Source organism: Sus scrofa, chromosome 6 (assembly GCF_054392235.1).
Source record: "Sus scrofa isolate SSC_HxYL_T2T_F1_AM1 chromosome 6, Sscrofa_HxYL_maternal_Yorkshire_Landrace_v2.0, whole genome shotgun sequence".
NCBI lineage: Eukaryota > Metazoa > Chordata > Mammalia > Artiodactyla > Suidae > Sus > Sus scrofa.
Window position 1 is genome coordinate 159,983,720 of NC_139388.1, and position 288,358 is coordinate 160,272,077.

The 288,358-nt window shown below is 40.8% G+C and overlaps 3 protein-coding genes, 3 long non-coding RNA genes and 1 pseudogene across 23 annotated transcripts in view; 4 read left to right on the forward strand and 3 right to left on the reverse strand.

The window, feature by feature from the left end:
• Positions 1-16,258: 16,258 nt before the first annotated feature.
• On the forward strand, positions 16,259-131,442 carry FYB2 (FYN binding protein 2). 9 transcript variants are annotated; one of them, XM_021096578.2, is made up of 20 exons: positions 16,259-17,200; positions 53,848-54,589; positions 58,521-58,682; positions 60,670-60,700; positions 86,952-87,052; positions 93,127-93,161; positions 95,767-95,798; positions 96,563-96,665; positions 99,612-99,771; positions 102,439-102,550; positions 102,647-102,687; positions 107,208-107,271; positions 108,930-109,028; positions 112,101-112,129; positions 113,533-113,593; positions 122,151-122,237; positions 124,253-124,346; positions 127,598-127,754; positions 128,075-128,108; positions 128,451-131,442. In XM_021096578.2, exons 1-20 carry the CDS (start codon positions 16,964-16,966, stop codon positions 128,470-128,472), a joined length of 2,403 nt encoding a protein of 800 aa, XP_020952237.2. In that variant the 5' UTR covers positions 16,259-16,963; the 3' UTR covers positions 128,473-131,442. The 9 variants fall into 9 exon arrangements, 3 of the variants coding, with proteins under 3 accessions (XP_020952237.2, XP_020952236.2, XP_020952238.2); XM_021096577.2 differs by having other exon boundaries at positions 16,712-17,200; positions 60,667-60,700; XR_014808206.1 differs by having other exon boundaries at positions 16,788-17,200; positions 60,667-60,700; positions 108,935-109,028; positions 128,451-129,168.
• Positions 74,028-85,511, forward strand: LOC146402944 (uncharacterized). Its single transcript, XR_014808211.1, has 2 exons — positions 74,028-77,317; positions 77,621-85,511. It is a non-coding gene; the product is annotated as an uncharacterized LOC146402944 (long non-coding RNA).
• A 1,946-nt stretch (positions 131,443-133,388) lies between the features above and the next one.
• Positions 133,389-204,241, reverse strand: PRKAA2 (protein kinase AMP-activated catalytic subunit alpha 2). Of its 3 annotated transcripts, none has more exons than XR_002344420.2 (9): positions 204,098-204,241; positions 173,942-174,083; positions 165,349-165,442; positions 164,133-164,277; positions 162,038-162,125; positions 159,577-159,801; positions 144,175-144,679; positions 142,615-142,829; positions 133,389-140,967 (listed from the first exon to the last, which is right to left on the reverse strand). XR_002344420.2 is itself a non-coding variant. In NM_214266.2 (9 exon segments), coding segments are annotated over 9 exon segments (1,659 nt in total). In that variant the 5' UTR covers positions 204,192-204,241; the 3' UTR covers positions 140,294-140,728.
• LOC146402945 (uncharacterized) lies at positions 184,155-189,338 on the reverse strand. The gene is made up of 2 exons (XR_014808210.1): positions 186,946-189,338; positions 184,155-186,655 (listed from the first exon to the last, which is right to left on the reverse strand). It is a non-coding gene; the product is annotated as an uncharacterized LOC146402945 (long non-coding RNA).
• Positions 194,779-196,860, forward strand: LOC102158444 (lactoylglutathione lyase pseudogene; annotated as a pseudogene).
• Positions 204,242-251,913: 47,672 nt separating the features above from the next.
• PLPP3 (phospholipid phosphatase 3) overlaps positions 251,914-288,358 on the forward strand; it is a 94,170-nt gene continuing 57,725 nt past the window's right edge. For 7 of the 8 annotated variants that reach the window (XR_014808229.1, XR_014808230.1, XR_014808231.1 and 4 more), the window contains exon 1: positions 251,914-252,534. Coding sequence is in view for 2 of the 8 variants with exons in the window: in XM_003127971.7 (XP_003128019.3) it covers positions 252,396-252,534 (139 nt within the window). In the remaining 6 variants the exon portion in view is untranslated. Of the gene's footprint in view, positions 252,535-268,224; positions 268,323-288,358 lie in introns of all 8 variants that reach the window. The other variant, XM_005665388.4, reaches the window with a different exon arrangement.
• On the reverse strand, positions 257,757-260,865 carry LOC146402946 (uncharacterized). Its single transcript, XR_014808258.1, has 2 exons — positions 260,773-260,865; positions 257,757-260,266 (listed from the first exon to the last, which is right to left on the reverse strand). It is a non-coding gene; the product is annotated as an uncharacterized LOC146402946 (long non-coding RNA).

Below are 288,358 nucleotides of genomic sequence, written 5' to 3' on the forward strand. Positions count from 1 at the left end.
TGCATCTTAGCAAGAGGGCTGCTCAGGGGATCAGCTGGATAGAGCAGGAGGGTCTGTCTTAACAGAACAGCCTGGTTTATGAAAGCAGGGTCTTCTGATCTCCTTTATTTTATATGTCCACAGAGCTGAAATTAAAAACAACAACAACAACTATACTTCCTAAAATAATTCTGTATTTGGACGAGACTATTCTACCCTACCTCCGTTGTGCTAGGGAAGAATAAGCACTCATAGTCACTGTTGTTGCAACACACATACACACCCACCCCCACCCACCCACCCCCTCCCTCTCTCCATCTTCCTGGTCCAAACCCATCAAATTCCACTGCCTTCAGGGCAAATATCTCTGTCCACCAGGCCAGAATTCACTCCTCTGATTTGAGTTTTAAAGACAAAGATTTACACGGGACTACAATCTTGTTTTTTCTTTCTTTCTTTTTTTTTTTTAGTTGTGGTTGCTTCCGATTTCCATTGTCTGAATCATAGCCATGGAAATAATTGAATCTTTTTCTAACATAGAATATATTACTCTTGAAATAGTAGGAAATGTTGATAATTGCCTTTTATTGGACTCACAAATAATTTATAAGTTGGTCCGGTTTAAAAAAAAAAAAAAATCATAGTCTTTTATTTCTTTGGCTTCTTCCTGGAGGCTAGAAGCAGCCTCTAAAAATAGCTGCCTGTGCACGGATGGGCCTAGCACTCCCCCTGGTGGCCATAAGGTGGGATTGCGGACCCAGTAAAAGGACCCAAAGCTGCAGACAGGGTATTTGAATAATTCTTTCTCCTCTAAGTACACAGAGAAATTTGATTTATTCTTCACCGTCATGTCTGCATTACAGAGCACTTCTCCTCATAAAGTCCATCTGCTTCGAGGATAAGTAAATGATCAATCCCTCATGTGCAATATTATCATGCAGTGAACACTTCTCTGAGGTAGTAACAGCTTCTGTGGTTCTACCAAATGTCAGGGAAGCTGGGAGTTTCACCTTTCCTCAAGAAGATACTGAGGAAAAGATACAAATTGACCTTTATGTAACTGCTTACTGCGGGGGCGGGGGGGGGGATTAACAGAACGTGAATGTGTATGGGAGGGGGGGAGTTAGAGGAGAAAAGGGGAGGAGCCAGAGAAATACAAGGGCATGGTTACGCAATGCTTAGCTTAGAATCCCTGCTCCACTTAGAAGCTTGACAGCCAGCATCCTGAGATGGCCCTCCACAAGGGTGACAGACAGACACGCTCCCTCTTCCTCTAGGCACATGGGAAGACTATTTCCCAACATCCCTTGCAACTGTGAGCCATTGACTGAGTTTTGGCCAATGGGATGTGGGCAGAAGTGATGCAGCACTTCCAGACCTTACCCCTAAGACATCCCTAGTGATTCTTCACACACTCTCTGTCTCTGTATCCAAACTGATGGGAGCAGAGTAATCCAGCACGTCAGGGTCACACAAGGCAAGTGAGCCAAATCCATACGTCATCACTTAAAGGACATTCACATAGGTGAACCACCTGATTGCCATCAAAACTGTGATGCAACCACACAATAAATGTATATATGCTGAGCCACTGAAATTTAAGAGGTATTTGTTACAGCAGCCATTGTCAATTATCCTACTAAAGCAAATCAGGTCACTAGTTTCATCTACAGTTTCCTCAACTAAAAATAGGGATAATGCATGAAGATTCAATAAAACAAAGTATGTGAAAACATTTGGCACAGACTTGGGCCTCAATAGATGCTGGTTAAAAGGCAAATGTGTCTCCCATAAGCAATATTTTCATTCTGCAAAGGAATTTTTTTATTATTATCACACAGAATTCTATAACAAAAAAAAAGAAAACCCAACTCCAACTGGCAAGCCAAATGGGAATTTTACTGGCTCCCAGAACTAGAAACTCCACATGTAGATTAAAGCTTAGGGATGGTTTAATCCATCCAGCCGTTCAAGGACCCACGTGCTTTCTTCTGCCTAACAAATTTAATTCCAAACCTGACTCTCCCGATGGTCAAAGATGGCTGTCAGTAGCCCCTCCTATTTCAATAGCCCTTCCTTCTTCAATAGCTCCTCTTACTACATGTGCCTAGTTTACTTTGAGAGCAATAGGAAATCTCATCCCAGTATTTTAAGAAAGAATCCCCCAGCTCCTCTGATTGGACTGGCTTAGATCCCGTGATCCCCACAGAACCAATCACTTTGTTGACGTGGAGGGCATGAGTTGATGACCTGTCCATCAAAACTCATCCCTGGAACTGGGCATGAGGTCAGCTTTTCCTTCAGTCACATAAGCTTATAAGGGAAGAATGAGAGTACAGTTTTTTGGAAAGAACATTCTTAAGCAGGAGAAAGAGGGAGCAGGTGAAAAAGAATGCTAGCTAAAGTATGCTACAATTGGTTATGTTTATTTTCCTCGAAACAAAAAACAGGTTGTAAGTATAGATAGGAAATGCTACTTTTTGATCACTCAAAATGGTCATTCAACCTTTCAGAAATCTGTACATTAGCTGGACATTATGGTTTTCAACTTCCAAACCTCTGACAATGAGTTGCCTAAAATATCCTCAGCTATTGACTTTTTGAAATATCCTCAGCTATTGACTTCCTGTCTTTCTTGACAGCGCAGTGTTTAAAAAATGCCTCTTAAGAATAATTTAGTTTCTTGGTCTTCTGTCTCCGTTTCCTCTCTTTATTTCTTTGTACTTTCCTTTGATTTGATGCAAGTGTTTTTAGAAAGCATGAGACGCTAGACAAATGGGAGGGACTGTCCTTTTCATCTGCTCTCGATGCCAAAACTAAATCGTATGATGCACTATCATAAAATAATGAGACTGATTTTTAAATAGACTCCTTAGATCTCTGAGTACTGCTTTCTGAGCACCCACCTTGAGAAGTGATCCCCACTTTCCAGTGATGTTGCCCTAACTCAGATTGTATCAATCACACATCAGTGTTAACGGGAAAAGCTCAGTGACTTGACTGACCACAGTCTGCCTCTCGCTGAATTCCCAGTCCCCTGCGAGGTTTTCAAAAAAGTGAATCTATCCTCCCAAGCAAAGATGTGTCTTTTCAAATAGCATATCTTGAGATCTGCAGACAGCTGTCAGTAGAGAATTCCAAACCTATTTTGTTTTTTTTTTTTTGTTTGTTTTTTAGGGCTGCACTCGCCACATATGGAAGTTCCCAGGCTAGGGGCCGAATCAGAGCTGTAGCTGCCAGCCTACACCACAGCCTATGCTAGATCTGAGCCGCATCTGTGACTTCACACTACAGCTCACGGCAAAACCAAATCCTTAGCCCACTGAGCGAGGGCAGAGATTGAACCTGCACCCTCATGGATATTAGTTGGGTTTGCAACCCCCCTGAGCAGTAATGGGAACTCCCCAAACCTATTCTGAATAACTGTTAAAAGTGAGCACGCAGGTGCAGGTTTGATCCTTGGCCAGGGAATTTCCACATGCCCCTAAAAAAGAAAGTGAGCACTCAGGAAGGCCCATGAGTCTCACACTGGTTTAGGAGGAGAGAGAGGAAGTCAGGAGTATTAAACTCTTGCTATCTGATCACCACCCTCTTTCAGTTGCCATAGAGCTGCGTTCCTCAGCCTTCCAGGGTAAGTCTAAACTCAGCCAACCTTTCCAGGGCTCCAGCTGCTCCTTCTTCCTGCTGTTGCCTCGTCTGAGCTGCTTTCCTGCCCACATGCCCTGCCCTCCTTAAGGCTCTCTCTGCTCCCTGGGGAAGCCAGCCCCTTTCCATGAGCTGTGCTTCTCCTCACGCCATGGCTTCTCCTGAAATGTCCTCCCCCAGTTTTCACCTCCCATGCTCACACCTCACTCCAGACCTGGCTCATCTATCACCTCCTCCAAGAACTCTCCTACCCCCTCCTCAACACAAAATAATAGGACTTCGTTATTCTTTTGTCTTTAGTCTTGCAGCTTTAGAAAAGGAGTCTATTATAGCACTGATTTTTCTCATGCAACATTTTTGTATTTGTCCCTTACGCTTGGTCTAGGGGAGGTTGTCCCCAGATCCAATCCTCACCTGGCCCTGCTCTCTCCCAGGTGGCAAGGCATCTGACTCTGCAGGCTATTATATGGTTCAGCTCCTTACGTCCGCTGGCATCTGCCTGGATTTGGCCAATGGGAGGCACTAACAGGAGACTGAGGGTTGGGGGAAGAGAGAAGCCAGACTTTTGCATCCTTTCCTTTTCAAAAATTTTTTGGCTATGCCCAGGGCGTGGGGCAGTTCCCAAGCCAGGGACTGAATATGCGCCACAGCAGTGACCTGAGCCCCAGCCATGACAATGCTGGGTCCTTAACCCAAGCCCCAGCCATGACAATGCTGGGGTTGCAAACCCAACTAGTATCCATGAGGGTGCAGGTTCAATCTCTGCCCTCGCTCAGTGGGCTAAGGATTTGGTTTTGCCGTGAGCTGTAGTGTGAAGTCACAGATGCGGCTCAGATCTAGCATAGGCTGTGGTGTAGGCTGGCAGCTACAGCTCTGATTCGGCCCCTAGCCTGGGAACTTCCATATGCTGTGAGTGCAGCCACCAGGGAACTCCCTGCATCCTTTCTATAGAAGCCTCAGGAGGTATCTGTGGCAGTGGCCGTATCTAATCTCCTCTGCAGATTGCTGCTCCTGAGCCCTAATAACACCACCTCCCCTTTGTCACTTCAGACTAGTGGCTCAGCTGTTGGGAATCTCTGGTTCTTTGCAGGCCCCATTCTGGTCCTAGCTCTTCCATCCCTGGTGGCCCCAACCCATTCTGGTCCTAGCTCTTCCATCCCTGGTGTAACCAGTTCTCTGTTAACTTCCCTCCATTCTGGTCCTAGCTCTTCCATCCCTGGTGTAACCAGTTCTCTGTTAACTTCCCTCCATTTCGAGCACCGAGAGTGATATCATTTTTCCTGCCTGAACCCTGGCTGATCCATCAGCTCACCTCCCCCTCCCTGCCATCGAGAGTGGCTGGTTAAATGAATGACATCTGCGAATGGATGAATAGACAACCGTGTTTACCTGTCATCCATGAATTGTGTATTTCTTCTTTCTCAGACGCTCTTATGACTTTCCCTATCAATCTCTTTTTCCTTCTGTTACCCCCAATATCTGTTTTCAAGCTCGCTCCCCTTCTCCTAGCTGGATCACCCACCCCCCACCCCCTCGATCAAGTGTACCCGCACTCAAGTCCAGCCTGGCACCTGCATCACTGACAGATGGTGAAGACATCAGGTGTGGAGTGAGACCATCACAGTGAAAACAGCTGCAGCATCCATCCCGCCCAGGCTGCTGGCCGGGACCCACAGGACAACGGCAGAGGAGTCTTAATCTCGAGGCGGTTCAGATCTGTCTGTGGCTTAAACCTGAGCCAGGCTAATTTACAGCGATTCCTGGAGCCCCCTGCAATTTGCAGATAAAAGGAAGATGCACGTCTGTGGCCAAAGTGGAAGATGTGAAGATTAGACTGGCTGCTAAAATGCTCCCCTGTGCGTGAGACCAGCACGCGGCCGGATGTTCTCCTCATCGCTGCCCAGAGCATCATTTTATTGCTTGTTCTGGAGGCCAAGTGAATACCAAGCAGGTGATTGGAAGGGCCCTGGGAGTGGTGGAAGGTTAATGTCTCTGCTCTATGAAGAGGAGACGCCCCGGGCATCTCTCAGGTCACTTTGACCCCTTCATGACTTGGCTGGAAATGAGGCCTACAAGCTCTGGAGAAGACACTGAGCACTTGGGGGGGAAAAGGAAAAAATGATACCATTTCAGGAAATCTCCCCCAAAACGTAACACATGTATCAAGGAAACACGTGTTGTGGGCCCAGCACTGAGTTGGATGCTAAGCATAAGAGTGAGGAAGAAACAATTCCTGCCCTCAAAGGCCCCACTGCCTACTTGGCAGAGACAGACATGGGATAAAGGGACAAAGGTAGGTTGAGGGGCTGAACTGGAGGCTGATGCTCTACGTGGGACCACACACAGCACAGCACTCAGGAACACATGCCCTGGGTGGGGAGGCTGGGTGCATCCCAGCTCCCACACTTCCCAGCCTCTGGACCTTGGCCCGTGTGACTAACTTCTCAGTCTTGGCCTTCTCACTGTGTTCACAAGATTAGTGTTGTTGTGAGAATGCGTTTGCACATGACAAGGTCTTTACACCTTATCTGATGCACAGGAAGGCTTAGGACCCTGGTGTCATTGTGATGGACACCCCAGTTCCTCTACCTGCTTCGTGGGCCCTGAACTTCGCAAGGAGGAGCCAGGGTGGGAAAGGGAGACCGTGGTGATGCCATGTGGTGACTCCAGTGGCCCATCTGCTTGGTAGGCACCTAGGAAGCCCTTTCTGAAGCTCCTCAGAAGTCCCGGAGCGGTGGGGAGTTTATAGACGACTCCGAGATCTTATCACATGCCCAGACACAGGACCCGTTTCATAGTTGCAGTTGGGTTGTGAGGTAAATGATGAGGGAACTGTGGGAGCAGAGGGTTCAGCAAATCACTCTCCTTGTAGTTGTCAGGAAAGGCTGGAGGCGCCAGTGCTGGAAGGGTAAGGGGGGGGGGGTGCTGCCTGGGGCGGGGTGGCAGGCATGTCTAGGAAGAAGATGGCAGTGGTAATATCCAGAGGAAAGAGAGAGCACTGTGAGCCTAGGAATAAAGAAACTGTGTGGCACTGTGTGGGGAGCCGAGTGACAGGAGCCAAGGCTGCAGAAGCTCCATAGGGCCAATTCGGAAGCGCCTGTGTGTCCTGGGAGAACATATGTGGCATCTGAGAGTCTGAGGAGGTTTTGATGCTGGAGAACACGGTCAGACCATGAGGGGGAGGCCCACTCAGGTAATCCGAAGAGGCTCATTACATGGCAGGTGGGAAGTTGGGGGCAGGGGCACCAGGAGCCTGAGCCTCCATCCCCCCAGATCAGGGATGGAGAGGAGCAAACGGGTTGAGAAATGTTTCCAAGTGGTCTAGTCATCTCTGAAGTGAAACTAGACTATGCAAATGCACGATGTGGGAGTTGAGCATTATGCTTTATTCAGTGACTTTCTGAGGACTCCAAGCCTGGGAGTCAGGACCCTCAGATTGTTCTGAGGGACGGACTGTTCCAAAGAGGCAACGGGGCAGGTGGGATATATACGAGCTTTTGCAACAAAGACCAGGTAGTCAGAACATCAAAAGATTACTTAAAAATATCTTTACTAAAGGATAGTTTATTTGCGATGTTCTATCAATTTCTGCTGTACAGCAAAGTCACCCAGTCCTACATTCTTTTCTCATAGTATTTTCTATCGTGTTCTATCCCAAGAGATTGGATATAGTAGGACCGCATTGCCTAGCCATTCTAAATGTCATAGTTTGCATCTACTAATCCCAAACTCCCAGGCAATCCCACTCCCGCCCCTCTCCCCCTTGGCAACCACAACTCTGTTCTCCATGTCTGTGGAGTCTGTTTCTATTCTGTACCTAGGATCATTTGTGCCATATTTTAGATTCCACATATAAGTACTATCATACGGTAATTGCCTTTCTCTTTCTAACTCGCTTCACTTAGTGTAGAATCTCTAGTTGCATCCATGTTGCTACAAATGGCATTATTTTGGTTTTTTTTTTTTAATGGCTGAGTAGTATTCTGTTGTGTATATGTAACACACAAAAGATTACTGTTAATTAAAGAAAATCAGATATCTCAAGTTAAGAAATTTAGAGTTTTTCTATGTACGAGAAGATGTAAGAATCTGGGCTCACTGAAATCATCTCTTTGATACGCACCTCAGGTATCTGGGGCCAGGATCCTGTGCTTTCTCCTGCTGAGTCTCCTCAGGGTACCCTGTCATCGGAGAGGCTGTAATGTGATGGCCCGATGGCTGCAACATCCTTTGTTTCCTGACAAGGCAGACAACATTTATCATTCACAGCTTCTTGAGGGCAGGAACTGTACCTCATTTTCTTTATGGCCACACCTGTGGCATATGGAAGTTCTCGAGCCAGGGGATCGAACCCATGTTTCTGCAGCAACTGGAGCGGTTGCAGGTAGATCCTTAACCCACTGCGCCACAGTGAGAACTCCAGGCCTGTACCTCTTTTGTGCCAGAAGACATCAACTGCCCAACACAGGAGTGGGTATTGAGTAAATATATGTGCCTATGATTGAATAAGATACAACCAATTGTCCTTGATAAGTGAAGACTGATGGGAGTCAGGAATGGTGAGGCTTCTGCTTGGGAAAATGGATGAGCTTGATGCCACTTGAGTGGATTTAGGGGACTGAGTCATTGGCTTGGTGCTGAGTGTGAGGGTCTGTGGAACGCCCAGGGTTCAGTCCAGCAGGAAGTTGATAGATGGATCACTGTGAGCCCTTGACACAGAGAACAGCGCCTGGCTCAGTGCACTGAGGAGGTGCTCCGTGGAATTCAGTTATGACCTAGAGTCCTTGACCACCTTCTACAGTGGGGCTCCTTGTTATTTTGTTCTTGGTTATTTTCCTTGACAGCTTTTATGGGTGTGGGTACTCTGGTGACAATTTTGCCTGTTGAATGAGACTCCCTTCTTTGACTGCAGATTCCGTACTGGTGAGGACAGTGTGTGCTTTGTTTTCCGCTGAAGGTCCTGACCTAACCTTGCTGAGAATCGAGATTTGGTAAATATTTGTTGCATGAATGAAGGGCTAGGAATATGGATGTGGGCACAGTCGGGACATAGTGGAAGCTAAGAGGGAGGATGGGTCTTGCGAAGCTGGTGACCAAGTCAAGCAGGGAGCTTCCAGGTTCGGAGTTACGTGTTGGTAACACTCTTCTCCAACCTTCCCAATTCCCTCCTTTCTCTCCAAAAAGAAACCATACCCTCTAAATTGAATCCTAGTCAAACCCTTTCCAGTCTCTCTCTGAGCTGCTGTTCCCTCATCTGTATAATGGGGATTTATTATGTGCCCTGGCTGTGAGCATCAAATGAGGTAATTCAATGCAACATATGTCTATATCGGCAATTCAATGCCACAGTGATAAATGCCTTTGAATAAACACCCTGACCTCTATGCTCAGTCCACCTAGCTTGAAGGAGCCTCCTCTGCTCTGGGAGACAGTGGGAAACAAGATCTCTTTGAATTATGCCACCCTTCTTCCCAGGAAGCCCTTCATTTCAATGGCAGAAGACTCTCATCTTGCAATGTGAACAGGGGCCAAACGTCCTGTCCCATCCAATGCCCTCTTTCAGACTTGACTGAGACCTGTCACAGGGGGCTGAGGGGTGGTTTGTGTGTGTGTTGGGGAGGGGAGACTGGCTGCAACCCCCCTCCCTGCAAGCTGATGCACCAGCTCTTGGCAGCATAGAGCCCGAGCTGCTGGCCATGCTGATAGCATAGCTAGTGAGCAAGAAAATAGCATTAGAGCCAAAAAGAAGGGACCATCAAAGGGCTGCTTTCAGGATGACAAAGGTCAGAAATAGCAACTCCTGAACTCAGAGACCCAGCTTTTTCAAACTTTTCTCCTGCTAAAGGGCCTACTTGGGAGACATGATTGTTGAGGACAAGGCTTTTGCACAAGATGCTCTCACCCTCTAGACCCCCCGCTCCTGGACCATGTCAGGACTAAGACCAAGCCTTCTTCCCACTGGGAAGCCTCTCCCCACCCTCTGGGCAGAGGTCCATGCCTCCTTCTCCATGGAGAGGGAAGAGGGGAGCGAGCCAGCCTTTACTGAGTGCGTATCAGGGTCAACTCATCCCATGATTCTTTATATTCCTTTTTACCGTTTCATACTCAGAACCATCTATGGAATTAAGTTTGATAGACCCATTTTACAGATCAGGAAGCTGATAGTCAGAGACACAAGTCACTCGGTCAAAAGAAAGCTAGTAAGTGGTTGAGCCAGCATTGGTCAAAAATCAAATACCCAGTGTATTTGCTGTCTCCATATTTCTAACAGAACACTCATTGTGTGGTTTCAATGGATCTGTTCCCAAGGCAGTGCCTCTGGGGCCAGAATTCCCTCTAATCCATCACCCTGCCTATCCCAGCTCTACACTGAATGAGCCTAGGGCCCTATGACCCCCCAGCCCAGATCTGCTTAGACCCTGGGCACCTCCTAACCAAGCAGGAGGATGGTGGGGGCATCCACGCCAATGGGGAAGGGCTCCTGCTAATCTCGCTACTCTGGTCTGAGGTCCATTGTTCTCTGGGATGAATTTTCTGCTCCAGTGTGCCACGGTGCCTCGGCCATCACTCAGCACTCGCTGTGTGTACCTTGTTCCATTGATTAAATATTTGCCTCTATTCTGGATTTCCACTCCTTTTCTTCTGTGAGGCCTCAAACCCTAGTCTGCTTGCCTAATGCCCTACAGCTATTCTACACACCACAGCTTCTTTCCTAAGGTACTGAAATCAATCCCCCAGATGCTGCCAATAATCTTCTAACTAGCTAAACCATTCCTCCCCTAAAATCACAATGATGCCACCCCGGTGAGCTTCAGCTTGGCTGCCACCTATAGCATTGCAATCACTAGTGCCTGATTTTACCCCAGTTCAGCAGATAAGTCTGAACTCAATTCTGCCTCTTCTAGGCTGTGGACCTAGGGGGAAAGTTCTTAATCTCTTTGTGCCTCAATTTCTTCATTCAGGAAATGGGGATAATGACCTATACCTCCTAAGATTATTGAGAAGATTGAACTGTGTGTGTATTTAATGTATATAAAGTAATTTGATATATGTAAAGCAATGACCCTGTGCTTGATACAAAGCAAGCACTCAGTGAATAAAGGATTCCTGTTGTTCTTCCCAGCAGCCCAGAATCATATCATTTAAGCATAGAAATCGGGTCTTCAATTCAATCCTCAAGAAGCTGGTTAAACCCACCAAAGAATTGGTTTCCTTATTTCCTGACCCAAATCTTATTATGTTTTTCTGCTTTTCCTAACATCTTACTGCCATTTTTAATGTAGCTCACTAATTCTTCGAAGTATAAGGTAGGTTAGGCTGCTGTAATAAATAATCCCTCAATTTCAATAGCTTTATATAGCAAAGACTTATATCATAATCTGATGACTACTGGACAAATCTCCTTACTGGATCTCTTATAAGAAGGGGCTTTGGGATCCAGGCTCCTTCTGTTTTGCAGTTCCACTGTCTTCAACACATGGCTTCCGAGATTGCTGCAAAAGAAAAGAGAAAGTGGACAATGGAGCTGGCAGGCCTCGAAGTAACATTCACTGCTTCTTCCCACATCCCACTGATGAGGACCTGGTTACACACCCAAGTCTAACTATAAAGGAGGTTGGGACATATAACCCTCTCATGTACTCAAGAAAAGTTGAAAGAATTGGGATTTGGTGAATACAAAGCAATTTCTCTGCTCATCTAGCCTTAACTGCCGTAGCCTCCAGCAGGTGAGAAGAGGTAACTGCATCTTAGGATGCTGAGTCTTTCACCCTCTCTCCTCCAGGCTCATCAGCACTGAGAGTCTCCTTAATCAGTCTGCACTCATGCAGACCTCAGGGGACACTGCTCTCCCTTTCTTTAACATCCCATCTGGGAATTCCCATCGTGGCGCAGCAGAAATGAATCTGACTAGGAACCATGAGGTTGCAGGTTCAACCCCTGGCCTTGCTCAGTGAGTTAAGGATCCGGCATTGCTGTGAGCTGCCGTATAGGTCACAGACACGGCTTGGATCTGGCATTGCTGTGGCTGTGGCGTAGGTCGGCAGCTGTAGCTCTGATTCGACCCCTAGCCTGGGAATCTCCATGTGCTGTGGGAGCGGCCCTAAAAAAAAAAAAAAAAAAAGTTATCCCTTCTGAAATATGCACCAAAGGTGCTTCCTTTTCACTCGGCCAGAACTGAGCTTAAATATCTCACCATATTATATTTTGCCAATGACTGCTGGTGCATGAGGAATAAACTGAGAGCAAGCTATAGCTGTTATTTTGCTTTTGAAAAAATGGATTCTGGGCATCTTTAATGGAGTCTTCCACAGGAGCACCTGCCTGCCACACTGCTGTCTGGCAGCCACAGGTCAGAGGCCACCTGACCCCTCCTATCCAGGAATGACACACGTGTTTTAAGTCCATAAAACATAAGCCCGGCACTTGCGGGGGAGTGATTAGAAAGAGAAAGGGGTGCACACATGGGTGGAGAAGGGAAGCTAGGCTTTCCTAACTCCTTGCAAGGAAAGCAGATCAAATTGTTATCTTTGATAAAGCTTTCTAATACATATAAAATCAGCTACCCAAACTATGATTCATGAGTCACATGCCAGTTGACCTGTAGATTTTGTGGGGAGACCTGCCACTTCCATATCTTAGTGCTCCAAGCATCCAAACTTAGCCATCATGTGTTATTACTATGCCTTGAAATCTGGATCTGAAGAAACATGACTAAAGAGAGACAGAGGGTTTCCTGCTTGAACTGTCCATCTTAGGACCGTCTTTTGTGGATGATGGGATATGGGAGTGGCTGATATGGGGGACGATTCCCTACTTCCAGGCCAGCCCCCCTCCTCCTGGCAGAGCAGTGACAGTCCTTTGATCTCTACAAGATAAACAGATCCGAAAACATCTTAATAATTCATCTGAGTGAATGCATACATAATATAACTGGCATTTGTGGAGGAAGATGCCTTCCTTACAAGAGCCTATGCCTCCAGCTCCAAGCACAACACTTACAGAAACTAGGTGCTCTGATTCTTAGTAAAAGGCTGTTCCAGGGAAAACAGCTTGCCTTGGTCATGTTTGCTTAGCATCTTTCAGAAAAGCTCTGACTAAAGTATGATATACTATGAAGATGAATTCATAGGTAAGCACAAAATTCAGATGTGAGCTTCCTGTCAGGCAAAAGAGAAAACAGTTTTCAAAACGGGTAGGAAGGAAGCTGACGCTTTCTTGAACCCACATACCTCCCAGGATAATTTGAGGCTTGTTATATCCTTTGGTGATTTATATTTAAATAATCGTATACGTCGTAACAATCATCCCATATTTCTGCTTTGTTTATCCTTCCCTTCCTGCCTTCCCAGTTGCTCTGTCCTCTACATGTTGGGGATAAATGACCGCGGCTCAAATCATCAGTGTTGCAAAGTGAGACACATGAACACGGGGGGATCTCGACACGGCTCTACTTCAGCGGAAGGGCGAGAGTGCTCAAAAAGCGCGAGCGAAGAAGAAAGACCCCCCCCTATTTATCCCTAACACCGGTGGTATATCAGTCCCCTTCCCATGGGTCAGGTCAGGGAGCACCTTCTTCTCGGTAGGCTGATTGGAGACAAATTGTTACCGGGAGAAGAAGGAAAGAGGGGGGGTCGGAGGAGGGTGTCTCAGACAAAACAGGAACAAAATGGAGTAACCAAGACTTCCTTTGATAGAAAGGACATACGTTAATTCTCACATATTGTGGCTCTTATCTTGTTTTTTAACCTTCCTCTTTTCTTTGACTTTGTATCGCCCAGTTCTTCAAGTTCTCCTGGAGGCAGCATGGAAGGGAGGAAGGAGCAGTGGGTGAAGGTAAGACAGAGTCCAGAGAGGCCGACTTTGACTCTGCCTGGCCAGGGTATTTGCCTTGGCCTTCCAGAGCCTCATAGGCTTCACTTTTCCGCCAAAAACCACATCATTTATCTCACCACATTGTCCTGAGAAATAGAAAATATATGCAAACCATGTAGCCTGTTACACAATAGGCTCAATAAATTTAAGTTCCCTTCCTCCTTCCTTCTCTCCCTTTTGAAAGCAGTCAGGATATAAATTATACATAAGTAAATCACACTTTGCACTGGAAATCCTCAGACATGATGAATGTAACCAATAATAATTTTAATATTAATAATAGGTTGCTCTAGCAGCACCATCCTGAGTCTTACACCCCGTCTCTGTGCTCCAGCTTTGTCCTCGTCTAACATAGGCTGCTCAAAGTTTGCCCTAGAAAGAGGTGAATGCACATGATTTCCCATTTTTGGCTATTTCTTCAATCCTCCCTTCTTACATCACTGTATCCTGCTACAAACCATTACTTATGGTGCAACGTGTAAGCAGTACATTTGCCAAGAAATCAAAGACTGAGACATGAATAGAAACACTGAAAAGCTATAAGCAGTATCTGAGGCTGAAAGGAAGGTTTGGAAGCAAGAAGCCTGTGCTGCAAGTACTGATTTCTACTGCTCCGTGTGTCCAAGAATGGACAGGACCTCACTCCCCATTACTAAGAGGGGCAGACTGAAGCTAGGGGCCTGAAAGACAGAACTGTCTAGAGGATATGGAGCCTAGCTTCAGCCCAGGTATCTGCTAAGCTTTCTCACTGAATGAGAGCAGGCTTTCAAAGGACCCTTTACCCTCTCGGGTTTCGCTGATTTTCCGTATTCCTCTAAGATGTAAATGGAAGCAACCAAAGTGGTTGTGAGTGTGGGCCCTGGAGGCAGACTGCCTGCACGGCAATGTCTGCTCTTCCACTTGTTCATTCTGTTATCCTGGATAGGTGACCTTACCTGGTATGTGCCTCAGTTTCCCAAACTGGAAAATGAGACTCACAATAAGAACTAAATCAGGTGATGTTTGTAAGGTCTGGGGCACCATTCCCGGAGGGCAGAAGACACTCAGTCAGTCATTTCCTAGTCTGTGATTAAGTGGAGATCATGAGCAGCTGGGCCACCAAAGCACCTTGTAGATAGAACAGGACCACACAGCTCTTTCTCCAGTGGAATTATTCCTAAAGTGTAATGAAATCTAAACTTAGGTCAACCCCCAAATTTCATAACCCAATACCCACCCCCACAACATCTGCCTGTGGTACCTGCTTCTTCTGCCTCCACTCTCCCCCAGAAGCACCTGGGAGTTCTCGTTACATCATCCCATGACCTGCCCTTGTAACTTGTTCTGAACCAAACCAAAAAGCACAGTTCTCCTAGTCCTGATCTGTCAGGTCCAAGGAGGGGAGGGCCCTTCGGACCTACTCCATCCCTCTTTGTCATTGTAGGCTGGTCTGATGCCACGAGGGGGAGCCCTTGCATTAAGAGCAAAGAGAATCTGAGCACCCAATTATGAGCTGGCTTTGGGAGGAGGGCTCTAATTTCTCCCCAGAGCTTCTGTAGATGATTCCTCATCATATCATGTACGAACGTCCACAAGACATCCTTGCCTTTGACTGGAGTGAAGGCCAGGCTGGGAGGGAAAGTTACAGAGAAACTTGGACTTGTGCCCCAGTTTGCTGGGAGGAGTGGCCCCCAACTGATTGTGGGTGGAACCCACCCAACAGTGTGGATCAAACTGTGAGTCATAAAATCACCGGAGTGGGTGTTCTGACCACTGACTTTTTAATTAAGTAGCACATCACAGCTCAGAAAAGAATAGAAAGTGTCAGTGTGATCACACACAGAAGGAGTGATTGTTTTGAGAAATTTGTGTGTGTGTGTGTGTGTGCTGACTCATGATGTAAAATAGAGATCTGTGAGTCATTTATTATTAAAACACTCAGACCTAAAAAGCTTATTACAAATCCTGGGAGCTCCCGACGCAGCTCAGAGGAAACGAATCTGACTAGCATCCCATGAGGACACAGGTTCAATCCCTGGTCTCGCTCAGTGGGTTAAGGATCCGGCATTGCCATGAGCTGTGGTGTAGTCAGAGACGTGGCTCAGATCTGGCATTGCTGTGGTGCGGCTTAGGCCGGCAGCTGTGACTCCGATTGGACCCCTACCCTGGGAACCTCCATATGCCACAGGTGCAGCCCTAAAAAGACACACACACACTCGCTAAAATAAAGTAAAATAAAAATCTAGGTTCCCAGACCCTAGACTGGAAAAACGGGCTCCTGTCTGCCTTGGACCTTGCAGCCTGTGTATTATTTTTTTTTTTCCGTCTTTGTAGGGCTGCACCAGCACATATGGAAGGTTCTCAGGCTAGGGGTTGAATCAGAGCTGTAGCTGCTGGCCTGCACCACAGCCACAGCAATGCCAGATCCAGGCTGCCTCTGCAACGTACACCACAGCTCGCCCGCAGCACTAGATCCTTAACCACTGAGCGAGGCCAGGGATGGAACCTTTGTCCTCATGGATACTAGTCAGATTCATTTCTGCTGAGTCATTACAGGGAATCCTGCAACCTGAGTTTTGAATACATGCCTGGCAGCTGTGATGATCAGCCAGGTATGGGAGGCGCCTGTTAGATGAAATGGCCCCTGCCCCCTCCCCTGGACAAAGCAGGAAAGGCTTTTCACTTCCTGAGCTTGGCAAGGTCACAGCAGACTGCTTTTCACAGCACAGGCTACCTGCTTTGCTGGCTGCCAACCCCCGAACAGCTGTGAGCTCTTAAGAACCGGAAATTGGGGATTAGGTTTCCAGCACCAACTCTGTCAGAAAAACGGCAAAAACGTGCATGCGTGCGCGCGCGCGCGCACAGGAACACAGAAAAACATAATCCCTTTAGAATCAGCCAGACCTGTGTTTAAACCCTGACCCTTCTACTTAACTACCTATATGACCCTGGGGCAGGTTACAGGATCCCTCTGAGCCTCAGTTTGCTCCCCCTTTAAATGGGATTATAGCACTTCCCAGGCCTACTGCAGGATTTGGGTAGAATCTTGTATCCAAATGTTTAGATACTGCCTAACTCAAAACAGGCGGCCCATTATAGCAGCTCAGACCTTTCTGACCTCCCTGCAGTGCCCCCGTGAGCTTGGGCACGCTCTGTCCCCTTTTGACCTTGGTTTCTCAGTCGTTTGATGAGGGTGAGTAACCATCCGAAGGGCCAGGGTGGGGCCGAGGCTGTTACTAGCTAAGATTACATTGTCCAGCCTGTGCCCAGTGTACTAACAGGAGCCCCGCCGCCCCCGTTTCCCACCCCCTACTCCGCCACTCCCCCGAGCCTTGGGCATGATGTGAACTCCCTGCAAAGTGAGTGTGGACCAGCTGAGGGAGAGAACAGCTTCCTGGGAAGGGATACTGCTAGAATCCTGCAGGTCTTTAGAGCGGTCCTTCCTTGCCCCCTTCAGGTGCGGGTCCCGGTCCCTCGAACTTGGCGGATGGAGGCGGGCGCGCGCCCCCGCGCGGGCAGGAAAGCTCCAGCCCCAGCAGAGGGCGGAGCTGCCGCCCAGGTGGGGCAGGTGGGGAGCCTGGGCTCAGGTGTGTTCTCGGGCAGGGGAAGCGATTGCTCTCTGGCCGGCGCAGGCGGAGTAAAACGGACCCTTGGCCTCAGGATCCAGCTCTGGGAAGCTGGCTTTGTCTCTCAGACGCTGCCTCGGAGGAAGGCCATGGAAGGGGTAAGACGCGTGCTTTCGGTTGTGGTTTTCTGTGGGTCGTTACTGGCTGGTCGACTCCCAGGAGAGCGAGTGGGATAAGGCTGAGCGCGCACCCCGCCCCCTGGAGAGGAAAGCACACGCAGCGTTAGTGCCGCCCAGCTCTCACTGTCCTGGCAGGTGGGATGGAAGAGGTGTGTGTACCTATCCTGTGCCACCTCGGAGGGTGAGAGGACAGAGGTTCTCAGGACAGGTGGCCTGTAGGACCCTGGCTCTAACCCAGCCTGCTGGGCTTCTAACCTATGCTCCTTCCCCCAGCCTGGGTGTAAGTGATTGTTGGCGTCTGTTTGCTTGCGTTTGTGGACTGTCCTGGTCCTCCCGAGATTAGTGGGGTGGGCTTCCTGGTGAGAGCGCAGGACTGCGGGGCCTCTTTTGTGGTTTGTGGCTTTCCTGTGGGTTCTGCTCCTTATTAGCTCTGTTGCCTGGAGCCAGTAAGTTCATCTTCCTAAGCCTCCGGGTTCCTCGCTGGTAAAATAGGATTACTGCTAGAATAACTAGTTCGTGAGATGATTGGAGGTGCTCGTAAAAAAAAAACAGAGATGACCCATGGGGACGTGCTCAGCACACAGCAGGTGGAATTCCCTTCTCCTTGGATGGCCATGTGCTGTTTGCCCAGTTGGAGAATTTCTCTGCCTGACTGACTATATTTTCCTCCTCGAATTCTCCACCTCCTCCCTCCCCCTCTTCACTAAGTCACTTTCTTTTTAAGGAGGCAGGCAGCCGTGGGTTTCGCCTCTGTCTTTATTATACATTTGGAGTCAAGTCTCTTTATCCTGTGAATCCTGTGGCTTCCTTCCCAGAGGTTGGCTTAAACTGGGACAGAGGATTCATTTTAGCGGGCACCCAGCAGGAGAAACTCCCCTTTGTCCCAGGGCAGGAGACATGTATCTGTGGCCAACTAGCTGGTATTGGAAAAGAGTGGGCAAAAGCACGCTGATGTGGTGGTATTTCTACTCTCTTCCCCGCCTGTGAATGCTCTCTTCCTCCCCTTGCCCTGTGCTTTAGCAACTTCTGAGAGGCTCCTCTTTGATGGAAAAATGTCAGGCTGAATAGATCTAGTGTGGTTGTGAGACAAAGAGACTGATTTTATAGGGTGCCCTCTCTGATGTGCCAGGATATGCGTTGGCATCCACAATTTCAGTTTATCCACATGACAGCACAGTGAGGTTGATGCCATCCGCCCTGTTCTTGTAGGGAGGAAACCGAGGGAATGACGTCAGTTGGTCAATATCACACAGCTGGGGAGTCGAAGGGCTGGAGCCAGGGCTTTGATTTGTCAATAATAGATACTGAGTGCCAACTACAAGCCAGACATGGCTAGCAAGGACGACAACAGGAAAACAGGTAGAATGTTAGGCAATTTAAGAGAAAAAATGTGCCAAAGGGCAAGTTAGCTCTGAACATTTTTATGGGATAAGATACTGTGGTTATGGGATACTGGTGTGGTTATGCAACTTTTTCTGCTCAGAGAAAGAAGAAAAAAAAAGATCAAAAGAGAAATAGGGGTTATTTCTCATTGTAAAAGGATTCTGTTTTATTTTTTTAAGTCAACAGAATAACCACTGCGTATGTGTATATTGAGCACCTGCATTGTGTTGTCAGGGCCTGTTTCAAGAGCCGCTGATACAGCAGTGAGCCAGTCATATAAGCCTGCTTTTATGAAACTTATATTCTAGGAGATCCCCCTGTGGCACAGCAGGATCCACGGTGTCTCTGGAGTGCCAGGACACAGGTTCGATCCCTAGCCTGGCAAAGTGGGTTAACAATCCAGTGTTGCTGCTACTTCAGTGTAGGTTGCAGTTGTGGCTCCGATCTGATCCCTAGCTTGGGAACTGCATATGCCTGGGGGTGGCAAAAAACAAATAAAATAACTTCTATTCTAGTAGAGAGGCCACATAAACCCACAGCCTTATTTGGTGAAATGGCAGTGAGTGCAGTGTGGAACCACATAGTAAGGAAGCATTTAAGGAGGGTGAGGCAGCAGGAAAGGATGCTGTTTTAAATGGATAGTTGCAAGAAAGGCATCAATGCCAGGTGCCATTTGAACAGAAACTTGGAGACGAGGAACTTGGCCCTGTTGCTCTCCTAGGGAAGAATGGTCTGCAGAGAGATAACAGCAAAGGCCCTGGGGCAGAAGTTTTTCTGTGTTCAAGGGCCAGTAAAATGGCTGGTGCAGAGGAATCAAAGGAGAGCGTGGTCAGAGGTAGTGGCCAGGTCATGGAGGGTGCTGGGGGCCCTTGGAGGAATTTCAGGTTTGCCTTTGAGTGAGATGGAGAGCACCTGAGTGTCATGAGGGGCCAAAGAAGATGATGCAGCTTCCTTTTCAAAAGGATCACCTGGCTGTTGTTTGGAAATGAGATGATAGGGAGAGCAGGATTAGAAGCTGGCTGACCAGTTAGGAGGCTCTCAGCCGAATCTGAGCAAGAGAGCATGAGGGCCAGCACCAGAGTCTTCGTAGCAAAGGTGGCTAGAAATGGTCAGATTCTGGATATATAGTGAAGGTTTAACTTCAGCAGGATTCAGCAGCTTTCACTAATGGATTGAGCAAAAAGAAAATGAAAGAAAGAAAATGACTCCAGGGCGTGAAGCCGGAGCACCTGGGAGAGTGGAGTTGATGTTGAGTAAGATGATTTAAGGTGGGGTGGGTTTGCAAGGAGATCAGGGGTCAGTTTTAGACAAGGGAGTTTTAGGTTGAGGGGCTGAGTAGGCTGTTGGATATATTTGGGTTTAGAGTTGAAGGGAGAGGCCCAGGCAGGAAGTATGACTAAGATAATACAGCCTCATTGCCTAGCATAATGCTGGGTGCATGATGGTGTTGAGAATATTTTACTGGGGTGGTTTTTAGACTTGGGTATAGGAGTTCCCATAGTGACTCAGCGGAAATGAATCTGACTAGCATCCATGAGGGCACAGGTTCCATCCCTGGCCTTACTCAGTGTATTAAGGATCCATCATTCCTGTGACTGCAGCGTAAGCCAGCAGCTATAGCTCTGATTTGACCCCTAGCCTGGGAACTTTCATGTGCCTTGGGTGCAGCCCTAAAAAGACGAATAAATAAATAAACTTGGCTCCACATTCTCTGATGTTCCTTCCATCAAGAGGTGGTGTCTGCATTCCTTTCCCTTGAATCTGGGCAGAATTGTGACTGCTTTGGCCAATAGACTATGACACATGTGACAGTATGTGACCTCAGAGACTATGTAATAAAAGGACATGCAACTTCTATCTTGTTTGAGAGAATGTAACTCTTTTTTTTTTTTGAGGGGGAGGAGTCTAGGTATATTTTATTTTTACTTTTTAAAAAAGATATTTATTAGAATATAGTTGATTTACAATGTTGAGCCAGTTTCTGCTGTATATCAAAGTGATTCAGTCATATATATATACATTCCTTTTCTTATCTTCCATCATGGTCTATCCTAAGAAACTGTATATAGTTCCTTGTGCGTACATTAGGATCTCATTGCTTATCCATTCTAAATGTAATAGTTTGCACTACCTCACTTCCTCCCCCTTGGCAATTACAAGTTTGGAGAACCTCATCCTTGCAGCCCTCAGCCCCCACATAAAAGCTCTACAGAGACACTTCATGTAGGGGCTCTTATTGACAGCTAAGTCTAGCCTTCCAGCATCCCTGCAAGACAAGAACCAGGGCTCTCCAGGCCTGCCCCTCCACCACTGAGCTACCACTGGGCTAATTTCATCAATACCCTGTGGAACAGAAGAACCACCCAGCTGAGCCTCACCCAAATTCCTGTCCCACAAAACTGTGAGATATGGAAAAAAATGTTTATTGTTTTTTTTTTTTTTTTTTTTTTGGTCACACAGGATAATGGTATCTACCTCTTAGCAGTCAAATGAGTTTTATAGAAAGAGCTTAGGACACCTCAGTGAGCTCAAAGGGCAGGTAATTCTACAAACTAAAATAATACTATGTTACAGTAATAATAAGTATACCATTATATGTTGAACTGTATCCTTCCTCCATACGTCTGTATGTCGAAGTCCTAAACACCACTACCTCAGATGACATTATTTGGAAATAGGGTCTTTACCAAGGTAACCAAGTCAAAGTGAGGTCCTTAGGGCAAGAACAATCCAATATGACTGGTGTCCTTATAAAAGGGAGGGATGTGGAGGTGGAGATACACACCGAGGAGGGACAATGTGAAGATAAAAGAACACCTTGTGAACATGAAGACAGCCATTTACAGGCCAAAGAGAAAGACTTGGAATAGATCCTTCCCTCAGAAGGACTCAGCCCTGCTGACTTCTCTGTCTTGGACTTGCAGCCTCCAGAACCACAAAGTAACACATTTCTGTTGTTTGACTCACACAGTCTGGGGTACCTTTTGACCACAGGCCAAGCAAACTCTTACATGAACCTTATCAGGAAGTTAACAGAGAGAACGTATATAAATACCTGATGTCGTGCCCTTCCCCCACCAACCTGGAAAGGATGTTGTACCATGTTACTATTTTGACTTCTCACATAAAAAGACAGCTGTGCTGAGCTCTTTAGAGAAGAAATCTGATAGGTACTTATTAGCACCCAGCTTGGGAAGCAGAGTGACATGGTCTGGGGACTGTGGTCTGTACTCCTCTCTGATCATTGATTTTTGGGTTTGGTTTTTCTCATCTGTAAGAACCTAAAAGAGCAAACTCTTGGGGTGAAGTTTTCAAAAGTAATACCAACATTTTGTTAGGACATGCTAAATACAAGTTACACATAATTTGTTTCAGAGATAATTAAGCAATTTTGGATCAGAATATTGGAAAAAGTTAAAGTTTTACTTCTTACTTTTCACTCTTACTATTGTTTTCATCTTCCCTATTTTATAGATAAGGTAGAATCAGGATTCAAACTCAGACATATTTCACTCAGCATTCCCTTTCTTGATTCTTAGTTTGGTTCCTTTTTAGCATGATCACAGTGAGTAGTTTACTGGACAGGGATGTTTAGAAATGTTTAAACCAGAAGACCTGAATCTGAGCCTGGGTCTGCCATCCAAACAACTTGCTCTGTGGCCTTGAACACGCCACTTAACTTCTCTGAGATTCAGCAGTCTTATCTCTGTGTGTCTAACAATACCTATTTGATATTTTGTCCATGAGAATCATCTATGGTAATGTATTTGAAAGTACTGTTGAAAGGATAAAATTCCAAAAATATTCAGAGTTGTTGATATCACAATTTCCTAATCCAAAATTTGAACAGAGAAGGCAATAGAATTCAGAGCCCTAAACTCTCCACTTTCTGTGAACCAGCCAAGAGCTCATCTCAAAGATCAGTGTATGGTCTTAGGTAAGAAAAAGGAAGTCGTCCTTGGGAGAGGCTTTTACAATTTGAAGTCGATATACAAAAACCAAGCAGTATTACCATTTAAACTTTTAAAAAAATCCATGCACCCTTTTAAAAAATCACCCCAAAGTCTCTTGTGCATTTTGTTTTTCATCCAGTGCTATTTCTGAGTACATGCTTAGGAGCTTTCCCCCAAGCTGTGGTACCCAGAGAAGGGCACTGATTGGAAGTCAGAGGATGGCAGTCTGAATTTAGTCTCAGCCACTCAGGCCTGTGTGCACTGAGGCCAGTGGTTCACCTGCAGGGGTTGGGGGAAGGGGGTCAGTCTCCTTACTAACAAGGATTAAATGAATGAGATGACATATCGAAAAAAGCAGCTAGCATCAAAAATATCCATGGACTCTTAGTCTAACCTGCTAGCCACTTTTGAGCTGGGTGGTGAGACGGTAGGAAGAATTTAAGAAGTTTCTGCCTCATTCTGATCTACATGTTGTGGGCATGGGACCCTAATGCCTGGCTCTGTAATTTTTAGAAACAGATGAATTACTAGTAGATGTGCTTAACCAGCTCTGTGCTCTGTACTCACCTGGATGCTCACCCCTGTGCCTTGCTTAGTGACTACTTTATTGACCAATGTCCCAGGAAGGGTAAAATATGATGTTGGTGAGGACCCACTCTCTGGTGGTCCCTACACCTGGGTGTACTATTTCATTCAAGTCTCACAAGTCGTCTGAGAGAAATATCATCCCCATTTTGCAGATGAGGAAATGGAAGTTCTTTGGGGTGACATGGTTTTGCTGTTGTCGTGATTAACAGCAGCAGCAGCAGCTAACACTGAGCACATATATACATCAGGCCTGACTCTAAATGCTAGATATGTATTAACTCACAGCTGCTCCAGAATAGGCAAGATCATTAGGCAGGTAGACACTCCCATGGAGAGGCCCAGAGAGGCTAAACAATTTCTGAAAGTCCCACAGCCAGTCAGAGATGACACTGGGATTCAAACCAAGAAGCAGAAAGTTTAAAGAATACATTCTGTAAGAGTTCCCCTCTCCCAGAAACTCTAAAATAGTGGTATCAGGCTGTCAAAAGTACAGAGCTAGCTGAAAAAGGAGAGATATCCCAACACAGCAACGCCTTGAAACCCAAGGACATGACTAGTGTTTATTTCTACTTGGAAAAACATATACAACCCCAGAGAAAATGGCATAGACAAAAACATTCTTTCTGTTCCTTATGTCTCTCTTTCAGAAAAGATCTCTCATCCTAGCATGCATTCACAATGAAAAACAGTAATAAATTTCCCAGCAAAAAAAAAAGAGCCTGGCAACACCCTTCGCTCAAAAAGTTGTTTCCAAATAGATCTGCAACTCTTTTGAGTTCTTTGCAATTAACTCCTTAAAATATCAGTGGGTGAAGGCCTTATTCTTTGCTTCATGGGATATAAATCTCCCACATCTTCACTGGTGCTGAAGAGAGATTTATATTGACTTTAGCATCACAGGATTGATTTAAGAGAGCATATTCAACTTTCAGACTCACTTTTGGGGACATTTCCTGTGCTCTCCCCTAACCCAGGAGTGCAGTGTGGAGCTGGAGCTATAAGGGATGAGAAGGAATGCCACACTGCCCTCTCATGCCATCAGCACTGGGGGAGAGAGGGCTGCATCTACCCAAGGAGGCAGTGTAGTACACATTAGGAGCTTGGGCAGGGCTCCAAAGGTTCCAGTTTAAGCTCTACCCCTTGCAACATTAACTCCATGAACCTCAGTTTTTTAAAATCTGAAATATTGGAATAATACTAGATAATATCTTATTTAATATCTTAAATAATATCTTATTTAAACTGTTTAAAGATTTACATGAAATGTCTTTCTCTGCTTCAGTTCTCCCACCTGAAAATTTTAGGAAAACTATCGTTTGAAGAACAGGTCTTGGCCTTGACGGGAAATCTATGTGACTTTGGGCAAGCCTTCAGAGTCTTCATCTGTAAAAGAATGATGAGGACTCTTCATCAGAGTCTTCCATTACCCCTCTGAGTGCTGATATTTGAAGGATTTATACCTAACATCAAAAGAGACTGTCTGGTCTATGGAGCGGTTAAAAAGATGAGTGATGGTTATTTTATTTTTTGGTAAACCCACTGTTATATTCCAGGTAGAATCTGATTCACAACTTAATGTCTCCATGTTTCTTTCTCAGCTCCTCTGGCTACTGAACTCAATGTAGTCAGTCCTGTGAGCCTCTAAGAGCTTCAGATCAAACATTTGGTTCAAATTCTGCCTCCATGACTTTCAAGCCATGTGTTGAGAGATTGACATCACTAGATGGTGGGTCCATCAGTGAGCATGAGGAGTAAAGCCGTCTCCAATTTATGCCTTATTACAGGTGTATGTGTGTTTGTGTGAGTGTGAGTGTGTGTGTGAGTACGCACTCCTGACGGTTAAAGCCACTGAGATTGAAGAGTCACTTTGTTAACAATAAAACCTAGATTATCCTGACTACTGTATACTCCAAAGTTTTATTTCAGAGCTTATATACTAGTTTCCTATTGCTGCTGTAACAAATTACCACAAACTTGGTGCCTTAAAGCCCCACCCATGGAGTTCCCATGGTGGCGCAGTGGTTGACGAATCCGACTAGGAACCATGAGGTTGCGGGTTCGGTCCCTGCCCTTGCTCAGTGGGTTGACGATCCGGCGTTGCCGTGAGCTGTGGTGTAGGTCGCAGATGCGGCTCGGATCCTGCATTGCTGTGGCTCTGGTGTAGGCTGGTGGCTCCAGCTCCGATTCGACTCCTAGCCTGGGAACCTCCATATGCTGCGGGAGCGGCCCAAAGAAATAGCAAAAAAAAGACAAAAAAAAAAAAATAAATAAAGCCCCACCCATTCACTCTTTCATAGTTCTGTGGTGTGGGGCCGGGGGCATAGATTTAAAATAGGTCTGTGGGGCTGTGCTCCTTTTGCAGGCTCTAGAGAAAAGTTGACTTCCTTGCCGTTTTCCTCTTAGAAGCCACCCACATGCGTTGGTCCATGGCCCCTTTCATCAGCTGAAAATTCAGCATCATAGCATCTTCTCTGACTGCTGCTTCCATCTTCGTTATTTTCTAAGACTCTGATTTTCCTCCTTTCCTCTTACAAGGGCCCCTATGATTATGTTTTACCCACCTGGATAATCCACGGCCATTTGCCCAGATGAATATAACTCAATCCCCTTCCTAAATCTTCTTTAACCATGTGAGATAACATAAGTCACAGGTTCTGAGGATTGGGGCATGGATCTCTTTGGGAAGGGATATTATTCAGCCTATCACAGCCCTAGCCTATCCTGACCATCACTCATGCCAGTTTTTTTTTTTTTTCAGAGCATATGTCATGGCTTTTTTTTTTTTTAATGTTTATTGAAGTGTGGTTGATTTACAATGTTTTATAAGTTTCAGGCATATAGTAAAGTGATTCAATTATACATATGTATAAATATATATATTCTAGGAGTTCCTGTCATGGCGCAGTGGTTAATGGATCTGACTAGGAACCATGAGGTTTCAGGTTCAATCCCTGGCCTTGCTCGGTGGGTTAAGGATCTGACATTGCCATGAGCTGTGGTATAGGTCGCAGACGTGGCTTGGATCCTGCATTGCTGTAGCTGTGGTGTAGGCCGGCGGTTCCCTAGCCTGGGAACCTCCATATGCCGTGGGAGCGGCCCTAGAAAAGGCAAAAAGACACACACACACAAAATGTATATATATATACATATATATATATATTCTTTTTCTACATTCCCTTCCATTATAGGTTATTACAAGATACTGAGTATAATTCCCTGTGCTATGCACTAGGTTGTTGTTGATTACTTTATATATAGTAGTATGTATATTTTAATCCCAATCTCCGCATTTATTCCTCTCTCCCACTCACCATAGAAAATTTGGTTTTTTATGTCTGCGAGTCTATTTCTGTTTTGTAAATAAGCTCACTTGTATCCTTTTTTAATTCCACATATAAGTGATACCATATGATTTTTTTTTTTTTTTTTGTCTTTATAGGGCTGCACCTGCAGCATGTGGAGGTTTCCAGGCTAGGGGTCTAATTGGAGCTATTGCTGCCGGCCTACGCCAGAGCCACAGCAATGCCAGATCCGAGCCACGCCTGCGACCTACACCACAGCTCATGGCAATGCTGGATCCTTAACTCACTGAGCAAGGCCAGGGATCAAACCTGCAACCTCATGGTTCCCAGTTGGATTTGTTTCCACTGTGCCATGATGGGAACTCTGATACTTGTCTTTCTCTGTCTGGCTTACTTCACCTAGTATGATAATCTCTAGGTCTATCCATATTGCTGAAAACGGCAAAATTCCATTCTTTTTAATGGCTGAGTAATATTCCATTATGTGTATGTACCACATCTTCTTAATCCATTCATCTGTCAGTGGACACTTAGTTTGCCTCCAAGTCTTGGGTATTGTTAATAGTGCTGCTATGAATATCTGGGTGCATGTATCTTTTCAAGTTAATTTTTTCTCCAGATAGAGGCCCAGGAGTGGGATGCAAGATCACATGATAGCTCTATTTTTAGTTTTTTAAGTGAAAACCATACTGTTTTTCACAGTGGTTGAACCAATTTACATTCCTACCAGCAGTGTGGGAGGGTTCCCTTTTTTCCACACCCTGTCCAGCATTTATCATTTATAGACTTTTTGATGATGGCTATTCTGACTAGAGTGAAGTGATACCTTATTGTAGTTTTAATTTGCATTTCTCTATTATCAGTGTTGAGCATCTTTTCATGTGCCTTTTGGTGACCTGTATGTTTTTGGAGAAATGTCTGTTTAGATCTGCCCATTTTTAAATTTGTTTATTTGATACTGAGCTATATGAGTGTTTGTATATTTTGGAGATTAGTTCCTTGTCAATCACATTGTTTGCAAATATTTTCTCCCATCCTATGAGCTGTCTTTTCATTTTGTTTATATTTCCTTTGCTGTGCAATAACTTTTAAGTGGGTCCCCTTTGTTTATTTTTGTTTTTATTTTCATTACTCTAGAAGGTGGATTCAAAAAGATATTGCTGCAATTTATGTCAAAGTGTTTTGCCTCTGTTTTCCTCTAAGAGTTTTATAGTATCTGGCCTTACACTTAGGTTTTTAATCCATTTTGAGTTTATTTTTGTGGATGGTATTAGAGAATATTCTAATTTCATTCTTTTACATGTAGTTGTTCAGTCTCCCCAGCACCATTTACTAAAGAGACTGTCTTTTCTCCATTGTACATTCTTGCCTCCTTTGCTGCAGATTAATTGACAGTAGGCCCCTGTGAGTAATATTCCCTTCGGAGCTTTCTATCCCATTCCATTAATCTATATTTCTGTTTTTGTGCCAGTCCTTACTGTTTTGATGACTTTAGCTTTTTAGTATGGTCTGAAGTCAGAGAGCCTGATTCCTCTAGCTCTGTTTTTCTTTCTCAGCATTGCTTTGGCTATTGAGGTCTTTTGTGTTTCTTTATATAAGAATTTCAAAATTTTTGTTCTAGTTCTGTGAAAAATGTCATTGGTAACTTGACAGGGATTGCATTGACTCTGTAGATTGCCTTGGGAGTATAATCATTTTGACACTATTGATCCTTCTAATTTAAGAACATGGTATATCTTTCTACTTATTTGCGTCATTTTCAATTTCGATTTCTTTCATCAGCATCTTGTATTGTTCAGAGAACAAATCTTTTGCACCTTTAGGTAAGTTAATATTCCTAGGTATTTTATTATTTTTGATGCAGTGGTATATAGGGTTTTTTCCTTAATTTATCTTTATGATTTGTTGTTAGTATATAGAAATGCAACAGATTTCTGTGTACTAATTTTGTATCCTGAAACTTTACCAAATTCACTGATGAACTCTAGTAGTTTTCTGAGAGCATCTTTAGGATTTTCTAGGTATAGTATCATGTCATTTGCAAACAGTGACAGTTTTACTTCTTCTTTTCCAATTTGGTATCCTTTTATTTCTTTTTCTTATCTGATTTCTGTGGCTAGGACTTCTAAAACTACATTGAATAAAAGTGGTGAGAGTAGATATCCTTGTCTTATTCCTGATCTTAGAGGAAATGCTTTCAGCTTTTCACCATTGAGTATGATGTTATCTGTGGGTTTGTCATAAAATAAAACACAATTTAGATCTTCCTCAAGTTGCTCGGAGTTTAATAGGGAAGGTGTATAAAAATAACATAATTATAAGGTAACAATTGTAATGTGAACAATGACATTATGTTCAAGTAACTGAGGGAGCAGAGAGGAAGAATCTTTCATCTCCACCTGGGTGAGGTAGAAAAGCCTTTCCCAAGGGAGGTAATTTCTGATTTGGGTTTTAAAAGATGAAAAGTGTTCACCGGAAAATGGGGGTTGGGAGAAGGAAAGGCATTCCAGGGAATAGCATATATGAAGGAAGTGAGGGTGGAAACACCATCGTGTGTTTTGGGGCAAAGGGACAGGACAGAAGGGGAACATGGGGACTTGTATGCCTTTGCTGAACACTACATCCTCCACACAGCACTGGACAACTATGAGGGTGGAGAGTGTGTATGGACCAATGAGAAGCATACAACAGATACCGAATTAACCGGTCCTTTTCCTCTTCCTCAAGCTGCTTATGGTGTCAGAGGGTATGTGGTTAGGGAGCTGCTTAGTTTCAAAATTTCAGATGGAGCTTCATATAATCATTATAATAAGTCCTTCTTTAAGCCATTCCTCTTCTTTTTACCCCAGCCCCCCATGACACTTATTCATCTGTTCATTAATTTAGTATGTATTTTTGAGTATCCACCACATGGTAGGTGCTGTGTTGGACACTGAGATCTCAAGCTAATTGCTGCTTCTCTTTGGTAAGCCAATTCCAAGAGTTAAATTTTCTTTTTATCTGGAAAATCCTTTTGTATCAGATCTATGGCATTTATACATATTGAAAGATAATGTCTTAAATCTGTGTTGCATTATTTTTTATTTTATTCAAAATGTCCTTGTAATTCATTTTATTTGATGTCTATAGGAACTTTGTGAGGCAGACGGGATAAATACAATTATTTACATTTTAAGTATAACCCAAAAAATGAGATTTTTATATCTTCCGTTGGTTAATAAGTGTTTTAGCTAACTTCCTCAAGCCAAGATAAGTTGTATGAGAAATATTTTATATATGGTTGAATGAGATTATGGTCAACAAATTCCATTTATGCATGTTCATTTAGTTAGCATAAATTTATTAACTGTTTACTGTATGATTCAGAACAAGTTAAACTTGGGAGTTTCTAATCCTTACCACAAACTTTCAAAAACAAGGTACCTCATTTTATAGATGAACAAATTGAGGCTCTGATCACAGAGTGACATAGATATTCAGCCCTGGAATGATGCCAATATTATTTCTATATTCATTTTGGCCACAATGAGTCAAAAGCTTACACATTCTTCATGAGGACTCAAGGTGATACACCTTAAAAAATAAGCTAGATCACATCCCTCCTAGTTCTTGTATTTCTTCTCTTAAAGTTAAGCAATTACCAGTGATTACTTTTTCTTTGTCAGCATCATCTGTTTATTAAAGCCTTATTATTTCCTCTTGTCTATTCACACAAAGAAAAAAAAATCTGCTAATGTTTCACTAAGCTCTGCATTCTTCTCCTTCTGCCCTTCAGTTATTCTGCCTGTTTATCTCAAGCTAGTGTCTCTAGACTGAGTGACAAAGTCTGGCCCAGTGCCCAGGAGATCAATACAAGGCCATCTCTATCTAGTTGGCTTTGTCATTTTGTTCTTGTTGGAGTCCCCTTTAGTGTTTCCTGATTTAGCTGACAGTAAACTAGAGCAGCCTTTAGGAGGGAGCACAAAATGGGCATGTGGGCTGAGCCTAAGTAAAGCCAAACAGTCTGAAAGGTGGGTCCTGTGTTGCTGTCCATTTTTCTGAAGTAGCTTTGCTGGCTGGGCTGGGGCACTCATGGGAACAGAGAGGGGATTGGAGAGAAGAGGACAACTTTGCATGGTGATTTCACAAAGTGAGTAGAAGCAAGGAGTAGACTGGAGCGAAACCTCCGAGAAAATCCATGGATACTTCAGGTCAGTGAGTGCAGAAGAGAGAGATCAAAAAGAAAGCATTGTTGGAAACTAACTTGCTGCCCATCAGAATGGGTACAGCTTTCCCATCTGAAACCACCAGGCCAGTTAGTTCTGTACATATTTCTTGAGCATGTACCCTTTGCCACAGATAATTACTTCATCATTGTCAAAATCATCACGATAACCATCATCCCCATCACTGCCCTCCTCCTCTTCCTCAGCCTCATTCTCTTTATCCACATCACAACTCTTCTCATCAGAATGTCATGACCGAAGGCCTCCTTTGTGCCAGGCACCAGGCCAGCGTCGATGGCAGTTCTTTGACGTGAATGGTTGTATCTTCAGTTTACTCCTCTGGAAACAGAGAAGAGAGAACTGAAATAGCTTTGTCAAAGTGACAGAGCCAGAATTCAGAGATTGGGTTTTAACCTCAGACTTTCAACCCCAGAGCCCACGTGCTTAACCCTATTTTTGCACTTAATTAAGGCAGCTCTAAGTCTAGGAAGGCAGGGGAAAATGTAGAAGATGATAACAGTGTAATAGACACTGTAATTGAGAGAAGGACAAGGTGTCTGGGAGCAGAGAGGAGTCAGCACTCAGCATACTTGGTGGAAGACTCCCTGAGGGAGTTGCAATGGAGCCGAGTTGAGCAATACACGTTTCAGACAAGAAAAAGGCAGAAGCGCGTTCCCGGCAGAGGATGAAATGTGTGTAAAATGTGGAGGCATTTATCCTTTAACAAATATTCACTGTCTTCTCTGCTTCAGGCACTATGTTAGGAAACCCAAGGGTGACTTAGAAGGTGAGGAGTGTATCCAGTGGGATGTATGTCCTAGAGGAGCTAAGTCTGGACACTTCAAGAACAATAACTTAGAGGGAGAAATGATAGTAATACCATGTATTACGATCTATTATGACTTTTCACAGGCCTGGAACACTACCTAGGACATAATAGGCACCTGGCTAGGTGATGAATGACTGAATGAGTGACCTCTGTTCACCTTTAACACAATCCATTTGCTTGTAAGTTCCATAAGGACAGACAACATTGGTTCACCACCATCACTGCTTGTATCTGCAGCAGAGCCCCTGAGTTGCAGGTCGCTAGGGAACACTGTCCACAGAGAGTCTATGTGAATGGTCTGTGTGATCACAATGTGACAAATGCCCCTGGGGATGTGCAACGTGGAAACTTGGATTCCCATCTCCAGAGGATTCATGCTTGTTCATTGAATGAGCTAATGAAGAAGGCAGGCAGGAAGGAATAACAGAGATTACTGTTATTCAGCCTCTTAATCATGCAAGAGGCATGTTTGTTTCACAGGTGGGCAAGAGATATAACAAGCCTGCCTCCAAACACACATCCAGTGAGCCGAAGTGCCAAAAGACGAACCCAGGCCTCTCCTAATCAATGCTTTCCCACCATATTGCACAGTTTCTCTGCAAATCCATCAGTTCACGGTTTCCTCCAAGGAACCAAGGATGCTTCTTTCCTAGGAAACAGCTGGGTTGCAGTTTTCTTGGCCCCACACAGCTGGCGCCTTCCCAAGGCAAAGGAAATTGGGAGCTTGAGCTGGGAGCCTGATCAAGGATTGGTGTCTATCTAATTGCTTCTGTAAATCTCTCTCACAGGAGGCTCTGATTCACTGTTCTCTGGGTAAAGATGATCCTGAGGTTTAGTGAGTGGATTAGCAGAATACATACTTAGGAAGCACAAAGATTGCTGAGCATCATTTGTGGATAAAGAAATTTTGTCCCAGATAAAGGGCCTTACAAACACTCTGCAGCTGCATTTCTTGACTGTTTTCAGGCATAAATTGAAGCTACGGTAGTGTGTTAGAAAGAATTGGGGACCGAGGTCCGAAGGTCTAGGTCAGCCATTTATGAGCTCCTTGATCTTAGGCAAGTAACTTGGCCTTTCCAGTTTAGTCTCTTCATTTGTGAAATGAGTTAACCACTTCTGCAGCGTTGTGAAAGAGTAAACAAATAATATATGAAAATGAAAAGAATATGAGTTTGGGAATCAGACTTGATTGATTGATTGATTTTCTTTTTAGGGCTGCTTCTGTGGCATGTGGAAGTTATAGACTCAGAGCTGCAACTGCTGGCCTACACCACAGCCATAGCAACATAGGAGCTGCTGAGCTGCTTCTATGACCTATGCTACAGCTTATGGCAACACCAGATCCTTAACCCACTGAGCAAGGCTAGGAATTGAACCACATCCTTATGGATACTAGTCAGATTCTTAACCTGCTGAGCCACAATGGGATCTCACAGACTCGATTTTTAACTACAAATTTAATAATGACACAACCTTTGATATGAGCAATAATAATAATAGCCAGCATATATAGGAAATACGCTATGTACCAGGCATTGTGCTAAACACTTAAGAAGGAATAGCTAAATAAATAGGCAGCAACAGACTAAACAATATTATTGTTGCCATTTTATTGATGAGAACGGAGCTGATGAAGTTAAAAGTGTGACACTTCCTCACTGAGAACAAAAGGGTGGGCTCCAAGCACAGATTATCTGACTCCAAAGTCCACAACATAGTTTTTTTTTGTATAGTTGATTTACACTATTACATTAGGAGTTCCCGTCATGGCTCAGCAGTTAACAAGCCCAACTAGAAACCATGAGGATGTGGGTTTGATCCCTGGCCTTGCTCGGTGGGTTGAAGATCTGGCATTGCTGTGAGCTGCGGTGTAGGTCTCAGACACAGCTCGGGTCCTGAGTTGCTGTGGTGTAGGCTGGCAGCTGTAACTCCAATTCGGCCCCTAGCCTGGGAACTTCTATATGCCGAAGGTGCAGCCCTAAAAAGCAAAAAACAAAACAAAAACAATATTACATTAGTTTCAGGTGTACAGCATAGAGATTCAAATTTTTTTTTTGCAAATTATATTCCATTATGGGTTATTACAAAATGTTGGGAATAATCCCTTGTGCTCTACATAAATCCTTGTTGCTTATCTATTTTATATAGAGCAGTTTGTATCTGTTAATCTTACACCCTAATTTATCCCTTCCCCCTCCCCTTCCCTTTGGTAACCAGAACTTTGTTTTCTATGTCTGTGAGTTTGTTTACGTTTTGTATATGGATTCATTTGTGTCATTTTTAGATTCCATATATAAGTGATATATAATACTTGTCTTTCTCTGTCTGATTTATTTCACTAAGCATAATAATCTCTAGGTCCTTCATTTTTCTAGATGTATACCTAGGAGTGGGATTGCTGGATCCTATAGTAACTCTATTTTTAGTTTTTTCAGGAAACTTCATACTGTTCTCCATAGTGACTGCACTAATTTACATCCCCACCCGCAGCATAAGAGGGTTTGCTTTTCTCCACACCTTCTCCAGCATTTATTATTTGTAGACTTTTGGATGATAGCCAGTCTGACCCGTGTGAGGTGATACCTCATCATGGTTTTGATTTGCATTTCTCTAGTGATTAGTGATAATAACATGGTTTTCAGTCTCTAAGCCAAACTGTTTTCTCTCTCCAAACCTCAGTTTTCTTATCTTTAAAATGGGGATAACAAGACCTGTACAGCCTCATTGGTAGGAGAACTCGAGGTTAGATCTGGAAAGTACATGTTGTAGGAACCCAGCATGGCATGTGGCGTGGTGGCGGAGCCGTGGTGGCGGAGCCGAGGTGGTGAGGAGATGGAGATACCTGTGATGCTTGCGGGTACTGCAGATCTTCAAGATAACTTCCATGGCTATTATTAGAGAAGATTCTGAGTAGACAGAAAACCAGATAGCAGCTGCTTTCTCTTCTTTAAGAAAAAAAACAGACACAAAACGAAAACCTCCAACACCTATAAAATCTGTCCCCCATTGCATTTAGAATGGTCTCCCTTTGATTTCTTTTACTATTTCTTCGTGCAGCTGGGACTCTAATATGAAGAGCAAACCTAAGAAATAAAAATGGCCATGTTGCTACGGGGTTTACATCATGCGAGGTAGGGTGAAAGCCATGAAGGGGCTCAAAGAAGTTATTCAGCCCTTCTCTTTTCAGTGTTCAGTAAATTGCGCTTTAAATAAAACTGTCACTAGCCCAAAGGACACTGAGTAACTGTTCTGTCTGGGACACGAGAGGGCACTACGGAGAGCAGGAAGCACTTTTTAAATAAGGATTCTCTGTGGTGGATTTTTTTCCAACTTGCTGGAGGCCAGCTTCTAGTGAACTTTCCCTGTTCTTGCTCCATGTCGCAGTGCCAAACAGGCACAGGGAATGTAACGAGGATGCCAGGCCTGGGAGAGTTTAAGGGCTGGGCTGCTGGCAGAGATCATAAATTCTGACTTCAGCCCCTTAGCCTTGGATTATTAACCAAGCTGTACTTGAACCCCTCTGCTGGGAGCTTCATTTAGAATTAGGCCTCTGAGGATGTATGGCCCAATTTTTCCTCTGAGACCCTCACTCGTCCTACAGAATGCAGTTACAAGCAACGTTTTGATATCTTAAAGCAATCTCAAGCTCACTGTGTTTCTTCTGTTTTTTTGTTTTTGTTTTTGTTTTCCTGATTTCCTAAAAAAGGCATCATAAATCTCATTTGTTTGAAATGAGTAGCTATCTCCATTTTTTTTTTCATCTTAAAGACTTGTATACTGCTATGCCTTGAGTGAGAGTATGTAGGTTGCAAAATATTGATTTCTAATGCGCCATCTCCCTGTATAGTCCATGAAGGTATTTTGAACTGTAAAAATGCAAAAGTGTGTTGCAAAGTTTGTTTTTAATGGCTCGTGGTGGGGGACTTTCAGCAGACAACCTCAACCCCACTTCTTACCCCTCCCCATCTCATATTTCAGCCAAGTTCCCTATTTTGGAAACTCACACATGCCAGGCTCTCAAACCTAGAATGTCACCCACCCTCTGACAGTCAAGCTCCTGTTTTGTTTTTGTTTTTTTTTTTTTAGGGATGCACCCAAGGCATGTGGAGGTTCCCAGGCTAGGGATCAAATCAGAGCTACAGCTGCTGACCTACACCACGGCCATAGCAACTTGGGATCCAAGCCACATCTGCAGCCTACACCACAACTCACAGCAATGCCAGATCCCTGACCCACTGAGCAAGGCCAAGGATCAAACCCACATCCTCATGGATGCTAGTCGGATTAATTTCTCCTGTGCTACAGTGGGAACTCTTCTTGTTTGCTCTTCATACCTGGCTTTCTCCAAGAAGAACTTGGCACTGATTAGGGTTTCCCTCTGCCCTGTTCTGGTGCTGCCCAGTCACAGTAGTGACCACTGGGTGCTGTCATCGTCTGTTTACTTGTCTATCTTTTCCACTGTGACTCCCGTGAGAGCAAGGCCTGGGACTGTGTTACCCATTGATATACACCATAGTAGGCAGGCAACAAATAAATGCCGAATGAGTTTGCGGAAAGATAAATAAAAGTCTGTCGTAGGGAAAAGGCATGCGATGGCACAGAGTTGATTTTCAAACATCACAGGCTTTGGTGGCATCCACCCTTGGCTCAAGTATGCATTAGCTACGTGAACTGAGCGCTCTGCAGAAAACTCTGATCCTTGGTTTTGTCCTCATGTTCGGGGGCACAGCTCAGAAGCCCACTGTAAGGATTACAGTAATTGAGGGGAAATACACATGTGTATACCCAGTGCCTGGAAGCTTAATATTAATGACATAGTAAGGATTCAAAGCACATTTCATATTCTTTTATCTGGAATTACTACTAGTTTTCCCTCCATTTTCTCCATCCTTAAATACATCCAAATGCTTTCTAACCAGTTCAGTTCAGTTTGAAAGAACACCTATTGTCCATCTAGGTTCCATGTGCCCTGGCTTAATGACAGAAACATGAGTGAAAAAAATATAGTCTGGTCCATGACTCTGAGGCCCTCACAGTGTGAATGGGATATGAGTCAAGCAGACATAAACATGCATGATTTTAATAAAATTAAACAAATGGAAAGATAGAGGTAAGCAAAAGTGCTATAAAACATGGAATAAGTCCTCTTAGCCCAACCTGAGAGCTAGAAGAAGCTTCTGGGAGAGATTGATAACTCGGCTGAATCTCAAAAGACGCACATTTAGCCAGATGATGAAGTATGGAAAAGGCCTTCTAGGCAGAAGGAACAGCATGAACAAGTGCACCAGGGCAAGTTCAGTTTCGCTAGAGGGGTGAATTAGAGGCAGGAAGTGGGAAATGAAGCTGGAAATGGAGGCAGGAAGAGTTGAGCGGGTCTTTCATGTCTGACTAAGGAAGGTATGATTTATCACCAGGGTAACTGGGAACGATTGAAGGATTTTAACAGGAATGCATAATCAGAACTGTGCTTTAGTTGCATCATTGGCATGAACTTGATGCATTAGTCTGTAAGATAGCGTTTTGAAAGCGCATCCCCTCTAGGTCATTATTTCCAGAAATCCATTTGTTTGTTTCATTCAATAAATTTAGCAAATAATTATGGAGTACTTACTAGGAGTAAAGCATCATTCTTGAAGCTGTGGGATCTACAAGAGTACCTGTGTTATTCTGCCTGCTGCTAAGGAGTTCCTAGGCTATTGAGAAGGATGAGCCTTAATTACTCAAGTCCTTGTAGTAGGACATGGAAAGTGGTAAGAGGTATGAGACCAAAAGAGGTTTGCAGATAAAATTCTGGAGACATGTTGCCCAATCTGTCCCTTGAACCAGATGCAGGTTACAAAATAACCTCAAGGTGACTCAGAATATATGGACTCTCCAGAAATTCTGTTTAAGTGGGGCAAGTTCAGGAGTCCCCAGGACATTCCAATGCTCAGCCAGATTTGAGAACCATTGCCACAGGGGGTCTGATGGGAGAGAAGTTCCATTTTAAAGCTGCCAGTAATGGAAAACCTCATGGAGTAGGAAGCTTTTGAGCTGTGCCTAGACAGGTGAGTAGAATTTGGACAGCAGATATCTGGCAAGGCCATTCCAGGTAGCAGGTGCAGCATAGACTTCAGTGGAATGCAAGAAAATGAAGCATATGTTGGGAGAACCCCAGGAGTTTTGCACAACTGCAACAGAAAGAGGTATAATGGTGGTTTGAGACCAGATCAATGAGAAGGAGTTGATGCTTTCACTGCTAGATAATTATAGTCACTTATGATGGAACATTATGGAGGATAATGTGAGAAAAAGAATATATATATATATATATATATATATATATATATATGAATGACTGTGTCACTTTGCTGTACAGTAGAAATTGACATAATGCTCTAAATCAACTATAATGGAAAAAATAAAAATCATAAAATAAAACATCACTAACTTTGCAAAAATGGAATGACGTAACGATAACTGTATTTTAGAGCCATCAGGTCCCTGAAGAAATGTTTGAATGAGGCCAGGTCACCAGTTAGAAAATGACTCCAAAAATCTAAGTAGAAGAGGACCAGATGGACAAAGAATAACTATAGCAACAGCTACCATTATTAGGCATGGAGTTAGGATGATTGTTTTGCTTTCTTCTTCTTTAAGCTTTGACAACCCTAGGAAATGTCCATGATTTCTTACCCATAATCCCCAAATCAAAAAAGCTCCTATAACTGTGAGTTTTCATCACTGTTTTGTTGTCAGAAGCCTACCTGAACCAACATCAGACATTTTATAGTCTTTTTATTTTTACTACATAGAATGAACATTAATAGGTCTTACTACATAAATAGTACCACATTTTATCACAGCATGCTGGCTCAAACTGCATGTAGAGAATTTGTAATATATAACCTTTCTAAAATTGAAAAATTCTAAATTCCAAAGTACATCTGGCCCAAGGGGTTTGTAGAGGGATTATAGACCTAAATTAGCATTGTTTGGTAAATGCTGAGACTAAATCTTAGAGAACCCAAGTAATTTTCCAAAGGAAAAGGGTTAAATAGAGCCTGAGCTCCTGTGAAGAGGAAGGCATGGATGGAAGGGCCTTTGCAGGGGTGGCACTAACATATAAGATTTCATCTTGGAGACTAGGGAGATGATTATTTAGGTTGATGCCAAAGTACAGTTGGGATTCTTGAGTGAGAGTTCCAATGCCTCTGTAATTAGTCATGGATGGGCAGAAAGGCCCTCATGAAGAGAAGGGTGTGGGCAATGTAGACAAGAAAGCAGCAAAGTGATAGGATATGACATCCATCAAAAGGCTCTCTGCACCAAAATAACTTCTCTCTCTCATTGTCCATCAAAGGCAACTAAAATTCCGTATTACTTATTTGAGTGAAAGCTTTGAAGGCCCTAAATGAGAAGGGCTTCAGGGAAGAATAATGACTTTCTCCTTCCACCTCACTGGCTCTATCTACTCACCTGAAAATACAATGGACCTGCATGCCTCCTGCCTTTGCCTATGCTGTTCCTTTAGCCTCACATGTCTTCGGAGCCCTTGCTTCTCTCTAATGAAAACCATTCATCCTTCAATCTTACTTCCTTTGGAGAGTGCCCTGAATGGGCCAGGCCAAACTGATTTTTCATTTCACTGTATTTTCATTGATCCCATACGTAGACTTTATTATTTAAGTGTTTACATAATCGCCTTCACTAAACAAGGATCAGATGTTTTGAACTGCTCTGTTTAGCTAGCCTAGCTATCAACTGAAGATGCAGTGATGGAATGACAAAGTCTTTGCACTGGAGAAAGATTGAGTTTAGTGGAGAGACCAGTAAACAGGATAGACCAGAGTGTGATGAACACTGAGACAGAAGACAGAAGAGGGAGGCCCTTGGCCTGGAAATGTGCCTTGAATGAGACTTGAATGAGTTGGGATTAGCTACTGTGTTGCTTTCCTGTTTGCAAGTTTTAGCGGCCTTCTGATACCTACCAAGTGAAATCATAATTCCTTAACTCAGACTCCGAGTTTCTGTGTGCTCCCACTCTAATAGATAATTCTAGCCTTTATACACTGCAAGTTGGGAGCTACCCAGGGTACACTCCAGGTACAGGTAAAGGGTAGGAAAAGAGTTTCACTGGGGATGGAATTCTAGGCACATTTTATGCCTTCATCTAGGCACAAGAAGTATGAAGTGAGAGGGAGCTGATACATTCCAGAGGGTGAATGTAGTGTCCATCCATGGGATCTAATTCATGGGAATGAAGACAGCAGAGGAGAGTAGGTAGGAAAGAAATATTGGGGCCTGAGGATTAATTGGATGGGGCCAAAAGAACTGCTGGAGTTGAGATACCAAAGTAAGAAATTGGGTGAAATAGGAGGTGCTGATGCAAGAGTGGGGTACTTGAAATTGAAGTGTTAGAGATGATCCAGTTCTTGACAATTCTAAGGTGTATCCATGGAAACCAGTGACTAAGGTCAGGAGGAAGATAAGGTCATCAGAAATGGAGCCAGGGGTTTGGAAGGACTATCTATATGGAATCTAAATTTGCTTGTTGTCATGGACGTAGTAGGAAAGGGGGAGGGGTAAGCCAGGTGCTAAACTCTTCAGTAAAGAAGAGTGACCAGGGATGTTGTAGATGACTTCTGTTGGGAGCAGGGGGTTTAATTGGGTGTCCTGTTAGTAGGAGTTGGTATTTCTGAGAAAGAAGAAATCATCTGGAAGCAGCAGTGAGGAGCTAAGAGAACACTTTACCTGCCTCCTGGCCCAGGAGTAGAAGAGTGCGGCAGAAAAAAAGCCCCTCTTGGGAGAGTATCTGGGGATATCCTCAGGGGGAGACAGCAGTTTGAGTTAGAAGAGGTGGAGGGGGGAGTTCCTGTTGTGGCTCAGGGTTAACGATCCAGCGTTGTCGTGATCTGTGGTGTGGATTGCAGACTCGGCTCGGATCCCGTGTTGCTGTGGCTCTGGTGTGTGCTGGCAGCTACAGCTCCGATTAGACTCCTAGCCTGGGAACCTCCATATGCCGCAGGAGCGGCCCAAGAAATAGCCAAATGACCAAAAAAAAAAAAAAAAAAAAAGAGGTGGAGGGGCGTATTCATCGACCAGATTGAGGACCCGAGGAATTTTCCTGATCACTGACTGTGATCTTCAGATTACCCACTGGACTGGGTGGAGGAGACGAGGGAAGGGTGAGAAATGGGGTACGAATGAGGATGTTATAAAGGTCTGCGGCAGGTAAGCCGCTGTGTGAATGGGCTGGCTTGCCTTTCCAGTGATAACCAAGGAAAACAGGGATGTAAGACATGCTGGCCTGTTGTTTTAGGGGGAGCTGAATCATTGGCTAACTATTGCCCCCCGTAGCTTTCAAGGTGATGCAGGGGGTATTGCGGTGAGGGAGGTGTGGTGGTCTTACTCGAACCATATGGGACTGCAGGCTGCTTTTAAAGGCAGCTGTGGGCAGTGCCATGGCTGGGGAAGAAGGGGCTTTACAGGTAGCTGGGCAACTGCAGATGTCTCCTGTTTAGCATGCAGCAGATGGGGCTACAGCAGAGGAGGTGCAGTCTTAAGAAAAGTGCCAGCCAGGGGCCAAACACTTACCAGGCTTTGCAGCCATTTGACTGAAACCTTACCATAGTCCCATGTGGCAGGCATTATTGGCCCTATTTTACAAATGCAGAGAGATTGAGTTGCTTACTCAAGATCACCCATCTAGAAGAGGTGGGCTTCTTGTCTATATTTAACCTGAAGAATGAAAAGTACTGACCTGACCTGATGGGTGATGAAGAGAGGGTGTGTGCAGTTTTTGGTTCTTGGACCTTTGTGATGGAAGTTCTTACCTTTTCTATTGTGTGTCTGTTCAGAGGGCAGGTGGGATTTCAAACAGCACTTCTATGCTCTGTGGTCCCTACCCATTCCTTGGGGGCTTTGGCAATCATCAGTACCAAGAACACAGACCATTTTCTCCATTGTGACAGCCCTTGTGGTATTGAGGTTTAAACCGAAGCCCTTTTATTCATGTAAGGGTGACTCAGATGCTATTTTTAATTGACTTTTATTTCTTCACATCTTAGGTAGGATTTGACAACTTTTTTCTTAGGCTCATAATTTCTTAGCTTCTACCCCCTCCTCTGTGCTTTGGATTTTGAGTTTCCATTTTCCTTAAAGCCCTGGCATTTGCTTACCAGGAGAGGCATGTGCCCCGTGATTAAACCACTGCTGTTGATGTTCCTGTTGCTTCTCCCTGTGGAAGGCACTATTCAGTGGCTTTGCAGAGGTTCAGAAATGAGTTCACTTTTCTTCTTAAATCATCATCAAAATAATGTCTTTTCCTTTTGGAACTTATTTTAAGTATGGCTTCATGGCAACTTTCACTTCTAGAGTCACTACAAATTCACAGAACCCCTGCAGTTCCTGTTCACTGCAGTTTGCCGAGTGCGGAGATGTAGGTCATTGCAGATGTAAGCCTGGGGAGCTGCGATGCAGGAGCAGGTTACCAAGCAGCGTGGTGAACTCTGTAGAGACAGGTGCAGCTCTCTGTACCATATTTTATAAACCAGACATTAGGACATGTTATTTGACACATAATTTATTCTCATTTGCAGGTCTGTTTTGGAAGGGTATAACACTAAATTGTATTTGGCTATGTGGTTCTGCATTTTCTTATCACCTTTTAAATTACATTATATCAGGACCGCCTTGACGATGCAAGCTACATGGTCACAGTGTAATGTAGTTAAGTGTCTAAATGGTGCCCGGCACACAATAATGTCATGCAAGGCATGTATATGTCAAACAAGCGTTTAATGCCTATTTTGGTTAATATGATTATTATTTTTCTGAGATTCCTGTAAAGTAAATATTGAGTGAGAGACATTTTCCTCCTAGTTTGGACATGGAGATATATATATATATCCATGTAGATGTAATAATACCACATTTAGAGAGCAGGGGTTCAGATTTGTAATCATCTCACACCAGTTTCCCTCTCCTTCTAGAATAGCAATCCTTTGTTTTTCTTGACTGGTTGCTACCTCCATGGTTAATTTCCATATCAAAGAGTTAAACCCCTACTGTTTAGAGGACACCACTGTCTTTTATCTTAGGTTGTTCCTACAATATCTGGAATTGTCTTGGCCTTTGCTTCCCAAATGAGGTATTTGCGTCTTGCTGCGTCCAGATCGGAAATGCTAGAGCAAACTTCCATGGCTATTTTCAGTCTTATCTTCTGACATTACAGTACTTAGATAATTTGTTTCTGTGTGCATTCTAAGCTGTCCTTGGGGAAAAAATGTAAATTCTGTACAGTTACAGTTCATGAATTATGTGAACCTGCTCATCCTTCTGTTTATTCACTGATTCATTCATTCAACAAGCCTTTGGTGCTCCTCAGGGCTAGGACTGGAGGTACCAAAATAAATGAGACCCTATCCTTGTCCCAAAAGGATGCTGAAAGACTTGCAAAACAAGGATTCTTTCATTCCCCTGCTTTTTATTGAGTAACCACTGCAGGTCACATATGCTTTGGGGCACTGGTGCTATAACATACACTAACAAAGTACAAGACAGTATGCTGGGAGTTGATAGGTGCCATGAAGACATGTAACCTAAGATGTCCTGGTCAGTGTTTTTGGCAGTAGACAACCGAATCTGCTGCCAGTTTGAGCAGAGAGGGTTTATAATAGGTTATATTAGGAATCTTCAGAAGGGTTGGGGATGAGCTTGTACGTCACAACTAAGGGAAATGTCCAACTTGGACCATTCCAAGGGGAACATCTGTCCCAGCTCGTGGAGGATCTGCTCTCCTCTAAGTGGCTACAGCCTCATGTGCTCACTTCCCATGCCCCATGGATGACTCGTTCACAGAATTCTAGCTGAGGGGTTGCCTAGGAGGTAGAGTTCTAAGCTTTCCAGGATCTGTGTTAGGAGAAGGCTCACTAGGAAGAAACATTAATTAAAAACCTTTGGTGGATACTGAATCCTCTTCTAATTACTCCCGTCTCCCTCCTTTGCCATGCCGGCTTAAAAGGAAAGTTACAGTCATTTTTTTCCTCCCTCATCTCCCATTCACTCTGAAATCCACTGGACCATTGCGTCTGCTGTGAGACCCTTTTGCAATGTCTGTCAAATGGTCTCCATCTTGACAGACTCCACCAGATGACTTTCCGTCCTTATCTTAACAGAACTTTTCTGCTGTACTTGCTGCTATGGGCACGCATTCCCCATTCATACTCTCTACCCCTTCTTTTTCTTTCCTAACTTCATACCTCTCTGCTGCTTCTTTTCCTTTAAAGGAAGAATTAGGAGTTTGTATTGGAGCTCAGTGGGTTACAAACTGGACTGGTATCCATGAGGATGTGGCTTCGATTTCTGGCCTCGCTCAGTGGGTTAAGGATCCAGCATTGCCACAAGTGGTGGTGTAGGTCACAGGTGGGGCTCAGATCCCACGTTGCGGTGGCTTTGGTGTAGGCTGGCATCTGAAGCTCTGATTCAACTGCTAGCCTGGGAACTTCCATATGCTGCAAGCGGTCCTAAAAAGAAAAAACAACAACAAAAAGAAAGGATTAATGCTATTTTTTCTTTTTAAATTACTTTTAATTAAAGTATAGTTAATTTACAATGTTGTGCCAATTTCTGCTGTATAGCAAAGTGACCCAGCCATACATGTATATATATTCTTTTTCTTATATTATCTTCCATTGTGGTCTATTCCAAGAGATTGGATGTAGTTCCCTGTGCTATACAGTAGGACTTCATTGCTTATCCATTCTAAATGTAATAGTTTGCATCTACTAACCCAAAACTCCTAGTCTATCTCATTCCCTCCCCCTCTGCCTTGACAACCACAAGTCTGTTTTCTATGTCTTTGGGTTTTTTTTTTTTTTTTTCCTGTGGATAGGTTCATTCATGCCACATTTTATCTTATCTTATCTTTTGTCTTTTTAGGGCTGCACCCGTGGCATATGGAGGTTCCCAGGCTAGGGGTCTAATCAGAACTGTGGCCGCTGGCCTACACCCCAGCCATAGCAACACGGGATCTGAGCCTCGTCCACAACCTATACCACAGCTCATGGCAACGCTGGATCCTTAACCCATTGAGCCAGGCCAGGGAATGAACCCGCAACCTCATCGTTCCTAGTCGGATTTGTTAACCACTGAGCCACAAAAGGAACTCCATTCGTGTCATATTTTAGATTCTACATATACGTGATATCATATGGTATCTCTTTCTCTGTCTGACTTCCTTCAGAGGAAGGAAGTCTCTTTAGTATGAGAATCTCTAGCTGCATTCATATTGCTGCAAATGGCATTGTTGTGTTTGTTTTTATGGCTGAGTAGTATTCCATTGTGTATATGTACCACATCTTCTTAATCCATTTATCTGTCAGTGGACATTTAGGTTGTTTCCATGTCTTGGCTATTGTGACTCTGCTTCTTCTTAGACTTTCTTCTTGGCCTCTGCTATTATCCCATGGCTCTAATCTCATTGCATGTTCCTCTCCATGATTCCATCCAGTCTCATCACCTCAACAGATGCCAAAAATCAAGGTGTTTGCCAATGACATTCCTTCTAGAGGCTCTAGGGAAGAATCAGTTTCCTCACCTTTTCAGGCTTCTGGAGACCACCTGCATTTCTTGTCTTGTGGAGCCTTCCTTCATCTTCAAGGTCAACACAAATCATCTTCAACCCCTGCCTCCTTCATGTCTGCTTCTGCTGACACATCTCCTTTTCTGACTCTTGCTTCCTTCTTACAAGGACCCATGTGATTGGGCCCAACTGGTTAATCCAGGATAATATTCCCATCTGAAGATCCTTCACTTAATCACATCTGCAAAGCCCTTTCTCCCATGTAAGGTAACATAGTCACAGGTTTCAGGGACTAGGATGTGGACATCTTTGAGGTGCCATTATCTTACTTGTGACATCTACCTTGTGAGGTGGGATGCAATTATTCTCCTAGATAAGACAACAAATACAGAGTAGGTAATTAATTTGCTCCAAGTCACAAGGCTAATAAATGACAGAGCTGGCATTTAAACTAAGTTTGATTTCAGGGTCCATACTCTTAAGCTCCATGCTAACCAATAAATGATGAATGCCAAATCTAAATTTATAACCTCTGTAGGATTCACATATAGAACTGCCTGTTAGATGGCTTCCCTAAAAATGTAACCTATCCCATTCCAAGCTGAGCTCATCGTCTTTCTCTAATACCTGTATCTCCAGTCCTCAGTCTTAATTGCTTTACCAGCATTCATCCTCTCACCCAATTTAGAAACCTGGGCATCACCATGGAGTCCTCCCTCCCTTTCCCTTCAGACCCGTTAGCCTCCAGGTTCAGCCTGTACCACTCTCTGCCTTTTCTTCTTAGCTGTCCCCTTCTTCCATTCCTACCAACACTACCCAAGTCCAGCTTCTCTTCGTCCTTACTTGATCACTGTAGTAGCCTCTTAATTGGTTTCTGGTCTCTAACTAGCATAAAATATAAGACTAACCATGTCACAGCCTGTGTAAAATGCATCAGAAGCTCTTCATCCCTGCTGAAAATTAAACCCAACTATGTTAAGGAGACGTGACCTTTACTTGCTTCTCCAGCCATATGTACCAAACAATGGGGCTCCAATAATATGGACTCCCTATTCCTCCTACATATGTCCTGTTACTTCACATGCCGTACCTCCTATGTTCTTGTTCTTCTCACGTCTGACGGCCTTTCCCACTGTTCTTTGTTTGACTACTTATTTTATCTGAGGAGTCATGTCTAGGACGCCTTCCTTGTCCCTTCCCCCACCCCGGCATCATGATCTCTGTGTTCTCAGAGTGGACTTTGTGCCATGTAGCTAATAACTTTCTGTATTATGCTAGAATGATCAGTTTGTGTCTGCCTTCCTCATTCCATAAACGCCAAAAGGTCGGGAACCATTTTTTCTTTTTCTTTTAAATTGAAGTATAATTTACAAAAATTGTATTTCAGGTATACACCATAATGATTTGATAATTGTATATATTGCAAAGTGATCCCTACAATAAGTCTGGAAACATCCATCACCATGCGTAGTTACAAAATTTATTTTCTTGTGATGAGACCGTTTAAGATGTACTCTCCAGCAACCTTCAAATATCCAGAGCAGTATTATTCACTGTAGTTACCACGCTCTATATTACATCTCCATGATTTATTTATTTTATAACTGGATGTTTGCACTTTTTGACCCTCTTCACCCATTTCTCTCACCTGCTACCCCCACCCCTGACATTCACCAATCTGTTCTCTGTATCTGTGAGCTTGGTGGGGCTTTTGTTTTGTTTTGTTTGGTTTTTTTAGAGTCTTCATACAAGTGAAGTCATACAGAATTTTTCTCTCTCTGTCTCACTTACTTCACTTAGCATAATGCCCTGAGGGTCCATCCATGTTGTCACAAATGGCAAGACTTCCTTCTTTTATGGTTGAATAATATTCTGTTTTGTAAATGTCACCTTTTCTTTATCTACTCATTCATCAAGATGCATTTAGATTGTTTCCATATATTGGGTATTGTAAATAATGCTGCAGTGAACATGGGGATGCTTATGTTTTTTTAAGGCACTCTTTTCTTTAGAAAAATACACAGAAGTGAAGTTGAGGGATCATAAGAAGTTGCTGGGTCGTATTTTTGTGGATGCACCAGTTTATGTTCCCACTAATGGTGCACAAACTTTGCCTTTTCTCCACATCCTCAACACCACCTGTTACTTCTTCTTGTTTTGGATAATAGCCTTTTGTGAGATAATACATCATCGTGGTTTTATTTACATTTCCCTGATTATTCATTTGAACACTTTTCCATGTACCTTTTGATCATCTGTATGTCTTCGCTGGAAAAATGTCTGTTCAGGTCTTCCGCCCATTTTAATATTGGATTACTTGTTTTATTGCTGTTGAGTTGTATGTGTTCTTTATATATTTGGGGTATTAACCCATTATCAGATAGATGATTTGCAAATATTTTATCCCATTCAGTGTATTACCTTTTCATTCGTTTTGTTGTTGGTTTCCTTTGCTGTGCAGAATCTGTTTCGTTTGATGTAGTCCTACTTGTTTATTTTTACTTTTATTGCCTTTGCCTTTGGAGTCAGATCTTAAAAATCATCACCAAGACCAGTGTCAAAGAGCCTGCCACCTGTGTTTTTTTCTAGGAGTTTTATGGTTTCTAGTTTAATGTTCAAGTCTTTAATCCATTTCGAGTTTATTTTTGTGTATGGTGAAACATAGTGATCCAAATTCATTCTTTTGCATGTGGCTGCTTAGTTTTTCCAACATCATTTATTGAAGAAACTGTCCTTTTCCCATTGTATATTCTTGGCTCTTTTGTTGTAAATTAATTGACAATCTATGTGTGGATTTATTTATGGGCTTTCTGATCTATTCTGTTGATCTATATGTATGTTCTTATGCCAATACCATACTGTTATGATTACTATAACTTTGTAATATAAAGTCAGGAAATATGATACCTCCAGTTTTCTCAAGATTGCTTTGGCTATTTGGGGTCTTTTGTGGTTCCATGTATTTTTTTAGGATTGTTTGTTCTATTTCTGTGAAAAGTACCAATGCACTTTGGTAGACATTGCATTAAATATTTAGATTTTTTGGGTATTCTAGCAATTTTAATGAGCACAAAATATCTTTCCATTTATTTGTATCTTCTTAAGTTTCTTTCAGTAATGTCTTACAGTTTCAGTGTGCAAGTCTTTCATCTCCTTGGTTAAATTTATTCCTTGGTATTTTGTATTTATTTTTGATGCAATTAGAAATAGGATTGTCTCCTTAATTCCTCTTTCTGATTATTTCTTATTGTCTAGAAATGTGATAGAGTTTCGTATATTGATTTTGTATCTTGCAACTTTACTAAATTTATTAGTTCTAACAGTTTTTGATGGAGTCTTTAGGGTTTTTTATATGTAATATGCCGTATGAAAATAGTGACAGTTTCACTTCTTCCTTTTCAGTTTGGATGCCTTTTTTTCATTTTATGACTAATTGTTCTGTGTAGGACTTCTAATCCTATGTTGAATAAAAGTGGTGAGAGTGGGCATTCTTGTATTATGCCTCATCTTAGAGGAAAAGCTTTTAAGTTTTCATCATGGGGTATGATGTTAGCTGTGGGCTTGTCATACATGGCCTTTATTATGTTGAATATGTTCCCTCTATGCCCACTTTGTTGAGGTTTTTTTTGGTCATAAATGGATGTTTAATTTTGTCAAATGCTTTTTTTGCATCTGGAGATAATCATATGGATTTTGCTTTCTTTTTGTTAATGTGATGTATCATATTGATTGACTTATAGATATTTGACCTTATTTGCATCCCTGGAATAAATCCCACTTGATCATGATGTATGATTCATTTTACTGTATTGTTGAATTTGGTTTACTAACATTTTGCTGAGGATTTTTTATCTGTGTTCATCGGTATTGACCTGAGATTTTCATTTCTTGTAGCATCCCTGTCTAGTTTTGATATCAGGGCTCAGGGAATGTCTTCTTCATATTTGTAACCCTAATGTCTAACACACAGTAGAAAACCAATTAATATTTTGAGGTGACACAAGTTTAAATTTTTAACAAGCTGGGATTTTCTAATTCAAGAAATTGGGAGAAAGGCAGGCATTCCAGGCAGAGGAAAGAGCACTTTCAAAGGTATAGAGACATGGACGAGCAAATAAGTTTGGGAATTGTAACTCACCGAGGCCAGGAGGAAGAAAGCATGTCAGGGAGGGGGCCATATGATGTCAGAAAATTAAGAAAGTTGGGATTAGGAAGATCTTTATGTACTAAGCAAGAGTTAGAGCTGTATTTGAAAGCTTTGAGGAAGCCAAACTGAAGAATTTTAAACAGGGGCATACATGATCAGATTTGTGTTTCTAATCAGATTTGTCTAATAGCTGGACAAATAGCATATTAGAGAGGCCCAAAGTAGAGGCAGAGAGACCATGAAGAAGTTATTTTAAGCAGCAAGTAGGGAGGACTCAAAGCAGTGGCAATGGCCTGAGGAAGGGTCAGGCGCATGGGCTTTTAAGACTTCAGATCAGCAGGATGTAATGACTGACTAGCTGAGGGTCCCAAAAAATAGAGCATGGCTTTAAATGGAATGTTTCCTTAGCCACCTCCCAACCCATCGTCAGTCAACTTGCTTCATACCCTCAACCCCGACCTCCCCCCAGGAGGTAAATAACAGAAAGCATCACATCCATGTTCCACAGCGAGAAAAATCAAATCCAAATGTTAGTGCCAGAAGGGGGCTTGGAGGTCACCCAGGCCAACTCCCTCCTGAGTAGACAAATGGCAGAATGGAATGACTTTCCAACAGTATCTCTGAAAATTAGTGGTAGGCACCAAGTCACTCTTTATTGAATGATCTATTTAATTCTCCACATAGAACTTGTCTCTAGGGAGTTCCCGTCATGGCGCAGTGGTTAACGAATCCGACTAGGAACCATGAGGTGGCGGGTTCGATCCCTGGCCTTGCTCAGTGGGTTAACGATCCAGCGTTGCCGTGAGCTGTGGTGTAGGTTGCAGACGCAGCTTGGATCCTGCGTTGCTGTGGCTCTGGTGTAGGCCAGTGGCTACAGCTCCGATTGGACCCCTAGCCTGGGAACCTCCATATGCCGCGGGAGCGGCCCAAGAAATAGAAAAAAGACAAAAAAAAAAAAAAAAAAAAAAAAAAAAAAGAACTTGTCTCTACTATTTTCATGTATATTTGCTTAGTTTCTGTCTCTCCCTGACATTATAATGTGATATTTAGAAGCAGAGTCCTTGACTGTTTAAAAGAATGTTTTACCCACATAGTAAATACTTACTGAGCATTCGTTGAAAGAGGAATAAGCCAGGTATAATCAGGTTTTCTTCCTCCTGAACCTGTCATCTTTTCCCATGATCTTGGCTTGGAGGTTATCAGTCCTTAATTCTATTTACTGCTGGGGCTTTTCCTATTCATTTCTACAGAGACTGAAATCTACCACAACAATATCATATTTCTCATTTGGATTCAGATAGTGAAGAGCTAAAAAGTATTATCTTGCATTCCTTCAGAAATATTAACCACTAGTCACCTTATACCTATTAGGATGGCCTCTATCAAAAAAACCAAAATAACAAGTATTACAAAGATGTGGAAAAAACTGGAACTCATGTGCCAGTTAGGAATGGAAAACAATATGACGATTCCTCCCAAAATTAGATATAAAACTACCATATGATCTAGCAATTACGTTTCTGGGCCTATACCCAAAAGAATTGAAAACAAGGTTTTGAATAGATATTTGGACACCTATATTCATAACAGCCTTACTCAAAACAACTAAAAGGTGGAAGCAACCCACATGTCCATCAGCGGATGAATGGATAAACAAAATGTGTTATATACATACAGTGGAATATTATTCAGCCTTAAAAAAGGAAGAAAATGTTTCAGTATGCTGTACCAAAGATGACAGTTAAGGACATTATGCTAAGTGAAATAAGTCAGTCACAAAAAGACCAATGCATGTGATTCCACTTATGTGAGGTCTCTGGAGTAGTTAAGTTTATAAGTACAGAAAGTAGAATGACAATTGCCAGGGCTTGCAGGGAGGGAGAATGGGATGCTGTTGTTTGATGAATATAGTGCTTCAGTTTGCAAGATGAAGAGAGTCCTGGATGTTCTTAACAATGTGAAGGTACTTTTAAAAATGGTTAAGATGGTAAATTTAGGAGTTCCCATCATGGCTCAGTGGTTAACGAACCCGATGAGTATCCATGAGGACGCAGGTTCGATCCCTGGCCTTGCTCAGTGAGTTAAGGATCTGGCGTTGCTGTGAACCGTAGTATAGGTCACAGATGCGGCTCAGATCCCACATTGCTGTGGCTGTGGTGTAGGCTGGCGGCTACAGCTCCGACTGGACCTGGAAACCTCCATATACTGTGGGTGTGGCTCTAGAAAGACAAAAAACAAAAAAATAAAATGAAAATTAAAAAAAGATGGTAAATTTAAAGTTCTGTGTATTTCACCAGAATTTTAAGAATATGAGCCACTGAGGTATGTACATCTGCCCTCTCATGCAATCCTTGCAGAAGCCAGTACTGTTTGTAGAACAGTCCCATTTTATAGTGAGGACCACAGGGCTGAGAGAAATGAAAAGAATTGTCCAAGACACATGACTAGAAAATGGCAAAGCTGAGCCTTATACTCCAATCTCCTGGTTCCATGCCCTGTGTTGGTGTCTGCCATATCATTGGAGAGGAAAATTAAAGGAATCAACTTGACTGCTGGTTGAAATATAAGAAATAAACCCTTGAAATTTGTGAAGAAAGATATACATGTGCATGGTGTGTATGTGTGTGTGAGAGAGAAACAGAGAAAGAGAGAGAGAGGTGGGGGGAGAAGGAGGGGGAAAGGGAAAGGCATGCAAGCCAGCTCCCAGACACCTGCTCTCTACTTCCTGTTCAATTTTCCTTCCTTCCGACATCTTCAGAGGGCAGGTGTGAGTCAAGTATAAACACAGTGCGGCAAAGTCAGCCAATGTCCTTTCCCTCAGCTGACACCATCATGGGGATTTTGTCACCATCATGAGGGACTGTCTGTGTGCATAAATGTACACCTTTAAGACGATCCGGCTCTTCCTTTTGGAAACGGCTCCATCAGATGCCTCCCTACACTCTCCCTCCTCTCCCTCCTACCTCCTGTGAGGATGGAAAAATGACAGAGTGCACTTACCAAAGGAAGTTGAACCTAGTGAGAGAAAGGGGTCCTGGGAAGAACACTGTGTACGAGTCACGCCTGATCCTACCTACCTAAACCACCAACTCACTGTGTAACCCAGGCATGTCCCTTCATCTGTCCCCAAGGACTGGGCTGTCACCACCATTTTCATATATCCAATTTGAGCTGAATTTAAAAAGGAGAACACAGTCTCCAGAGGGGAGTCCAAAATACAAGAGCATCATCTAGTCTCTTATAAGTAGCTTTAAAATTTTTCTTTAATTTTAATTTTTTTTCTTTTTAGGGCTGCACATGCAGCATATGGAAGTTCCCAGGCTAGGAGTAGAATCAGAGCTACGGCTGCTGGTCTGTATCACAGCCACAGGAACATGGGATCCGAGCCATGCCTGCAACCTACACCACAGCTCACGGCAACACTGGATCCTTAACCCACTGAGCAAGGCCAGGGATTGAACCTGCATTCTCATGGATACTGGTCAGTTTCATTGCCACTGAGCCACAATGGGAACTCCTAAGTAGCTTTTATTTACTATGCATCAAGGCACTGTGATGGTCACTTTACATATGGTCACCCTAATCTTTCTACCCCTCCAAAGTTATTTTTATGGTGTGACTGCACTGGTAATACCAAGTTTCCCAAAGTATTTCCAATGTAGTAAAGAGCAGAGCCAGAGTTTGAACTTAGACCTATCTAGTTCCAAAGATTTCTCTTTTCTGCACCCCCATGGTGTTAGTTCAACAACCAAGTTATAAAGAGCTGTGGCAGCAACATGGAATCAGAAAGGGAGTTAGGTCTACCTGTCAGGGGAAATCTTGAAGGAGAAGGTAGGCATTAATGTGCAAGAAAGCAGTTCACAAGTAGATGGGGGACTCATTTGGGGAAGTAAGAACACATGAGTAAACACATGTACAAAAGAGAGTGCAACGTTTATGGGACAATGTAGATTATCCAGTTTGGTTTGAGTGTGGTTATGTTGAGCTATGTGTGGAGATAGTAATTCCACCATCTTTGAGATCATAATTCCACAACCTCTGCCAGTTTTCTAAGATGCCACACTAAAGAGTTTAGGATTTATTTGTATAGGCAGCAGAAAGCCACCAAAAGTTTGTATCAAGGGATTTATCAGTAATTGTTAGCACTGTCTATTTTATAAGTGTAATTTATACGTTGGGAAGGAAATTAAACACACTTGAAGTGTTTCAAAGAGTTTTTTCTTTTCTTTTTATGGCTGCACCTGCAGCATATGGAAGTTCCCAGACTAGGGGTCAAATCCGAGCTGCCAGCCTATGCCACAGCCACCGCAACACCAGATCTGAGCCACATCTGTGACCTATTGCTGCAGCTTGTGGCAACACTGGATCCTTAACCCGCTGAATGAGGCCAGGGATCAAACCCTCATTCTCACAGATACTATGTCACATTCTTAACCTGCTGAGCCACAACGGGAACTCTAGAAACAGTTGTTTTCACTCCATCTCACATGGAGAGTAGCATTACTGGCTGATACTACTCAGTAGATAAGTGATGCTATTACATCAGCACTGAGAGGCCCTTGGCATGCACAGTGAAGTCAGCTAATCATGTGGCTTTTTTCCTTGAATGATGAGACATTTCTGGTTTTTTTGTTTGTTTGTTTTGTTTTTTTTAGGAAGGGTTAAGAAACTTCAAAGAACTTCAAGCCAAATTTCAAGAGCTTGATACACCATCTCTTCCAAGACCTATTAAATTCCCAGCAGGTGTTTCTCAAAAGGGTGACATTGGAAGCAAACCGTCCGCAAAGACTTTGGCAAGTGGGAGACCCCTCTCATCCAGCCTCATTCAGCCCCCACCCAGTTGTGCCAGTGGTGACCCCCAGCCTCTTAAACACCAGAAAGTAAACTTGGCTCAGAAGAGCGAGATTCAGAAATGTTCTAATTCCCTAGGAACTCTGGGAGGCCCTTCCGGTTCTGCAGTAAATTCGCAGACAGCCTCCCTGCTGTTAGATGTGAACCAGTCAAATGCTGAGAAAAACAGTAAGAAGAAAGCAATGGTGAACAATAGCTTCCGAGACAAGCTCTGGAACTGGGAGGTTTTATCTCAGAAAAGCGAGATGGCATCAGCCTTTCTCCCCACCAGTTGCAGAAGCCGGGCCTCCCATCTGGAAGAGCAGAAAAGCATGGCATTTATGCTAGAGGAGCCCAGGAAAAAGCTGGAAATAAAAGGAACCCAGACCCTCCCTTCCCAGAGGTGCTTGATGGCCCAAAGAAGATTCTGTGCCACCTCTGAAGAGCCCACCATTCGACTTTCTCAACATGGCAGGAAGAGCCGAGACATCCCCAGTCCAGAGAGGAGCCCAACTGAGAACACCTGCCACCCCACCTATGACAATGAGCTCAACATCCAGGCCCCAGGTGAGAAATGGAAACCCCACCGGCCTGGGGGAGGGGTCACTGTGTTCCTAATGAGAGCTGGCTGGCTTGGGATGGTCGCATATGTGACCTATGGTCAATATTTGCTCCCAGCTCCAGCACCGGTGTTCTAGGCCCACCTGCTCTTTTGGCATTTTAGGTTTTGGTTGAGTGATTAATCTCCTAGAATTATATGGATAGAAGGTTTGGGCATACTTTGACTTGAATCCTAGCTCCACTTTTTGCAAGAGGCATCGACATGGGCAGTCCACTGAAGTTCAGAAAGCCTGGTCTGCTCTCCTATATGTTGATCCATTGCCTATCTTCCTTGCCGTGATAGAAAGCACAACCGTCCTCCTGGTGGCTCATGCCAAAACTCTGGGAGTCATGCTCTCTTTCTCTCTCCTCCTCATTCTTTGCAACGAATCCATCAGCAAGTTCTTGGTTCTACCACCAAACCAGATGTGTTGGGATGTGTTCTCCATCCCACCGCTTCTTTCTCTTTCTGCCTTCTGTCCATGTTTACATGGACCTTCTCTTGCCTGGACCACTGCAAGGTCCAGCTGGGCTCCCTGATTTCACACTCTTGCCCTTTTATATTCTACCCTCCTTGTAGGCACAGGGATCCTCTAAAGCATAAATCCAGTCATATCACTCCTCTGCTGAAACTGGACGATTGCCATCGAACAGTGGCTCATGTGATTTGCTCCTTGCCTACCTCTCTTAGCATCTCCTCTCTCACCACATCATTCTTCCTGTTATTCCTTAGGTATGCCAAGCTAATTTCACCCCAGGGCCTTGCACTTGCGAACCCCTCTGTCTGGAACACTCTTCCCCCCAGGTCTTTGATGTCTCCTTCCCTCCCTTCATCAAGGTCTCTGCTCAGTGTCACATGCTGTGAGTGGACCTTGTGGATCACTCTACCTGAGAGCCACTCAACCCCCAGCACTCTTTATCTTCTTACATTGCTTTGCTTTTCTTCCTATTACTTAGCCCTATCTGGTATATCATTTTGTATTTGTTTACCTCAGTAAAATGTAAGTTACATGAAAATAAAAATTGTGTTCTTTACTACTGTGTCCCCAGAACCTAGAATAAGGCCAATTTGAGTGAGTCCTCAAAATAATATTTATTGTATGATTGAATGGGTGGATGGGTCTGCTCACAATCCTTTATGTTTGCTCTTTGAACTTAGAATAGTATAATAGTCTCTAAACCACTTACTACTGACTTATGGCTCTGCTTCTTTTGGTCCCTGCTTCTGTCTCTGACTTACCTCCTGCCTTTCTTCCCCTGGCTCACTGGCCCATAGACAACACTCTGGATGTCTTGCTGTTCCTCGAACAGACTTTATTGTAGCTCAGGACCTTTATAATGGCTCTTCCCAGAAAACTCTTTGATCTTTTTATAGATGTGTTTAGGTCTATCTAAAGACCACTTCCTTACCACCAATTGTTCACATTCTTTCATATAATCCTGTTGTATATCCTTTGTAGAACTGTTAGATCTCGTGATTTTCTTATCAGTGTATTCATTTGCATGTTTATCACTAGTTTTCTTCGATTAGAATGAAAATTCCTGAGAGTAGAACTCTATCTGTTCTTGCTCCTAACTCTAACCCCAGCCCCTAGAAATATGCCTGGAATATAGTAGATAGTTATTGATGAAGGGATGGGAAGGAAGAGAGGGTGAATGGGAGGAAGGAGAGATGGGGGGAAAGGAAGGGCTAGTTTACCTGCCTGAAAGAGCTATTGGAAAGATAAATGAGATAACCCATGTGAATTACTTAGCACAGTGCCAGATAAAAATTAGGGGCCCAATTAGTAAGTGATCATTCACTTTCAGTATGTCTTCTCCTTAATTTGATGAAGACTGAAATCTCTGACAGTGTCGTGACTTGTAATCCAAGCCTAAGAAAAAAGGAACTTTGGCCACGACTGTGTAACTCTGCTGACAGGGCTAGAAGGAACCCCCCCTCCCAGCTTGTAGAGGACAGTGGTCCTTTGAGGACGTTGCCCTGAAGTATTTGTGAAACACTAGCCAACTTCTTTAGTTTTACCATGTAGGCAGCCACTATACTAGATCAACCAAAAATCAAGGCACTTGGATAATATAAGATTTTGTTCTGTTTTCAGTGTAAGAGGTAGATATATTTTTTATATATAATGTTGGAGTTCCTTTAGTTGGCTTGTTGATGAAGAAGGTAAAATGCATGAAATTGGGACTGTCCTAGAAAATTCCAGGATGCAAAATCCACAGGTGCTCTGGTACCGCAAGTCAGCTGTGAAGCCCGTTCTAGGCTATGAGCCCTGGAAATCAGAGACCAGTCCTTATTCATCCTCATGACCCCCTTGTTATTTGCCTGCCACCAGTGCTGGAAGCATCCTTTCAAGGAATAGTCATTGTCCTTTTCCTCTGCTGCAGGCCCTGTGCTTGGTGCTGGGAGGAGGTCATTAGGGCCTAGTCTCTGCCCTCAAGGAGCCTCCATTCAGTGGGAAGATGGACTAGCCCCTCTAATATGCCACAACACTGATGGAGAGGTGGTAACAATGTGGAAAGAGATACAGAGCAAGGAGTGGTTGATTCTGACCTTGTTTTCTGGTAGAAATCATGAAGAGCCTCCTAGAGGAGGTGTCTTTGGAGCAGGGCCTTAAAGGATGAGTCAAAGCGAAGCAAGGGAACAGCATTCCATAATCAGGAATGGCATGAACAAAATCCTGGATATATGAGAGCTTTTTAATGCTTTTAAAATTAAAGCTAGGGAGTTCCTGTTGTGGCCCAGCTTGTCTCTGTGGAGGCACTGGTTTGATCCTTGACCCAATGCAGTGGGTTAAGTATCTGGCATAGTTGCCTTTGGAATGGATAAGCAATGAGATGCTGCTGTATAGCAGTGGCAACTATATCTAGTCTTATTTTGGAGCATGATAATGTGAGAAAAAGAATATATATATGTATGTGTGACTAGGTCACCTTGCTGTACCGTAGAAAATTGGCAGAACACTGTAAACCAACTATGATGGAAAAAAAATCATTAAAGAAGTATCTGGCATAGATACCTGCAGATCAGATTTGATCCTGGCTTGGAAAGTTCCACATGCAGCAGAAAAAAAAAAAAAAATCTGGACTTGTAATAACATATAATAAAAAATAATCGGAAAAAGTATATAAATATATATTAATTAATTTGTTATATTCATTTATAAATATACATATATATATATAAAGCTGAATCACTTGGCTATACATCTGAAACTAACACAACTTTGTAAAGTAACTATACTTCAATAAAAAAATTAAAAAAATAGAAACTACAGGGAGTTCCCATTGTGGCTCTGTGGGTTAAGAACCCAACATAGCGTCCATAGGATATGGGTTTGATCCCCGGCCTTACTCAGCGGGTTAAGGATCCAGTATTGCCGTGAGTTGTGGTGTAAGTCACAAACGTGGCTCAGATCCTGTGTTGCTGTGGCTGTCATGTAGGGCAGTGGCTGCAGCTCCTATTTGACCCCTAGCCGGGGAACTTCCATATACTGCAGGTGCAGCCCTGAAAAGCAAAATAAAATAAAATAAAATAAAATTTTTAAAAATTACAGAAAAAAGATCAAATCTGGAAAACTGAGAAGCCAGTTGTGTGATTGAAAGATGTTGAGGCTTAAGGTGGGGAAGTAGGATGGTAAAGTGAGGTAAGAAAAGAGTCTGGAAATGTTGACTGAGACATGTCGTGTTGAAATGCCAGAGGATGGAGTGGGTGGATGTCAGGCTAAAGAAATCAGCCTTCATCCTCTGAGCAGCAGGATGGTGACAAGGTCAGGTTTGCATTTTTGATCAGGATGCTCCGGCTACTGGGTGGAGAGTACCTGGGAGGGGAGTGAGACTGGGGCCAGCCATGAAATGACAATAATAATAACCTGCATTTTGGATTATTTGTTGTCAGAGAAACAGCCGGATGTTAGGCACTCATGCCTTCCCAAGACCAAGCCACTGCCTTCTCTCAAGTCCCTGGGTCCTCCTCCCCCCAAACCGCCAAAGCCCCCGGTTGTGAACCTCCAGGCCTTCTGGAGCCGGGCAGCTGCTGTTTCCGAGACCCACAGGGAAGGTAAGCAAAGGCACAGCCAGCCAGCAGGAGTCACGGCTCCCATGCCAGCATCCCCCTGTCACCTCCCTCTCTGCATCAGCTCCCAGGGGACGGTGCCGAAGTGCTTGTCCATGGGGCTGGACATTCATCACTGCTTACTCTCACATTGAGGCTGTGGCAGCTTGCTGGTGAAATGACAAATTTGTGGGAAATGACCCCTTATCGCTCCGGGCCAGCCCACTTCCCCTGAGAGCATTGCATTTGATCCCTGGGAATCTGTCCAAGAGGAAGAAAACCATAAGTAGCTGAGCAGGGAGGCAGAGAGTCTTTGTTTTCCTACAAAGCCTGTGTTGTCAGCACAACCAGTGGAGAAGAGGAGGAGGGAAGGAAGAGAGGAAAGTCATTATGAACTTGACCCTTGATCTCAGGGGTCCCTTGGGGCCTCTTGCAGGAATGAATTGAAGGGCCTCCACCCTGCCCCGACTAGTCCTTTCCAGGAGTTGCAGCATTCTCGGAAGCCAAACCAGCCAGCTTTGCTATTTTGTGGTTTTCTGAATGTGAAGGGAACTTCCTTGCCCCACCACAGCCTGATCCTGTTGACACTGGAAACACCTTGGCTTATGTTTGCTCTCATGAAACCTGAGGTCTGTGTACACTTGGGGGTGATGTGTAGTGCTGGGCTAGCATTTATCACACTGTGGCCACGAGTGCCTGTGCATGGTACATTGAAAGAGTGAATTCTCCATTCATTGATTTTTTTTTTTTTTTTTTTTACTTTTTAGGGCCATAGTTGCAGCATATGGAGGTTCCCAGGCTAGGGGTCGAATCAGAGCTACAGCTGCTGGGCTACTCCACAGCCACAGCCACGCCAGATCTGAGCCACATCTGTGACCTACACTACAGCTCATGGCACCGCTGGAGACTTAACCCACTGAGCAAGGCCAAAGATTGAACCTGCATCCTCAAAGATACTAGTTGGGTTCGTTACTGCTGAGCCACAGTGGGAACTCCCTCCATTCAGTGATTCTCAGTGATTCTTATTTGACTGCTTTGGGCAACCTCAGGGTGAAATTTCTTTAACTCCATGGTTCTCAAATGATAGCGTGCATCAGTCAGCTGGAGGACTTGTTAAAACACAGCTTTCGGGGCCCAACCTGAGTTTTTGATTCAGTTGATCTGGGTTTGGGGCCTAAGAATCTGCCTTTTTAACAAGCTGCCAGGGAAATGCTGATATTGGTGGACCAGGAACCACACTTTAAGAATCACTGCTCTGTGTCATCTTAAGTCTTATCCTAAAAGAAAATTCTATAGAGAGAAATAGAGCTCTGCTAAGTGTCCTTTAATAACATGGCCACCTCCACAGCAGAGAAGGCTAAGTGTCATTTTTATAAACATTAAATAATTCAGGTCTCAAACCACCTTCTTGAAAGAGAAGGTTTTCAGAGAACAGAGAACCAATGGCCAAGTCTTCAGGAATAAAACTGGCTTTGTAAACCCCAGCTCCCCCACCTACTCGTTATGTAAGTTCAGGCACAATACTCACTGAGCCTCATTGTCCTTATCTGTAAAATGGGCCTGATAATAACACGCCATTCATGGGATGAGTGTGAGGAGAAATGAGATGAGGCCTGGGAAGCCTTTGAACAGTGCTCGGTATGTCAGTAAGCGCTCAGCAAAGGCACTGTCATCATTGCTTCAAGCATGCCTTGAGCAGCCAGGCTTGCCCGGCCCTGTGATAGACACAAGGGATTAGCAGGTAAACCCCATAGGAGTTCCAGGGCTCCAGGAGGTCAAAGTCTAGCACAAGAGATTGTGCTCATAAATAAGCACCATAAAGGGTGGGTGAGTGCTGTGTGCAGGATGGCTGGGCCCTGGGTGCCAGCAGGGGAGGGGCAGCTTGTGGTACAGGCAGGGTGCCCACCCCCCCATCCCATTTTGTCACAAACAATTCACTTCAACAGGCTGCCGCTCACACTTCTTTTCTACCCTTATCTTGCTTTTGCAGCAGCTGGGGAAGAAGACGACCTACCTCCAGAGAGGTGAGGAGCCATTTCTTACTTTTTTATTTTTATTGATTGATTGATCGATTGCTCTTTAGGGCCGCACCCACGGCATATGGAAGTTCCCAGGCTGGGGTAGAATTGGAGCTGCAGCTGCCAGTCTGCACCACAGCCACAGCAAGGCCAGAGCCAGCCTCGTCTGCGACCTACACCACAGCTCACGGCAATGCCAGATTCTTAACCCACTGAGTGAGGCCAGGGATTGAACCTGCGTCCTCATGGATACTAGTCAGATTCCTTTCTGCCAAGCCACAGTGGGAACTCCTGAGGCGCAGTTTCGTAATTGTGCAGGAGTGTGGCCCATCAGCGAAGCTGCTTAGACCGTCTAAAAGCAGGCAGGCGATAAGCACACACCAAGTGTCTGTATTTCTCAGAAGGGCTGCAGGAAGAGCAGATTTATAAGCAACAAACTGCAGCTTTCAATTAAACGAGAGATTAAATAAACCGTGTTTAACAACCCTGCTGGCATTAAGTTGTGAAGACGGTCCTCTGAGGTCCTTTTATTTATGGTACAGTTAAGTTCAGTAAGTGGAAACCTCAGCTTCCGTAGTGATACATCTGATTAGAGGCTGCAGAATGCTGTGCGCAGCTGGGGTGATGCTAGGAATTGGTAATGGACCTTATGGTTAGGGTGCACTTGTAAGACGTTTGCTGTGGGAGCATCAGGCCATTAATTCACGCATTCAAATACTATCTGCTGAGGCCTGTGATGTGTTATGCATCAACTGGCTACTTCGTACCTATGTTCTCACTTCCTCTGCTCAAGAAGGCTGCAAAGTTGCTGCCACTCTCCTCGTTTCTCAGCGAAAGATACTTGAGCTCAGAAAGTTTGCCACTTGCAGAGCCATACTTCCAACCCAGGTGTGCCCAAACTATTTTTTATTTGAGGTATAATTGATATATCACATTATTTAAGTTTGAGGTGCACAATGAGTCGATTCTGTACATTTACGTCTGTAGCAAAATTATGAAATTATGTAGTGTTAGCTAACACCTTTATCACCTCACATACATGATCGTTTCTTTTTTGTGATGAGAAGAGTTAAAATCTAGTCTCTTGGCAACTTGGAATTTATAATACAGTATTTTTTTTCTTTTACTGTAATCACTGGTGCGCACTGGATCACCAGAACTGACTTATCTACTAATTGTAAGTTTGTACTCTTAAAACAACATCTCTAATTCCCTCACTCCCCAGTCCCTGGTAGCCACCATTCTGCTTTCTGCTTTCGCAGTTCTGGGTTCTTTTTTAGATTTTGCATGTAAATGATGTCATAGTTGTCTTTGTCTTTCTCTGACTTATCTTACTTAGCATAGTGCCTTCAGAGTTCATCCATGTTGTTGCAAATGGCAAGATGGCCTTCTTTTTTAAGGTTGAATAATATTCCATGTGTGTATACATGTGCATATCACATTTGCAATACATTTATATATCACATTTTTATATGTATCACATTACACATCTATGTATAATATATATGATACATATTTTATATCGTATGTGTCTCACATCTATCCATTCATTTGCTGATGAACACTTGGGTTGTTTCTACATCTTGACTATTAAAAATAATGCTGCTATGAACATGGGCATGCAGATATCTCCTGGAGATCCTGTTTTCCTTGCCTTTGGGCATTTACCCAGAAGTAGGATTGCTGAATCATTCAGCAGTTCAATTTTTAATTTTTTGGAGTTCCCATCATGGCTGAGTGGTTAACGAACCTGACCAGCCTCTATGAGGACGTGGATTCAATCCCTGGCCTTGCTTAGCGGGCTAAGGATCCAGCGCTGCCATGAGCTGAAGTGTAGGTCACAGATGCGGCTCAGATCCCACGTTGCTATGACTGTGGTGTAGGACAGCAGCTACAGCTCTGATTAGACCCCTAGCCAGGGAACCTCCATATGCCACGGGTGCATCCCTAAAAAGACAAAAAAAAAATTTTTTTTAATTTTTCAAGAAACCACCATACTGTTTTCCATGATGGCTATACTAAGAGCCATCACCCCCTTTACAAAGATGTTCCTATTCCTAAGAAGGTCAGTGTTAGAAGGAGAAATAGCATAAAAATAATCATGTTATGTATTACTTCATTAAATGTTTATAATAGTAGAGTGCATTGCATTTTGTAATAGAGAAAGGCGCAAGTTTCAAAGGTTGCAAAATTTTGGAGTGATCACTTTTCCGTGGGAAGGTCAGGGAAGTCTTTATAGAAAACATGTAAGTTATCTATTGCTATGGTAACCCTATATAACAAACAACAAAACATCAACAGTATACAGCATGAGTGTGGGTTCAAGTGATCTGGGCTGGGCTCAGCTGGTGTGGCTCATATGCTGCAGACTCTTTAGGCAGGTTTGCTAAGACTGGGTCAGAGGGAGGGCACTGAAACTTTACACGGCAATGAACAGGGATCAATCCAGGAAGGGGTCAAGAATAAGAGCATTAATTCGATCAACCTAGCACTGAAGATGAAACAATTAAAATGGGAATTGAGGATAAACATTGTCAGAAAACCTGAGGCAGGACTCTATAGGCAGAGGCAGTGAAGTAATGTCCTTTTTTGGAACCTGGAGCTAGCTGAGTTAAGAGTATACAAAGTATAGTAGGAATGGAAAGAGATGGGATTATAGAGAGAGACAGAAATGAAGTCATGGAGGATCTTGTACACCAAGGACTGATTGAAACTCTCTTGTTCAGCAAGGAACTGACTGCACAGTACTAGACAAAATTCACACGCTCCAGGAACTCCTGGTTTAGTTCTCTATTTGAAAGCATTCAATGACAGCACAAGGTAGGTCAGTGGAGCCTTCTATGTGCTTTATTTGAAAGAAAAAATTTAGACATCTCAGGCAGTAATTTGTACTACTTACTCAATGAACATGGGTCCCTGTGTTTGAAGGGACAATGCAATCCTGCTGTGCTCTGAGTCAGTCTTGGTTTCCTCATGCCTTGAATACTGTGAGCATCTCAGTAGAATTATGAGTGTGCTGCGATTATAGTGTTCAGTGAGATCTGCATTTTCCCCACAATGTGGCTCTAAGCTAAATGGACTCTTTCTCATCCATTTCAACATGGAGAACAAACATGCTGTGATGGGCAAGTATCGGGAAACTAGTCAGCCTCTAATATGACAACTTCTTCTTAAGGGATTTACAAGCACAATTTCTCTCCTGTCCTTCCACACTGACTTTAGAACCTAACCTCATCTAAAATGAGACTCAACATACCACAATTATGATATGGGCCATGGTGCTGGAAGAGTGAGAGACAAGAGATGAAGAGGGACAAGACTATTTAAGGGTGGCTTCTTGGACAAAGAAAGAACTTAAGATGTATCTGGTATGATAGAGCAGAATTAGGTAGCCTTACTTATTTTTCCCCTTTTGTGAGACTGAGGTGGGTAAGGGTAGAGAATTGTTGCCGGACATAACCACATTCCTGACTTGTAGTTGATGGGTGGGTGGGTGGATGGATGGATGGATAGATAGACAGACCGAAGGACAGACCAGTGGATATTCAGTATAGAGGTAGAACGTGACGGTAGCAATAAAGAAGGGAATATAAACAGATGAGGGTCTGCTGAGGTGGAAAAGTAAGAGAGGAGTTTGGATCCTAAAGTACGTTAAGTGCCTTGGGAAGGATCTTGAATTTTATCTTGTCAGTGATAAGAAATTAGTTTGAACAAGTAAATGCCATGATGCTGAGCAGCTTTAGATGCAACATCCATGGAAACTAGTGCCTGTTTGGGAAGAACATCATCTGTGTTCATGGTATTAATCTTCAATACAGATATTAGCTTAGAAACAGAATATGGAGGAGTGCCCGTCGTGGTGCAGTGGTTAACGAATCTGACTAGGAACCATGAGGTTGTGGGTTTGATCCCTGGCCTTGCTCAGTGGGTTAAGGATCCAGCGTTGCTGTGAGCTGTGGTTTAGGTCGCAGATGTGGCTTGGATCCTGCGTTGCTGTGGCTCTGGCGTAGGCTGGCAGCTACAGCTCCGATTAGACCCCTAGACTGGGAACCTCCATATGCTGCGGGAGCGGCCCAAGAAATGGCAAAAAGACAAAAAAAGAAAAGAAAGAAAAAAGAAATAGAATATGGAGGATCTCATTACTGGAAGGGGACCTGGCAGTTATTTACTGTAGCCAGATTTTATAGTCAGAAGGTTAACAAACATCTGAACCTTTAATCTAAGCCTGACTCCTTAAAATTTATGTAGCCTTGGACAAAGGCCTCACCCTCTGCAAGCCTCAGTTTCTACTTATGTAAAACGGGATATTGATAGATCCTAACTCGCACATTTGTGGCACAGGTAAGATGAAATGATTGTAAAGCATTTAGTGTACCTCGCATCTAGGGAGTGTTCAGCAAAGTTTGCTTAGCTGTTATGTAACCTCTCACCAAAGGCAGGAGTCCATGCTCAAAACCTTAGGCTCTTCAAAAACCGTTTGATGGGAAGCCTGTTGCCTGCAGAGTCCAGTGTTTTTCTTTGTTGGAGCAGATTTTATTCATTCAACACATATTTATTGAGCATCTATTATATGCCAAGCACTCTTCTATACATTGAGGTCCTCTTATATACAGCAGTGTATGAAGTAGAAGAAATATCTTACATGCACCCCCACACATGTTTGTTTGTTTACTCAAAAGTCCTTCAAGTTGGGCTGGAAAAAAAATGACCTCCTTACTGTAGTTTCTCAACCGTTTGTCCAGGAACTACTCATTGGTGCAGTAGACACTGTCTTTACCCCTTCCTTTATATGACAGTTCTTAAAACATATAGGGACTATATTCTTCTCTAATCTCGAACTCTTTCTTTTCAGCCATTATTCACAAAACAAGAGTCTTTGTGTTTTAGTTGTATTTCTGTGGATATAATTTTTAATTTATAATTTTAAAATATTTTATTAGAGTATAGTTGATTTACAATATTGTGCCAGTTTCTGCTATACAGCAAAGTGACCCAGTCATATATATATTCCCTTTCTTACCACTCCCTCCTCTCCCCCTTGGCAATATCTGTGAGTCCGTTTCTGTTTTGTAGATAGCTCTATTTGTGGCGTATCTTAGATTTCACATATCAGTGATCTCATATGGTATTTGTCTTTCTGACTTTGATTCTCTTCACTTAGTGTGAGAATCTCTAGTTGCATCCATGTTGCTGCAAATGGCATTATTTTGTTCTTTTTATGGCTGAGTAGTATTCCATTGAATATATGTACCACATTTCTTCATCCATCCATCTGCTGATGGACAGTAAGCTTGTTTCCATGTCTCGGATATTGTGAGTAGTACTGCTGTGAACATGCAGGTGCATGTATCTTTTTGAATGAAAGTTTTGTCTGGGTATATGCCCAGGAGTGGGACTGCTGGATTAAATGGTAGTTCTATATTTAGTTTTCTGAGGAATCCCCATACTGTTTTCTACAGTGGTTATACCAATTTACATTCCCAGGATATATTTTTTAATTCTGTTATTAGAAATTCATTGCATTTATAATGACCATTTTTATGTCTGAATCTCTCCATATTGTGTATTAAACAGCATTGTGTAATGGAGCAAGTACATATCTGGAATCAGATTATCATAGGTTCAAACCCCTCCTCTATTTTATGCAAGTCATGAAATAGCTTGGAACTTTGATGTGCATATGTGTAAAGTGAATGTAGTAAATTTACTTCACTGATTGTCACAAAGACTAAATGAGATACATTGTATAAAGCACAGAGAACACCAAAGATGCTCAGTGAGTCTTAGCTTCTTCAACCCTTGGCCTCTCCATTTCCTCTTAGGTCTGGAATATGAATAGGTTCATTAGTTACCAACAGTGAAACGACTCTTTGGAGATTGTTCTTTGTCATCACTCTTTCGTGCAAACCGAGCTGGTTAGCATCTCTCTTGAATAAGCAGCTTCTATTTGTGTGAGCAAAGCAGGTTAATCCCAGAGCAGCAGTCAGCCCTGGACCTCTGTCAGTGCTTAGCAGAGTCGGCTGATATTTTATTCATTAGCTATAAATAGGAGGTTTCTGCCATTAGGAGAAGTCAGAGGGTAGTCCTGAGTCAGGGAATCTCTACTCAGGTACTGCAGACACTAAGGCAGGGAATGGCAGTTTATTTCAGGAAGGGAAAAGATTCAGCCAGTGTTTCTCCCTGAGAGTCTAAGAGTGGATTTCAGGAGTCTACCGGATTCTCTCCTGAACTTTTAATTTTGTATTTTTTTTATGACTGTCTTTAAAAGATAATATGAGCCTATTTTCCATCTTCTGTATGGCATCTTTCAACCAAATACTTTGGAATATGCTTTTGTGTTTGTGTTTTGGATATTTCTACCCCATGCACAGTGGGAAACACAAGCACCTTCTAGGGATGAGCATATTGTGTGACCATGTCTAGGACCTGTGTTAGACAATGTGGAAAAATAGATTCTGGGGAATAAACGCTTCCCCTAAAGCATTCAAGTAAAATAATGATAATAGCAGAGAAATGACATAGTGGTCCAAAAACAAAACAAAACAAAACAAACAAAACTGTAGTCCTTATTTAAATAGTGGTAAGTGTTATAAAGAAAAAAATGTTTTTTTAATTTTTATATAATTTTTAAAGGTCACACACCTTTAAAGGTTCACGTACAATGACAAAATATTGGCTATATTCTCCCTGCTGTATAATACATCCTTGAAGCTTGTCTGCTATCCAGTAGTGTGTACCTCCCACTTTTCTGTCCTTATATTACCCTCCCCCACCCTCACTGGTTTGTTCTCTCTATCTGTGAGTCTTCTTCTCTAAAGACAATATTTTAAAGCATATTAGAATAGTAATGGGGTATTGGGAGTGAAAGTGTGTGTAGGATGGTCAAGAAAAGCCCCTCTGGAGTGGTGACATTTGGACTGAGACCCGAATGCTGAGACCCTCTTGGGCAAGGTCTAGGAGGCATGCCAGGAATGAGAACAGCTGGCATGAACTTTGAAGGAGAACCGCCCTCCGCAAGTTTCAGGAGCCAGAAAGGAGGGGAGCGCAGCTAAAACACAGTGCACTAGGGGGATGGCCATGTGATTCTTGGGAGCCATGGATGAATCTGGATTTTGTTCTAAATGCTTTGGGAAGTCAAAGGGGAGTTTTAAGCCAGGCAGTGACATGAGCTGACATTTATTTTGTAAAGCTCAATCTGGATGCTGTAAAAATGATACCTTTAGTGGGAAAACAGGTGGAAATAAGCAGACAGCCTAGGAGGCCATAGCGACAATGATAATCACATGAAAAATAGCAATTAACACGGATCTGTGTTCTAAATGTAGAAATGTTTCCATTTGTGACAATCTTTAAGAAGAAGATGAAACTATTACAGATGTTATAGATGAGAAAGCTGAGTCACAGAGAGATGAAATAACATGACATGGACAAGGGGAGTAGAAATAGAGATAAAATGAATGGATCCAAGTTATGCTGTAGAGGAAAGCCAGCAATTCCTGGAGTAGCTGTGTTGAGTGAGATGGGATAGAAAGAGAGGAATCTGGCACAGCTTGTAGGTGATTTGCTATTCCCGTCATTGCTTTTTGTTGTTGTTGTTGTTGTTGTCGTCGTTGTTTTGGTTTTTGTCTTTTTAGGGCTGCACCTGCTGCATATGGAGGTTCCCAGGCTAGGGGATGAATCGGAGCTGTAGCCACTGCTCACAGCAACGCTGGATCCTTAACCCACTGAGCAAGGCCAGGGATCCAACCTGTGTCCTCATGGATACTAGTCTGGTTCACTTCTGCTGATCCATGACAAAAACTCCCCCATCATTGTTGATATTAACTATGTGCTCAGCACATGGTTACTGCTCAGGACAAGACTGACCTGCCTAGACGCCATTGGAGATTGTTGTCTATTTAACAAAACAAGTGTTGCATTTTGCCTTGATCATGTAAGACCAGAATCTCTAAAGGCTGGTTTTTAAATCGTTTGCAACTACAGTGCTCTTTCCTGAATGGCTGCATTTTGGTTAGTTAAGACTGACATAGATGTGCTCTGATTGACCAGCAGCAAAGTAGGCACCTCGTAATGATATCTGAAAGGTGAATGTTGACCCCAAGATCCCTGCACACCAAACTGAATTGCTTTGGGAGAAAAATAAGGGGATGGCTTTTTTTTTTTTTAAGCCTATGCCTTATTCATTTTTATACTCAGACCATTAAGATGGCTTCAGCTCAAACCACTTCAAAAACTTCTTATTATCCCTTTTTAATTGAACTTCAGGGAGACCCCAAGGCCACTGTTTCACAAGGGCAAGGGTGGTGGGAACAGTGGATTCATTTAGGCTTTTTCTCTTCTTTAATGTTTTTAAGTATTCCTCCTTTTTAACAAAAATCACCTAAAGATCCTGTTTATTCAGCACTTTCCATAGAACTTTTTAATTGAACTTCAGGGAGACCTCAAGGCCACTCTTTGGCCTGCCTTTCACAAGGGCAAGGGTGGTGGGAACAGCGGATTCATTTAGGCTTTTTCTCTTCTTTCATGTTTTTAAATATTCCTCCTTTTAAACAGAAATCACCTAAAGATCCTGTGTATTCAGCACTTTCCATAGACAAAGACTTATGCCCTCTATTTGTGTCCATGCTTTGATTTTAAAACTCCCGATTGCTGGAGTTCCCTAGCAGCCTAGGATTAAAGATTTGTTGTTTGTCACTGCTGTGGCTTGGGTTCGATCCAAAGGCTGGGAACTTCCACATGCTGAGGGTGTGGCCAAAACAAAAAACAAAAAATCCCAACTGTGACTACCCCATGAAGGAACTGGTTAGCGGCCTCTCTGCTCATAGAGTTAGGTTAAGTAATGCAGGTAGATACAACTGGACCCACAGTGCTGGGATCTGACCTGGTCAGCCCTGCTCCAAAGTACAGCCTCACAACCCCACTCCCAGGTGCCTTACTGAGGATTCACATGGATCCTTGCCTATAACAAAAGAGGGCAAATTTTAAGAGACTCGTCACCGGCTTTACGAATTTTGCCTAGACATTCTCCTGCCTGGAAAATGTCTTTCAAGCTTGCCCTAGGATTTCATTTTCTCTTTGCAGAAAGATCTGTGTGAGGGAAGCTGGCTACATTGGAAAGCATTTAGAGCTAAGCCATGCCTTCTCTTTGTGGCATTTAGATGATAAACTGGAAGAGGTCATGATTTAGGAAGAAATCAGACAATCACAATTTGCAGACTTGGAGCCTGTTTTTGTAAGTAGATGTACTCAGAAAAGTTGAGTGGAAACTAACCTTTGGGTGCTGGGCATGCATTGGGTATTGCTCAGCCCTTTGCATCTGTTAGACTCACTTGAGCCCCAGGACCACTTTAAGAGGGAAAAATTAATATGCTCATTCTGTAGGGGAGAAACCAGGAGCTCAGAGATGTTTTATGACTTGCTCTAAAGTGTAAGATAATACAGAGCTTATCCAGGATGTGAATTGTGTCTTTATAAAGATTTTCAGCTACACTGTCCTGTCTCAGAATTTTTTCAACATGAGGGGTTTTTGGAGATACCTATTACACTGTAAAAAGGATCATCTGTCTTTTTCACCTTTGTTTCCCCAGAAAGTAGACGTGCAAGTAATATTTCATACTGACTAAGCAGGTGATGGACAAATGTAGTGACAGATAAACAGACTGATGGGGAGAAAGATGGGTAGATAGAATGAATTGCCTTCCATGAACTTTTATATAAAAAAACATTCCAAGACTCTGCTTTCTGAATAGTTTGCATTGATTAGTGCATGCAGTATCATATTCTTCTAATATTAAAGCTAAATAATGAGGACAATTTGAGTTCTTAATTTGTGCAATTTGAGGGCTCCTGTCTTGTGGAGATGTGGATTCAAATGAAATCTTCTCTTTTTTCTGCTCCTTTTTAGTCTAGCTTCTTGCAGGTGACACTCTGCCAACAAGCTTGTCCGTATTTTAGCTCTCAAGACAGTCTCCTCTGTTCCCCCTCTTCTGTGGACCTATTTCACTTTGAATTAAATATTTAACCAAACTACTCATTGAGCACTTCACCTCCCTTTTACACTTAGAATAGAATTTTAAAATTCTAAACTCTTGGAGTTCCCACCGTGGTGCAACAGAATTGGCAGCATCTCTGCAGTCCCAGGACACAGGTTTGATCCCTAGCCTGGCACTGTGGATTAAAGGATCTCACATTGCTGCAGCTGAGGTGTAGGTCACAGCTGTAGCTCTGATGTGACCCCTGGCCTAGGAACCACAAATGCTGTAGGGCCACCAAAAAAGAAAAAAGAAAAAAAATTCCAAGCTTTTAATCAGGATCAAGAAGGTCTTATACCTTCAGGCCACTCTTTCCCCCTCTCCTAACCCCCTCTTTCCCTTGTTCACTGTCCTTGGCCCACTGGCCTTTTGGCTTCTCTGCAGATAGAGCAAGCATATTCTTACCAGGCAGAAATACTTGCTTTCTCCTTCACATAGAGTGGTCTTTTCCCAGATCTTCATTTGATGGCTCCTTCTCATGATATAGGACTCATTCATTCAATGAATGTTTATTACACTCCAAGTATGTGCCAGACATTGTTTTAGAAGCTGGTAATGCAACAGAAAACATGGACCAGATATTTTAGTTGGGACGAAAGACAAATCAGCAAATAATAATATAGTGTAAAGTAATGGTAAATGTTTAAATCCCTGCCTCCCTGATTATAGCTCATGTTTCCTTTCTCAAAATACTATCTGTTCCATATATAAGACTGCTTAATTCTTCTGTTAGTGTTTGTTAATGCTCCCAATGATAGTGTTTATTCTAGTTGTTTATTTTGTGCCTTATTTGAGACCATGAGAGTCTTAAGTTCAAGGACCTTGTCTCCTGTTTGCCTTTATAGTCTAGAACAGTGCCTTGCACAGAGAAGGAGCACAACAAAAAAATTCATGATGTGACATCATCTGCCTGTCCATGTAGTAGGAGTTTTCAGTATATCTGTGGGCATCAGAGGAGAACCCAGACCACTGGGAGCCTATAATGTGTCAGGCACTGTATTAGTCACTGGGAACCCAGCTGTGAGTGATGCAGTATAAGATCCCAGAGCAAAAGAGACAAAATAGACTGATTTTAAAAGTAGTAAAATGATTTCAAGATCATGACAACTACTAGGAATGGTAGGACTATGGTAGATAGAAACGAGTGGGGAAGAGGGCTGTTGGGAAAAGGTAGCAGGAGAAGGACTTTCTTGAAGGTGACATGTGCTGAAAAAAATGCACAACCTAAAAGTTGAGAAGTATGTTTTATTTGGCAAACTTGCTTTGGACTTAAGCCTGGGAGACAACCTCCCAGATAGCGCTGATGGACTGCTCTGTAGAGGGAAGGGATGAGCTAAGATATATAGATAGGAGTTTTTTGCAAAAACAAAGCAGGTGATTGAACATCAAAAGGTTTCTGCTAATTAAAGAAAAAACAAACATCTAAAGTGACGAATTTAATGCTTTTCCATGTATGGGAAAATGTAAGAGTCTGGGCTCACTGAAATCATTCCTTTGATAGGTCTGGTAACTCTGTAGGGCCAACATCCTGTCTTTTCTCCACCCCGAATCCCCTTAAGGTACACAGTCAAGGGCAGTTGCAGTGGCTAATGGCTTAATGGCTGCAACATCTTTTGTTTGCTAGGGCAGATGACTTTCTTAGTTCACACATCTAAGGTGAGACTTGGCGTTGAAGGCAGCTCAGCCATGCAGAAGCATTCTAGGCCGTAGGAACAGCATTTGCAAAGTCCTCAAGGTAGGAGAGAGCATGGCATCCTTGCAAAACAGAAAAGAAGCCAGTGTGGTTAGACTGCTTAAAAGGGAGGGAGCTGGTGATAGGGCAGGTGTTTGGAGAGGTTGCTAGGAGTCAGATCATAAAGGTGAAATGTTTGATGATTTTGTTGTTGTTTTTAATTAAGAATCATAGGAAGCCTCTGGATAATCTTAAGGAGGATTGGAACAAGGTCTAAGTTACCTGTTTAAAAGATCATCCGGGCCACTGTATGGAGAGTGGACTGTAGAAGGACCAGAGAAAATGGTACTTAACTGGTATTTTAGCTCATAAGTGGACACCTGTGAAAAGGACATTGGCGGGAAGGATACTACAAGCAGAGGGGCCACACAGACAAAAGCACAGAGTCAGGAAATATCCTGGTGTGTTTAGGAACCACAGGTAAATTGACATAATTAGAACATATAGTGCCAAGATGTATACGGGACATTGTAGTTTGTAATAATAGTTCTGTAAAAGTTGGTAGAATAATAGAATGGACGTAGATGGTCCTTGGATTGAGACTCAATTGTATGCAGTCTTTTTTGTTTTTTTTTCCAGATTCTTGGGTATAGTTCACCTCACTGTCTAAATTATAAATTCTTTGAAAGCAGGGAGAGAATCAAATACTTCTTCCTTACCAGCTACATGATTGAAGTTTAAGTTTAATGACATAGCAGTACTTGAAAATTAGAAGATCCAGGGGGTGTGTCATTTGGGGTTAAGAGCATAGACTTTTGTGTCAGAAAGACTGAAGTTTGTATTTTGAATGTCACACGAGCTGTGTGATTTTAGAAGAGTTATTTCATATCTCTTGCCCTCCTATTTTCTTACATGGGAAATGGTGAAATCAATAAATCCTACCTTTTAGGGTTGCTGTGAGGATTGAAATAAATATCTATAATTCTGCAAAGTGCCCAGCAATGTTGTAAACACTTGATAAATGGCAGCAGTTTGTCGTTTGTTTGGAGTAGCCGAGTTTGGCTGTAACAAGGTCTAGGGCTACAGGCAGTGGCTGGAGTCAGGAGGCAGGTCCCCTAGGAAAGCCTGCAGCGAGCTCAGAGGGTGACCTCGCCTCCCACTGCATAAAACAAATGCTTGTCAGTATGATGGCCCACCTCAAAGCAGACAACCTGAAATCTGAAATTCAGGATATTTTAAAACTTGACCTTCCTGATGAAAATGAGGGCTTGGGATCATTTTTTATTCATGCTGCCTAAGTTGCCACTACATTATTGAGAAATTGTTCTAGTGGTTGCATTGGTAGACGTCAGGGGGCTTGGAAAGTGTCATTCATAAGTTCACCAGTGATTTCATTGATTCTGCCTTAACCTCAAAATACAGGTTAAGTAATACTGTTCTTATTTTATAGGTGCTAATGCCAAGCACAGAGAAGAATAGTAATTTCCCTATCACATGTTCTCCATATAAATGGCTAATAAACAGAAGAATTGATCAGTGAAACCATTGGATAAGCCTAATGAAATTTTGAAAAGTTTCATCCAAACCCCCCTTGTAATCTCCTTGACCTTCACCATCACCCTGGGCTTCATTATTTCCATTTATCAGTTTCTCCTCTGTGCTAGAGTGACCTGTAGTTCCGAGGAAAAGAACAATGGACTAGGAATTAGAAGGTCAAGCTTCCAGTCTCACAATGGTGCTATCTTTGGCAAGTTGCTGAATATCTCCAAGCCTCAGTTTCCATACCTTTACAATGCTTCATAGCACTACTAAGAGGAGTCAAGAGAATGGATGTAACATCAGCATGAATAGAGTTGGGTCAAAGAGGGAATGAGAGTGTGTTAGTTAATGAATGAGAAATGTCACAGCTTCTGTGCTTCCCCATCTTCAGCACCTGCTTTGCTTCATAATTTGGTCAGTCCTCTCGGGTCTGCTCTGCTGTATATGCCAGTGACCTTCTCCTGGTGACATTATAGGGGGTGCAGCTCATGCTATGTTTGACCTCACCTGGCACTTCTCTTTTTGTGAGACAGTACATAGCTTTGTGGTTAGGACCCCGATTCTAGACCCAAACATCTGGCTTCTAATATCTGCTCTGCCACTAACTGCTCTGTGACCTTGGATTGTGCCTCAGTTTTCTCATCTAAACATGGAAAGAAGGATGGTATCTTCATGGGGTCAAATGAGAATCAAATAAATTGATGCCTATAATTGGAACAGTGTTGGCACATAGTGTGTGGTAACGATTAGCTATTGTTATTGTTGACAGGCCCTCCTTATGAATGAGATCAGTGTTGCTTCTGTATTAATATTACGCCCGAAACTGGGATCGCTTTAATAATATTTACCTGGTCATTGTGTTGTCAGAGTTTTCCTGAGAAACAGAACCAGTAGGATATATATTTTATATATGTATGTGTTACATATATAAAATATATATGTATATATTACATATATAAAATATTGATGTGATTATTTATTAAGTATGAAGCATTGGCTCACACGATTATGGAGGCTAAGAAGTCCCCTGATCTGCCCTCTGTAAGCAGGGAGGCCAGTGGTGCAATTCCAAATACAAAAAGCCTGAGAACCAGGGGAGCTGATGGTATAAACCCCAGTCCAATGGCAGAAGAAGAAGTGTCATGTCCCAGCTCAGTTGGTGACACAGTGAAAAATGAGTGAATTCCTCCTCCCTTCTCCTTTTGTTCTGTTCGAACCCTCAATGGATTGCAGGATGCCTGCTCACACTGGAGCAGACTGTCACTTTGCTGAGCCCACTGATTCGGATGCTAATAACTTCATCCAGAAACGCCCACACAGACACAACCGGATGCAGTATTTATTTGGACCCTCTGTGGCCAGTCATGTTGACATATAAAATTAACCATCATAGTCATTATACTTTTGTGGCCCTTTATATAGAGAATTGGGTTATTAATTGAATTAGAAACAAAAAAACCTCACGCCCAGGGCCGAATAACCTTGGAGGCATCCTTCTTGCCGTATCTTGTTGGAATTGTTGTAGAAGTCATAGTGGGATAGGTAATGCCGTGGTAGGATTGGGCCTGCATTCTCCCCCATGTGTGTATATGTGTATGTGTACACACACATACACATATGTGTGATGCATATGGTGGTAGAGGTGGTAGAAGTTTGAAGTCCCGGTGTCTGATGTGTGGAGTAGAAGTGGACATGGTAGCATAGCAGTGGAAGTGGAGGTAGTGAATTCTCTATGCCAAGAAATGCACCAAACACAGCATAGTGTATATCATCTGATAACACACAGACACAAAAAAGATAATTAAAAGAAGATACCTGGGGCCAATTATTTGTCCTGGGGCAGAAATGCTGGTACTCAGCCCCACAGCCTGTGTCTCCTTATTCTGCTCAACTTCTTCATTGCTTATTGTTAACCGTTAATATGTACAAAACAGAAGTTGACTAGCTCATAAGAAAAAAAATTCCTTAAAATGTCTCATACATTTTGGTGAACCTGGTATGAATGGATGTTGAGATCCACTTTAGATAAAATGGTTGTCATTTTTAAAAGTCATTTTAAAAGTCTAATCATCAATCATTTGATGCAAAAGTTTTTTTTTTCTTTTTTTCTTTTTACTCTTGTTAAGTAGAGCAAAAAGGGAATTCAGCTACAAGAGTTAGTTCTTTAATTCAAGAATTTCTTAGGGCATAAGCCTTGTAGGAAGAATTGTCTTATAAGAAATATTTATTGGAAATAGGCACGTTCCCAGTTTGAGACCTTGGGTAATTGAGAACTCGAATGGTCTCATCCTTCCTTGTCACCAGGAACCTCTAGCAGGTCACAGGGAGCAACTGCTGGCTAAGCTTCTGCTACTCTTCCTGTTTCCAGCATTGGTGGCCCATTGAAGTAGAAGAAGCTGGATTTTAAACTTAGATCCATATCCCTAATAAAACTCATGCAAAAGTAAGTTAAGAAGTTTTGCTGTTCAAGTTTCAATCTTTCTAGTTAATGCAAGCGCTTTAGACTTTCCAGAATGATCTTGCAGTGAAAATTTCCAACTCACCCTCACGCAATGTGGCACAGTAGACAATGAAAAAGGAACCTTACCTGTCAGGCCTTTCCCACATGTTAACTCAGCTATTCCCCCAGTGACCCCATAAAGAAACGAAGGCTCTGAGAAGCTAACTGCTCAAGACCCCATGGCCGGTGAGAGGTGGTAATGACTCTGGGTATAGTCCCCAACACGTGGTGAACCCTGACAGAGAACAACTAATCCTGTTGTGGATAATTCCGCTGTTCGACCAAGGGACCAGACGTTTGGATGAGCTGTGTGAGCTGATTCCCCAGCATGTACAGTCTGATGCAAGGGCTGATGAATTATTGTCTCCAAAGGAGGGCTGTGGTGCAGGGATAGACAACCGCATAGACGTGGGGTAGGAGTAGACATGGCAGATGGAGACAACCACGAGGCGAGGTCACAAGTCCATGCTGCAACCAGAGACCACACTTGTTCAAAAATCTGTTTAGGAGGTAGATTTCCAGGGGTCCAAACACAATTAGAAAGTATCTACTTTTGTGAATCATCTTTAGCATTTGCCTTGTCTTTAAGGAGCACTTTGTTTTTCCAGGGATGTAAATAATATTAAAGGTAGCATGAAGTTAATGTTTTATTATGTACTATTTAAATTACTAGAGGTTTCCTGTAAGAAAGTCAGACAAGACAGAAACCAATGCTATGCCAGTAATAAAAGGAACTTTTTTCCCAAACTTCAAACCTCAAAACTTCTTTTTGAAAATACTATAATTTTTATAAGATAATCATATTACTAGCACACTTTTTGGTGGAATGATCATATCCCAAGAGCAAATATTTCATTCAATATCCACACTATGCCTTTAAAGTAGATTTTCTTTCTTTCTTTTTTTTTTTTTTTTGTCTTTTTTTTTTTGTCTTTTTTGCTATTTCTTGGGCCGCTCCCGCGGCATATGGAGGTTCCCAGGCTAGGGGTCAAATCGGAGCTGTAGCCGCCAGCCTACGCCAGAGCCACAGCAATGCAGGATCCGAGCCACATCTGCAACCTACACCACAGCTCATGGCAACGCCAGATCTTTAACCCACTGAGCAAGGGCAGGGATCAAACCCGCAACCGCATGATTCCTAGTCGGATTCGTTAACCACTGCGCCACGACGGGAACTCCTAAAGTAGATTTTCATATTACAGTTTTATAGAGTAGGAAACTAGGGCTTGAAGGTATTTATTCAGTACTTTAAAACTAGAAAATAAAAGAGATAGGATTCAAATTCAGATCTGTCTGACCCTAAGCTTCAAGTCTGTCTGTAATTCTGTGTAGCCTCCCAATAATGTCTAAAGTCCTGGAGACAGACTATAGATAGATATTTTAATCTACGTGGAAACAAGGAAATTGAAGCATAGGTATATTTAAATTATAGAGTTATTTCTTCCCAGCAACCCAAGTTCATTATATTGACCCACACAGTATTAAATCAAGATTGATTTCAGATCTGGTTTAAATAGACCAAGAAAAAGATAAAACACTTTCTCAAGTAGCAAAAAGGAAGGTTTACATACATCAGAAATATCTTTCTTTGTGTTTTAACATTAATCCTGGGACTGCCTCTCTATAAAGACAGTTGATCTGAAAGATGACTTGGTTTTTAAACATTTGGTTGAAATTCTTTCTGATCATCTAGGTGAGATATTTATTCATTTCTAACAAAAGTAGTCCAAGAATTTTTTTTAAATGAGAGTTGCAGCGTTTATTTCAGTTTATCTCTCTTTCTTGATTTTGTTTTTGTTTTTTTGGTTTTTGTTTTTCTTTCTTGCCACACAGGCAGTATGTGGAAGTTCTTGGGCCAGGGATTGAACCTATGCCACGCAGCAGCATCCAGAGCCACAATGGTGAAAACACAGGAGTCTCAATCGGCTAGGCCATCAGAGAACTCCCTAGTCCAAGAAATTGATTAGCCATCTCTTTCAATATTTCCACAAATTGTTTCTTATTAATAAAACTGGTTTACCATAGACTGGAGGAGATGGTTAGGCCATTGGAGCATAAATTGCCAGGCATAGTCTATAACTGAAGGAAGTTTCTCTCAGTTACTCGATGTAGGGACAGAGGAACAAGATAGGGGAGAAATTGCTGATGCATTAGCGTTCATAATACTTCCTTTTCACCAAAATGAACTACTCACTTTAGTAAAATTTAATAAAAAAATTTTAATATTTTAAAATATTACAGATATTGTGGGGGAAAAAAATCCTGAAATATCCAAAGTGGTCCTACATAGCTGGGAAAACAATTGGGTAGAAAGTGCTTATGATATAATAATAATTGGAAGAAGAAAAAGGAAAGAGAGAATTTCAACCTTTTCATTGTTGGTAACAATGGAAGAAATAGGGGAAAAAATCAGGAAGAATACCCAAATGCAAGGCGCTCTCTTGTGTGAAGGTGGGCGGACTGCAGTCCACAGTTGGTATGAAGAAGTGATTTGCCATTTGCTATGGATACTGTTGAGGTCCCTTGGTTTCACTTCCAATTCCCATTGCCTTTCCTTCATCCCCAGAGGCAACTCCAGCTATGCAAGTAGGAGTGTATCCATTTGTGTACTTATTCTTCAGCCACAAACTCATATATCCATTAAAGTTACCATATTTTACATTTTTGTATAAATGGCATCTTATTTCATCCTTCTGAACCTTGAAATTTTTTCAAAGCTGTTCTCCCAAAATGGTTGTGTCAATTAATACTTTCACACCAGTATAGAGAGTTTTTGTTTCTCTAGATTCTTGGAAAATGCAATATTGTTTTCACATTTTGAGATTCTTGATAAGTTGATTGAGTGTGAACCAAATTTCATTGTCCTGACCCCATTTCCCTGTTGATTATGAGGTTGCAAATTTACTTTCATAAACTATTCAGTTTTACTCTTCTGTAATGTTTATCATCCTTTTGTCCAATTTTCTATCAATTTATTTGTGTTTTTCCTGTTGAAGGAGTTCCCACGAGAGTTCAAGTACTAACTAAAGTTTATTGCACTTCATTGTATGTGTGATATTTGTTGGAATTTGATCTAGTTAAGAAAGTTTATGTGAAAAGTATTTTTGCATCAATTAAAATAATTTGGATTTTTTCATCTCATATTTTTCAGTGATAGGTTTTCTGATGGTGAGCCACTCTTGAAGTCTTCAAATAAATTTTAGTTGTTCCTGAGTTAATTTTAATATCATTAATTAATTTTTATTATTTAGTGAGTTTAGGCTAAAATTTCTAAAGTAAAATTGGGCTTATCTTATAGTTTGGTCATTTTGTGGTTTTCATATCAAAATTACACTGTTATCTTCAAATGAGTAGGGTGGCTTTTCTCTTTTTCTATCCTTTGAAATGTTGCTAAAACTTGCTCATAAAACTATTTGGCAGAGGAGAAAGAGAAAGGTGGGTTAAGTGTAGAGGTGGGTGTTGTGCTATTGATTTGAGCCCTTTTAATGGTTTATTGGCCTATTGGTCTTTCTAGTTCTTTTTCAATCAATGTTGTAATTTTATTTTCCCTATTAATTTGCCAAACTTCCCTAAATTTTCAAACTTACTGGCAGAGAGCTGATGTCAACATTTTCTTCGGTTTCTGAAAATATATAGAGAAGTCTTTAGTTTTGTCCCTCTTGGTATCTATAATTGACGAGTATGTATGCATAGGCGCACAAGTGTGAACTTCCCTCATTTTCTTGCTTAGTCATGCCCACGTGTGGTCTAATGTTAATACACCTATCCAAGCTTTCTTTTGGTGAGTTTTGTTTTCCACCTCTTTCTCCATTCCTTTATATGGGAGCTTTGGTTTGCCTAGTGGTTTTTAGCAGCATTAGCTATATTTTTAAAATATCCAGTCATATACTCTCTATTTTTAAGGGAGTGTGAGAATCTATGTGAATTTCAGTTTTAATATTGGGCTTTTTGCAAAGATATGACTGCCTGTCAAAAGTTTTAATCTTGATCACTTAACTAAATACTAGCTCTGCACGACTCATCAACCAGCCAGTATTTAAAACACAGGATTATGTATTTAAAATTAATGTGGATCAGATACTATTTCCATGCAGAATGGAAGACAAGTCAGTTTGGAGTGCACACAGCTGCTCAATAATGAAAATAATGCCTATTTTAAATAGAGTATCACATTGTTTTTTCAGTGTGAGAAGCAGCATGGCATAGTTAGAAAAGCCGAGTCTGGAAGCAGAGAAATCATCTTCCAGCCCTGGATCTATCAGTGATTAGCTATTTAGATGTGGGCATATTATTTACCTTTGTGGGATCCTGTTTCCCCAGACGGGGAGCAAGAATGACACAGTGTGTTTCATACATGTTTTAAGAATTAGGGGAACTTAGAATTAGCAAATGCTGGGGAGGGTATGGAGAAAAGGAACCCTCCTGCACTGTTGGGGGGAATGTAAATTAGTAAACCACTATGGAAGACAGAATGGAGGTACCTTAGAAAACTACATAGAACTACCATATGACCCAGCAATCCCACTCCCTTGGATATCTATCTGGACAAAACATTTCTTGAAAAAAGACACAGGCACCCGCAAGTTCATTGCAGCACTATTCACAATAGCCAAGACATGGGAACAACCTAAATGTCCATTGACAGACTATTGGATTAAGAAGATGTGGTATATATACACAATGGAATACTACTAAGCTATAAAAAAGAACAAAATCATGCCATTTGCAGCAACATGGATGGAACTAGAGACTCATACTGAGTGAAGTAAGTCAGAAAGAGAAAGACAAATACCATATGATTTCACTTATATCTGGAATCTAATATAGGGCACAAATGAACCTTTCCACAGAAAAGAAAATCATGGACTTGGAGAACAGACTTGTGGTTGTCAAGGGGGAGGGGGAGGGAGTAGGAGGGACTGGGAATTTGGGGTTAATAGATGCAAACTATAGCCTTTGGAATGGATAAGCAATGGGATCCTGCTGTGTAGCACTGGGAATGATGTCTGGTTACTTGTGGTGGAGCATGATCGTGTGAGACAAAAGAATGTATACAGGTATGTGTGACTGGATCACCTTACTGTGCAGCAGGAAATTGACAGAACACTGTAATCAGCTAGAATGGAAAAAATTAAAACCATTATAAAAGTAAAAACAAAAAACCCCCAAAAACAACAACAACAACAACAACAAAAAAGGTTTTCACCCTCTGGGGGGGAAAAAAAAAGAAGAAGAAGAAGAATCTATGTGAATTTATCGGGATTCTTGATCTATTTGGACTTTTTCTCATTATATTTTGCTTTAAATTTATTGTGAAATTTCCTTTTCCTTTTCTGCCTTCTTGTTTAATATTTAAACTTCCTCATTGACTCTTGTCCTTCTACTGGTTGATAAGTTAAATACTCTATTTCTACTCTTTTCAGTGGTTACAGTTAAATTTTGACATCTATGATTAACTGTGTGATGATACTTACAGTCTCTGGCCTGCCTCTAAATGATACCTGAGAATAATTCCCACAACCCTCCTTTGTGATCTCTTATATTATTATTTAATATTTCAGTTCTATTTTATTCTTAAATTTTTACAAATTAGTCATTTTTACAGTCAATATCTATAATTATCAATAGTTTTATTAATTTCTTTGATCACTGTCATTTCACTTTTTTTTTTTTTTCGCTTTTTAGGGCCGCCCCCACGGTATATGGAGTTTCCCAGGCTAGGAGTCGAATCAGAGCACCAGCCACCACCTATGCCACAGCCATAGCAACACAAGGTCTGAGCTGCATCTGTGACCTACACCGCAGCTCACGGCAACGCTGGATCCTTAACCAACTAAGCAAGGCCAGGGATCAAACCCATAACCTCATGGTTACTAGTTGGATTCATTTCCATTGCGCCACAATGGGAACTCCCTCATTTCTTAGATGATTCCTCATTATTTGTTCAATTTCTTTTGATGTATTTCAGCCAGGATGTGAGCAGTAAGTACATGTACTGGTACTCTGAAAACATCCTTGTTTTTCTCTCACCTTTGAATGATAATTTATCTGAAGAGGATTGTACATTGACCTGTCTTTGCCCAGTGCCTTAAGATACTCACAATCCCCACCATCTGTTGTTGCTAATGAGAAATCCATTGCCAGTCTGGCTGCTTTTCCTTTGTAGATAATCTGTCTTTTTTCTCACACAACTTTTACATTTTTTTTCTTTGACTTATTCTGGTTTATTACAAACTGTAAGCCTGTGGATTTATTATTGAAGCTGCTTCAGTAGAAGGATTTGTTTTGCCTTGCAATATTAACGTCTTAGCTGTTATCATCTGAATATGGACTGCTTTTCATCGTCCTCTTTTTTCCCCCTTTTAGAATCCCTAGTACATAAATGTCAGACTTCCTTATTCTTCCCTCCCTACAGATAGCTCTCTTTTAATGTTTTTCCATGTCTTAATCTCACTATGCTACATGCTAGGTGACTTCCTCAGGTCTAACTAATTCACCAGTTCTCTTTTCTGCTCTGTCTAGTCTCCTTTTCAACTTAAATATTTTTAAATTTCAAGAACTTTATTTCTTAAAATTTTGCCATTTGCAGCAGCATGGATGGACTTGGAGGGGGTAGTAAGTGAAATAAGTCAGATGGAGAAAGACCAGTACTGTATGATATCACCTATATATGGAATCTAAAAAAATACAACAAGCTGGTAAATACAGAAACAGACTTACAGCTATAGAGAACAAACTAGTGGTTACCAGTGGGGAAGTGGGGACAGGGGCAAGATAGGGGCAGGGGATTAAGAAGTACGAATTACTGTGTATAAAAAATAAGCTACAAGGATATATACATTATAACACACAGGGAATGTAGCCAATATTTTATAATAACTATAAATGGAATATAACCTTCAAAATTGTGAATCACTGTGTTGGCATCTGACACATAATATCATACACCACTATACCTCAATTTAAAAAATTAAATTTTAAAAAGAACTATATTTGTGATTTCTATAACTCCTCTCTCCTTTCCCCAAATCTGTGTTTTTTTACACTTTGTTGTTTTGCCTAATGGCTTTTATTCCTCATTTTATTTCTTTGAACACTTAAAACATACTTTTGTGTGTGTGTGTGTATGTGTGTCTTTTTTAGGGCTGCCTCTGGCATATAGAAATTCCCAAGCAAGGGTTCAAATCAGAGCTACCTGCTGGCCTACAACACAGCCACAGCAATGCAGAATCTGAGCTGTGTCTATGACCTACACCACAGATCACTGGCAAAGCCGAATCCTTAGCCCACTGAGCGAGGCCAGGGATGGAATCTGCATCCTCATGGATACTAGCTGCATTCGTTGCTGCTGAGCCACAATGAGAACTCCAAAACACACTTATTTTAATGTCATTTTCATGTCATCCTAATATTTAATTCTCCCATTCTTTAGATATGAGTGCCTGCGGTGGTTTTCTCCTTGTGTGATTTGCAGTTTTTTACTGTATGCTTATTTTGAGTGGGAACCACCTCCTTTGGAAACTGTAGGTGCCAAAGGTTGTGGGAGTATCTTTACAGAATGATTTCAGATTTCCTTTCCAGACCGGCAGCCTGGGGGGTGGGTTGTTCGGATTTCCAGTAGCAGTCCTGGCTTTGTGCCTCAGAAATACACAGATCCTATGCATTTAAAACCCCTGCTTGGTCTCAGTAGACACAGAAAAAGCTTTTGACAAAATCCAACACCCATTTCTGATAAAAACCCTTCTGAAAGTGGGCATAGAAGGAACCTACCTCAACATGATAAAGGTCATATATGACAAACCCACAGCTAACATCATTCTCAATGGTGAAAAGCTGAGAGAATTCCTGCTGAGATCAGGAACAAGACAAGGATGTCTGCTCTCGCCACTACTATTCAACATAGTATTGGAAGTCCTAGCCGCAACAATCAGAGAAGAGAGATAAAAGAATCCAAATTGGAAAGGAAGAAGTAAGACTATCACTATTTGCAGATGACATGATACTATACCTAGAGAATCCTGAAGATTCTACCAGAAAACTGTTAGAGCTCATCCATGAATTTGGCAAAGTTGCAGGATACAAAATTAATACACAGAAATTGACTGCATATCTATATACTACCAATGAAAGATCAGAAAGAGAAATTAGGGAAGCAATCCCATTTACCATTGCATCCAAAAGAATAAAATACCTAGGAGTAAACCTACCTAAAGAGACAAAAGACCTGTACTCTGAAAACTAAGACATTGATGAAAGAAATCAAGACACAAATAGATGGAAAGACATACCATGCTCTTGGATTGGAAGAGTCAATATTATCAAAATGACTATACTACCCAAGACAATCTACAGATTCAATGCAATCCCTATCAAATTACCAAGGACATTTTTCACAGAACTCAAACAAAATATTTTAAAGTTTGTTTGGAAGCACAAAAGACACAGAATAGCCAAAGACATCCTGAAAAAGAAAATTGGAGCTGGAGGCATCAGGATCCCTGACTTCAGACTATACCACAAAGCAACAATCATCAAAACCATATGGTACTGGCACAAAGGCAGAAATATAGATCAGTGGAACCAGGATAGGAAGCCCAGAATTAAACCCACACACCTACAGCCAACTAATTTGTGACAACAGAGGCAAGAATATGCAATGGAGAAAGGACAGCTTGTTCAATAAGTGGTGCTGGGAAAACTGGACAGCCACATGGAAAAGAATGAAATTAGAACACTCCCTAACACCATACACAAAAATAAACTCAAGATGGATTAAAGACCTAGATTTAAGACCAGACACTATAAAATTCATAGAGGAAAACATAGGCCAAACACTCTCTGACATAGAGGACAGCAACATCTTCTCAGATCCACCTCTTAGAGTAATGACAGTAAAAACAAAAATAAACAAATGGGACCTAATTAAACTTAAAAGTTTCTGCACAGCAAAGGAAACCCTAAACAAAATGAAGACAACCCACAGAATGGGAGAAAATCTTTGCAAATGAATCAACTGACAAGGGAAATCTCCAAAATTTATAAACACCTTCTGCAGCTCCATACCAAAAAAACAAACAACCCCATCCAAAAATGGGCAGAAGATCTAAACAGACAGTTCTCCAAAGAAGACATACAGGTGGCCAAAAAACACATGAAAAGATGTGCAACATCACTCATTATTAGAGAAATGCAAATCAAAACCACCATGAGGTACCACCCTACACCAGCCAGAATGGCCATCATCAAAAAATCTACAAACAGTAAGTGCTGGAGAGGGTGTGGAGAAAAAGGAACCCTATTATACAGTTGGTGGGATTGTAAATTGGTGTAACCACTGTGGAAAACAGTATGAAGATTCCTCAGAAAACTAAAAATAGAACTACAGTTTGATCCAGCAATCCCACTCCTGGGCATCTACCCAGAGAAAACCATGACTCACAAAGACGCATGTACTCTGATGTTCACTGCAGCACTAGCCAAGACATGGAAACAACCTAAATGTCCATGGACAGAGGAGTGGATCAAGAAGATGTGGTACATATATACAATAGAATATTACTCAGCCATTAAAAGGAACAAAATACCAGCATTTTTACCAACATGGATGGACCTAGAAATTATCATGCTAAGTGAAGTCAGCCATACAATGAGACACCAACATCAAATGCTTTCACTGACATGTGGAATCTGAAAAAAGGACAGACTGAACTTCTTTGCAGAACAGATGCTGACTCACAGACTTTGAAAAACTTACGGTTTCCAGAGGAGACAGTTTGGTGGGGGTGGGGGATGCGCTGGGGGTATGGGATGGAAATCCTATAAAATTTATTAGTGATGATCATTGTACAACTATAAATGTAATAAGTTCATTGAGTCATAAAAAAAACTGAAAATAAAAATAAAAATAAAACCCCTACTTGGGGCTGGGATTTTAGAGTCTCTGCCTTCTCACAGGCGACTCTTTTCATTCCAGCAGCCCATGTCAGATGGCAAGCCTCCCTGCTCATTCCCTGGGAAGGGGTGCGGTTCTTTTCCAGAATTAGTTTTATAGATGGGAGGGCATTTTGTGACCCTGGACCTTATACCCATCACTCAGGGCCAGCTCCCCATGCAAATGAAGCCTGTGACTCATACCAAGTGACATTAAATCTCCAGCCACCCAGTCCTGGGATCTTTATTTGATCCTAATTTCCCGTAGCATCCTTTGGCTGCAGTTCTCATTGACATCTTTCATTGTGGGTTTCCTCTCTCTGTCTGGCACCTGGGGAGTTTTACCTTATTGATTTCTAGGTGAGTTATGGGTTCTTGGTAGAATTCTTTGCATTGCTCTACATCAGCTAGAATCCCTGTGTATTTCAAGTAGGGGTGGTGTGCCTCCCATATCTGTTTAGGTCACCATGTGGGCCAGACAGACTTATTATTACTTCTCAACTGAGGACAAAAATAGCCTGAGTTTGAAAATATGTTCTAAAAAATGTTTCGCTTTAAGTAACCTTTTTTCTCCACACTTCTCAGTGCTGAATTTGAAGAACCACATAATTACGAGACAACAATTTCCTGTCTGAGACACTCTACCGACTCCATTAACCTGTGCACCGCAAAAGAAATTGCTGATTGTAAGTCTGCTAAGCCAATTAATATAGTGACCCCATATGGAATAAAAATGTGTCCAAAGTGGTATTTTCCCCCTCGCCAATTCTAAGTTTCCAAATTCGCAGCCATGCTGCTTTACTCTCATTTCCTTTTTTCCCCCCTTGCCTGATCTTTTAAAATATAAATAAACCCAGTTAAGCATCAGTGCTACCTCACAGTTCCTATGTTAGTTTCTCTCTTCCCTCTTCTGTTTTCTCCTTCACCAGTCTACTTAGATGTTTTACCTTCTGTGGATATGTGGAAGGGAAAATCAGGATATGGCGATCCCTTTTTCTTCCTTCTCCTCCTGTGGAAACTTCATCTCTCTTCTTGTGGTGTCTATCTTGAGTCTCTTGGTAACTCCCTGAATGGAGAGGGCGATAACAGACTGCGAGCATTAGGTCCTTGTATTTAACCTTAATAAGAAGCAGAGGATTCATTTAATGAATCTGACCACTGGCTCAGAGCAAAATCTTCCAGCCTCAGGTATTGCTGACAAAGCTCAGACCTTCCTGTGAAAAAAGAGACCCTCTCAGGGAAGAAGATGAAGTAGGGACTCATAGCATTTCTACCCGTTTGTATATCTTTGTTCTGTCTATAAAATCAGCCAGTTCTCTACAAAAGGCGTAAGTATTAGTGCTGGAATAAACACGAGTATTGATGGAGCCCAGACTGTGGGCCATGGTTCTGTGTTAGGTCCTCTGTGTATATCCTTGCTGATGTAGCAGTTGTATTCACTGCTTTTAGAGACAGAAAACTGAAGATCCGAGAGATTGAGTTGCATAAGGTCGCACAAGTCATATGTGGTAGGGCTGTAATGGGCAGCGGGCTTAGACTGTCTCTAAGATCTATGCTCTTTCCACAGTTTTATCCTCTTCTCATTCAAGGACATTTGCCTTTCCTGCAAGGAGAGTTAGAGAGAGAGCATCTTGTGCAACCTCTCTATTGTGCAGAAAAGAAGCCCAGAGCTCTGGGTGAGGAAATCATTTGCCTTGGAATACAGAGTTAGGAAGTTCACAGGGTAAGAGTTAGAACCTGCTGAAATTTTTCTCACCTCTCCCAGGAAATAAGGGATTGAGGAACGACTGGAAAAAACTCTCCTAGACTGGGAAAACTCTAGGTTCTCCCATTTGGCTTATAAAATACTAGCCATAAGAAGTGGAACTCCTGTCCCCATCAACCCAGAAAGCAATGCTTCTCCATATTTGGGGTGTCCAGGCTCACCTTAAGAGCTCAGCTTCTCAGATTCTGATGTTCACATGCATTACCTAGGGATCTTGTGAAAATGCTGATTCTGGTTCAGTAGCTCTGGGTGGGGGCTGAACGTCTGCATTTCCAACAAGTTCCCTTGTGACCCTAAAGCTGCTGGTCCACAAACCACCTTTGAGTAGAAAGGCTGTGGGCCCCATTTGGACACCTTCCAACTGCATGCCTCTCTACAAAACTAATATCACAGGACCAGGGGGATGCTGTAGTCAGAGCCTGTACCTTCTTTCTCAGGACCACATGAGACCCCCAGAATGCCCTCCCACAGGTGGCTCCCTCAGACCTGGTTTGGGTCTCTCCCCTACATCCTTCCTCTTTGGGACAAGAAGGGCTGTTTATGGGGGTCAAGGGAAGATGAGGTTGACATACACAAGGCCCCTTGTGTGTAGGGTGAAGCTGAAGGTAGAGAATGGAAAGAAAGCTGCACAAGAGGCCTGCATTTGTTCTCTCCAGGCCACAAATGTTCAAGGTGGGCTTGTCAGGGGCATCATTTGAGGTTCCCAAAGAAGGAACCACTAACCCGGGCCTCTCTTCAGTCTTTCACTGAGGAATTCTTTATGTCCCTTAGTGCTTCTAAGGAGGCAAGTGTTTATGACTGAAAAGAGAAAGGGCTCAGAAAATAAGCCACAGATGCAACTGAGAGGTACCTGAGCATAGGGTAATAGGAAAGGGCTAGGATGGGAGGTACCTGAGCATAGGGCAATAGGAAAGAGGTAGGATGGGAAGTCCCTGAACATAGGGCAATAGGAAAGTGCTAGGGTGGGAGAATGGTAGTGGTGGTGAGGGCTTCCCCTGCCAGGAGGGCATCCTGGGGGGATAGGAAGAGGTCTTCCAGGGCTAAAGCAGCCAGGGAACTGCAGCCTGGGATCAAAAGGGTTCTGTACATCCCCCACTCTTTTCCCTGCCCCTCTCTGAAGAGCCAAGATGCAGTTATCCTGTAGGAAAAGGAAAGGAAGGAAGCGGGCTACTGTACTCCCACCTGTCCCTGTTCACTTGACCCTTCCTCATGGCTCATCCTCTTTACACCACTTACTGGTTAATGATACATGAAACTCTGTTTATTCATCTACAAAATGGGTAAAACATCTCCTTTGAGGAATTGTCCTGTGGACACATTTAAAGTCAAGTGAATTCTGCTCTGGGAAGATAGAACAGATGTGTTTTTCCTTGCACCCCTGATAAGTACAACTGAAACCCTTGGATATTATATATTTAAAGCAATCATACACATATATATCAGTACTTTAAATATTATATATTTATTTAAATATATATATAAAGTACCTATATATAACATTTAAAGCACATATATTTAAAGCACATATATAGTATATTTAAATATTATACAATATTTAAATAAACTCTGCTCCTGCTTTAATATTATTAATAATACACTTACTACTAATAATAAATTATTGAATTAATAATTTAAATATCAAATATAAATATATTTAAAGCATATATATACACATATGATTCATATATGTGTATATATACGCTTTATGTAACATTTAAAATTTATATATATAAATACATATACACATATATACATATTTATGTACATTTTTATATACAAATGTAAGAAAACTCAAAGACTCTGAAGAGGTAGGAAGAAGGTAGACCAGCCAGGGACCTTGGGACCCAAGGGAGGATAGATGGTGAGTTGTCTGGATTTTCTTCTTGCTTCATATACCTGAGCCTTGGAGCTGAAGAAGCTGGCAACCCAGAAACATCAATGGGCACAGACAAAACAGCTCCAATAGAAGCCTGCTTTTTCAAGCCAAAGGGCCAGGAAAAGGGAAGCCTAGAAAGACAGAAGGCCTGTAGACAACAACTATTCTACCCGAGCCAAAATCACAGAAAATAACTGCTTTCTCCCACCACCATTGAGCACTGAACGAGGAGCGTAGATTCCCACCTTCATTAGGCTGTGTTGATGCACTCCAGCCCCTCTGCTGAGGCGGTTTCAGAGAAGGCCAGGTAGGGAACTGGGTCTTTCAAACCTGCCAGGGTAACAAAACACCTACAGTGAAGGCCAGTGAAGGCCACACAGGGAGCATGGATTCCAGCCCCTGCCCAGCAATAACAGGGTGCCCCTTCCCCGCCCTGCTGGATAGCGTCAGAGAAGACTTTGAGGAGAGTCGGAACTTGCACAACCACTCAGGAGTAAGGCAGCCACCACTGTGTGGTTTCTGCAGAAGCCGTCTTGGAAGCAGTAGGAGTACTCCTCCCCAGCCCAGCCAGGGTGTCATCAGCAGAAGCGGAGTGGGGAGCTGGTGCTCCCAGCCCTGCCCTGCAGTGATGAGAGCCCTTCCCTTACTTGGCTTTAAGGAGGCCAAGAAGTAGGGACCCAGACTTCTACCCCCACCTGTCAAGAAAAAGGCAGTCCTTCCCACTTCTGCTGAAACAGAAGGTTTAAATAGGATCCAGAGGCTTATAGCATGATACTGCAAATGTCCAGGTTTCACTAGAAAACCACTCATCACCCCAAGAGCCAGGAAAATCTCAACTTGAATGACAAGAGATGATTGATAGATGCCAACATCGGGATGACTGAAGTGTTAGAATTTTCTGACAAAGACTTTAAAGCCTCTATTATAAAAAATGCTTCAAGGAGCAATGATGAACTTGGTTAAAACAAATTGAGAAAAAAAATCTTACCAAAGAAATAGAAATAGCCTTTTGGACTGTGCTTCCTAGGATCACAGATTGTCCTAAAGGGTCCTGGAGACTTCAGCCAGAGATAACTTCAGCCAGAGAAGTTCTGTCTCTGCTCCTACAGTATTGTGTTTAAATGAGTGACTCCATGTAGTTCCCGCTGTGGCTCAGTGGGTTATGAACCTGACTAGGACCCATGAGGATGCAGGTTCCATCTCTGGCCTTGCTCAGTGGGTTAAGGATCTGGTGTTGCCGTGAGCTGTGGTGTAGGTCACAAATGTGGCTCGGATCTGGCATTGCTGTGGCTGTGGTGTAGGCTGGCAGCTGCAGCTCTGATTCAACCCCTAGCCTGGGAACTTCCATATGCCATGGGTATAGCCATAAAAAGGAAAGGAAAAAAAAGTGAGTGACTCCATGGCTAAAAGAAAGTTTGGAAAGCCATTTCCTAACTGAGTGGCCCTGGGCATGTGACTTCATGTCTCTGGGGGTCTGTTCCTCATTTGAAAATCGGAATATGAGAAGTGATTATCATGAAAAGAAAGTTAGCCATTTTTCTTATTGTTTTTATAATATTAGTAATAACTGTCTCACTTCCAGGTGGAAAAGAGGTGAAGGGACTTTTCCCAAGTCACACAGGGAGTGAGGACATGGAGAAAGAGCTGAGGGCCTGGATGACATGCCCATGTTGTGACACTAGCCATTGGAGGGTTGCTGATATTTGTCCTTCGTCTCCCAGCAGGTGCACAGCTCTTCAGTGGAAAGGGTTATGTAAACTGCCTGTGGAAAGCGAGCGAGGGCTCTAATGCTTTGGGTTACATCCTCCTATTATAATTCCTGGTCTTTTCCTGTCCCCCTGGGGTATGGTCTTTTGTACTTTATATTCCTATCTTGCGGACACATTTTGATGGCAGAACTTGCCATTGAGGAACCTCCACTTTGCTAAAATACAGTATCAAGTTATGAATACATTATTAATTGTGTGCATGTTACCCTTGTTTACTCTTAGCAAGTCAGTCTTCTCTGAGCTTTGATGGTTTCTAAGACAGAATAATAATATCTGCCTCCCCACCAGGTGGTAGATAGAAGCAAAGAGATCATGATTTGTTAATTCTTTCAAAACACAGAGGGTTTGGTGGAGACTTGGAGGAGGGAGAGAGAAGGAGATTATCATTTTGAAAATTGGGAAATCCATGCGTGGGTCAGTTTTGTAAACGAAAGCTTCAGGACTCTAGCAGCAAGAAGGAAAGGAACAGGAGAAGTCCCATGTATTATGCATGTGTATTCATTACCAGTAGGGGGAAACTTTTACAATTTTTAAGCAAAGAAAAATTGGCAGTTTTATCCAAAAACATGACACTTTCTGCTAGGTATACATTTCTTTCATCATTTCCTCTGATTTCCCCCATTGACTCTAGAAGGCAGGTACCAATGGGCCCCATATCACAGATGAGCAATCTGAGGTTCAAAAAATGAAATAATTTGTCTGCAGTTCCACAGGTAGGAAGTGGCAGGGTTGGGCTCTGCACCCAAATTCTTGCTCCTGCTTGTGTATGTATTTGTTGATGATTAAGTCTGACACCATGTCTTTAAAATCCACAGAACTTTGGGGAAAATCTAAAAAGGTATTCAAGCCTTAGCTGGTGTTCAGTCTCCTCTTTTCAAGCTGGGCTGAGGAAACCAAAGACTTGTGGAGGCAAACACAGTGAAATTCATTTTGCTGAAGTGGAATTTGGACTTCTGTTGCCTTTTTTTCCCCCCTTTCCCTTGCCTTTCAAGTTTCCTCGCTAATTGCTACCGCGAAATTGCAATCCTTTCTCTTAATCATGAGGTGTGAATCCATTTACCAAAAAAGAAACTGAAAATTGTTTCCAATGCTTTCCTTGACTATACACTCCATCCTGGAAATCTCCATGAAAATTAAACCACAATCAATGACCTGAGAATTTCCCAAACCAAGTCGTCCATATATCGATGTTCAGAAGGTGGAGAAAACTGAACTCTGCCATCTTTCACAACTGCTTTAATCCTGGGTCCTGTAAGAAATGGGTACTATAAGAAACTGACAGTAAGAAAATAACATCATATATAATTAATATAAGACTATAAGAAAATAATTTTTTCATGTTTATTTTAGCAACGTATGAAGTCAGAATTGAAGAACTCCAGAAGGTATTGTGTCTTCTGTTCTTATCAGCTTTATAAGTAAAACAAGTGTGCAGAGTTGATTCTGAAGTCATTTCTTTCATGAGGGTGGAAACAGGTTTGTTTTGTGTTTTCTCCAGATTTCTCAGGCTTTTTTAGACTCCAGCTGCTAAGATTCTGAAGCCTGAGCCCTGCAGCATCAGAGACAGAAGAGGTGTTAGGATGGGAAGCGATCCTAATCCATTCCTGGCCCCTCATCTAGCGTGGCCAACACCAACTGGCCTTAATAAATTAGAGTTCTTGGCATGAGCCAAACATGTGTATCCCGGTCTTTCACGAGAATGACCAGACCTCGACCTCAGAAGGCATATTTTTCAGGCTTCTGGTGGGCACTGTGCTAGCACCTTGAATCTCAGGCTTCAATCCCATCTCCTGGCTGGATGACCTTGAACCTCTATTTCTTCACGTGTTAAATAATGATACTAGAAGTGCCCACATCAGAAGTCATTGTGAGAATGAAAAGAGGTAAATTTAGGCAAGTGATTTAATTGTGAATGCTGGAATTTATCCTAGGCATTTAACCTCCCTGAGCTGCAGCTGTATCTTCTATAAAATGGTGTGTTCTCTATAGGGCAGGAAGCGTTTGCCTTGCGGTAAACTTCTCTGCAGTGATAAATACTCAGTAAATAAAGGGACCAATAGTTGTTTCATTGAATTGCTGGGAGAACTAAGTCAGACAAATAGGTAAGTACCTAGCACGGTGCCTGGTACACAATAGGCACTTACCCAATGTTTTGTTTTGTTTTTTGTTTTGCTTTTTTTAGAGCTGCATCTGAGGCATATGGAGGTTCCCAGGCTGGGGGTCTAAACAGAGCTACAGCTGCTGGCCTATGCCACAGCCATAGCAACACCAGATCTGAGCCATGTCTGCAAGCTACACCATAGCTCACGGCAACGCTGGATCCTTAACCCACTGAGTGAGGCCAGGGATCGAACCTGCAACCTCATGGTTCCTAGTCAGATTCATTTCTGCTGTGCCACAATGGGAACTCCTACCAAATGTTTTTACTGGGTCAGTCAAGCTGCTGTTCCTTCCTCACTGCGTACATTTGGTCTAGATCCTTCATCTTTCTGGTTCATTTTTCTTATGCTTATGGGAAGGGATTGTTCACTTGTGATATGCTTCATAGATAGAAAAGCCGATGTGATTATTCTTATTAACAAAAGTGAAAACTATTAAGATACTTCACTTCTGGCGATATCAGCAAATAAACTTCTCTGCACAAGGGAACTTTCTAAATGACCAAATTTTATCCTGTTCAAAACAAAAAAAAGCATGAATGTATTTTTTAATCTTTTAACTTTCAGAAGTGTATTATGCTCATCTCAATGTTTTTAAGCTCTGTGGCTAGAATCTGATTTCACCCTTTGTTGATGACCTGGAATACTCTGGTACATAAGGAGCAGGGCGGGCACAGTTCCTGCTTTCCTTATGAGATGCTTTTGGCCTTTGTAGATAGATGTTCAGAGCTAGTTGCCTTCACACCAAATCTGCGGGGCCTGTTTGCTGTAGTAGTTTTCTTATTTTTGTCAGTTATTATTTCCTTCTACTGTCCATTTCTTTGTGTTCAGCGGTGAGCCTGTCACGTGGTCGTGTGTGCACTGAGTCCCTGTTGGTGGCAGGCACTTTTGTGTACACGGCAGCATGTAATCCCCACAGTCACCTTGTGAGCTGGTATTGCTACTTCCATTTTATAGTCGAAACCTTGAGGCTCAGAGAGGTTAAATAACCTGTAAATAATGTGGCAGAGATATAAAGCAAGGTCTCCCTGACATACCTTTCTGCCAGTGCTACCTTCCAATCTGCTAGAATTATATAGAAAATAAGAGCCAGTTGTCTCTAAATGAAGGTCTGCGAGGCTCTTCTCAAAGGAGGGTCGATGAGCTCTTGAACTAGACTTTGTAGCAGCATTTTGGATGCTTAGATATATTCTCTTCTCTTCAGCTCTTGGCTAGATTCCAGTTAGTGAATAGCACCAGATAGGTGATGACAGATTCAACGAGGGGCTGTGTTGTGGTCATTAGGATGTAATTTTTTTATATTACTCAATTAATTTATTACGTTTATAGTTGTGTGTAGGACATAATTTTAACGGAGCCAAGTCTAGATCATGCAAGAGCTGATTTTTAATCTGGAGGGTGAGTAATCAGGAGGGGAGAATTCCCAGCATGACTCGCATACATGCTTCTACAGTTTTGCCCACAAGGACAATGCTCAAATATCACACATTCCTATTTGCTCATAGGATTTAGAAGGTTTTTCGTTCTACAGATGCATTCCTGGAAAGGTGTTTAGAGAACAATTGATTTTTCTGAGTCAAATTACACATTCCCTTTGGCATGCACCATTGCTTTAGAACTGCCTGTTTTCTTTTTGGATTGATCTTTAGCTTCACTGGCAACTCTTTATGGAACATTCTATTGTCAGTGTCTACTCTTGCCTTGTACTGAGACCTCACTGGCCTCACCTTTTGCTCAGGTCTCTAATGACCTGGAATCAAATAGCAGAGGCGTGGTTTGGGTTTGACATAGGTTGATTTATGAAAATGACCATTTTCCCCTTTACTTTCAGCCTTGGAAGAATTTTCTCCACCAAGAACCTAGGTGAGTTTTACCTTTTTGGTGAGTTTTCCTTCAAAAGGAAAAGCATGAATCAGCCATTGACCCCCTGGTGACTGAACTGGTTTTCCTTAATGGGCCAGCTGTTTCCAGCACCTGACCTGGTTCAGCACCCCTAGTGCCTGGCAAGGCATTATTGCATTCTCTTTTATGGATGAATAATATTACATTGTATATATTTACTAGTGCTTCTTTATCCACTCCTCTGTTGATGGACATTCAGGTTTCTTCCATATCTTGACTATTGTAAATAGTGCTGCAATGAACATTAGGGCACATACGTCTTTTCAAATTATTGTTTTCTCCTGTTAGAGGCCCAGGAGTGGGGTTGCTGGATCATACAGTAGTTCTAGATTTAGTGTTTTAAGAAACCCCCATACTATCCTCCACAGTGGTTGCACCAATTACATTCCCACCAACAGTGTAGGAGGGTTTCCTTTTCTCTTGGTGGGACTGATATTTCATCCTATAGGCAATGGGGAATTATTAAGGGGTTTTAGGCAACAATTCATTCTGGCATTGATTGGAGCAGGCAAAAATCTGGAGAAATTGTCTATGGTTGACTTCATCCTGGTCTCCTTGTAAAAAAAAAAAAAAAAAAAAGAAGAAGGGGAAGGGAGAGGAGGAGGAAGAGGACTCAAGCCTGTTTAAATTCACTTTCCCCATTCATTTCATTTAGGATTGAGGGGGACCCTATCATATAAACACTCTGATATTCACTTTTTCCCTGGTATCTCTTCACATTTCAGCCCCAAAGATGAAGATGAAGATAAAAAAGTGAAGGACAAAGATCCATGTGAATTGGAACATCAAAAAACAGAAAAGGATCTACATTCAGACCATCTTTTCAAGGTATCCAGGTTCTAGGGCTCCAGACCAAACAGCGCAGTTCAGCCATGTAATGAGACCAATTCATGGAGCGACTTTTTAGAGGTTGAGATGGGCAGCTCTCCGGAGCGACAGTCAGAAGATGCAGAAGGTGTTGGGTGTTTCATCCAAGAAATCAGCATGACAATAGCTGAACTCTAGCCTTGGATTTTCCATTTATTAGCCATGAAGTAGGCCTTAGGAGCAGGGCTGAGACTAGTGTGAGTTCAGCAAGGCATCCAAGAGGGCAAAATACAAAAGCACACTCAGGCACGACCTGCCCTTGTACCACCCTGGAGGGAGGGCCTCCTCCTTCAGCTCTGTGCTCTGAAGCCCTGCTTAAAAGAGGGGCATAGTCTCTGAGCTCAGGCATTTCATGTGTAAAATGAGAATGAATAGTCCCTACCCAATTACCATCGTCACTCCCATCCTGATTCTATCTCATTTGTGATGATAAAATGAAATGATGCTCATGAAACTGTTTTGTAAGCCATAGCTACCATAAAGTGAAATAGATTGTTGTTAATTCATTAATTGATGAATATTGTTTATTAATAGTAGGAGTTCCCTGGTGGCTCAGTGGGTTAAGGATCCAGCATTGCCACTGCTGTGGTTCAAGTCCCTGCTGTGGCATGGGTTCGATCTCTGGCCCAGGAACTTCTACATGTTGAGGGTGCGTCCAAAATATATATATATCCGTATAGTTTATTATGTATATATATGTACCTATATGTGTGTATATAGTTTATTAATAGCAAACACTGTATATGTGTATCCATATCAAATTGACACTACCCCCTTCGAAAAAGTTAGTGTGGTCAGAAGCTTAAACAATAGGTACCACCAGGGCTACTACTGGGGCTCAGAACATTCAAGATGCCTGTTTGAGATGGTCCTATCTTATATCAAATTGTTCCAGTTCTACCTGCAGGGCTTTGGTAAGTCAAGCAGCTTGTTGGTAGTCTGGGCCTGAACTAGCATGTAGGCCAAAAGACCAGGCTGGACCAGGTTGGGTGTTTCGAGAGCATCACAAATCAGCATAATTCAAACAAGTCAGTCACTTATAATGAAAGACAGGGGCCAGAGCCAGGGAGGCAGCATGATGTGTCAAGGCCAGTGGGCAGGGGCAAGACCATCCTGGATGTTGAGGCCAGACATCAGGAAGGGTTAATCAGGAGTGTATGAGAAAGACAGCAGAGGAGCATGATGAAGGATGATGACCATGGAAGAGCAGAAGCAGGATGTGCTCTTTGTCAGTGCTGGCCAAGGGCCAAGTATGGGATCAGGTTACCATCAAAGGGACACAGTCCTCCTTTCGTGGAGTGCATTTGAGTTTGGGAATTATTCATAGTTATTTGGAATATGCTGGGTAAATGTGGTGAGTGGTCTAGCTGGTCTAGGGGTCAGTGCTTTTTGGGGGTCAAATACAAATTATTAGTCCGTAGAAATACAGTCCATGGTGATTCAGACTGGCTCTAGGAAGCATTCCCAAGGACAGTGCTTGGAGAACCTGTGTTTGCTGTGTGAGGGGCTAAGCTGAAGAAAGGCGGTCACTGTATTTGTGTGAAATGCTGACTGTTACTTTTTTGTCATTTTCCCCTGTTTAAAAATTTCATTCTTGGCTATGTAGCTTAAAATAATAACCCTCCTCTTCTCCTCTCTTCTTCCCAGATCCCAGCAAGAGCTCAGGAAATTTCATGCCTTATTCATTACTTTACTTTTACCAAGCCCTTTCAAATGTATTTGTCACAGTCAAAAGTCAACCCTCATGTCCACTTGTCAAAAGGACAGTAATCCCCTCTGCCCATCTCATAACTATAAAACACAGAGATGGCCAGAGGTGTTCCAATTCTCGTCTGTCTCTAGTGTCTCTTCCTGCCAGTCTATATAGATCTTTCCGAGATGCAAGTCTGATGAGGTTTTTCCCCTGCCTGGTTCCCTATGACTATGAGATAAAGCCCATGCTTGTTGCCTTGCACGCAAGACCTTTTGTAACTCAGCTCCATCCCATCTCAACCCTTTCAGCCTCGCCTCTAGTCTTTCTTCCTCTGTCCTTTACCTCATCAGCAGCCTCTGTGGTCCCTTCTAAAGACACTAACACTTCTATGCCCCCGTTTGTGTTGACTTGTCTACCAGGTAGTCCTTATCCCCTCAACCAATTTCTTCCTTGCATTTTAAACCCAGTTAAATAAAACCTGCTTTTGAAGTCTTGCCCCACCCTGTCTCCTAGCCATGAGGACTGACCTCCCCTCCCACTTCCACCTCGTGAGCAACTCTGCAGCAAATGACACTCACCTCATTATACCTTAGCTAATGGTTTGTGTGTATTGCTCCGTGACCAGCATGGAAGCCACTTGCATCTCTCTATTCCAGAGCTTAGTGTATTGTGTCCATCAGTAAGTGTTTAACACATGCCAAAGGGAGGAAGTGAGGAAAGAAGTGATGAGAAACAGAAGAAAGGGGGGTAAGGAGATGACATATTGGGCAAAGGAACACAGGACTCTGGGGTTGTGGCAGGAACACAGGGCTCTGGGGTTCAGTCTGGCCTCGGCAGATGACTAGCTGTGAGACCCAAAGCTGTTTATTCCTCTCAACTGAGTTTAAAAACATTAAATAATGATGTTTTTCTAATGGGGTGTCATGAAGATTAAGTGAGATACAATATAGCAAGTGCCTGTCCTGCTGTCAGCACTCCATGCCACCCCGACCACCTCCCATGGGCCTGCCTCTGCCAGGCATTCATTGGCTTTTCAGAGATGAACACAAGACATGGTTTATGTCTTTATGATGCACAGGAGTAATATTGCGTTAAGTAAAATAGTTGCTACCCTGAGGAATGAATGAATACAGAACTGCATGAAGAAGCAAAAAAAAAAAAAAAAATTAAGGATAAATCAAAGCCCTGCAGGACTGTCCCCGACATGTGTTTAGGTGGATGCCTGTGAAGGGACACCTGGAGAAACCCAGATGGAGAAAGTCCACAGAGGTAAGAAGACCATGCTGCCCAGGAAGGAAGGCCCTGGGACTGACATCATCCAGACAAAGACTTGCCTGGTGGACCCCAAGCTGGCCCGGCACTCCCAAGGCCACTGTGAGTGTGTTTCCTTCTGGTTCTCCTCACTATTAGTGCATGATTTTAAGGCTGTGCATGACCCATATTTTAACGTATTTTATCAATATTTATTGAATACCTGTCATATACCAAGTAACTTGCCTGAGCGAGGCAGCTGTGCAGGAGAGGCAAAAGTCATTGGATGTAGAAACGGAAGACCCAAGTCAAACCTCAGGTCTCATACTTATTAGCTAGATAATATCGAAACTCCATACGTCTTCATATTCCTCAGCTTCTTCAGGTATAAAAAAGGGTCTTAATACAGACCGCACTGGGGTTTTGCGTGGAGCAAATCTGACAGTATATTACATGCTAAGTATTCAGCAAATGTTATTCATTTCCCTTTGTATCTACCTGCTCCTGTTGATTTCTGTAGACCCAAGTCATTGACACTGATGACATAGTATGATGTCGTAGGACATATATTCAGGTTGTATTTTATCTTCCTGGGAGTCAAGACTCTTGATTATAAGTAACAGAAATCAGGTCATACTGTGTAAACCTAAAGAGGAAAAGGAGGCTCACCTAGCAGAAAGTCTGGGAGTGGCTGGATCCAGGGACACCATCAGTATCACAAGGACTCAATGGTACTTTTTCTTCTGGCCTTGCTTCCCTCTGGCTTAGCTCCTTTGTCAAACTCCACCCTTGTGGAGGCAAGATGGCAGCCAGCAGTGATAGGCTTACACACTATTCTCTTAGGAACCCCAGAGGAAAACTAGAAATGGTTATCTTCTTAATGGTTTTACAAAAAGACCCAAATCTGAGTCAGTTATTGGCTTGATTGTGTCACATGCCAACCAGGACCCAGTCATCAAGAATGGGGGATAGTATCCTCTAATGGACCCAGCCTAGGTCATACATTCACATCTGGAACTTGAAGGATTTCCCAAGGAAAATGAAAAGGTTATTATCCTGTCCTTTCAGGATGTAATCTGAAAGTCAAGCTGACCAGTGGCTGTGAATTGGAGGTGAATATAAGAGAAGAGAATCAAGGATGTTTTCAAGATTTTGGATCTGAGCAATTGAAAGGATGGGCTGCCACTCTATTGAGATGGGGCAGATGTCAGGAAGAGCACATTTGCAGAGAGATCACAAGTTTGGTTTGAAACATGACATGTTTAGATAACCAAATGGAAACAGTTTAAAGGCAGGTGGAGTATCAAGAACTCATGGGAGGTGTCTAAGTCAGGGATATAAAATTTTTGAGTTGTCTGTGCTTTTCAAATGAAGCCTTAAACTTTTACATTTGCCTCAGCCAAAAGGGAGGATTAAGAAAGAAAAAAATGTCCTGAAGTAAGAATTAAGAAACCATGTGTTCAGTGTCTGTGTTTTGTGCTAAAGAAACTTACTGATAACTTCATAAGAAAAAGTAGGGGATTTCCCTTAGGGGCTCAATGGTTAATGAATCCAACTAGGAACCATGAGGTTATGGGTTCGATCCCTGGTCTTGCTCAGTGGGTTAAGGATCCGGTGTTACCGTGAGCTGTGGCATAGGTCACAGATGTGGCTCAGCTCTGGTGTTGCTGTGGCTCTGATGTAGGCTGGCGGCTACAGCCCCAATTCGACCCCTAGCCTGGGAACCTCCATATACTGTGGGTGCAGCCCTAAAAAGACAAAAAAGAAAAAGAAAAAGCAGGGCCTTTATGTCTCTGGGAGCTGACATTCATCAAGATGGTTTGGGACCTATATGCTAATTGATGTCTTGTAAACCTTGTTGCTTGGTGCTTTGACTTAACAGACAAAAGTCAATGTGCTTGTTGTTTATTTCTCAGATATATTACTTATTTCTGATTAATGGTTCATGCCTGAAAATGGTTCTGAGTCACCCATACTCTGAATACTAACTTATGCCAACTGATAAAAAGTGGCAGTTTTATGGTCGTGACAGGTTTATGACTCTGTGAAATAAACCAGCTCCTGCCTATAACAGGCTAGCTATTTGTACAATCCCTATGCATTTTTCCACCTGGCACACTATCCAGCTGATTCTATCACTAATGAATAATAAAGGTTGACAGGGGCTCAATCAACTTGTCTGAGAAATTTTACTTTAAGAAAAAAATGCCACAGACTGGTTAAAGTCATCTAAACGTAGGGAGAGAAGCCCCAGGGCTGCACCATGGAAGGCATCAACATTTGAAGTCAGGGATTAGAGGAGGAACCATTGATGAAGGAGGAGGAGTCACTGGTTTACTGGGTAATTAGCATCCTTTGTAAAGATGTATTAATCTCTGCCATAATCATACAAGAGTAGGTGTTACTCTCGTCATCCCAATTTGAGAGAATCATGACACGCTCAGCAAAGTGAAGTGTCTTCCCAAAGGATCATACATGCTAAGGTTATATATAATCCACTGTTAGCATGTTTAGTCTTTTCCTTGGTTGACATTGAGCATCATTTCTTGTGCCTGTTGGCCATCTGTACGTATGTCTTTTTTGGAAAGATATCTATTTAGGCTTTCTGCCCACTTTTTAATCAAGTTGCTATTTTTTTATATCAAGTTGTATGAGTTTATGATGTATTTGGATATTAACCCCTTATCAGCCTTTTCCTATTCTTGCCTCCATTGCTAGTGATGTGTGTGAATGCGATTATGAGAACAGTTAATGAGATGTTCTTTGGGGCATTTTCTGTTTTCTTTGCAGGTGGGTATGTGAAGGCCTTGGAGATGACTAAAGAAACTCCAGGCCCAGGAGCCTTTAGGTCAAGTTCCATTTCAGAGACGTATGATGATGTTGAGTGCCCGAGGAGAGAGGCGTAAGTACATTCCAGCCCTTCAGCGAGATGAATGTGATGAAACTTTAAAAGTACAATACAACAGGTCAATGGGCATTGTATCTTTTCTCCCCACAGATCAAAGTCAGACTTCTCTAGCTCATTCGCCTCAGATAATGGTAAGTATAGAGACATTTGAAACACCAGTAGGAATTGCTAAGTTTCTACGGCTGATTAGCAGTAAAGAATCTTATGTTTACATATTTTTAATAATTCCAATTGGGTGGGATGATGATAAGCTAATAGAAGTGGTTCAAGGTATGTGTGCATAAGTGCATTTATTTAAAAAAATTATATTATAGTTGATTTACAATATTATGTGAATTTCTGCTGTACAGCAAAGTGACCCAGTTATACATTTATTTACATTCTTTTTTCCACATTATCCTACATGATATTCCATCACAAGTGACTAGCTATAGTTCCCTGTGCTATACAGCACGATCTCATTGCTTATCCATTCCAAATGCAATAGTTTGAGACTACTCAACCCCATATTCCCAGTCCATCCCACTCCCTCCCCCTCCCTTTGGCAACCATGAGTCTGTTCTCCAAGTCCATAAGTTCGTTTCTTTACTGTAGATAGATTCATTTGTGCAATACATTAGATTCCACATATAAGTGATATTATATGGTATGTGTCTCTTTCTGACTTACTTCATTCAGTTAGTTTGAGAATCTTTAGTAGCATCCATGTTGCTGCCAATGGCATTATTTTGTTCTTTTTTATGGCTGAGTAGTATTCCATTGTGTGTATGTACCACATCTTCTTAATCCATTCACGTGTCGACGGACATTTAGGTTGTTTCCATGTCTTGGCTATCGTAAATAATGCTGCAGTGAACATAGGGGTGCATGTATCTTTTTCAGTGAAGGTTTTTTTCTGGATATATGCCCAAGTGGGATTGCTGGGTCACATGGTAGTTCTACATTTAGTTTTCTGAGGTATTTCCATACTGTTTTCCATAGTGGTTGTAACAATTTACTTTCCTACCAACAATGCAAAAGGGTACCCTTTTCTCCACCCCCTCTCCAGCATTTGTCACTTGTAGTCTTATTAATGATGTCATTCTGACTGGTGTGCGGTCAGGTCCCATTGGTTTGTTTTTGTTTTTTCTATTGCCTTGGGAGATTGACTTAAGAAAACTTTTGTATGGTTGATATCAGGGAATATTTTGCCTATGTTGTTTTCTAGGAGTTTTATAGTGTCTTGTCTTATGTTTACATGTTTAAGCCACTTTGAGTTTATTTTTGTGCGTGGTGTGAGGGTGTGTGTGTTCCAGTTTCATTCATTTCCATGCAGCTGTCCAGTTTTCCTAGCACCACTTGAAGAGACTTTTTCCCATTTTACATTCTTGCCTCCTTTGTCAAAGATTAATTGACTCTAAGACTCTGGGTTTATTTCTGGGCTCCTAATTCTGTTCCATTGGTCTGTATGTCTGCTTTTGTACCAGTATCACATTGTCTTGATTACTGTAGCTTTGTAATATTGTTTGAAGTCTGGGAGAGTTATGCCTCCTGCTTGTTTGCTTTTTTTCCCCCCCTCAGGATTGTTTTGGAAATTCTGGGTCTTCTGTGGTTCCATATAAATTTTTGGATTGTTTGTTCTAGTTCTGTGAAAAATGTCATGAAGGAGTTCCCGTCGTGGCGCAGTGGTTAACGAATCCGACTAGGAACCATGAGGTTGCGGGTTTGGTCCCTGCCCTTGCTCAGTGGGTTAACGATCCGGCGTTGCCGTGAGCTGTGGTGTAGGTTGCAGACGTGGCTTGGATCCTGCGTTGCTGTGCCTCTGGTGTAGGCCGGTGGCTACAGCTCCGATTCAACCCCTAGCCTGGGAACCTCCATATGCCGCGGGAGCGGCCCAAGAAATAGCAACAACAACAACAACAACAACAAAAGACAAAAAAAAAAAAAAGACAAAAGACAAAAAAAAAAAATGTCATGGGTAATTTGACAGAGATTGCATTAAACCTGTGGATTGCTTTGGTTATTATGGCCATTTTAATGATATTCATTATTTCAATCCAGGAGCATGGGATATCCATTTCTTTGAATCCTCTTTAATTTCCTTGATCAATGTTTTATAGTTCTCAGCATGTGAGTCTTTCACCTCTTTGGTCAAGATTATTCCTAGGTATTTATTTTTTTTCTTTTTGCCTCTGTTTCCCTGCCTGAGGAGACAGATCCAAAAAAAATATTGCTAAGACTTATGTCTAAGAGTATACTGCCTATGCTTTCTCTAGGAGTTTTCCCAGCTTTCCTACTTATTAAAGAGACTATCTTTTCTTCATTGTCTCCTTTGTTAGATTAATTGACCATAGGTGCATGGGTTTATTTCTGGGCTATTCTGTTCCACTGATCTTTGTTTTTTGTGCTAGCACCATACTGTTTTGATTATTATAGCATTGCAGTATAGTCCAAATACCTTTTTTTTTTTTTTTTTTTTTGGCTTTTTGCTATTTCTTTGGGCTGCTCCCGTGGCATATGGAGGTTCCCAGGCTAGGGGTCGAATCGGAGCTGTAGCCCCCGGCCTACGCCAGAGCACAGCAACGCGGGATCCAAGCCGAGTCTGCAACCTACACCACAGCTCACGGCAACGCCGGATCATTAACCCACTGAGCAAGGGCAGGGACCAAACCCACAACCTCATGGTTCCTAGTCGGATTCGTTAACCACTGCGCCACGACGGGAACTCCCCAAATACCTTTTAAGATCATCCTTAACATGGTCTAGAGACCTTGAGTTGACCCAACCTTTTCTTACACTTTATTCAGTCTTCAACTATGAGGTCTAATCATGCTGGCTTTTAGCTTCTCTAACATGCTAAGCTCCAACTTCAGGGTGTTTGTATATGCTATTCCCACTTCCTGCAGTGTTTTCCTCCCTGCCGCCTCTCAGCCTAAGTGACTCTTAATCTTTCTTCTGATCTCAGCTCAGTCATTATTCCCCAGGGAATATTTTCCTAAGTATACAGTCTTGTAGTACCATAACCCTCTTTCTCATAGTGCTTTCCCAGTTTTATTTTATTTTGCTTTTTAGGGCTGCACCCGCAGCACATGGAGGTTCCCAGGCTAAGGGCTGAATCAGAGCTACAGCTGCTGGCCTATACCACAGCCACAGCAACACAGGATCTGAGCTGTGTCTGTGATCTACACCACAGCTCACAGCAACACCAGATCCTTAACCCACTGAGTGAGGCCATGGATTGAACCCACAACCTCATGATTCCTAGTCAGATTTGTTTCCACTGCACCATGATGGGAACTCCACTTTCCAAGTTTTAATTCTATATGTGTATGATTCTTTGATTAATGACTGTCTTCCCTCCTAGATGGTTTTCTTCTTTATACTTACCATTTTCCCTAGCCCCTATTATAGTACCAGGCACATGTTAGCTATTCAAAGAATATTTGTTGAATGAGTGAAAAGGTAATGGAGGAGGGGTAATCAAATGATACTCTGGTTGTTTTTATCCTTCATAGAATATCAGAATTTTATTTATTTATTTATTTTGCTTTTTTTTAGGGCCACACTTGCAGCATATGGAAGTTCCCTGGCTAGGAGTCAAACTGGAGCTACAGCTGCTGGCCTACACCACAGCCACAGCAATGTGAGATCTGAGGTGTGTACTCGACCTACACCAGAGCTTACAGCAATGCTAGATCCTTAACCCACTGACTGAGGCCAACATCCACAGGGAACCCACATCCTCAGGGATACTTCTTGGGCTTCTTACTGCTGAGCCACAGAACCTTCCAGAATATCAGAATTTTAGATGGAGAAAGAATCTTAGAGATCATTAAACATGGTACCCTCATTTTATTTAATTTTATTTATGTATTTATTACTTTTTGTCTTTTTAGGGCTACACTGGCAGCATATGGAGGTTCCCAGGCTAGGGGTCAAATCAGAGCTGTAGCAGTTGGCCTATGCCACAGCCACAGCCACATAAGATCCAAGCCAAGTTTGCAACCTATACCACAGGCAATACTGGATCCTTAACCCACCGAGCAAGGCCAGGGATCGAACCTGCCTCATGGATACTAGTCAGGTTTGTTGACCACTGAGCCACAACAGCAACTCCAGTACCCTCATTTTAAAAAGAGGAAACTGAGGCTCACAGAAGTTAAGTGACTCTCCTAAACTCATTGTGATTCAAGTTCTTGAAAATCCTCCATTGCCGGGTATACTCAAACTATATCTCTGTGTTTTAAGCTTACATTTTGGACTAGGTGAAAGCCAGGCTATGAGAAGAAGGACTATTCAAAATTATTTCCCCAGCATTCAGCACAGTGCTTGTTCTTTAGCAGACAGGTTGTTATATGTTAAGCCAGCAAAGAGGGAGAATAGAAGGAAGGGCTCTGTTCATTAAACCAACTTCCTTTAACTAAATCTGATCAGACTTGGAAACAGAGTAGAAGCAAATATTTTGTTTGTATATACTTTTATAGAGGTTAATTATTTTTTATCACACGCTTGTAAAAACCAGTGCATATGGTTCCATTAAAACTACTTACTAAAGAAAAGATCAGAGTACATAGAACCTGGTACTTATCCAATAATTTTGTGTTAAATATCAATCTGAATTATTGCCATTATAGTAAATGAAAACAGCTTTTTTATTTTGTTTTACTTTCAGAAGAAAATAGTGAAGAAATGTATGAGAATGTCTACAAAACAAAGAGCAACTACCCAACAATAGAGTGAGTTTCTCTTTTTTGCCTTCACAGCTAAGGTATTTCTTATTGGTTTAGGAAAACCAAAGTTTAAGAAATGACCCCCATCTTTAAGGAGGATTTGAACCGAGAGTGGAGATAAGATATTGTAATATGACATTGTGATCAACGGGGTACTTGTAATTGTGTACAATCATATGTTATAATTTTTAATCACATTACTTTTTCTTTTGAGAAAATATCCATCTCCCAGAGTAGAGGACTTTGATGTTGTGTTAGGGAATAAGTGAGAAAGGAGCAATAAATATCAATAAAGTGCTTTGATTCTGTGGTTGCTTTTCCAGGAAGAAATCAATGGTAATGACTTAACTGTGTCTTTGCAAGTTAATGAGGCTATCTCTGGGATGTGTGCTTAATTTAATACCTAATAACTCAGTGTCCAAGGATAAGATTTGTTCAAATGTTTAATTATTAGGAGCACATAGTGGAAAGGAAAGCAGCAGTGGTCAAAAGCACAGAGTTTAAGAGTTGAAGGGAGAAGAGGGCATTTGTGCTGGGTGGGATGATGCGGGTGTATCAGTCCCTCTTCCTAACTCCCCCATTAAAAAGAGCATATTTGGAAACATTTTAATCCCCAATCAGGCAGTGTACTATCTTTGTTTTTTTTTAACTTTTTATTATACTTGATTTATAATGTTCCTTCAATTTCTGCTTTACAGAAAAGTAACCCAGTCATACACACACACACACACACACACACACACACCTCTTTTTTTTCATACTATCCTCCATCATGCTCTATCCCAATATTGGATATAGTTCCCTGTTCTGTACAGTAGGACATCATTGCTTATCCTTTCTAAATGTAATAGTTTGCATCTATTAACCCCAAACTCTTCATCGACCCTAGTCCCTCCCCTTCCCCCCTGACAACCAAAAGTCTACTCTCCACGTCCATGATGTTTCTGTTTTGTAGACAGGATCATTTGTGCCATATTTTAGATTCCACATATAAGTGATATCATATGGCATTTGTCTTTCTCTTTCTGACTTACTTCACTTAGTATGAGAATATCTACTTGTACCCATGTTGCTGCAAATGGTATTATTTTGTCCTTTTTATGGCTGAATAGTATTCCATTGTATATATGTGCCACATCTTCTTAATCCATTCATCTGTCAGTGGACATTTAGGTTGTTTCCATGTCTTGGCTATTGTGAATAGTGCTGCAGTACACATAGGGGTGCATGTATCTCTTTGGATGAATGTTTTGTCTGCCATCATTGTTATATAATCAGTCCATAAATTAAAAATTAGTGATATGAATCAGGAGCCAGGAATTTCTATAGTGTATTTCTAGTACAGTTTGTAAACTCTGGTTCCCTGAATCATCTTCTCCAAAAGGAAGACTTTGCTCCATAAACTCTATAAAATACAGACCATTTGGAGTAGATGAAAGTTTGTACTGAAATATAGTAATTCCCTTTATAGCTGGTATATGCTACTTCATATCCACACTTATTCAAAGTAAGAGCACAGAAGCTGATAAGGCATCTTCTTGATCTTCCTTGAGTGGGGTGTGTTTTAGAAATGATACTGAAGTCTCTGAACCTTTGTACTGCAACAGCCTTCCATCTCAAGAACTCTCTCAAACACATTATTTATATCCTCTGATTCCTCTTAGTTTAGATGGAAAAGAAGCACTTAAAAGACTGCAGAGATTCTTCAAGAAAGAAAAGGACAGATTTAAAATGAAGAAAACCAAGTCAAAAGAAAATATAAGGTAAAAAGTCCCTTTTTTATTTCTCTTTGCAGGAGAGGATTAGCAGTGCCAGCTTGGTAGTTACAGAGGTGATGTCATCCATCCTGTTTCTCTAGTGAAGGGGTACCAGAAGCTAGAACCAAAGGCCCTGGTTATCACCTATCTCCTTGCCAATATTTGAGTGACCCACACCCACTGATGCCAGTTGGAAAGTGACAATATCCCTTTTGAAAAAATTGATGAGAAGAGGTCGTAAACAAGGGTAGAGGAAAAGCCTTAAATACAGTCCGGGAAGGAAACTTTGCTCATCATCCTTGACATGTATTCCTGATATTACTGAGTGCCACATTATTAATTATGTCCTTTTATGCTTTTGCAGCCCTACAAGTTCCAGCAGTTTTACTTTTCTACACTTCCAGGTTCTAATCTGCCTCTCTTAAGAGAGGCAAAGGGTGGAGAGGGAAGATGAGTGTTTTAGCTGAATGGACCATATATCTCAGAATCTTGAACCTGGAAGGGACACTGTGAGATCAATCCACTACCCATGGGAATTTGGAAGGTTCAAAAGAGAAGAGACAAGTGGGCTATGTTCTAGATTCTAGTTTCAGGTCTTCTGTTTATTCAGTGTGCAACCATGGGCAAATCACTTGCATTTTACATTCCATAGTGACTAAGCTTCCTCTTGCTTAGAGTGGAAGGTACCCTTGGGGTCTCTGGAGGCACTTCTCTCTTCAATCTTACATAAGATCTACCAAGAGGGAGTCCAGCTCCATCTCTGTTTCTCTCTCTCTCTCTCTCTCTCTATATATATATATATATATATAGAGAGAGAGAGAGAGAGAGAGAGAGAAACACATAGACATAGATCTGCACTTTATGAGGGCAGGGAATGGTCAAATAATTTGCCCCAGGTCATTACATATATTGACACAGAATTATGTTACTGTACCTTTGAAGTTCTTTTCATTTATAAAACCTCAGAGTCACATGAGTGTGCCTAATCATCTGCTGGATCTAGATCTACCAAGAGTTACAACAGAATATGGGGTTTAAGATCAGAGTCCTGACCACGGAAGAGGAGGGAGTCCAGCCCCAGTGGTCAGGAAGAACTAAAGGCGGACCCCAATCTTAGCAGGTTAGATGCCCTGACAAACATTATTAGCATACCTGCAATCCCTTAAAAATTGGATCCAAGGGAGAATGCTGTTTTAAAAATGCAAATCTTACTTCCTTGTCCTTAGAACTATTTAGTGACTGCTTACAAATTTCAGAACAAACATCCAATCCCTTTCAATTGCAAGTGAATACTTTTCTGGCAGGTCCCTACCTACTTATCGGGCTCTATCTCTCACTCAGATTTACTCTCACCCTCACTCCTGTGTGTATGTGTCTGCCATGGTGTTTCATGCTTCCTTGTTTTTAACCATGACATTCCATTGGTCTGGAATGCACCTGCCTCTCCCCAACTTCTTTGATTATCAAAGTTCTAGTCTTCCCTTAAATTTGGTCAAACATTATCCCTTCTGGGATGCATTCCATGAACACCTCTTCCAAAACCTGTATTACCTGCTACTCTTCTGGGTTCCCATAACATCCCATGCACATGTTGTAACATCTACTCATACTACTGAGAAACTCTTAGAGTCAGAGAATCTAAAGGTAGGAAGGGAAATCCATATTACCTAGTCTGACCAACTACACAAGTTTCTCAGAAAATTTCCTAAGAAGCCAAATCTCTGGGCCTGTGCACTTTATAAACAGAAATTTACTACCTGCAGAGAGAAATCGTCCAGTTTTAGAAAGGTCTAAAAAGATTTTTTCCCGTTAAATTTTGCCAAAATCTGCCTCTCTACCTTAATTTTTCAGTTAATAGCATGGAGATTTACCCATATAATACAGAACTTTGTTTATTCCCTTGTTTCTTAGTTTGCCTTTTGTTGAGTCTTTTGTTGGAAGGCTCTTGTCTTGACCATCAACACCTAGTTTGTTGTCTTATTTTCAGAACAAGGTTGCAACCCTGAAAATGAAACTTTTTTTTTTTTTTGGTCTTTTTAGAGCCACCCCAGCAGCATACTGAAGTCCTCAGACTAGGGGTCCTGTTAGCGTTACACCTGCAGGCCTACACCTCAACCACAGCAATGTGGGATCCAAGCCACACCCCAGCTTCTGGCAACGCTAGATCCTTAGCCCACTGAATGAGGTCAGGGATCAAACCTGAGTCCTCATGGATACTAGTGGGGTTCATAACCTGCTGAGCCACAATGGGAACTCCATGGGATTGATTTTAGAAATGGAGAAACTAAGGCCTCCATAAAGGGTATTTAGTGCTATTATTTTGTCCTTTGTTATGTTTTTATCACAGAGAGTTACATTAATTTACTTTTGGTCCTCCTCCCTAAACCCTGAGCAACTTCAGGACAGAAACTGTGTCTGCTCATTTTGTAGATGCAGCACCTGGGCCTGGCCCAGTGTCCTCAGAATACTTAGAGCACTGAACTTAAATTGCTTAAAATACACGGATTTTTGTTTCTACCACATCGTACTTCCTTCCATGTGATCTACCTAACCGTGAAATTTGAGGAAAACCAGTCCATGTACCTGAGCCAAAGACCCTCTCCCATTTCCATGTGGACTGGAATTGTCCCCTCAGGTCACCTCTCTGGTTAAACATATACATAGTCATGGTCCAGTGTCTCCAGAGGGTCGTTCTTTCTCACCGTATTTCTCCACTGGATGTATCTGACTGGCATCTAGGAAGGTTAGAGGCACAACTAGGACTTGTGGACCGAGAAGGGTGGGGCTGTGCAACAGCCTGATATTGTCTAGTTAGGAAAGGGGGTGTAGCTTCTTGGGCCTTTTGGCTAACATCAAGTGTAGGAAAGGGGGTGCAGGTCATCACTGGAGATAAATTATCTCATTTACAAGAGCAGGGAGGTGATCAGAACAAAGCCACAGGAAAAGTTTGCTTCATATCTTTGCCCAAAAGCATCTATATCAGGAAGCCTAGTCATCAAGATGTTGAGATATATCAGCTAATATTTTTGAACATGGCTTTTTTTCCTTAACCCTTTTGTGTCTTTTGTCAATTAACAGTGCATTTTCCATTTCGCTGCCTGATTTAGGTAAGTGACATTCACTTATTGCTGGCACAAAACTATTTAGTATTGGCACATTCAGGGCTTGAGAAAGAGTAGTAATCCTGCCTGCATTCCATAGTTAAGGAAAAATTGATACGTGAAAATCAAAGACATTTTACTTAAGAGTATTCCTTACTTTGGGAAAGATGAGTAACATTTCTCAAGTGCCTCCTATATACCAGGCCTTTTAAAATCCCAGAGAAATAGATGCATCACTTGTTTTTATGAAGGTCACAGCCATACTTTGGTGACCTGGGATTTGTACTCAAGTCTCTAAATACAAAGCTCACACATTTTACATTATACCACATAACCTACTGAAGGACTTAATGCCCAGATCACCCTAATCAAAACATAGTGAATTGAACACAATCACTTTGCAATACACATACTGCACTTGAATCAAGGAAAGGTCATTGGAATATTTTTTGCTTGGCCGTGAAAACAGTAGGGCACAAATTAGCACAGTGCCTGATGCATAGTGTGCTTGCTCTCAGTGCATGTTCAGGAAGTTGAATCTGTCGATGAGAAAGGGCTGTGTGTTTTGTTGTCAGTTTTTGCTTATGGGCTATGGCAAGGGCGGCTACTTTGATTTTACTCTGACTTGGCAATTCAAATGTATATTATATTTCCCAAATATGAGCTTGCTGAACAAAATAACAAATGATTATATATACCTAGTATAATCACAGGTCTCCCAAAATATCCTTGCTCTACGTAAAAGAAAAAAACCCAGCTTCGAATAGCTAGCTATTGTACCCCCATCCAGATTTATGAATAACTGAATATGAATTGTGAATAATCATGCCAAAATGTTTCTAATTCATTCAAGTGGTGAGTCACTTGAACATTATGGAATTCTATGAAGAGCACCAAGGAATGTGAATATGCTAAACTGAATATATGTAATTATGATTATATACTAAGTCCAATTCAATTTTATGCAAGATTAATATAAAGAAGTTGTCAAAGGTTTGAAATAAAAATCATGGGAGAAAAATGAACATTGATATTCGATTAAGTTGTTGTTTTCCCCTACACTTTTCTAGCAGTGTAATATCTTTGTCCAGTTCCAGGATAATGGGAACCTCGTCTAAAAACGATCCTTTCAGCAACTCATATTTTCTGGAAATCTGCATGAAATCAAATCAATATATTTATTTGTGTTTGAAATACTAAGACATCCCAGTTGTTTTTTTTTTTTTATGCTTCAGTGATGTTCTTCTTAAATGGATACTCTTTTTGTTCTTTGATCCTTTCAGCCTAACCTATATTCTATGATCCGATTTTGATAAAAACAGGCTTGGGAATGCACCTGGAAAATTAAGTTGGGGATTGTATAAACCATTACCTAATAAATGACTATTTTGATCCTATCTTGACCCTAGAACTTAGGTCTCAGGAAGTTATTATCTATGATGATGTGGACGTAAATCAAAAAGAGTCGAAGTAAGTCAATGTGTTTCATCGGTCATCCCTGTGGGTATTTAACCCACTGCCTCATGCTTTGTTAAATATGGTCAGAGGGCCACCTCTTCAGATCCCTGGGTACTAGGTGAAAATTCAAGTTACGATATATTCCCCCAACGAAGAGGAAAGAGAAACGATGAATAATATAGATGCCCTAACAATGGCAGGTGATTCAAAACTCACTGGAGCTTTGTTTCTTACCTTTGAATCTATAGACTTGAAACTCATTTCAACACAACAGATATTTATTTAATAACCTCCTATGGAGGATGGCAAGAACTACCGGACAAAACCTCTGTTCTCAAAGCCTAAATAACTAAAATGTATCAAAGAAAATAAACCATCCTGAAACCCTACGCTCCCTCTTTAGCTACGTATTATCTGTCCTTTCCCTCTCAACTAAATGGGCTCTCATCCCGGATACATTTCTCCAAGATCACTCCAACTAGGTTCCTATCGTGATAGCAAATTTGGTTTTGATAGGGTCACTGATAACTTCTTTGTTAAATCCTGTGGTTACATTTAAGTCCTTATTCTACTTGGCTTTTTTGTAGTATCTTAAATTGTGGATGCCATCCTTCAAAGGAAGGAAATATTAACTTTTCCCCAGGTCTCTTATGTTATTATTTCTTATTCCTCATCTTTGGCTGTTGCTCCTCCTGTTTGGTTGGTTTTGGTTTAATTCTAATTCTGCTGTTCATTTCTTTTAAAATTATGTGCTTCTCAGACTTCCTATGTCAATTCTCTTTCATTCTTCCTTTATGTTCTTGAATGGTCTCACCCACATCTAGGGCTTTCATTAAGATCATTATGGTAATGATATCAAAAGCTACAATTTTGAGGTCAGATTTCTCTCTTCCACTTTAGTAACTCTGTTATATAACTCTATTTGAAACTCAGGATTGTACACTAATTCATATTCTCAACCATCCCCATCCAAATATGACCCCTTTCTTCTAATCTCTATGTTGGTGATTATTTCAATAGGCACACAGTGGCTCAAGCCAAACCCCCCCATTGTTGTTGACTCCTTCTTTGCTGCCTGCACCCTCTTCTGTTGTAGTAACTCAGAATGTTCTTGCTTCCCCATCCCCACTGCACAGACACAATGCAGGCAGTCCTTGTTTCTCAGCTGGATTACTGCAATGACTTCCTGAATGGCCACCTCACCTCCACCTGAGTTTGTTTTCCAAATGTTCTAAAGTACAAATGGGATCATGCCACAAACCCCACCAGTCACCAGCTTAAAAATGGTTAGTGGTCATCTATCACTCAGAATGAAATCCAGACTGCTTACGAAGACAAAATTCATTCTTGATCCAGCCCCTGGCAAACTCAGCCTCACCTGTACTTCCCACTCACCCACCATTCCTATGTTCCATCCTATACTATTGGGTGTTTCTTGAACTCAAGCTCTCCAGAATTTCTAAACCTTCATGTTTGTTCCAACTTCATCAGTTCATTCAACAAATATTTACTGAGCATGTACTATATGCCACGCACTGTGCTAAGTGTTGAGTACAAAACAGTGAACAAAACAGATGTAATTCCTATCTGACTGGAGAAACAAATTAATTTTAAAAGCTATAATTAAACATTGGAACTTGGGATATTTTGAAAGAGAGTGGACATATGGTATGTGTGTTGAAAGGAGACTGATAGTCATTTTAAAGTAGATGTCTGGGGAAGGCCTCAGATAAATATCCAAAGAGGTGAGAGTTTACAAACAAAAGAACTGTTCTGCCTGAAACACACTTTACCATACTTTTTGTTTGGTTAATGATTTTATCTTTCATTATTTAAGACTGAATTCAGATGTTGTTCTCTAGGAAGACTTCTCTGAGCTTTCCTACTTGAGCTAGATACCCCTTCTTATCAGAATATATTTTTCATTGTTGTATTGGTCTTATTTTTACCTGTCTCCTCCTCTAGATGGGAACTCCCTGAGGTAGGGACTGTGGCTTTCTGATCTGTATATGGGTCTCATACCAAAATGTAGTTTTTAAATCAGTTAACAAGAAGGATCTGCTACCAAAAAATGTGCAAAATAATCTGAAAGCTCAGACTAGGTAGATATTTCCACTATCTGGGGGATAAGAAAAGTCTCTGTGCCAAGGTGAAGAAGCAAGGATAGGAAATATTTTGACAGGCAGAGATGGGGGCCTGAGAGAGAGAAGCAGGGAAGGTTTGCTGGGCAGAAGGGATGGATACTGTGTAAAGGGAAAACACGTGTGTTTGGGAAGTTTCATTGGCCCATAAGGCACATGATTAGGAAGGTGGGTGTTATAAGCAGGAAATGTAATTTGACAGGAGATGGAGGATAGCCCTGGGATATAAAATTAGAGTTAAGAATGATTTTTTTTTCTTAAAAATGTACTATATATTTACACAAATGAAAAGAAAACAAACAACTGCCCTGAACCCATAGCTCAACTCCAGAACAAACCCAGGGCCTCAGCTTGTCTACCTTGAGCACATCCCTCAGTCTATCCCACTGCCTTCCCCCAGGGTAAACACTCCCCTACATTTTGTGTCTTTTGCTTTCTGTTCAAAACCAAAATAGTGTTATCAAACACAGGTGATAAAAACATAGTGTTTGATTTGGGATTTTTAACATTATAAAATGGTGTCATGCTGTAGATAGAATTCTGCAACTTTTAAAACTCAAAACCCATCCTTTTTTTGAATCTACTATAAATGCATTCATTTTTACTGTTCTATAATATTCCATTTTACGTATATACCAAAATTTATCCATTCTCTTGTGAGTATTGGGATAGTTTCAATTTTTTTTTTGCACTTACGAATACTACTACTGCAAATACTCTTATTCATATGTATACTTAGAAATCAATGCAAATTACATAGGGACTGCAAATTCATAAGAAAATGCCAACTTGTTTTCTGAAGTGGTTGTACCAATTTACACTCTTCCTAGAAGTACATAAGTGGAATACTGATCCACAGTCTCACCAACGGCACAGAAAGACGTCTTAATTTTTTTTGCCAATTTACAGGGTGTGAGATATTTTCTCTTGTGGTATTAATTTGCATTACCTTCATCACTAGCAATGTTGAACCTCTTTTAATGTTTATTTACCCCTTGTGTCTTTCCTTATGTAGAAAACCTGTTCATATTCTTTGTTGATTTTTCTATTGAACTACTTTTTTTTCTTATTCATTTATAGATAGGATTTTTTTATGCATTCTAGATACTATTCCTTTGCCAATTATGTGTGTTACAGGTGTCTTCTCCCACTTTGTAACTTGCATTTTCAACATCCTTCCTAATCTTCTGATGAATAGAAATTCTTAATTTTAATGTACTTAAAGCTACCAATTTAGGAGTTCCTGTCATGGCTCAGTGGTTAACAAATCCAACTAGGAATGATGAGGTCGTGGGTTCGATCCCTGGCTTTGCTTAGTAGGTTAAGGATCCGGCGTTGCCATGAGCTGTGGTATAGGTTGCAGACACAGCTCAGATCCTGCATTGCTATGGCTGTGGCATAGGCTGGTGGCTACAGCTCTGATTAGACCCCTAGCCTGGGAATCTCCATGTGCAACGGGGGGTGGCCCTAGAAAGGACAAAAAAAAAAAAAAAATTACCAATTTAACCTCAATGACTATTGCTTTCTGTATCTTTTTTCTTCCTCTTTTTAGGGCTGCACCTGCTGTATGTGCAAGTTCCCAGGCTAGGGATCGATTCTGAGCTGTAGCTGCCAGCCTACACCACAGCCACAGCAATGCCAGATCTGAGCCACATCTGCAAACTACACCACAGCTCACGGCAATGCTGGATCCTTAACCCACTGAGCAAGGCCAGGGATTGAACCTGCATCCTCATGGATACTAGTCAAATGGCTCCCACTGAGCCATGGTGTGAATTCCTGATTTCTAAAGAAAAAAAATAGATTTTAAAGAAATCTTTATCCCAAGATCTTAATGTTATTCTCCATATTTTCTTCTAAAACTGTTAACTTTCTGCCTTTTATATATAAACCTTACACCTATCTGAAACTGATTTTTACATTTTTACTTAAGTAGAGATCCAATTAACTTTTTTTTCATATCGGTAGATCTCCTAGCATGGTTAATTGAATAGCCCCTATTTTCCCCATCTCTACAACGCCGTCTTTGTTGTACTAAGTTTCCATATATCTGAAGAGCTGTTTCTATGCTCTGTAGTCTATTCCAGTGTCAATTCTATCTTAAGTACACTGTGGTCTGGAGAAGTAGCTGATATATTAGTACTCTGAGAAAGTAGTTGGCATCAGTACCTTGACATGTTCTCTGACGTGTTCTCTGACATGATTCATGCCTCATGAATCACGTTGTAAATTTTTATAGATGTTCCATGTGTACTTTAGAAAAATGACTTCTCTAATTGTTTGGTACAAGGATCGGTTTATGTCCTTTAAGTCAAATGTGTGTTAATTCTCTTATGAATTTTTAGATGCTTGATCCATTAATATACAAAAAAATGGGTTGAAATCTCAAAGACGGTAGATTTGTCAGTTTCTTCCAAAAGTTCTATCATTTTGTGCTTTTTATAGGCGAAAGCTCTTTTATGAGTAGCATACAAAATGTTAAATATCTTCAAATGAACTGAATGTTTGTTACATTGTAGCCATCTCCACCCCCCCCCAAAACAATACTTACGTAGCTCTTACTGTGGGTCACAGTTGATAGATTTCCTGCATATTAATTCGCTCAGTCTTCTCATCAGTTGTAGAGACTATTGCAATACAAATTTTATAGAAAAGAGGTAGAGACACAGAGGCTAGGTTACTTGCCGAAGCTCGCATAGCCAGTAAGTGGTAGAACTAGGACTCAAACTCCAGCAATGGGAGTCCCCTTCCATACTTTACTGCAATGCTAAGCTAATTTCCCAGTGGTGCTTTGTCTTAAAGTCTAATCTGTCCAATCTTACATACCTGCCTGACCTTTTCGTTAGTATTTCCCTAGTATACATTTCTTATCCTTTTTCTGATTTTCATATTCTTGTTCACTGTGTCTTATATAAATAGCAAAGAGTTGAATTTGGCTTTTTAAAAAATCTGCCTTAACTCCTACCTGCCGTTGACCTGAAGTTTAATCTTCTGAAATATTGTAATGCTGAGGAGACATGTCTTCTGTGCTTGTATACTGCTTATTGCTCTCTGTTTGGTTTTAGTTTATGCGGTAGGGCTATTAGGATACTATGTCCAAGACTTAATCTAAGTGTAAAGTGTAACAAGTTGTTAAAATGAACTTTTATCCAGGATCTAGTAGTTTTATGTTGAAAGGGCCCTTTCAGAAAATTCTCGTGCCCTACTGCCAAATGAGGTTCCAGAACTATGGGTAAGAGGACAATATAATCAGAGCCACACTTGAGGAAGAGTAATTAGACCCTTCTGCAGAATGCTCTGGAGGGAAAGTCGGAAGTAAAACATTTGTTAAGATACTGTTGGAATTCATGTTGTGGCACAGCAGAAATGAATCTGGCTAGGAACCATGAGGTTGCAGGTTCGATCCCTGGCCTTGCTCAGTGGGTTAAGGATCTGGTGTTGCCATGAGCTGTGGTGTAGGTCACAGACATGGCTTGGATTCTGCATTGCTGTGGCTGTGGTATAGGCCAGCACTGGTAGCTCCAATTTGACCCCTAGCCTGGGAACCTCCATACGCTGCGGTTGCAGCTCCAAAAAGGAAAAAAAAAAAAAAAAAAGATGCTCAGGTGAAAGATGATCAAAATATGTTGTGTTTGACGGTAGTGAAAAAAAATGAAGATATTTTATGATTAAATATTTACCAAGTCACTTAGCTCTATCAAAATCTGACCAATTTCTTTTCATACGTAGAGTAAATCTTCTATACTTTGACCTCGGAGAAAGCAATTTAAAACAATGTAGCAGATGGAACACTGATGGAAAGTAGCAAAATTTGGAAAGAGAGATGGAAGATGATAGCTTGAGATCTTGTAAGCTTGGCTAGTTTGCATGTCATGTCTTGGAAGGTATTAAATTGAGGAGATGCCTAAACTCTAGGTTTGATTTTGCTCATAGGAATATCACCGAAAGAGTCAGCAAGGGAAGGAAGAAAGGGAAGAATCTTTTTTTTTTTTTTCTTCCCTTTTTAGGGCAGCACCTTCAGCATGTAAAAGTTCCGTGGTTAAGGGTGGAATCAGAGCTGCAGCTGCCAGCCTACACAACAGCCACAGCAACTCGGGATCTGAGCCGCATCTGTGACCTCCACCACAGCTCACAGCAACGCCAGATCCACAACCCACTGAGCGAGGCCAGGGATCAAACCCGCATCCACATGGATACTAGTTGGGTTTGTAACCCACTGAACCACAAGGGGAACTCCAAAAGGGGGGGTATTGAAAAGGACACTGGAACATCTTCTACAATTTGATATCAGCAGGACCTATGGCACGTCACCTTCTCAATCTTAGCTTCTTAACTTGTGACAAGGCAAAAACCAATCATCCTGCCAGATTCATTAAGCTCTCTAGCTAGGGCCTTAGAAAAACTAAAATAAGTTGACAGAGAGGCAGAGCTGGAACATAATGTTCACATGGTCAGCATGAGTATAAACTGGTCTGATCTTTCTGAAAGGATAATACGGTGCTATGTATCCAAAATGGCCATACTGTTCATGTAATTCTACTATAAGCAGTTAGTGCTAGTAAAAAATAAAAATAAAAAATCTTTCATATACAAAATTTCCATCTTAGGATCATTTAAAAAATGTTTAAAACAACCAAAATATATAGTAATTTGCTAAATATGTACTCAGCATGACCATTTAAATGTATGCTAAATATATACAAAATAGTTTCTGCGTGCTCTCATTATAACGACAACTGAAAGACAGTGGGATGCAAAATTGTATATAGAGTATGGATCTCAATTTAGTTTTTAAAAGTGCTTGGGAGATATTTAGGAAGAAACCTGGATGTTTTTGAGAGCTCCTATTATGCTTACTTTTGTCTCTTTTCTAGTTGTGCCTCTAATTTGTCAAATACGCAGGATATATTGCTTTTTAATCAGTGAAGAACATGAACTGTTAAGGAGGCATTTGCCTTGCCTCTTCCCCACCCTCACAGCTGTAGCTCCTTGCGAACAAGTCCATGCACTGCACAAGTCGTGAGCACCTGCCCTGGCCCAGCTCAGTGAGCACCTGCCCTGGCCCAGCTCTGTGCTGAGCCTGTGGTAGCTACAGCTGGAATATACGTCTAGATCCCATCCATTAGGAACCTAAAGTGGAGAGACAGAATAAGTGAACAGTAAATTGCTGAGCTCCTTGATATTGACTCCAAAGGCAACAGACATTGTGAAGAGAGTGACTGGAGATTCCTAGACAAGTCCTGGAAGACTTTTTAAAAGCCTCACCTAAGCTGCATCTTTCTTTTTCATTGAAGTATAGGTGATTTACAGTATTGTATTAGTTTCAGGTATAGAACATAGTGATCCAGTTCTTTCTTTCTGATTATATTCCATTCTGTTATAATAAGATACTGAACATAATTCCCTGTGCTATACACTAACTCCTTGTTGCTTAACTATTTTAGGCATAGTAGTTTGTGTCTGCTAAGCCCATATGCCTATGCTGCATCTTTAATGCTGGCCAGATGCTGAGTCCTTGATATTCTGTTAGACACCTGTGACCATAATCTGTAGAGAATGGTGATACAATGTCACTGAAGGAAAATTTAAGTTCCTCTGACATAATATCCTTGTGAAGAGTTCCTGTGTTCTGATGTACAAACACCATAAACATACAGATGGTTGATAGAGGAGGGTCCTGTTTGGCTCACAACAATGGTGAGCATATCGATACTTTGTCATACCAGCAAAGAAATGTTTTGAAGCAGCAGGCATGATGAAAGACCATAGACTTTGAAGTCAAACACACTTGAATTCAAAGCCACTGGGTTGAAAGCCACTATTTCTGTGACCATGATAAGTTACCTATATCTTCTATTTCTCCCTTGGTACAACTTTATGAAAGACTAAAGGATTGTTGCAATGCTTCCTGTAAAAAACATTAATTGACATACGTAAGCATACGACTTGGCACATAAAAGCTCAAAAATATTGGTTCCTTCTGTAATACCCTCTCTGCATCCTTTTCTGCTGATACTAAACACTAGTTGGATTAGTCTTAACTCACAGTAAAGGTCTGTTTTATCATTTATGTTTTAGAGGTGAAGAAACTGAGGCTCAGAGGGAGAGGAAGTGTGTTTATATACAGGTTGATCTCTTGCCTCTGGCTTCAAATCTGGGGGTCGACAAGCTATAGCCTATGGGTCAAATTTGGCCAGCCACTTGTCTTTGTAGATACAGTCACAATAGCAGAGTTGAACAGTTACCTCAGAGATGGCATGTGTGCAAAACCTAAAATATTTACTATCTGGCCTTGCCACAGATTATCAAAATATTTTTCTAGATGACTTAATTTTTTAGTAAAACAAAGTTGTCCAGAAAGTACTGATAGTTCTATAAAGGTTCTAGTTCAATTTTAACTTATTTGCTCAAAATATTTTTCTTCTCAGTGATGAAGATAAACAAAAAACTTGGAAGCCCAAGTTTCTGATAGCAAAGGAAAAAAAAGAGAAAAAAGGTACTGAAGAATCAAAAAGGTAAGCACCTAGATACACTTACAGTTGATCTTTTGCAATTTATACCTCTTACTAAAGTAAACTGAGTGACCTTGGGTGGGTTGTTAAATTTGATATTCAGGTTCCTCATCTACAAAATGAGAATATTAACGCCTGTATTACAATACAATGGAGAGGATTCAAAGAGAAAAAGGATATGAAAATGTAAAGTGTCACACACACATTTATCTTCATTATCCCTGCTTTTGGTGGAAAGGGAGCAAGCAAAGAATTCTAGCCAGGCTTTATCAAATGATGAAAAACTTCCATTCTTCTTTTAGGCTGTGAGAACTTTTCCTTTATAAGACAGAACTTAAATAATACACTAATTAGAACTTAAATGCTACTTCGAGAAGCTAGGTATTATATAGTTAAGATCTGCCAAGAATACAATTCTAGTTATCACTGTATTAGTGTCAGAAATAGAATGTTTTATTGACTCAAGATCTAACCTTTATTCGTGTGATTCGAATTCCCAGTTGGCTGCTGGGGGGGCGGGAGGGAGGCGGGGGAGGATGGTTTTACTGTCTCTGATGGTCACCTAGTGCTTTGTGCTCTAATCTTCCCCCATTTGCTTGGACCTGGGGTGCAAGCCTGAGATACTTTGCTTAATGAATGTTTTGGGGAAGTCCTTGTCTGAACAGTCAGTGAGCTAAGAACACTGTGGTCTGTCTGCTCTGGGAAATGTGTCTAGAAGACTCCTACTGGGGCACTGCAAAGGAAAGCAGATGCCTGTCTATACCAAATTTAAACTCAGAGCATGGCACAGGACGGCCTTTCCCCTAAGTTTGTTTTCATTAAGTTTAGACTTGATGTAATTTATTTTCCCCAAGTTGGAAAGATGTATTCCTAGTCTAGATAAACATATTTTTACCTTAAACTTCACACTTTTACATACTTGGTGTAGCAGAGCAAAACAAAATCCCCAGAGATGCAATATCAGTGAAATTATTTGCCTTACCCCACAAAAAAAAAAAAAAAAGCTTTTTAGTATTTTAATGACTACATGTCTTTTTTAAGAAACAATTTTATTTCTTTCAACAGACTGATATTATGATTTATGTTTTCCTCAACTGAGTAAATTTGACGAATATGGTAAATTTGAAAAATGCAATATTGAGTCTATCATTATTCCGGCAGATTGATGTTATTATTTTCTTTGTTCTTTTTAAAATTGTTTCTACCATAACCCACCAATAAATAAGAAGTACTTTCAATATTAATTCAACCCTTTTATCATCCCTTTATTAATAAAAAATGATCAGTTTTCAGTGAAGTGTGGGGAAAGGGCACCCCAGGTATAAAGGCATGGAGCTGACAGCCCCCCTTCCAAGATGTTCCAGGTAGACTTTGCGTATGGAAAAGGGCAGCTGGAAAGGTAAAGTGGACCAAATCATAAAATGCTCCGTGGACCATGCTAAGGAATGTGACTTTATCTCATAGGCAGTAGAGATAGATTGAAAGGTTTTAGGGCATCTTGCTTTGTTTTCTTAATTCTATCCTTCTCTAAAACCATTCAGCAAACAGGATCGTTCTTTGAGGCACACTAATTTGTGATTCCCCAGTTAGGTTTGAAAGTTTGGGAAGCCACAAAATGTAAACCACTTACTCTGTTTTCTATTAAATAATCTGAGGGTGATTGGGAAGATTTATACATTTACTTCAGCTTCTTTTTTAACAAGTTAATTATATTTCTAAGCCTGATTCAGAGAAGATTCTTGTTTATCTTGTTTATTAACCAATTTGCTTTTATCTTGTGATTTAAAAAACTTCTCAATTGCAGGGAGAGCAACTGTATTACTTACCTTGTTCTGTTGTTTTTACAGCCTGCTCTAGTGGAAATATGTATGTATATACATATACACAAATATGTAATTTTATGTAAAATTAGATATGCAGTATACCTGAATTTATTCTGAAATAGAATGAATTTACAGCTTTGGAAGCTCAGAGTTTTACTATACTATACTTAACCCTGCCTGCATATTTTTTGCCAGCTTATCTCCTAAGAATTTCTTCAAAATCAAGAAGCAAAACTTAGAAAAGAACAGAGTGGAAAAAGAAGAAAAACTTTTTAGAAAAAGATTTGAGGTATGTTCTCCTCTGAAGGTAAAAACTAACAATAAGAGCAATTTCTTTTATAAAGATCCCATACGTGAGCAGCATCTCTGCCTTTCTGGGAGAAATGATCATTTTAACATATGCTCGTTTTCTCCTGATATGTTTCTGTATTATCATGCCTTTGTACGTGCTATTTCCTTTGCCCAGAAAAACCGCTAAGTTGGTCTTCAAGGTTCTGTTCAAATGTCACCCACTCTTCCCTAACTCCTCCAGGCAAAGTTATTTCCTCAGCACATTTTATAATCTCCATTACACAGTATCCACTCTAACAGCGATCAGTTGTATCACTGTGTGTTCTGAACTAAATCTCGAGTCCATTTTGAAAGAGCGATTTTTGTTTTCTTGAAATTTGCCCAACTCCCAACATAAAAATGGACACATTGAATGATTAAACAACTTCTATTATTAGAGTCCATTGAGCACTGTTCCATGGTTCCAAGGTTCAAATGATTCTCCCTTTTGATTTCATCAATTGTCACCATGGGAATGTATTAACTTGAGAAACCTACACTGACCACTTTCCGTGTACCGGATTTTGGAATGAGAGAAAGTGTGTGTCCTACTCACACACTTTGTCCTTTACTTTGCCTAAAATTTTTCAAAAGTTCTCCACTGGCAAATGGATAAAGATTAGGTTTCTTAACATGGGATGTAAAGCTCTTCATGTCATGACCTTTGCTTATCCTTCTGGTTTTATTTCACGCCATTTTTCACCTTGTGCTGTGTGCCTTGGCAACAAATTGTTCATAGTTCTGTTTCTTGAATAAGCATCTGCCTCTATCCTGTCATTTCCTTCCTCTAGGTGTTTGCTTTGTCTGTTCCAACTGTCTGGTGTGCCCTTGGCTACTTTTCTCCATCTGACTAGCTCATGTTCATTTACAAAGACCCAGTCAAGGTACCTCCTCTATAGGAAGACTTAACCCACACTTCCTCCACATACCTATATACCTGAGCAAACCTCTAGCTTATCACAAAACATTAATATTGTTGCAGCTACGCATTCAGCAATTAAATTATGAGCTCCTGGCAAACAAGGGTTACATTATCTATTTTTCTATCTGTGCACAGAGCAGAGTATCAAACACTTTGTAAACATCCAGAAATGTTTTTGGAGTGAACTAAAATAGGAATATACACAAATCCCTCAGAGTCATTATTAAATTCTGCATGGAACAAAGCTGATTAGGGTTACTATAACTAAAAAGTGTGATATGAAATTAGTTACTAAAAATGTGACATTATTTTGATTAGTTGAAAAACAAGTGTGTGATAATTTTTGAAAAGACCTTCAGTTCCATCTAATGCCTTTCTTCTCAACTGTATTTGTGACTGGCTCATACCGGACAGAAATTTCTGTTCTCGTATGCATGGGATTCCATTCTTCTTAATTACATGTGGTGAGTTTCCTTGATGTATCACTAGAAAAACTATAATTTCAAATTTTATTAGGCTCAAATCACAAAATATTTGGTGCCTCATGTGTGCAAGGTGTTGAGGGTATAAGGCTGAAAAAAAACTTTTTCCATTTTCATTTTATAAGGCAATAGGTTGATGAAATGCTATAAAAGGGGTATATATAAAGTGCCGTTAAAGCAGTAAATTATACATAGCAGTCATGAAAGTCTTCATGAAAGGTGCTTAAGAGGAAAAACGAGAGTATTTCAGGCAGTGAAAACACCAGGAGTGATGACATGGAAATAGGAAAGGTATGCAGTGTACTCAGGATTAGGATACACTCTGACATAGCTTCAATAAAGGGGACAGCAGTGAGGGAATGGAGAATGGCGGTACTCAGAGGACCTGGAAGTCACACTAAGAAATGTGGATCTTATCGTGAACATAGAGTTTGCAAAACTTTATAAAAAAGGCGACCAGCTAATCAGATCTGCATTTTAAGACAGCTCTGTGTAGTTGCAGTGAACAATGGCTTGGAAAGGGTAAGATTGGTTAGGAACCTACTACTTTGTTAGGCACAAGGAAACTCTATCTTGGAGGTTAGGTCTCATTGGTGTAAAGTAATATTATTTATTATTTCAAATTCAGGACACTTTTGAAAGTGGAAGGAGGAATACTTAATCCTAACAAGGATTTATAGAGGCATTAACTATAAATAGAGACCATCCTGAGCAAAGCAAAATCTTTGGTCACCCTCATTTACTGAAGGGGACATCTGTAAATATAAGCTGCATATGCTCCAACTATTTTTTTCCCAGTTAATGGATTTCAATACATTAGAAGGTGGTATACCTGCAGACATATAGGTTGGCTAGTTTATCACAGAAAAAAAGCTCCCCTGAGGTCAGAAGTAGAATTCCTCAGTTTTTTCACAAATGCCTTTAAGCACAAATGGAGAGTGGGAATTGCCCTCATGCAGCCTTGCTACTCCTTCAAGATATGTGTGCTCTGGTCATATGCACATAAGAATACATGAGCCCACTGGAGAGGAAGGGTGGGAGGAGTGCCATCTAGCAATGCTATGTATTAAGAACATTAGAAACTCTATGACATAAACAGGTTTTTCTCTTTCCCTCTTCTCACTTGTCCTCTCTGGGTTTGGTGGTGACTTTATTGCTGGAACAATTAATATACAAAGTACAGTACTTAATTTATACCAATGTTTTATATAGCCTTCTCACCCACCAGAATTCATTCTAGTACAGTAATATAATGGGTATGAAAACACTTTGAAAATATGATTGTATGAAACAAATGTAAAATTATGATAATAAATGTCCTATTATTTCCTTAAACAACTTCCCTTTTACTGAATATCCTATTATTTTCTTTCATTCTTTTTCTTGTATAGCCACACTTGTGGCAGCACACAGAAGTTCCCGGGCTAGCGGTTGAACTGGAGCTACAGTTGTGGGCCTATGTCACAGCCACAGTAATGCCAGATCGGAGCCACATCTGTGACCTATGCCACAGCTTGTGGCAAGCCAGATCCTTAACACACCATACGAGGACAGGGATCAAACCCTCATCCTCAGGGAGACACTATTTCAGGTTCTTAACTTGCTGAGCCACAACAGGAACTCTAGGAAGTTCCTGAGGACTTAAAAGTCTGAGTGAGGAGTTATTTTCTATTCATTTAGACAATGGTCAACTAATATCTTGAATTTATTTTGAGGTTACTATGTATGTTCTTCATTAATTTTGTCATAATGAAAAAGAATAAAAACCATGCAAGCATATTCTGATTAGCAAATTTCTCCTTTCAGTACGACAAAGAGATTACTGTCATCAACACAGCAGTGGCATGTTCCAATAATTCAAGAAATGGGATATTCGACTTGCCAATAACCCCTGGAGAAGAACTGGAAGTCATAGATATCACTGAAGAAAATCTAGTGATATGTCGCAATTCTAAAGGCAAATGTAAGTCACTGCGTTATCACTCATAAGGTTGTTTTTTCAGTCTTTTTATGGCTGCACCTGCAGCATACGGAAGTTCCTAGGCTAGAGGTCCTATACCACAGCCACAGCAACACTGGATCCGAGCCATGTCTGCAGCAATGCTGGATCCTTAACTTACTACTGAGCAAGGCCAGGGATTGAACTGGCATCCTCATGGATACTAGTCAGGTTCTTAACCCACTGAACCACAAATCCCAGGGTTTTAATCAATGTTTTTTTTTAAAAAAAATCTCAGTGCATTATAACTTTCAGATGGATAATGCTGATTTTTGTTTCTATAGATGGATATGTGTTAATTGAACATCTAGATTTCAAGTAAGTGGTTCGTACTTCAAGTAAGTGAATACTTCAAAATCTTAAATTCCAAATACATAATACATTACTGTGTATGTGAGTCTTAAGGAAAGACTATTGAATATATTTAAATTCAGGGAAAGTTTTAAAATACGCAATGCCCTATTCTATAAGGATTACTTGGAAGAGACTTTATCATTGTGCCCCTGAATATGTTATCAAACTTGTCTACAGAGCATATTTATAAACATTTTAAATGAGCATAAAAATATTAAACAGGATAAGAAATTCCCCCGAAATCTCCTACTCACTAGTCCATGGACTTGTATCTCAAAATGTTTGTCCATTTTTCTTTTTTCTCAGGCACCAAAGTTGGTCACCTTAGGAAGACCAAGATCAGATGGTCTGGGCTGCACAATTGAGAACTGCTTCTAAGGTCTCAGTCCTGGCCTCGTATCAGTTTACTTGTCAGTGTGAGATGATGGAAATGTTCGTGACGAGCCGAGAACAGAAAAACGAATCTCCCATATTTAGATCTTGGTTTTACTCCTAAACGGTTATCTTTCACTGTCTATTTCAGTATCTAGTTCACTGCTGGCTCAAGAGAACGTGAAACAGTGTGTGTGGGCATTTGAACACTTGTTTAATGAGCCATGTCCAAAGTTAGAAATCTCGCCTTTATGGCACCTCGTCAGCTGTGCAGATGGTTAGTTTGCTTCTAATATTAGTACACAAGTGTTTATAATTTTTAGATGATGTCATGCATTTAAATTTGGTATAATTTAATTCTGAAAAGTAAAGAAAGTGTAAGTCTTTTAAATACTCCAATTTAAGGTATGATCCTAAAATCAATGTATAAATGTCCTTACGCTTTATCACCAAACTAGAATCAGACAAATGCTGCTCAAAATTGGTTTCTTTAGGAATAGTATGCTGAAAAGCAGTTTATTCCTAAATTCACCCAATATTTTAAAAAATGCCTATATAATTATTTTGTTTAATCCCTGAATATTCAAATAAAATAACTCATGTGTTTTTACTTATAGAAAGTAAAGGAAAATAAATTGAGCTGTAAATAACATTCTATTTTTCAAATGATGTACACTGCCAGTTAGGTAGGATGAGTCTGCCCCTCAAGCGTATGATCCATGGCCTCATCGTTTATACTGTGAGGCTATTTTTTAAGTTTCTAGGGTCTTTTATCTTCTTTTTTGTTGTTGTTCCACATAGCACTTTCCAATAAAGGTCAAGCTTATTCTAAAAGACCAAGATCAAAAGTATTCATAGAGTTTAGACAGGGAAATAAGGTAATTACAAATAAGTAAAGGTGACACCAAAGCTTGGTCTTTAAACACAATATATTTCCTAAATGCAGAGATGGACAATCCATGGTCTGTCTGGTGACTAGGAAGAAATTCAATGTAAAAGGAGTAAGTGTACCTGGTGGGAGATGGCAAGGGCTGGAGTGGGGTAAGTCTGGGCTAGAATGTGACAGAGTTCACTGGCCTCTTTCCTAAAGAGAAAGTAGCAACCACTCAAAGGTCTTAAGCAGGACGACAAGGCCAGACATCGAGAGAGAAAAGGAACAAAAAAATCATAGCAGTGGGGGAAAAAACTGTAACTGCAATGTATACATCTAAGGATGACCTGACCCCCTTGCTGTACAGTGGGAAAAAAAAAAAAAATCATAGCAATGGGGTGGCAGATTCGAATAAGGAGAGACGAAGTTATTTTTGCAGCATCCAAGGTGAAAGAGCACTAGAGCTTAGGACAGCAGCGACAGAAATATATAGTACAGCTGAGATTGCTAGATAATTAGTGTAAAATAATCAGAAGACATTTTTTTCATCACTAAATTTCACAAGAGCTAAGAAGATTGACTTTGACAATCTTTTCAGGTTGATGGAGTGTAGAGCTGTCCTATATAAAAGTGATATAAAAATAAATTATTACACATTTTGAAAGGTAGTAATGAACCCACTTCTGAGATTCTATTGCAGATATACAAAAGCAGTCTTCATTATAATATTTTAGTAGAAGTGATTAAACTGAACCTACAAACATCCCTAACGTTAAAATATTAGAGCTCTATTATGGTACATTAATAACATTACTTATACTTATGCAGCTATTTTTTAAATGTAATAGATCTAAATACATAGAAGGGTATCTACGAGACGTCTTCAAGGAAACATGCCAAAGAATATAAGCATTCTCTTCTGTAAAGAGAAAAGCTTGTTGTGTTTCTAAATTACAAGAGTATCATTCTGAGCATGAAAACATACATGGATGCCCTGCACCAACTGAAGGACAGTGAGTATCGGTGACCACGGGAACTTCATGGTGATGTTTCGGTGTACCTGTACATTTTTTATCTTACAAAATTTCAAAAGTCAGAGAATCAAGCCTTAATTTTAAAAGGCATAGTCACCTCTTTCTTTAAATACAGATTAATGCTTTTATATATTTTATTACATATGCATGGATGTATTAAAAGTGTACATAAAAGCTAAAACTGATTTTTCAAAAAGAGAATATATTTCAACACATGTTTCTGTTTGAAGTTTGAAAAAGCCCAGGATTTGAAAGAGATAGTTCTACTGGCAATAGAGGTTACTCTCACAACTACTTTCGAAGCTATTGTTGTACCTCAAAAGCAGCAATGACAATATGTAAATGCAAGGCATAGCTTTGTTCCAATAAAACTTTACAAAAAAATATATATACATATATAGTACAGAAGCCCCATTAGAGAGATAGAGGAGAAAGAGAAATAGAATTAAGTGATGCTGAGATTTCCTTTTTTTAGGGAGATGAGATTAAGGCTGGTACCAAAGACTGGGAATGTATTTATGCTTCAACCCCCCCCTCCCCCGAATTAAATGTACTACTCAGTGAGAGGCAGGGCAGTAGCTAACTGCAGCCCTCTCCCCCACTCTGGGGCAAGACCTGTTACAGTGGGCATCGTAGAAAACCAGGATGAGCATGCCCACAGGAAAGCTAGTAAGCAAGAGGGAGTACAGGGCTATGTTGAGCAGAGACAGTTCATGCAATAATCCTGTACAAAAGAGGATTAAATGCCATGCATCACTCTTGCCATCTCACCAAATCAGCAAAACATGAAGTATTTCAAATCCTGCAGTGGCAGCAGGACTAAATTTTACCTGACATAGATGTGTCCATGCGCACTCCATCTCATCACATGGCATCTAATTCTAATCCCACGACTCAAGTCTGAGTCTCAATTTCCTCATCAGTAAAACAGGGCTAATAACACTCACCTTATCTGCTTCACAGGGTTGTTGTCAGGCTGTAATAACATAAATAAAAGTGTCCAAAAATTCATAACACAAAAGACTGGGTAAGTGTTGTTATTTTAGTACCTGGACTTTTCTGATATTGGAAGATGTTGAAAACTTAATAGGTTTTTGAGATGCAAATATATTAAGACTTGAAAGAATGGCTAGGAATATAATTAACATGGATATATTTAACAGGGTTTTGACACTAAAACTTTATGTTTTAAAGTATAAACCATTTGGTCTAATATAAACTAGTATAGTATTTATTGATATGGATTGCATTTTTAGAAAAAACATTCCATCCACATCATTGTAATTGTTTCTGTTTAGCTACCAGCCACTCTTCCTCCATTCTGTAAATCACAGCATTGAAAATAAACTTCACACACTCTTGAGCTGCAAGGTTCTTTAATGTGAACATTGTAACTAAGATTTCAGTGATGTCTCAAGCAGGTGTCATCTGTTTCCTAGAAACTCTAATCTAGCATAATGTTTCACTGCAAAGACTGAGTTTCTATGTAACTTTTAATTTTTGCATAAAAAAGTGTCATGAAAGATGACAACATTCTGTCAGATGAAAGACAGCACACCAAGGTACTTAACCCTGACAGAGGCTAACAATGCCCCACTCATTCATTTATAGGTGGGGCCACCAGCAATGTGTGAACATGCACCAGCAAAGCCGTCCATCCCTTCCTCCTTTTGAGTACCTGTGCCACACTTGGTCTTCCAAGTTCGACATAGCATTCTCTTGACCAGGGCCTCTCCTGCACACGTTCAGACCTTTTAAAATATAGATTCTAGGGGGAAAGAATAGGAAGAGAAAAAAATCAATATATAATGACAAATTCCTAAGAAGGGGTTGTTTCTGGGTAATAGGGTTAGGTTGATTTTTTTCAGCCTCTTCAGACTTTCTGCTTTTTTCAGATTTCCTACAATAAGCATCTATTATTACTGAAGCAATTTAGGAAGTAAAGGAAAAATGTCTTTCATTAATAAAAACAAATCTCTCTTTAAAGTCTGGATAAAGCAGATTGAAGTCTTATGTATCTTGACTTGGGTGTGTTTTTAATGAGAGCTAGCATACAGTGCTTTTCAAAAAGCTTTTAGATGTATAAATATGAAACCATCATGAGCACAGAGGACCACATCGATGTTGCCTGTTTTGTATTCTCAGCAGCCTTCGGTGTAAAACTCTGTTGTAAGCCTGAGGACTTCTAAGCCTTTCCTTTCCTATCCTATGGTAAGCAGAATTTTGGTCTCCGTGATCTTCATGCCCTGGTTTTAATACCTTGTAGATAACGTTATGTGACTCGGCAAAGGGGACTTGACAGATGAAATTAAGTTTGCTGACCAGTTGACCTTAAAATGGGGATATTATCCACATGAGCCCTATTTAATCTCCTGGGCCCTACCGTCAGAAGAGGAAAGCAGAAGAGTCAGACTGGCAGAGAGATGTAGTGACGAGGCAGGAACCATGAGCCCCCGTTACTGGCGTTGATAGAGAAAGGAGACATGGACCACAGAATGATGGTTGGTGGTCTCAAGAAGCTGCAAATGATCCCTAACCAAGAGCCAGAGAGGAAGTGGACCTCAGTCCCATGACAGCATGGAACTAAATTCACCACCAACTTAAAAAAGCCTTGAAACAGATTCTGTGCCAGAGCCCTGCCCTTACCAATTCTTTGGTTTTCAGCCTGTGTGACTTGATACAGAAACACTAGCTAAGACTACTGAACTTCAGACTTACAGAACTGTAAGATAATAAATTTGTATTGTTTAAGTCACTAAGTTTGTAGTAACTTCCTATGGCAGCAATAGAAAACTACTATAACAGCTAAAGCTAGGAACTACAGTATACAACGGTATACTAGGAAGACGGGAGTGGACAAGATGGAATGGAATCTCCAAGGGATCACAGGCAGGCTCTTCCTACAACAGCTTTCTCTGCAAATATTAACTGACATGCAAATATTAGCTTAATGAGAAACAAAACAGCTTTTAAATTAACCAGAGACTTTAATTTGATTTTGTGAAAAAAAGCTTATAAGCAATCAGTGCTTTTCTCTTTTGTGTTTGTTACCTATGAGTCTGTACAGTGCAAATATTAACTAGGGAGAACCTGTACCTATGAAATGCTGTGTAATTCCAGCAGACATCTTTACCACACAGATACTGGAAAATAAATCCTTCCCATTGATCATTTAACACTCACAAAAAAATACACAACAAACAAAACTGAAACTTGAATCTTTAGTTATTAAAACACAAAAGCACTAGGAGTCTGGTCTTTTTTCTCCTCTCCTGAAATGAATTATAAAAAACGATCCCAATTTCAATGGTTTAAAAAAACTACTTTAACAGATATGTAATCAAGTGCTTCAATGGGTAAATCTATCAGTCTCTGGGATTTTGTCTTCAAAGATGGGCTAAGAAAAAATGAATGCAAAATGTTCTTGAAAATTTTTTGATTAATATCCAATCTTATATTTTCTTATGATTGTCATGGACACAACCAAATGGCTGTCAACTTTCAGTTTTGTTTGCTGCACTCAAAAGTCACTGTATGATACTTAAGCATACATGATACTGAACACAAGCATTCTTCCTAAAACAAGATTACTATGTGTAGAGTTCATAGTTCTACAACAATTTTACATTAAACATTCAAAACATCGTACAACCATAGATATTTGTGAACAGTTTTGAGGGAAAGCCGTATTTTGGTATATTAAGGCAGCTCCAGCCAACATTTTAAGAAATTGTGAATATGTGATATTTGGATATTTGATATTTGCAAGAAATTTTAAAAGTCACTTAAAAATGAGAACACCATAATTTGTGAAATTGTCATCTTAAAACATTTTTACTGCTACATTCTTAGCACGTACGACTTACCTAAAATCAAGATACTCATCCTATCAGTAGCAAAGATATCTATAAAAAAAGGAAGGGATTTACATTAAATATGATAAATCTTGTATTTAAACAAGGGCCTTTAAACAGTTTCCCACACACATCTGTGAGGTAGGTTATTCTCCACATTTTGTAGATGAAGAAACTAAATGAGGTTATGTGACTTGCTGCTGCCACAGCGGCCAAACTGACAATCAGTTTCCGAATGGGATTTTGTTCTTTGCATTACTTCTTTCCTTTACAAAGTGTTTAAAAGGTTGAAATAAAAAGACTGCTATTCATTGCATTCATTTTAAAAACATGAGAAGGCAGCCAAACTTTTACCAAGGTAACTTAAAAGGTGAAGCAACATAAAAGAAATAGAAAAATACATCCAGTGAACAATTTCTGACAGTGATAGTGAGGTCTGGCCAAAAGAACCTGAAAACAAACAGGCAAAAGCAAACCGTACAACTGTGGAGGACAGACTGAAGGAAAAATGAGAAGAATTAGGAAAAAAAGAAAAAAAAACAATTCAAACAAGCTTTTGACTAATTATTATTCCTATAATTTAAGAAAGAAGGCACACTTAATTAAGGGTTTTTGTTTGTTTGTTTGTTTTTAGTGGATCTGTCCTCTTTTCCATCTTAGGAAAATGTTACCTCTCTAGAAAAAATGGCCTCTCGTTGTAACTAAACTTAAAAAGGACTTTTAGCTGTGAAAAAATGCATGCTTAAATTAGCAGCAAAAATGACTATGCAGTTCTCCTTGGCTAGAATGTTCCTATTCCTTCCTTGAAATTTTAAATCAACACAAAGTAACAAACCTCGAATAAAAAAATTCACACTGTATAAACCCTGTCAAAATTCCGTGTCATGTTCAAAAGAGTTCTCATGCTAGGATATTCTACCAATACTTAACTTTTTTCCTGGTAAGAGCACTCTACTCTAGGATTTCCTTAATTGCACTTTTTTAAAATGTAACTTAAATTTACCTACCCTGCTTGTCCAAATAATCACGAGCTACTTTCATAACATCGGAACCTCTTTAGATATAAACAGTAGTTACTGAGAGTCGTCTACACAATCATGGCTGCAAACTGGCATTGCTAGGCGAGGTTGGCAGTAAACATTAACATTGGCTCACAAAGGTAATACAGGCCCACAGTCTGATAACGTCTAGACCCAGCCTGATTCTTATCAGGCTATGGCTGAAAAGGTTTAATTAAAACTCAATCTAGTCTAGGCTGTAGGACCTCTTCTTTTATGTCGGTGGCATCAAATGCATCATAATTATATATGGAAAAGGCTAGTAACAATGCCAGCAATTTGCTTAAATAAGATATAATTTTTAAAGCTCAAATACAAATGACAGTTCAAATTTTTATAAGGTTTGAAGAATCCGTATCAAGCCAATAATAATTAGGTAGTTTGTCAATAGAAATATACTCTATGAGAACAGTGTCTTATCATCTAATATGCACTTTATACAGTGAAAAATTATCAATATATATATAACATTTAGATAAGCCTAATTCAGATTAATAGTCAAAAGCCACTGATAATTTAAGATAGGAGTTGGGGCTAGTTTTTCTCTTTCTAAAATATACTGTGTTGTAAGAATCATACAAATAAAATTAAAGGAAGGATCATGTCCTAAAAGTTTTCTTCAGCATTTTTTTTACCCTCAATAACTTAGAAGTACTTAGGAAAAATCAATATGCTAATCATGAATACTTAAGATAACTTTGTATCTAGTTAGTACAATCAACTGGTTCAAATAATTAAACAAAAAATATTCAGTTAAGACCACTTTATGTCACCCTAAGACTTGAAATCAATACATCTGTGTTTATTTTTATTACTCAACTACTCAGCTATTTCAGCGACGGACTGTTCTCCCCCAGGAGAAGGGGACATATAAAGAGCATGGCCGTCACTGAACCCTTGTGCGGCATGAAAGCCTTGTGAAGAGCTTTTGCTCCTGCTTCCTCATCTGGAACTGGTTCACGAGGTTACTGTAGGGCATTAAGTTAACAGATACGGAGCTGTCTCTGCATCTAAAGATCACTGTTAAGGTGGGCGGAACATCTCCATCCAAGCAAATTAGTCATGTTTTGTTTTATGGCAAGTGCACACGATGTTTGGTTTTCTGGATGATTTTGCGGGGGGGGGGGGGGAGAGCAGCTCTGTTTAGAAAAATATTCAAGTATATACCTTCACCTCACCAAATAGAGACCATTCACACTAGTATAAAATCTCTAAATATATAAAAAGTGAACATTAACACAAACTGTAAGAAAAGGCAGAGAGGACAGAACTTTAAAGCTCAAAGATAATTCAGAGGTTTTTTAATCTATCCCTCCCACTCGAGAGGTTATAAAAATGTGGCCCAACATAGGATGTGACTGACCAACAGATTGCACATACCCCTCACCCAGAATATTAGAGCGTCTTTGATAACTATTATTAAAATAAATTACATTCCTTACTTAAAAAGTCACAGAGTGATAGAAAAAAAACAGGTAATGAAATGCCAGAACGAAAAGGCAGAAGTCTTTACAAACAAATAAAGAGATCTAACTGTGAACATGTCTAGCAGTGAGATATTGAGATTTCACAGCCAGTAACAGGATTTAACTTATTAACCAGTGACTAGACAAGGATGCAGTGTCTATGGCAGGCACATTCCAAGATCTTAAGTTCAAAAATGGAAGGTGCATTGCTAATATTAACTTAGTATACTGTCTATTTACAGGTAAATCCGAATAGTCAAAAAAATCTGCAACAGTTATCTATGATTATTTTCTCAATTGTGTCTCGTCTAATATAAAAATCAATTTGTATTCCCTGAGGAGAAACTGGCTAGGGAATAAGAGAAAGCAAGCCCAGTATTATATAACTATCACGGAAAACCTATTTGTAGAGAGTCAGCCAATTCCCTGACACAGATTACTTCTATTCCTGAATAATTTAGGCTTATGGATTCTCTTCATAGCTGGACAGTATCAAGGAATGAAAACACTAGGTTACAAAAACTGTCTCAAAAGTTTGTTGATCAAAACAAAACCCGACTTGTAAGAGCCTGCCTATCTCCCTTCCAGATAGTTAATTTGGGAAGCTGTTTGTTCCTACTTTGAAGAATAACAGGAATTAGACAGAAATATGGTGTCCTATATAAAAATATATAGAAAATGTTCACTGACTACACTTTTTGAAAGAATCAGTGATAATGACTCATTATCCATAGAGCCATAAGCATTAGTCAGTAGTCTCTTAGACAATGTTAAAAGTAATTTTAAGGTTTTTCAGTTATCCATTCAACGCAAAAAAGAATTTTGATCCCCCAAAATACCACAACCTGATTAAGAAAATGAAGATGCTATGAAACAAGTTGCAGACATACAAAATTCTAGCAGACCAGCATTTGCTTAAGATGAATAAATACATCTACAGGTTTAAATGAAATGATTCTGGTTTTGAACCAGACTCTTTCCAACAAGAGATAAGAGAAAATAAACTTTAATTTTATACTTAATTACCCTAATTATGGCAACCTGATACAATAATTTTCCTAAAATAGTACTTTTCCAAATATGCTTTCTCCCAGGGAATAGTAAGTTTAAAATGATGATTAAATTAATGTGGGCAAAGCAAGATTAAACAAAGTTAATTTTTTTTTTTTTCACAAAAGGACTGGCAAAAGTCTTTAATGTTCGCATCCTTGGTCATCCTCAAGTGGGAAAGTATCATTTTCCCAACTCGCTCAATTAAATTTCTCTTCTGCAGAGCATCTCAAAGAATAGTTTGGAAAATGCTATTCTAGAACCATTACAGATTCCATTTCCACAGTATAGCTAAGACTTCACAGCCTAATAATAGCAGCTCTCCTCCAGAATCTTAACAGGAGAAATTGTTCCTATCCCAGGTCTACCACATACATACCACATCCATACCACGTCCACAACTAACCAGTTTACAAGACTAAAACGCGAGAACTTAGCAGCTGATTCTCTTCCTCTCTCTGCCCACGAGCAGCAAAGAACCTCCTAGGAAAATGCTCTAGCCCCCTTATGGTGGGCTGAGCCTCCTATAATCTTCTCTCTAAAAACCAATGTACTAAACCATCTATATTCACAAAATAACTGTGCTTTAAAAACGTAAGCACACAAGAACCAAACTATGAGCCTTGGTTCTCCTAAAATTCAAGAGATAACTATCAAAATATAGATATTTATAAATACTGGCACAAATGAGAAAATAGTAAATAATTTTTTAACTCTTAAAAAACATAATCATCCATATAAAGAAATTTTGATATAAGTTTCTAATATCTGATTCATTACAGAAGCTAAAATGCCACTGGATTCCTTCTTGCTATTTCTCTGCCTTCAAAATTGTTAGGGATTTTATCACTGAGAATAAGGATTCAGAGTAATTCCTTATTTTGAAGGTCATCTCATTCATAGGCAAATATTATGAAGTGGCCCTGTTTTTCCCAAAAGGTATTTACACACTTGTTGAGGCCAAAATTATGCCGTATCTATATGCACATCAAAACTAACGCAGCAGAACTGCTTATCCCTATAAAAATAATCACAAAAAAGTATCCTTTGATGCCACTAGATGGCAATCTTTCAAAGGTTTAGACTTAAAACATATTAACTACAACTCCACCCTCTTTCCCAAACTGGCAAACAAGGATTCCTTGTACTTTGCTATTAAGAAGTCGGACATAAAAGTTGTATCATTTTTTAAAAGTTCTTCAAAAAATATGATGTGACACAATGCAAACCCCTGACTCAATACTCATTTAAAAACAGCCATATTTGTTTTACAGGAGAAACTTGGTCTAACATTCTCATTTGCTTCTTGGTAGAAAACACATTATTTTTGGCAAAGAGAAACCAGTCAAGGCAATGTCACTTTTTGTTTTCAAGAGCTTAATCTTTTCTAGGGTGAGTCAGGTGAATGATATTGTTAATTACAGCATTTTAAACAAAAAAAAAAAGAATAAATACAATTAGATAAATTATACATGATTTTAAAATTAAATATTTTTATTAAAACAAAATATAATCAATGGGCTGTTACCTACCCTGCTGTATGTAGGGTTATTTTTTAAAGCCTTAAAAAACCAAAAACCCTGCACAAAGCAAAAGCAAAAGTTTGGTTTTCCTTTAAAAGCACTGATGTGCGAATACATATATGTATATGTGTAAACAACACATATATTTATTCAAGAGAAAATTCTTTGAATGTTTAAGGTTTCGCTGCCCTAACAAGTTCAACAGTGCAGGTCACAGCCTACCGAGCTTTGGAAATACACAAAAGCCCTTAGGGCCAGAACAGTGTTTTCAAACTGGATGGCTAGCAACCAAGATACAGAACAAAGAAAGAGAACCAGAAAAGATTTTAAAGCTAAGTCAGTCGGCCACTAAAGATGAAACATTAAACACAAAGGCAACCAGGAAGGTGAGGGACCACAACAACCAAATTCAGATGAAAAACCAGCATCACGGGATTCAGCGGGGCACACACACTCCTTACACACAGTTAAAGATCAAAGGTAAGAGTTCTCTTTACAGGGACTACCGACATTTTGCTTTGTTTCATTTAACTGTCAAATCATGCTTGGTGAAGTATAAAAACAAATAGAGCTAAAAAATATTTGAGAAAGATAGATTTTGAAGGCATGTCGTAAAATAAGTTTATGAAAAAGACAAAAGTTGCTGCAATTCCAGATGTTCCAGTACTGAGAAGAACTTTAAAGGCAAATCTTTAGTACATTATTCAGGGACATCTCAAGATAAAACCTCTAGTTACAGCTGTTTTTAAGAACTTAGAAATCATGGTTACCTGTTTCGGGACCACAGCCCTTCTGCTGAACACTGGGCAACATTTGCGAAAACTTCTACAAGAACTTGGTTTTTGAAATTTTGGAGGCTGACATTTAAGATTTCAACATTTAAATACTACCTTACCAATATTGCGGTTTTTTTTTTTTTTTAAACTTCTTGGGCATAAACACAGCGTAAAGCCTGCCGAAATTTAGGAAGCAAACTGGATTCACCTACACTACACAGTAAAGCAAGAAGGTGATGCCAAGCGACTCTTCGTTGATGGTTCACCAATAACGATGTCTTAATCATCTGCAGTGAATCCACGGTTTTAGATGAACAACAATCTTCGTCGATGTTCACCTAGTAAAGACACCGCCTATGTGATTTTTATCGTAGGCAAAACAGAATTACAGATGTCTACAGTAAATAAAACGTCAGATTTGTTTTCAGTCATTTCAAAGGTATTGAGTGTCCTCTGGAGATAGTTACGTCTCTCAACCACTACTGCAGAGTATGTGATTTCAATAGGTAAAACAATAATTTAAAGAATATATCTCATTTTCACAGTGCAATAACAGAAGATAGAAACTAGGGAAAGATTATCAACGGGCTAAAGTAGTGATCAGACTGGCACACATTTCGAAAAAATCCATGGTGTGACTGCCCAGGCGAGGTGGAACTGAAGGCAGCATGCTTCCGGTCAAGGAGCCAGAGAGAGAGCCAGAGAGTGAGTGGCTCTCCGCAGTGACAGAATCCAAGCTTGACCGCGGTCTGTGCAAGCCAGCAGCAGAGCAGGACCGCTGAGGTGTTGAGGAACCAGACCTCTGCTCCAGCACCTCATCTGAAATGGACCAAAGAAGAGCAATTTACATGAAAGGTATACTTGTCCAAGCTCTTCCTCTGAAGACACTGTATTCAGAATATTAAGTAAACACATCTGAGCAAGGACAACCTAACAAGCAATGTCATGTTTCAGTGTTTTAGGAACAGCTCCTCCCTCCCTCAATCGTAACAGACATCACTAATCAATCACAACACTTCTATACAGTCAAAACATGACTTTTTTTAGGGCTGCACCTGCAGCATATGGAGGTTCCCAGGCTAGAGGTCAAATCAGAACTGCAGCTGCCTGCCTACACCACAGCCACAGCAACGCCAGATCGCCTCGTCTGCAAGCTACACCACAGCTCATGGCAACGCCAGATCCTTAACCCACTGAGCGAGGCCAGGGATGGAACCCGCATCCTCGTGGATGTTAGTCGGGTTCATTAACCACTGAGCCACGATGGGAACTCCAAAATATTACTTCTAAAACCTCTTTAATATAGTATTTGACAGTAACCTTGAAATGAAACCAATATCCCTTCCATCTGAAGAAAGCATGCCTTTGGAGGATTATTTTCTTGCAGCATTTCACCAAAAAAAAAAAAAAAAAAAAAAAAATCACTAGGATAAAAACAAAAGTTACCATTGCAGAGTGGTTCTGATCCTTCAGAGCACTGTAACTGCCCACAGCAACGGGCAAGGGAAATTTTTGAAAATGCAGATTCCCAGTTTCCCAGAACCCATCTCTAGAGATTGATTTGCTAGGTCTGAGATAGTTCCTAAGAATCTGCAGTTTAAGACGACCTCTGGGTGCTTTCAATGAAGATAATCTGGGGACCATATAAACACAGCTAGAGTTGAGGACAGTTCAAGGATAACATTTATTTTATTAATTGATTGATTTTTGTCTTCTTAGGGCCACAACATATGGAGGTTCCCAGGCTAGGGGTTGAATTGGAGATGCAGCTGCCGGCTGCAAGATCTGTGCTGTATCTGTGACCTACAGCACAGCTCATGGCAACGATGGATCCTTAACCCACACAGCGAGGCCAGGGATCAAACCCTCATCCTCATGGATACTAGTCAGATTTGTTTTTGCTGAGCCACGACGGGAACTCCAAGAATAAAGTTCCAAATCTGAAGAACTCAGTTTTCCTCTGGTTCCATCCAGCAGTGGACACTTGGTTCATTCTGCTTGTATCCCACTTGGACCTCTGAGTGGAATACACACACTGACCAGCCGAGTCTGACTCTTGGCACACACTAGGACATGACCACCTCCCTGACTCTTTCGCCGGTCAGGGGCACCAAACCATGGGCATCAAAACCCAACCCAAATCCTGGGGGAGGCCATACAGGATACCTTGGCCACCCAAGATGAAAGAAACAGATGAAGTTTAGATATTATAATGCTTAATGGTAAAATATGACTGGGGAAATGTGACAAGAACCTAACGTCAGCTTACTTTAGGTAAAATTGCTTCCTTAATTGTTCCTTCCTTTTCTCTACAGCCAACACTTCAAATGACTTTTTAATACCAAGGAAGCACGTCTTTTGGAGAGGTGATGGATTAGAGATTTTCCACATGTCTTCGATCCTTTTCGCTTCACTTACACTTTTAGTTAAATCTAGGTTACTTAAAAACCAGTACAGAAGACCTACCCACCATGTCTTTGAGATGGTTTTAACATCTTGTCAACTAGTGCCAAGTTTTATCTTCTCAGAGTTCATGCCTGCGTGGCTTCCTTACCATCAATGCTTTTAAAGTCCAAAAGATAGCTTCTATTGTCAACCAGGTACAACTGTAAGCTCATTTTCACATAATTGCCAGTCACTGGATTTTTTCTTCTTACACGTAGATGGTATGCATTCACTACCTAAAATGGAAATTTTTCTTTAAGGGAAAACATTAAAAATAAACTACAAAATACCTTATTCTTATTGAAAAGAATAATATTAAAACAAGTAACTGACAGAGGTAGAGCAGAGATGGAATTCCTGAATTATCTTTTTTCTTTTACATTACACAGTAGTTTAGTATTTAATCCCTACCAACAGTACTATATACAGCAATTAAAATTTAAAGGGAATGCAGAGATTATATGGAGTCCAGCATTCTTTCCAGATGTGCCTCTACTCTAAATAATCTTCGTTGCCCATTCTCAACTTGGATACCTTTACTAGGACTATAAGCTAGACAGAGACCTAACATGTTAATGGTTTAAACCTGGCACAGTAACAGGTACTGTCACAAAATTGAAGTATCATAGTAATCTTGCAAGGAAGATATTTTCTTTTGAAGATAATAAAACAGCAACTCAGATAAAGATTCTGCTTTTTCAAAACATCAAATTATTTACAAAATGTTTTCAGTAAGGAATTTTAAGACATTAACATCTATTTTTAAACTAACTAAATAAAACCATTTCAGAAAAGGGAGATCTGCTTTTTAAATGGTTTTAAGGAAATATGATTTTGTTTATTCATTCCATGTACAAATAACGAAATAAAAATATGTCAAGTGAATATGTACATGGTATGTTTGAACATTTTTCTTCTGTTAAAAATACATTCCAGTCCTCAAGAAAGGAACGAAAATAAAAGATACCTGAAAAGGAAAAACTGCCCCCCATATACTCAAATAGAATTGAAATGCATTTGAGCACTAATAAAAAAGTAAAATGTGGACTGAAAAAAAAATATATCACAACTAAGGACTAAAAGCACTAGCCAAATAAGACAGGCTTTCTCAACTTACAGAAAAGTATTTGTCAACTCAATAAATATATCCTGATGGTATAATTTGTACGAACCACTTGTTGCTACAGCTATTAACAAAAAGAAAAAAAGAGAAAGTAAAAACATACTATCTTTGAAGACACATGACTTTTTTTCTGATGCATGCTGAAACAGGTAAGCTATTTTCTCAAGAAATTTCAAGTTTATTAAAACTCTTTCTTGGCCAAGAATGCTATTCTATAATTCAAAAATATATAGGTCCCCAACATCAACGGTTCTTAATCTTTACAAAGATTTATTTTGTTTTGAGTGTACATGGTACATTACTAGAAAGAATGGGGTTTATTAGCCAGAAGCATCTAGACCACTAAATTCATATATAAATCAAAACCAACTTTTTTATTGACCACAGTACTCAACTCAGCAGCTCACTATATATCAAAGGGCTTCTACTAATGATCTTCATATACTCCAATCTCCTACCTTCCATTCAAAATCCAGCTGCTTCATAGCTCGGTAAACTTCAGCCATAATGTCATATGGTTTGCTTTGACTTCGAATCCCAAGATGCCACTTGGCTTTTTTCACAGCTAAAGATTTGGGCTTGGTTGTATTCAGTGCATCCAATGGACATCTTGCTTTAGGGCTGTCTGCTATAAGAGGTGGCATCCTTTCTGGATGAGGTTTCAGGCCTGGGGGAATATGCATGGCACTATCATCCATAAAAGAACCAGTTGGGGGACTAGAGGCGAGGTAGAACTCACTGGCTTGGTTCATTATTCTCCGATTGTCAATGACAAGATGATAAGCCACTGCAAGCTGGTCTTGAGGGTCACCACTATACAAACTGTTCATTACTTCTGATTCTGTACACTCAAATTTTTCACACACTTCTTTCACAGCCTCATCATCAATGACGTTAGCATCATAGGAGGGGTCTTCAGGAAATAAGTAACTGGGCAAATCTTGTTTAAACCATTCATGCTCTCTAGGAAAAATACCACAACACACTATTGTAAGAACATGCTCTGGCAAGTCCCAAATAATTTATGTACAATGTAACAGAATCAGAAAGATGTGATCTCTAGGCACTCACTAGCTATGTGACCCTGGGTAAGTAAGTTAACCTCTGCTCTTGAATATGATGATTATTCAGACTTGGGTATGTGGCTGCAATTTCCTCAAAAATAAAATGAGCTTGTCATTCGAAAGGAAACAAGTGGCAAACAACTATTTGATGCCAATGATAAAATTCAAGCTTTAAAGCAAAATCTTAGAATTCTGTATTATTTGTACATGTCTCTATGAGTTTGACAGCTTCCCAATACATAAAAGTTTTTTTCTAACTTTATAGTGAAGGTGATAATAAACATGATTTGATATTATATAATGAAATGGGTCACCATTTGGAAAATCAGTCTACCTCAATAACTCAATATTTTCCATATGACCAATGCTTGATGTTACAGAATCATACATGAGTAAAAGATCCACTTGAAATAAAAACAAGACCAGTGGATTTTAATGTAATAAAGAATAAAAGTTTGAGGTCGTTAAAATGACCCAAGCCAATCTACAGATTCAGTGCAACCCCTATCAAATTACCACTGGCATTTGTCACAGAACTAGAGCAAAAAAATTTTTAACATGTATGGAAACACAAAAGACCCCAAATATCCAAAGTAATATTGAGAAGGAAAAACAGCTGAAGGAATCAGGCTCCCTGACTTCAAACGCTACTACAAAGCTATAGTCATCACAACAGTATGGTACTGGCACAAAAACAGAAATATAGATCAAGGGAACAGGATAGAAAGTCCAGAAATAAACCCTACTATGCTCAACTGATCTATGACAAAGGAGGAAAGAATATACAGTGGAAGAAAGACAGTCTCTTCAACAAATGGTGTTGGGAAAACTGGACAACTGCATGTAAGAGAATGAAATTAGAACACTAACACCACACACAAAATAAACTCAAAATGATTAAAGACCTAAATGTAATAAGGCCGGATACTATAAAACTCCTGGAGCAAAACATAGGCAGAATGCTCTTTGATATAAATCACAGTAACATCTTGTTTGACCACCTCCTAGAATAAAGACAATAAAGACACAAATAAAACAATGGGACCCAATTATATTCAAAAGTCTCTGCACAGCAAAGCAAACCAGTGAAAAAAACAAAAAGACAACCCAGAGAATGAGGGAAATTTTTTGCAAACAACTCAACCGACAAAGGTTTAATCTCCAAGGTATACAAACAACTCATACAACTCAACAACAAAAAAACAAACAACACAATCAAGAAATGGGCAGAAGACCTGAATAGACACTTCTCCAAAAAAGACATACAATTGGCCAGCAGGCACATGAAAAAATGCTCAACATCACTAATTATTAGAAAAATGCAAATCAAAACAATGAGGAACCACCTCACACCAGTCAGAGTGGCCCTCATTCACAAGTCAACAAACAACAAATGCTGGAGAGGACGTGAAGAACAGAGAACTTCCTTCACTGCTGGTGGGAATGTAAATTGGTACAACCATTATGGAAAACAGTATGGAAATACCTCAGAAAACTAAATATAGAACTACTGTATGACCCAGTAATCTCATTCTTGGATATATCTGGACAAAACTATCACTGAAAAACATACATGCACCTGTACATGCATCATAGCACTATTCACAATAGCCAAGACATGGAAACAACCTAAATGCCCATTAACAGATGAATGGATTAAGATGTCGAACATATGTACAATGGAATACTACTCAGCCATAGAAAGGACAAAATAATGCCATTTGCAACAACATGGATGGGACTAGAGACTCACACTAAGTAAGTCAGAAAGACAGACACCATATGATATCACTTATGTGTGGAGCCTAAAATATGCACAAATGATCTATCTATAAAACAGAAACAGGAGTTCCCATCGTGGCGCAGTGGTTAACGAATCCGACTAGGAACCATGAGGTTGCGGGTTCAGTCCTTGCCCTTGCTCAGTGGGTTAACGATCTGACGTTGCCGTGAGCTGTGGTGTAGGTTGCAGACGCGGCTCGGATCCCGCGTTGCTGTGGTTCTGGCGTAGGCCGGTGGCTACAGCTCCGATTCAACCCCTAGCCTGGGAACCTCCATATGCTGCGGGAGCGGCCCAAGAAATAGCAACAACAACAACAACAAAAGACAAAAAAAAAAAACAGAAACAGATCATGGACATGGAGGACAGACTTGTGTTTGTCAGGGTGAGTGGGAGGGAGTGGGATGGGCTAGGATTATGGGGTTAGTAGATGAAAACTATTGCATTTTGGGATGGGTAATGGAATCCTGCTGTATAACACAGGGAACTAAATTATATATATATCACTATATATAAAATAGATAACCAACAAGGAGCCACTGTATAGTACAGGGAACTATACTATACTAAATATTTTGTAGTAACCTGTAAGGTAAAAGAATCTGAAGAGTTTCTATATCTATCTATCTATTTATCCACACATACACACACATATATGTAACTTAATCACTGTGTTGTATACCTGAAACTAACTTAAAATTGTAAATTCACTATACTTCAATAAAAAAATAATTTTTGTAAAAAAGTACAAAAATCAATCGATATGTTTTCTGATTTGATACTGCAACTGATACGTTAAGCTTTGGTTTAAAAAGATATCAAACAGGAGTTCCCGTCATGGCACAGTGGTTAACGAATCCAACTAGGAACAATGAGGTTGTGGGTTCGGTCCCTGCCCTTGCTCAGTGGGTTAATGAGGTGTTGCTGTGAGCTGTGGTGTGGGTTGCAGACGCAGCTCGGATCCCGCGTTGCTGTGGCCCTGGCGTAGGCCAGTGGCTACAGCTCTGATTCGACCCCTAGCCTGGGAACTCCATATGCCGCGGGAGCAGCCCAAGGAAATAGCAAAAAGACAAAAAAAAAAAAAAAAGATATCAAAGAAAAAGAAATATCCAAAACTATCCAAAAAGCTATGAAATGCTCCTCCTTTTTGCAACCACTTATTTGAGCTCAGATATTCTTCTTAGACTCCAACTAAGACATGGTGCAAGATACTTCAACAGATAAATGAAGAGGTAGATAAAGAACTCATGTCGCAACAGAAGAAAGGGTGGGGGAAAAAACTGTAACTGCAACGTATACATCTAAGGATGACCTGACCCCCCTTGCTGTACAGTGGGAAAATAATAAAAAAAAAAAAAAAAAAAAAAGAACCTAGCTGTTATCTCTGACTAGGCCAAACAGTAAGAGGATTTGAAAAATGTAAGGACGTTCCGTATGACAAAGCAGTTAAGGATTTGGCATTACCGCAGCTGTGGTACAGGTCGCAACTGCAGCACAGGTTCGATCCCTGACCCAGAAACTTCTACATGCTGTGGGTGTGGCCAAAAAAATAAAGAGGATTTGAAAAACGTAAAATGATGTCACTCTTGCCATTGTATTTTGTTTTGGAAAATAAGGTTATTTTTCATAAGAGACATGTTATTCAGATTAACATGTAATAGGTTTATTATTATTTTTATACATCAATTAAATATTTTTTAATTTCTAATATGATATTGATAAATATTACCTGCATTTAAAACACACAGAAAAAATAAATGAATAAATAAAATAAAACACACACACACACACCCCACACAACTCTTTGGCGTCCTCAATTTTAAGACCATAAAGGGGTACTCAAATCAAAATGCTTGAGAACCAGTCTCCTAAATCTTATTTTCTCACACTTCTGGGCCTTTGCACATGATGTTATTACTACTGCCACCCTAAAATATCCTACCCATTTTCATTTAACTAACATGTACTATTCCTTCAAAACTATGTAAGCATTGCTATATGGTAAGCTGGGCATTCCCTAAATTCAGATAAGTACACATTTTACCTGAATGCCTTTTATTGACAAATTAATTCATTTATGAATACTAAGGACATACTATGGCAAAAAAAGCACACTCCTTCTCCTCACAGAGATTATATTCTAGCTGAATAAAGATTAAATACTCTCAAAAATAAATATATAGTTACAAATATACAGCTAAAAAAATCCTGTCATACAGATTTAGAGAACAAACTTGTGGTCGCCAAGCAGGAGGGAGACCGGAGGAAGGAAAGATAGGGATTGGGATTAGCAGAGGCCAACTATTACATACAGGATGGATAAACAACAAGGTCCTACTGAATAGCACGTGGAAGTATATTCAATATCCTGTGATAAAGCATAATGGGAAACAATATGGAAAAAGAATATATACATGTATAACTGAGTCACTTTGCTAAACAGGGGAAATTAACAACATTGTACATCAACCATACTTCAACAATTAAAAAAAAATCCTGTGATAAAGATTATGAGTGAAAATCACATGGTAAAATAAAGACTATATAATTCAGAATGGAAGATGCATGACTAGGGAAGCTGGTCCCATGGTATTTAAGCAGATACCAGAAAGATTATAATGCAGCTAGGCGCAGTTGAAGAACTGTGCTTTTGCTAGGTACTCCTAGCAAATGAAATAATACATGTAAAGACTCTGACACAAAAAAAGTTCTGCTATGTTCCCGAACTGAGGCCACAATCACAAAGATTAATGAGTTATGGGTTGGAGTGGCAAAGATAGCTGGTATTTCTGACAGCTGTAGACTACAAAGAAAGATTTTGGAAGACACATGTACTCCAATGTTCACTGCAGCACTATTCACAATAGCCAAGACATGCAAACAATCTAAATGTCCATCGACAGAGGAATGGATAAAGAAGATATGGTACATATATACAATGGAATATTACTCAGCCAATTTAAAAGGAATGAAATAATGGCATTTTTAGCAACATGGATGGACCTAGAAATTATCATGCTAAGTGAAATCAGTCAGACAACGAGACACCAACATCAAATGCTGTCACTGACATGTGGAATCTGAAAAGAGGACACAATGAACTTCTTGGCAGAACAGATACTGACTCACGGACTTTGAAAAAAACTTATGGTTTCCAAAGGAGACAGTTTGGGGGGTGGGGGAATGCGCTGGGGGTGTGGGATGGAAATCCTACAAAATTGGATTGTGATAATCATTGTACAACTATAAATGTAATAAATTCACTGAGTAATAAAAAATTTTGGGATTTGAACCCATGGTTGATGAAAATAACAAAGATTTTAATTAGGCAGGGGAGACATGGCCTAACTTGCATTCTGTAAAGATCATGCTGTGATAAAGAAATTGAAAAGATAAAAATAATGATGATGATGATTATGAAAATGATGCTAGTGCAATAGTCTAAGTGAGAAACGATGGTGTGCCAGGCATTGAGGATATATACAGAGATGAAATTTCTATATCTTCTAGTAGATGATTCTATTACAATACTAATACTTTCTTATGGTTGTTAAAAGATTTTTTTCCTTAATCTTCCCCTCTAAAGTGGGACCTCCTTGGAACAGGGACCATACCTTATTTAGCTGTATTGCAGTACCCAGGTACAAAGTAAATGCTTGATAAATGCAGAATAGATAAATGATGAAGAGCCAATGAAGTCAATTCATTAATGTGTTTAATTACTACATCATAACTAAAGCACTTAAATGTTTAGAAGTAAAAAATGACTGCTAAATACTAATTTTTTCAAAATAAATAATAGAAGAAAATAAAATTATGTTACATATCTAAAACTTTTTTAGAGTATCAATGACAAACAGGAAGGATGATTACTTCTGAATGAACTCCAAAAATTCACTCATCAGTGTGAATTCCCCCTGAACCACGATGGGAACTTCCATGAAAAAAACTTTAGACTAATGATATTAAAGATGACTCAAGATGCTAGAAATAAACTGGAGGCAAAGATTGATAAATTATAAGTAACATTGAACAAAAAAATAGAAGATTTAAAGATTAAGCAAGCAGAGATGTAAAATACAATAACTGAAATAAAAAATTCACTAGAGGGAACAAAGAGCAGAATACAGGAGGCAGAAGAACAAATAAGTGAGGTGGAAGACAGATTGGTAGAAATCACTGAGGAACAGAAAAGAGAAAAAATATTGAAAAGAAATGAAGGCAGTCTAAGAGAACTCTGGGACAACTTTAAATGCACCAACATCTGTTTTACGGGAGTGCCAGAAAGAGAAGAGAGAGAGAAATGACCAGAGAAAATATTTGAAAGGGTAAAAGTCAAAAACTTCCCTAACATGGGAAAGGAATCACTCACTCAAATCCAGGAAACACAATGAATACCATATAAAATAAACCCAAGGAGAAACACCCTGAGACACAACATTAATCAAATTGACCAAAATTAAAGACAAAGAGAAAATATTGAAAGCAGCTAGGGAAAAGAAAGAAATAACATACAAGGGAACCCAGAACAGGTTACAGACTGATTTTTCCTCAGAAATTCTGCAGGCCAGAAGTGAGTGGCACTATACACTTAAATTGAAGAAAGGGGAAAAAATCTCCAACCAAGATTACTCTGCCCAGCAAGGCTCTCATTCAGATTTGAAGGAGAAATCAAAAGCTTCACAGACAAGCAAAAGCTAAGAGAATTCAGCACCACTAAACCAGCTTTACAACAAAAACCACAGGAACTTCTCTAGGTGAAAAAGAAAAGGCCACAATTAGAAATAAGAAAACTACAAATGACAAGGCTCACCAGTAAAGAAGACCAGCAAACTATGGAAAACATATGTATGGAGATTCCTCAAAAAACTAAAAACAGAATCACCATAAGATCCGGCAATCCCACCCCTGGGCATCTATCTAGAGAAAACCATGACTTGAAAAGATACATGTAGGAGTTCCCATCGTGGAGCAGTGGTTAACGAATCCGACTAGGAGCCATGAGGTTGCGGGTTTGATCCATGGTCTTGCTCAGTGGGTTGAGGAGCTTGTGTTGCCATGAGCTGTGGTGTAGGTTGCAGACGCGGCTCAGATCCCGCGTTGCTGTGGCTCTGGCGTAGGCCAGTGGCTACAGCTCCGATTAGACCCCTAGTCTGGGAACCTCCATATGCCACAGGAGCAGCCCTAGAAAATGCAAAAAGACAAAATAAATAAATAAATAAAAATAAAAGTAAAGATACATGTACCCAAATGTTCACTGCAGCACTATATTCAATAGTCAAGACATGGAAGCACCTAAACGTCCACTGGCAGAGAATTGGATAAAAAAGATGTGGTACATGTATACAACGAAATATTACTCCGCCATAAAAAAAAATGAAATAGTTCAACATATGCAAATCAATCGAAGTCATACACCACATTAACAAAAGTCAAAACCCATATGATAATCTCAATAGATGCAGAAAAAGCAACTGACAAAGTCCAACATCCATTTATGATAAAAACTCTCACCAAAGTGGGTACAGAGGGAACATTCCTTAACATAATCAAAGCCATTTATGACAAACCTACAGCAAATATAATACTCAATGGAGAAAAGCTGAAAGCCTTCCCACTAAAACCTGGAACAAGACAGGGATGCCCACTCTCACCACTACTATTCAACATAGTACTGGAAGTTTTAGCCACAGCAATCAGACAAACAAAAGAAGTAAAAGGCATCCAAATAGGAAGAGAAGAGATAAAACTGTCACTGTGTGCAGATGACATGATACTATACACAGAAAACCCCAAAGACTCAACACAAAAACTACTTGAATTGATCAACAAATTCAGAAAAGTAGCAGGATATAAGATTAACATTCAGAAATCAGTCACATTTCAGTATACTAACAACGAAAGTTTAGAAAAGGAATACAAAAACACAATACCTTTTAAAATTGCACCCCAAAAAATCAAATATCTGGGAATACATCTAATCAAGGAGGCAATGGACCTATATGCCAAGAACTATAAAACATTAATCAAGGAAATTAGAGAAGATGTAAAGAAATGGAAAGATATTCCATGCTCCTGGGTTGGAAAAATTAATACTGTAAAAATGGCCATACTACTCAAAGCAATCTACAGATTCAATGCAATCTCTATCAAATTACCCAGGACATTTTTCACAGAACTAGAGCAAACACTCCAAAAATTTATATGGAACCACAAAAAAACCAGAATTGCCAAAGCAATTCTGAGAAACAAAAACCAAGCAGGAAGCATAACTCTCCCAGACATCAAGCAATATTACAAAGCCGCAGTCACCAAGACAGCGTGGTACTGGTACCAAAACAGACATACAGACCAATGGAACTGAATAGAGAATCCAGAAATAAACCCAGACACCTATGGTCAATTACTTTTTGACAAAGGAGGCAAGAACATAAAATGGGAAAAAGAAAGTCTACATAAAATGGGAAAAAGAAAGTCTATTTAGAAAGAATTGCTGGCAAACCTGGACAGCCACATGTAAATCAAGGAAACTAGAACACACCTTCATACCATGCACAAAAATAAACTCAAAATGGCTGAAAGACCTAAATGTAAGAGAAGACACCATCAAAATCCTGGAAGAGAATATAGGCAAAACATTCTCTTACATCAACCTTATAAATGTTTTCTCAGGTCACTCTCCCAAAGCAATAGAAATAAAAGCAAAAATAAACCAATGGGAACCTAATCAAACTGACAAGGTTTTGCACAGCAAAGGAAACAAAAAAGAAAACAAAAAGACAACTTACAGAATGGAAGAAACGATGCAACTGACAAGGGCTTAATCTCAAAAATATACAAACGACTTAGACAACTCAAAAGAAAAAAAACCCAACAACCTAATGGAAAAATGGGCAAAATATTTGAATAGACATTTTTCCAAATAAGATGTACAAATGCCCAACAAGCACATGAAAAAAATGCTCAATGTTTCTGATTATTAGAGAAATGCAAATCAAAACTACCATAAAATACCACCTCACACCACAAATAAAAAATGTCGGAGAGGGTGTGGAGAAAGGGAACCCTCCTGCACTGTTGGTGGGAATATAAGCTGGTACAACCACTATGGAGAACAGTATGGAAGTACCTTAGAAATCTATACAAAGAACTACCATATGACCCAGCAATCCCACTCTTGGGCATCTATCCGGACAAAACTTTTCTTAAAAAAGACACATGCACTTACATGTTCATTGCAGCACTATTCACAATAGCCAGGACATGGAAACAACCTAAATGTCCATCAACAGATGAAGGGATGAGGAAGATGTGGTTTATATACACAATGGAATACTACTCAGCCATAAAAAAGAATGAAATAATGCCATTTGCAGCAACATGGATGGAACTGGAGACTCTCATACTGAGTGAAATGAGCCAGAAAGAGAAAGATAAATACCATATGATATCACTCATATCTGGTATCTAATATACAGCACAAATGAACGTTTCCACAGAAAAGAAACTCATGGACTTGGAGAATAATAGACTTGTGGTTGCCCAGGGGGCGAGGGAGGGAGGGGGTGGATTGGGAGCTTGGGATCAATGGATGCAAACTATTGCTTTTGGAATGGATTAACAATGAGATCCTGCTGTATAGCACTGAGAACTATGTCTAGATACTTAGAATGGAGCACAACATGGAGAAAAAATTATGTAAACATGCATGTGTAACTGGGTCCCCATGCTGTACAGTAGGAAAAAAAAAAAAACTGTGTTGGGGAAATAACAATTTTTTAAAAATGAAGTTAAAAAAAAAGAAAGAATGGCTTTTGCAGAAACATGGATTAACCAAGAAATTATCCTGCTAAATGAAGTTAGACAGTGAGACACAAATATCACATGCTATCACTTATTTGTGGAATCTAAAAAAAGGATACAAATGAACTTATGTGCTGAATAGACTCACAGACTTTGAAAAACTTATGGTTATCAAAGGGGATAGGTTGGTGGGGAGGAATGGACTGGAGTTGGGAATAGAAATGTTCTAAAATTAGCTTGTGATGATGGTTGTACAACTACAAACATAACGAAACTCGCTGGATTAAAACATAAACTTATTCCAGAAGTTCCCGTCGTGGCTCAGTGGTTAGGAAATCCAACTAGGAGCCATGAGGTTGTGGGTTCGATCCCTGGCCTTCCTCAGTGGTTTGGGGATCTGGCGTTGGCATGAGCTGTGATGTGGGCTGCAGACGTGGCTCGGATCCCGTGTTGCTGTGGCTCTGGCGAAGGCCAGTGGCTACAGCTCCGAATTGACCCCTAGCCTGGGAACCTCCATATGCCGTGGGAGCGGCCCAAGAAATAGCAAAAAGACAAAAAATAAATAAATAAATAAACTTATTCCAAAGATAACCCCCCCCCCAAAAAAAAAGAGTTGGAGTAATCAAGAAGGCAGTCAAAAAAACTTAAAAGGAAAAGTTACGGAGTAGAGTGTCACAGGGTCCTTGAAATACTGTGATATAAACCTTGGACTCACAAATGCAGAGCTGTGTGCATCCCCAAGAAAGGCCCTTATTTCTCATCACTGGCCGACTTTGAGGCTCTGTGCTAGTAGGAAGTGAAGACTAATGCGGTTATGAATGTCTCATTAAAGCACTCAGGACACACCCCAACATGCACAGAGTCCCTCAGCAAAGGCTGGGAGACTTATTAGATCAAGACCTTTAAGAAAAGCTCTCTCTAATAATTAGCTGACCATTAAGCTAACCAAGCAGAGACTTCAGTGACTACTCATGCCAAAGAATATAGACTTATGGAATTAGTTCAATAAAATCACTAAACAAACAAGAGCAACAACATACAACAATTACAAATTCTAGGCATCTACCCAAAAGAAGTAAAAACATATAAAAGCTTATTCATGGCAACATCGTTCACAAGAGCCAAAAAGTGGAAACAACCCAAATAGCCATTAAGAAATGAGGGGATAAACAAAAATGTGGTTTATCTATACAACAGAATATTTTTCAAGCAAAAAAGTGATAAAGTACTAATACATGCTATACCATCAAAGAACCTTGAAAACATCATGCTAAGTGAAAGAAGCCAGACTCAAAAGGCCACATGCCATCATATGTGATTCCATTTATATGAAATGTCCAGAAGTGGCAAATCCATACAGACAGAAAGTACATTAGTGGTTGCCAGAGGCTGCAAGGAGGGGAAAGAGGTATAGAGTTTCTTTGGGGGATGAGGAAAATGTTATGGAATTAGATAGTAGTGATGATGAATGTACAACTTTTTGAACATATGAAAAACCACTGAATCATGCAATTTAGAGGAGCAAATGTATGGTATGTGAATTATATCAATAAATGTTTAAAAAACAAATAAATTTTGATTTCTAATTAATTTAGAAAAAGAACCACAACTCTTTATAATAATAACCCTGCTGATTAAAAAGCCATACTTCCAGGTTTTGATTTTCAGGAGTCAATTTCTGAATTAACTCTACCAAGGTGAGCAGTAACCAGGACGTTTATGAAGGTTCACCTTAGACAAAAACGAATTCATTTCATACAGTTAGTATATAGCCAGCAGAAATTATGTCTTTCTGTTATGACTAACTAGTACCTGATTTTGATACATGACTTAAGACTAAATGAGTTATAATGACTACCAAATTTTAGAAATGTCACAAGGTGTGCAAACTTCTTTAATTACAACTAAAAGGTCCTTACATATTCACCAAAAATAATATTAATACTAATACTGTAGGCCAGACATTGTTCTAAAAGCTTTAATTATATTAGTATGAATATTTGTAGTTTCTAATATTCAACTGTTTTTAGACCTACAAAATCATAAATTCATATTGGTTCAACATAAGAATATCCTCCAAACAAATCCAGGACATAGGATGTAACTAAAGCACAAAGAGGTAAGGAATGTGCCAAAAGCTAGTACGCAGAAGAAATTGGATTTATAATTAGACAGTTGAACTTCAAACCCTTCACTTTTAACCACAATAACAATAATACCAATACTAAATTTAAGGCAATTAAAGATGTGATTTTTATGAAGATGATGTCTGTCTTATCTACCAATATATTTCCAGCACTTAGCAATGGACCCTGAATAGAGCAGATGTTAAATAAATGTTAAATAAAAAAGAAAAAATGATTAAATGAATGAATAAATACTGAGATATAGTTTCTAACCTCCACAGCTTAAGACAGCTTACCATCTTAAAAGAAAAACAAGACCTCTATGGACATACAGGTACACCTTACAGACACTACAGGTTTGGTTCCAGATCATGGCAATAAAGTGAATATTGCAGTAAAGCAAGTCACCAATTTTTTGGTTTCCCAGAGCATAAAAAATTATGTTTATGACTGGCCAATGGAGACCTGCTGTATAACCAATATTCTGTGATAACCTATATGGGGAAAAGAATCTCAGAAAGAATGGATGTATTTACACATTTAACTGAACCACTTTGTCATACAGCAGAAATTATCACTACATTGTAAGTGAACTATATTTCAATAAAACTTTAAAAAATGAAAAAATTATGTTTATAGTATACAGTAGTCTATCAAGTTTGTAACAGCATTATGTCTAAAAACATATATACCTTAATTAAAAAACACTTTATTGCTAAAAAAAAAAAAAAGGCTGCCACAAACCTTCAATTTGTAAAAAAAGAAAAGAAAAAGAAAAAAAAAAAACCAACCCAGTATCTACACAGTGAAATAAAGCAAAGAGCAATAAAACTAGGTGTGCCTATAAGACAGAATGTGGTAGCGTAACAGAAATATATGATTTGTTGGAGAGAAGATGGGTATATAGAACTGGTGTAGCAATCTGAATGGTAGTATAGGTTTTGAATTCAGGCAATTTCTGAGCCCTACTTCTGCGTCTTATTAGCTGGGTAATTTTCAACAAAAAAGGATTTACTCAAGATATAACTCATATCAAATGCACAATACCTAGCACTGTTAATACTAGGTTCTTAAAGCAACTTCAAATTTAATAGGGACAAACATATATAAATCAAAACACAGCCTTTTGAAGCTTCAGTTTCACGACTGATAAAATTAGAAAAATAGCTACTATTAAGAATCAGTGCAGGAGTTCCCACTGTGGCACTGCAGAAATGAATCTGACTAGTATCCATGGGGATACGGGTTCAATCCCTGGCCTTGTTCAGTGGGTCAAGGATCTGGCATTGCCATGAGCTGTGGTTTAGGTTGCAGATGTGGTTCGGATCGCATGTAGCTGTGACTGTGGCATAGGTCAGCAGCTATAGCTCCAATCTGACCCCTAGCCTGGGAACTTCCATATGTATGCTGCACCTGTGGCCCTAAAAAAAAAAAAAAAAAAGAATCAATGCAATAATATGTTAAGTATCTAGCAAATTGCTTGTTTTAAAACAACTGTTCAATAATTAGTAATCCTTTCTCTGTTGAACCATATTTTATCAAATGAAGAATTTCTAAACATAAAAAAAACAGAATATGGATAAATTTAAAAATAATAAAACCATAAATTCAAGTTAGTATTTTAAGTACACAGATGAATACCACTATATTATATTACCTATTTCTATAAATTAACTCATACTAGTAGCTATTTATATTTTTCTTCTCAAGCCTGTAAATATACAACTTTTTAAAATAATAGAATCAGTAGTTTTACTACTCTAAATGTATGTGTTGATAAAAACAGGTTCAAGTATATACATATATATTAGGATATTTAATTTTCTGAGGCAAAGTCAATTAAGTGAACTATTTATTCTAAAGATCTATGAACACAAGAGTTTTTCCTGCTAAATAAGTTCATTTCCATAACAAAATCTGATGCTGATTTACAATTTCATATTTTTATGTATAAGGCCTGGAACACTAAGGCAGGGTAGGGGAAGAAACGTATACATGAATGCAAAAGGAATCACTCTTTCCTTGCAAAGAGATCAGCAATAGTCACATAAACACTACCTCAGCCATCATTTAAATATTCCAAGAGTCTTATGAAGAGACAAGGCAAAGTATTCTGGAAAGATGTCAAAACAATGCGTTGGCAAATAAATATATGATGAAATGTTGGGTAAGAACAAGACACCCTCTAAGAAACATGACTGATAAGAAGTAGAAGGCAGTGGATCGTCCTGACTCATGTGTGCTATAGAAAGGTCATATTCACAGTTACACCAGCAACTGCACTTTCCAAAGTTTCTCACATAACAAGAAATCCTTCACAGCAAACCCACTAGCAGCTATTTTTGGATTCAAAATCTTAGCAAAACATTTCATGCTTTATATCATCAACCATATACATATCACCCTGTTTTTCCATTTGAAACTCATTAAAAAGCTGAGCATATGCTCTATTCCTAGGCCTTCTAACACTGTATGCAGAAAGATGGTAAGATACTCTCTCCACACTTTTATAGTATAAGACAGGAGAAAGATACACTGAAAACAGCTAGATACAAAATGAGAATGAAAGAATAAAAGCATGAACAAAATGTGGAAATCACCGAAGCAACTAACATTGCCCAGGAAAATCAGACATGATTTCACAAAGAAGGTGAGCAGATTTTTAAAGAAAGAATGGAAATCTATCAGGTCCAAAAGGCAGAAAAGGCATCAGAGGGAAAGGGAATAGTATAAATAAAGATATGAAGGCATAAAGGATGTGCGACGTTTGAGGAACAAGGACAAGTGCCATGTGCCTGCGGCACTGGTTTAACGGGTATGGTGGTGAGTGCAGTAAATGAGACTTCCAAGAAAGCAAGTCGAGTCTTTCTATGAAGGGCCTGTATGCTTTGTCGCCTTAGCTGAAAAGGTTGGGAAACAATCTGAAATGTTTAAAAGATGAGCAACAGGATATGGTTTAGGTAATAAGGAAAGAAAAATCAGTGTAAAATAAAGCATTACAGTGCCTAACATAGATCAGGCATTCAGTTAGTGGTACTATTATTAATACTAGAATGTGTACTTAATAGCAACACGAAGAATATTCACCTTATGTCTTTGATAGTTGCTCGTTTCAGGGGGTCAACCTGCAGCATATGCATCAGGAGAGTGGCAACAGAACGATTGAGATATTCTGGGATATAAAAAACACCCCCTCGGATCTTCTTAAACAATGTAGGCACATGCTCATCATCAAATGGGAGTGTGCCACAAAGAAGAGCATACAAAATAACACCGCAGCTCCAGATATCGACCTCAGGACCTGCATACAATCTAGAGGGAAAGATGACAACACAAACCTGAAATGCAAGTGTTACTTCTCATTTATATGTACCCTGCTTCTACATGTACCTATATTCACAGCACAGAGTCCATGTACATTGCCTTTCAAGGTCTTTAATGAAGTCCATGGCCACTCCCACACACACACTGGTTGTTCCTCCAGAGAGTAATTGGTTATAGCCACTTAATTACTACTCAAATTTTCCAAAAGAAAAATAGTGTGTTTATTTTCCACAAGCTAATCTGACTGAACTTACTGACCAATTAAGAAGTATAAAACTTTCTATGGGTGGTTTTTGATAGAACCATCAAAGCAGATGACCATAAATTTTAAAAAAAGTCATACCTTAGAGTGTGCAAGCTAAATCTTTTTATCATAAATGTATTAAAAGGAAAGAAAATGCATATATAATAGAGTGTTTATGCCTGGCACACATATTTCAAAAAATATTTGAAAGAGTCAAGTACCTAACTAGCCCTACGGCAATACCTGACAGTACTGATGCTGTGTTATCCTGCGTAGCTACTACTTTCATTCTCATCACTTGGTAGCCCACAGGACTAAGATTACCATTATCCAGAAAATCTATGCCTAGAATGCTATTCCTTTTTTCTCTTAACTTTCTACAGTATTAAAGTTCCCCTGATAGCACATTCCCAAATTCAAACATGATTTTTGAGGTAACAAAGCAGATCTCTACAATTCCAATTTAAAAAATATAATTCATTTCAAAAGAATATACACATGTATAGGTGACTGGGTCACCTTGCTATGCAAGAACACTGTAAATCAGCTATAATGGAAAAAATAAAAATCACTATTAAAAAAAAGAAATAAAAAATATAATTCATTTCAATAAAAATCGCTATCATTTACACTGTTTGCCGTACAGTCCAAATTCCCATATCTGCAATAGACTTGAGTTTACCAATCTGTATAAACATTTAAAAAATGTACCAATGAGTAAGTTACATGAATTAGTCTCTTCTTGCGCAATTTAATTTCATTAAAGGACAATGCTGTCTCCACAAAAACCTCATTCTTTCAAAGACAAAATATAAAAATAATACTCTGAATACTTTATAAAAGAATATATAGGAGTTCCCGCTGTGGCCTAACAGGATTGGCAGTGTCTCTGTAGCACTGTGATGCAGATTTGATCCTCAGCCCAGCATAATGGGTTAAAGGATCCAATGTTGCTACAGCTGTGGCACAGGTCACAATTGCAGCTTGGATAGGAGCCCTGGTCCAGAAACTCCATATGCCATGGGGCAACCCCCTCCCCCAAAAAAGGGGTATATAAAGTATTATTAAAGAACTGTATCTGATAAGTAAATAATGACACTAGCTTTAATATAGCAAAAGCTTGCTCTCTTAGCTGTGATTTTCTAAAATGAAAAAAATCAAGATTTGTTTCAAATACCATATGATATCACTTATATCTGAAATCTAATATAGTGCACAAATGAACCTTTCCACAGAAAAGAAAATTACGGACTTGGAGAATAGACTTGTGGTTGCCGAGGTTGAGGGGGAGGGGAAGGGAGTGGGATGGACTGGGAGCTTGGGGTTAATAGATGCAAACCATTGCTTTTGGAATGGATTGGCAATGAGATCCTGCTCTGTGGCACTGAGAACTATGTCTAGTCACTTATGATGGAGCATGATAACGGGAGAAAAGAGAATGTATACATGTATGTGTAACTGGGTCACCATGTTTACAGTAGAAAAAAAATTGTACTGGGGAAATAAAAAAAAAATTGTTTCAATTTTTAATGGAAAAACTCCTTAAATATATTCATAACAAAATCTAAATTAACTGTTTTTAAAAATTGTTTAGGAGTTCCCTCTGTGGCACAGTGGATTAAGAATGCAACTGCAGTGGCTTGGGTCACTGCAGAGGTGCAGGTTTGATCACTGGCCTGAGGCAGTGGATTAAAGAATCTGGCATTGCTGCAGCTGTGACATAGGTCACAGCTGTGGCTTGGATTCAATCCCTGGCCCAGGAAATTCCATGTGCCACAGGTGTAACCATAAAATTAAAAAAAAAATCCTTTGATATAACTATTTTCTCCATTGACAACAGAAAAATTAAAGGGATGGACCATGTGTTTCTAGAGGTTAAAAGTCTTATTTTCCAAAGAGAATATATTATATTTAAATGTTACCAGAATGAACAAAACATTACAAGAAGCTTTCTTTTCACTCATGTATTTTTATTTTTACCTGCCTGAGATGACTTCAGGTGCTGCGTAATTTGGAGACCCACAACTAGTTCGCAGAAACTCACCATCTGACATCATATTAGATAATCCTGAAAATAAAAGGAGTATGTTTACCTGGTATTAGGTATGTTTAAAAGTAAATAAAGATAAATGAATGAGGAAAAACCTGAAGTCTGTAAAGCCTCACATATTATCATGTTTAATTATTTTAAAAAGCAGTGGAAAGCATTTGCTAGACTAGAAAGAGATCATTTCAGAATGCTTACACATGATAAAAAGGCTTCATCATACATATGATTGAAATTAAATTTCTTTTCTAGGAGTTCCTGCTGTGGCTCAGTGGGTTAAGAACTTGACTAGTATCCATGAGGACGTGGGTTCGATCCCTGGCCTCGCTCAGTGGTTTAAGGATCCAGCATTGCTGTGAGCTTTGGTGTAGGTCATGGAGGTGGCTCAGATCCCGAGTCGCTGTGGCTGTGATGTAGGTTGGCAGCCACAGCTCTGATTTGACCCCAGCCTGGGAACTTCCATATGCTGCAGGTGTGCTGTTAAAAAGGAAAAAAAAAAAAAAATCCTTTTCTAAATAAGATTGATTCACTTCACATAAATGAGGTTTTTCTAAATCATATGAACTTTTCCAAACATAAAAACATCAAAATATTATTTACCCACTTCTGCAGCTGAAAGAAAATAGAGACTCCTATCACTTTTTTATGCCCTGCTTTCAAAGGCATGGAAAAAAAAATCTAAGTAGAAATTAGATAAGCACCAATTTATAAAGATTATGTTCCAAAGGTTTTTTATTTGGGAAGTTTTAATTCAACACAGATAAATATTCTATTAACCAAAAATCTAGTTGAGGAGTTCCCGTCATGGCGCAGTGGTTAATGAATCCAACTAGGAACCATGAGGTTGTGGGTTCGGTCCCTGCCCTTGCTCAGTGGGTTAACGATCCGGCGTTGCCGTGAGCTGTGGTGTAGGTTGCAGACTCGGCTTGGATCCCGCGTTGCTATGGCTCTGGCGTAGGCCGGTGGCTACAGCTCCGATTGGATCCCTAGACTGGGAACCTCCATATGCCGCAGAAGCGGCCCAAAGAAATAGCAAAAAGAAAAAAAAAAAAAAATCTAGTTGAACTATAGTACTAAATGAGTTTTGATTTAGAAAAGAAAGAAATAAGAAAATTAATTTCCTGACAAAAATTTTAAATAAGCAATGCTGAACTCTGGTACCTTTTTATCTCTTTCCATAATCTCTCACTACCTAATCCTTTTCCCAGACATCCTGCCATGGTATCCCAGAAAGCTATGTTTCTCCCAGAAAGCATCTGGTGCATAAAAGTTACATTTTACCCTTTTATTTTACCCCTGACAAAACCTCCTATTGTTTTATCAAGCTGTTAGATATTATCCACTGACATTCCTCCTTGATCAAATCAGAAGCATTACAAAACTCCCAAAATACATGCAAATTTTCATGTAGCTCCATTTAAGAGTAAGTGCATTTATCAGGGAAAGTGCCCATATTTTCATTAGATTTTCTAAGGAGTCTGTGCTCCTCACACACACAAAAAAAAACCTATTTAACTCTCCTTTCCACTCAGGAGGCAATGCAGACTGAATGGATTTACCTTGATGTAAGCTCTCTAACTTCTCTAGAAGTACCTGCATTTTTCTGCATGTGTTTTTAGAACCACACCTACGGCATATCAAAGTTCCCAGGCTAGGGGTCTAATCGGAGCTACAGCTGCCAGTGTACACCACAGCAACAACAGAGCCAAGCTGCCTCTGTGACCTACATCATGGCTCATGGCAATGCCAGATCCTTAACCCACTGATCGAGGCCAGGGATCGAACCTGTGTCCTCATGGTTACTAGTTGGGTTCATTACCACTAAGCCACAACACGAACTCCCTAGAAGTACCTGCATTTTTAAAAAGTGATTTCAATGAATAGAGTAAGCTAGTGTGGAGACTGTGCAACTAATCTTTTTCACAGTATAGGATTTACATTGTAAAACTGAAAGTTTGTTAAGAGTTATTTATTGACACTCCTGAAAAGGCAGCTAGTATCCTTCTAAACCACCTTCAAGTTACATACCAAAATCTGCTATCTTGGCATTCATCTGTGCATCCAATAGCACATTCTCTGGTTTCAGGTCTCGATGAACAACCATATGCCTGTGACAGTAATCCACGGCAGAGAGAATCTGCTGAAAGAGCCGCCTGGCTTCCATCTCTTCAACCTATCAGGTGTAAAAGAAACAGCATTAAGAAGATTTGGGGGGAGTTCCTGTCATGGCTCAGTGGAAATGAATCTGACTACTATCCATGAGGATGCAGGTTCGATCCCTGGCCTTGCTCAGTGGGTTAAGGATCTGACACTGCCATGAGCTGTGGTGTAGTTCGAAGACTTGGCTCAGATCCTCCGTTGCTCTGGCTGTGGCGTAGACCAGCGGCTATAGATCCAATTCAAACCCTGGCCTGGGAACCTCCATATGCCACCGGTGCAGCCCTTAAAAAAAAGAAAAAGACAAAAAACTGGAGTTCCCGTCGTGGCTCAGTGGTTAATGAATCTGACTAGGAACCACGAGGTTGCGGGTTCAATCCCTGGCCTTACTCAGTCGGTTAAGGATCCAGCGCTTCCATGAGCTGTGGCGTAGGTCACGGAGGCAGCTCGGATCCCACATTGCTGTGGCTCTGGTGTAGGCTGGCAGCTACAGCTCCGATTCGACCCCTAGCCTGGGAACCTCCACATGCCACAGGTGCGGCCCCAAAAAAGACAAAAAAAAAAAAAAGATTTGGGACATCTATGTAGCAAAAATTTTAGTTTCATAATCAGCCTAAATATAACTAATTAGAATTGTATTCGAATTCTCAATAAATCAAACAACCCAAAAACTTGCGTTCAAGCTCAACAGGTTTTTCTTTGCTACTAGGCAGTTACAGTTCATTTTCAATTAATATTACTAAATGTGCACCATGTTTCAGGGAATCAGCAAGTAAAACATACTCTAAAACAGAACATAAGTCAAAGTGCTAAGAATATAACTGATGCTTCAACATGACGTTACAGAACTGATTTTTCATTTTGAAAGTATAGGCTTTTCAGTTGGCCAATAAGTGGGCATTTCCTAAAATCAGTATTTCACAAGGTACACTTTTTAAGAAAGAAAATATGTCTAATACTCTATATGTTTAGTTAGACATTACTGCAGAAGCAACCCCAACTTTGAAGCAATCTTTGTGGTTTGCTCTTTCTATTTTCTTCTTTATTTAGCTTAAGAGCGTACTGTACTAGATAGCGTGTTACTCACCCGTCCATGTTTACAGATGTAATCAAATAATTCACCACCAGACACATATTCCATTACCATAAAAAAATCTGTCGGAGTGCTGATCACCTGGTATCTTTTTGTAAATGAAAAAAATTAAAAAATTTACATTAACCAAAATCAACCTAGTATATCCATTCTTGCTATAATTTCATATTCCAGTATTTTACAATATTTTAAGGTGGCAACAAATTACATAATGTAATCAATATAATCACAGTTATTAACATGGAGCTTTATAAAACTCAATTACTTTACAGGGCTTAAAAACTTTCCTTCAGATCCCCCTTTCACGTTTACAAAATCTAAAAAATCCTTCATCCCACAACAACTAAATTAAGCATTAATTTTTCCATTTAAGCATAATTTTTTATGGAAATGAGCTTATATTTAAATATAAGTGAAAAAAATATTCTTGGAAAGGTAAAATGATACCAAGATGAAGACAACCAGCAAAATCCATAGTGACAAATGATCCTTTGCTCAAAAAACAAAATGCAAGAAAAAAAGGAGTATAAAAGTAAATCAAGAGACATACTGATTGATTATACTTTATAGACTTATTTTAATTCCAATTCAGACAAAATGACTTTAAAAAACCATTTATGAAACAATCGAGAAACTCTGAATACTGACTGAATAGTTGATAATACTTTGATTGTTTAGATGTGATACTGAACTGTGCTTATTTTATTATAACAGAGCTTTTATCTTCTAGAGTAGACATGGAAGAATTTATAAATCAAAAACATTACTTAGGATTTGCTTCGAAATAATCTGAGGTGAGAAAAGTAGAAGGAAGCAGATAAAACAATACACTGATAACTGGTAAAGCTGAATAAGAGGTACATAAGACTTCATCACTTTACTTTTGTATTCATTATAAAATTTCCATAATAAAAAATAAATAGATGTATATATGTGTGTGTGGGCTACGCATATGAAAATATATATGTGTACTTTCTAAGCATTCAAAGCTGAGCACATAAAACAATAAAGAACCTTGGCTCTGTTTGACAAAATTTTCCCTAAAAAACAATGTTCACATACACACAATTGTACCAAGGGTTTTGAAAGCTTTAAAAACAAGTTAAATATAATACTAATATTTTAACTGAAGGTGCATTTAACACATATAAATAATTTCTCTACTCTTCTTGGTTTATAAAGGATTATTTATAACCTGGTTGATCGTGAGCAGTATCTAATTTACACTGAGTTGCTATTTAGAGACACTAAATAGAGCTGTGCAGTTTTGCATAGCTTAAAAACCCCCAGTGGAAGGCACAAACAGGAGCTTAAAAGTGGCCCAGAGGCCACCTTCTGGCAGTACACATTGACACAGCATGTGTCTGAGTGGATGTGTCTACCCTGATGGGGCACCTTTTATTATTAACGTGCAAAAAACCAAATGTGTGCTAAGTGGTGGTTCTGGTTACTGTTCTTCATTAAAGAGGAGGGAAAAAAATGGCCAGGAGTTGGTGGTATAACTATATACCATAGATTTTAAGAGAGGGCACATATATAAATTAAACATTTGTAAAAAGTAAAATATTAACACAACACTGTAAGTCAACTGTACTTCAATACTATACTGAAGAAAAGAAAAAGAAAAATTAAAATAGTAAAGCTATAGTACTGAAAATGATTACAGATTTTCAGAAGAAATATTTATAACGCAATTGATAGTCTTTGATGAAAAAGGACAAGATACCCCACTCCATACAGAATAAACTAATATAACTGGTGAATAGGTTGAGTCTACTTCACATGAACTGTGAAAAGGGAATTTTATCTGAGAACTCTAGAGGAAATAGTTCTATAAAAGCAATCCTAACAGGCACCCACCTCTAACTAAAATAAATAGTGTAGAGCAGAAGCACCCACTGTGTCACCTCACCATAGGCTGATCTGATTTATTAACAGAATTCTCAATCACTTTTCTGCTCTGTACATCCTTGGGGTATAAGAGAAAAGAAGTGATGGAATTCTAATAAATTCAGCTGCCGATTCCTATAGCACAGGTCTTCACTAAATACTGTTGGATCTAAAGACCTGGTTCAGACTTCAGGTTGACTTTTATTTTCTTTTTAAAGACTCGATGGTGATCGTGTGCTTCTAGCCAAAGGGGTATGATACCTGTCTCTCTTTCTGGAGATGTCAATAGCCATTACTGACCACAACCTAGATTTTATTAATTCACAATGAAATTTTAAATGCTGACTGATTTCCATAGTCCAGTAATGAACGATGGTCTAAAGGAAACCCCTCACTCAGAACTTCCTCCCTCAGAAACCCTACTGTCTCTGAAGTGCAGATGATCAGGTTATACTACCCAATACCCTTTCTTATTATAGTCATTAATCAATCTCCTTGTCAATGCCCTCTCATTCTGATTTAAGGTCTTTTTGCCTGCTACTAATGTTGTCAACATTCTGGTTGTCTAATATACAACCTCTAATTTCCTTGACCTCCTCAGTTCTAATTCTCTCTCCTTCCACACACACAGCCACTCACTCTTTCGTTATAGACTAAGACTAACTCCTCCAATTATGCATGGGATTCCTTTGGCCCACCTTCTAAAGAACTTGGTTACTACAAACTGCTCTTCGTTCCTGTATCAATCTCTCCCTCCTGACTGAATCATTCCCTTTGGCATACATTCCATAACACCTCCCGTCTTAAAAAATAAACCCTGTCTACCAACATCCATTCATGATAAGAACTCTCACCAAAGTGGGTATAGAGGGAACAGGCCTTAACGTAATCAAAGCCCTTTATGACAAACCCACAGCAAATATAATACTCAATGGAGGAAAGCTGAAAGCCTTCCCACTAAAATCTGGAACAAGACAAGGATGCCCACTCTCACCACTGTTATTCAACATAGTATCGGAAGTCCTAGCCACAGCAATCAGACAAAAGAAATAAAAGGCATCCAAATAGGAAGACGAGAAGTAAAACTGTCACTGTATGCAGATGACATGATACTATATACAGAAAACCTTCAGGACTCCACACAAAACTACTCGAACTTATCAAAGAATTTAGTAAGCAGCAGTGTACAAGATTAACTTTCAGAAATCGGTCACATTTCTATACTTAAACAATGAAATATTAGAAAAGCAATACAAAAACACCTTTTAAAATCACACCCAAAAAAATCAGATACCTGGGAATAAACCTGACCAAGGAGATGAAAGACTTATATGCTGAGAACTATAAATCATTAATCAAGGAAATTAAAGAGGATTCAAAGAAATGGAAAGATCTTCCATGCTCCTGGACTGGAAGAATTAGTATCATTAAAATGGCCATACTACCCAAAGTAATCTACAGATTCAATGCAATTGCTATCAAATTACTCATGACATTTTTCACAGAACTAGAACAAATGATCCAAAAAAAAAATTTTTTTTTTGTCTTTTTGTCTTTTTAGGGCCACACCGACAGCACATGGAAGTTCCCAGGCTAGGGGTCTAATAGAAGCTGTAGCTGCCGGCCTATGCCAGAGCCACAGCAATGCCAGATCTGAGCTGCATCTGCGACCTATACTACAGCTCATGGCAACACTGGATCCTTAACACACTGAGAGAGGCCAGGGATCGAACCTGCAACCTCAAGGTTCCTAGTCAGATTCATTCCCACTGCGCCAGGACGGGAACTGCAACAATCCAAAAATTTATGTGGAACCACAAAAGACCCAGAATTGCCAAAGCAATCCTGAGGAACAAACATCAAGCAGGAGGCATAACTCTCCCTGACTTCAGGCATCATTACAAAGCCACAAAGACAATGTGGTACTGGTGCCAAAAGAGACAGACAGACCAATGGAACAGAACAGAGAACCCAGAAATAACCCAGACATCGACAGTGAACTAATCTTCGACAAAGGAGACAAGAAATAAAATGGGAAAAAGACAGTCTTTTCAGCAAGTGGTGCTGGGAAAACTGGACAGCTGCATGGAAATCAATGAAACTGGAACACATCCTCACCTCATGCACCAAAATAAACTCAAAATGGCTTAAATAATTAAACATAAGACCCCATCAAACTCCTAGAAGAGAACATAGGCAAAGCATTCTCTGATACCAACCTTACAAATGTTTTCTTAGGCCAGTCTCCCAAAGAAATAGAAACAAAAACAAAAATAAACCAATGGGACCTTACAAGCTTTTGCAGAGCAAAGGAAACCATAAAGAAAACAAAAAGACAACCTACAGAATGGGAGAAAATAGTTTCAAACGATGCAACCAACAAGGGCTTGATCTCCAAAATATAGAAACAACTCATACAATTCAACAGCAAAAAAACAAACAACCCAATTGAAAAATGGGCAAAAAACCTGAATAGACATTTCTCCAAGGAAGACATACAGATGGCCAACGGGCATATGAAAAAATGCTCAACATCACTAATTATTAAAGAAATGCAACTCAAAACTACTATGAGGTACTACATCACACCAGTCAGAATGGCCATCATTAGTAAGCCAACAAATAACAAATGTTGGAGAGGGTGTGGAGAAAAGCGAACCCTCCTGCATTGTTGGTGGGAATGTAAATCGGTAAAACCACAGAAAACAGTATGAAGGTACCACAGAAAACTAAAGACAGAACTACCATATGATCCAGCAATCCCACTCCTGGGCATATATCCAGACAAAACTCTCACGGAGAACAAAATTGTAGTTGCCAAGGCGGGGGAATGGGATGGACTGGGAGTTTGGGATTAGTAGATGCAAAAGATTTCATCTAGAGTGGAGAAGCAATGAGATCCTGCTATATAGCACAGGGGAACTATATCCAATCACTTGCGGTGGAATATAATGGAGGATAACGGGAGAAAAAGAATGTATATGTAACCGGGTCACTGGGCAGAAACTGACAGGACATTGTAAATCAACTATATCATTTTTTTAAATCAATAAATGTGTTCAGACTTAAGGATTAATTTCTGGCCTAGAAATACAGATTTGAGAATCTTTAGGACAGAAATGACAAATGCCACCGTGGCAGTAGATGAGATCACCCAAAAAGGGTCCACTAAAATCACACCAGCTCAGAACACCGAAATACATCATACCCAAGGGCTAGGCAGATAATGAGAGGCTCCTAAAAGAAAGTTTCAAGAAGAGGCAAGAATGTAACAGGAAAGTCAGAAAACCAGGACGCCACAAAAGCCTACAGACTGCATTTCAAGGTGGTGATGATGAACAATGTTAAAGAGCTGACCACAGGATGGATAAACAAAGACTTTAAAAAACTGGTAGGCAAAACCATCTCTACCAAATTAGAAAGTACTGATCTTTTGACCAGTCAAAATGCAGTTTTCTAAGAACTATGAGGAAATAAAAAACAAGTACAAAAAAATCAATTCAACAAATCTAGTTCATGGAAAAGTCTGGAGTTTCCTTCTGGTCCTGTTTATTCCTTTTACTTGTCTTTCGGTGGAATTTCTTTCAAGTTGAGTGAGTAGAGAAACTGTGCAATGTATAACCTTCATACTTACTATTTAGTTTTCAAACCTTCCTGCTAATTCTAGAGGCCCATTCTTTAGCAAGGAAACATTCTTGGCAGTTAGTCCAAGACTGCAGAAAATAAAACTGCTAAAAGGACCAGGTTTCTCTCTCTGTTTAAATCATCAACTCTACCAGAGGCCATGTTAATAAGCTTGTTCTGCAGCAGGAACGCATGAGTACCTTTTTCAAAAAAATTCAGATCCACAATTAAAGAGACAATGCAGCTGAATGGATGAAGTTCAAGGCTAGAAACCAGAAGCTTTAAACTTCTCTCTGCTAATTATCTTCTGACCAACCCTGAGAATATTCTATAAACTCCTTCACAAAACAGCAAATAATTAAACAATTCAATAACAATGAAATAAGTAGTCAAGTCAAAATCAATTATAAATAATTACAGAAATGGAAGAAAACACTAGTAGATATAACACCAAAAGAAGCTCTTAAATCCTTGTGACAACTGACAACTGCTTATTGACAAAATCTAATTTGTGTTTATAGGAGCAGAGCACGAACTAGGACTCACACCCTAAATGGACAAGATTTCCATGGGATCTCTCAGGGTTGGCATTCTAAAAGTGACGAGGTCAAGGAACAAGGAAGATGCAGAGAGAGCTCTCCCTTCTCCACTCTCACTTTGGCCTGTGATCCTTTCAGTCCACTTTTTCAGTTTTCTCCTCTTTTACAGAAGTGACCACTTACTAAGGAAGAGCAAAGAGATTTAGCTTAGAAGTCATTCAGCAAGTAGAATAAAGCCATAGCTAACACAGAGTTAAAGTCAGATATGAACTGTTACAGTTAACCAAAAATCATTTGGAATCATAAATGGACTGGAAACAGCTTGTAGGCCACCAATTCTTGCTTTGGAGCCAATGTACAACAAAGTATTAGGCATTATAACAGTGAGAAAGACATTTAATCCTCAAGTAGAACCATGAAGTATCTCCATTTTAAAGTTAAGGGAACAAAGAGTAGGAGAATGAGTCACTGAGCTCATCAGTGATATCTGAATTCTTATGATAATCTTTAAAAACCTATATACATGAATTCTGGATCATCTAGAGTACAGGTCCTAGATGAGAACCTTATGATCAAGTACTGCCACGCAATTTCAGGGGCCTCATTTGTTTTCATTTATGATCAGGTGAACTTCAAATATACATCAAATGACACTGAAGCTTACTGTTAGAATAAAGTCTTCATCATAGTGGTGTGAGAACTGAGTCATCACAGGTCACCCAGTGGCCTGCCAACCCCCAAATCCTTCTCTGAACAGTCAGCGGCATATTCATATTCATGCTGTTAGTAAGATACACTAAGTGGGCCCGCTCCTTTAACATACCAATTTGCAACTGTTTCTTAGCAATAAAGTATCTAGTTAGAGTAAAGACTAAATGCGTGTTGCAAATCCCAGCAATAACTGGATCAGCCATTCATTTAAGGACTTCAAGAATGTTACTCTATTAGTTTCCAACTGCTGCCACGTTAAGAACTTAGTGCATAAAACAGCACAAATATATTATGTTTTATCTCACAATTTCATAGGGTAGAAGTCTGATACATGCCTCACTGTGCTAGAATCAAGGAGAACGGAGCTGCATTGCCATCTGGAGGCTCTAGGGTAAATCCACTTCTTTGTCTTTTCCAACTCTTAAAGAGAAACCACCTTCCTTGGTTCATGGCTCCCCTTCTTCCTCCATCTCCAAGGCCAGGCAGAGCCTGAGTCCTTCCCACATCCCATCACTTCAAGCTTGCTTCCGTCTTCAAATCTCTTCTCTGGTTGTGAGCTCCTCTTCCACACTAAATGATCACTGTTATTACACTGGGCCCACCCAGATAACCTAGGAAAATCTTCCTATTGTTAGCTGACTAGCAACCTTAAATCCACCTACAACCTTAATTCTCCTCTGCCATACAATATAACGTATTCACTGGAAACAACGGCATCTTGGGGATGGGGGCACAACTGTCTACCACAGCTACTAGGCAGCCTTGTTATGAGGGATACCAAGTCGTTCCTGACATCCAAAGATTGCTCACTAACAAAGTTTAGGCTAAATCTAATGTCTAATTATAATGTATGAACTGGCAAACAAAGACTGAAAGATAATAATACCATGTTTCTTCCCAGTTTTCTTAGTATCAGAGTAGAGATTAACAGCATAGCATTTGGAATCAGGTATGAACTCAACTACTAGCTCTGCAATTTACAGCTATTTGACCTGGGACAAAGAGATACATGATTTTCTTATATTTAAAAATGAGCATAATACTACCACCTTAGGATGAAGTGAAATTATATATGTAAAATGGTCAATACAGTTTCTAGCCATTATCAGGCATTCAATGAAAAAAAGCTTTTATTAAACTCTATCCAAGCTTTAAGATAAAAATACAGTTTTCAGCGTTTAGCACATTATATTTTTGCAAAAGTATTAAACGCTGCCCCCAAATTATGTAAAGGAACAACACTATGGCACACTTAATGTTTAAACCGTCTATGGATATAGTCAATTTTAAATTTTTATCTTTCAATTTAATTAGCTTATTACTAATCTCAATTTACTTACCTTCTAATTTTGCAGCCTATCTTATCCAAAAAAAAAAAAAAAATTCATTTGCCTTCCTAAGAGCTTTACTATAAGTAATCAAAATAATGATTGCAGTTTTGCAAGTAATACTATGGCAGATAATCTTTAACTGCTACTTTCCACCTTTTCAAAAAAAAAAAAAAAATCCTGATATGCTAACTTGAAGTAACTAGAACAATATTACAAAATAATTCTAGAAACAGCAAGTCTAGAATTCAGCAGTCCTAAATGATCTTCAACATGAATATGACAAAGAAGAGGCAACGTAAATTACATTTTTAGCTCTGAACCAGAAGTATGCAAAAAAGGATTGATGGAGGTTAAATGAATTAATGCTTGCTAAATATAAACACGAAAAACTGTATTTTTATAAAAGTTTAACTGAAAATTATTATTTATAAATTGAAATATAATATTTTAAGACACTTCATCTTTTATATTATCAAATGCAAAAATACTTACAGTTTGATAATATGAGGATGACGGAAGAGTTTTAGATTTTGAATTTCTCGTTTTATTTTTCCAACAACATCTAAACTGCGAATCTTCTGCCTATTTAAAATTTTAACTGCCACTTTATGGCCTGTCAGTTGATGTTCTCCAACTAGAGAAAAGAAAAAGGGAAAAAACCTGTTGTCATAGTAATGTAATCGTTTATTCATGCATCCTTCCACTGTAACCCCAAATTTCTTTATTCATGTATACCACTTTGATATAATTTATTTCATAGAACTAAAGATATCTCTTTTCATGTCTGTCTCTTCCACTGGAGTATACATTCCTTAAGGAAAGAAACTGTATCTTAGTCTTCTGTATCACCACCTAGCTTAGTGATGTTAATTAACTATTTGTGGAAAAATTACTGAATTCCACATTCCCACCTAAAAGTATAATCAAATTTGAAACATCTTCTGGACAGAATACAATTTACTATGTTTTGTTAATCTCATTCTTTGTCCCCTTCTGGTTAACCCAGTCATACATTATTGAAGAACAAATAATTGCTATAATAACTCATAATTAAATTAAAACTCATAACAAGTTTAATTACCATTTCATCAGAAAATCTACATGTACCCCTTCTTTTTGGCCTTTTCTATAAAGCTTTCTAATTTTCTTCCTCTTTGATGGAATCTCTACTTCTTTAAAACTCTTACAGTATATTTAGAAAGCTCAAGTGTCATTTACCATTTTTAGGCTATAATAAATACTTGTGTTTTTGACAAATCATACCCTTCTTGAATAAGACAATCAGTATTCATCTGAATCTCCCAGGAAGTATACACCACAGTGTCCTGAACACACATATCGCACTTCCTGGTTTCAAAATATATTACAAAACTATAGTAATCAAAACAGCATAGTATTGGTATAAAAACAGAAAAAGAGATCAATGGAATGGAATAGAGAGCCCAAAAATAAACTCATGGATGTAAGGTCAATTAATTTATGACAAAGGAAACAAGAATGTACAATGAGGAAAAAAGAATGAAAATAGATCCCTATCTTACACATTACACCAAAGTCAACTCAAAATGAATTAAAGACTTAAATTTAAAACCAAAAGCCATAAAACTTCTAGAAGAAAACACGGTAAGCTCCTTGATATTCATCATGACTTTTTGGACTTGAAAAGCAAAGGCGGAGTTCCTGTTGTGGCGCAGTGGTTAACGAATCCGACTAGGAACCATGAGGTTGCAGGTTCGATCTCTGCCCTTGCTCAGGATCCAGCGTTGCTGTGAGCTGTGATGAAGGTTGCAGACGCAGCTCAGATCCTGCGTTGCTGTGGCTCTGGCATAGGCCGGTGGCTCCAGCTCCGATACAACCCCTAGCCTGGGAACTTCCATATGCTGCGGAAGCGGCCCAAGAAATGGCAAAAAGACAAAAAAAAAAAGAAAAAAGAAAAAAGAAAAGCAAAGGCAACAAAAACAAAAACAAGTGAGATTAAATTAAATTAAAAAGTTTCTGCACAACAAACCATCAACAAACAAATTATTTTAAAAAGGGACAGAGGAACAGAATAAACATTTTGCTAAAGGAGGTATACAAAGGGCCAAGTACACGAAAAGGAGCTTAACATCACTAATCACCAGGCAAACGCAAATCAAAACCACAATTAAATATCACATCACATCTGTTAGAATGTCTGTCATTAAAAATGAAGAAATAGGAGCTCCCATTATGGCTCAGCAGTAATGAACCCAACAAGTGTCCATGAGGACGCAAGTTCAATCCTTGGCCTTGCGCAGTGGGTCAGGGATCCAGCGTTGCCATGTGGTGCAGTGTAGATTGCAGGTGCGGCTGGGATCTGGTGTTGCTGTGGCTATGGTGTAGGCTAGCAGCTGTAGCTCCAATTTGGCCCCTAGCCTGGGAACTTCCATACGCCATTGGTATGGCCCTTAAAAAAAAAAAAAATTTAAAAAAGCTCAAAATTATCAGTCAGCAGGGAATGTAAATTAAAACCACAATGCTATACAATACCACAGCATGCCCATGACAACAGCAACGTGCCATGGGTAAACAGACTAGAAACAGCACTTGGACGAAAAAGAATACAAGAAAATCCTTTTCTCAAAGATATACCATATATTTCAATTATAATTTGATTTCTTAACCAAAAGTTATACTTCAGAAAAGAGATTCTTCTCAAAATCCAGTTCTCATAAATCTTTCGTATTAAGAAGGCATTTTCTAAATTATTTTAAACAAATGACTATGTATGAAAGACATTTGTCTAAACAGGTGCCATTCATTACCTGAGAGAAAACTCCTTACGCAATCAGTTTTTTTAAAAAAAGATATTTGTCATGGATATGGCAATAGGATCATTATTCCTGGAGAATAAATTCATACTACAAAAGTGGAACAATCACCCTAAATACGCCTTTTAAAGATCACTTAAAAAGCAGTATACTGTATGGCCACAACACTGTGATGTTACTAAGTATAACGGTATATGACAAACGAAAAATACCCAAAGCTCTAATGTTACACTAGTGGGTACCTATTAGAGTATTGCACAGAGATTCAAAATACTTTAAATGGAAATGAATATGGTATTCTAGAACACTACTGCATATGATTCAAAAAACAGCCCTAATAATGATAAAAATCTACAATCTGAAGTAGAAAAAAAAGCAGTGTTTCTTGTTTATATATGATATGACTTTAAATATGTTTATCTAAAATAGAAACACATTATAAATAGAAAAAAGACATGTACATGATTTTTTTTTTTTTTTTTTGGCCACACAACATGTAGTGACTTGATGTGGTATATCAGTTCCCAGACTAGGGACTGAACCAGGGCTGCAGCAGTGAAAGCACAGAGTCCTAACTACTAGACCACCAGGGAACCCCCCAAGAATGTTTAATAGCAGCACGAGTCACAAAAACTCAAAAGTAAAAACTACCAAATGCCTATATGTAACAGATAGATAAATAATGGTATAGTCTTAATGTAATACTCTTCAGCAACGGAAATGAATAAATTAAAACTGCATGCAAGGACATGGATAAATCTCACCTTCAAACATAATAATTCTATGAAGTTCAGGAGTTCCCGTCGTGGCGCAGTGGTTAACGAATCCGACTAGGAACCATGAGGTTACGGGTTCGGTCCCTGCCCTTGCTCAGTGGGTTAACGATCCGGCGTTGCCGTGAGCTGTGGTGTAGGTTGCAGACGCGGCTCGGATCCCGAGTTGCTGTGCCTCTGGCGTAGGCCAGTGGCTACAGCTCCGATTCAACCCCTAGCCTGGGAACCTCCATATGCCACAGGAGCGGCCCAAGAAATAGCAGCAACAACAACAACAAAAGACAAAAGACCAAAAAAAAATAATAATAATAATTCTATGAAGTTCAAAAACAGATGAAACTAATCCATGGAGAGTGGTTACCCTTCGTGAGGGTGGAGAACATAAACAGTAACTAAAATGGGGCACAAAGTGGGGGGCTTGTGCAATATTGGTCATTTTTTGTGCCTTTCGATAGTGGTTGTAAGGCTATGTTCAATCTGAAAATTCACTGAGGATTCAGGTAAGATATAACTTAGAATGTATGTACTGCTTTACATTTGTGGAACAATTCAATAAAAAAAGTTCAGGAGTTCCTATTGCAGCTCATCAGGTTAAGAACCCGACATAGCGTCTGTGAGGATGTGGGTTCAATCCCTGGCATCACTCAATGGATTAAGGATACAGCCCGCAAGATGTACCACAGGTCACAGATGCGGCTTTGATCTGGTGTTGCTATGGCTATGGCATAGGCCACACCAACACCTAGCCTGGGAACTTGCATGTGCCACAGGTATGGCCATAAAAAGAAAAAAAAAGTTAGAAGAACGTTTGGATGACACTATACTCATACCTAGGCTACTAGAGCCAAGAGACATCGTGTATGTCAACAAGCAGGGCTTCGTCTGGCTTTAGCCACCCTTACTCATTTGTACCAAGAGCCTTCATTCTGGGAGTCAGGAGAGTCACATGATGCACATACGTTCTGACCACTACCTTCACCAGACTCCTGCCAAAATAACACAAGCCTCCTTTCTTCACCCATGGAGAAAGAGAACACAGTCTCATCGCTTTTCTCCAAACTTCTCTTCCCTCAAAGTTCTTTAAAGGACAGTTCTCAACAGGAAGAAAAAGAATTCTCCTTTTGATATACACCACTGATTAAACAAGTACTATAGGCACCTTATATACAAATCTTATTTATTCCCCAGAACTCTAAAAGTAAACATTATTAGAATACAAAAATATAATACCTTTTAAAATTGCACCCCCCCAAAAAATCAAATACCTGGGAATAAACCTGACCAAGGAGATGAAAGACTTATATGCTGAGAACTATAAATCATTAATCAAAGAAATTAAAGAGGATTCAAAGAAATGGAAAGATCTTCCATGCTCCTGGACTGGAAGAATTAGTATCATTAAAATGGCCATACTACCCAAAGTAATCTACAGATTCAATGCAATCTCTATCAAATTACCCATGACATTTTTCACAGAACTAGAACAAACAATCCAAACATTTATATGGAACCACAAAAGACCCAGAATTGCCAAAGCAATCCTGAGGAACAAACATCAAGCAGGAGGCATAGCAATCCTGAGGAACAAACATCAAGCAGGAGGCATAACTCTCCCTGACTTCAGGCAATATTACAAAGCCACAAAGACAATGTGGTACTGGTGCCAAAAGAGACAGACAGACCAATGGAACAGAACAGAGAACCCAGAAATAACCCAGACATCTACGGTCAACTAATCTTTGACAAAGGAGGCAAGAACATAAAATGGGAAAAAGACAGTCTTTTCAGCAAGTGGTGCTGGGAAAACTGGACTGCTGCATGCAAACCAGTGAAACTGGAACACACCCTCATGTCATGCACCAAAATAAACTCAAAATGGCTTAAAGACTTAAACATAAGACAAGACACCATCAAACTCCTAGAAGAGAACATTCTCTGATACCAACCTTACAAATGTTTTCTTAGGTCAGTCTCCCAAAGCAACAGAAATAAAAGCTAAAATAAACCAATGGGACCTAATCAAACCGACAAGCTTTTGTACAGAAAAGGAAACCATTAAAAAAAAAAAAAAAAAAAAAGACAACATATAGAATGAGAGAAAACAGTTTCAAATGAAGAAACTGACAAGGGCTTAATCTCTAAAATACACAAACAACCTATACAACTCAACAGCAAAAAAAGCCAACAACCCAATAGAAAAATGGGCAAAAGACCTGAATAGACATTTCTCCAAAGATACACAGATGGCCAACGGGCACATGAAAAAGTGCTCAATATCACTGATTACTAGAAAAATGCAAATCAAAACTACCATAAGGTACCACCTCACACCATCAGAATGGCCATCATTAATAAATCCACAAATAACAAACGTCAGAGAGGGTGTAGAGATAAGGGAACCCTCCTGCACTGTTGGTGGGAATGTAAATTGGTACAACCACTATGGAAAACAGTATGGAGGTGCCTTAGAAAACTAAACATAAAACTACTATATGATCCAGGAATCTCACTCTTGGGCATATATCCAGACAAAACTTTCCTTTAAAAAGGCACATACGGAGTTCCCGTCATGGCGCAGTGGTTAATGAATCTGACTAGGGACCATGAGGTCGCGGGTTCGGTCCCTGCCCTTGCTCAGTGGGTTAACGATCCGGCGTTGCCGTGAGCTGTGGTGTAGGTTGCAGATGCGGCTCGGATCCCGCGTTGCTGTGGCTCTGGCGTAGGCCGGTGGCTACAGCTCCGATTGGACCCCTAGCCTGGGAACCTCCATATGCCACGGGAACGGTCCAAGAAATAGCAAAAAGACAAAAAAAAAAAAAAAAAAAAAAGGCACATACACCCACATGTTCATTGCAGCACTATTCACAATAGCCAAGATATTGAAACAAACTAAATGTCCATCGACAGATGATTGGATTAAGATGTGGTATATATACACAAGGGACTACTACTCAACCCTAAAAAACAACAAAATAATGCCATTTTCAGTAATATAGACGGAACTAGAGACTCTCATACTAAGTGAAGTGAGTCAGAAAGACAAATACCATATGACTTCACATATATCGGGAATCTAACATAGGGCACAAATGAACATTTCCCCAGACAAGGAAATCATGGACTTGGAGAACAGACTTGTGGTGGCCAAGAGGGAGGGGGAGGCAGTAGGAGGGACTGGGAACTTGGGGTTAATAAATGCAAACTACAGCCTTTGAAATGGATAAGCAATGGGATCCTGCTGTATAGCACGGGGAACTATGTCTGGTCACTTGTGATGGAGCATGATAATGTGAGAAAAAAGAATGTACACATGTATGTTTGACTGGTCACCTTGTGGTGCAGCAGAAAACTGACAGAATGCTGTAAATCAGCTATAATGGAAAAAATAAAAATCACTGTAAAAGAAAAATAAATAAAAGTAAACATTTTCATCCCCAGTTTGCAGATGAAGGAACTAGGAATTAGAGAACAATGAGTAGCAAAATGGTTTATTTGCCTCCACCACCCACGCTCAAAGCTCACATTACTTTACCTCCCACTAACCAGGCACTCTCAATTCTAACATATCAAGAGTGTTTACTTGCACGTTTACCTTTTTATTTCCGGCATGTCAGCTGAGAAACCAAGACACAGTAAAGGCATTGAGACTAGTGGTGTTGACTAAGGATGGAGGGACAGTGTGAAGAATAATCAAGGAAGGAGAACTGCTGTGTTCAGTGAAGATGCAGGCTGGGGTTGGGGCTGTGGCCTTTGGGATGGAGCAGATATATGTAAGTTGTTTCTCAAGAGCTGCCTCATGTCAAGAAAACAAAACATGGACCAAAACAATCCCATAATATGTAACATGCACTATACTTTTACTGAGGGAATAAGGGCAGCAAAAACTATCCTTGAAAACCTTTTTTCTCTTAGTTGTTTTTACCTCCTGTTAGCCTGAGCACTTGTTAATTCATACATTTAAAAAGTATTTTCTGAATGTCTACTGTGTACTGGGCATTGCTCCAAATGCTGAAAATGCAGGTATAAATGAACTTGCATTCTGGTGAAGAATATAAACAGTAAACACACACACAACGACAGAAAATGAAAATTGAGCAGAGTACCAATGACTGGGGTGGAAGTGGGGAAATAGGCTATATTAAATAGATCAGGAAAGGCCTGAGGATGTGATTTTTCAGCAAAGACTTGTTCTACAGCTAATTCCTTTGAGAAATGATTAAATAATATGCTGTATTCTGCTTTATTTTTAAAACTCATCTTTATATTGGCTTGGATTATAACTTTAAAGTACTTCTTTAAAACCTAATAAAGAATTCCATAGGAGAATCAACTTAGTTTTCACAGAATTTTTTTTTCTTTTTGCTTTGCCCACACCATGCAGAAGTTCCTGGACCAGGAACCAAACTTGCACCACAATGACCTGAGCCACAGCTGTGACAATGCCAGATCCTTTTAACTGCTATACCACCAGGAAACTATTTTTTTTTTCAATATCATTTAAGATGAATCATTTACATAGTCATGGTAAAAAGTTTTCTGGTATAGAAGAGATTATTTTTATTTTTAAAGTGCTGGAGAAGGTATTAAAATTCCGGTCAGAAATAAAAAATTCTTTAAAAAGTTCATATTAAGTTCTCGCTCCAGATGAACAGAACCTTCCAGAAATACTCCCAAAGCTTCTTAAACCACCCCCTTCTTATAGTTTCAACTTTGGTCCTTCCTCAAGTGTCTCTTCTTTTTCTTTCTCTTATTCTACATGCTTTGTCTACCTCTTTTTCCATTTCCTTTCCTGGCTTCAATCATTTCCCCTCTATGCCCATTAACTGCCCACCTGAGTAACTGTTGTTGTCAAATATATTTACTGAATATAACTTTATGTTCCATAGGCTTTTTTTTTTTTTTTTTGGCTTTTTAAGCCCACACCTATGGCATATGGAAATTCCCAGGCTAGGGGTCGAATTGGAGCTGCAGCTGTTAGCTGGATGCTTAACCCCACTGAGTGAGGCCAAGATGGAACTCTCATGGATACTAACTAGTCAGATTGGTTACTGCTGAGCCACAATGGAACTTCCATAGGATTTCGCTTTAAAGAAGAATTGTGAAATGATTTAAAGTTCCCTTCCAAACAAAAAACAGAAAACTTTTTCATCTCTAGCACTTTTAGGTGTTCATTTTAGTGGCTACCCTGCAGATTACAACATTCATCTTGGATTTACTAGACTCTAACAGAATGTTTTTACCATTTTGTAGAAATGCATGTACTTTAGAACACTTGAACTGTTTTTCCTCTCCCACTTTTTCTGTTGTATTTTAGTCCTAAGTATATTTTAAATCTAACAAGATGTCATTACTTGACATAGCCAGTATCTATTTAGTTGTGCATATATTCACCCTTTCCGATGGTCTTCCTTTCTTCTTGCACCCTTGCTTCCATCTGGGAAAGCATCATTTTTTTCTGCCTGAAGACTTCCCTTTGGTATTCCCTTTACTGTGGGTCTGCTGGAAACAAATTCTCTCAGTTTGGGTTTACCTAAAAATGTATTTTGCCTTTATTTTTGAAGAATATATTTGCTGGATACAAAACTATATGTTGGCAGTTCATTTCTCTCACCTCTCTGGAGATACCATTCGACTCTTTCCTTGCTTTCGTTGTTTTTGTTGAAAGTCAGCTTATTTTTGTTCCTTGAAGACAATATGCCTTTTATATCTTTTTCTACTTTAAGATTTTCTCTTCACATTACTGGCCCCACCCCCATCTCTGCATTGACGGATGCAATCCACTCAAGTATAGGAGAATCTCAAGCAACAAACGAACAAACCCAGTTTTGGGCAGTTTTTCCAATAATGTGCCTCAGAATGGTTTTCTTGTGTTTACTCTGCATAGGGTTCATAGATCTTCTGAATCTGTGGCTAGATGTGTTTATCACTTTTGGAAAATTTTTCCCCATTTTCTCATCAAGTATTGCTTCCGTCCCACTCCCTCTCCCTTCTTCTGAAACTGTCAAAGTGCCTTCTCTGCATAGCATCAGTGGTCTTGGGTTCGGAATGACATTCACATTCAGAGGGCACGGTAAGAAGTAATCTTTTTTTTTTTTTTTTTTTTTTTTTTTGTCTTTTTGTCTTTTTGTTGTTGTTGTTGTTGTTGCTATTTCTTGGGCCGCTCCCGCGGCATATGGAGGTTCCCAGGCTAGGGGTCGAATCGGAGCTGTAGCCACCGGCCTACGCCAGAGCCATAGCAATGCGGGATCCGAGCCGCGTCTGCAACCTACACCACAGCTCACGGCAACACCGGATCGTTAACCCACTGAGCAAGGGCAGGGATCGAACCCGCAACCTCATGGTTCCTAGTCGGATTCGTTAACCACTGCGCCACGACGGGAACTCCAGAAGTAACCTTAATGCCAATTTTAATTAACTTTTGGGAAGGATTTAGGACTGGAAACATAGTATCAGTATGGCAATATCAACAGCATCTTTATCAGGAGTCCTTAAAACATCCAGTTCCTACTTCCCAAGCCCTTAGTCAATTACATAAGCCAGACTAAACTGTAGCTGGACACAATCCACTGCAGCACTCATAACCACATGGAACTACAGCTCATGCATGCAGCTAAGCCCTAAACAAAGGGTACACTGAGTTGTTGTTAGAAGAGACATCATAAAGAGAAGCTGGAGGTCTAGTTTCCTACAAATGTTATGCTGGTAAAACAATGTTGCAGTAATGCAGTTCCTTAGAGTATAACATGTGCTTCCATAATCCTCTCAGTCCGGATGTAATTCATCAATCACAGGTAATTTCACAATAAATACTGTTGTTTAGTATCAGAACTGAAATATCACATTTATCTTGTGATATCTAAGAGAAACTATACTAAAAGAAGGTAAACCTGAGGTCATCTTTCCAAAGGAAAAAAAATCTTAAGCCTGCAATTTTTTTCTCTGCAGGTTCCAATAACACATGTTAGCGTTTTCACTGTGTTCTCATGTCTCTTACACTTTCCATCATTTTGTTTCTCAACACTTTAGTCTATACCATCTTCTGACCTATCTTCTAGTTCACCAATTCTCTCTTCAACAGAATCTATTAAACCATCCATCCATAGAGTTCTATTTCAATTATTATATTTTTCAGTAATAGAATTTCTTTTTTTTTAATATAGATTCCTGTTCTCAGCTAAAATTTTGCAACTTGAACATATTTTTTTTTTCAGCTGTGCCCATGGCATGCAGAATATCTGGGGCCAGGAAACAAACCCAATGCCACAGGAGTGACGCAGGCCACAGCAGTGACAATTCCAGATCCTTAACCCACTGAGCTACCAGGAAACTCCTTCCATTATGAACTTATTAATCACATTTTTTGCTTTTTTTTTTTAGGGCTGCAGCTGTGGCATATGGAGATTCCCAGGGTAGGGGTTGAATCAGAGCTGTAGCTGCTAACCTTCGCCATAGCCACAGCAATGTGGGATCTGAGCCGTGTCTGCGACCTACACCACAGCTCAAAGCAATGCTGGATCCTTAACCCACTGAATGAGGCAAGGGATTGAACCTGCATCCTCATGGATGCTAGTCAGATTCATTTCCACTGAGCATGACAGGAACTCCTTTTGCAGTCATTCATCTGTTGATGAGCATTTAGGTTATTTCCACATTTTTGCTACTATGAAAAACGTTGTGGTAAAAATGGGACTGCATATATACCATCAAAATCCTCTTTTCCTTTGGGTGTATTCCTAGAAGGGGAATTGTTGGGTCATATGGTAGATTTACTTTTAATGCTTTGAAGAAGATCCACATCATTTTCCACAGTGGTTGGAACAATTTATACTCCCACCAACAATGTATAAGGGTTTCATCTTCATCACATCTTCACCAGCACCTACTTTGTTGTCTTCTCAATGACGGTCATTATGAAAGGTGTAAAGTGACATCTCACTGTGGTTTTGTGTTTCCCTATTAGTGACATTGAGCATATTTTCATATATGTTTGCAATTTTCATGTGCTCTTTGGGAAAAAGTCTATTTATTCTTCTGTCCATATGTTCACTGAATTGTTTTCTTACTAAGATGACAGAGGTTTTTGGAGATTAACCCAGTATCTGATATATGGTTTGCAAGGTTTTTCTTCCATTCTATAGGTTGTCTTCCTTTTGTTAACAGAAGGCTTCTTTTGCTGTACAGAAGCTATTAAACTTGATGCAGTCCCACTTGTTGATTTTTGTTTTTGTGTGCTTTTGGCCTCATGTCCAAAATCAGTGCTAAGACCAGTAACTTGCTGCTTCTCCACATTTTCTTCTAGGGATTTTACAGTATCAAGTCTTATGTTTAAGTCTTTAATCCATTCTGAGTTAATTTTTATGAGAGAAGGTTCCAATTTCCTTACCCTCCATGTGTTCCTCCAGTTTTACCAGCACAATTGGTTGAAGAGACAATCCTTTCCCCACTGGGTATCCTTGGTTTCTGTCACATACTAGCTGACCATGTACACTGGGATTTAATTCTGGACTCTCTGTTCTGTTCCATTGCTCAATGTGTTTATTTTTATGCCAGAAACATACTGTTTTGATTACTACAGCTTTGTAGCACAGTCTGAAATTCATAAGGGTGATACCTCTAGCTTTATTTTTTCCCTAGCATTTCCTCAGGATAGGCCTTTCAGAGTTTTTGTGAATCCACATAAACTTTAAGATTTTCTTCTACTTCTGCGAAGAATACCTTTGGTATTTTGATGGCGATTGTAAGAAATTTGTAGGTGGCTTTGGATAGTATGGCTATTTTAATCATATTAATTCTTCCAATCTATAAACACGAGATGTATTTCCATTTGTTTGTCTTTAATTTCAGCGAAGGATCAAAATTTTCACTGTATAGAGCTTTCATTTCCTTGGATAAGTTTACTTCTGAACATTTTGGTTTTTTCTACTACTGTGAATGAAAGTTTTATTTCAGATGTTTCGTCATTAGTGAAAAAGAATGTAACTGATTTCTGTATGTTGATTTTGTATCCTGCCACTTGAATGAAATTAATTCCAAGGGTTTTTTTTAACTCTAGGATTTTTTATATTTAAGATCATATCATCAGCAAATAGTGATAATTTTACTTTTTCCTTCCTGATTTGGTGCCTTTTCTTTGTCTTTCCTAATTGTTGTAGCTAGGATTCCAATACAGACTCAGTCTTAATAGGTTGTGTGTTTCTAAAAATGCATCAATTTCTTCTAGGTGATGTAATCAGTTGGCATATAATTTGTTCATAATAGTCTTCTATGATTCTGTATTTCTGAATTCAGTTCTCTCTTCTTACATGTCTAATTTTACTTATTTGACTTTTTTTTCCCTTAATCTAACAAAAAGTTTTGTCAATTTTGTTTATCTTTCCAAAGAACTAGCTCTGAGTTTCACTGATCCTTTCTATTGGTTTTCTGGTCTCTATTCATTGATTACCATTCTGATCTTTATTATTTCCTTCCTTCTTCTAACTTTGGGCTTAATTTGCTCTTCTTTTTAAAATCCCTTAGGTATAAAGTTAGGTTGTCTATTGGAGATCTAATTTCTTTCTTTTCTTTTTGCTGTACCCATGCCACATGGAAGTTCCTGGGCCAAGAATCAAACTTGCAACATAGCAGCAACCTAAGCCACTGCACTGAAAATGCTGGGTTTTTTTTTTTTTTTTTTTTGTCTTTTTTTTTTTTTTTGCCATTTCTTGGGCTGCTCCCACGGCATATGGAGGTTCCCAGGCTAGGGGTCTAATTGGAGCTGTAGCCACTGGCCTACACCAGAGCCACAGCAACACGGGATCTGAGCAGCATCTGCGACCTACACCACAGCTCACGGCAACGCCAGATCGTTAACCCACTGAGCAAGGGCAGGGATCGAACCCGCAACCTCATGGTTCCTAGTCGGATTCGTTAACCACTGCGCCACCACGGGAACTCCTGAAAATGCTGGCTCTTTAACTGACTATGCCATAAAGGATCTCCTCTAATGTCTTAATATATGTGTTTATTGCTATAAACTTTCCTCTCATCACTGCTTTTGCTGCATCTCACAATATTTGACATACTATATTTCATTTATCTCAAAATAATTTTTTACTTCCCTTTTGATTTCTTCTTTGACCCAATGGTTGCTTTTTGTTGTTGTTGTTGGGGTTTTTTGTCTTTTGTCTTTTTTTTTTAGGGCCACACTCATGGCATATGGAGGTTCCCAGGCCGGGGGTCGAATTGGAGCTGTAGCTGCCAGCCTGCACCATAACCACAGCAACATGGGATCTGAGCCACGTCTGCAACCCACATCATAGCTCACGGCAATGCCGGATCCTTAACCCACTGAGTGAGGCCAGGGATTGAACCCGCAACCTCATGGTTACTAGTCAGGTTAACCACTGAGCCGCAATGGGAGCTCCCAATGGTTGCTTTTAAGTGTTGTTTAGCTTTCATATATTTCTAGATCTTGTATCTTCTTGTTGTTGATTTCTGGTTTCATACCACTGCAATCAGAGAAAATGGTATGATTTCAAATTTGCTAAGATTTGGTTTGTGGCCTATCATCTATCCTGGAGAATGTCCCATGTGCACTTGAGAAGAATGTGTATTCTGCTGCTGTTAGGTAGAATATTCTCTATTGGTCCATCTGTTTCAAAGTGTGATTCAATTCCAGTATTTCCTAGTTGAATTTATCTCTATGATCTGTTGACAGTGTAATACTAAAATCCCCTACAATTATTATATTATTTCTCCCTTAAGATTGGTTATTATTTGCTTAATACACTTTGGTGCTTGCATGTTGGGAATATATGAATTTACATTTGTTATATCTTTTTTATATACTGATCCCTTTATCATTGTACAATGACCTTCTTTGTCTCATTATACTTTTTGATTTGTCTATTTTGTCTGCTATAAAAATGGCTTTGTCCCCTTCTTTTGATTTTCATTTGCTTGGACTAGCATCATCCATCCTTTCACTGTGAGCCTCTGCGTGTCTTTAGAGCTGAAGTCCCCTGTAGTTTGGTTTTTTTTTTTTTTTTAAATCCATCTGGCCAATCTGTGCCTTTGGACTGGTGAGGTCAATCCATTTACATTTAGGGTGATTACTTATATGTAAGAAATTTACAAAAAAAATAAATAAATTTTAAAAAATTAAAGAAAAAGAAATTTATTACTGCCATTTTATCTTACTTCCATTATTTTATCTCTCCATTTTTTTCCTCCTTCTTCTGTCAACCTTTGTAAATTGGTGATTTTTCATGGTGATTTGCTCAATCGCCCCCTTTTTTTCATTCTCCACTCTATATTTTTGTTTGTGGTTATCAATAGACTTACATAAAATTTTAATAGATAAAATAGTCCTTTTTCTGCTGATAGCAATTTATCTTCATTTGCCTATAAAGGTTCCATTCTTTTACTCTTTCCTCTTCACATTTCTTACATCACAAATTATCCTTTTATTCTGTGATTACAAGCTGTGGTAGCTTTAGTTCTTTTCCTTTAACCTTTGTATTATAATTAAGAGTTTAATATTCTAAGTTAGTTTTTTGATTCTCATCTTAACCAGAGATTTGTGTAATCTTTTCATTCCAGCTTGAAGAGCTCTTTTCAACAGTTCTTATAAAGTAAGTCTTATAAGGCAAGGTGGTGAGCTCCCTCAGCTTTGGTTTGAGAAAGCCTTTATTTCTCCTTCATATATGAAGGATAACTTTGCCAAACTGAGTACGCTTGGTTGGCAGCTTTTATCTTTCAATATCTTAAATATGTCATTCCACTCTCTCTTGGCCTATAGAGTTTCTGCTAGGAAATCTGCTGGAAGCCTAATGAGGGTAACTTTGTAGGTTACTGTCTGTTTTCCTTTGGCTGCCTTTACAGTTATATTATTGACTTTTGACAGTTTTAAAATAATGTGTGGCCCTAAAAAGACAAAAGACAAAAAAAGAATGTGTTTTGAAGAATGTCTTTTTGTGTTAAAATTAATCAGGTATTTCTCTAGTACACTCTCTGCTCCCTTTTCCCTCTCTTCTTTTTGACTCATCAGATGAATGAAGTCTGAGAGTTCTTGTAGGGTTTCACTTTTTAAAAAATTTAGTTCTCTCTCCTCTATCACCTGAATCATCTATTTATTTCTGTCCTCAAGCTTGCTAAATCTTCCTTCTATCTGATCTGCTTTATTTCCATTGCATTCTAATTCTTCATCTCATTATTGAGTTCTTTAGCTCCACAATTTGTTTCCTTTTTAGAATTTCAAACTGTTTGGTAAAGCACTCCTTTTGTGAATTTTATTCCTGATATCATTGTATTGCCTAAGTTTTCTTATAGCTCACTGATTTCTTCATAACAGCTATTTTCAACTCTATCAGACCACAATATTCCATGTACTTGGGTTTGGCCATTGAAATTGTCATTTTCTTTTTGTGGTACCATATTACAATGACTGTTTCCATGGTGTTTGATGAAAAGAGCCTTTCTTCCAAATTTGATGTAGCCCTTCTTTCTTTAGGCAAAGCTTTGTTTACTCTGCTCCTAACAATTTAAGTTGGCAATTAGAAGCCTTCCTTTTGTTTTCCACAAGGTGGCGGTATAGCACATGTTTTTTGCTTTTTTGGTTTTTTTCCTTTTCTCTTACCAGTGCTAACTAATCACCAGTTGGGAGTGCACGTTAAGGAGGGAAAAAAAAAAAAAAAAAAAAAAAAAAAAAGCTGGCAGAGAAAAATAAGAGGGAAGGGTGGCTGGCAGCAGAGTGGGGAAGGTGTATACTTAGCACTTGGGGCTTTGGGTGTGCCCACTGCCTAGTAGAGGGATCCCCAAATCTGGGGTTGGGGGAGTGGTCCAAGCAACCTGTGGGCAGTCCTCTTGCCAGAATTCTAGCACCAACAGCAGGAGATGCTTTCCTTCAGTTCTTTCCATCTGCCTATTTCCCTTTCCTTCCTCCAGTCAATGAGGTCGCTCCTCAGAGAAGGCAACAGATCTGTCCAGCTGCAGCATGCACAGCTGGATAGACACCAACTCACCACCCTCAGCCTTCATCTCCTCCGTCAAAAAGTTCTGTGCTGGCCCACTCCCAGACCTGCTGCCACCATCTCTATTCTGTCACCACTCCCTAACTCCACAGCCTCTTCTGCAGTCCAGCACACACACTTTCGGGTACAAGGATGGCTATCTTGTGTGTCCTTGTATGCTACGCAGGAGTGTTGTTTTTTTTTTGGGGGGGGGAGTATGCATGTCCAATTAGTTACAAATTAAAGGGGAGAGAAAAACAGAGTAACTCACACCATCATAATGCTGACATCACAATTATTTAAAGTCCCTATCTGATTGCTTGAATATTTGAATCACCTAGGAGTTTGTTTCTACTGTCTTGGCCTTGTCTCCTAGAATGCTGAATATTGTGTGTGAAAAACTGAAGAGGGTCTGCCTGATTTTACTCTCCTCCAGAGAATAAAGATAGGAAGCAGATCATCTTAATAAATCTGGGACTAGGGTGAATCTAACGATTTCAGTCTTCAGAGGGTTGCAACCCAACACTCAACTAGTTACCTGGGACTCTCCTCCTTGATAAGCTGTGAACCCCAACCGTTGTCTCCCCAGGATTTAAAATCTTCTTAACTTTTCTCCCTTTTAGCCACTGCTCTCTGGCTTCTTACAGTTACTATTTTTACAAATTAGCAAGTGACTCAAAGAGAAAAGTCAAATGAAATATCAGACTGACTCCAATGCATTTTACCCCTCATAGGGATACCGACCAGTCAAGTCCCAGCTGCCTTAATTTTCTTCATATTTTCTAATTGTTCTTAACTAGAAGGTTGATTTGATACAAGTTAGAAGTCATAGCCAAGTATGGAAGCCAACCACAGTAGGAAAAAAAAAAAAGTATATGCAATAATAGAGTATTAAAGTTAAAGAGAACTCGGTATTAATGACTTTCCATTCAAACCAGAAATTTTATGGCAACAATCTTGATATCCACCTGGTATCCAAGTAAATCTGTCAATAACGGAAATATAAATGAATTGTGGTACAAGTTGTACTACTCCTAGACAGTCTCCTTGAAAGAAAGATCCTCATTATTCTGGATTATAATTTACCTCCTTAAGAATTCACTCAAGAGTCACAGATTCAGCCTTGAAAGCGTGACCCCTTTTTCCATGTGACAGTACCTTAGCTATTTAAAAACAGCCAATCACTTAAAATATGTTTTCTCATAGTATGAAAAATATCCTTTACTATATCTCATATGGCATACTTTCTGAACTCCTATAGTTATAATGATCATTCTGTAAATGAAATATAATCGGCTAAGTTTTTCTTCCAAATTATGGAACCAAGAACTGAGACCAATAGTCAAGATTTAGCTTAAGACAAAGTAAAGAACTATTATTTTCCACCTAATAACAATCTTTAAATTTAGGCACTCATATACTTGCAAAACTTGTGGTCAGATAAAACTTCAACATCTTAGAAACTGGCTATCAACTGTTCCACTCTTTTATGCACCTGTTTGTCTTCAGTTTTAACCTAAGGACTAGATTTGACACCTGTTCCCATTCAATTTTACGTAATAATCCAAAGAATCTACATAAATATAAACTGATTCTGTGATTTCTCTATTAATTATATCATCTAGCTTTGTACTATCCCAAATAGGAACTCTTACTATACTTAATAAATGGAGTAAATGTCCAAGATTTCCCCTGACAATGACACCTGAATTCTTTGAGAACAGTTGCTCAGCAGCAATAAGCCATCCAGAGTACATTTCTTTATCTTGTCCAAAAAAGACCATAAGGCACAAAGTCAAATTTCTTGCTAAAATCAAGCTTATAGCATATAGCAAAACTGTTACACTGTCAACTGTGAATTAGAGCTCTAAAGAGGCCTGGTATAAACTGGAGTAAAATGTGGATTCATCATATCTTATTTGACTTAGAATTCAAACGTGAAGCAAGAATCATTTAAGTAAATTTGTGATGAACATGCCCTCTTTGTTTTAAATTAGTAAATTATCTATTGTAGTATCATTGCCACATTTTTAACACTGGTAAAAATAACGTTCTTAAAAGTCAACATGACTAAACATGGTAGATGTTTAATATGTATTGGTTCTATTACCATTAACTAATTCTGGAAGAACTAAAGTCAACTATGGAATACATGTAGTACCAAGTTATACTCCAAAACATTAAAAATGAAAATGAAATTAATTCATACTTACAGTATTTACCAAGTAAGAATTTTTTTGTTGTTGTTGTTGTTGTTGCTATTTCTTGGGCCGCTCCCGCGGCATATGGAGGTTCCCAGGCTAGGGGTTGAATTGGAGCTGTAGCCACTGGCCTACGCCAGAGCCACAGCAACACGGGATCCGAGCCGCGTCTGCAACCTACACCACAGCTCACGGCAACGCCGGATCGTTAACCCACTGAGCAAGGGCAGGGACCGAACCCGCAACCTCATGGTTCCTAGTCGGATTCGTTAACCACTGCGCCACGACGGGAACTCCAAGAAGTTTTTTTTAATGTATGGCATATACATACATTTTTTCAATTTTTTTATTGTTATTTCCCTGACACGTTTTCTTTCCTACTGTACAGCATGGTGACCCAGTTATTCAAATATTTAATTCCATTAATTTCCAATTATGATAGCTAGGTAACTATCTCATAACTAATTTATAACTTAGAAATTGAGAGATAGTAAATGAGAACAACATATTGCTCATTGTGGGCTTTTTTTTCCCTTGGCCACGCTCACAGCCCATGCGAGTTTCTTGGGCTAGGGACTGAATTAGAGGCACTGCTGTGACCTATGCCACAGCTGCAGCAATGCTGGATCCTTACCCACTGCACCACAGTGGGAACGACCATTGTGTTTTTAATAGTGCATAAAATGTACAAAATAATATGAAGAAAAAAGATTCTTAAAAAGTATTTTAATAAATTGATACATTAGCATTCAGGGTAAAAGACATTATAGAAAGATTTGATGCTTATCTTTAATCATATGATTATCCTAAATAATAGCTGTTTTAGGAGTTCCCTTGTGGCACCGCAGGTTAAAGGATCTGGTGTTTTCACTGTGGTGACTCAGTTCACTGCTATGGCACAGGTCTGATCTCTGGCCTGGGAACATTCATATGCTGCAGGGATAGTCAAAAAAACAAACAAAAAGGCTCTTTTATAAAACTAAGGGCAAACTTAAAAAGAATTTTTAACACTTTAAAAACAAAGGCACCACCAAGGAGTTCCCATAATGGCTCAGTGGAAACGAATCTGACTAACATCCATGGGGACGCAGGTTCAATTCCCGGCCTCGATTAGTGGGTTAAGGATCCAACACTACCGTGAGCTGTGGTATAGGTAACAGAGTCAACTTGGATCCCATGTTGCTGTGGCTGCAGCTGTGGCTGTGGTGTAGGCTGGCGGCTGTAGCTCCAATTCAACCCCTGGCCTGGGAACCTCCATATGGCATGGGTATGGCCCTAAGACCAAAAAAAAAAAGAAAGAAAGAAAAGACTTTGCCTTGGAGTTCCAATTCTGGCTCAGCGAAAATGAATCTGATTAGGAACCATGAGGTTGCAGGTTTAATCCCTGGCCTCGCTCAGGGGGTTAAGGATCTGGTGTTGGCATAAGCTGTGGTGTAGGTGGCAGACGCGGCTCGGATCTGGCGTTGCTGTGGCTCTGGCATAGGCCGCTGGCTACAGCTCCGATTCCACTCCTAGCCTGGGAACCTCCATGTGCCTTGAGTGCGACCCTAAAAAGCAAAAAAAAAAAAAGGCACCACCAAAAGAAATACAGAAACATTTATCAGAGGCAAATGTTGTTAACTGTAAGACACCACTTAAGCAAGAACACTGCTCCCCTGAAGGGGTGAAGAAGGTTTCTATTATTAGCAGAGATAAGAGCTGCCTCAAATTCTTTCCTTAATAACACTATACTAAAAATAAAATGGTTCACTACATTTCAAAATAAACACATTGCTTTGCATATGCATTTCAATGGTTCAAATAATAAAAATCTATTCAACATGATCACAGTGTTTTTGCTTATATTTATTTGTATCTAATATACAACAAAGATTGGCTCTCATTTTCATAACACATTCAGTATTTTAGGGGTCTTTCGCCATCCACTTTCTCATCATTTCTTAAAGGATTTGAAATTAGATCTTCTGCTAGTTTCAATTAAATTATCTACCTGGCTTCTAAAAATTAACTCCTTTCTACAAAATATTTTCCCTATCATCAAGCAAACCACAGGAATCTCAGAAGAATAAATGAGGCCATCTTATCATTACGAAGCAGTATAAAACGCTTTAAGGAAAGCTAACATGGACCACATGATGAGTGAATGTTTTGGCATGTTCTTACAAAGCAAACTAGATAAAGCAGTGCTGTGTCAGAATGGGAAAGGGAGAAAGTCCACGGAATTGAGGTAATCTCCTCAGAATGTGATCAGCTACAAAAATTCTTCCTAATTTACATAGCTATGTTAGGAGGGAGTTTGTAGAAAGGCATTTTTTAGCTTGGAGTCTGCATATTTAGTTTAAAAAAATGAACTTCATGTATTATTTTGGTTCTACTGTAAGAAGAACCCTGAGAATGATCCGTATATAAGAACTACCACCTGCTGCTCAGCTTTGCCTTCCCAGCGTTCTATGATTACTACCACAGGATCTGGGATCTGCTACGTGTTTGCAGCTACACACATGGTGTATAGAGGAAGGTGACAGGTGAGCAGCATCAGAGCATCAGCGTTTAATGCACACATCCAAATGAAACATGAAAGAAGACCAGGGGAAAATTAAAAAGGAGATAGTATACTCTTCCTCCTCATCATCAAATAAATTCTTTTCTCAGAACCAGATCACAGATTCGCAGAATTCAGCTAATTACAGGTTTAAGTACATATGAGGACCCAAGGACATACAAGTTAAGTATTTGTGAGTAGCTTTTCACCTGCATTTTCTCATATGCTACTCACAACAGTGTAAAATAACAATATGGTCTCATTCCCTTTTTCAGCGATCAAGTGACTTTGGTTTAAGGCCGCACAGCTGGCGCACAACAGCAAACTTCCACACTAGGCCTTCCAAACCCAGTGCTCTCTTCACTATATACCACGCTGTCTTTATGGACTTAACCTGCATCTATCCATCACTTACACATTGTTTCCTACGGAAAAATATCTTTTGAGAGTCAATCAACTGATTACACAAAATGAACAAAATCCATTTGGTATCAAGGACAAAAATTACCTATGCTAAAAATCATTAAAATGATATATAAATCAGCAAAAACAAAAAACAAACAACAAAACCCCTAAATAGCACAATATTTACTTAGTTGTTTGAGAGATCTGACTGAACTGATTTTGATTCAAGCGCTAATGTTCTAGTATTTCAGAAAATACACGGCTTCATTACTTGGAAGTATTGTTTTAACAATTGTTTAGAATCTGACTCTTCAAAAGTAAAATCAGTTCAGCTAACAACTTACATGAACATACATAGTTTATTTCCATTTCATTTTTATTTTATTCATTTTTCATATTGGTAAAAAACTGAATTTCACAACTTAACCAAAAAGGATACTGCCTTTTTAATATAAATATTAATAATCAAGTATCAAATAGCACAGACGAATTAATCACTAGGAACTTTCTTCAATGCAGGCAACCAAAAAATAGGGGCGGATTATTATGGCTCTGTCTCAATGTTGTGATCAGAATTGAAAGTATTTCTAAACACTGCCAACACTAATTAACACATCACACAGGGCACAGGATCCATTCACAATGGCCATGCATCTAGTCATCTCCACAGCAGTACCATCTATTTGTACAGCAATTTATCTTTTTTTTCATGTCTGACCTGGGACATATGGAAGTTCCTGGGCCAGGGGTCAAATCGGTGCTGTAGCTAAGGTGTATGCCACAGCCACAGCAACCTGCGACCTGTGCTGCAGCTTAAGGCAAAGCTGGATCCTTAACACTGAACAAGGATAAGAATCAAACCCACATCCTTGATAGACATTATGTCAGGTCCTTATCCCACTGAGCCACAATGGGAACTCCTAGTTTATCTTTTTTAGAGTCATTTTATGTACCTCAACCCTTTTAATTCTCAAAAAATTCTTGGAAGTAGGTAGGCCATGTGTTATTGCCATTTTACAAAGGAGGAAACAGGCTCAGAGAAGTTTAATAATTTTCCCAAATTCATATAACTAGTAGTGGAATGGAATTAAAATTTTCAGCTAAGGGGGTGGCTGCGTGTGGGAATCGGCCACATTCCCAGGGATGGTTGTCCACGATACAGCAGTGTGGCCATATCTGGCGGCCTTAACAACGGGGCTGCCCACAGCTGCTGCTCTGACCCACATCCCAGCACCAAGGATTTTTCTCTTGCAGCAGGCCACGCTGCGAATTAAGGATCCTAAGAAGTCGCTGGATTTTTATACTAGAATTCTTAGAATGACGCTACTCCAAAAATTAGATTTTCCCACTATGACATTTTCACTCTATCTCTTGGCTTATGAGGATAAAAATGACATCCCAAAAGATAAAGACGAAAAAGTAGCGTGGGCATTCTCCAGAAAAGCTATGCTTGGACTGACACACAACTGGGGCACTGAAGATGATGCCAGCCAGAGTTACCACAGTGGCAATTCAGACCCTTGGGAATTTGGTCCCATTGGAACTGCTCTTCCTGACGTTCATGGTGCTTGTAGAAGATGTGAAGAACTAGGAGCCAAATTTGTGAAGAAACCTGATGATGGTAAATGAAAGCCTTGGCATTTATTCCAGATCCTGATGGCTACTGGATTGAAATTTTGAATCCTAGCAAAATGACAACTATTATTTAGTTCTGTGGGATATGACTTTGAGATTTCAGTGGAGACACTGTGGAAGGTAAAAAAGGAAACTCTGTGAGCCAAGATAGTCAGACAACAAAAGCATTTAAGGCTAGATGGATCACGGTCCCAATTGCAATTACTCTTAAGCCATTTCCCTTTCCTATTTCAGCTGTTTTTCCACTAACTGTTCAGTCATCCTAGTTTTAAAGCAGTGCTTTGTCTTAGGTCCTGGACTGTACTTGTATAACTTTACTTTTTAAGGCAATAATTAGAACAATCCCCTTCAGAAGCTGCATTTGCTTTCTATCTCCTAAAAAAGATACAAGTCTACAAATCTGCCCTTGAATCATCATTTTCAAAACAAAACATATAGCATGTTTTTGCTGTGGTTACCTTCTGGGGTTTCAGTTCTTCAGAAGTAACTTTTCACAATGCAAAGAACACTAAATAAAAATGAAATTTCATGTATATTTCCAGTAATATAAAGTTTATTTCAGAAAAGAGAGATTACTTGGGAGAAATTCAAAATCATGCTGACAAGGATTCTGATAGAAAAACTAACTTCTTTACAAAGTCCTCTCAAAGTTTAAGGTCTAACCTCTTCATTTTGGATGGGGAGGAGGATGGGAATATTATATACTAGGTGTGCGGACAGGTGGACTAGGGTGTCACATACTTTATCTCACTTACTCCTCCCCAGTATCCTGTAAGATAGAAAGCAGGCTAGATATGCAAAATAACTTGACTGGATCCATGGCAATGTGAACAGACTCAAGTACGAAAGATTTCATCATCATTCTTACTATTTAGATTGTACCTCGAATATTAGTACCTCACTATACCTCCTCCATAGTCTGCTTTGTAAAACCTTCAGTGAGTTTAAGCACTGTCCATTCAGCTTTCGAGCCTGAGCACCACGGCGAGGGAAGAAGCAGTGGAGGAATTCAGGAGCACACAAGTGCTCTGGGGATGCCCAGTTGTACCTGTACCAGTGGTGCTTATACTGCGAAGAGCCCCTACCCCAAGGTCTTCCAGAGCCCAGTGATCATTTAGGATCGATTATGTTCAGTGACAACACAACCGAGTTATCAAAAATTAGCTCAGTCGTCTTCCCTCCCATGAATGACATTTGATGGGTTTTAAAAATCAAACTGATTTTGAAAATCTCTTATGGTCCAAGTAATAAGACCATCCAGTTTGTGGTTTAGCGACATTCAGATTTTTTTGTAGACTCCAGTGGAAGACCTCTGGCTAGGCCTGCTGACTGTGCTTACACTGATAGAAGCACTTTACATTTCCTTTTTGGATAGAATGGATTTATGTGAGCAGTTCAAACAAATAGTAGTATGTATAAACTGAAATAAAATCAAATTTTATGTAAGAAAAAAAAATCTCCAGCTAATGTCTTTCCTAAACCAATGTTCTTTCTTCCTAGGACATCAAATTATTTTTACAAATTCTCTTTAGTCTGGTTACTAAGTTACTGGTAATCTTTAGTCAAGGTTACTTTCATAAGGGAGAAAAAAACCCTGAAATAGATTATAGTTTTAAGAAATTTAGGATAAAATTCTCGGAGTTCAGTAAATGTATCATGTAAAAAATGAAATGGATTGAGACATAAGATTAGAAGTTGAGAATACGAAAATATAAATTTTAACTATCCATATGGAGTTCCAAAAAAACTGTTATGTGGATCAAAATAAATTTAAATCTTATTTTCTTAATCCTTGAAAAGTATCTATGGACATGTAAAACTATATCATCATAGGTTTGAAATTCACAAGACACATACTATGCATTTTTACTTTCCAGTCCACACACCACAGATTTGCATCGGAGAATTCTCAATTTGCCAACTCTGCCACTTACGAGCACTGTGACTTTGGGCATTCAGTTTTAAATGTCTACATTTGTAAAGTGGAGATAATATCAAATCAAACTGATTACTTTGGGAAATAACCAAAATCAAGTGCATAACAATACTTATAAGACAATAAAAACTGAATCAAGTTATAGCTTTTATCACTGAAGTGTTACACGCTTCCCTTTTATTTTTCTGCTCTATATCTTTATTTCAGCTCCCATTTTCAGTAATTCAAATTTCTATTAACCAGAAGAAACAATTAAATGCACCCATTTTTTTAAATTAAATGTTTAAAAAATGAGTTGTAAAAGACCCAACAACTTCCATATTCTACTGTCATCCTTTAGAAGAAGAAAATAAAGTCCAGATTTTGAATGTCTTCTCTGGGGTCTTTATACTACCTAAGAGTCAAAAACAATGCCAGGGAGTTCCCGTCACGGAGCAGTGGAAATGAATCCGACTAGGAACCATGAGGTTTCGGGTTTGATCCCTGGCTAGCTCAGTGGGCTAAGGGTCCAGCATTGGCGTGAGCTGTGGTGTAGGTCAAAGATGCAGCTCGGATCTGGCGTTGCTGTGGCTGTGGTGTAGGCCAGCAGCTACAGCTCTGGTTTGACCCCTAGCCTGGGAACCTCCATGTGCCATGCGTGCAGCCCTAAAAGGACAAAAACAAAAAACAATGCCAGTATGGTCCCAAAATAACACAGGTGTAACTCTGAGGTCCACCAATTGATTGGGTAGTTGTTCGAAGTCAATTTATCATTTAGGACTTGGTATTTCCATTTTTAAAAAGGTAACACTGCTTGTTAAAAAAAAATAATGAAAGTTTTCTATTTGCTTATATTTCCTGCTATCTCAAAAAGAAGTAGGGAATTAATACAATATTTACTTAATTTCTGGAAGGTCAATTCCGTGAGTCATGCACATAACTATATGAAAAACAGAAAGTGATTCCTTGATGAGAACTTCCTGACTAGAAAGCAATAGTGTGACTGCCAATAAACCCATGCTGTACATTCCAATGAAGAGCAATTATTTCAGAAACCAAATCTATCAGTCCTCACCTTGAAAATACAGGCCTCTTTTTAAATAAGTACCATTATATTATAAATATATTTTTTCGTCAACCTGTCTTTGTATAACACAAACAACAGATCTATTCTTCTAGAATTTCTATTACCTTCATTATTTGGATAAGAACTGAGCAAGTCTAATTACAAGAGTTCTCAAACAGCAGTTCTTCCCTACCCTGGAAAGATTAAGAACCAAAGCAATCAATATAAAGAAAAAAATTTAACTAGATAAAAAGTATTATCTTTAAACTGTAAGCCCACATAATCTGTTTCCATATGCACTCCCCTAGCAGTCTAATAACACAGTAGAACAATGGAGAAAAATCAATTTAGAATATTTTAAATAAGGCTTTAATTTTCAACAAATAGAAGTATTTCATATACTTAAAAAAAAATAGCGTAAAGCCAGTGCTCTTTAATGAACACTAGTCATTTCCACTTTTGCTTACTGTACCTAACCTTGGTCTGTAAATCAACAACTGAAGTTAAAATTTCAGTATCTATAAATAACAGTTGAGAGAAGGTACATAAAATATTCATCACTCCTCACTGCCGTGTTATTATGGCCATATAAAATAAAATCATCTACTATTAGATTTTTAGTAGAAATTAAGTTTACAAAGTTTAAATCTATAACGAATAAAAATGCATGTATTTCAACAAACGGTGCTAGGACAATTGGATACTCTTACTCAAAAAGCTGACCTTAGAACTTCAACTTATACCATACTCAAATAATAACTCAAAAAATGGGTCAAAGACATAAATATAAGAGCTAAAACAATAAAAGGTTTATAAGAAAACATACGAGGAAATCCTTGAAACCCAAAGCAAAGATTTCTTAAATTCAATACAAACAGCATGATCATAAAAGGAAAAAGGTAGCTAAACTGGACCTCACAGAAATTCAAAACATTTACACTTCACAAGACACCATTAAGAAAATTAAAATCAAACTGACCTGGATGAACTATCTGCAAAATGTATCCAATAAGGGACTTGAATCCAGAATTTTTTAATTCTTATAATTCAACTTATAAGATGGCAAACACCTCAATCAAAAAATGAGCAAAGGATATGAACGGATATTTTTCCCAAGAAGATATACAAATAGCTAATCAGTACATGAAAAGATGTTCAGCATCACTGGTTATGAAGGAAGTGTAAACTGGAACCACAATGGGATACCATTTCATACTCACTAGAATAGCTATAATAAAACAACAATAACAAACGTTAGTGAGGATTTGGAGAAACAGGAACCCTCATACACTGTTGGAGGAATTGCAAAATGGCACAACCACTCTGGAAAACAGTTTGCAGTTTCTCCAGACGATAACATAAAACTGATATGACCCAACAATTCTACTCTTAGGTATCTACCTAAGCTCTATGAAAACAAATGGCCACACAAAGACTTGCATGCAAATGTTTGTGGTGGCACTATCTGTTACAGCCAAAAACAGAAAAAAAAAGTCCATCAACAGGTGACTGAAAAGGCAATGGAATATTATTTGGCAATAAAAAGGAACAAACCACTGACAGATGCTATTCATGCACAAACTTCAAAAGCATTGTTACATTAAAAAGTCAGACATGAGAGACTCCATATTGAATGATCCCATTTACAAGAAGTGTCCAGAGAAAGCAGACTGATCCAGAGAACAGATTAGCAGTTTTCTAGGGCTGAGGGCTAACTACAAATGGGCATAAGGAATCTTACTGTGGTGATGAAAATGTTCTAAAATTGATCTACGATAATGGTTGCACCATTTGGTAAAGTTACTAAAAAAATCACTGAATTGTACACTTGGAATGGGTGAATTTTATGATACGTAAAATATGCCTGAATAAAGCTGTTTTTAAAAATGCATGTGCTTTTGCTTCCTGTCCCTTGAAGAATTACAACTGGCCCTTGAACCACACCAGGGTTAGCGGCACTGAACCCTGGGCAGTTGAGAATCTATGTATAACTTTACAGTCAGCCCTCCATATCCATGGCTCCACATTCTAGGATTCAACCAACCTCAGACTATGTATTACGTAGTACATATTTAGTGAAAAAATCTGTAGAAGTAGACTTATGCAGTTCAAATCTGTGCTGTTCAAGGGTCAATGGTAAATGACTAACTTCAAGATGTAGCAACTTCTATAATTTTTATTAAGCAATTGTACTAAGTCTATAACCTTGGATGAGAAACCACAGTCTTACTGCAGAGAGGCCCTAGTATAGTGTTAGAAACATCTCCTCCAATTGGCTGCTCTTTGGGCAGGGGCTTCCAGGAAAAGTATTTCTCATAAATCAAAGCATTTTTTCTGATGGTTTACATTTTAAGTCGTCAGTGCCTAGAAGCAGCTCAAAAGTATATACAAAAGAGACTTAAGTTGTCTTGTGCCAATGGGCTGACTGACCTGATAGGTGTTTTAGTCAACATTCAGATTACAGAAAAATTTAAAAAGACAAACAAAAATGTTAACAATTTCAAAGGGCGCAGGGTACCTTATATAACCTGGAGAGTGTACTTGTCCAGATGGCAAAGGCTTGGGTGTATAACATCAAAACACAAGAGGCCTCAGTAATGTTATAAGCGTTAATCCAATTCCTGAGTCTATAGTCATTCTAAATATATTCTCCTAACTGTCCACTCTATAAAGTCTTTCAAAACTAAAAGCCTTCACAGCTCTCACAGTACGTCAAAGAATTTTACAAATCTTTTAGGTCTTTAGATAAATACCACCCTGCCGGTGAGGCCTTGCCTGATAAACTTATTGAAAATTGCTAACCTCACAAAATTCCCTATCCTCTCTTCTCTCATTCATTTTTCTCAAGGGCACCAAATATATACATACACACATATATACATACATATACACGCATATATACATACACAAAGGAATTGTTGTCTTCCCCTACAAGAATTTATTAAAGCACCACAAAAGGAGAGATTTTAATCTGATTTTGTTTCTAGGGTATCCCCATTACCTAGAACAGTGCCTGAAACACTGTAGGCACTCAATCAGTGCGTTCTGAACAAACGAAAGGATATCAGACATGTGGAAGTAAATAAGAGCTGGTCCGTGCCACAGAAATAAACATTTAACAGCCTTAATTTAAAGTTAAAACATCAGTTTTTGAGGAAATAGAAGTTTCCATAAAATCTACAAACTACCTAACCAACATTTCTAGAGCAAAGGGGGGGGGGGAGGCAAACTACACTTACAGTAATGGATTTGCAACAATCAAAAGAGAAGTATTTTTAAATAGCCGGTTCTAGTTCGGGGGAGGGGGACAAATTAATTAAATCCATGTGACTCTTATTAACAAAAACAGGAACGTTCAATACTTAACTAGGAAGAAGTAAAAATAATTCAAAAGCAACCTGTTTTTCTACACCCCAAAATGGGACCGCATCACCAAGAACACAGACCTCAGCAGAGCACAAACGCCTTAGCAGTTCTGGCCTCAGCCCGGCATCCCCCAAGATCCAGCACCAAGGACCGCATTTTCTCTCCCGCATCCCAGAAGCCTTCCTAGGACCATTTTACACAAACCAACCAACCTTCAGACCTCCCAGCTGTAACTAACCCCGATCCAATGCAGCTGCATTCCAGCCAGGAGAAAGACCCACCCAACCGCTCGCTCGGGGAGCACCCCCTAAACTCTCAGCCCCACCAACCCAGCAAGGGAGCACGAAAGAACTCGGACGGCAGGGACCTCCCAGCTGGCCAAACTGGAGGACATTTTAGACCTACATCCCAGTGTGACCTTGAGCATGTTCCTAAACCCCTAGGGGGTCCTTGTTTTCTCGCGTTTAAGGTGAGGATAACACCTGCATCTGCCCTAAGGCTCAAAGGAGATCACCTGTGAAGGACCTAACGGGGCACCTGGCAAAAATGGAAACTCCACTACCAGGAACGCGTGTCATTCCCCACCCCTACCCGTACAGTCTCCCAGCAGGAAGGCACCTTGCCCAACAGTCCAGTCTCCCGGTGTCACAGAGCAGGGCACTGAAGTCGGGCGGGAGAAGCGTCTCGCTCCCGACTGCGAGAAAGGCGGTGGGCGGCGGCCCTGGACCCCGGGACGCTTGCGCCCCTCCCGCGTCCCCTCACCCGGCCGCTGCCGCGGGGCGAGGAAGTGACGGCTGCCCTCCCGGAGCCCCCGGGCTCCGCGCGGCCCTGGTGGGGCCGCTCCACCTGCCGCCAGGCCCCGCCGCCCGCTGCCCACCCACTGCCTGCTGGCGGCCCCGGGCTCCCGGGCTTGGCCTCCCGCGAGGCTGGCAGCCCGGAGCAACGGCCTCGGCGCGTACTCAACTCTTCACTTTGCCGAAGGTGCCGACACCCAGCGTGTCCCCCAGCACGTAGTGTCCAATCTTCACCCGCCCGTCGTGCTTCTGCTTCTCAGCCATGTTCGGCGCGCGCAGCCTCGCTCCGCCGCCGCCGCGGCGGACTCCTCAGTGCGGCCGCAGCCGCCGCCGCCGCCTACCCACAGTGCAGCGGGCCCGCGGGGGGCGGGGGCCCGGAGGCGCCGAGGGCCGGGCGGGGGGCGGGAGGGCGAGCAGGTGGGCGGGGCGGGGGCTCGAGCGGGTGGGCAGAGCGCACACCCCCGGCCAGAGCCGGCGCGGGGACGTAGGTGTGCGGAGCTGGCGGGCGCGCAGGGTGGGCCCTGGGCTGGGCGCAGGAGGCCGGGTGGAGGGAGGGTCGGAGGACTACAGGTGTGCGCGGGAGGCGGTGGCGGTCGGATGGTGCCCCGCTATCTGGGGGCGGGGCGGTGAGGAGAACCCGAAGGAGTGGAAATGAGGGTGGGATTTGGGCCGAATCTTAGCAAATGCGGAGAGATGCAAGCTGAAGGTGGAGAAGAGAAACAGGCCTGAAGTGTGAGGAAAGAGGGGTGTGAAAACCAGCTTAGGGGTCTAAGGGATCCGGGCGGGAGGCGATGGTGAACGACCTTGCTCGAAGGTCAGTCTAAGGAGAGCTACAAGGAAGTTTCTCCAGTCTCAGGTTCAGTGTTATGATACAGGTCATGACACACACACAGAACCCAATTGTGTGCTGGCTTCAGTGACCCACCTCGGTGTACTTCCTCATTCTCAATCATTTTGAGCTACAGATGGAGACCCTCCATTCTAGAGTTCTCAGTTCTCACTAATTTGGACAAAGTTCTCGGAACAATCAGACCCAAGAGTTACCTGATTGTATTTTAGCACATACCTATATAAATAGTGTATAAATAATTTGTGATGGAGCCGTACAAAAGGGAAACAGTGACGGAAATGAAGAGAGCATGGAAAGTAAGATACATAAGGGACGAAGTACTACGGTGAGCTAGGGCAATATAAAGGCACAAATTAAAGGTAAAGATTGAAGTGGGGGGAGGTGGTAAGCATTAAAAACTGCCAAGATACAGTAATATAGTAATGAAGTGGTTCTCACTTCCTCCTCTCTCCCTTCTTTGCTTCCTACTGTGTCCCAGTCTTCAAAATTTCCTCTTTCCGTGACTAAAAATTATTTGCTGATTGGGAATAAGTGTTTAAGGATTAACTGAACATTTTTAACTTTGTGCATGACAGTAGAGTTTCAAGGTCACATTCCCCAAACAGGAAATTTCATCTCACTATTTTTATGTAAAGAGAGAAATATATTTATCAGAAAGAATAAGATGTAACAGAAGTTTGTTTTCCGAGAAGTGACAAATATACCAATGGCGAGCATACATCCATTTTTGTTTAGCCATCAAGTCAATCTGATGAGAGATGATCACATCTTATAAATTATAGACATCACAGCTGTTGAACAGAGGCTATTTTTGTTCATTCTTAGGATCATCTTTCTTGCTGACCAGAAGTATTATTTAAAAAACAGTCTACCTAGCTGACGATTTGGAGAAAATAGCCAGTTATTTTTGATGCTGAACCTTCATTTGATTGATGGTCACTCCAGTATTCATTCAAGTAGAAAAAATACCTATTCTTCTTTTGCAATATAAAGTGTCTGTGTCTTGTTCTAACATCTCATTAAAAGATGTTAAAGAGTATTAGATTGCTTTCTTGAAGCTGTATGAAGACAGCCTATAAATATTTAAAAGCATTGTGCACTGTCTTAACTAGTGGTTGATAATTGCAACTTGAATTATTGTATACCTCTTAGCTATGTTCCTTACCTAGCACCTGTAAACAACCTGGTAGCTTTATTATTATGCCAAACAAGTGGGTGGTACTTTGTTGAATAAAAAGTTCATTTAAATGCAATTATCCCACTTAATTGTCATAAAAGAAAATTGTTATTATCCCCATTTTATAGATGATAAAACTAGTTTTTCCCTTTCTGATTTACCCAAGGCTACTCAGCTAAGTGGAAGTGTCAGAACTCACATCCAGTTCTGACTTGTCCTTTTGTCTTTCTACTATACAACAGCCAGCTATAAAAAAAAAAAAAAAAAAGTGAGACTCTAAGAACATTGAAGTTTTTCACAATTACAGTCCCATTCTTATATTTTTATTATTTTGAGGGAAGGCCAACAATGTATACTTTAAATTTATATTTTTAGCTATTTTCCTGACTTCTGTTTAGAGGAAAGATTGAGTGCTAAGTGAGTGAGGAGAGTGGGGAAGCACAACTCTTGGTGGCAGCACTCAGCCTTCTATTGCCCTGAATATTTCATATGTGGTTCCATATTTGCCTCACCCTACCTAGCAATGCAGCTTGACAGACTGAATCTCCTTGAGAGCCCGGCCACTTGTGGGTCTCACCTCCCAAAAAAATTTTAATAAATTTGCAATGTTTCCCATTGCATTCTCTTCCAGTGATGTTTCAGTATCCTTCTGTTGTTCAGTACCAATTTCTAATGTTTCAAACAGCTCTTCAGTTCTCGACCCCAGTCCAGCTGTTATCGCTTTACTCTCCTACTTCTGTGACTTTGGAGTTGACTTCAAATATTCTAAATCAGGGGCATGAGTAAGAGAATAATGGAGCACCACAAAACTTAATACCCTTAACTAGGTTCCATAGGGATTATCAATAACCAGTTCCGTCAAGCCTTCACTTCTCTGTGAGGCTTACCCACTCTGACCACCCACCCACACTCTGCCCTGCACCGTCTATTCCCTCTGACCCTTCTCTCCTTTTTCCACAGCACTTCCCTTATTACTATTTGCTTTACTTGTTTATTATATTTTTGTTTTGTGTGTCTCTCGAAACTAGAAGGTAAGCTTCTTAGAGAGTTTTTCCCTTCTACTCTTGTTCACAAACGGCTGTATCCTTAGAACGCATGTATCCTGGCAAGTTGCAGGCACTCCAGGGGATTCAGCTTGTGTGGCTGAAGTTTACACAATGAGAAGGAGCCTCTTTAAGGAAAAAATACAAAACTGGGGATGGACGTTAATATTTGAAATGAAAAAAACACAACTATCTACAAATTTTTTTGATGCTAACAAATAACGCAAACATCCCTAGATCCAGAAAAATACATATTTTTATAAATTAGCTATGTTTATAGCCATCTTATGTACCTCTATAATATTTTTTTTTACATTTTTTGTTGCAATATTGTTTGACTGCCTCTTCATATTTTATATTTGTTATAGGGAGAATAAAAAGATAATTCTGTCCTTCCTGTAACATGATTGATCAAGTTTTTGTTCACATCTTCCTCTTCAGGAAACTCATAGTAATTTTTTCATACAGTTAAAAAGGTATCTATCAATTCTGTTATGTATAAGAATATTTAATATATATTTCACATATTTTCATATATAAATTAACATTTCATATACATGTGAAAATGACATACACCATCTGCTGTGCCTAGGGCCTAATAGAAACTGGCACATCATTCTAGAAGTATTTTTTGAATTGAAATAAAGAAATGATTACAGAGAGTTCCCATTGTGGCTCGGTGAAACAAACCCAACTAGTATCCATGAGGATGAGGGTTCGATCCTTGGTCTCAGTCAGTGGGGTTAAGGATCTGGCATTTCCACAAGCTGTGGTGTAGGTTGCAGACTCCAGTTTGACCCCTAGCCTGGGTCAACTTCCATACGCCACATGTGCGGCCCTAAAAGGCAAAAAAAAGAAAGAAAAGAAAAAAAGGAAAGAAATGATTACCAAACTGTAGAACCAGGGAACAAGAATCCAGGAAAGAGCATTTTTATTTTTTTTTTTTTTTTTTTTTTTTTTTGTCTTTTTGCTATTTCTTGGGCCGCTCCCGCGGCATATGGAGGTTCCCAGGCTAGGGGTCTAATCGGAGCTGTAGCTGCCAGCCTATGCCAGAGCCACAGCAACGCGGGATCCGAGCCGTGTCTGCGACCTACACCACAGCTCACGGCAACGCCGGATCGTTAACCCACTGAGCACGGGCAGGGACCGAACCCGCAACCTCATGGTTCCTAGTCGGATTCGTTAACCACTGCGCCACGACGGGAACTCCAGAGCATTTTTAAACATATGTCAAAATTAATAGCAATTTCATGTCATACATACACATATTAAATCCAGGCAGGATTTTCCATCTCTGTGCAGCAGTCACTAGTAAGGTTAGAGGTCAGCAGAACACGGAATGTATAGAACCTTAGAGATTCATAAGGTTTTCTTATTATTCTCCAGTTTAAAATAAGAAAAAAGTTGGCTGGTGACTAATAAAGTGTACTGATGGTATTTTCTATATAGTATAAATTCAATAGTTACTTCTTTTCCATTATGAAAAATTTCAAACATTCACCAAAGTGGGATAAATAACCCCCACCCTTAATGGTTATCAATATTGTTAATATTTACAGTCTATTTTTTTCACTTACTATTTTTTCTGCGCTACCCAGGAGAAGGAGGAATTGACATTTATAAGGGGAATTGACATCAGGTTGGCTCATCAGCTGCCAAGGAAACCAGCAGCTGGGGAATATCCATCACAGTCCCTCCCATTAACAAGGATCATGAGGGCTATCTTTGAACTTTTTAATTTGTTTGTTTCCTGGGGTGTTTTATAGCAAACAATCAGATAAATTATTTTACCAGTAAATTGCTTCAGCATATATCTCTAATGGATAAGGACTACTTTTTAGCAAAACCATCCTTCCACTACCATATCTAACAAAATTAACTATTATAAAACACCTACTCTGTATTCAATTTCTCTTGCTTTTCTTAGGAATGTCATTGTACATTTGATTTATTCTAATCAAGATTTTAAACTGTCTGCAGTTGAATGTTTTGCTGAGATGAATCTTCTGTCTCTTTTAACCTATGATATTTTTTCCCTCCACTGTGTCATTTATTTGTTGAAAAAGTGGTTTTTACCTGTTAAATATCCTAAACCTTGTTGACTTTAGCTCAATAAGTATTCCTAAATATGAGAGGTAGTATGTTGTTGTAATAAACAAAGTATTTAGAACCAAAAACCCTGAGTTCATGTCCCAGCTTAGTCACTTAGCAGTGTGTCCTAAAAACAGATCATTTATATCTCATTGTTGAACTAGATTAACTTTAACGTTCTTTTTAGTTGTTAGGAAATTCAATTCCCAAATCCCACTCCCCGTTTTAGAATGACACTATCCAAGGAAGAAGGGAGATTACTATGAAATACTGTAGGCTGTAATGCATGGCATCACAACAAACTGATTCATCTTGGTGTATTATTTTTCCTACACACATTTTACCCCTTGACACCTATTAGTATTGGTTTATAAGGTTGAGAGATTACCTGGCCCAATATTACCTGGCCCAACACACACTTCAAAAAGATGAGTAGATACATGAGATAGCCCTTAAAACCCTTTCAAGGAAGTGTAAAACTTTGAGATGCTATTTTTAGCAGGTACCCCAGTAACCAATATTACACTTAAGCCATTCCCATTTTGTGGCTGAGTACATTTCTAAATTGCTTCAACATGAGTCAACATTTTTTCAGTGTATCGAGAAGAAAATAAAACATTTTGGATCAGATTTGCTCCTTAAGCAGATGCATTAATTGGAATAACAAAGGTTGTTTGCTCTGCTGTATAAACATTATGGATCTAACAGGATTTTTAGAATCTTGCTTTCATGTGTGTGTTGACAGCTTGTCTGAAAAAAGCTCAAACATACTTTTAGATCAGTTAAGTCAATTATTTCCCCCTGGCATGGATTCAGTGCCTATCTACACTGTGCTTTTAAACTAGTGAGGTTTGAATAAAGAGATACCAATGTCACCTTGAAATGATTATCATCTTTGTTATGGCTGTGCATTGGAATTAAAACAGCCTTTGGCAGAACTATACAGTATATGCATTATTTGAGGTCTTTTATAATATACTTTTAATGACTTCCAGTGGGTGTTAATGTTTCGGCTTTTTGGCTCCATCCTGTGAACATTAACTGCAGAGCTTTAACGTGATTAATTAGAGCAAACTTAAGATCAATTAGCTAATTTCAAAATTTCCAAAGGCTCTGTAAATAATAAAATAATTCTCCCTCTGAGAATAAAGACTTTGAAAAAATAGCCAGAGGTTTCCATTTCTTTTTTAATTAGAATGTGGGCTTGCACTCAGCACCCTTTAAGGGCCCTTAACTCTGCGGTTCTGATTCTATGAAATTAAATGTGTTAATAAATTTTAAAGTAGTCATTAATAAACTTTCCACCCTCTGTTTTTAAAATATTGAAATGTTTTTAAAGTGGTTTCTAGCTATTTCACCAATTAAAGATTCCCAGATTCTTTGAGTATATTTTTCCTTGTTCTAAATGTATTTATTTATTTACTTTGCTTTGCTTTTGGGGCTGCACTTGCGGCATATGGAAGTTCCCAGGCTAGGGGTCTAATTGGAGCTGTAGCTGCTGGCCTACACCACAGCAACGCTGGATCTGAGCCAAGTCTGTGACCTACACCACAGCTCATGGCAACACCAGATCCTTCACCCACTGAGCAGGAGCCAGGGATTGAACCCGCGTCCTCATGGATACTAGTCTGTTTCATTTCCACTGAGCCACAACAGGAACTTCAACATATTAATTTATTGAAAAATGATATAGGAGTTCCTGTTGTGGCTCAGTGGTTAATGAATCCGACTAGGAACCATGAGGTTGCAGGTTCGATCCCTGGTCTTGATCAGTGGGTTAAGGATCTGGCGTTGCCATGAACTCTGGTGAAGGTTGCAGATGGGGCTCGGATCCCAAGTTGCTATGGCTCTGGTGTAGGCCGGTGGCTCCAGCTCTGATTGGACCTCTAGCTTGGGAACCTCCATATGCCATGGGAGCGGCCCAAGAAATGGCAAAAAGACAAAAAAAAAAAAAAAAAAAAGGAAAGAAAAATGATGTAGTGGGGAAAAAAGAATGGATAGATGTGTATGTAGAACTAATTCACTTTGCTGTACATCTGAAACTAATACAACACTGTGGGTCAACTATACTCCAGTGAACCTTTTAAAGAAGAGCAACTAAAAAGAAAAGATAGAAGATATACCGAATGCCTACTGTGTGCTAGGCACTACGGTGCCTGTCTTGTTTACCACTCTTAGTGTCAATATTTGTTGAAGAAAAAAACTCTTCAGGACAATTTTAAAAGAAGGTAAGGCATACTTCATTCAAGACTGTGGCTAGAAGTTAAGAGGCTACTGTAATGGAGATTTGCAGTAGAGGAGAGAGGTTGAGCTTAGTTCCTAAAAGAGCAAAGAGAAGTGAGGATTTATAGCCAAGGAGCAGGGTGGCAACATCATGGAAAATTACCAAGAGGATAGGGTAATGCTTTGCTAAACTAACCTCAGGTTAGTGATGGTGAGGATGATGAATTTTGTTGGACATCAAAACGATTATTCTGGCCAAACTGAATTAGCAGGATTGCTGCTAAAACTGGGCTCTTGAGGACATGCCCAAAGATGAGGTCTAGTTGGATTCAGAGGAACCTGACAAGAATTAGGTCAAGGAGAGAGTTTTTGTCGCATTCTAGTGGAAGTGCCAGAAAATAAACAGTGAGACAAATACATAAAATAATATACCGTTAATGACAAGTGTCATGATGAAAGTGGGAAAGGGGGGAGGGTTGAATAGGCATTTTATCTAGGTTGTCAGAGAAAGCCTTGCTGAGAATGTAACAGAGACCTGGGAATGCCATGAAGGAAGGAGCCATTGAAATATCTGAGATAAGAGCATTCCAGACAGAAAGAAAGGCAAATGCAAAGGCCCTGAGACAGTACAAAGAGCTTATTGGAGGAATAACAAGAAGGTCAATGTGTCCAGAGTGGTGCTAAGTATAACAATGAGAATGGAAGTGTTTGCAATTAGATGGTGTTAGGCAGGCGATGTTAAAAGCATTGGATTTTTTAAAAAGTGTAATCACGTATTTTTGGAAGATATTTGAACAGAAGAGTGATGTTATATGAATTATAAACTTGAAAGATTTCTGTAGATGTTGTGTGGAAAAGAGTCTAAAGGGACAAAAGTGGAAAAAAAAGAAACTAAGAGGACGCTGCAGTAGACAACTCAATGAACAAGGATGCCATAGACCGACATGCAAAAGACTTCATGAGAACTAAGGTGGGAAGAAGGGAAGGACGAAGGAAAAAATTATGTTTTGATCATGGTGAGTGTATGGTGTTTAACAGAATTGCAAAAGGATATGCCAGGTAGGTAGCGGACCACAAGAAAGTGAACTTAGGGGAGAGGTCCAGACTGAAAATATGTTTCAAAATCATCAGGCTATATGCGCTAGGACTGGAAATCCCTTAGGAAGTACATATAAACAACAACAGGAAGAGATTCTCAGACTGAGATATCCCAGGCTGAAGGAAATATGAAAGGAAGAGGAGTCAGCAAAAGATACTGAAAAGGAATATCCACTAAAGTGGGAGGAAATTTAAAAAAACTATTATCAACTGTTTCACAGCAGTTATCAACCATGTCTAATGCTACCAAGAGATCGAGTGAGGTGAGAATGAAAACTTGACTATTGGATTTAATAACCTTGACAAATTCAGTAAATTAAAAGACTCTTGAGTTTAACCAAAGGAAAACTAAAACAAAAGACCTGCACCACTGGCAGGTCCAGTAAGAAAGGAGAGGAATGGATGAATAAGATTGAAAAGGATTTAGTGATGCTTATTCTGGATGATGATATCGGTATGGATGAATCTTCCAAAAGCCATTTTTAGCCTATCACCTCCTTCCTTAAAAATATTCAAAGACTTTACAATTACCTAAAGATTAATTTTTGAAACTTTATTCTGGAATTCATGGACCCCTAAAATCTGCCCTTTTGCTCTTCGTCTTCATGAAGTACTTCCTTGGAAGTCAAGAACTTTTTGGAGTCCAGTTGGAAAGGCGCTGATCTACAGTCTTTAAGTCTGCATGCAATGCCCTCTATCTCGTCCCTGCCAACCTCAACTTCCTCATCCAAAACTTTATTCATAATGAATTTCTTTCCGTTCTGGGTACACACCAAGCTGTAGTAAACCACCGCACCTATTCTACCATTGTTCTCGATGTCTGGAACTTCTTTTAGTCCTTGGTACTCAAAATCACAGTCTGCCTAACAGACACAGTTTCAAAATTCACCTCCTCTCTGCAGCTTTTTCTCAGCCTCCCAGATGCATTTGACCACCCTGTATTTAATATTATTGTGTACTTTACACTTAATTATATACATCATTGCTCTTATCTGTTAGTCTGGATTACCCTTTGACTACTAATTCCTTGAGAGCAAGCACTCTGAACATAGTAGGAATTGAACATGTGGCAACTGAATGAATGAGCAACAAATGGATGAAATCAGTTCAGGCATACCTCTATCTTAATTTACCTATCCCCTCATAAACAAACAAACAAAAAAGCTTCTTTTTGTTTATTCCTGTAAGGCCCTCTATCGCCTCTATTCTAGCCCTATGTTGTGCTATAACATTGTATTTGTTCCATGCCTTTGTTTTTCTTCCTTCTGGGGGAGAAGAATACTTCTCCCTGCCTGAGATATTCAGAGGCATTGGTTTTATCCTCTTTGTCTTTGTACCCCAAGCACCTAGGTTCTTAATAAATGTTTCAAGGATGTATTGTTTAATAATTAAAGAGCTATCTTACCTCTAAAGTCTTATATCAGGTAATCATGCCCATCTCTTTCCACCTTCACAAAGAATTTCCTAATCACTTGGCTAGAATTAATCTTTAGCTCTGGCATTCTACAAAACTGTAGCTATCGCTCTTCTGTGTAATCATCATTTTCTAGAATGTCATTGATATAGAGTGACTACAAAAGCCTAAGAACAAGAAAATTTAATTCTTCATTGTAGTTTTGAGTTCTGATTCTCAACCCTTCTGTGCACTGTGGCACTTGGGTAGCACACAGTGGTACCAATTCCTAGAGCACTTGGCATAATTCTATCCTTCCCCACTGAAGAGCGCTACACTCATATCTGATATGATTTATTTTGTTAAAACAAACAATGAATAATCTCCTGCATTGACACTGTAAGTATGAACAAATTCATGACCGTTTTTGCTCCACTGAACCTTACGCAATGTAGGTTATTCTTCAGATATTTGATGAATAAATAAAAGAAGGAAGGAAGGAGCATTATTTCCACTACAAAGTTCAAGAGAGTTCGGTCTCTGCCTCTCGTACAAAATATATCCATGCATTTAATCTATGACTGTCTAGAGCCAGAAATAATTATTCATACGGGTGAGAGAAATACCATAATGTCCTTCACAAACCAAATCCTAAAGAAAATAATAGTTTTGATTTGAAAAATAACACTTCTTTCCCCAGCTCATGCTAGTCTTGGAAACAAATAGAAATGTTACAGGATGGAGTTCCTGACGTGGCGCGGCAGAAACAAATCCGACTAGGAACCATTAGGTTGCAGGTTTGATCCCTGGTCTCCAGGGGTTTAAGGATCCGGCATTGGCTGGCATGAGCTTTGGTGCAGGTCGCAGAAGTGGCTCAGACCTGGCATTGCTGTGGCTGTGGAGGAGGCAGGGGGCTACAGCTCCAATTAGACCCCTAGCCTGGGAACCTCCATATGCTGCAGGTGCGGTCGTAATAAGACAGAAAAGACAAAAAGAAAAAAAAAATAGAAATGTTACAGGAACTGAGTTTTCTTTCAGGTTTTATTAAATTCTGAACTTGATTCTCTGTGGAAGCCAAGGGACCCAGCCTCATCTCCATTTCCCAGCATTCCTCAGCTCTGGTTGTCCCTCTGGCGCCCTCTGCTGCCCTCCCAATCCTTAAAATTTAGGGGAAGAATTTTTTTTCTCTTCCCAGTGACAACTCAAACAGTTGAAGTGATGATTTTGTTCTTTTAGTTCACAGCCCTTTACCACGCAGAGCTTGCAGTGCATTTCCAGGAAAAGGGCAGAGCCACATACAAAGGACATCGTCCACGCAGAGCCATAAGCGGTCATCCTTGTAAACCGTAACTGCTAACACGAGTCTTTTGTACCTGTCCTGCCTGCTTCCTTCTACCACTTGGGTAACCCGCACAGGGAACGTCGTTCACTTCTCCAGAGGCTAAAGACAGCTTTTATTTCCCCCACTTTGTTTTTCCTCTTTGCGTCATCATCATTGTGCCCTAGAAGCCTTCTCCTGTTATTGGGATAAAGGGGGCGGGAAAACACGGCAGGTTAGGAGGTGGACCCTGTGCAAATTTGACCTTTTGACACTCTTGGCCAGAATTCAGAAAGTGAGCCTGTGGTTGGCATTGCCACAAAGATCCTGCTCTTTTACTCTCTCATTATTTGATCTACTTGATTTCTCACTAGACTGGGTAATCAATTGTGTAGAATTTTAGGTGTACTTGGCTACAGTCATAGAGAAAGACTAAAAATTATAATATATAATGAAAAAATTGTCACAGCATCTCTCATGAGATTTTTCCCTGAAAAAAAAATTCAAAGCAATCTTGATTCTTAGAAAAAAAGAGCTTTAAATTTTTCCTCATGAGGAATTAAAAAAAAAAAACACTTTAAGTATCTTCCTCTATTTTTTAAACTGTACATTTCAAGTCTTGTAATCTATTTCAAATGTTTGGGTAACAGTGAATTTTTTTTAAAATGGAGGCATTTTTAAAAAGGGATTCTAATTCACTTTTCTAAAACTCACACCTACTTTGAACATGGCTTTTTTCAGTTAATTATTATTTGGCTTATTATCAAGTTGATTCATTAGAGGCATTTGGGTTAAGTTAAATGCTAATTTTCCAGAATGTAATTCAGACCTCAAGGATTGTTTTTTATAATCCCTACCATGCTAGATACAAAAGAAGTATCTCATGAACCATATGCCCACAAGGCTCTTTCCTTCTCCAGGAGAAGACATGTACCTATGAAATAATTTTAAAACAAGTTACTTATTTTTTAACTCACAGAAAAATTGGCAGCTCATTATGTCTTTCACCAAACTCTTTAGTTACATAGGAAAGAAGTCACTGGATTTTTGTTGCCTTCTTTGTTGCACATAAGTACCTTTAGAAACACAGACTTGTTTAAAAAAAAAAAAAAAAAAAAAAGGAGTTTGCTTATATACTCTTTCTGCTCTTTTCTTTATTCCCTCATCCTAAAATCTAATGGTGCCTTTATGATGCCCAGAGGACGAAAACTAAATGGTGTGCTGAAAACAAGCTGGAAGGCAAGGAAGATTTATTTGTTGAGACAGAATTTATCAAATGTGTCTTTAATAAATATTATGTTTCTAAGTCCCAACATTGATTATGTTCCTTGAATCTAAAATTTAGCTTCAATTCTGAATTACTTCTGGAAAGGTTCTCTGCATTGGTCGTAAAGACATGCTCACTAGTTGTTCTTTACTTTGCCTATTAGTTTATAAATTCTACTTTTTTTTTTTTTTTTTCTTTTTAGGGCCGCCCGCACCCGCGCGGTTCCCTGGCTAGGGTTTGGATCGGCGCTACAGCTGCCGGCCTAGCGCCAGCCACAGGAACACGGATCTGAGCCTCATCTGAGACCTACACTGCAACTCATGATCACGCAGGATCCTTAACCCACTGAATGAGGCCAGGGATTGAAACTGCATCCTCATGGATACTAGTCAGGGGGCTTGTTACCGCTGAGCCACAAGGAGAACTTCCAATTCTACATTTTCTATATTTACTTGTTTTTCCAACTTGTTCCATCCAGAGTCTGAAGGTCTCAGCCACATCTGAGTCATCCTTACAGGTCCCAGATTCATTCTAAAAAAATGTGGGCACACCCTAACACACTCCAGGCTTCCACCTGAATAGAAGGTTGCCATAGTGTCAAATAAACAAGAACATGCCAATCTGGCAAGTTTCTTGCCATCCCAAGTAACCCCCAGCCTTGTCACTCATTAGAATTTATAAACTTTGCAAAGGGATGACTCTTTTTCCCTTCTCTTCATGCAAGAGGATGCCACAAACCCTTATGCTTAAGCTTGATTTAAGGAGTCATGCCTATTGAGAGGTATCAGATGAGGAAATATTTGGACTGGTAGTAGTAGAAATGGATAGCTTTCATAAACTGGAGAAATGAATTCTTAGTTTGGTAGTAGTAGAAATGGATAGCTTTCATAAACTGGAGAAATGAATTCTTAGTTTGGTTAGAGGTACATTCTATGCCTTGTTTCCTGTTCAATAAATGGAGCGTTTTTGTGGAAATAAGCCAAAGTTTTTATGAATAGCTCCTTATTTTTTTCCATCTGCTAGGAACATTTTTCAAATATAAATTAATAAATAAGTCCCTACGAAAATTTGTATGTTCTCACTCCTTTGCCTATGGAAACTCTATATCATGGTTTTATATCGGGAGTCTTAGCTGAGTTTGCATTTGATAACATCCTTAGAATAGAGTCAATCATCAGATAAAACAACAATCTTATTGTACTACAAACACTTATTAGCAGTCTGTGAAGAATTTTGAGATTTCAAAATTAACTGGTTAAGTAGTTAAGTATTTTTAATCACTATATTCTTGCCATGATATGTCTAACTTTCAAAATTAAAATCTTCAGAATATGCATTACAAATCTAATATTTCCTGGGGGTGAGCTGGTTTTGCTGTATGATTGGGATAATTTTTTTCTTTTTTGTCTTTTTAGGGCTGTTCCCGCAGCATATGGAAGTTCCCAGGCTAAGAGTCAACTCAAAGCTGTAGCTGCTGTCCTACACCACAGCACAGCAACGTGGGATCCAAGCCACATCTGCAACCTACACCACAGTTCAGGCAATACCAGATCCTTCAGCCACTTGAGTGAGGCCGGGACTGAACCCTCAACCTCAAGGATACTATTTGGAATCATTACCGCTGAGCCACGATGAGAACTCCTAGTTTTGGATAATTTATTTAGTCTCTAAACTGCTATCACTTTTTTTTTTTTTTTTTTTTTTTTTTTTTTTTTTTTTTTGCTTCTGAAGGCCATATCTGTGGCATATGGAGGTTCTGAGGCTAGGGGTTGATTCAGAGCTGCAGCTGTTGGCTTTCCATACAACCACAGCAACATAGAATCTGAGATGTGTCTGAGACCTACACCTCAGCTCCCTTCAGTGCCAGATCCTTAACCCACTGAGCAAGGCCAGGGATTGAACTTGCATCCTTTTGGATACTAGTCGGGTTTGTTACTGCTGAGCCACAATGGGAACTCCTGCCATCACATTTTAACCTATAAGGGAAAAAAAAGGTCAGTCGAACTGAGAAATGATATCCCCAAGTCCTCAAAAATTTTGTCATGGTTTTCTATAGTAAGGTGATATGCATTTGTAAAAATCATGAACAAATTCTGTTTCTTTTTGTGTAGCCCCATTGAAATAATATTTTCTACTCTTGTCACATACCTGGTCTATCTAAAACCAGCTGGGAAGTTGTGGTTTGGGGAAGTGGGGGGAACTCTAGAGATGATATCCCCCTGTTATTTCTGGATGACTTGCAAAGAGGCAATTTTTATGAACTTCATTTTAAAATACTTCAGGGTGAAGTTTAAATCATGAAAAATACACAATTGAGCCAAGAGAGTCGAACAATAATTTTACAGAAATTGAAAGGTTTATTATTTGTGTTGAATGGTAATAGAAACCATTTGGCATTCTGCTATTTCCATTTTCTTTTTGTTGAATTATCATCAGCTTTCTCATTCCTTTATATTGTTGTCTGCTATTTACTGTGAGAGCCCTGCATTATACAACCTATTTGAAATCTGTTTAACTGTGTTAGTATGGTAATAGTCCTCCTGACAGGCTCATACCTACATAATGCGACTCTCTGAAGGTTTTCCCAGTAGGCAAATCACAAACAAAATAAATGTGGAAAGAACGCAGTTCAAGAACTGATTTTAATCAATAGTATAGTGAATGAATAGTGAATGCCCTAAAGATATTTCCTAAATGTATAAAAACTTTTTGCACTGATCTTTCACACAAACACATATACACATATACCCAGGTGCACACATGCACATACACAAAACTTATCTGAGGAAAATACTTTAGGTATGCCAAACCAAGCTGTTCAACTTATTTTATTTAAAATAACCTCACTGGAGTTCCCATCGTGGTGCAGCACAAACAAATCCAAGTATGAATCACGAGGTTGTAGGTTCGATCCCTGGCCTCAGTGGGTTAAGGATCTGGTGTTGCTGTGAGCTGTGGTGTAGGCTGCATATGCGGCTCGGATCTGGCATTGCTGTGGCTGTGGTGCAGGCCAGCAGCTGTAGCTCCATTGGACCCCTAGCCTGGGAACTTCCATGTGCCATGGGTGAGGCCCTAAAGAGCAAAAAATATAAAAATAAACAAATAAAATAAGGAGTTCCTGTCGTGGCACAGTGGACATGAATCCAACTAGGAGCCATGAGGTTTCGGGTTCAGTCCCTGGTCTTGCTCAGTGGGTTAAGGATCCGACATTGCCATGAGCTGTGGTGTAGGTTGCAGACTCGACTCGGATCTGGTGTTGCTGTGACTGTGGTGTAGGCCGGCAGCTACAGCTCCAGATGGACCCCTAGCCTGGGAACCTCCATAGGCCACGGGTGCGGCCCTCAAAAGACAAAATAAAATAAAATAACCTCACTGAGGGAAGGAAAAGTGCAAAGTCTCAGGTGAAAAAAAAAAATGGGGAATAGAAAAGCAAATGCGTTAGTTTTCCCATGTTATAAAATGTAAATTTCACACTAAACAAAAAAGAAACACTAAGAACAACATATTCTGGGTTGTATGTGCATACATTCATTTAGTCATTAGATGAACAGTCATCAAGTGCTTATTCTGTGTCAGACATTTTACTGGGCCTCGAGTATACAAAGATAATAATGCCCCTGTCTTAGAAACAAACAATCAGAAAACACAGTGATAGAGATGATACAGAGATAGAGGCAGATAGAAGTAAGCACAGGCGCTAAGGAAGCCCCAAAGAGAAATGAATGTGTTTTGTTTTGTACTTAGATTTAATTGATGGATCAGATTTTTTTTCTCTGAACTTCCATTCGGGCTCCCAAACAATCATGTCCTTTGTAAACAGCTGTCCAAAGAAATATTAAATTTTTACTTCCATATGGAATGATACTTTATTTAGTATTTAACTCTTTTGTAACTCAGGGATATGACTCAGCCTTTTTTTTTTTTTTTTTTTTTGCTTTTTTAGGGCCGCATGGAGGAGCTGTAGCCACTGGCCTACGCCACAGCCACAGCAACGTGGGGTCTGAGCCACGTCTGTGACCTACACCACAGCTCATGGCAACGCTGGATCCTTAACCCACTGAACAAGGCCAGGGATCGAACCCATGTCCTCATGGATACTAGTCAGATTCGTTTCCACCGAGCCATGATGGGAACTCCATAACTCAGCTTTATAATCTTCAGTCAAGATAGAGTGTGATGGAGTTGTTGTGACACAGCAGAAACAAATCCAACTAGTATCCATGAGGATGCAGGTTTGATCCCTGGCCTTGCTCAGTGGGTCGGGGATCCGGTGTTGCTGTGAGCTATGGTATAGGTTGAAGACACGGCTCAGATCTGTTGCTGTGGCTGTCGGGTAGGCCGGCAGCTACAGTTCCAATTAGACCCCTAGCCTGGGGACTTCCATATGCTGCAGGTGTGGCCCTCAAAAGCAAAAAGGAAAAAAAAGGATAAGGTTCTTTTTCTTTTTTTTTTTTTTTTTTTTGTCTTTTTCTAGGGCTGCTCCCAAGGCATATGGAGGTTTCCAGGCTAGGGGTCTAATCAGAGCTGTAGCTGCTGGCCTATGACACAGCCACAGCAACGAGGGATCCGAGCAGTGTCTGCTACCTACACCACAGCTCACGGCAATGCCGGATCCTTAACCCACTGAGCCAGGCAGGGATCAAACCTGCAACCTCACGGTTCCTAGTTGGATTCATCAACCACAGAGCCATGACGGGAACCCCCAGTGTTACTTTTCAAACAGTGTTAATTCTTCAACCCCCTCCTTCCCCACAGTGGGAAGAATGTACTTCCCCACCATCCACCAGGTTGACAAGGGGCTGGTTTGTGTGACTTGCTTTGGTCAATGGAACCTGAGCAGATGTGATATACACCCCATCTTTGCAGAAGGTGTTAAATATGCTTGCATGGTTTAGCATTGCTTCTTGAGCTTTGGACCTCTGCCAAAAGAAGAGATTTCCTCAGATATTCCTGGACCCAAAAAAACACACAGACCCCATCAAAGCTGTAGGCAACTCACAGGCCTAGGACTACTAAATAAATATTTATTAGTATAAGCCAATGAAATTTGAAGCCATTTCTTACTGTAGCAAATACAAGAGTCAACCTTATAAGCATGACTATGTGAAAAACCATAAACAATATAAACAAAGTTTAGGATATTTCAAATGATTTTCAATACCAAAGTAGCTAGTGTTATACCCAGATCATGGCATATGCTCCATTTGTATCACCTTCAGTAGAATATCTACCTTTTAGTAGCAAAATGTATGTTTGAGAGGCAAATATAAGGAGCCATGCAATAGTCTACAGGTATGCCTATGTATCTGTATAAATAATTAATAGCTATGTAATTTGTCATGATTCTTAGATTATAAAACTAAAAAGGACAGTGATTCATTTTTACAATAAAATCTATTGCCATTAATCTAATTCAACGTAGAAAATTGCCATTTTCTCATTGCCATGAGGTAAGGAAGCTTCACCCAATAAGGTAGAACTTCAGGCTTATTAAATGCTTCAGACAGTTTTCACATCCACTACTGACCACAGGCAACATAATACAGAAGCAAGGTTGACGACTACGATGTCATGTAACTACACACTCAAATGTATGTGCTGATAAAAATAATAATCATAGCAAACATTGGAAATTTCCCCGCTTGTAGCAAGGTTCTAGTTCTAACACTGAGAAAGACTTCTAGTTCAATGCTGGTCATTAGCTGTACATCGTGAAATTTGAAAATCGTCTCTAGTTTCCGTCCTGGCTCAGGAGAAACGAATCTGACTAGTATCCATGAGGACATGGGTTCGATCCCAGGCCTCGTTCAGCAGGTTAAGGATCCGGCATTGCTGTAACCTGTGGTGTAGGTCACAGACACGGCTTGAATCTGGTGACTACAGCCCCAATTCAACCGCTAGCCTGGTAACCTCCATATGCTGTAGGTGCGGACTTAAAAAAAAAAAAAGGGAAAGAAACTCATCTCTGACTAGCGCTCATCTTTTTTACATTTCTGCTATTCTCACTACAATGTATTTGCATATCATAGTTATGCGACTCTCTCAAAGCAACCTCCCTGTTCCCAAATTAATTATAATGTTGAAGAAGTGTATGTGTGAGTGGAGAGAATGTAACTTCATAAAACATAATGATGTTATGGCCTTTCCAGTATAAGCATTTTTATGTACTCTAAAATATGCAAGAAAGCATATTTTATAAATTGAGAAATGTTTTCTAAGTACCAGTGGGACATAAACTTCCTTTACAAAGACACATATTGTGTCTACCAGGAGCTATCTGGTATTTTTCATCTAAATGAAAATTATTTTTACAGCTGATTCTTTTCAGTAGTTTTTCATTGTACCCTGCAGATACATTAATGTGCTTTTATCATGTTGACATCTTATTATAAACAAATCCATTTTATGTTAAACTTACGGTGTTTCCCCCATGCTTATGTGAAGAGGAAGTGGGAGACCAGTTTGAATCAAAAGAAATATCTGTAATTGCCCCTCCAGGAGTCCCTAGACCCTGTAGTCCCTTGCCAGCTTGAGGCAGATGTTTTGTTGTTGTTTGAATACAATTATCTAAAATATAAACGAATGTGTTTTCCCAAAGTTCCTTGAATCAGAAAAAAAATGTGTTTGGGATACGCCACACAGATTTATTTGAATTCCTTTGCCTGTTCCAAGTGAACCCACAGTCAAATAAATGAAGCTTATGGTTGCACAGCTGGCCACTTATTACTTCTTCATTGCATAAAAATAAAACCACAGGTGATTGTGCACAAGCTGGTCTGAATTTGTACACGTAGCAAATAGGTAATGAATTACTTCCTTCACTTTCTCTAGGTACTGAATACAAGCATTTATCATAAATATGTCATATATTGGATGTAGGAGACTGGATATTAAGGCTGAAAATAATTCTTTGAGTGGCTGTTTTGTCCATTCATTCCTTGATTTGCTCCTTTGCACTTCCTTTATTTATGCATTCATTTAACAATAGATATTTATTGAGCTCTCCCTGTGAAGTAGACATGGTGGGAAGTTCCAGGAATACAATGGTAAGTAAATAAAATAGGAGGAGCTCAGAGACAATTCCAGATCCTTCTCAAATTCACGCATCCATTTATTCACATTTAATTCCAACACATGGTACAATAGAAAAGGTCAAATTTGGATTTAATTTGTACTTAATAGCTGGGTGATCGTGGGCAAATTGGTTAAATTCTCCAAGCCTCAGATTTCATATCTGCTATCTACCTCACAGAACTGTAGAATGGATTATAAACATAACATAGAAAAGTGATTGACATTTTACTCTCCCCCACCCCCACACCAAATCGCACCTGATCCCCACATGTTAGGTCCTGGGGAAATAAATTGGATGGATGCATTCACTATGTGCTTAACTGTAGCTAAGGATATAGAGAAATATAAAATGTGGTCCCTGCCTTTTGGAAAATTAAATTTAGAATAATAATGAGTAACACGTAACCAACAAAACAAAAAGACAATCTACAGATTGGGAAAAAATCTTTGCAAACAATGCTACCGACAAGGGATTAATTTCCAAAATATATAAACAGCTCATACAACTCAATAGCAAAAGAGCAAACAACTCAATCAAAAAAAGGGCAGAAGATCTAAATAGACATTTCTCCAAAGAAGACATACAGAGGGCCAATAGGCATATGAAAAGATGCTCAGTGTTGCTAATTTATTAGAGAAATGCACATCAAAACCACAATGAAGTATCACCTCACAGGGATCAGAATGGCCATCATCAAAAAGTCTACAAATAAGAGTTCCTTTGTGGTGAAGCAGGTTGGGGATCCATCGTTGCCCCTGCACCTTCGGCAAAGGTTTGACCCCTGGCCCAAGAAATTCCGCATGCCATGTATGTGGCCAAAAAGAAAAAAAAAATTTCCTGTGATTTTGTTTTCTATGCATATTTAACTGTGTTTTTGCATAAAAAAAATAGGCAATATTGGACTTCCTGTCGTGGCTCAGTGGGTAACGAACCAGACTAGTATCTACGAGGACTCGGGTTTGATCATCCCTGGCTTCCTCTCAGTAGGTTAAGGGTCCCCCATTGCTGTGGCTGGGGTGTAGGCCAGCAACTACAGCTCCAATTTGACCCCTAGCCTGGGAACCTCCATATGCCAAGGGCATGGCCCTAAATAGACAAAAGACAAAAAAAAAAAAAAAAAAAAAAGTAATATACTTACATGCAGTTTTCAGTCCTTCTCTTTTCATCTAATATTTTATCCTGAGCAAGAAATGTTATTTTTTTTTATTGATGCCCCAACATTCCCTAATCTCCTTCATCACTTTACTAACTTGGTGACATGCAACCTTGCTTATACACTGCACTTTTTTTTAAACTTCTTTATTTTGTTGATGCATCTCTGAGTCCTTCTCTCCCCTCCCTCATATACACATGAGAAGGTAATGTCCATGAGAGCAAGAATATATTTACTCTGTTCTCTACTTCATTGCCAGTGTCTAGAAAAGTGCCTGGCATATAGCAAGTGCTCTGTTTGTTGAATGAATAATGTCATAGAGGAAGGTAGACTAGCGCCATCATGGATGATAATTCCTTGACTTAAAAGCTGGTTAGAAAAAAAAAAGTTGGTTAGATAATGTGACTGTAAAAACAAATGTTCATGCACAACACACAATCATTCTTTTTTTTTTTTTTTTTTTTTTTTTTTTTGTCTTTTTGCTATTTCTTTGGGCCGCTCCCGTGGCATATGGAGGTTCCCAGGCTCGGGGTCGAATCGGAGCTGTAGCCACTGGCAGATGCCAGAGCCACAGCAACTCGGGATCCGAGCCGCGTCTGCAACCTACACCACAGCTCATGGCAACGCCGGATCGTTAACCCACTGAGCAAGGGCAGGGACAGAACCCGCAACCACATGGTTCCTAGTCGGATTCGTTAACCACTGCGCCACGACGGGAACTCCACAATCATTCTTACCTCTCATAACAGCTGCCCGTTTTAGTTATTCAGGCTGAAATACGTGGGTAGTTGGATGGATAATTCCTCACGAATAATGAATAAGACGGTGGCTGCTTACATGCAGTTTTGTTCTTATAAGGAGTTTGCAAAACTCTCTCTTTTTTTCTTTTTCCGGCTTTTCTCTTATATGATCTTCTTTGTCCTTTTTGTTGTGCCTCATACATTCCCCATAATCCTTGTCCCTAAAGTCACTGTTCTCTGGTTTGTTTTCATAGATAATTTGCAGTAAGTCAGGCACGTGTACTTTATTTCTGAGTTGATTTCAGTTTGACTGATGTTTTGTTGGTTAGTTCAGCTAGCTAAGTCTTGTAATACCTACTATGTCTTCAGTTAATCAGTTCCCTGGGTTAACTGGCATGGCCCGTATGAACTCCCATCTTCCTATCTAGTTAAAACCTGATCATAGGATATATTTGTAATCAATAGCTCTTTGTCTCCTTTTTATCAGCAATGTTTGTTTTTTCCTACTCTTTTTTGTATGTATATAATAAGATACATATAACATTGACTTTTTTTTTCTTCCTTTCTTTTTTCTTTTTCTTTTCTTTTTTTTTTTTTTTTTTTTTGGCTGTACGCATGGGCCAGGGATCAAACCTAAGCCATGACACCTACCTGAGCCACTGCAGTGATGCCAGATCCTTAACTCGCTGAGCTACAAGAGAACTCCCTAACACTAACATTTTAAACTCCACTCAATACCATAGAAATTATTAAAATGAGATAATATATGTGAGCGTGCTTGCTAAGTAAGCTTTCAAGCACTGTATGAACAATACCCCAGTACAATGACCATGAACCCATATTGTCTCAGACTATATAATGTCACGTAAATATACCATTCTCTGTTGACAACCCTTCCTATGCTAGAAGGCCATCATCAAATCCTCATTCTAATTTTTAGGCTGAATAGCCAACTTGGTTGAAAATTTCCTCCCACAAGTTCTTTCTCAAACTTTCAGTGATTTTTGAATTTTGTAACTGTTCTGTGCTCTCTCTCAGCTGTCCTATTTTTGTTACCCTGATGGTCATACAACTGAACCTCACTTTATGAAATGCAGCCAAGTGAAAATAATTTCTTATGAGTCGTGTCATTTTACAAATGCACTGAGATGCTAAGAGTTACTTAAAGACCCTCAGTAGAGGGAAAGGGGGAGTTGGGAAAGGGGGAGTTAGATAAAGGCTGGTGTTTACTGAGCACCAGCTCTACTGCTTTTCTGTAACATGACCTTGTCACTTAGCTTCTCCAATCCCTGGTTTCCTCATCTGTCAAGTGGGGACTTGCCGTCAAGCCCCCTACAATGGTTCTCAGTGGTTGGTGTGCTGCGGCACATTTCCAAGTGTGTGGGAGTACTTGCAGTGCTCACAATAACTGGGGGTGGTTATTGCTATTTAGGGAGGGAGTAGGGTTGGGGCGGGGACACAAATATTCCCAAATGCCTGGTGCGTTGCCTTATAACTAGAAATTGTCCTGCCACAACATGCTGGTGGTGCTGTCATTGAGATACTGATGAAGCAACGCATTACAAATTTCCCTCGGATAAATTAGTGAACACTAGATGGCAGGACAGGGTGCTTTATGATTAAGGGGGGAAAAATCAGCCTTCAGAATCTCTAAAACACTTCTGCTCTGTTAAAATAATCCTTTTAAAGTCTTTCCCACATAAGTCCACCCAGAGCAAATCTGAAATCTTCCTGCTATGTAGAAAGCATCTTAAAAATCTCTAATCAGCTTACCATGCGGATTAGAGGACTTAGCTATGACTTTAGAAACAGACTAGTTGATTTGCATTTTTGTCTGTGTTTCTAAAGTATTACATGACTTTAGTCAAATCAAGAAAACCATATTCCCAGAGTTCCCGTTGTGGCTCAGTGATTAATGAACCTGACTAGTATCCAAGAAGACAGAGGACATGGGTTCAATCCCTGGCCTTACTCAGTGGGTTAAGGATCTGGTGTTGCCCTGAGTTGTGGTGTAGCTCACAGACAAGGCTTGGATCCCACGTTGCTGTGGCTGTGACTCCGATTAGACCCCTAGCCTGGGAACCTCCATATGCCTCAGGTGCAGCCCTAAAAAGACAAAGAAAAAAAAAAAGCCATATTCCAGAGTTCCCACTGTACCACAGTGGTTAACGAACCTCAGAGACATCTGAGGTTGTATGGATTCAACCACCTGCCTGGTACAGTGGGTTAAATTATCTGGCATTGCCACAGCTGTGGCATAGGTTGCATCTGTGGCTTGGATTTGATCCCTAGCCTGAGAACTTCCATATGCTGCAGGTGCAATCATTAAAAAAGAAAGAAAGCCACATTCCCAATTGTAAGTTGTATCGGATACTTCTTTGGACATATTTGTCTCTTATTCTAGTTGCTGCAAGGCCAGCCAATTCTGCATGGGCTCTGACAAAGTTCAAGTTTCAACAGGCCCCATTTGAAAGTATTTCACCTTCTGGGCCCCCTTGCATCTCTCTCCTCCCATCTCAAGGTTTCCTTTGTGTTATAACCCCTTATGGACCCTACTAGGGGCTGACACCCAGACATATGCAACCTGGAAGCACCGTGGGTGACCCAAGGATTTCAGGGATCAGAATTCCCATTGTGGCGCAGCAGAAATGAATCCGACTAGCATTCATGAGGACGTGAGTTCGATCCCTGGCCTCACTAAATGGGTTAAAGGATCTGACATGGCCATGAACTGTGGTGTAGGTCATGGACACAGCTTGGATCCCGAGTTGCTGTGGTTGTGGTGTAGGCTGGCAGCCATAGCTCCTATTCGATCCCTAGCCTGGGAACTTCCATATGCCTCAGGTGCAGCCCTCAAAAAAAAAAAAAAAGGCAAAAAAAGAGGACCCCAGAGATTCTAGCCAGTTGGTAAAAACTTCCTCTCTTCTACCCCATTCTCTTCTAAGTGGGCAGACCTGAGGTATAAGGTGTCCTGGTACTTCAGAGGATCCAGGAATCAATCATACTTTGCAATAGTAACATAATATCCTTACTTTGGCTTTCCTGCCTTGCTTGCTCCACTCTCCCTGCCCTTCATACTTCTTTCCTGGGATTGCACTCCTTAATCAAATAAGAGCACATAAGCCCTCTGCTTCACGTTCTGCTTTTGGGAGATCCAGGCTAAGACATAAATAAAGCGCAAAATTGAAACCATCATCTGGCTAATTCAGACCAAACTCTTGCAAAAACAATTTGGATTAATTTTACAAGCCAGGAAGTTAAATACAGAAGAACAGTAATGTTGTCAATTGACAAGTAAAATGAGCTGTCAACACTGCCTAGCCATCAATGTTTGTCTCATAAACTCATGCTCTTATTCTCTGAGAAAATTATTCCATAGAATCTTTACCTTCAAACTTCCCATCCCCATTGTTATCATCTTCAACTGATGATCTCTCTTCAACTTTAATTGAGAAGATAGAAACCATCAGATGAGCACTCTTTCACAATCTTATCAACAAACCCATCTGTGCCTGCTCACATCTCCTCCTTCTCTCCTATTTCATCTGATGAAGTGTCCCTTCTCCTGTTGGCAGCCAGTACAGATCTGAATCCATCTGGCCTTCTCCAAGGCTTGGTTCCTAGTAATTTCTCCCTCCTCCTTGCACTGATCGTCTCTCTCACTCTACTGCATTCAGAATGCGCTCCTATCTCTAGAAAAAGGAACCCTCCTATGCTGTTGGTGGGAATGTAAAGTGATACAGCCACTGGTGGAGAACAGTATGGAGGTCCCTCAAAAAACTAAAAGTAGAGTTAACATATGATTCTGTCCTCCTACTTCTGGGCGTATAGCGAGAGAAAAATTATAATTTGAAAAGACACATGCATGGCATTGTTCATTGCAGCACTATTTATGATAGTCAAGACATGAAGCAAAATAAGCGTCCATAGACAGATGAATGGATAAAGAAAATGTGGTATAAAAGCAATGGGATATTAGCCACACACACAAAAAAATGAAATAGTGCCATTTGCAGCAACATGCATGGACCTAGAGATTATCATACTAAGTGATATAAGACAGAGAAAGACAAATATCATATGATATCACATATGTGGAATCTTTAAAAATGATATAAATGAACTTTATTCACAAAACAGAAATAGACTACAGACATGGAAAACAAACTTATGTTTACCAAAGGGGAAAGAGCAGGGGAGGGATAATTCAGTTTGAGATTAAAATACACACAGTACTATATATTAAATAGATAAACAACAAGGATCTCCTGAATAGTGTAGGGAACTACACTCAATATCTTGTAGTAACCTATAATGGAAAAGAATCAAAAAAGAATACACATATATAGCAGAAATTGACAGAACATTGTAAATCAACTATAATAGGAAAAATAAGAATATGCATATATAACGGAACCACTTTGCTGCACACCTGAAACTAACGCAACCTTGAAAATCAACAATTATTGCTATTTAAAAATTTTTAAATGCTCTCCCATCTCTAAAACACCTCTCTTGACTGCACATTGTCCTCTAGCGAATGCCACACTTTTGAACGTCTCTCCCCAGTCTACAGAGAAAGCCGCCGCCTCTAATTTCTCACTTTCTATACACTCCTCAACTCACTTTAATTGGGCTTCCACCTCCACCACTTCACTGGAACTGCCCTTAGAGAAGTTAGTAAGGACTTTTTCTTTTGTCTTTTTAGGGCTCCACCCATGGCTTATGGAATTTCCCGGGCTAGGGGTCAAATCTGAGCTGCAGCTGCCAGCCTACACCACAGGCACAGCAACACAGGATCCGAGCTGTGTCTGCAACCTACACTGAAGCTCACAGTGAGTGATAGAATCTGCATCCTCATGGATTCTAGTTGGGTTCATAACCCAGTAAGCCACCACAGGAACTCCCTGTGAGGATTTCTCTGTTGCTCCCTCTAGTGATCATTTTTTATGGCTTCATTTTAACTCAGCCTCAAGCAGCAATCAACTCTAAGCCTTCTTTCCCTTAAGCACTCTCTTTCTCTGGCCTCCCTTTAACCCCACTTAACATGCTGCTATTTTCCTATTACACTCGTGTGCTCCTCCTCTCCTTTCTGGCTGTTAATGCTGTTAGTTCTCAAGACTTGGAGTTGACCTCTTCCCTCCTCATTGCATCCTTAGGCATTCTCATATCCACCCATGATTTCAAAATTATGTCATTTGCAGATGACTCACAAGTGTATATCATTAACTGAGACCTTTCCTCTGACCTTTATTTCCATTTTGTGCTTGCTGTCTCTTAGAATCTCAAATGCACTGATGTCCCAGCATATCCAAAATCCAACCCACTATTTCCACCCACCTTCCTCTCTGCCTGACCTGGCTGCCTTTCAGTGTTCCCTTTTTCAGGGATTAGCATCATTGTCCATCAAGCCTTATGAGCAGAAACATGGTTAAGAGGGAAGTACCCTTTAACTAGTCCATCACGAAGCATGTCTATTTGTAGAATTTAAAATTTTTGGAGGGGTGCACCTGTGGCATATGGAGGGTCCCAGGTTAGGGGTCGAATTGGAGCTGCAACTACCGGCCTATGCCACAACCACAGCAACGCCAGATCCGAGCCAAGTCTTTGACCTACACCACAGCTCACAGCAGTGCTGGTCCTTAGCCCACTGAGCAAGGCCAATGATCGAACTTGCATCCTCATGGATGCTATTTGAGTTCGTCTCTGCTGAGCCACAACAGGAACCCCTCATATCTTGTACTTGCTCTTCTATCGTAGCTTAATTACGCTTCATATTGAACTTTTCCTTTTCAAATGGTGGTGTGGTTTCTGCCTCTGTATTGGACAGACACCGATGTGAAGTGGGAATAGTCCCAGAATTTCAGGTTTGGGGATGGAGTTGATCATAGGCTTGAGTGCAGTGCTGAGTGGGTTGCTAATGGGAAAAGGGATACTAGTAACCCATGACACGCAATGGCATCACAATTAATCCAGCTGTGGTTGACTTTGATGAAACGCCATGTGGAGCATGTGCCTTGGAAACTTAAGTGTCCACTGTGTTTGACCTTTGCGGTCATCGTGATGACTGTAAAGCCTGTGGCATAGGATGGATTCTTCTGAGAGCATTTCCGTACTTACAGAGAAAAAAACATGACCAACTCTAGCTAACTCTCAACCTCCTTACTCAGAGAAGTAGCTTTCTCCCACACCCTGTGCATGCCAACTACTTGTGGCTTGTCTAGGCCCCAGAGGGTTGCTTCCTGCTTTCCCAGTAAGTGTGGACCAGCTGTCTTCTGGGAAATCAGAGAATTCTTCATCGTCTAGTGGACACAGCCACACATTCTCTAGTGAGGTCTGAACTCCTGTGCTTGTTTGTCCCTTCTTGGTTACTCTCCCTCAGCCCCAAGGTATATGTATATCTTATACTTACACTTTTATAATAGCTTGATAATTTTTTATGTTGAACTTCCCTTGTTTAAATGGCAGTGTGGTTTCTATCTTTTGTTTGGACCCAGACCGAAAAAATTGGACTCCAGTTTTGCTGTCTGCCACAGGTCCAGAAGCTGATGAAGAATTCGTCAACTTTTTTTGAGGCTACTCTTTGAGTTTCCTGTTAACCCATATTTGCTTTCTTTTGATTAGAGGCATAAAATGGTATCTTTTTTTTTTTTTTTTTTTTTTTTGGTATTTTTAGAGCCGCACTTGTGGCATATGGAAGGCTAGGGGTTGAATCGGAACTGTAGCCACTGGCCTACGCCACAGCCACAGCAATGTGGAATATGAACCACATCTGTGACCTACACCACAGCTCATGGCAACGAGGGATCCTTAACCCACTGAGTGAGGCCAGAGATCTCACCCGAATCCTCGTGGAGACTAATCAGGTTCATTACTGCTGAGCCGCAGCAGGAACTCTAAAATGGGCTCTTTTTTGAACTGCCTATCTATTTTGCCTCCAGGGACATTGTATTCTATTAACCATCTTTACAACTCTGTGGATCAGAATCTGGGATGCTACATCATTTTGTCCAATCATTATGATTATAATTAAGCTCTTGGCTTCTGGTAGGTAAGCATGAGCTGTTGGCCTCATCCCCCTTCCTAACAATGAGTAAGTTCTCATACCTCTCCTACTGGCAGACTTGGCCTTTAGAGGAGATCTCAGCTTCTTAGTGATACAGGTGCCTTTCTCACTGGTGTATACTGGATGGCCTTGGTAAATTGCACAATCTTTGGAACTTCCTTGGAACAAAGTCCTGTTGTTTGTCTTTTAGACTCCCATGATATGTCAACTCCATTGTTGCCATTGCTTGAACTTTGTATCCTCTCTGCCCACCATATGCCACAGAAATCCAAGTATTTCAACTTATCTTGCCATAAGCCATTGCTTTCCTCAGCTACCCTTGCAGTGAGTTTGCACTGTTGCTTGAGTTTCTCGAAAGGATGTTAAATCCAGTATCTCAAGAGAGTTGCCATGAAGTCAACAAACTCTCCCTAATTCAGGCTTATATTCCAGACCCTTCAATAAATTATTTTCAAAATATGGTCCCACAGGAACCCCCTGGCTTTACCTGGAACATGCTAATTCTCACAGAGCATTTGGAGTACCAATCTTAACCTTTCTTATCAGGCTCAACATGGACCCACTAATTATGCTGTTACACTGCCAAGTATGGACTTGGCACCTTGGTTCAGGTGCACTGTCTCTAGAGTGTCTTCCCTCACAGAGAATGTGTTGGCTCTAAGTGAGGATGGGGAGGCCACCGCTGCAGGCTCTGAGCGTGTAGATCGGTCTGGGGAGTAATAATCATCAGAGGATATGCAGATATCTCTATTCCATGTGTCAGGATCCTAGGGTTTCATAGCCAGGGGGGTGACATTGGTATAATATACCTTCTCTGCTTATGTGTTCAACCGCCTTTGAAGCTAGGAACCCTCTTTCATTTTGGGTTTGGGTTGTAATTTTTTCTGCTACTCCCCTCAAGTGATGTAGGTCTTTTCCTAAGATACCAAATAGGATCTTTTCCTAAGATACCAATAGGACTTGACAATTAATTTCCCATTGTTAACCGCCCTCAACTTTTCATTATCCCTCTGTAGGACAGAGGATCTGTAACTTACAACTTAATGACAACTAGCCAATGCCATTGTCCTTGTATGCGTTGCCTCTCACTCCCATGCCTGAATAAATACACTGAGCAAGGGATTCCTCTTCACCAGAATGTTCTTTTTTTCTTTTTTTTGGTCTTTTTTGCCTTTTCTAGGGCTGTTCCTGTGGCATATGGAGGTTCCCAGGGTAGGGGTCTAATCGGAGCTGTAGCTGCCAGCCTACACCAGAGCCACAGCAACGCGGGATCTGAGCCACATCTGCGACCTACACCACAGGCAATGCCGGATCCTTAACCCACTGAGCAAGGCCAGGGATCGAACCCACAACCTCATGGTTCCTAGTCAGATTCGTTAACCACCACGCCATGACGGGAACTTCCAGAATGTTCTTTCAAGGTACCATTTTAGCAACTGCGCCACCACTTCGTATCAGCGATGATGCATGCCTTGATGTCCACTGGTTTGAGTTTCCTTTAGACCCAAGAACTTCCTTTGTTATTTCTTGTAGTGAAGATCTGTTGGCAATACATTTCCTCAGTTCTTGTCTGAATCTATCTATTGTCTTCATTGTTAAAGGATTTTTTTTCTGGGTATATAATTCTAGACTGACATCCCTCCCAACCCAAACTTTCAGTATATTGTTAAAATTTCTCTGCCTAGAATTTTTCTGACAATGTCTCCTATGTGTAATGTATCTGTTTTCCTTTGGCTACATTTAGATGTTTTTTTCACACTGGTGTTGAGTAATTTATTTATGATGTGCCTTGACTTTTTGTGTGTGTGTGTGTGTGTGTGTGTGTGTGTGTGTGTGCTTATTCTGCTTGATATTTGTTTAGCTTCTTGGTCCTGTGGGCTTATAGTTTTCATCAAATTTTGAAATTTTTCAACCTTCATTTCTCTTCTCCTCTGGGATTCAAATTATAAGTATATTATATGACAAAATAGGTATAATTTAGAGATAGTGTAAATTCAATTCCAGACCACTGCAATAAAGTGAATATCATAATAAAATGAGTCAACAAATTTTTTGGTTTCCCAGCACATATAAAAGTTGTGTTATACTATACTGTAGTCTACTAAGAGTGCAGCAGCCTTATGTCTAAAAACATAATGTATATACCTTAATTAAAAATATTTTATTGCTAAAATTGCCAAAGCAATTATAATAGTGATATCATAGACAACTAATAACAGATCACCATGACAAATTTAATAATGGAAAACTTGAAATATTGGGAGACTTAACAAAATGTGATATAGAGAGACACAAAGTGAAAAAATTCTATTGGGAAAATGGCACCAATAGATGTGCTTGATGCAGGGTTGCAGCAAACCTTCACTTTGTAGAATATGCATAATCTGCGAAGCACAATAAAGCTAAGTGCAATAAAGTGCGGTATACCTCTATTATCCATCCCACAAGCCATTTTAACTGTTCATTCTTTTTTTTGTCTTTTTGCTATTTCTTGGGCCGCTCCCGAGGCATATGGAGGTTCCCAGGCTAGGGGTCCAATCGGAGCTGTAGCTGCCGGCCTACGCCAGAGCCACAGCAACGCGGGATCTGAGCCACATCTGCAACCTACACCACAGCTCACGGCAATGCCGGATCATTAACCCACTGAGCAAGGGCAGGGATCGAACCCGCAACCTCATGGTTCCTAGTCGGATTCGTTAACCACTGCGCCACCACGGGAACTCCATGTTCATTCTTTTTCACTCTTTTTTTTAAAGATATATTTCAGTTTACGATGTCTTCAAATTCACTCATCTTTCTGTAGTGACTAAGCTATTAAATCCATTTGATGAATTTTAAAAATTTGAGATACTATATATTCCAGCTATAGAATTTCCATTTTAGTCTTTTTAAAATCTTTTATTTTCTCTGCATTATATTTATATTTTCTTTTAATTCTTGAACTCTTTTAAGGTTCCTGACTATATATGTCATTTCTAAGTTGTTTATATGAATTTATTTTTCTCCTGTTATGGGTCCCATGTTCCTGCTTCTTTGCATGTCTAGGTATTTTTCACTGGAAGCTAGACATTGTGATATTGCAGTGCCAGGTATTAATTTTTACGCATTTTTGTAAAGAGTGCTAAGTTATTTTGAAATCAGATTGATGCTTTGGAAGGTTTTTATTTAAGTTTTATTAGGGCTGATCCAGAATAGCCTTTATCAGAGCTAATTTTGTTCTACCACTATGGCAAATTTCCTTCCTTAAAAATGATGATTATGAAGACTATATAGTGAGGTGAAAAAAAAACCAACCAAACAAAATAAAATAGAAACTTAAATTTGGCCATTCCCACTATGGCACAGTGGGTTAAGAATCCAATTTCAGTAGCTCAGGTCACTGCAGGTTCAATCCCTGGCTTGGTATGGTGGGTTAAGGATCCACAGCAGCTCTGGTGTAGGTCCCAGCTGCAGCTCAGATTCAATCCCAGGCCTGGGAACTTCCATGTGCCAAGAGGCAGTCATCAAAAAATCAAGTAAATAAGAAACCTACATTTGTATTCATACTATTATAATTATTTAAACACTCAAATGCATCAGATATAATATTAAAGAAAATATTCTAAAATGTGAAAAGTGACTATACTAGTGCAGTGGGAAATGGGTAATATTTTCCCCCATTCGATGTACTTTGATAATATAGAAATGCTAAAATGTATATACACACAGGCAGGTCTTCCCCTCGGTGCCTTGATTTCCTACTCTGTAAAATGGAAATTTTGATAGTATCTATCATACTGATTTATTGTGTTAATTACATGGGATATAATGTATTTAAGCATTTAGCAGCCTAGGGTCTGGAACATGGTCAGTACATCTTTTTTTCTTTTTCTTTTCTCTTTCCCCCCCAACAAAACCACTGTTGATCTTGTGCAGGTCAATTTAATGTATTGTGCAACACTCCTAAGTCCCACATTTATATGTATGTATATACATGGGATAGATAGATAGATAGATAGATACATACATACATACATATAGCAATCCCTATTCATAGAGACTACAGAAAAAAATGTCATCCCCTGTTTCTAAATATCTGTGGTTGAAAACTACATGTAAAAGAACTACAGATTAAGAGGCACAGGAATAGGCTCTTTGAATAAATGTAAAGCTCTTTTATTCCCCCTCTATTTCTTTAATGAAACAGAATCCTTTACATGAATAACAAAACAGGAACAAAAAAATGTGGCATAGGAGTTCCCATCTTGGCTCAGCGGGTTAAGAACACAGAATCTGTGGGAAGGCGGGTTCGATCCCTGCCCTCATTCAGTGGATTAAGGATCCAGCGTTGCCATGAGCTGTGGTGTAGGTCACAGATGTGGCTTGGACCCAGCGTTGCGGTGTGGCTGTGGTGTAGGCCGGCAGTTGCAGCCCTCATTCGACCCCAGCCTGGGAACCCCTATATGCTGCGGGTGTGGCCCTAAAAGGACAAACAACAAAAATCAATGTGGTACAGTGAAAAATGTACAGGACTGGGAATGAGAAGATCTGTGATTTTTTTTAAAAAATCAGTTTATTAAGAAAAAAATGTAGGAGTTCCCATCGTGGCTCAGTGGTTAACAAATCCGACTAGGAACCATGAGGTTGTGGGTTCGATCCCTGGCCTATCTCAGTGGGTTAAGGATCCGGCATTGCTGTGGCCTGTGGTGTAGGTCGCAGACGTGGCTTGATCTGGCATTGCTGTGGCTGTGCTGTAGGCTAGTGGCTTCAGCTCTGATTAGACCCCTGGCCTGGGAACCTCTATGTGCTGCAGGTGTGGCCCTAGAAAAAGACACAAAACAAAACAAAAAAAACCCCCCAAAACAAAATGTAAAACAGAACAAAAACAGATCACCGAAAATCTGAGGTCTTGGTCTTTCTCTATTTCTCTATTTTGTTTGTTTGTTTTTTTTTGTCTTTTTGTCTTTTGTCTGTTGTTGTTGTTGCTATTTCTTGGGCCGCTCCCGCGGCATATGGAGATTCCCAGGCTAGGGGTTGAATCGGAGCTGTAGCCACCGGCCTACGCCAGAGCCACAGCAACTCGGGATCCGAGCCGCGTCTGCAACCTACACCACAGCTTGCGGCAACGCCGGATCATTAACCCACTGAGCAAGGGCAGGGACCGAACCCGCAACCTCATGGTTCCTAGTCGGATTCGTTAACCACTGTGCCACGACGGGAACTCCTATTTCTCTATTTTAAACAAGTTCCTCAGTCTCTCTAAAATAGCTTCCTTCTTATAAAATGAAGTACAAACAATAACTAAGAGTTCTTCTGGCTCTAAGAGTTGAAGATTTTTATCTATTAAAGAAATAATTCTGCTGCAATACCTTCTTTTTGTGGCAAAGGTAAGACACTCAGACCAGTGTTGCAACTTGTAAATTGCAGAGGGGTGGGTTGCAGATTCTAGCACACTTCCTCCTAGTTAGATGCAATCAAATAAACTAGAGGTCAGATATCAAAGCCTAGGAAAAATTACAACGGCTTCCCAAGCTTTTTCAGATGAAGATTTTTATTGGTCTACATGAATCCGCAGTCTTGTGTTTTGCTCTTTTGCTCTCTTTCTGTCTGGATTAATCTGTTCACCTGGTTTAGAAGCTAAGCTAAGCTTCCCGTGTTTGATCACACATTCTTGAAATTTGAGAGTTTCAGTTAGTTACCAAAGGTGAAGCATTAAACCCTCCATGACAGAATGTAGTTTCCAGGGAGTATTCCCATTATATTGTTGAAATATAAAATGCTGTGAATTGGGCATTTTATTTGGGACTTTAGGTACATTCTTCATTTAATCTGCCTAGGAACATGGCAAAGCAGAGCTAGCTCTGCCATTTCACAGAGTTGGAAACTCAGGGACAGGGAGCTGAAGTAACTTTCCCTGTGGTGACATGTGCCAGTAAATGGTTCCACTTGGCTGACTCTGTACTATCATAATATCTAGATTAATCAAATGAATCATTTAGGTAATTCAAGGAAGACATCCACTAGCCTCCAAATTAAAAGAAAGAAATTCAGAAACATGCCTGTTATGTATTAAAAAATCTCCCTCCAATGTTAGTTATAATATTTTCTCCTGTGTTTCCTGTCCTGTTTTAAGAGAGTATCTGTATCAAATCTTGAAAGCTGAGTAGCTACTGATTAGGAGAATGACCTAGAAAGATTACCCAACAAAAGACACAATCTTTTTTTTTTTTAGGGCCCCAATGGTGGCATATGGAAGTTCCCAGGCTAGGGATCAAATCGAAACTACATCAGCCAGCCTACGCCACAACCAGAGTAATGCCAGATCAGAGCCGCATCTGTGACCTACACCACAGCTCATGGCATCGCTGGATCCTTAACCCACTGAGCGAGTCCAGGGATTGAACCATCAACCTCATGGTTCCTAGTCAGATTCATTTCCTCTGTGCCATGATGGGAAGTCCAAGACACAAACTTTCATGTGTGATTACCTTGAAGTAGTGAACTTTACCTTTATTCCAATCCGTTAGACACAATACTTTGTCCAGATGCAACTGTAAGATAAAATCTTCTATGACCATATTACAAATAGGGTTTAAAAATGGAAAACTTGAATTTAATAATGTTAAAAAAGACCTTTATTTTTTAAGGGTAAATAGGCTTATCATTCTTGTAAAAGATTGAGTGACAGTAATGTCCCTTTGTGTAAACCCTTTAGTCAGGGTCTTAACCCTCTAAGCCACAACGGGAACTCTGGGCTGTCTGTTATTGACAAGACACTGAACTGAACATTATGAGAATTGTCAAAATATGTATGGCACAATCACTGACCTCAAGAAATGTACAATCTCCTAGAGCACAAATAACTAGAATAGTAGAATGCTACAGATGCTCCTGGAGATGCGAGTACAGTGTTATAAGAAATTAGCAGAGGAAAAGTGGAGGTGACATAATTTTAGTTTTTGTCCATATCGAATATGTTTTACTCTTGGAATAATAATAAAAAGATCCCATGAGTTCCCATTGTGGCTCAGTGGGTTAAGGAGTGGATGTTGTCTCTATGAGGATGTGCGTTGAATCCCTGGCCTCACTCAGTGGGTTAAGGCAGTCCCACTGCCGCAAACTGCAAGGCGGTCCTCGCCTGCAGCTCTGATTTAACCCCTAGCCTGGGAACTTCTATATATCACAGGTGTAGCCATAAAAAGATAAAAAGGAAAAAAGCTTCTTTTACTTGTTGTTTAAAGAAGGGATATTGGTAAATTCATGGTAGAGAAACAAAGGTACAGAAGTAGCCATGCAAAGTCAGGAATACATAAACCAACTTCTTTTTCTTTGCTCAGGGAATTAACAGGAGAAGCGAAAGTCACTGCCTTCCCCAGCAAAGTTTCAAAGCAGTGATGTAAACTGGGGAAAACTAGGTTTCAATTAAGATAAGCAAATTAAAGGAATCTTTATCTCTGGAGGACAGAGATATTGACTATCATCTTGCACACCCATTTTAAAGCTGAGGAAATTGAAGCACAGATAACTGAAGATATTTGTCCAAAGTCATATAACCAATTGGAACAGAGACAAAACTAACATCCATGTCTCTAGACCCCATGCTTTCCCTGATTCGCGGCGGGTGTGTAGGGTACTGTCAGAGGCATAAAGAGAGTTATATTATCATTATTGGATATCTACAGGTGTGCCTTATACACAATAGGCATTCACTACTTATCCACTAAGTGATGAAAAATTAAATTAGTAATGCGTTATTCAGTGTTGAAAGGACACATAAAATAATACAATTGTCTACTTGATGTCCTAAATATCTAATAGAGATTTCAAATTTTCCATGTCCGATAATGAACCCCTGATCTTCCCTCCCCACCCCTGCTTCGCTCTCAGTTCTTCTCTCTTCTCCTGTTGATGGCAACTCCATTCTTCTAGTTACTCAGTTGAAAAACCTCGAACTCATGTCTGACATCTCTCTTTTTCTCCTCCCACATATCCATTTTATCGATAAATGCTGTTGCTTCTACCTTCAGAGCATCTCTAGAATCTGACCTTTCTCATCACTTTCCTTATCATCACTGCCTTAAATCAACCCACATGTCTTTCTCTTGGATTGCTGCACTAGTCTCTACACCAGGCTCCCTGTTTCTACGTCTGCACACATCCAGTCTACTCTCGAAAGAGAACGATTCTTTTAAAACTGAAGTCAGATCATCAGTCCCCTAACCCCAGCTCTAAGATAGACTTTCCTCTCACTCTGAGTAAAGGCCAAAGTCCTTCAGTGAAATAAATGCAGCTTTATTCATAATAACCAAGAGGTGGAAACAACCCAAATATCACCAAATGGATGTATAAGTAAAAAATGGGGTGTATCCATATAATGGAATAATACCTGATAGAAAAAAAAATATGCTACAACTTGGATGAAATTTGAAAACATTACCCAAGTAAAAGAAGCCAGTTAGGAGTTCCTGCTATGGCTCAGCAAGTTAAGGACCCGATATAGTGTCCGTGAGGGTGCAAGTTCAATCCCTGGCATCATTCAGTGGGTTGAGGATCTGGGGTTGCTGTGAGCTGTGGCGTAGGTCACAGACATGGCTCGGACCCCACATGCCTGTGGCTGTGGTGTATACTGGCAGCTGCAGCTCTGATCCGACCCCTAGCCTGGGAACTTCCATATGCTGCAGGGGCACCCCCACCGCCCCCGCAAAAAAAATTATCCTGATGGAGTCTGAACTCTGGTGGGGTTTGATAGGAAAGAAACAAGTAAAATGCATACATTTTCTGAAGAAACAGAAAGTAACGGCATCAGGAGAGACGTGGACTTGTTGAGTCAAGGGCTGAAGGAGGGGAACGTTCCAACAGAGGGACTATTCAGAGCAAAGGCCCCGCATCTTCCTGCCTCTACCGTTCCGTATTCCATTTCCCCATCCTCTAACATTTAAAGAAGGAAGAGTTTCTGCTGGACGGAAGAAAATAATGTACTCAGTAACTCAAGGTTTTGGTTTCTTAGGGCCGCTTTAGCAAATTACTACAAATGAGATGGCTTAAAACAACAATAATGGGGAGTTCCCGTCGTGGCGCAGCTGAAACAAATCCTACTAGGAACCTTGAGGTTGCCGCTTGGATCCCTGGCCTCCTTCAATGGGTTAGCGATCCCGCGTTGCCGTGAGCTGTGGTGTAGATCACAGACGCAGCTTGGATCCTGCCTGGCTGTGGTGTAGGCTGGCAGCTACAGCTCTGATTTGGCCCCTAGCCTGGGAACCTCCATATGCTACAGGTGCGGCCCTCAAAAAAGTAAAAACAAAACAAAACAAAAAAATAAAAAATACTGTGTTCTCTAAGTTCTGGAGGCCAAAACGATCCTCTTGGGGCTTTAGGAGAGAAGCCGTTGCTTGCCTCCTCCAGCTTCTGGTGGCTGCCTGAGCATCTCTGGCTGCATCACTGCAACCTCTGCCTCCATCTTCACAGGGTCTTCTCTTTTGTGTGTCCACGTCTTCTCCTCTTCTGTCTTTTGTAAGGATGCTCGTCACTGGATTCAAGTCCCATCCGGGTAACCCAGGATGATTTCATAGCAAGATCAGTAGTTTAATTATGTCTGCAAAGACTATTTTTCCCCCCCAAATAAGTTCACATGCATATATTCTGGCAATTAGGATATGAACATAGCTTTTGGGCAGGGACCATTCAATTCACTACACTCAGTAAATGTATTAAAGATCGACTTTGGCCTTATTATGGACTTCCTCACATTCCCCATCTTTTTTTCCAAGTTGAAAAGTTGTCTTTTAGGAGTAATTTTTTTTTTTGGGGGGGGGGAACAGAGGCAGCTTGTATGCAGAACTGAGGAAAATATCCAAGAATTATCTGAAGTACAGATATTCATATGACCATAACCGTTAATGTGGTCCAAGGGCCAGATGGGCTGGCCACTCTTTTGGAGTTGGGACGACTAAATGGGTTAAATTTCCAGGACAATTATTAATTCTCTGCTGGCAAAATATCAAAAAGATAAATTTAATCAGAGTTAACAATCTGGAAAATTGAAAGAATTCTTCTATTTCTAGCTTTTTTTTTGGTTTTTTTGTCTTTTTAGGGCTGCACCCACAGTATATGGAGGTTCCCAGGCTAGGGGTCGAATTGGGGCTGTAGCCACCAGCCTACACCAGAGCCACAGCAACACGGGATCTGAGCTGCATCTGTGACCTACACCACAGCTCACGGCAACGCTGGATCCTTAACCCTCTGAGCAAGGCCAGGGATCGAACCTGAATCCTCATGGATGCTAGTTGGGTTTGTTAACTGCTGAGCCACGACAGGAGCTCCTCTACCTTTCTGTATCCATTAACTACACAGCTGCTTCCTTCCTTATTCGTGTTTAATCCATACTTTTGTTAGCTTTTTATAGTCTGTCTTTATTGTGATATACCTGCAATAAAATATAAAACCTTTACAAGGTTTAAAATACAAAACCTTCACCTACTAATTTCACACTATTAAATTGTACATATGTATCCATGGGAGCACCACCCAAATTAAGTACCCAGAAGCCTTCTTCATGCCTCTGCTCAGTTAATAATCCCTTCACCAAAGGTGACCACTATTAGAGTTCTATCACCATAAACTAGTTACCAATTTTTAAACTTCTTATAAAACAATACAGTATGCATTCTTGAGTCAATTTCCTTTTTTTCAATGTTGTGTCTGAGAGGTTCATCCATGTTCTTCTGTGTAGATGCAGGCCATTCTTTTTCACTGCTGCATGGTATTCTGCTGTGTAATATATCCTAATTTACTTAGTCATTTTATTTTTGATAGCATTTGCACTGTTTCCATTTGTAGGGTATCATGAATAAAGCTGCTTTGAAACTTCTTGCACAAGTCTTTTTATGGACATATGCCCTCATCTTTGTTGGGGATAGCCGTAGACGTGGAATTGCTGTGCCATAGGATAGACATATACTTAGTTTTAGTAGATATTGCCAAAGAGTTTTCAAAGAAGCTATGCCAATTTTCATTCCAGTTGGTCCACATCCTCATCAACACTTGACATTGTCAGGATTTTTAATTGTAGCCATTATGATAGATATTTAGTGGTTTTAATTTGCGTTTCCCTAATGACTAATGATGCTGAGCATCTCGTCCTACACTTATTGGCCATTCGTATATCCTCTTTTGTGACGTGCCTATTCAAAATTTCCTCCCCCTCCCGCCATCCTTTAAAAAAAAGTTGGGGGTTGTCTGTGTTTTTGATTGATTTTTAGTTCTTTATACAGTCTGGATATAAGTCCTGTTTGTGAATATATATATTTTCCTAATCCGTCCTAATTGCCTTTTCACTTTCTTACTTGTGTATTTTAGCTGTCAGCAACCTTTTTCTGTAAAGGTCCGGATAGTAAATATTTTAGACTTTGCAGGAATGTGATCTCTGTTGTAATTATTCACCTCTGCTTTTGCAGCACAAAAGCAGCTGTAGAGAGCCATACATTAAATGTTTATACATTTAAGCATGGCTGTGTTCCAATAAAACTTTATTTATGGACACTGAAATTTTGAATTTCATATACATTTCACATATCATGAAATATTATTCTTCTTTAGAGTTTTTTCAACCATGTGAAAATGTAAAAAACATTTGAGCTCACTGGCTGTACAGAGACATATAGTGGGTTGAATTTAGCCTTTAGGCCATAGTTTAACTATCTTGGATCTATTTTATAAACATAAACTCTTATTTTTTAATGAATTCCAATTTGTCTCTCTTCTTTTGTCATTGTTCCTTTTTATTCCCATTTAGGAAATCTTTGTCTACCCTTTGTCATAAATAGGTTCTCCTTTGTTTTATTCTAAAAGCTGCATCTTATTATTCATGTTTTCAAATTTTTAAAAATTTAACCATTTTTAAAAATTGAAGCAGGAGTTCCCGTCATGGCTCGGTGGTTAACGAATCTGACTAGGAACCATGAGGTTACAGGTTTGATCCCTGGCCTTGCTCAGAGGGTTGAGGATCCGGCATTGCCGTGAGCTGTAGTGTAGGTCACAGACGAGGCTCGGATCTGGTGTTGCTGTGGTTGTGGTGTAGGCTGGTGGCTACAGCTCTGATTAGGCCCCTAGCCTGGGAATTCCACATGCGCAGGTAGGGCCCTAGAAACGACAGAAAGACAAAAAATAAAAATAAAAAATAAAAATTTAAGTATACTTCATTTACAATGTCATGTTAGTTTCAGGTATACAGCAAAGTGATTCGAATATATATAATGATACACATATATATTATTCTTTTTTGATTCTTGTACATTATAGATTATTACAAGGTATTGAAGACATTGAATATAGTTCCCTATGCTATACAATAAATTCTTGTTGTTTACATATGATAGTAATAGTATATATACAATATGTCAATCCCATCCTCCGAATTTATCTCTCTCCCGCTTCCACTTTGGTAACCATAAGTTTGTTTTCTATGTCTGTGGGTCTATTTCTGTTATGTAAATAAGTTCATTTGTATTTTTTTAAATTCATATTTATGTCAATGATCCATCTGGGATTAAATTTTGTGAATGGTTTTACACTTTTGTTTCTACGTACTTGAGTTCGTATATACATTTTTCTAGCTTTATTACGCAGCTCTGCCTTATCTACTTTGTGAAACTTTCCCTGATGGCCCTATGTGGAACTTACCCAGGGCTAGCTCTATGGCCCTGCTAGCTTTTTATTCAACAACTACTTTTTGATGATTTATTATGTATCATGCTAGGAACAAAGGTTTGGCTTTTGTCTGACGATTATTGTCTTTTGAAGAAAATAAGTCCTTACAAGAAAATGTGATAAGTGCCAGGACAATATTGCAAGTATGTATGTTTTTCTTGGACTAAAAAGAGTTATTTGAGGAAAGGGGTCATAAGCTTTCATTTGATTATCCCTAGCATCTAGCATGAATTCTAGTAGAGAATAGGTGTTCATGAAAATGTGAGTGATTAAATGAATGAAGAAATACCCATACATATACAGTGAATAAGCACACACATATATGTATATAGTGAATATGGATATGGAATGTGTCTATGTATGAATTCAGTAAATAATTACATCACTGTATTTGCATGTGTACACACATACACACACACACACATCTTCACAACTACTTTTCTTTCCAGACACACAGCTAAAGTATCACTTGTGAAAACCACTAATCTTGCCCTTGTATGCCTTAGATAGAGGACAAAGTTAGTCAGTACAGATTAATGATTAAAGTCTCAGTAGCTCCTGTGTCCGACTGCCTAGGTTCAAATCCAGGCCCTACCACTTAGTAGACTCATAATCTTAGAATTTCTTAACTTCTCTTTCCTCCAGTAACTTCATCTGTAAAAATGGGAAAACCTTCCTTAGACAGTTGTTTAATAAGTTCATACATATAAAATAGAGAACTAAAGGCTCAGTGAGGACAGGAATTCTCATCTTTGTTCATTGCTGTACCCCTAGCTCCTAGAATAGAATCTGGTACCTATCAGGTACTCAATAAATACCCATCATATAAATGACAGGAAAATATCAATAACCCTGGCCTATTATTACTTCGTGTATGATATGATATAACAATTCTGAATTTCCATTGCAACCATTCCCCATCCCCCAACCCATCCCCCAAGCCTGACAATTTTCACTTTGGGAGTCAGAGCATTTTTCCTCAGTGACACTAGGTGGCAGCATGGGTCTCTGTTTGAGTTATGGAGCACGCTCCAGTTTCACCCACTCGAGACAAATTCTGCCACCTCTTTATTTGTAAGTTCTTTCCCATTCTAGATTTTTTTTTTAAGATTTAATGAACAACATTAACTGTTTGAATGTTCATAAAGTTGGCTCTTAACTGCTCTAATTTCTAGCTAAAGAAAAGATTATTGCTTGCAGAAAGGTAAAAATATTGACATGAATTGAGGCTGCTTTACAGTAACTCTACTGTTTTGTGTTCTTCAAGCTCCCTTTTTGTAACAAATAACTGCTTGACAAATCATGAACCTAAATCTTTCTTTTCAGTGACACAAGATGCAACATGCTGGTCTTTTCCAAGTCTGTAAGAAAATACAAAACAACATAAAACTTCTCCTCCATCTTTTTAATAAAGACGTGAGATTAATTCTGCAGTCCCTCTAAATTACTCTATGAAAACAGAAGAGAAGTAGAAATTTCTAAGCACCTTTGAGGGTGTAAAGAAAAGAATCTTGGTTTAAAAATTAAGAGATCTGGAATTTTAGTGCTTCAGGAATCTCCTTACCTCCAACTTTAAGCAAATCCCTTATCTTTCAAAAATTCAATACCTTTATGGAGTTCCTGTTGTGGCTCAGTGGTTAGTGGATCTGACTAGCATCTATGAGGATGCAGGTTCAATCCCTGGCCTTGCTCAGTGGGTTAAGAATCCAACGTTGCCGTGAGTTGTGGTGGTGTAGGTCACACATGAGGCTCGGATCCTGCGTTGCTGTGGCTGTGGTGTAGGCCAGCAGCTACACCTCCGATTCAACCCCTAGCCTGGGAACCTCCATATGCTGCAAGTGTGGCCCTAAAAAGAAAAAAAAAAAAAAATTCAATGCCTTCATTTCTAAAACAAAGATAATCTCTGCCTTAACTCACCTGAAATGAGATCGGTGAATGTAAATGCCTTTATAAACTGTAAAGGGCTCTAATTTACACTGCGTGAGCTAATGTTAGAATATTTCCATTTTACCTTCAGGGAAAACCATTTATAGCCAGTTAAATGGGCTTGCCTCAGTTTTCTCATCCATAAATTGGGCTAATGATAGCAACCCCACCTACTTTGAGTTGTAAGAATAAAATAATAGATGTGAAAATGTCTTTAAAATGAAAGTACTCTTTCTTGTACAAGACTATTAGTTTAAGCAAATAGCTGTTTCTAGAGTTTCACAACCGATCCTGAAGAAAACAATGTATAACTAAATTGTCTAGAAGAAATAAGCATGTTTGATTTACTACCTTCAGAAATCTCAAGAAATTGCACATTCAAAAAAAGATAGAGACGCTGAAGGTGTTATTATATTTAGGGGAAAATGAACAAAATTAAATGGTACATTCAGAGTCAGTACTGGATAAATATATATATATTTTTTTGTCTCTCTGTCATATCTTTATTTTCAACCTAAGCAGTCTGATACAAGAGCTACCAAGACTTTTATCGTTAATCTATACTTATAGGGTAGATAACTAACAAGGACCTACTGTATAGCACCGGGAGATCTCAATGTTCTATAATAATCTATATAGAAAAAAAATCTATATAGAAAGATATATTTTTTATCTATATATAAAACTGATTCAAAAAAGAAATTGAGGAGTTCCCGTCGTGGCGCAGTGGTTAACGAATCCGACTAGGAACCATGAGGTTGCAGGTTCGATCCCTGCCCTTGCTCAGTGGGTTAAGGATCCAGCGTTGCCGTGAGCTGTGGTGTAGGTTGCAGACGTGGCTCGGATCCTGCGTTGCTGTGGCTCTGGTGTAGGCCGGTGGCTACAGCTCCGATTCAACCCCTAGCCTGGGAACCTCCATATGCCGCGGGAGCGGCCCAAGAAATAGCAACAACGACAACAAAAAGACAAAAAGACAAAAAAAAAAAAAAAAAAGAAATTGACAGACCATTGTAAATCAACTATAATAAAAACAATAAAAATTTAAAAAATAAATAAATAAAACTGATTCACTTTGCTGTGGACCTAAAGCTAATATAACATTGTAAATCGACTATACGCCAATAAATTAAAAAAAATTAATCTATACTGAATACATTTTAATGTCTATTTAAAGTAGGTATATTGTAGAAATATTCATTTAAAATATTAACATTCAATTAACATTTGTCAGCTACCTATTGTGTAATAGCTATTTTCAAATGTATTATTTCATTATTAGTTGTGAGTCCCCAGAACCAGAGAAAACTATCAGTCCCATTGCAAAGTGGAAGAACGAAGGTTCAGAGAGCTTGTTTAGTATACCTCAGGTCAAACAGCACAGCCAAGATATTCAGACCTCAAATCCTCAGCTTCTTCCTGCCTTGTCTTAGGAGTTTTATGGGGCGGGGGTGGGGGGGGGGTCTCTAGTCCTGTGGGAGCACCCATGATATGGAAACCAACACTTGCAGTGGTAAGCCAACAAGTTTTGTTTGGTAAAAACCAGAGGTGGGGAGTTCCCGTTGTGGCGCAGTGGTTAACGAATCCGACTAGGAACCATGAGGTTGCAGGTTTGATCCCTGCCCTTGCTCAGTGGGTTAACGATCCGGCGTTGCCGTGAGCTGTGGTGTAGGTTGCAGACGTGGCTCGGATCCTGCGTTGCTGTGGCTCTGGTGTAGGCTGGTGGCTACAGCTCCGATTCAACCCCTAGCCTGGGAACCTCCATATGCCGCGGGAGCGGCCCAAGAAATAGCAACAACAACAAAAGACAAAAAGACAAAAGACAAAAAAAAAAACCAAAAAAAAAAAAAAAAAAAAAAAAAACCAGAGGTGGAATGTAATGCTTTTAAAGAACCTGGATAAATGAATACTTGTTAGCCCAAACTTAGGTCTCCTTAAGTGAATTTCAACGGCTTGGGAAATTTGGGCCCTGACCTTTTGACTACACAATTTTAAGTAAAGAAACGCAGTTACTTTTCCTTTAAATATTTCCAGAGCCAATTCATGCGTTTTCAAAAAATTTAAAAAATGATTAATTATTAAATGCGAGGGGTTAAAGAGAGAGAGAAATAAAATTATGAGGTAACAAGAGGTCTTAGAAATGAAGGCCGTTTAAATCTCTTGGGAGGTATCAGTTATTTAAGAATGATGTGCTGTTGTTACCACACATAATAAGTTAATCTTTAAAAGGCATTTATCCCCGCTGATGTTATAATAGTTTTTATACAGACTGGCTTAGTGAATGGGATGTCATTTTCAGATGTGTATTTTGGTAAGCTATGTTTACCAGGAATTTTAACTACTTAATTATTTTGAAATAACACCATTTTAAATCAAGTTTGTTCCATTGCATTTTACTTGCTAGTTAGACTGTTCAATTTTAGGATTTAAAGCAAAGAGGCCTTCAGATGTATGCATCCTGGGAGGCTGTTTTATTTCCTTTTGTCTAAAGAATGATAGTGACACTGTATTATGACTTGTTCAAGTCAATTTTAATGAATATCTGTAGTGTTCTGTTCCCTTGAAGAGTTATCCAAATGTAATAGTTGTTTGCATCCAACTACATGCATCAATTAACACCGTGATCTTTTTGTTATGAGAAAAATAGTCCACGGAGCCTTGTAAATGGGAATATAAAGCTCTTATTTAAACATCCATTTATTTTCCCTTTTACTGGCTCCTGGAATAACAGATTTTTATCCTTCTTAATAAGTAGCTGAGTTTAATCCAGGGAACCTCAGAGCCAAAAAGGTTCCTAGTATTCAAACTAGTGCCAGCCAAAGTTTACCATCCAGTAACTTTAAAGAGACCCAACAATGATTGCTGAGTTATAATACCATTTAACTACAGTAAAAGTCTGGCTTTTAAAAATGTCTATTCTTAAATTAATAAAAGTCATTTCACAGAGAAGAAAAAGCAGACAGGAAATGTAAAGGGAGGTAACTGTAAAATTCAAATAATAGAACGGGGTACCATACAGTGGAATTTAAGTGGCTGTCTGAGGGGCCACCGATGCCCTAGGACTTTTGAAGCTCAAAGGAGGGGAAAGATCAGAGTGGGCTGCTGAAGTTACAAGAACTTGCTCTCAAAGCTGTGGCTTGGCGATTTAGACCTTCAAGGATGATTATCGTAACAAAGAGAATTTGGTGGGCCAGGGAAGACCCTTGAATCCGGGAATTCCTTTTAGAATGTCAGTAATAGTGAAATCAGCCTCATATTGTTTCCGCTGTTTTAACATGTCAAGAGAAGGCATTTCTCACTGAAAAGCTGTCTAGGAAATCTGTTCTCTTAGTTTCCCTGGCTTTGACTTGCTGCTATTTGAAAGGAGAATGCTGTGTCTGATGGGCAGCTAGGTACCCTAGCTTCATCCAGAGCTGTCTTAGAGATTCAGTTACTCTTGCTTCCAGAAGACAGCAATTTTGCCTTCCTTTACCAGCCCACTTGTTGCTACGCAGTCTGACTTGAGCTTCATTCAGCAGGCACCAAACTCTGTGTGCGGTACTGGGGAGAGGGTTTGGAGCTGATAATCTATAGAGCGGACTCATCTTTACTAACTATAACACCAAATCAGACTGTAATAGGTGCTACAAGAGTGCTGCAAACCAAGTGCTGAAGGTGAAGTTAATTCTGTCCGGGGATCAAGAAAGGGCCCAGAGAGAAGGTGCTATTTCAGAGGATTCTAAAGCAAGAAAAGCATTTTGGTAGTTAGAGAAGGGATGGATGTGCAGAGGCAGAGGGAGGCAGAGGCCAGGGTGTGGAGTGGGAAAGGACTATTGGAGAAAGGCCAAGTGGCTGGATCTAGGGATACTGAACCCTATAACAAGTCAGTAAAAAAAAGATCATGATCTAGAACATGATGGAAGATAGAAGGAAAGGTCCTTGCCTTGGAAATGTTTATGCTCTGTCTGGGGGAGAATTAATTCACATAGAAGACTGTGAAAGCATATGACAGCCTCTACTGCAAAGCGTTAGATTGCCCCCCAAGCTAGAGATATGCTAGCTCTGGGAGAGCTCTCCTGCTTCCCTGGACAGCTGCCCCTCAACACTCAATACTGATACAAGCAGGCTGGGGGCCAGCCAAACTGGCAGGGATTTGGAGGGCTGGGAACTCCAAGGAATAAAGTAAAGGTTAACACCTACACAGCATTTCCTATGTACCTAGCACGGTTCCAGGTGCGTCTATGGATTAGCTAATGACATCTTCATAATTACTCTATTTAGGAGAAAGTTATTATCTCCAGCTTACAGATGGGGAAACAGAGGCACCGAGCCACAGCCAGGATTCCAAGCCACAGGATCTAGTCCCAGAGCCGGTGCAGTCCTTTTCCTGTTTGGAGCCTCAGAATCTAGCCCAGTATCCAGTGCTGAGTGTTCAGATCTCAAAAAACAAACAAACAAACAAACAAAACCAACCCCCCCCAACAATTTATTTGAGTATTTTCAGGAGGAAACGATTCAAATCAAAACAAAGACTTGAAAGCCCCAAATATGTAAAGGAGGATAAAAGAGGAGAAACGCTTTTTTAGTTGTACAGCCTCAACGTTTGCCTGATCCAAGGCTGTTTCTTTTTATTTACATTTTTTTTTTTCTCGTTTTGTGACAATTTAGTGTTTTTGAACGCTAGGGGCTCCCGGATTCTCTGGTTTGAAAGTAACTTTTCCTTTTAGGATTTTTTTTTTTTTTTTTTTTTTGGAAGGGGGTGGGGGAAAATGTGGCCTTAATTATCCTACGTCTTAGGCTGCTTAAGGAAGGGGCTGTGCTTTCGGAATCCCTTCTGAGCCAAGTAAGGAGGTCCCTCTCTTTGCCTCTCTCTCTTTTTTAAAGGACCTCATGAAATAAAAGTGCCGAAAACAAACCCAGGCGATCACAGCGGCGGCGGCGGCGGCGGCAGCAGCAGCAGCAGCAGCAGCAGCAGCAGCAACAGCAGGAGGAGGAGGAAAGTAGGAGTTGGGGCAGCGCTCCGAGGTGGCTGGGCTCCGCGCAGCTCCCATTCATTAAGCAACCAGCTGCGGAGGAAGGTGGCCGAGCGCCCGCGCTGCCCCCTCGCTGCTTTGCGCACGGACACGCCAGCTCCGCGCGTCCGGAGCAACGCAGCGCTGCAGAAGTTTCTGCTCGGGAGTTGACTCTCTTCCCCTTGGACTTTCGAACGATTCGGGGTTGAGACAGGAAAAGCGGAGGAGCACCAGGGAGCAGAAAGCACCACCGCCTGCCCTTGGAAGCGGGGCAGCGGGGCCGCACTCTCCCGCCGCGCCCCGAGAAGCCTCGGTCGGGAGGCGACCCCGGCGTCTGGGTGTGTGGCTGCAGTCGTGGGGCGTCTTGGCCAGCGCCATGCAAAACTACAAGTACGACAAGGCTATCGTCGCGGAGAGCAAGAACGGCGGCAGCCCGGCGCTCAATAACAACCCGAGGAAGGGCGGCAGCAAGCGGGTGCTGCTCATCTGCCTGGACCTCTTCTGCCTCTTCATGGGTGAGCCCAGCCCCTCTGTCCCCCTGGCCCTCAGCGCCCGTCCCAGCCCGGCCCGGGGCTGCGCGCGAAGCTCGGCGCTCGCTCCTGCCGCGGGGCCCCGTCTCCCGGCCGCGCCGTGCTGCCCGTCCCGGGGGCCCCGCAGGCTTCTCCCCGCTCCCGGGTTCCCGCCCTCCCCGATCCTGCCGCCTCCCCGGCCTGTAAAGGAGTGTCGAGCGTGCTCTAGGCTTTCGCGGGCCACTTGGACACTCAATCTAAAAAGCTGCCTGCAGTTGGAAACGCAGGCAGAACCCCACGAAAGGTGAGGGCTTGTCCTCTTAGGAGAGGGAGGGGAAGTCGGTGGAACCAGGAGCCAGAGCCGGCGTAAAGCTGGTTGCCTTCCATCGAGTAAAACGGATCTCCTGGAGCGCCGGGCTCTTGCCTGGAGAGCGCTGCCTTCCCAGGGCCGAACGTAAACATCCAGCCTTTCCGCCGGGCTGCCTCGGCCCAGGACTTGCAAGCCGGCCTCTTCACTTGTTGCTCTCGTGAACGCCCTCCAGGGGTTGGGAGGGTGCTGTCTACCGGCTTGATGCAGAGTACCGACTCTGCAGACCCCTACTGTGTGCCAGGTGGTCGTTTTAACCAGCCGTCTCCCCGACTCGGTGCAGGAGGAGCGAGAAAGTTCATTTCACCGATGAGGAAACTGAGGCATTGGGAAAGCTAGCCAGGGTCATGCTTCAGGACCACAATTCATTGTACTCCCAGAAAATTGAGGCGGTAGCCCCGTTTCTGTTTTCCCAGCTAGTTGGAAGCCACTGCTGAAAGAGGTGGGAGTAAAGGGACTGGAGTGGTAGTTGGTAAAGAGGATTTATGAACTCGCCTCCAGGGCGGGGGGTGACTACTGACAGGAATGTACGGGAGCCCCGAGGTTTGGAAGTCGGCGTAGTTTTTTTTTGTTTTTTTGTTTTTTTTTTAAGCCAATCATAGTGTCAAGGAAAGCATGCTGGACTTGTCATCACAATACTGCCACTCTGCCACATGCGGGGTGTGCAACCTTGCTGCCTCTTTGGCCTCAGTTTCCTCATCAGTTGAGTGAGTGGGCTGAACCAGATGCTCTCCAAGGCCCCTTCCTGCATTAAGAACTCGGATTTGGTCCAGGGGCTGTTCTGCCAACTCTGCTAACTGAAGAAACATCTGTGTTCCCAATTCAGTTCCCTTAAAATAGAACTAACTCCTGCACGGAGGCTCAAGTCCCCTTTGAAATGGATTTGTCCATGCAGCGTAGGCAAAGCCCAGACTTCTGGGGCTGGAGTTAAGCGTCCCTGTGTTCAGGACCCTTTCTGCAGTAGAGTCCTTCCTGAAGTCCATCTGTCCTTGGCTTGACTGTCCATCGTCAATTTTGTGAGTCTGAGAAAGGAGGGACTTAGAATTTAAAAATAAGAATGGCTCCCTTTGCATAAGCAGACAGCCAAAGGTCAAATTGTGCTTTAGGGAAGGGAAGAAAGGTAACCGTGGTTCAGGTGGCAAATCCCATTCCTATCTCTTCATATAAATTCACCATTAAGATGTTATGTAAAGGCATTGTCACTGGGGGGCCTACCTTCCTGAAGGCAACTGAAGGCTCATTATGCACAGTGGGAAGATTAGTACTTAAAGTCTCCCTGCCAAGCTATTGAATTTTTAAAAGACCCTCCCTGGTCCTGGGGGAGTACCATGAACACATAAACACATTGAAGCTGTTTGCTGTAAACTTGCCTGGGGCTTCCCAGTATTTACTGGTGTGTTTTGTTGGGGGTAGGGTGAACTCTTTCTACACTGTCTGTTCCATGTACCTTCCTACCTCCTACTTGGTGATTAGGAAAGCAGAGCCAGAACATGCTTGACAGCCTTTGGACAGTTTTATTGTTCTCCCCTCCTCTTTCCCCCCTTGTGATTTCAGAAGGAAGTCCCAAGAGATGGTGTCTCTTATCAAAGGAAAGAGTGTGAAGGAATTCACAAAAAAAGACACACCTATATTAGCTATAGTTTAGCCAGGCACAGAGAAACCCCAAGACACTTGTTGTGCGTTGATGGTGTAAGTAAGATGTATGTTTGCACGTTTCATCTCCTCATCTGCCCCAGCTCTCCCTGTGTCTTCCCCGAAGCTAATATTCTATACCTAGCTGTTTTTTACTCACTCACTGTTGGTCTGTTCCAGCAAATAATTTTGTTTACTGCAAAAAAGTTAATAAGGTAACAGAACCTTCTATTTTACTGTCAGAATCATGTAGCTATCTGTGTTCAGGCTATGGGCCTTGCCATTAGCATCATGTCAAAAGGTCATTTTCAAAGTGTCTCCCTTATGCATAGGCCGAATTATAGTATCACTCATTCAGTGCCTCTCTACCACCTTTAATGAGAAACACAGTGAGGTAAACATTTACTTGAGAAATTTATGCAGGAGAACTTGATTTGGCTCCCACAAGAAAATTATTAACACAACATGTGATTTTAATATTCCACACATCGCAGTCCTAAAAAATTGTTTCTACGTGGTTCTCTTTTGCCTACGACTGTCAGTATGATTTAATTTTTATGTAGTTTATTGATCATATGGTCTGGATTACAAGGCCCTAATCTATGAAAAAGGGAGACAGTTTTCTGTTTATTCTCTCACAGAGATATACAGCAAGTTTCCTCTCCTTGTATCTGGAAAAAATAAAAGCTGATGTGCAATATACGTGTTATGTAAGTAGAAGTACGCAAGCAGTTTGACCCCTTTCACATACCTTTTTGGAACGTTAAATTCTTGGTGAATAAAACAGGAGTCCACTGTCCTTGTGAGGACCCAAGGAAGCTGGTGTCCAGAATCGCCAATGGGAGTTTACCTCTCAGTGAATCTTTGCTGATTATTGCTTTCGTAAATACAGTTAGGAATCTTTGCATTGCAGATTTTTCTGAAATGGATTTTGTTTTCCTTTCAATTGCATAATCTGTGTGGCCTCTGGGATTTTTCGTGCACAGTGCTCCTGCTGTACCGTGTTACAAGAGAGCAGCAGAGGATATTCTCAGGCAAGGGGGAAGGAAGGCACAGCTACTGTCTATAGCTCGGTTAGGCTCTGTTTCAAAAAAAAATACATGAGTTCATGTACTTTGCACTACAACCCTTATGAGGAGATTATCTCCATTTTACAGATGAGAAAACTGAGATTCACCATGAGTTCAGTCTGAGTTGATCCCTAATCCTCAGTGAGCATGACTGGATTCCATCCCCCTTTTCTCTCCTCCTCTGAAAAATCCTGAAACTCAGATTCTCATTAGAAAATTCTGAAGCTCCGTTTGCAGAAAGCCTTACCCTGCTGCCTTTTCCACGTAGTCATTTGCACTAAAGCAAATGAATAAAGGTGGTTCAACTCTTTGATCAGTGATATGGTCTCGTTACCCCAAGGCATGGTTTTGACTGGGGGACCAGTTCTAGCACTCAGTAAGTCCCAGATTTCGAGGGTACCCTTTTATCCCATGAGTCAATTTCGAGGGTACCCTTTTATCCCATGAGTCAGTGTGGTTCCAAGGAAAGCACAGATGACAGCCCATGGCTGGAGCACAAAAGGGTTTGGTAAATCCACGCAGAGCTTCTCTGCTCCCATCCCCCATTTCTTCCCTGTATTTATTCCTCAGGTGTTTACTGATTCCTTCTCCCAACCCATGTACTTTGATGGGTGGGCAGTGTTAGATAGGTCCAGCTTTTCGGCTTGGGGACTTTGCTCAAGGCCCTTCATCCTTTGAGATCGGTTAGCCCATCTGTGATCAAAATGGCCACTCCATTATGTTGCTGTTAGGATCAAAGGAAAGATTGGATATGAAAGTTATTTGTCATCTCACAAGACTTGGGCAGATCCAAAGGATTTCGAATCCAGAGCCCTCGACGAAGGTTTTGTGGTTGTCTCCATTTATTGTGTCTCAGAATCATAGGTAGACGAGACCATGAAATAAACTCAGTAATGTTGGTATAATGTGAAGACCATAAAGCATCCACTTCCGAGAGGTCACATTGGGCCAGGAAGTTGAAGACACAGGATTTCCATTCATTATTGATCTAAACTTTAGCTGAGAAGGAGCCCCTAAAATTTAGCAGAATTCTGGAGCCTCTAACCGTAACAGTGTACCCTGAGCCTGCTTTAGAGAAAGTTCGTTTGTTTAGAAAGACTGTCTTCATTGGCTTTTGATACTGGAGGGTAGGTGAGCTGAGCTTATGGTGGGGGTGGGAGACATTTGGGTGGGTTTGGCATGAAAGACCTCGCTCCTGTGTCATTCCCCACCAGGGAACAGTCAACAAGGCAAAGAGAAAGAAGCTCAAATGGGTGAAAATAGAGGAATGTGGATGGTCAGCAACTATGCTATAAAATTTAGTGGTTCTAGGACTTCCCGTTGTGGCTCAGTGGCTTAAGAACTGGTTAGGATCTATGAGGATGCAGTCTGATCCCTGGCCTTGCTCAGGGGGTTAAGGATCCAGCCAGCCGCTGCATAGGTTGCAGATGCAGCTTGGATCTGGTGTTGCTGTGGCTTCTGTATAGGCCTGTAACTGCAGCTCCTATTATTATTACTATTATTATTATTATTATTTGGTTGCCCCTGCGGCATGTGGAAGTTGCCAGGCTAGGGGTCAAATCGGACCTATAGCTGCCAACCTATACCACAATGACAGCAATGCAGGATACAAGCCAAGTATGTGACCTACGCTGCAGCTTGCAGCAACACTGGATGCTTAACCTACTGAGCGAGGCCAGGAATCGAACCCGCACCCTCATGGATACTAGTCGGGTTCATAACCCGCTAAGCCACAATGGGAGCTCCATTGGATGCTTCCTGATTTACCGTTAAATGGCTGAGATAAAATTTTAGAACTAATTCCATCTATGGGATACATCAAATCATGATGTATTATTGTTAAACTTCACTTTTAATAGTGAAAGGGAGGCCATGTGATGTAGTGAAGAGAACGGGAGCCTTGGAGCCAGAAGTTCAGGTTCCAGGCCAACCAATGCCACCAGCTTCTTGTGTAACTGTGGACAGGGTGGTTGTTTATGGGTCCATATCGGTGAAACGACTGGTGAGGCAGGATGATGTCTAATGTCCAAGGCTGCCACGTGACATTCTGGGACTGATTTCTAATAGAGGAATGACACTTGCATTTTTTTGTTGTTGTTGTTTTGTTTTGTCTTTTTGCCATTTTCTTGGGCCACTGTGGCGGCATATGGAGGTTCCCAGGCTAGGGGTCGAATCGGAGCTGCAGCCACAGGCCCACGCCAGAGCCACAGCAACGCGGGATCCGAGCAAGGCCAGGGATCGAACCCGGAACCTCATGGTTCCTAGTCGGATTCATTAACCACTGAGCCACGACGGGAACTCTGACACTCCCATGTGTTGAATGTCTATGTGGTCCTTCCTCTCTGCTTAGCTCTTGATTGTATATTCACTCAGGGAGTCATCAAGGGTGAGGAGTCTGGAAACAGGAGCTCTAAACTTGTACTGAGTGAGGTCAGGACATTCTCTTGACTTTTGTGGGCCTCGGTTTCTTGATTATCATCACAAAAGAAAGGGACTATGTCATCTCAGACTCCTTCCAGCGCTCTGATTGAGTTTATGAATCTGCTGGTGGATCCTGTGATGTAGAGCCCAGTCATTGCTTCTTACAGAGTACTTATCAATTGAATTATGTTTTTTTATCAAAGAACTATTGCTGACAATTAGCTTAACTTGGTATTCACTCTGGAGGGACAATAAGCACCGCCTCTTCCTAGACTTACTTCAAACATGCTGGGAAACTGGCTCGATGTTCCCTGGCCAGATGTGCCCTCTGACCTGCTTCCTCAAATTTCTAGGAATTAAAGCCAACAAGTAAGCAAGCACAACAGGTGACCAACCTTCTTTTGGTTACTCAGTTATTAGCATCACTAAGTATGTATTTTTAATAACCCACTAGGTTTTGATAACTTAATCTACCACATGAACCAGAGAATATAGAAACAGATTTTCCTTAAGTTAACTGGTGAACCTCCCTGGGTTGAAATAAAAAGGGAGCTTCTGTTTTGTAGGTAAGCCCTGTTGACGTTTCAGCATGGTTGAAAACCTATATTTCCTCATTGTCCGGATTGGCTAGTTTTTTTTTTTTTTTTTTCCCTTAGCTCTTTCTTCCCTTTTTCTTGTACGTACTTAAGAGATACATCTCCTTTGTGGAAGACTGCTGAAGCCAGAGTTGGTGGCCTCTTCCACTTTCAGCCCTTTTGATTTCCTGTTGAATTTGGATTCTCTCTTGACCCCTTCGTGTGCAGTTGTTTGGGCTGACAAGACCAGCTGTTCACAGCATGATGCTAATGAGACCTGAGTTGAGGGCTTCTCCCCTGTGCAGGCAGTTATATTTATGGAGACTCCCTACCCTGGGTGTGTCAGTTCAACCTGGCGCATATTATTTTTGGAATGATCATTTAGGAGACACCTACCGTGTCAGTACTTCACAAGCGCAGCAGATAAGGAGACCCGTCAGGTGTCGAATCCAGATTCTCAGGCACCATCCGAGAGATGCCAATTCAGTAGGCTCTGGACCAGGGCTTAGGATTCTGTGTTTTATAAAAGCTTCTGGTGATTCTTATCAGGGAATTTGAGGATCATTGTGGTTGTTTAACAGCTGATGTCTTAAGGGCAGTTGAGGAAGGGCAGTTGATTTATATAGAGGGACTGAATGTTCTGCCTCTTTTTGCATTGTTAGGTTGTCTGTATTTTTTTTATTTCTGTGTGTGGCCAGTACACCTGTCTTTTTCAGTAAAGATACTCAAGATTGTTAGAATTCTTTCAAAAGGAAAAAAATGACCTCTGGGTGCTGGCCTAAAGGTCTCCTGTGATTTATAGAGTAAGGACTTGGTGGTGTCTCCTCATTACTGAGAGCCTGGGATTTTTATTTATTTCTGGTCTTTAAACTGAGTTGTCTGTAGTGGAAGTTGTTAGCCAAGTGACCACTCACTTTGGATAAACGAGGTGTTAACCCTGTAAATATTTTCTTTTGAGATATTGCAGTTTGAGTTTGAGTAAAAAGTGAAATGAATACATTAGATTTCTGAAGAGAGTCTTTAAAAGATCAAAGTTAGCTTGGTAAGATATTGTCGAAACAATACAAGCTTTGGGTTTACCCACATCTGGGTTTGAATCCTGACATAAAGTCATCCATAGGTGTGACTTGGCCAAAAATTGTTGAACCGTTTAGGCCTCGGTTTCCTCATCGGTAAAATAAGCAAGCAAACCTCGTGACACCCTTGTAGGGTGAAACTCAGGTGAGATCACGAACCTGAAAGCACTTTGAAAAGGTAAAAAGCACTAAAACATCAGGTGTTGTGTTGTTATCATTATTCACAGTAATAGTAGATTTTTCCTTTCCCAGTGTTCTTACTCTGCAATAGTTGCATAAAATCCTTTCATTTTGTGGCAGCAAAGTTGCCTGAAGTATATTTGGGGGACCAATTTTGAGGAGAATCCTAAGGAAGAAAACAGGCAGAGAGAACACAAATGTTTTCCATTAGCCAAAGAGAAAGCAGTGACAGGTTTGGTATAAGTCATAGTGTGGAAACCTCACTAGCTTTTTGGCGGTTACACCCTTCCCTTCTGGAAGGGACCTAAAGGCCATATCATCCTCAGAGGTGTAGCTACACCTTAGGAAGGCTGGGAGGGAATTTGGACAAGTGGTCTGTTTTAGGATCAACTCTTTTTCTTGTTTTTTTAAAGGGGCCTCACTCAGGCATATAGAGGTTCCCAGGCTAGGCGTCGAATCAGAACTACAGCTGCCAGCCTACCCCACAGGCACAGCAACTTGGGATCCGAGCCTCATCTGTGACTTAAGCCACAGCTCACAGCAATGCCAGATCCTTAACCCACTGAGTGAGGCCAGGGATCAAACCTGCGTCTTCATGAATGCATGCTAGTCGGACTTGTTACTGCTGAGCCACAGTGCGCGCGAACTCTAGGGTCAGCTCTTATGTGTGTCTTTTGACAGCCCCGGGTGGGGGGGAATCTAAAAAGAGCAGCTGAGGAGTTCCCGTCGTGGCGCAGTGGTTAACGAATCCGACTAGGAACCACGAGGTTGCGGGTTCGGTCCCTGCCCTTGCTCAGTGGGTTAAGGATCCGGCGTTGCCGTGAGCTGTGGTGTAGGTCGCAGGCGTGGCTCGGATCCTGCGTTGCTGTGGCTCTGGTGTAGGCCAGCAGCTACAGTTCCGATTCGACCCCTAGCCTGGGAACCTCCATATGCCATGGAAGCGGCCCAAAGAAATAGCAAAAAAGACCAAAAAATAAAAAATAAAAAATAAATAAAAAAATTAAAAAAAATAAAAAGAGCAGCTGTGATTGAAAATAATCAAAATGCTTATCAAACAAACTGGGCTTCTTAGCATATTTATTATTCAGGCCAACCATGTGGCATAGATATTAGGTTCCTTTTATAGATGAGTAAACTGAGGTTTAGAGAAGTTAAATAACTTGCACAAGGGTGCCCAGCTAGTAAGTGGTCACTGAATTTTCCAGAGCTCTTGCCAGCTTACCTCGCTGCCCACTTTTCAGTGCAGTTAATGCAGTGAAGACTCTTTTCTATTTATTTCATTTCATTCCATTTATTTCCATTTTACTGAGTGCGAATATGTACAATACGTTGTGCAGGGTCCTGTGTAGGACACAACATGAGTTTTAACTCAAGGATCTTATTGGGCAGTGGAGGGGACAGAATTTTATATAAATAATTGCAGATCAGCTTGGAGTGTGCTGACCCAGCCTCCCTGTGGACCTAGTAAGAAAATTCCATCTAGACAGTTCTCCAGTGCCTAGATTCATGGACTCTTTAGAATTTGAAAGTATCCTGGGGATTTCATTATCAACAATACCCAGGTCATTTTTTATCTCAGTCAGAAAAATAGGCCTCTTTGAACAGGGGATGGGTGGAGGTCCGAGGGGGAGGCACAGGCTTTATTTAAGAGACAGACAGGTGTACAAATTCCCCTTGCTGCTCAGCGGCAACTAGCCTTACTGGTATCCATGAGGATGCAGATTTGATCCCTGGCCTTGCTCAGTGGGTGAAGGATCTGGCATTGCCATGAGTTGTGGTGTAGGACTCAGAGGCTGCTCGGAGCTGGTGTGGCTGTGGTGTAGGCTGGCAGCTGCAGCTTGGATTCAACCCTTAGTCTGGGAACTTCCACGTGTAGTGGGTGTGTCCCTAAAAAGTTAAAAAAAAAGAGAGACATGTGGGCGTTTGCTTATGGTTATTAGGTGAATGTGCTTAGGCAAGTTATGACTGTTTTTGAGGCCTCAGTTTTCTCATTTGTAAAATGGGATCGCATGTTTTGTGAAGTTGTGAGGCCATGCCTGGTATAGCGTCTGGCGTGGTATACTCACCAGCTGCTGTGGTCATTGTCACCTCAACCTATTCCACGCCCTTGGTTCACATAGGAGGAACCGGAGGCTTGGACTGGTTAGTAATTGTCCAGCGATAGTGAAAAAGCAGGACCTAGAACCCAGGTCTTGCCTTTATACCGTTTAGCTTTTCTGGTGTGTACTTGTCCGTTTGAAATTTGATATCATTCATGGGGCAGTTCTCTAGAGAGCTCTCTGCTCTTTTTTCTCTTGCCTGTGTCAGTGAAAAGAAAAACAAGGCAAACAGGTTTTGCTTTTATTAATCCAAATCAGGGGATGATACTTGAGTGAGGTCAGAGATCTGAGGGGCAAATTTGAAAGACTAGGCAGTTTTGTTTTGTTTTTGTTTTTGTTTTGCTTTTTAGGGCTGCACCCTTGGCACATGGCATATGGAAGTTCCTGGGCTATGGGTTGAATCAGAGCTGCAGCTGTTCCTACGCCACGGCCACGGCAACACAGGATCCAAGCCATGTCTGTGACCTACACTGCAGCTCGGCAACGCTGGATCCTTAGCCCTCTGATCGAGGCCAGGGATTGAACCCATGTCCTCATGGATACTAGTTGGATTGGTTTCTACTGTGCCAAAACAGGAACTCCCAGGACTAGGTATATCACTTTTCTTCAAACTGGCCTTTCTTCTGGAAAGTGCTTACGACCCAATGATCACAGCCAACTGATTTGAACTTGAACGGGCACTATCTTGTTCACATGATGTGTCCCAGGAGAGAAGAAAGTCAGCCCACGTTTTCCATTTTTTGCTTTTGACTGAGGGGGAAACTGAGTCTCAGACAAAATAATTTTCTCAAAGTCATGTATGAGGTGGTGATTCCAACACTTAAAAGAAGGCTTGGTCAGTTTCTCCAACATCCTTGTGAAACTATTCTTCCCTTAGGTCAGGGTTGAATTATAAATTATGATCTGCCTTAAAATTCCTCAATTTACAACAACGAAACCAAACAACACACATAAGATCCCGTTGGCGACTTATGAAAGGAACTTGCTGATGTCTGGATGCTTTGAAAGTATACATTGCAATCAGAGTATTGGTGGGAAGTGTGTTTTTGAGGTTTGTCACAAATTAACAAAATTATATGCCTAGAGAGTTTTGCAGAGAAATGCAAATCAGTGTAAGCGCCTTGTCATAATCAGCAGTATGCTTTGGTTCCTGTTTATGTGTCCCTAAAGCACATAATACACATGATTATATTGACACGAAGGAAGTCGTTCTCGTTGATGTTTCTTTATATCTGGCTCCCACATTAGTTTGTGGCGTCAATCAGTGTAATTCTAGAGAGCCTATTTAATTAAGTCTATGTTTGTACCCATCTTTCAAGTATGTCTTCTGTGGTTGTTTCTTAAGCATCTACTTAGTGCAACTACCCCCACCCCCTTCTTCCTCAGGGTGGGGTTGGGGGTGGGGTTCCTTGCCCTTCAAGAATTCCCAGGCTGGCAAATGGGTAACAGACTTTTGCATAATTTTACATACTGCTGCTGATTTGGGAGTCATAAGGGAGGGGCTATAGTTGCCTGGTGGAGAGCAAAGAGCTTGCCTGAGGGCATGGGGCTGGAGAAATAATAGCCCACCTTCCACTACTCAGGAGCGGTTACTGCAGCTGAAGGAACAATGGATGCTGAGATGCGCCCGAACAGATTTGGGAAGGGTCTGTGTTTGGAGGCTGGGGTGTAAGTCCTGTGAGTTGGAGGGGAAAGAGGATGTCGAGGATGAGGCTGGAGACATGTTTAGGAGCCAGATTATAAATGGAAAATTTCATGTAGAAACTGAACACAGTTTATACCTAGGAGTGGAATAGCTGGGTCATATGGTAACTCTATATTTAACTTCTTAAGGACCTGCCAACCTTTTTCCATAGCAGCTGCACCATTTTGGAAATATCGAAAGATGTGTTAAAATGTGTAAGGAAAAAAAGTTTAAAAAGTTGGACAGCATTTGGAATTAACATATTTGTGAACAAGTTTGAAGAGGGGATTGATTGAATCTGATTTGTGTTTGAGGGGAGGGAAACCGAAGGCCAGGAGGGAGACCAATTGGGAAGCCGAAGAGAGATGAACCTGAGGCAGTGGAGACCGAGAGAAGGATGGATGAGAAGGAGGTTAAAAGCGATTATGGGGTGGCCTGGGGGTTGGGAGGGCCTGGTTCCTCATCTCCTGGTTGGGAGGTCCCTGATGCACTCTTTTCCACAAACCCTTTAAAAGTGGTGTTTGGGAGTTCCTGTCGTAGCGCAGCGGTTAACGAATCGGTTAACGAATCCGACTGGGAACCATGAGGTTGCGGGTTCGATCCCTGCCCCTGCTCAGTGGGTTAACGATCCGGCGTTGCCGTGAGCTGTGGTGTAGGTTGCAGACACGGCTCGGATCCCGCGTTGCTGTGGCTCTGGCATAGGCTGGCAGCTGCAGCTCCGATTGGACCCCTAGCCTGGGAACCTCCATATGCCACGGGAGTGGCCCAAAAAAATAGCAAAAAGAAAAAAAAAAAATTGGTGTTTGTAGACTTATGAACTAATCTATTATAGGATTAGTAAGTGCCTCTTCACAACCTCATTAGAGAGATGAGGCTGTAAGTTTTATAAACACACACATACTCATGATACATATACATGTATACACATAACATACACATATGTTTGTATTTTTTGCTCTGGAATATTTAAATTTCTCAAATGCCTCTTAAAGTAAATGGGAAAGTCCTCTTGGTTTAGAGAAATGGTTTTCCTTAGGTTATAATGGTATTTTTGTTTTTTATTTATTTAGTTTTTAAATGATTATTTTTTCCATTGTAGCTGGTTTACATGTTCTGTCAACTTTCTACTGTACAGCAAGGTGACCCAGTCACACATACACATTCTTTATAATGGTATTTTTGTAATTGTTTTGTTGAGATCTAATCAATATACCATAACATGTATTCATTTCAAGTGTACAATTCACTGGTTTTTCGTATATTCTTGGAGTTGGGCAGCCATCGCCACAATCCCTTTTAGAACATTTTCATCACTGCAGCAACAAAAAAACTGTACCCGTAGCTGTCACTCCACATTTGTCCTTCTCTTCCCCCAATCCCGGGACAACTACTTATCAACTTTCTATTTCTTGGCCTTTCCCTCAGCATAATATTTTTAAGGTTCGTTCGTATTGTAGCATGTTTGTTCGGCATGTTTGTTTAGTATGCATCAGTATTTCATTTACTTTTATTGCCAAGTAATAGTCCATTACGTGGACGTACCGCCTTTGGTTTATACATCTGTCAGTTGACAGAGCTCTGGGTTATTTACATTTGGGGATTATTAGGAACAGTGCTGCTTTGAACATTCACATGCAAATTTTTGCTTGGATGTACGTCTTCCATTCTCTGGATACACATACCTTGGAGTGGAAATGCAAGATCATATGGTACCTCTATGTTTAACTTTCTGAAAAACTGTCAAACTCTTTTTCATAGTGACTGCCCCATTTTAGAAGTTATCTCGGAGTTCCCATTGTGGCTCAGCAGTAAGGAACCCACCTAGAATCCACAAGGACTTGGGTTCGATCCCTGGCCTCGCTCAGTGAGTTAAGGATCTGGCGTTGCAATGAGCTGTGGTCTAGGTTGCAGACATGGCTTGGATCCCACATGGCTGTGGCTGTGGCGTGGGCCAGAGGCTATAGTTCTGATTTGGGAGCCCCCCCCCAATGGCCTGGGAACTTCCATATGGTACCTGCAACCCTAAAACGCAAAAAAAAAAAAAAAAAATTAAGATTAATTAAATACGTGTGTGAGGGGGAAATAGAAAAGTTAAAGCTTCGGTTTTACCTAAGACCTTTGGAAATTAACATATTCATGAAACCGCTAGTGTTGCTTTGTTCTTCAGAGAATTTTTCACAAAGAAACAAAGTTTTCTATCAGTTTAGCAGTGTCACTGCATTTAAAATGAGTGAGCAGAGAACAATAAAGCTGCCTGAGGAATCGAGGCTGGGTGGTCAGCTAGACCCTCTCACCCGCTGAGTAACGTATTTCCATAAACCAGGGTGGGATAAGCAGATTCCTGCTTCAGCAAAATGAGAAACAGCTTTCAATTTTCAGAGTGCCGTGAAGAGTTAAAAGTACAAATATTAAAATCTTATATTCCTCGGATGTCAAGCAGAATATAAGATTTTAATATTTGTACTTTTGACAGTACTCTTAAGACTATGAAGTAGAACCATTGTACCTGGTACAGTTGATATTTTTTTCCCACCCTTTCCCCTCCTAGAGATATGACTGTATCCCATGACTATTTAAATGACTGTGCATCTTTAGATTCATGTGCTAGAGGCTAGGAGATATTAAAGAGTATCAGACACAAGCACAGATCTTTAGGATTTGGCTGGAGTGTCAAGTTGAAATTACAGTGCAGATTAAGCTATAAGTGCATGAGAAATTAAACCGCATATAATACAAAAGGATGAGTGAGGATAAGGCACTCAGCCTTTAGGACTAGAAGTTTTAGATGATGTCTTACTTAATCTTCCCAATAACAGCATAACCTAGATGTCAGTATCCAGTTTTGCAGCTCAAGAGATGGTAAATGATTTGCCCAAGTTCACACAGCTAATATGTGTTAGGCCTGAAGTTTGGATTCAAGCCTGACTCACTAACGACAGTTGCTAACCTGTATTGAGGGCTAGCTGTGTACCTCTCACTGGGCCAAGTGGCACGCATGCATTCTCTTATTTAATCCTCCTACTGAGCCTGTGAAGTCTTTATTCCTATTATCTCCGTTTACAGAACTGAGGTTCAGAGCTGTGAAAGATAACTTACCAAGAGTTAGGCAGCAAGTGAGTTTTTGAGGGTCGGGGTCAGACCTGAAGAGTCTGTCTCATGAGGCCATTCTCTACCACGAGGCTCTCCTGCTTTTGCTTTGTATCTGAAGCCCAAGTTTCCCCGCTGCTCTCTGTGGGCTCTCACATCAGTAACACCACGTGATGCATTGTCCAAAATGAGTTAGACTCGTGACGGTTACCCTGAATTCTCTGGACCCGTCAAGGTCCATTAGAGCCATTACAGGGCATCTCATGCTCTGCTCTGTACTTCAAAAATATCTGACATGCTCTGTACATTCCTCAATGATTAACTTCCCTAGACGAACTCAGGGCATCCACCTCTCCTGGACGAGTCAGGCACTGGCCCTCTGTGCTTGTGATTTGAATGTGGAATGACACGTGGCCATTTACTCTGGTCTTAGTGGTTATTTCCACTCAATAAGAGATACGATTGGCACACATGCTTTGATGAACAGAAGTGGAGAAGTGATTTAAGTACAGTTTACCTGGTAAATAAAGACATCTTCTGGATGTCACAGAGGGTCAATAAGGAACTGTGAGGGGTCTTTGGCGGTGACAAGGTTGGACATTCTAGCATGGGCAAACAACTCTGGATTTAGAGGGGAGGCCGCTGGGTCCTGGCAAGACTTCTTAAAGGAAGGGGGGACTTGAACTAGGCCTTTGTCACTCACACGAGGCAGCAGTAATGGGCCTCTCTGTTGGTGACCCTTTTTGTAGCATGGGCTCTGTCTGCTGTCTTTGTGGTCTGGGGTAACCTTTGGGTCACCTTGAGAAATTGTGAGCTGCTCTGGTTAGTGGCTGTGGATGCGGCACCTTTATTAAATGCAGTAAATAGAACTTCCACAAGTAGCCTCTTCCCCACAAATGCCCCACATTGTTATAAAGTTAGCAACCACTGACAGAAATTGGCAGGAGTACTCCCAGCCACATTTCGTTAGACACTGGCCCAAAGTAGCTGTTTTGGTCAATTTGGCTTCGGTAGGGAGGAATGGCCTAATATAGTATTTCTTATCCTTGCATTTGTCCTGCTGTCATCTTGTTATTTTTTTTTTTAATTTTTTTAAATTAATTTTTACTTCATATTGGAGGATAGCTGATTTACAATGTTGTGTTAGTTTCAGGTGCTTCAGGTACACAAATGCATCTCTCTATTTTTCAGATTCTTTTCCCATATAGGTTATTGCAGAATGGTCGTTTTGGCCTTCCTGGATGGTTTGATTAAATGCCTAGTGTCTTCTTTTGAAGCAGCTGCACGTACGGCTACCGGAGGGAGGAACATCTGGTAGGCTAAGATTTAAAAATATTTCTGAAGATGCCACCGACTTAGAGTAGTCCTCCCTTATCTGCGGTTTCCCTTTCCATGGTTTCAGCTACCCTTGGTCTGAAAATATTTAATGGGAAATTCCAGAAGTGAACACTTCGTAAGTTTTAACTTGCGTGCATTCTGAGTAGTGCGATGAACTCTCTCGCCAGGATCCCCAGCTGTCCACATGGTCTGCTACTGACCTCCGCACTGTCACAGCCTGATGCTGACCACTCGATGCTGATGGTCCTCCTTGTATCATCAGAAGGTCAGTAGTGGCCTGGGTCGCAGTACCTACGTCATGGCTTCTCTTTATCTCTATCTCATCTCTTAGGCCTTTTATCATCTCACATCATTCCCAAGACAGGTGAGTACAGTACAATCAAATATTTTGAGAGAGAGACCACATTCACATAACTTGTATTACAGTATATTATCCTAATTGTTCTATTTTCTTATCCGTGACTATTGTTCATCTCTTCCTGTGCCTAATTTAGGAATTAAACTTTGTCATAACATTGTATGTACAGGCAAATTCATTGCACATGTAGGGTTTGTTATCTGCAGTTTCAGGAAGCCCCTGGAGGTCCTGGAAGTAGCCTCTGAATTTAAAAGGGGACTTACGCCCTTGACTCTTTTGTTAGCAGGCTTCTCATTTAAATCTGTTCGGAGAGAGAGATGGGCTCCACTTACCCTAGTAAACTATTGCTTTGGATGGTCAATACTGTAGGCATCGCATGAATGCAGAATTCTTGGGCTGGCTGGGAAATTAAAGTATACTTCTTGGGTCAAAGCATTTCAATACAGGGCTTTCAATCCCAGGGGGAAATAAGCTGTCTTGATTTTAGGTTTAATTTTCCAAAGGCTGTTGATGGAGTTGATGAACCCTTAATGGTAATTTCCCTTAAGTTTCTTGCTGGCAGGTGGGGCAGCCTCGGCTGTGAAATCTGAACATTAATTAATAATCCCTTTCACTGAATAATTCTGCCGAAGGATAATGTATGCATCTGAGAACTTGAACATAGATCTTCTTTCTTGCCTCAATTCATTTTTCTCATTCTAGCACTTCAGCTCCCCTACCTGCTAAAGCCCACAAAACAAAACTCCAAAACCACCCTGTCCAGAATGTCATTCTCCAAATGTCAACAGGAAAAAGGCTGGGAAAAGGACATTTTTGGACCCTTCCATTAGAGTCAGGCACATTCACGTATCTCATCCAGTTAATACAAGACAACTGTGAAGGGGAGGTACCGCCGTTAACGGATTTTACAGATGTGGCAGTTGCCCTTCGGAAAGGTCAGGGATCCTGCATCTGGAAAATGATGGAGCACCTGGGGTAAGAACCACCTACCACCTTTGGATGCTCTTTCCCCCCACAGGGAAGCTGGCACTGGAATTTGCACTGGTTGCTCTTTTCAATGATAAGCATATGAAACACACAGCCAGCCAGAACATTTTAAAATGATCAGGCTTTGTGAAATGTTCAAGTGTGATTTGGGGTTTTAAAGCCTTTTGCCCATTTTAGCATTACCTGTTTCTTTGTAAACTCCTGGGGAAAGAGATTAGACTCCAAACCTCGGGGCTGGGTGGGGGAAGGGTACGAACTTTGCGGGCCGGTCTGCTAGGGGCTTGTTAACCTGCTTGAATTTCACAACAGCCTGTGGTGGGAGGAGGGGGTGGGGTTCTTTTCAACTTTCTTAGAACCTGGTCAGCACTGCCTGTCTCACCTCTTTTTGGTGGTTGGTGACACACTGTATTAATAATTCAACTAGTTCATCACCAGCAGAGATGGTTTACGAAGATTCCAGGGGATCAGCTTTACTAGAATCTCCTTGGAGCTGGTCACTTGGGCCGGACATCCACTTTGATTAAACATACTTCCAAGAGCATCTGAACTCCAGTTTTGTAGAGCCAGAGAAGAAAACGGCAGAAGTTGCTAGCAGGAGAAACTTTGCAAAGGGAATGACCTTTCTGCAGAGGGATAGCAACTTCAGATTGTATTGTTAATTCTTATCGGTCTTCTCCGAAGGCGGTAGAAAGGCAGGGAGATGCACCCTTTTGAGTGCCGCAGCCTACACGTTGGTTGGCGGGGCTGTGGATTTCCCAGGCTATTGTAGGGCTCCTATTCAGCTGGGATTTGAATGGCGGTGTGATTTGCATGAGAGCAAGTGTATAAAGTAGGGCTCTTTCTTCCCCCCTTTCCTCAAAGAAGTTTTGTGGTGTTTCTTTTTCTGACAGAGTTGGCATGAAGCTTTGACAAACACAGACCCATGGAAAAGTTAAACAGGACTTAGAGCAAGCCCATTTTGTACAGATCCCTCACTATTAGAATGCAGAGCAGCTGGCAAGAGGCCCCTCAGATCTTAGGAGTCCTAGGGCGGGCCGTTCCTCCACTGTGGACCTGGGATGAATGGGAAATGCTCACAGGACCAATGGGAACGCGGATCGCTGCCTCTTTACCATTGTCTGTGGTCAGAAAACCAAGGAGGAGAACATTCCTGGGGCTCTGATATCTTATCTATCCCTCAGTATTTATTGAGATAAAATACAAAGAGATAAGAAAGAAATCCTAGAGGCGGATCCAGCCCTCCAGGGGCAGGTGAGAAGATGAGAAGATAGACACACAATCCTTCTTGGAGAAAAGGAGGCCAGGTGTCTTGAGCTGGTCATTAAATGAAATTTTAAAAATGAAAAGTCAAAGAGGCTTTCCTGGGCTGTGTGCCCAACTTTGCTGTGTTCGTCCCTTTATTTAGGGACAATAAAGTGGAGACGATACTTCACTCCTAACCTACCTCCTGGAGCTCCTGAGAACAAGGGTATGGTATCATATATATCGATCAGAAAATGCTTTGAAATTGTAAAGTCACATTTGTGCGATAAAGGCATACATTTTTTGCCCTCTGAATCTGCTCTCTCTTCTCCATTCTCCCTACTTCTATCCCTCTTTTAGGTGGATGCTATCACATACCTGGATCTGAAAACATTCCTTTACAGGTTTTATTTCAAGGGGGATAATCTCTCCTGAATATCATCTATGCCTTAACTATAAGGAATCGTTTCTCAGCACTGCAGTTCTGATCACATAGGCCCTCCTTTTCAGGATTTTTGTTTTTTTTTTTTCTTTTTGTTTTTTAGGGCTGCACCCACAGCATATGGAGGTTCCCAGGCTGGGGGGTCGAATCGGAGCTATAGCTGCTGGCCTACATCACAGCCAAGCAACTCCAGATCCGAGCCTCATCTGTGACCTAAACCACACGGCAACACTGGATCCTTAACCCACGGAGCAAAGCCAGGGGTTGAACCTGCATCCTCATGGATCCTAGTTGGGTTCCTTAACCGCTGAGCCATGAAGGGAACCCCCTGTTTAGGATTTTTATGACCCCCTCATTGACTGCGGAATAAAACTTCTTGGGAGTTCTCTGTTGGCCCAGCGATTAAGGATCCAGTGTTGTCACTGCTATAGCGTGGGTTTGGTCCCTGGCCCAGGAACTTCTGAATGCTGTGCACATGGCCAAAAAAAAAAAAAAAAAAAAAAAACAAAAACTTCTGAGCATATTTGAGGCCTCTCAGAATCTGGCCCCAGCCAACCCTTTCTGCTTTCCATTCCCTTGCTTCCTGTCCCCCACCCCTCCACTCCCCATTTATGCCCTGGTCCAGGCATCTCCCTCCATTCTGTGGCTATTCCCTCTTATAATCAACTCCAGTGCCACCCTCTCTGAGAAGCCCTCTCTGATTTCCTTTGGGTAGAATTAGTCCTTCCTGGGGCTTCCAGAGCACTTTGTATTGACCTTTCTTCTGTCAAAATTTTTGGCTTGGATTAGAGTTTTATCCAGTTCCATCTTAATAGAGTATGACCTCTGTCTATAACAGATGCTTGAAAATTTTTATTTAAGTCAAGACCTTCAAGAAAATGTCCTGGAAAAGTCATTTTAGTAAATACAAATAGGAAGTAAAAAGAAAAATACAAATTCTGTTGCCTCGACTACCACAGTCCTAAGGCAGCCACTGGCACAAGTATCTCTTCTTGCTGTAAATAGCTGAATTATTATTAAGTATAATTATAAAGCTAAATACTGCATGCTTAATATAGACTTCCTGCAAATCAGTGTGATGAAATGGAAAAAACCTTTGCATGCTAGAGTTTGTAAGAGCCTATTATAAAGTATTAACTAATCTGAGAGATTGAGAGTAGGTAATTACTTAAAGGCAGTTTGATATTTTACATTCTTTTTTTTTTTGTCTTTTCTAGGGCCACACCTGCAGCATATGGAGGTTCCCAGGCTAGGGGTTTAATCAGAGCTGTAGCTGCCAAGGCTACCCCAGAGCCACAGCAATGCCAGATCGGAGCCACGTCTGTGACCTACACCACAGCTCATGGCAACGTCGGATCCTTAACCCACTGAGCAAGGCCAGGGATTGAACCCGCAACCTCATGGTTCTTAGTCGGATTCGTTAACCACTGAGCCACCACGGGAACTCCTTACATTCAGTTTTGCATTCATATAGTGTTTTGAACTTGGTCAACAGACTGAATCTGTACTATGATAGCTTTTATTAAAAACAAACAAAATTTTAACTTACTCTGAGAGCTAGGGCTGTGTTTTAGGATGATTTTTCTCATCCTAGCTTGCCTTAAGGAGGGGCTCTGAAACCTTCTGTTGGGGAAAGATGCCCAGGCAAGCAGGGGGTTAAGAAATCTGGGTTTCAAAGTTTCTGCTGTGTCAGTGGGTTAAGCATCCCACTGCAGCATCTTGGATTGCTACAGAGGCGCAGGTTCCATCCCTGGATGTGTTAAAGGATCCAGCATTGCTGCAGCTGTGGTGTAGGTCTCAGCTGCAGTTCAGATTCAGTTCCTGTCCTGGGAACTTACATATGCTGCAGGTGCGTCCATTAAAAAAAAGAAAAGAAGTGTGGGTTCCTGCTCTTTCTTACGCACTTATTGAGTCACTTTAGACAAGAAACTTTCCCTCTTTGTGACTGTTGCCTCATCTGTGACATGGGACAGTTAAATCTTCCAGCATGCAGAATTCTCTAGTTGTGTCTTAAGTGCTTCCTCTGAAATCTGTCTTGGTTCCTTAAAAGCTTATGAAGTTCATACTGAAAGAGGAAGGGAAGGATTTTCTCCTTTCAGCTCTTTTCTGTTTGATCATATTATTGCTGTACTTGTTCTTACTTTTATCACTTCAAAAGTATTTGGTTCATTGCTTTTACTCATTGAAAAAACTTTCAAAAACAGTCTCCTAGTATACTGGACACTGCACATTGTATGTTTGTCTTTTTAGATATTTATCTGGCTTAATCTTGCTTCTCATAATTCTGATGGGGCTGAGACTGAAGTCCCAAAATGTCCAATTCACAAGAGAAAGGAACTAGCTCCTAATGTGTTTTCCTCAATCCCTGCCATATCCTTGTGGAATGGGTGCATTGCTCCAGTTTTATAGACGATAAAACTAAGGCATAGGGAGTTCCCATTGTGGCTCAGCAGAAACAATTCCAACTAGTATCTATGAGGATGCAGGTTCGATCCCTGGCCTTGTTCAGTGGGTTAAGGATCCGGTGTTGCTGTGAGCTGTGGTGTAGGTCACAGACGTGGCTCAGATCCTGCATTGCTGTGGGTGTGGTGTAGGCTTCAGCTGCAGCTCCAATTTGAACCCTAGCCTGGGTACTTCCATATGTTGCACGTGTGACCCTAAGCAATAACAATAACAATAACAAAAATCTGAGGCGTAAAGCGGTGGGGTGTTAGGAATTAACCCCCGATCTGTGTATCTTATGTCAAAACTCAGGCTTCAAGATCCTTTAATCAGTCTTCCTGCTTTCAGCTGGATCTAGGGCAACCCCTCTAAACCATTTTTCTTGGTTAGTATCAAGCCTCTGCTTAATAATTCCAGTGATGGTGAAGTTTATTCCTTGGAAGCAGTTCTAATTGTTTAAAAAGTTATGTTAACATAAAATCCAACTTCCTGTAATTTTAACCCAGCATCAGCTAAGTTTTGTACCATGTTGGCAAGTTGTTATTAACATTGATAACAAGGAGTTCCCTGGTGGTTTGGTGGGTTAAGGATCTGGTGTTGTCACTGCTGTGATTCTGGTTATGCTGTGGTGTTGTTTGATCCCTGGCCTGGGAACTTCTACTTGCCATGGATACAGCCAAAAAACAAACAAACAAACAAACAAACAAAAACCCATATTAATAATAATATTAGTTTTATAATTTAAAGATCTTGAATAAATGGAGGTGATGCATTATTTCAATAAGTATTCATTACCTTTTGTGTACCAAGTACTGTGCGAGGTGTGGGGATCTAATGATGGATCAGATGTGGTCTTTGCACATGAGTCTTCTAGAGCAAACACTGGGCAGCTGCAGTTCTAGAAATACAACGAGGACACTACCAGAGGTAGTGTGAATGGAGCTGGGGGGTTGGGGGGCAGAAATGACACACTGTTTGGATGGGCAATCAGGAAAATTCTTGTTAGGGACCATTGTCAAAGAAAGCATTGCATTGAAGAACCCCCCCCTGAGCAGAGTGATTCCTCTGCCTCAGCTTTAGCCAGTACTGATCACCATCCATTAGAATAATCTTAGAATGCAGAGAGTGGAGGGGCCTAAGCATCAAGAGTTTTCCCCTGCCCACTCTCATTGTATAGATGGGAAAAATGGGTCAGAGTTCCCCTGTGGCTCAGTGGGTTAAGGATCTGGTATTGTCACTGCTGTGGCTCTGGCCCTGGAACTCTGTATGCCTCAGGTACAGCCAAAAAAAAAGAATATGAGTGAAATCCAGAGGAAATAAAACCCTTACCTTGGGCAGGTTCACGTTTAAATCCAGTGAGTACCACATTTAACGCATCCGTTTACGCTGTGGATTTGGTTATTCTGCAAATCAGATAATGGTCCCAGGTGTCAGTAATCTACAAAGCCTTTTAAACCTTAACATCTCAAAGCACAGTAATATACTCTTAGAGTAAAAAATATTCCAAAAATAGTATGTTCAAAGGGGATAACCCTCTTACCACCTCTGCAAATCCCCACCAGCCTTACTTGGGGTGCACACATATTCTCACTGGTATACAGACTTTCATCTGTATAGGTCTCATTGTTTCCTAGACACACCCCACAGATGTCTGCCTTCTGGCCTTGAATCCTGCCTTTGCTCTTCCATGCACTCTCCCCTTCTCTGCCTATGGGAAAGGGTATCCATTCCTTTTTTTTTTTTTTTTTTTTAAAGACTGCACCTGTGGCATATGGAAGTTCCCATGCTAGGGGTCGAATTGGAGCTGCAGCTGCTGGCCTATGCCACAGCCACAGCAAGGCAGGATCTGAGCTGAATCTGCAACCTACACCACAGCTCACAGCAACGCCAGATCCTTTAACCCACTGAGTGGGGCCAGGGATCGAACCTGCATCCTCATGGATGCTCATCGGATTCTTAACCTGCTGAGCCACAATGGGAACTCCCAGAGTATCCATTCTTCAGGCTGGTTTCTGCTCACCCCATACCCTCATCATACCCCAACGCTGGGGTATTTTCACCTCCTCATTTCCAGTCCTTCCAGCTGTGACACTAGGTAGTGACCCTCAATCACTTATATGCTATTGGTCTTTCTTTCCCTGAATACTGAGACAGTTGAATTAGATGATCTTTAAGCTCTGCTGAAGTCATCAAATATAAAAGACTGCACACTGAGGACAGTGATTCGTAGTTGACTGTGGTGGGTTGCTGAATCATGTCCCGGGGCTGTGACATAAGAAGAGAGATAGAGGGATTCACCCTAAGAAGTTCCCCCAGTTGAAACTGCAGAGCCGTAAAGTTTTAAACTTTAGGAGGCAGTGGAAAGAGGATGTGTCCTGGGGGGCAGTGCTGGTCTCAAATCTTGGCTCTACCATTTGCTCTCTTACAACCTGAGGCAAGGGTTGTAACCTCTCTAACATCAGTTTCCTCATCTGCAAAATGGGGACAACAACTCCTGTCTGACAGATTGTCCCAAGATTGTCCCTACTGCAGACAGGAGGCTATTCCACATCAATCTCTACCCTCTTTCCTAAAAACTTGTTGTTTGGAAACTGTTATCTGTCATAGCTGGCAAGCTTCGCAGCAAATAAGCCTATGAGAGAGCGTGCTACCTGGATTTATAGCGTGTGTAATATACAAAGTATGGATTAGATGGAGTTTATCTGATCTGTGGAAAGTAACTCTGGAGTCCTTCCAGGGAATCATGGAGCAGCTGCACAGATGCCATTACCTTCCCATCTGCTCTTGCTAAAGGAAGGTGTTTTCCAATTTGGAGAGAACATTTTGGAAATTTGTCTTTCATGCATTCCAGTGTTCTGAGGCAAAGCTTGCCTGAGAGATTGAGCAGAGCGTATTAACCAATATCATTTAAAGCTGATTAAAACTATCATCTTAATTAAATACAAGAGAACAAGAAGTTCTCAGTCTTCTGGTAGCAATTAAAGACGAAAGAGTCAATTTGAAGTTGTTTTTCCAACTCTTAAAATAATACTCCCCCCCCCCCATGAAAAGAGTTCCTTCGCTATAGACATGCCCTCACATTGAGGTTTTTGAAAGCTGTGAGGACCACAAACCTGCTGGCAAAGCCTTCTGCTGCCAAGGCATCGGAGTTCTCAAAAGCAAGAGGGTTCAAGCTCAGGATACGCTGATTTGGAAAGAGAGCCCAGACAAAGGGCCTTTTGAGGCAGGAAGCTGGGTTTTGGCTGGAGCACAGAGCAATGTGGGATTGGAAAAGCGCCCTGGGACTTGCTGAGGAGAAGAGGGACTCAGAGATGGATGGAGGATGTATAACGTTTCTCCATACGACGAGAGTTTCTTTCAAAACCCTCGAAAGTTGGTTTCAGGAGCTGTTATCTTTCCTCTGTCCGCCTCATCCGCACGCCTGTACAGTGGGGACCTGAAGACACTGTATGTCTTTGAGCCGAATAGGAAATGATACATGACGGTCCGCGTTCCCCTTCTCGCAAGGTGCCCGGCCTGAAGACCAGTGGTTTTCTTCCAACACCCAAAGCAACCACACTCGTGAATTCATTCATTCACTCACTCACTTAATTGCAGTATTTACGGATCACCTGCTGCGTGCTCGGTTGGGGTAGCTCTAAAGCTAAAGGGCGCAATGCTCCCGCAAGGAGCTCAGCATCTCATTGACCGAAACTTGAAGTGCTTCCCCCTGTGTTCACATACACGGGACCCTCCTCCCCGCCGTCACCCAAACTGTGGGTGACCTGCCCTGCCGTGAAATGCCTAATACTCACCTTCACAGATGCTCTACATAGCAGCACCTGACCAACAGGGAGCCCAGCAGGGACCCTTCAGGAAGAGAAGGGCTGCAAGCGTGGGAGAAGGCTCAATGCTGTACCTTAAGGAGGAGGAAATAAATGCTGCTGGATTCTATTCTTCACTCTCCCCCCACTTTTCTTCATTTTTATATATTGTATAAATTATATAATATGTAAAATTTATAGATATATATTAAATTTTACCTATCCCGCAAAACCTTCCATGACCAGATAAGACTCATTTCCTGTCAACTGCTTGCTAAGATAGATGGAGGGAGGAAGGTGGAGATAGAACAGTAGGAACCACAGAGGGGGAAAAAAGGGGGGGTTTTGGTGGAACCATTGGCAAGAGAACTTACACTGGAGGGGCTGGGCCAACAGAGACCATTTACATTCAGGAAACTGATTTTCCGGAAGGGAGAGGGCTCACAGATGTGCAGAAAAAAGGGATAACCTTTCGTGTTACTGATCTTACGTATTTGCTCTGGGCACAGTCTTTAGGGCACTAGCCTGCAGTGGACCCCTGTCCCTGGCAAAGCAGTAAAGCTATCTTTTTCTCCTTTACCCCCCCCCCCCGCTCCCCTCCCAAAAAATTTACTCTGTGCCCTAAATGCGCATCAGTAATGTTGCCCATGCCTGTGTGTCTTCCAAGAGTCAAGAATCCGAGCCTACTCAGTCTCTTTCTTGTAGCTTATGTGCCAGTTCACCGCGAATTGCGCCTACACAGTCTCCTGTTTTACAGACCTACGCTTGGTCCACAAACACAGACACGCTTGAATTCAGAGGTGCGGTGGCCTTGCATTGAGTCTGCGTCGGTTGCGCCAGTATCAGTTAGAGGTTATCATGAGAGGTAGGGATGGCTGTTCCCTCTTTTGATTCTCACTGCAGGTGGTAGTTTCCATGACTTAATCAGAAAAGCAACAATAGCTGATGAACCAGCTGTATAACATTCAGAAGAGCAGTTCCTGATGTGTCTCTAGCTACCCGGGCCACACAGGTAGCTTTTCTCTTCCTCTTTGAATTAGAGTATTTTTAGGGTAGATAAAGATTTGGGGAAAATACTGTATTCCTATGGGTATTCAGAGAAGTATAGAAAATAAGTGAGCCTTTATGTGGAATCCGAACAGGGAGATCTGAGGCAGGGACCTCTGTTTTCGACTTTTTTTTAGTTCTAGTGTCTAACTCTGGCTAATACGTATGAGTCGTAAAGTAAAAATTGAACCAAATAGAAAAACCCAAGTCATTTTTGATACTAGCGTACACTTTTAGTCTTTTTTTCTAAAAGGTAAATTAGTCTTTCATCATTGATATTTTAAAACTACCTCACTTAAAATTTGGGGAGAAGGGGGGGAAATCACCCATAATCCACCAGCTGACACAAATATTATTACTATTGGGCATATTCCCTTTTAGTCATTTTTGTTTGATTTTTCTTTCAGTTATTTAGGTACATAGGTAGGATTTTCTGTGTTGCTAGCAGTCGCCATAATCAAAGTTATTTTGCCTTTGCTTGACCATATGAGCATCAGAATGAAGCATCACCCTTTAATCACACACAGATTTCTCATTCACTCCCTTTCTCTTCCCTTCACCCCGCTCCCCCACACCAAACTCTCTGGGGTGGGTAATTGTTGCCCCCATTGGCTTGGATGTCTGTAACAGTACCACACACTGGATGGCTTAAACAGCAGACTCTCTTGTCTCACAGCTATGGAGACAGAAGTCTGAGGTCAAGGTGATGCGAGGGGATTCTTCCTGCAGGCTGTGAGGGAAGGATCTATTCTTGACCTCTCTCCTTGGCTTGAAGACGGCTGTCTTCACGTTCGCACTGCAGTCTCCCTCCACCCCTATATGCCTGTCTCCGTGTCCAGACCCCTTTTCAGCAGGTCACCGTCATTACTGGATCAGAACCCACCCTAGCATCATCTCTGTAACTTGATTACCTCCTTAAAGACCCTATTTCCAAATAATGTCGTTCATACGTGGAGGTCCTGGGGGTTAGAACTCCAACATATCAATTTAGGGGGAGCACAATCCAGTCCTTAACCCCCCACACACACCCATTTATATGTGAGGAAATCGAGGTCCAAGCCAAGTAGCTGGAGATTTGAATTTAGGCCCAAGTGACTCTGGAATGATGTGTTATCATCACATCCTGTTCTCTCCCCATGAATTGAAAATACTCTGAACAAAGGGGAAAAAAAAATTCTTTCCTGATATGAATTTGATTAGCATGAGCTAATGTTTGATGGTAATTAACTGCTAAATTTAACTGGGTTTGACCAATCGAAAGCTGTATAAATCATGCTGTTTAAAAATAAAAGTACAGCACACCACGCTTAGTTAGAACGTCTTGGTGCTCTAAAGCACTTGCTCAGCCTGTGCGCAGTTTCTTACATTCTTCTGTGAAAGTACCAGGGGATACAGTGAACCTGTAGGCTTTATGGCACCCCAGTAATCCCTGGCAACTGGACCACACGTTGCAGCAAAACCGATCAATATTGCTTATCAGTCAGCAATTTTTATCTTGTTTCTCTATCTATTTTTGTAGATGCCTTTTCGTTTTTTGTTTTCCTTCTCCTGCCTTAGTGACGATGGCAAGCTGCATGCACACACCCCATAGACATATCCCGCCAGTAGGCCCCAGGGCAGGCTAGGACCAGGGTAGCAATGACCAGATAATATAGCCAGTCATGGTACAGTTGTGCAGGGCATGGATATCTGTGTCCCTTTGTCACTGAGTGCACTCGGGCAAGTCACTACTCTTGGTCTTAATTTCCTCACATGAGTTAGGAAAAAAAAAAACGACTTGACCTATCACCATTGCATACCCCCTGTTGCTCTTATGTCTGCTTTGTTCACTATTGATGCAAAATAAATAGTTATTGGACAAAAGTGAGTGAAAAGAAAGTAAACACAGAGTCTCCTTCGTGTGACATGAACCAAGGAAGAGCCAAGTGACGCTGCATCCAAATCAGCAGGAAGTGCCCAGAAAACCCTGGATATTTTCCTTTAGCTGAAAGTGATCAAGCATGGAAAAGACCATGGGTATTTTAGAAAACTCTGCATAAAAGTTGCCTGCTTTAAAGGAAAGGAAGAGCTCCTATAAGGGGACATAGGGCCACCCAAGTCATCTTTCTTCATTCGGATGTATTTGGTGGGGAAGACCCTGAGCAGGAACAGTAGCTTCATGAATTGAGTGCACACTGAATATGGTACGGTAACTCCAGACTTCACAGTAACCTCTCAAGATGGGCTCTCCTGGCCCCATTTTTAAAATTAATTAATTAATTAATTAATTAAACGGCCGTACCCATGGCATATGGAAGTTTCTGGGCCAGGGATTGAATCCGAGCCTCAGCTGTGGCACCATCCTGGCCTCATTTTACAGATGGCCTGGAGAGGTGAGCAACTTGCCCCATGTCACAGAACTGAAAACGGGCAGATCCAAGCTTCCAAAGCAAATCTAGTTGATGGTAGAGCCTGTGCTTTTCCTGATGATCCATATTGCCCGTCCCGCACTCCCATCTCCTAACAAAACTAAAGCCTGGGTGGCTTTGGTGATACGTATTGAGGAACCCCACGTGAAGAACATCATGGACTTCTTTATAGGCCGAGGTAAACCGTGTCTCTCTCCTTCTTACAGAGGCCACGCCATCCCATGTTCTTGATGCAGTAACATTTATGGAGCCTCTCTGTTGCATGAAGCATTATATGAAGCATCGTGGCATGTGGTGTCCTTTTTGTGTCCCATCTCTGAGGGGTTAACTGACATGATTAAGGTGGACAGAGAACCTGTGAGTCTGACTGCACAATCCACACACGTGGAGATAGACCATGCTGTGCTTTGCCATGGGCTTCAGTGACCCACAGATGGCTTGCCGCCCCCTTTAGCCATATTCTTCTTGTCTACACCTAGTAGTCTATACCTGGTTAAGCTCCTGAATAGTGCTGTGTATTAAGGTAACCTGAGAGAGTCTGAGACTAGCAATGAGTTTCAGAGGGGTGTTGGAAGCCAAGAGGGGAATAGCCCTAGTCTCCTTCCTAGAGAGCAGAGAAAGTTTATTTGAGGTGTGCTGCCCAGGACCTGGCTTGGTGTTAGGGCTGTGAGACGTTTTAATACATCTTATTCAGGATTGATGGGGATGTGTCTGAAAAACGGAGAAGGGTTTTCCTTGGGAAGGTGCTTGTCATGCGTCAGTGAGCAGGGAGCTTTAAAGTTCCTGCACTCCAATCCTTCTTCCCCATGGCTGCCAGGGTGCTCTTTCTCAAACACAGCCTGGCCATACTGCCCACCTCACATATATTCCTTAATTTCGAGTCTCTGCTGTGCATCCAGCACTGTGTGGAGAATGAATAAATAAAAACCCCCTCCCTGCTGGCTAGGAAATCAGTCTTGTTTGAAAGCCATATATATTCAAAACATAATTTTAGAGCTGTTTAGAGATCACTCAGGCTAGCTTAGCGAGGGCTCTGGAGAACTCTCTTCTTTTAGGTTGTCCATCTCCCTGCTGAATCTCCAGAGTGAACTTCGAAGGCTCCAGGCAGAAAGGTTCATGCCAAATATGCTTCTGGGTGTGACCGAGTAGGGCAGCCTCCCCTCTTTCTTTAATGACAGGGAGGCTTGGCCAGGAAAAAGAGACTTTGTAAAGTCTTTGAAGAAGCCAACTTTGGGCTCCAGGACCCAGCCCCAGGCTTCGTCCACTGCCCAGAGGCTTGCTGATGTTACTCCCCACTCTGTTTCTGTCTTCAGATCAGGCAGTCCTAAGGCACATATTTTTTTCCTTGAAATACATATCTTGAAACCATATGTATCTCAGAGTTTTTTCCCCTTCTGAGATAGGCCTGTGATGTTTGGTGTCTGAAATCCCTCTTTCTTGTTCAGAGCCATCCTGGCAAAGATACTACAAAGCTAGGTTCACAACAAGGCAGAAAAGAAAGTGAGAGAATTGGAGTTCCTGTCGTGGCTCAGTGGTCAACGAATCCAACTAGGAACCATGAGGTTGTGGGTTCGATCCCTGGCCTGGCTCAGTGGGTTAAGGATCCAGCATTGCCGTGAGCTGTAGTGCGGGTTGCAGATGCAGCTTGGATCTGGCCTTGCTGTGCGGAGGCTGCAGCTCCGATTCGACCGCTAGCCCGGGAACCTCCATATGCCGTGTGTGCAGCCCTAGAAAAGACAAAAAAAAAAAAAAGAAAAGAAAGTGAGAGAATTACAGGTGTGGATTTCACCAGGAACCCTAGTAGGAAAGATGAGTTTTCTTTTTCTTTTTTTGGCCATGCCCATGGTATGTGGAAGTTCCTAGGCCATGGATCAAACCCGAGCCACAGCAGCAACCCGAGCCATTGCAGTGACAACACCGGATCATTAACCCACTGCCCACAAGGGAACTCTGACAGATGAGTTTTCCATGGGGATGTTACAGGCCCCCTAGACAGGGAGCTTTTTGAGGGCAGGAGCCCTGCCTTACTCCTCTCAGCATTTCCCAGCCCTCACACACAATAGGTGCTCAGTAAACACTAGATATTCAGTAGGCTTTAAACTTTCATTTATTTGGTATATGCATATAAAAATTGCATTGTAAAAGCCCTTGAATTCAAACATGAAATTGTTTTCACATTTTAGAATGGTGATTCCTAAATCACCTTGGGATAGAATCATTCTCTATTTTTTATTATTATTGTTTTTTGTCTTTTTTTTTGGTGGGGGGAAGGCTACACCTGTGGCATATGGAAGTTCCCAGGCTAGGGACTGAATTGGAGCTATAGCTGCCAACCTACACCACAGCCACAGCAATGCCAGATCTGAGCCACATCTGTGACCTACACCACAGCTCACAGCAATGCCAGATCCTTAACCCACTGAGCGAGGCCAGGGATCGAACCTGCGTCCTCAAGGATGCTAGTCAAATTTGTTTCCACTGAGCCATGACGGGAATTCCTCTTTTCTCTCTCTCTCTCTCTTTTTTTTTTTTGCTTTTAAGGACCTCACCTGTGGCATATGGAAGTTCCCAGGACCTACACTGCAGCTCATGGCAACGCCGATCCCTAACCCACTGAGCAAGGCCAGGGATCAAACCCGCATCCTCATGGATACCAGTCAGATTCGTAACCCGCTGAGCCATAGCACAACAGGAACTCCCAGAATCATTCTCCTAAAAATAAGAATTCTCAGGCCCTTGTCCCGGGAATTCCAATTGAGGTCTTGAGTTGGTTCCATGTATTTTTTAAGAGATGCCCCTGATGATTTAGATGATTGGCCACATATGAGAGACACTGTCCTGGGGATAATCTTGTTCGATCCTCCTTGTCACCCTTAGAGACAGACATGAAAATAAGCACCGGCCTTAAGGCCTGGAACCTTAGAACGCGCACACACACACACACACACAGAGCTGTGTGCAGAGGGATACAGAAAGGATATATGCAGAACAATTGGGTCAGATGGAGAGGGGCGATGGGCAGAAATGATTTGCAAGCCTAATTAGACCTGCTCCCAGTTCTCAAACCTGCAGCTCTAAGCCTCCTGCTAATTGGCAGTCCCTTAATAGATTAGGACTTGGCATCGGGTTTGCATGTTATTATAAACCACACACAGAAAAACACAGTGGCTGAGGAACTCCTGCCAAACCCAGGCCTGGGTTTTTGTGAGGCTTTTTGAAGTGTACTGGTCTTTCAGGATTTTGTATAGTCAGTGTGCTAAAAGGCAGCACACCATTCCTTTGGATGGAATTTTGAAGGGTGAGTTTGTTGAATAATTAATTCTCCTAGACCCATTCTGTCATCTTGATGGACAGGCAGGAGCCCACAAATGCAGCCCCTGCTCTCTGCGATCCCTGGAGCACAGACAGGAGAGATGATTTCTCATGGGTGGATCCTGTCCTATGTTTGAGATCTGTCCCTGTCCCCTTGTCCCTTTCGAGCACTTGGTTTGCTGGGGTGGGGGGCACATCATCAGAGCACATCTGCTGGAGCCACGCTGTGTGACACTCCACAACAGGAAATCCTCACCGCAGCCCTTCCAAATGCCATGACCTGTGTTGCCATGAGCACCCGGAGGTCCTGAGAACTCACTAGTCCAGGGTCACACCCCCACACCTGGGTCTGCTCACTCCAGACTGCCACCAAACCCAACCAAAGCCGGAAGACCCTTTTTCGTTATTCTCAGTTGATCAATCCAAGCAGCAAAAGGGTTTCCTGCCATTTACATCCTGCGAGGGCATTACCTGTTTGCCTCCCTGGGTAATTAATCAGTGTCCCCCTCCCCCTGAGATTATATAATAGGGTGCCTGGTCTGAGGTGGGGCTGTCAGTTACAGAGGGCCACTGTGCAGAGGGACAGAGCAGTTCTGCAGAAGGTGGCTCTGAGGGAGGGCAAAAGTCTCTTACCGGCTGCCCAAGGTGCAGTGCAGCCCAGTGTTCCTCGAGCCTTTGAGCAAGTCCAGAGCCTTGATCTCTGCTCTTGTCCATCCATTTAGGTTCCAGTTGAGGATCCTTCCATTCCCCCCCCCCCCCCCGCAAGTCCATTTCTACAAAGGGAGAGCTGTGATGGAGGCTGAGAGTTCCATGAAAACCTTCCATTTTTCAGGCAAACATACCAGCCAGCTCTCATGGCAATACCATGGTGAAGGGGAATAATGTTATTTGGCACTTCGCCCTTTTAAGAAAGTGTATGTGTCTGTGTGTGGGGGGTGGTGGGGAGGGTGGGGGGACAGGCAGGGTTGGGGGGAGGGTAGAGAGAACAGTGGGGGCTTTGTAATTTACTGCAATAGAGGGGTCAGGTGGGCAGGGTCATGAGGAGAGGAGGGGTGCAGAGAAGGCCTGAGCCACCCTGCTTTGGGGTTCGGTACCCTCTCCTCCCCCTCTTCCCAATGCATACATTTTCGAGAGTTTGTAAAGGGGACATTGAGGAGTTTTTATGTTTTTATTTGGAAGAAGGACTCTGGACATTGTGTCGCTCTGAGAGAAGCTGGTTCCCTGCTGCTTTGCAAGGATTAAGGGCCTGGCTTCCAGAACTGTTGAAGAAACATCCCAGGAACTACCACCCTTTTCTCTCAACAGCTGAAAAATGCATCGTGGAGTGGTGGCTTCCTGGAGAGTTTTGGCAAGAAGTTCCCTCTGGAACAGTAGGGTTCCTATGGCACTCCACTTAGGAGTTCTCTGCTGCAGCTGGCTCTCCCACATACATCTGAATGCCCACCTTTTGTTTCCCTGATCCTGGTGGGGAAGGGGCGGGGCTGCCAGAGCCACCAGGGGTGGCCCCAGAGCGAAAGGATTTCTGTCTAAGGAGGGCTGACCAGTTTATGAGAGGCATCCTTTCTGAGGTTCCGTCAAAGGCACCAAAAGGTAGGAGGTGTGATTGATGGCTGCGTGGCACTGTGCAAAGCCAGCCTGCCCCGGTGGTATTCCTGCTCTGCTGCTCTGTGACCCTCTTTTTCCTTTTTTTTTTTTTTTTTTTTTGTCTTTTTTTTAAGACTGCACCCGCCGCACATGGAGGTTCCCAGGCTAGGAGTCGAATTGAATGAAGCTGTAGCCACTGGCCTACACCTGAGCCACAGCAACGCCAGATCCAAGCTGCGTCTGCAACCTACACCACAGCCCATGGCAACTCTGGATCCTTAACCCACTGAGGAAGGCCAGGGATCGAACCTGCATCCTCATGGATGCTAGAAAAGCAGATTCGTTTCTGCTGAGCCACAATGGGAACTCGTGACCTTATTTCTCATCTCCATTGCTGGCCTTTGCAAAATCAAGCTGATACTGCTTACCTGGAAAGGATCATTGGGAAGAATAAATGAGCTCCAGCTCCAAAGTGCCTTCAGTAGTATCCAGTTTGCAGCAGTAACTCCCACTTGCCTCTAATCCACACCGCAGCGTTGCAGATACCTCCTGCTTTGACTGAGCCAAGAGCTGCCAATCATGAATTTGGCTGATATCTGAAGGTCTACAGATGTAGCGATGTTTTCTGGAGCTGTTCTTTATAAATGAGCTCTGGAGGGCTCTGATTGGCCAGGCTACCTCCACAGACTTAAAAGGAGTGTGCCCCTCAGTTGCCTGAGCCAGGGTAGTGGGCAGGTGGTGATGCCCAGCTCTATGTAAGGATGCCATGGGAACACAGTCTTCAGTTTATTCAGAAAATGCCCTGCACTCCTTGGATAAAGGTGAAAACTCCAGCAGAAGTTCCTGCGTGGTGCAGCGGGTTAAGGATCTGGTATTGCTGCATCTGTGCAACTGTGGCTCGGGTTTGATTCCTGGCCCAGGAACTTTCACATGCCCCAGGTGTGGCTAAAAATTTTTTTTTTTAAGTGAAAAAAAAACAACTAAACTTAGGAAGGTCCATAAGACCTGTGTGGTAAGGCCTCGTTCATTTTGCATGTGAAGAAAGGAGCCCCAGGGAGCGGAAGTGCGATGATATAGTTAGTAGCAGAATGAATACTCATGGATACAACTTTTTTGTTATCAGTTATCATTGGTTAGTATTTGTTTTGTAAGGTGGACTTGGCTAGAGAACTAAACTACCCCAAACTCATTTGTGCTGTCTTCTCCGTGCTCTCAGGCCTTACTTCACTGAACACTGGCCTGGAAGTCAATTTCCTCCCCAGGATCCTGGCGGAGCTCACCCAGCTCAGTCCACAGGCGGCTCTGCTCAGTCGGTGAAACGTTGGCTAATTTACTAGAACAAAGTAGAATGACCCCAATATATCTATCTGGGCTACAACTAACTACAATCTATAGCAATCCTAGCGGTGCTTCAGTTAGAAACTCTTTTCCTCTGAGGAAGAAATTTCTTCTGGAATGAATCACTTTTTTTAGCTCTGTTTTTCCTTTTTAGCATCTTCTCAGTGTGTGTGTTTTAGGAATTAGAGGGTCTCCCTCAAACGGCTTTTCTCATTTTTCCTCAGGAGTAAAAGGTGGGAAGGAGATGAGGGTAGAACACAGAAGCAGTTTTTTTTTTTTTTAGAGGGGGGCTGCTTTTTGGTTCTGGACTTTTTTTTTTTTTTTTGGTCTTGCTTTAAATACGTCATTGGTATTCAAATGACAGCCAGGAATCATTGAAATGCATTTACTCTGTCAGTCAATCAACTGGTATTGAGTCTGCCTCTTGGCTGCCAAGACTTGTGCTAAAGGGCGTCCTCTGTGCTCCCTGAACATTTTAGAAATGCCTCCGTGGACGTTCCTGTCACATGGCATCGAGGGGAATTGTCCCCAGCGTGTGCCTTCTTAGAGAGCAGGGACCACTACGTATTAATTTCTGTAGCTCATAATTCTCTCCGTGAGGAGTTTCCGCCTTCAAAGCAGCCTTTTTCTCCTTCACTTTCTCACCACCCAGTGCAATTTGGAGAACTCTGGTTGGGGGGGGGGGATGCACCAAGCAAGCCTCAGATGTCTGGGAGAGACGTTTGACTTCTGCTTTAATCAGGTGTTCCGTAATGCCACTCACTCCCTGGGTACGGCTAAAATAAAAATACCGCCTCTAAGGACAGCACAGAGAGAGGAAATAAACTACAAATTAAAAAGTGATTAGTGAGTGTTTAGGCAGAAGGTCAAAGGGATTATTTTGGACTTCAAACTTTTCAGCTTTCAGGGCTTGGATTCAGTTACGAAATTACATCCCTGAATTATTTGTGCAGGTGGCAGCTGTCAGATTTGAAGAAGGTTTCTGTGCTTTACAAAAGGAACATTGACAGGGCTGGGAGTGGGGAGCCTGCTCCTGGGGAGAGGGCTGTCTTCTGCACCACGCACTGGAGTGGCTCCAGTCTTGTGCAGGTCGCGTCACCGTCCTTGTCTGAGCTGACACAGCCCTGTCCTGCTTCATCTCGCCACCTTCTTTGAGGAAACCAGTCCAGCCGGTTGATTGGCATCATGTAAACAGGCCAGAGAGTCGATTTTCAGGATTAGGAGTGCAGGGAACTAACCTTTGTTCAATACCTACCCCATGGTATTTCATCCTCTTCAAAGTGGCTGTTGGTGTCCTCTTTTTTACAACTGGGACTCAAAAAGTTCAGCAATTTGCTG

Coding starts and splice junctions, on each gene's coding strand:
- PRKAA2 (XM_021093564.2), bottom strand. CDS start 204,191: ATGGCTGAGAAGCAGAAGCACGACGGGCGGGTGAAGATTGGACACTAC. Junction 165,443..173,941: donor CATCCTCATATTATCAAACT/GTAAGTATTTTT, acceptor ATTTACAAAAAG/ATACCAGGTGATCAGCACTC. Junction 142,830..144,174: donor AGCTGGATTTTGAATGGAAG/GTAGGAGATTGG, acceptor TTTCCATTTTAG/GTAGTGAATGCATACCATCT.
- FYB2 (XM_021096577.2), top strand. CDS start 16,964: ATGGAGGCGGGCGCGCGCCCCCGCGCGGGCAGGAAAGCTCCAGCCCCA. Junction 96,666..99,611: donor ATTCAGACCATCTTTTCAAG/GTATCCAGGTTC, acceptor ACATGTGTTTAG/GTGGATGCCTGTGAAGGGAC. Junction 102,688..107,207: donor CTCATTCGCCTCAGATAATG/GTAAGTATAGAG, acceptor TTTTACTTTCAG/AAGAAAATAGTGAAGAAATG.